Source organism: Nelumbo lutea, chromosome 6 (genome assembly GCF_056320005.1).
Source record: "Nelumbo lutea isolate HS-2025 chromosome 6, American lotus-T2T, whole genome shotgun sequence".
Classification (NCBI taxonomy): Eukaryota; Viridiplantae; Streptophyta; class Magnoliopsida; order Proteales; family Nelumbonaceae; genus Nelumbo; species Nelumbo lutea.
The window spans coordinates 3,308,286-3,596,643 of NC_142689.1; the positions used below are offsets into that span (position 1 = coordinate 3,308,286).

General features: G+C 38.8%; 18 protein-coding genes, 5 long non-coding RNA genes and 1 pseudogene across 41 annotated transcripts; 12 read left to right on the forward strand and 12 right to left on the reverse strand.

Annotated features, from left to right (window-relative positions):
• Positions 1-6,284: 6,284 nt before the first annotated feature.
• Positions 6,285-7,826, reverse strand: LOC148846859 (uncharacterized). Its single transcript, XR_016101472.1, has 2 exons — positions 7,565-7,826; positions 6,285-7,477 (listed from the first exon to the last, which is right to left on the reverse strand). It is a non-coding gene; the product is annotated as an uncharacterized LOC148846859 (long non-coding RNA).
• LOC148846860 (uncharacterized) lies at positions 7,089-8,716 on the forward strand. The gene is made up of 2 exons (XR_016101473.1): positions 7,089-7,228; positions 8,390-8,716. It is a non-coding gene; the product is annotated as an uncharacterized LOC148846860 (long non-coding RNA).
• Positions 8,554-9,707, reverse strand: LOC148846861 (uncharacterized). The gene is made up of 3 exons (XR_016101471.1): positions 9,576-9,707; positions 8,957-9,027; positions 8,554-8,753 (listed from the first exon to the last, which is right to left on the reverse strand). It is a non-coding gene; the product is annotated as an uncharacterized LOC148846861 (long non-coding RNA).
• A 307-nt stretch (positions 9,708-10,014) lies between these two features.
• LOC148846862 (6-phosphogluconate dehydrogenase, decarboxylating 3, chloroplastic) lies at positions 10,015-14,779 on the forward strand. 2 transcript variants are annotated; one of them, XM_088952576.1, is made up of 3 exons: positions 10,015-11,862; positions 12,901-12,996; positions 14,395-14,779. In XM_088952576.1, the coding sequence occupies exon 1, from the start codon at positions 10,314-10,316 to the stop codon at positions 11,799-11,801; it is 1,488 nt and encodes a 495-aa protein (XP_088808702.1). In that variant the 5' UTR covers positions 10,015-10,313; the 3' UTR covers positions 11,802-11,862; positions 12,901-12,996; positions 14,395-14,779. The 2 variants fall into 2 exon arrangements, with proteins under 2 accessions (XP_088808702.1, XP_088808701.1); XM_088952575.1 differs by having other exon boundaries at positions 10,119-11,874.
• Positions 14,780-22,740: 7,961 nt separating this feature from the next.
• On the forward strand, positions 22,741-35,677 carry AL4 (alfin-like 4). The gene is made up of 5 exons (XM_088952577.1): positions 22,741-23,596; positions 23,742-23,774; positions 25,935-26,163; positions 31,812-31,947; positions 35,213-35,677. Exons 1-5 carry the CDS (start codon positions 23,500-23,502, stop codon positions 35,474-35,476), a joined length of 759 nt encoding a protein of 252 aa, XP_088808703.1. The 5' UTR covers positions 22,741-23,499; the 3' UTR covers positions 35,477-35,677.
• Positions 35,678-42,245: 6,568 nt separating this feature from the next.
• LOC148846864 (phenylalanine ammonia-lyase 2-like) lies at positions 42,246-44,903 on the forward strand. The gene has a single exon (XM_088948824.1). The coding sequence runs from the start codon at positions 42,343-42,345 to the stop codon at positions 44,632-44,634; it is 2,292 nt and encodes a 763-aa protein (XP_088804950.1). The 5' UTR covers positions 42,246-42,342; the 3' UTR covers positions 44,635-44,903.
• A 4,849-nt stretch (positions 44,904-49,752) lies between these two features.
• Positions 49,753-51,351, forward strand: LOC148846865 (phenylalanine ammonia-lyase-like). The gene is given in 3 exon segments (XM_088949451.1): positions 49,753-50,092; positions 50,143-50,817; positions 50,820-51,351. Coding segments are annotated over 3 exon segments (1,533 nt in total). The 3' UTR covers positions 51,338-51,351.
• Positions 51,352-60,568: 9,217 nt separating this feature from the next.
• Positions 60,569-62,548, reverse strand: LOC148846866 (uncharacterized). Its single transcript, XM_088950587.1, has one exon. It carries the CDS (start codon positions 61,839-61,841, stop codon positions 60,774-60,776), a length of 1,068 nt encoding a protein of 355 aa, XP_088806713.1. The 5' UTR covers positions 61,842-62,548; the 3' UTR covers positions 60,569-60,773.
• Positions 62,549-64,964: 2,416 nt separating this feature from the next.
• LOC148846867 (uncharacterized) lies at positions 64,965-67,567 on the forward strand. The gene is made up of 2 exons (XM_088948817.1): positions 64,965-66,219; positions 66,466-67,567. The coding sequence occupies exons 1-2, from the start codon at positions 65,506-65,508 to the stop codon at positions 67,303-67,305; spliced, it is 1,554 nt and encodes a 517-aa protein (XP_088804943.1). The 5' UTR covers positions 64,965-65,505; the 3' UTR covers positions 67,306-67,567.
• Positions 67,568-68,752: 1,185 nt separating this feature from the next.
• On the forward strand, positions 68,753-70,973 carry LOC148846868 (ankyrin repeat-containing protein BDA1-like). Its single transcript, XM_088948977.1, has 2 exons — positions 68,753-69,476; positions 69,721-70,973. Exons 1-2 carry the CDS (start codon positions 68,889-68,891, stop codon positions 70,573-70,575), a joined length of 1,443 nt encoding a protein of 480 aa, XP_088805103.1. The 5' UTR covers positions 68,753-68,888; the 3' UTR covers positions 70,576-70,973.
• A 4,109-nt stretch (positions 70,974-75,082) lies between these two features.
• LOC148846869 (17.1 kDa class II heat shock protein-like) lies at positions 75,083-75,903 on the forward strand. Its single transcript, XM_088950626.1, has one exon. It carries the CDS (start codon positions 75,176-75,178, stop codon positions 75,644-75,646), a length of 471 nt encoding a protein of 156 aa, XP_088806752.1. The 5' UTR covers positions 75,083-75,175; the 3' UTR covers positions 75,647-75,903.
• A 237-nt stretch (positions 75,904-76,140) lies between these two features.
• LOC148846870 (S-adenosyl-L-methionine-dependent methyltransferases superfamily protein) lies at positions 76,141-92,465 on the reverse strand. 2 transcript variants are annotated; one of them, XM_088950625.1, is made up of 13 exons: positions 92,075-92,465; positions 91,068-91,126; positions 90,751-90,801; positions 89,231-89,366; positions 85,608-85,693; positions 83,997-84,095; positions 83,802-83,855; positions 80,636-80,780; positions 79,501-79,562; positions 78,434-78,521; positions 77,398-77,481; positions 76,681-76,842; positions 76,141-76,566 (listed from the first exon to the last, which is right to left on the reverse strand). In XM_088950625.1, the coding sequence occupies exons 1-13, from the start codon at positions 92,304-92,306 to the stop codon at positions 76,214-76,216; spliced, it is 1,611 nt and encodes a 536-aa protein (XP_088806751.1). In that variant the 5' UTR covers positions 92,307-92,465; the 3' UTR covers positions 76,141-76,213. The 2 variants fall into 2 exon arrangements, with proteins under 2 accessions (XP_088806751.1, XP_088806750.1); XM_088950624.1 differs by having other exon boundaries at positions 79,501-79,613; positions 92,075-92,389.
• An 8,149-nt stretch (positions 92,466-100,614) lies between these two features.
• Positions 100,615-104,936, reverse strand: LOC148846871 (protein PLASTID MOVEMENT IMPAIRED 1-RELATED 1-like). Of its 3 annotated transcripts, XM_088950630.1 has the most exons (4): positions 104,586-104,936; positions 104,260-104,381; positions 102,078-104,183; positions 100,615-101,967 (listed from the first exon to the last, which is right to left on the reverse strand). In XM_088950630.1, the coding sequence occupies exons 3-4, from the start codon at positions 104,150-104,152 to the stop codon at positions 100,818-100,820; spliced, it is 3,225 nt and encodes a 1,074-aa protein (XP_088806756.1). In that variant the 5' UTR covers positions 104,153-104,183; positions 104,260-104,381; positions 104,586-104,936; the 3' UTR covers positions 100,615-100,817. The 3 variants fall into 3 exon arrangements, with proteins under 3 accessions (XP_088806756.1, XP_088806754.1, XP_088806753.1); XM_088950628.1 differs by having other exon boundaries at positions 102,078-104,378; XM_088950627.1 differs by having other exon boundaries at positions 102,078-104,381.
• A 10,421-nt stretch (positions 104,937-115,357) lies between these two features.
• Positions 115,358-123,387, forward strand: LOC148846872 (glycerophosphocholine acyltransferase 1). The gene is made up of 8 exons (XM_088950631.1): positions 115,358-115,867; positions 115,977-116,090; positions 116,268-116,325; positions 116,438-116,538; positions 118,126-118,221; positions 118,325-118,418; positions 122,453-122,693; positions 122,804-123,387. The coding sequence occupies exons 1-8, from the start codon at positions 115,790-115,792 to the stop codon at positions 123,165-123,167; spliced, it is 1,146 nt and encodes a 381-aa protein (XP_088806757.1). The 5' UTR covers positions 115,358-115,789; the 3' UTR covers positions 123,168-123,387.
• Positions 123,388-126,000: 2,613 nt separating this feature from the next.
• LOC148846873 (protein phosphatase) lies at positions 126,001-129,853 on the reverse strand. 3 transcript variants are annotated; one of them, XM_088950634.1, is made up of 4 exons: positions 129,635-129,853; positions 129,469-129,553; positions 129,122-129,342; positions 126,001-126,496 (listed from the first exon to the last, which is right to left on the reverse strand). In XM_088950634.1, exons 1-3 carry the CDS (start codon positions 129,718-129,720, stop codon positions 129,226-129,228), a joined length of 288 nt encoding a protein of 95 aa, XP_088806760.1. In that variant the 5' UTR covers positions 129,721-129,853; the 3' UTR covers positions 126,001-126,496; positions 129,122-129,225. The 3 variants fall into 3 exon arrangements, with proteins under 3 accessions (XP_088806760.1, XP_088806759.1, XP_088806761.1); XM_088950633.1 differs by having other exon boundaries at positions 129,174-129,342; positions 129,635-129,851; XM_088950635.1 differs by having other exon boundaries at positions 126,376-126,496; positions 129,113-129,342.
• Positions 129,854-130,874: 1,021 nt separating this feature from the next.
• Positions 130,875-176,376, reverse strand: LOC148846874 (myosin-17-like). Its single transcript, XM_088950632.1, has 39 exons — positions 175,998-176,376; positions 154,681-154,809; positions 153,869-154,012; positions 153,599-153,744; positions 153,364-153,520; positions 153,159-153,217; positions 150,566-150,725; positions 150,306-150,455; positions 150,074-150,210; positions 149,830-149,976; positions 149,614-149,715; positions 148,815-148,872; positions 148,628-148,729; positions 148,385-148,422; positions 147,969-148,095; positions 147,714-147,884; positions 140,019-140,150; positions 139,797-139,906; positions 139,618-139,678; positions 138,166-138,343; positions 137,154-137,359; positions 136,887-137,006; positions 136,674-136,772; positions 136,339-136,560; positions 135,802-135,941; positions 135,123-135,243; positions 134,981-135,031; positions 134,812-134,892; positions 134,487-134,657; positions 133,855-134,007; positions 133,581-133,781; positions 132,857-132,994; positions 132,698-132,768; positions 132,483-132,582; positions 132,336-132,392; positions 132,191-132,247; positions 132,004-132,084; positions 131,769-131,851; positions 130,875-131,650 (listed from the first exon to the last, which is right to left on the reverse strand). Exons 1-39 carry the CDS (start codon positions 175,998-176,000, stop codon positions 131,527-131,529), a joined length of 4,587 nt encoding a protein of 1,528 aa, XP_088806758.1. The 5' UTR covers positions 176,001-176,376; the 3' UTR covers positions 130,875-131,526.
• A 9,778-nt stretch (positions 176,377-186,154) lies between these two features.
• On the forward strand, positions 186,155-188,087 carry LOC148846875 (threonine synthase, chloroplastic-like; annotated as a pseudogene).
• A 2,714-nt stretch (positions 188,088-190,801) lies between these two features.
• Positions 190,802-195,214, reverse strand: VIP3 (Transducin/WD40 repeat-like superfamily protein). The gene is made up of 2 exons (XM_088951582.1): positions 194,596-195,214; positions 190,802-191,704 (listed from the first exon to the last, which is right to left on the reverse strand). The coding sequence occupies exons 1-2, from the start codon at positions 194,932-194,934 to the stop codon at positions 191,078-191,080; spliced, it is 966 nt and encodes a 321-aa protein (XP_088807708.1). The 5' UTR covers positions 194,935-195,214; the 3' UTR covers positions 190,802-191,077.
• Positions 195,215-223,152: 27,938 nt separating this feature from the next.
• Positions 223,153-232,667, forward strand: APM1 (aminopeptidase M1). The gene is made up of 19 exons (XM_088949739.1): positions 223,153-223,635; positions 223,750-223,895; positions 223,988-224,090; positions 224,786-224,972; positions 225,061-225,154; positions 225,267-225,420; positions 225,550-225,654; positions 225,751-225,867; positions 226,002-226,115; positions 226,750-226,932; positions 229,841-230,174; positions 230,267-230,388; positions 230,470-230,567; positions 231,151-231,328; positions 231,432-231,546; positions 231,633-231,700; positions 231,820-231,894; positions 232,101-232,178; positions 232,316-232,667. Exons 1-19 carry the CDS (start codon positions 223,402-223,404, stop codon positions 232,496-232,498), a joined length of 2,688 nt encoding a protein of 895 aa, XP_088805865.1. The 5' UTR covers positions 223,153-223,401; the 3' UTR covers positions 232,499-232,667.
• Positions 232,668-237,075: 4,408 nt separating this feature from the next.
• LOC148846878 (uncharacterized) lies at positions 237,076-238,974 on the reverse strand. The gene has a single exon (XM_088949452.1). It carries the CDS (start codon positions 238,972-238,974, stop codon positions 237,076-237,078), a length of 1,899 nt encoding a protein of 632 aa, XP_088805578.1.
• A 4,664-nt stretch (positions 238,975-243,638) lies between these two features.
• On the reverse strand, positions 243,639-260,910 carry LOC148846879 (uncharacterized). Of its 5 annotated transcripts, XM_088949741.1 has the most exons (6): positions 253,415-253,791; positions 252,814-253,305; positions 251,390-251,468; positions 244,418-244,544; positions 244,225-244,342; positions 243,639-244,079 (listed from the first exon to the last, which is right to left on the reverse strand). In XM_088949741.1, exons 3-6 carry the CDS (start codon positions 251,397-251,399, stop codon positions 244,026-244,028), a joined length of 309 nt encoding a protein of 102 aa, XP_088805867.1. In that variant the 5' UTR covers positions 251,400-251,468; positions 252,814-253,305; positions 253,415-253,791; the 3' UTR covers positions 243,639-244,025. The 5 variants fall into 5 exon arrangements, with proteins under 5 accessions (XP_088805867.1, XP_088805869.1, XP_088805871.1 ...); XM_088949743.1 differs by lacking the exons at positions 252,814-253,305; positions 253,415-253,791 and adding an exon at positions 260,639-260,910; XM_088949745.1 differs by lacking the exons at positions 252,814-253,305; positions 253,415-253,791 and adding an exon at positions 260,660-260,866.
• Positions 260,911-265,993: 5,083 nt separating this feature from the next.
• On the reverse strand, positions 265,994-273,656 carry LOC148846880 (uncharacterized). The gene is made up of 2 exons (XR_016101487.1): positions 273,535-273,656; positions 265,994-266,245 (listed from the first exon to the last, which is right to left on the reverse strand). It is a non-coding gene; the product is annotated as an uncharacterized LOC148846880 (long non-coding RNA).
• CFIM-25 (homolog of CFIM-25) lies at positions 266,240-274,228 on the forward strand. Of its 9 annotated transcripts, XR_016101483.1 has the most exons (11): positions 266,633-267,448; positions 267,584-267,968; positions 268,080-268,125; positions 269,548-269,641; positions 269,901-269,974; positions 270,111-270,197; positions 270,276-270,386; positions 270,488-270,717; positions 272,031-272,363; positions 273,211-273,447; positions 273,570-274,228. XR_016101483.1 is itself a non-coding variant. In XM_088952608.1 (8 exons), the coding sequence occupies exons 2-8, from the start codon at positions 267,799-267,801 to the stop codon at positions 270,557-270,559; spliced, it is 654 nt and encodes a 217-aa protein (XP_088808734.1). In that variant the 5' UTR covers positions 266,701-267,448; positions 267,584-267,798; the 3' UTR covers positions 270,560-270,866. The 9 variants fall into 9 exon arrangements, 1 of the variants encoding a protein (XP_088808734.1); XR_016101479.1 differs by having other exon boundaries at positions 266,240-267,448; positions 272,031-273,432; XR_016101482.1 differs by lacking the exon at positions 266,633-267,448 and having other exon boundaries at positions 267,532-267,968.
• A 2,601-nt stretch (positions 274,229-276,829) lies between these two features.
• Positions 276,830-280,096, reverse strand: LOC148846882 (uncharacterized). The gene is made up of 3 exons (XR_016101461.1): positions 279,941-280,096; positions 279,693-279,740; positions 276,830-277,266 (listed from the first exon to the last, which is right to left on the reverse strand). It is a non-coding gene; the product is annotated as an uncharacterized LOC148846882 (long non-coding RNA).
• Between the last annotated feature and the right edge of the window lie 8,262 nt (positions 280,097-288,358).

Sequence of the window (288,358 nt, forward strand, 5' to 3'; positions counted from 1 at the left end):
CAATCCTTGGGTTTTGAACATGATGGGTGACTTCCTTCTCGAGTGAGTTGTCACCTTTGACTTCCCCAGTATCACGACACCATGTCGACATGGCTAATTATTGCCCCGCTCATTTCGAGCATGATCGGATAAGCACTACCTGCTTACTCGGAGCCCATCTCCGGGTGTGAAACCACCTCCAAACCAGACGGGTCGAAGATCCCAGACACGCTTCATGGGGTTCATGGCTATTAGGCTATATAAAGGTGTCCCCTTCCTAAAAAAAGGTACTCGTGATTCAACGCTAATAGCTCTCTTGCTCTTAAGCTTTCCAATTCTACAACTCATCACTAACTTAAGCATCAGAGTGTCCACCTCGGGTAAATCTACCCAGACACTATGATCTCTTCTTTTATAACTCAAATAAACGACCTACATAGTTTGGCGTCCAAACTGTTTGTCAACAGGGAGCACCAGATCGTGCAACATCACCTTTCTATCATATATAGGATGACCATTGTTGGGATTTATAATCACAGATGTGGATGTGCCCAAACTATTCAATCCTTGGGTTTTGAACATGGGGCGTTTTGTTGTAGGATTTGTATCTCCTACCCACAATTTTCCCACATCCTTGCCCACTAGACACTAACCAATGTATTACCATTCCTTTGAATCATGTGGGTAGGGATGTAGGAAGAGTTTGTGGGTAAGAGATCCGATTCCCAGGGGTGGTCTATCAGTGATGAATCTCTTGTGTTAGAATGCTTGAGTCAGGGGTATTTTGGTCATTCTGGTGTATCTTTTTGAAAGTGAAAGGTCTCTTGATCTGAGTTTAAGTCATGTGTCACATCTTATATGAGGGGCAAAATTGTCTTTCTTGTAATTCTAAGTTTTATAAATAAAATTCTAGTGGGTCGGCTAGGAGAGTGATTTTTCAAATTCTCTCTTCTAGTCTGGCCGAACACTCTTCTTCTCTCCTTCTTCTTTCTCTTTTCTTTCTTATTTCTTCTTATCTACTTTGACCTAGAATCAACTAGGGTTTATTCACATGGTATCAAAGCAATAAGGTCTTGTGTTTTCTTGCTGTTGTCTTCTTCCTAGGTTCATCGCCAGCTTCACAGTAGGTTTCATCATCCTACAGCTCACCTGATTGAAGACTCGATAAAGGGTTGAAAAGGAGTTGCTGTTTTGAGGGCTTGGAGGTGAGAATGCCTTTGGCCGGTGCTGTGGTGGTCATTGAAGTGGTATACTAGACCCTCTATTTAGCGTACGAAGAGGGCTGGACGTATACAGGTATGGACACTGTTGTCGTGTGTTCAGAAATGGATTGTGAATGCTAATTTTTGTGCTTCAAAAGTTAGTTGTTGTGGTGCTGAGTGAAATTGATACACATATTAGTCATGTTCCTTTGTTTTCTTGCTCGCATGTGTGCTGAAAGAAGAGTAGTAGACTGTTGATATCCACGACAACAGTGGTGTGGTGATGGTTGTGTTGTGGTGGCTGACATATTTATGATTCTAAATGCTTAAAAGTGAACCCTTAGACCTTGTGTGTAATCAGTTCTGTAGTGTGCAACCCAAGTGTTTGATGTGAAGACTGAGTGATTTCAGTCTTCGTGTGTTGATGGTGAATGGTTCTGCAGTGTGCAGCCCAGGTGTTTGATGTGAAGACTGAGTGATTTCAGCCTTAGTGTGTGGTGTGTAATGTGTATTTAAAGAAACTGGGGTTGGTGGTGTTATAAGTGAGATAAGCCTTGTGAAAGAGTGTGAGGTTGTGTTGTATATTTGAAGGTGAAATAATTGAGATGGCTTCTTCCGTAGATGGGAATGACAACAAAACTAGCATCATGCTTTCTTCAGATTATATAAGTGTTCAAATGACATCCATCAAGTTGAATGGTGAGAACTATGTAGCATGGGAAAAATCTGTGGAGGTGTTCTTGAAGGCCAAGAGGAAAGTAAAACATGTGAGGGAGGAGAAACCTTCCTCCGATTCCCCTGGGTTCAGTGATTGGGAACAAGATGATGCACATATAATGACATGGCTTTGGAACAGCATGGAACCAAAGATTAGTGTGAACTTTATGTTCCTAGATACAGCCAAAGAGATATGGGGTCATGCTAAAAAGTTGTACTCTGGACAAGACAACACAACTAGGGTATATCAGTGATACCAAGAGTACTTCAATTTGAAGCAAGGAAGTCAACGCTTAGAGGAGTATTGTGCAAGTTTGAGGAACATCCGCAATGAGCTAAATGTGTATCACCCTCTAACATCGGATGTCCAGATCCAACAAAAGCAACGTGAACAACTTGATGTGACTAGATTTCTTGTGGGCTTGAAGGCTGAGTATGAGCCTGTCAGAGCACAGATATTGGGGGGATCAGCTCTCCCTTCACTTGAAGAAGTTTTTGCCCGTCTTAAAAGGACATCCATTGAGCCGGTAGAACATTCTTCCTTCTCTGATAGATCTGGTTTGGTAGTGACTAAAGGGAGTGGCCGTGGAAGTAGAAGTGGTGGTGGCAGCAATGGCCCTCCAAGCAACCGTGATGGTCACATGTTTAACCGGGCTAGTGGCTGGACTGGAGGCTGAGAGTCAGGGGGAGGCCATGGAAGAGGAAGGAGTAATGCTCAGAGAAAATGTACACATTGTGGCTTAGAGGGGCACACAGTTAATTTCTGCTATGATTTGCGTGGTCCACCCAACACTTGGGCTAACCATGCTACATCTAAGAGTAGTAGCACAACTACTGAAAGCTAGCAAACTGCCTCAACCCCCTCCACACCCGCTTGTGCTTCCGGGCAGGAAATGGTGAGTGTACCATGGGCAGTATATGAGCAGTTCCTTCAAACATCTCGCAGAACACAACTACACTTGCCCATTCAGGCATGACTTGCTTAGCTTCCAAAGCCTCACCTCGGATCATTGATTTTAGAGCCTCGGACCATATGTCTGGGACTCTTGATGTATTTTCTTCCCTTTCTCGCTCCTCCACATCTCAGACAGTTACACTTGCTAATGGTTCTACATCTCCCATTTGTGGTGTTGGTGATGTTAATCTCTCATCCTTGTCTTTAGCATCTGTTTTATATGTTCCTAAGTTCCCTTTTAAGCTTATGTCTGTTAGCAGATTAACCAAGTCCCTTAATTGTTCTGTAACCTTCTATCATTCTTCTTGTATGTTTCAGGATCTCAAGACGGGGAAGAAGATTGGTGGAGGGCATGAAGCATGTGGTTTGTATTACCTTGATGGTGGTGGCCTCCCAATGGCTTTTTAGCCGTCTTTTACTCCTCTCCAATAGCACTGCAGACTTGGTCATCCCTCTCTCAAGGCTTTGAAGCTGCTAGTTTCTTCCTTGAGTCATCTTTCATTATTAGATTGTGAGTCATGTTAGTTGGGAAAACAACATTGAGTCTCATTTAGTCCAAGAATTGATAGTCGTGTCTCAAGTCCTTTTGCTTTAGTTCATTTTGATGTATGGGGTCCAGTTAAAGTGGTGTCATACAATGGGTTTAAGTATTTTGTAATCTTTGTTGATGACTTTTCGAGGATGACATGGATCTATCTTATGAAAGACCGTAGTGAATTGTTCTCTATTTTTCAGAAATTTCATGGTGAAATACGCACTCAATTTGGTGTTCATATGAAAATACTTCGCTCCGATAATGCCAAAGAATACATCTCACCATTTCAATAATACCTAGAATGTCATGGAATAATTCATCAAAATTCTTGTGCCTACACCCCACAAAAAAATGGTGTAGCTGAACGGAAAAATAGACATCTTCTTGAAACTGCTCGGTCCTTGATGATCAATATGCATGTCCCAAAGCATTTTTGGAGTGATGTTGTTCTTACATCCTGTTTTCTGATAAATCGGATGCCCATGTCAATCCTTGGAAGTCAATCCCCTTTCTCCGTGTTGTTTTCCACTTTGTCTCCATTTCCTCTCACCCCAAGAGTCTTTGGCTGTGTTTGTTTTGTTCAACACTTGGGGCCTAGAGTAAACAAGCTAGATGCTCGAGCTACGAAGTGTATTTTTCTTGGCTACTCGATGACTCAGAAAGGGTATAAGTGTTATAACCCAAAATTTCATAAATCGTTTGTATGCTCTGATGTCACATTCTTTGTGGTTCCTCTTCCTATACCGGTTGTGGACCCTCTTCCCGTAGCTCCCATTTATACTGCAGATGCACATCATATGCCTGTTACTACAGAGAGGCCGCCAATTACTCAAGTGTATACCCGCAGAAGTGCTTCGGCCCCTCCTCCACTTCAACATCTGTCGACAGATCCTGCTATTGCTCTTCCCTTAGATCTTGGTCTCCCTATTGCTTTGCGGAAAGGTAAACGTACTTGTACTTCTCATCCCATTTCAGACTATATTTCCACTACTCACATTTCTGCTTCTCATTGCAAGTTTATATCATTACTCTCATCGGTTCCCATTCCCAAGATTGTACAGGAAGCCCTTACCTCCTAGGGTGGCGACAAGCCATGGAAGAAAAACTCTCTGCTCTATAACATAATCACACGTGGGAACTCACCACCCATCCTCCTGGTAAGCACACCGTTGGGTGTAAATGGGTCTATACAGTGAAGCGTATTCCTAATGGCAATGTGGAACAATTGAAGGCACGGTTAGTGGCTAAGGGCTATTCTTAGTTATATGGTGTGGACTATATGGAGACATTATCTTCTGTGGCTAAAATTGGTTCAGTTCGGGTGTTGATCTCATTAGCTGCTATGTATGATTGGCCTCCCGTACAACTTGACATAAAAAATGCATTCCTATATGGTGATCTTGTTGAGGAGGTGTATATGAAACAACCACTAGGGTTTGTTGCTCAGGGGGAGGCTAGTAAGGTGTACATGATCAAAAAGGCAATCTATGGACTGAAATAATCTCCACGTGCATGGTTTGGCAAGTTCAGTGAAGTGGTGAAGGCCTTTGGGATGAAACAATGTCAGGTTGATCATTCTGTGTTCAGATATAATTCAAAGGATGGGAAAATCTTGCTAGTCGTGTATGTGGATGATTTTGTCATAACTGGAAGTGACAACAATGAAATTGACAGGCTGAAAAAATTCTTATAGGACCACTTCAATACGAAAGATCTGGGGAAGCTAAAGTATTTCTTAGGAATAGAGGTTGTGAGGTCAAAACAGGGGATCAACCTATGTCAGAGAAAATATGTTCTTGATTTATTTGAAGAAACGGGGTTGTTAGGTGCTAAACCAGCAGAGACTCCTATGGAACTCAATGCCAAGTTAAGTGTGGATGCAGGTGAAGAGTTTGATGATCATAGAAGATACAGAAGGTTGGTGGGAAAGTTGAACTACCTGACCATTACCCAACCAGATATATCATTTGTTGTGAGTGTGGTGAGTCAGTTTATGCAACATCCCCAGGTTCCTCACTGGGAAGCTGTTCTGAGAATTGTTAGGTACCTAAAGGGTGCTCCAGGTCGTGGTTCGTTATACCAAAAGGGAGGAACTCTTGAAATAGCAGGGTACACAGATGCTGACTGGACTAGCTCTATATTAGACAAGAGGTCAACCATAGGGTATTGTACCTTCTTGGGTGGCAATCTTGCAACTTGGAAGACCAAAAAGCAAACAGTGGTGGCAAGAAGTAGTGCAAAAGCAGAGTACAGGGCTATGACCCATACCACATGTGAACTAGTATGGATGAAGAACTTACTACAGGAGATGGGTTTTCAATTGACAAACCCATGAAACTATACTATGATAACCAAGTTGTTGTTCACATATTGAGGTGGATTGTCACTTTGTGAGAGAATGATAAGTGGGGTAATAACTACATCTCATGTGAGGTTAGGAAATCAATGGGCAGATCTCTTCACAAAAAGATTGTCTCGGGGAAGAATAGATTACCTTTGTAACAAACTAGGACCATATGATATATACTCTCCAACTTGAGGGGAGTGTTAGAATGCTCGAGTCAGGGGTATTTTGGTCATTCTAGTGTATCTTCTTGAAAGTGAAAGGTCTATTCTATCTGAGTTTAGGTGATGTGTCCCACCTTCTATGAGAGACAATATTGTCTTTCTTGTAACTCTAAGTTTTATGAATAAAATTCAAGTAAGTCGGTTAGGAGAGTGATTTTTCAAATTCTCTCTTCTAGTCTGGCTCTTCTTCTTCTTTCTCTTTTCTCTTTTCTTTCTTCTTCTCTACTTTGACCTAGAATCAACTAGGGTTTATTCACATCCAAAAAAGAAAAAATTCTCCATGTCCGGAAAGTATGAACATCCAACCATACATTACAAACATCTCCCATGAATTTAGCATACGCGTATTGGAGATATTTCTGTAGAATATTTGCTGGAGATCGGAGATCCGATCTCAATTCATTAACAAAAAAGAAACGTTCCAATATGTTTTGGACATGATCCGTGTCAGCACATTTCATACATGGGGATCCTTTTGGAGGAGACCTTGACTCGTGTGTTGTTTGTCAAATCCAATCCCTTATACTAGTGATATTGTCCAAACAATCTAAAATGCTGGGTAAACATATTTGGAGAACAATCCACCAGTTTTCAAGACTTGTTTGTTTGTTTGTTTTTCCACTTCTGTTGTATATATCTCAAACCCATGTTGGGGTTTTAAGTCAATCGTCCTTTTTTTTTCTTAAATTCTCATCCCAAGGTAAGGGCGAATGACCATTCCCTCAAACTGGAAAATGCTATAATAGCAGGAGGAATGGGAACCAAATCCTACTCTGTCCAACCAAACAGCTAATGGGCCATATTTGATTCTCTAAACCCTATTCCCGCTAACCAAACGGATCATAAGTATCATTTCATTAGTTTGAAGATTCTGATTCCAACCCTCGACTTTGGATAGGATCGGATCAAAAATGTTACGACTTAAGACAGCTAAAGGAACAGATGAGCGCCTGTCTGGTTGTCTCCATCCATAAGTTCGCATCACCGCCCCACCGCACTTCACCCCACAAACGCGTCACACGACGTGCGACTGACACCTGTCCAGTCCCACGCGGTGGGGCATTCTCGTGTGTGACGTTAACGTGATGGACGTAGCCCTGTCCGTTATCCCCAAAACCAATTCAATGGTGCTGGAGCGCGCCCCCTGAAGCTCTTTTCCCATATTCGTGCCTCCCTGAAGCTCAAATCGGAGGAGAGGCTCTGATCCCCGTTCTCTGCGCGATCTCGGATCTCCGCTCCCGTTTCTGGCACCGGCGAACTCCTCGTTACCAGGTAAGCTCTAACCTTTGTTATTTGTCTGGGGCTTTGATATTTTTCATTAAACCCTCTTTCATGTTTTGTTTTTCTTCGACTTTTTTTACCCTCTTTCACCTCTTTCTCCCGCACCGGCGATCGCTCCGGCCACCGTCACTAGGTGTTGGAGTGTTTTTCATTTCAAGAAACCAATACTCTATGAAGAAAAAACTGAGTAATGCCCCCGCATGTCTTTACTGTGTCTTTGTGCGCACACAACTTTGGAAACTATAAGAGAAAAGAGAATAAATCGAAACAGGTAAATAGATTTCCTCACAGACCGAAAACAATAGAGTGATAGGAAACAAAACTGACCCCATGCTATCCGAAAAGAAGATTTCTCGTTTTCTTGGCAACCAAAAGCAGATCAAAGAACCAAGTTAATGAATGATATTCAGGACTCTTGATGTTGTCGGTAGTTCAAGTGCACTCCTCAATACTTTGGTTCTATTTATACACCCTTTGAATTTGTTCCAATGGATAAGAACCATCACAAATCTCTCTAAACAGTTGGGATTAGAATGAGACTCGTTGTTGAGACATTTTCTCAACCAACAACTACTCGTGGACAAAGCTTAAAAGAGATAGTAAAAACAGATCTTATTTTATAGGAAAATAATAAATAATAATTTAAAAAGATGTGTTGATTGTACGTGCGTGTTGGTCCACATAGAGCAAATACTCGTGTGGTTATTCCCATTGGCCTACGGATAGTCCTACACGTCGAGATGATATATATAAAGGGCCGTAGGTCACTTGGTCCAATACTTCTGCAAAATAGTCGTGCGATGCTGAGATTGATGATACCTTATTGAATGAACACCATGAAGAGAAGGTTCAATATATCTCTGTCAACATATACGTATACTTGCTCTATCAAGAAGCAGAGTCGGATTTCTCAGAAGGAAAAAGAAGAAAAAGATTCTGACATGGGTTTAGATTAATATGGTTTTTTGTTTAATCACCATCATGTCACTTTAGATCTTATGAAACCCATGATTTGTTCTGGGTCTCCAATCCATGTGACACTACTGTTACCATGTATTAGATTAAGTTGAGGATTCTGCTTGCTCTGTGACAGTAACCGTAGTTCTGTTGGATTCTTTAAACTACTTCAAAGCAGTCGTATTTATCATGTAGATGGATCATGGGGGGCCTGATTGGAGTGGGCTGTACCTGTACCAGCATGGAGACTGCTTTTTGGCTCATCAAAGATTAGCTATTATTGATCCTTCTTCAGGGGACCAGCCTCTGTTTAACTAAGACAGGAAGATAGTTGTAATGCCCTGCTTTAGGCTAGTTAGTTGGACAATACCATAAACCTGTGTTTAATATATTAATATACCCTTGAAAGCTAAAGAGGAGAGAGAGAGAGAGAAAGAGAGAGTTCATAGCCATAGCCAAACAACATTTGTACCAAAGCATACAAATTAATAATAAAGTGTTTGAAATTTCAGCTTTCTGTAGCCATAGCCAATCACTGCATTACTTTCTCTTTCTCCTTCTGTCGACCAAACAACTTTCTAAGTGAGTTTTTAATAGCCATTGCATAATAAAAAAGTTGAATGCAGTTCTAAGTGTGACATTCTTTTAACCTAAGGACACCTGCCACATGTCCTGAATAAGCCTTTTCTTGTGACATTCTTTTAAATTATAAATTCAAACTTTGAGAACATCTAATACACCCAGCTAAAATGTATGGCTCACCTATTTCGGGGAAGTAAGACATGGTCAATCAAGAGGGTCCCTTAACAGATGGAGTTGTCTAGAAAATGAACCTACAATCACCACAAATTTAAGAACACACAAAGTCAGGAGCACCATCAAGTTGCAAAGTCATCATGAGCAAGAACCAAGGTTCTTATCCTTTCAACCACATGTCCTGAACTAAGGTTTTTCTTCTCTTATACATTATATGCAAATATAAATCAGTATAGATTGAACATCTGTGTTTGAGTGTTTCCATCATCTGAGCATAAAGAATGATTAATGGATTAAAAATACCCTACATTCACTGTCTGAACATGAACCCAAGTGTGAACCCAAGTCTGAACATGAAACCAATTCTTAAAAAATGATTGATGGATCACCTGACTGATAAACTACTTAACATGCTAGCCTAAGGTATCACTCATTAGTTTTTTCTTCACATTATATGCAAATATAAATCAGTATGAAAAAACACTCCAACACCTGGTGACGGTGGCCGGAGCGACCGCCGGTGCCGGAGGTGGAAGAGGGTAAAAAAATCAAAGAAAAATAAAACATCAATAAGGGTTTAATGAAAAAATCAAAGCCCAGACAAAAAACAAGGGTTAGAGCTTACCTCGTGACCGGAGCGTTCGCCGGTGCCGGAGATGGGAGCGGAGATCCGAACTCGGACAGAGAACGGGGGTCAGAGCCTCTCCTCTGATTTGAGCGCGCGAATATGGGAAAAGAGCTTCAGGGGGCGCGTTACAGCACTTTTGAGTTGATTTTGGGGCTAACGTCCGTCACATTAGCGTCGCACGCGGGAACGCCCCACCGCGTGCGACTGGACAGGTGTCAGTCGCACGTCGTGTGGGGCGGTGATGCGGTCCATCGGTAATTTTCCGTCTGCCAAATTCCTGAAAGTTTTGCCAATTGCTTTTTTGGTTATTCATTTTCGCTACACCGTAGATACACAAAGTTTCATGCTCCTAGCCATTTACGCCACACGTTGCTGATAATCTCTACCATCGCCATAGATTATTCTAATTAGGGTATCTAACGATTGGGACCAATCTGCCACTTTCATTTCATCGCCAACTTTCATAGATGATAGAACCACCAAATTCGTGTATTCCTGAAACCATAATAAAACAAAAAAGAGAGAAAAGAAAATAATCAAATATCCGAATCTCCGAGTAGCGAGTAGCGACGACGCCACACCTCTCGTCAGAGTTCAGTTCCACGACGACTCCTCCTATACATTTTTATTTGTAAAAGAACAAAACCTTCCTACCCTCCACCACCACTGCCCACCTTCCTGCTCATACTCCTTTCTTCTAAACCCTAATCCTAATTCTCGTTTAGTCCGTCAAGCATGGAAGCTTCAATGACTCTCTCACGCATTGGCCTCGCTGGCCTAGCCGTCATGGGCCAAAACCTCGCCCTCAACATCGCCCAGAAAGGCTTCCCCATCTCTGTTTACAACCGAACCACCACCAAAGTCGACGAGACACTGGAGAGAGCTCAGCAAGAAGGCAACCTCCCACTCACTGGTCACTATTCACCTCGTGATTTTGTCCTCTCTCTTCAACGCCCTAGATCCGTCATCATACTTGTCAAGGCCGGATCCCCCGTCGATCAGACCATCGCCGCTCTCTCTGAATTCATGGAGGCCGGCGACTGCATCATCGACGGTGGCAATGAATGGTACGAGAACACAGAGCGCCGAATGCGCGAAGTGGCAGATCGCGGTATTCTCTATCTGGGTATGGGCGTTTCAGGTGGAGAAGAGGGTGCCCGTCATGGGCCTTCGCTCATGCCCGGGGGATCGTACCAGGCCTACTTGAATATCGAGGACATAGTTAAGAAGGTCGCCGCACAGGTCGAAGATGGGCCCTGTGTGACGTACATAGGTGAAGGAGGGTCTGGGAATTTCGTCAAGATGGTTCATAATGGCATCGAGTATGGTGATATGCAGCTGATATCAGAAGCCTACGATGTCTTGAAGACTGTCGGTGGGTTGTCGAATGCAGAATTGGCAGATATCTTCGCCGACTGGAACAGGGGAGAGCTGGAGAGCTTCTTGATTGAGATAACGGCTGATATTTTCAGGGTTAAGGACGAATATGGCGAAGGTGAGTTGGTGGATAAAATCTTAGATAAAACGGGGATGAAGGGAACCGGGAAATGGACGGTTCAACAGGCAGCGGAGTTGATGGTTGCTGCGCCCACAATTGCTGCCTCGTTGGATTGCAGATACTTGAGTGGGTTGAAGGAAGAGAGGCAAGCTGCGTCGGATGTTTTGAGAGAGGCTGGCATGCGGGAGGATGTTGGAGCAGTAAGGAGTGGCATCGATAAGAAGAGGTTGATTGATGATGTGAGGCAGGCATTGTACGCTTCGAAGATTTGTAGCTATGCTCAAGGGATGAATTTGTTGAGGGCAAAGAGTGTGGAGAAGGGTTGGAATCTTACTTTGGGCGAATTGGCGAGGATCTGGAAAGGTGGTTGCATTATAAGAGCTGTGTTCTTGGACCGTATTAAGAAAGCATACCAGCGGAATCCTCAATTGGCAAGTTTACTTGTTGATCCTGAGTTTGCAAGAGAGATAGTGCAGAGGCAGGCAGCTTGGAGGAGGGTAGTTGGTTTGGCAATAGCGGCGGGGATTAGCACTCCAGGAATGTCTGCCAGTCTTTCTTACTTTGACACGTACAGGCGGGCAAGGCTTCCTGCAAACCTTGTCCAGGCACAGAGGGACTTGTTTGGGGCCCATACTTACGAGCGCATTGATCGTCCAGGATCATTCCATACCGAATGGACAAAGCTCGCCAGGCAGAGTAGAGCTAGTATTGGTGCTTTTAACTGAGCTTTGCTCTTTCCCTGTTCACTAGTTAATCTGTTTGAAGTTGGAAGCGATGTTGTTATCAGTACGTAGCAGGGTAGCATGTCTCACCATGGATTCCCAGCTTTTAGTTTTATCAGTTATTGTTTTTCCTTGCAGCTTAGGATGTTAATAATTGGTCTATCTGCCTTTTAATCTCCTGTAGCTTCAATATGTTTCTGAAATCATCATTTCTCTTAGCAATAGAAGAGAGCAGATAGATATATTGATTTCTTCCCTTTTCTGAAATCATTATTTCTCTCTGGATCAATTCTGCTCGACAGTTTTTATTCTTTTTAGTCTTGAATGCCAATCATTTTGTCCAAAAGGAGGCTTAAGTAATGGAAGATTATGACTTTCATATGATATTCTCTCATGGAAAACACTAGATGCTGTTGTCTATCTTAGGCATATTATGGAAGCATTGTATGAAAAGAGTTCCTTGCCCTGTAACTGCAAGTCAGCAATTCAATTCACCATCCAATATTGCCTGTGGCTTGAGCAGCAATGACTGCAATGCTAAACCATCTTCTGATGATGTTCATGACAAAGAGCTGCTGCTTGCTCTTGTAAAACTGAAACTGGTGGTCTAGACAGAGTGTAGACCTTCTCATTAGCAGGTGTAAATTTGTATTTACGTACTTGAGAGAAAAGAGACATTTTGACCGGCCGTACAAAACATCATATTTCAATAATTTCTTTTATTTTGAGAAATGAATTGCAAGCTTATGAAAGCTAAGTTCAAATCTAAAATCAGCTGCTTTGTGTTGAAATGGCCTTTTTCTTAAATGAATTTTGAGTATTTCTATAATGTGAAGTGGACCAAAAGGGAACAGGATCATGTAGTGTGGTACATTTGTTACAAACTTACAATCATCAGTTTTCTGTATGTGTTCAAGGGAAAAGTGGAATTTACTGTTATCCATCAAATATTTGATAGCTATACAGATGGTTAAAAATCATAGAGGTGGTCAGCCTTTAGGCTGTCTTTGCTAAAAGTGGAAGAGGACAATGTTGTATGTCTTCTTAATGATTTTCTTGGAGAGATCATTTGGCTGACCTCAAAATTTTGTTTTGACTGCAGGAAATACTTCGTCATTTGTCTATATGAACATTAAATCATTAATGAATGCAACTAAAGACATTGCCATCCCGGCAAATGGGTGAAACTAACAACAAGGTATTACTCCATCTTTCTTTTTTGCCCTCTCTCCCCTCTTTCTCTATTGGCCACTGTATGATATTCACAGGTTTATGAAGCATATAGTTGTTGATTTCTTCTTGTTTGAGTAACAAATCTGTTTCTTTCTTGCTTTTTTTCCTACGGTAGGGGTGGGGGGGGGGGGGGGGGGAGGATGAGCCTTTGATCTCAATAAAAATGAATCCAATGATTAGGGCTGTTCACGGGTCAGGTTGGGTCGGTTTACTGGCGTTTTTCCAACCGACCTGACCTGGTCGGTTTACCTAGAAATGAAACCGAACCGAACCGATCGGTTTGGGTTGGTTTTGTGAATGATTCTCTCGGTGTGAACGGTAAATGATTCAAGTCTAACAAAGCAAAGGCTGGATGCCTGAAAATTAAAAATAATTTGATGGATTAAAACTAATATTTTATATATCAGAAATTTTATATATAATATGTATATTTCTGAAATAAAGCTGAAATATATATACTTCCACAAATATATATCTGAAATATATATTAAAACTGAAATATATCAGATATATATATATAATATCTGAAATATATTATATATATAATATATATGTAAGTCGGTTCGGTTTCGGTTTTCATATATATGTAACCCGAAACCTACCGATAATGAAGAAAAACCGACCAACTCGGGTTTGGTCGGTTTGGGTCTTGTTATGAACAGCCCTACCAGTGATCTGTTAATTTTAGTATATAGCTCCTAAATGTACATAAATATAGAGACCAGTTTCACATTTCTCACTTTTGAATGCATGTTTACATCAACCCATTTACTAAGTACACTAACAAAATACTGATACGGACACTAATTTTCACTTACAATTAGGGAACGTGGTATACAATCTTTACACAAAATTTTCTCCAAAGGAAACTTGTGCCCGCTAGGTTCTTTTTAAATTCAACCTCAACATATACTACTACTAAAGTAGCTTTTTAGGCATCAAATAGCCTTTCTATTGATTGTTGTTATCGTTTAGAACTTTACTATAAAGATAAAGTTTTTTAATTTATTTTTGTTTTAGTTTTGTACTTTTTGCAAAGCTAAAATATGTTTGCAAAGCTAAAGTGCTGAAGGCAAACCAAAAGGACATGGCCACATGGGCCAAAGTAGTAAGAAATGATTTAGGGCTTATAATGTAACAATGAATATGACACTAAACAGAACTGAATGGCAAAACAAGATTCATGGTTTTAAAAGGGCTTAAGAGGTGAAGTCACAAGTGTGTCGATCAAAGGTTCTGAATCCACCACTGAGAATTTCTACGGTCTCTACTGCAAAAATAAGTGAGGACTTCTGTTACTATAGTTTTTCTTTTCATTTCAGGTGTAGAAAATGTACTTACACAGTTTCATTCCTAAGTGCAGATGTTAGTAGCCTCTTTGATGCATTGAGTATGCATTTGCAAGGTTGTCATGAAAGGGAGTTTGTGTGAACTCTAAGGGTCCATCTTCTTGCATTGTATGTCTGATTACTCTTACATTTTATCTATGGTATTACATGCTACATAGTACAGGGAACTTGGTGCACGTGAAGTTAACTGATCATGGCCATACCAAGAAAGCCTGCTATCTCTATTGGTTCGATCCCACACCTCCTTGATTGATTACTCTTAAATTAATGCAATATTTCTTATTGATAAGAAAAGGTAATTTTCGGATATATCCGTTAAGACTTCAATTTGGAAAATCAAAATTTGTTTGTATAGGCAAAAAATTTTGAGTTTAGTTCTCAAATAAGTTTTAGTCTTTCCACCAATCTCAACAATAAAATAAAAGATGGAGTTGTGTTTGAAAGTCTTTTCCACAAAGTACGATAAAGCAAGGCTTTTATTTTGTCAGTTTGTTGACCATTCGCATTGATATTAAATCACTAAAAAGAATTAAAGGTTGGGTCAACTATGCCCTACTTACCATCCTCCTTTCCCCTCGAAAGTAATGGATGTGAATTTGTGCTAGAGGAGAGGATTGGATGTATGTAAAATTCGAGCCAGGAATCTGATTTTGTGAGCGTTGTTCGTTACCGTCCTTGCTTCAGTCATCGCATGATTATTAGGATTCCACATGTTTTGAACATATGAATAATACATTTCTTCTAGCACTTGCAATATTTCACCTCGTACTTCAATTGGTTGTAGGGGAACAACCTCTTGTTGACTGTCAACTCATGGTTGTAACGCAAACAATATGTTCATTAACTATAATTCACATACTATTAAAAACATTTCAATGCATACAGACCACTTTGAACCGATATCATGCAGATCACATACTTGCACCAAAGACTTAAAATGCTAGAGTCACTTTTCACTATTTAACTCAAGCCGCATAACATTTGTACACCATGAACATATCACAAAATACCCACATATTATTCAGTCAACTACGCATTAGATACTATAAACAAGAATATACAAAATAAGTTCACACTAATAAGCAGAACCATTATCCATACTCACCGAACTATTCTAACGAATACATAACAAATACTCCCATGCCAAGTACAAATAAATTCCAACACCACTACATGACATGTAAACACATTTCCTATATTATCATCTATGATAGATTGGAGTAAAATAATTTAAATTCAGTTATTAAAACCATGCATTATCATCTATTATAGCTTGAAATAAAAAAATATAAATTCAATTATAAAGATGGCTATTATTATTAGACAAATACATATTATGTATAATGCACATAGAAATTCCAAAAAATTTAGTGGAAGTGGCTACCATAAACTTCAAAGTACAACTTGGCTTAAATTCATATTATCTACCTCTTTTATTTTTTTTAACTAGACATTTTTTCTAACCCGCATGTCTGAAATTGCTACATCCTATGTTGGAACCATTGTCAAGTTATGGAGCATAAGAGACGTAGTACAGAACAATTGCTAATGGTAGATATCATACATAATGCCTCAATGTGTAAAGCCTTAATGAGATAATTACATATAACAATTCTTCTCCTCCTTGCTTTTGAATCTGAAAGTTGACCTTCTATGTAACGTTTTAATGTTTCAGACATATAATGTTGATTCTTTTGGCTTGCACATTTTGTTTTCTAGACTAGGTAGCAATTTTATCTTACTCCATGTCATAGTTTTGAAAATCAAACTATATAGCAATAGTTTAAGCCTGTTTAGTGTTGACTTCATGGTAAGAATGGAAATGATTATGGTCTGGATTCCCGTTTTTTTTTTAATTGTTACTTGCTGATTAATCTTCTTGCTAGTGCTAATGATTATTAGACACCTCAATTAAAGGGAACAAATGTGGTCTTCAATCCTTGAACAATATTAACATTTTCCCTCCGTTAGATGACAATTTAAATGTGAAGGCAAATTATGGTTTAGCTAATTGACTAAGTATACTCTTACTGTTTGAAAATTGACTAACGCTACCCCTATTGTTTCTAACAATTGACTAACTCTACCCTTACCATTAAATTCTGTTAATATTTCGTCAAAACTCATTCGCATGTGATATATATATTTTTTAGAACCCAATTTTACCCTTCACCTCTCTCCCCTTCTTTTTCACCAATAATACGAGGATTCTCAGAGGAGATGGTGGTTGAGGAGATAGACTTGTCCAGTTGCGATGCTTCCAGAGAAGAGAACAAGAGGGGCACCATTGTTCGGTGGGAATAAACTACCGTGTGGTCTGGCCAACGTCAGTTGCTGCTGTAATGATAATGATGTCGAACTTCTCTGTTCTAAAACTCAAAACAAATCGACAGTGGTTTGGATTTAGCACCTGAAACGGACGTGGGGTAAGCCAAAGCTAAACCATAAGGTTTACAGGGTTCTGATAGCACTCGAGTTTTACAATGTCTTTATACCATTATTTTGATTAACTAAAAATTTAATGCTCAAAGTGCCCTGTTTTGATCGGCTCTCACATGAACCATCTCCAAATCCTTCCACGATTTGCTCTTCTTCAAGTACAACTTCAGTTGGTTTCATGAAGCTTTGAGTGAGTAGAGTTTGTTGTTCACAACAGCAACAAGGGGTGGAGATCGCGATGTCGAAACAGGGGCCCATGCGTTCCTATTTGCATCATAGAACTCACCGTAGGTGAGATCAACTCCTCTTTTGTTTTGCCCTATGATCATGTAGAACTTGTTGTCCATGTAACAACCTGAACACATTTTCCTCCATTGATGCATCCTTGGAAGCAGAACCCGTGATTCTTCTTGAATCATTCAATCTCCTCCGTGAAAATCTTGATTTTCTCATCATTCTCCCCCTTATTGTGCAACAACCTAGACTTCTCCTACTCCAAAACTTCAATCCTTTTCAACTCAGAAACAATGCCACCACCAACTTAGTTAGTTTGTATCTGACCAAAGATCTCAGACCTTCAGAGTGGCATGAATCTGATACAACAAATCTCAAACTTAGACCCATGTTACACATCGCAACAGATACAGTCCAGATCTCAACCTTCGCTCTAGAGATCCAACTCATGTTGTACATCGCTGGAAATCTCGGACTCAAAACTTATTTGGCCGATCTACACATTGCAAAGACTCATGCCACTCTAGATCTCTGACTCAAACTCATCTATGCAAATTCTGACCGGTTCAATATTTAACATTCAAAAGAGGGGAGAAGAGATTAGGGAAGGAGTTTTTCTTTTAACTTAAAGGTGGACATTTCATCCTTTTCATTCTTCCTTTGGGCGACGACACAACAACTGAAGTCTGATCTCTTTATCTTCTTCTTGGGTGATGGCAGCAGCACTACCCTATAACTCCACCCACTACTCTGTAACTCCACCCAGCAGCAGCAACATCTGAACTCCGAGCGATAGTTTAGGCATTTTGCATTGTTTTTGACAGAGGTTAACAGTAAGAAGAGGGTTAGTCAATTGGCAGAAACAGTAAGGGTACACATAGTCAATTAGCTAAATCATAAGGGTAGTTTAAGAAATTTACCCTATTTTTTTCTCTGATCCATTGTGTTTCCTACCATTCTTTATGCAACTATATAGACCTCAAATTGGAGGATAAACAAATATTAGGAAAATGCTGATTCATTGGTCCTAAGGACCATCATTCTAGCTTGGATCCTACCATTTGAGCCAACTAAATTGTTCACTGAAACTGCCATAGACATTGTTACCTATGCATTGGGCTAAATTATTCATTCAAACTGTTATAGACATTCAAGGAGTTGAACAAAATACATTGGGCTAACACCACTTTTTTGAACAACCAATTCAGTTCATTCATGACCAGATGCACACACTAGTATAGTCCACGCCAAAAATCCACGCTTCTATGCTAGTTATTGGAATGGGGTCCGACAAACGAAGGCACAACAAAGGAAGGGAGATATTGTCGTTTTTTGTCGATGTGTGCTGGTAAAGAAGATCGAAGGTACTATATTTCAAGCTAGTTGGAGGTGAAAACGAAGATGGAAATGAATGGGGGAAGAGGGAGATATCTCCCCTTCCATCGGTGTGCGCCAATGAAAAGGATCGAAGAATTGTAGATTTTCTGACGAAGGCGCTATAGATTTCAGGCTGTTGGAAGGTGAAAATGAAAATGGGAGTGAACAGGGAAATTAGTAGTCATGTGTGAAATGGACATTTTAGGGATTTCTGAATATGGAGCATAGTGGCCTTTCTCCAAGGGCATTTTAAAGATTTCTGAAAATGGGGATGATGTGGCATTGCTGTAGGTGGGCCAGTGGAGCGTTTTGAGTTTTAATCGGCTCATTCATGGAAAGGGGATAATTCAAATGAGATCAAATCAGTCCCCCCCAACGTCCCACAGAACATTCTGGCCGTGTATTGGAAACATCTCCTGATGATAATACTAGAAATGATGATGTCATCATCGGCAAATGTTCCCAATACACGGCAAGGATGTACTGTGGGACATTATGGGGAGCTGATTTGAATGCAATTCAAATCTCGTACACCCCTTCCGGCCATAACATTTATGAAGGGGCCTGACACATAAATTCCCCTACATTTTTTTTTTTATATAATTTCTTTGTTTCATGGTTAACTTATCTTTATAACCAAATGGCTTGTAAATGAGAGTGGATAAAACGGATCTAGTTTGACAATTTCTGTTAAAGTTTTATTGTATTGAAAATTTTTGTTTTGAAGAAAGATCATAACTATTTGTGGGCCCTAAATATTTGAATGGAAATGCTACTATGATGTGGGGTAGCACATTGAAATTATTATATTTAGTAAGAGAAAAAATAAAGAAATATTTTTGGGTAGAGAGAGATATTATGAGTGTTTAGATTCTTTTTTTCCTTTTAATTTGTGATCATATATTTTCTCCCGATTTGTGATCAAATTAGACAACCAAGTTTATTTCAATTTTCAGAGGCATTGTATGTTAGCACATTCCTTTTTTTTTTCAATTTTAATATTGTTTGGATGAGGAGTTCCTGAGCTCATATATGCTCCCGGTAAACCATTGCAGTGGTATATCAAGAATATCTCCCCATGAATGACAAAAGAGATGTTCCCAATATACAGTTACAGTGGCTTATTGGGACAGTGTTGGGAGCATTTCGTTGGTAGCAAATATCTACGTGTTCAATTCAAGGCATCATGTGGTGAGTACACCTCATAAAATTTGAGACATAACCCCATTGCTACACACATAAGGTGGTTGAGTTAAGGCCTTTTTGCTCCACTTGGCCTAAAGGCATGCGCCTCAGCGCTTTTTAAAACTACAAATTAAAGTTTTAACTTTTAAACCCATCGTGAACTTCAAGCGTTATTAGGGTTTGGCAAAGAAAATTTATACTAGAAAAACTTATACTAGTGTGGAGTGTTATTATTGGTTCTATAACCCATTAAAAAATCAATGCATTCAGCTAATCGATCTTCCTTCAGGTTTGGCAGAAAAGAAAATGTTGTTTTTATGATGTAACAGTTGTTTCTTTCCGCTTGTTGGACCAAAGTTTATACTTTGGATTATTAGATCTATTGATTTAAATACCAGAGAGGAAGCTCAGTCTAGCTGGGGCTCATTTTCTAAGTTTCCAGCTAACCCGATACAATTCAAGTGATCCCTAATCTAGATCACCCAATTTCAATGCATTGCCTTGACTTATGGTCACAAATATTATTTGGGCGATGACGGAAGAGACTAGGATTAGGATGATAAAATGTAAGGTGCCAACCAGCTGGTTGGTGAAGGTCTCCTGCTACGATCAGGCCTGGGATCAAATCCTGTCTGCGTTCGGGTTAGGGGGTTATATGGGTTTATTGGTTATGTGAAATGTTTTTAAATCGAAACCAAAAACATGTTTTTGAATTTCTAATTTAAAGAGCATATTTTCATCAGATTATTTAGATTATTTAGGGGTGTTTGACATCATAGTTGGTTTTGTTTTGGAAAACAAAAACAATTACCATACAATTATCACATCAGAAAAAATATTTTTATTTTCAAAAACAAAACCAAAGGACACCTTAATATATCTTGTTTCATAAATTATATAATTCCTTTACTATAAAAGTTGTTCTTTTTTTTTTATTAAAATCAATCATTTTGACAGTTTCCAAAACTATGTATAATTTGTTTTTGTACGGATGCAACTTGGATAGGCTTGGTGGGGCTTTTGTCAAAATTTAGATAGTCTTATCCCAAAGCAATGTAAAATGTTAACTCGTGCCGACCCAAGTTGCATTTCTAGTTTTTTGAAAAATAACCAATTTGTTTTTTTTTTTATTTTCAAAATTATTGATACCAATCTTGGGTAGAACTAGAAAGTTGGCCTGAGGGCCTCGGCTGAAGTGTCACATTTGCAATCACAGACAAATGTCATAGGCCCTGAGATGGAACCTTAGGGGCCTTGAGATGGCCCGAATAAGTTATTTCGGTTCGGTTAATTTGGCTATTGGTTCTGTTTGTTTTCTATTAAAAAAATTAGTTTTCAGTTTCAGTTCGGTTTGACTAAAATTTTCAACCGAACTGAAAACCGAATTAATGCTGTTATTTAATTAAGTATATTAAACATTCATGTTTTATTTAATACTTTGTGCTAATTAATTATTATATTTTTCAATGAATAATTAATAATAGTTAATTAAAACCTAGCCTCATTATTAATTGTTTATTAGTCATTAATTATTTTTGAAAATGATTAATTTGTCAATTCCCCATTGGCATAGGGCTTTGGGCCTATTTTAACTTTTAAACAATAATAGCTAATTAATTAAAATCATTAGGTTTTGGCGTCATTTTAACTTTTAATTAATAATAGTTAATAATTAATTAATTAAAACAGTTGGCTTTTAGGGCCATTTTAACTTTCCATTAATAACACTTATTAAATACTTGTTATTTATGTGGAACCAAGGTCCAACCAAACCAAATTTGGTTAGGGTCAGCTCGGTTTTAAAATACTTCAATTCGGTTTGATCAAAGGAAATGGTAAAACCGAATAACCAGCTAGGTCATCGGGTTGAATCTACCTGACCCGAAATCAGTTGAAGACACATGCATTTGTTTTTTGTTTTTTGTTTTTGGCTAATGTGACATTTTCAAAAGCAAATGGAGCACAAGTAGAACACCCCCTCAATATAATTTAAAAAAATGGAGAAATTTCTTTAGCCAATGAAGAAAAATAAAAATTGTTATGCATAGAGATCTAACTACATATCCTCGATACTTGTTTTTGTTTCTTGAAAGTTTTTAGAAATTGAGAAGGAGAGGCAGCCACTACTATAGATGTTGATGAGTTGCATTATTTAATTCTTAAGTTCAGAAAACTATTTCATTTTATTAGGTTGAAGCTTTAAGGGGGTTGGAGTGGGGCACTTTGATATCGGAACCCCTTTAATTTCATTACACTTAATACATTTGTAATGAAAACACTATATGTGTTTGATTTTATAGGCATTTGTAAACAGGGTGATTTTTTGATACATGTTTTATTGAAAAAACATTATTTTAAACTCTGGGCATTTGCTATCTGGGGACCCTTCAATTTCATTCCACCAGTTTACAATGCACCAGGCTAGCATTGCATTTCAATAAACTTTGGGCCATTGAGGGAAACTAGAATTTGAAGTTTCTCCCATCAGTTTCATGCACATAAATTCAAACATTTTTTTGTTTTTTAATATCTGTTTTTATAAACATTAAAACCAAACAGTGGTTTCATGTACAATAGATACTAATACCTAAGAGAGTGTTTGGAATTATGGACATTTATTAAATAAACACTATCACATAGGCACCACTTCAGCATTTCTTCCATTATGTGAATCCGTGCACATGGGGACTCATAAAAATAGACTTCTGTTATACGTGCCTGCCATTAGTAGAAGTTTCATTTGAGTATTTCCCTCAATGGGTAGGTGTTTATTTACTGATTTATTGATGTGGTGCATAATGGCACCTAAGTGTCAATAAAAGGATTCATCATTACTTTCTAGATTTTTCAAATAAATAAAATATAAAATGTTTAATCGATAATTATCCACGGTTCCAAACACATGCTAATATATATCACTAATGTGAAGGTGTTTTTCCTATAAATACCTAAAAAACCAAACGTATCATACACTGATTGTGTTTAGTTAGTGCAGGAAAAATAAAAGTTTAGCAGATCCCAACCAACCCGGCCCAATTGGAATGTGATGCAATCAGCAATCTCTGTTACGTGAACGACATATACAGAATCAAATGATATCACTCTCGATCTCAACCGTGGGATCCGGTTCAGTCATCTGGAAAATGGAAAGAACTTTATACCTGGGGCCTGGTTTGATGTGGTGAGATCTGTGATGAGCCAAGCCCGAGCGTGGACTAAATCAGCCCCCCACAATATCCCACAGCACAACTCCGCCGTGTATTGAGAGCATCTCCCGATGATTTGAACTGTGGGACGTTGTGGGGGCTGATTTGAACTCGAACGAAACTGGATAGTGGAAGGTGGAAACCCCTCTAGGCTGTAACCCTGTCCGAGATCCAAAGAGTCCGAGAGTCCCAACAACAAAACATTTGATTCTCCTCTCCTGTATTAGACCAGACACTCATCGGCTCACGGTAGCCTTTTCCTCCATTTATCACAGTCCATTTTCGCGGACTTGTTACCGTTGTCTCAAATCCACTTAATCCTCTCATTTCTAGGCGATTCAATTCCGCCAACCTTATTATTATTTTTTCATATCTCTCTCTCTAACTCTGGGAGGTCAAATATTTTGCCCTTCCCTCCTTTCAAACACTCTCTCTCTCTCTCACACACACTCTCTCTATCTCTCTCCAAGCTCTTGCAGTTTCTCGCCATCTCTCTCACTCTCTCTCTCTCACTCTCTTCTCCTGTTTCTGTTTGTTTAATTTTTTGCGTCCTTCAAATCTGGACGGATATCCTCACAAACCAGTAATTTCTGTGTCTTATCTCTACTGGCCTCCGACTTTTCTCTCTCTTTTACTTCCCTTACAAGAGGAAAAAAACGGTTTTGAAGCTTTGTAGCAATGGACGGAGGTGGAACGTACAATCCTCGGACTGTCGAGGAGGTATTTAGGGATTTCAAGGGCCGAAGAGCTGGCATGATTAAAGCTCTCACCACCGGTACTTCGTTATTTCATTTCTCGAGGCATTCTGATTTTCCTTTCTTGGTTTATCTTTTTTTTTTTGTTTTTTTTTACGTTGAATTTGGGGTATTTGGGCTGTTTTTCTTTTCAATCCTCATGTTTTTCTTCTTTTCTTCTTGCAGATGTTGATGAATTTTTTCAGCAGTGTGATCCTGGTTAGGGTTTACGCTTTGCTTCTCCCTTGGATATTTATTTTTCATTATTATTACTTATTTTTTGTGATAATATGTGTGCATGAATGGTTTTCTTTAAGTTGTTCATTATGTTTGGATGTCGTAATGTGGTTTTATTCTCAGGTTCTCTGATTTGGACTCTTTTTGTGGATACCGCAGTTTCTTGGTCTCGGTTTGTTCCGTTTTTTTTACTATTTTACGGGAAGCAGAAGTTCTACACAATTCCTGCTTTTGTGCTTGAAGATTATCTTTGCTCGCTTCACGATGCGGATGTTAATTTGATTTTTCTTTTCGTTCTTATTTATTTTATGAAGTTTTAAGAGTGTGCTCTTTATGTGTATTTTGTTCATATATATCGTTTGGGTTGAATGCTTTAAGTGCTAGGGTGGACTGGGGTTATGATTGTAAATTTTGTTTAGTTTTAGAACAATATAGTATTTTTGTTACTGATTGCTTAGGATATATTACCTCCAAATGCTCATAGATAACTGTTTTTCTTATTATGTTTTTGATTTCTATAAAGAAGTGCACAGTTGCTTGATTGCTTCCATGTTCTTCTGGTTGTTTAATAACGAATTACTGGTATTCAGTTTTGTCCATTCATGTGCCCAGAATTTGGATCAGGCCTGGGTGGTGCTTTGACCTGAGTATGTGAGATGGTCATCTTTGTGTCTGGAGAGTTTCCTAGGTGGGTAAAAAGACCTATCTGAGTGGTAAAAAACAACCTACCCGTGTGCAATAACATGGAGCAGGAGCTTTTATTCCTACAAAATTTAGATTCTGTTCTGTTTTACATTTGAGTGGAAGATAAGGTGAGTTTTTTCAGAGTACAGAAAATGGTAGACTAAAATTTCTAATTGACTGTCGTTTGAGCCTGATAAGTTAAAGTTGAACAATATCTTTTGAGGTCTATTTTTTCTCACGTTTTTATCTCTTAAGGTCTTTTTTCTTCCGTTGTGCTGATCTGTCTTCTTAAAATGCAAAGGCCAGACAATATATGGTATGCATTGACAATTGATGCACATGAAACCTGAGATCACTCTTCTGAAAAAGAATTTAACTATATAAGTGCATATGCCAGACATGTAAAGAAGAAGAGCAATATGCTGGAAGTGGTATTGGATTTTAGTTTACAGATGGTGCAAGGAATGTATGAGGTGATTCTTTTCTTATGATGACATGGGAAGCTCTAGAGGAACATATTCATAAAAAAAAGCTATAGAGGAACATAGTTCTTACTATTTGTTGTCCAGACATGATGTAATTACAGAAAGAGATGATTGTCCATTTGAATGATAGTTTTTAAGAGAAAGCAAATTAAGATGGAAATTATTGGCTTATTAAAAGAAAAAAGGAGATGTATGTCCTTGTATTCAACTTTTAGTTCTTTTTAGAAAAAACCAGATCCTAATCTACATCAACTGATCTTCAATCTGCTGATATGGTGATTGGTGGCTGATGACCTGATATCAACATTTCTGTTAGATGTGGTTTTCACATGATTGATGTATTTGATTTCTGGTGACAATTGTTAATGACCCGTGAATAGCTGGTCATGTTACCCTGACATGGCAAGGACAAGCCATTGACAAGATAACCAGACAACAGAAGATTTCAGCAATCCTTCTGTTGACAAGAAGCATTATAGAAAGAAAATTTCAGCAATTCTCTGCTCTCCCTTGATAGTTACCCATTTCTTCTGAATACCTCTACCAATATTCTAGAAGGGCACAACACCAGTTTCCTAGAGCACAAGACCTCCCTGTGCAGCTGCTCCCAAATTTTGTAAATAAATGCAATAAAAATATATAAATTTCCAGGGGTTGTGGTATTTTATTGTGTTCAATGTTTTGCAAATTGCAACCTCATAAGTTGGAATTGGAAAATTTAAGTATGGAATTTCCTCATTAATTCATTTGTTTGTCATTACTGCTTCTCTATGCTGGCCTCGCTGCTTTGTCCAAAAACATGTATATTATCCTCGTAAATTTATTGTGTTCAATGTTTTGTAACTGTGTACATTAGTGATTCTAATCTAGGATTTTCCTATAACTTTGTTAATTTTCTATTTGTAATTGCTTGTTTTCACAACTCCATATTTGCTCTATGGATTTCTTATTCACTATTTCATGTCCTTTGCAGAGAAGGAGAATCTTTGCCTGTATGGATTTCCTAGTGAGCAGTGGGAAGTCAATTTGCCTGCTGAAGAGGTGCCCCCAGAACTCCCTGAGCCTGCTTTGGGCATCAACTTCGCCAGAGATGGGATGCAAGAAAAGGACTGGTTGTCCTTGGTTGCAGTCCATAGTGATGCATGGTTACTTGCTGTGGCATTTTATTTTGGTGCCAGATTTGGATTTGATAAAAATGATAGGTAATCTTTCTATGTTTAATTGCCAATATGTTCCTTGTTACAAGTTCACTTAGAAAATATCCTATATTACCAAAGGTGGGGTTGTTTTTGAAATGGACTATTTCCCTTATTGTTACAAAATGCTGTTTGGACTTTGGATTACCTTCCCTCTAAAATTCATCAAATTTGCTTTTCTACTTTGAGGCTTAAAACTTTAAATTGAAAGTTTCAATTTAAAACATTTAGTTTTATGTAGTTTAATTTCAGATGATAAGCTTTTTAAAACATTTAGTTTAAAATTTAAGTTTGCATTTTTTAATTAATGCTGTTTTTAATATTTTCTTCATTTTTTGAATTTTTTACATTCCTTTTTTGATTTTTTTTTTAAATTTGCACCTTAATTCAAAAAGTCTAGGGGTGCAACTCAGGTTGGACCGAGTTAGCATTTTATGCTGCTTTGGAATCAAGCCTTTGGGTTGGATCCATTTAAATTTTCGACAAAAGGCCAACCCAAGCCTGCCCAAGTTGCACCCCAAAAAAGGCACACACCTCACCTTGCACCTTGCTCCTCAAGTGTAAAATTCCCTTTTGTGCCTTACACTTTTAAAACACTGACCTGAAGGCACAATCCAACCTGACTAAATGAAGAAGAGATATTGAATCCAACCTGATTTGTCCACCATATAGTACACCTATACTCAACTAGTGATTTAAAGGCATGCCTAGGCACATTGGAGGTGCATTTCAAGGTATCTGCCTTGCCTAGGCACGACCCCTTTGAAAAGGTGTGCCTCTTGTGTGCCTTACACCTGAGCCCATGCATGCGCCTCAGCCCAATCTTGCATCCAAACCCCCTTTTTGCTAGTGTTCTCTCGTCCTTTTTAACACAAAATACTTTTTGTCAAACCATTTGATTTCTATTCCCAAAACACTATGAAATGCAACTAAAATAACAGGACCAATCTCTTTATATATTTTAGGACCTTCACAGAACCAATCTATTTCTATGATGGCAATCTCATAGAAATAGGAACACAATATGTTTAACATCACATTAACTGCTTGAAGTAATGCAATTGGGATAAAAATAAATAGATGGAAAGTTTCACTTGTTTGAATTGTTGAGTGCTTGAATATTTTTATATTTTTGTTTTTATTTTTATATATTCACTTTGAATATATTTTATATATTATGTATTATAATTTGAGCCAATAGGATTTTTAAAATATTAAGTTCTTTTAAAACTTAAGTTTGAATTTTTTGATTGATATCGTTTTCATTTTATTTTCGTTTTTTTTTTGAAATTTAAAAAAAAGTTTGCACCTTGCTTCAAATGCCTTTTTTATGCATATTATTATCTAAAGCTGAAAGGTATAGGAAGTTGTGGTTGTTTTGTAATTATAAAAAAAAGTTGTGGTTGTTTTGCTGGTTCTAGAATATAGTTGATGTGCTGGCCATTGGGTTAGAACTAAGGTGCATCATGTTCCTTCAAATTATTTTCCTAACTTAAACTGGTTGCTTATTATGATTATCTGTGAGTTGTGATATAGATAACATGGTTGCAACTTCCATTTGGAAAATTTGAAGATGAATATGCTGAAGACATGTTTGATCTGTTTCAGTGTTCTGAAAATTTAAGGAGTTTCCCTTGATTTATTGAGGGGCTGGCAGGTTGTGGCTAATATCCGAAATAACATGCAACAAAGATTGGTAGAGTGGACTCCCCCTTCTTTTGGGGTGGTAAAATTTAACTTTGATGGGTTCTGTTTAGGGAATCCAAGAGCTTCTTGTGCTAGGGTGCTATTAGTATAACAATGGTAACATTCTTCTCTAAGATTTTCAAGGCTTGAAACCATTGAGTGCGCAAGGTATGAGGAATGTGGAAGTGGAAGGGGACTGTCAAACCATCATTTGTCGGATGAGTTCACAGGACCAATGTCCTTAGAAATTCAGGACTCTGGTGAGATTGGTTCAATTTCTAGGTGGCTCATTGAATTCCTCATTCAAATGGGTATGTAGGAGTGATGCTATTGGCAGATTCTCTAGCTAGAGTTGGGGTTGGGAAAATTGAGTTAGAATTGGGTTGCCCTGGCCCAAGGATTAAAATATTGATACACTTGATACCCAAACTGGTGAGATTGGTTCAATTTCTAGGTGGCTCATTGAATTTCTCATTCAAATGGGTTCATAGGAGTGATGCTATTGGCAGATTCTCTAGCTAGAGTTGGGGTTGAGAATATTGAGTTAGAATTAGGCCCAAGGATTAAAATATCGATAAATATCGATACACTTGATACCCAAACTATGTATCAATATGACTGGTACTCCTCGGGGCCAGATGGACTTACAAATCTTTTCTACATTAAATGCTGGGACTTTGTAAAATAGGATATTCTGAATGTCTTTCATGGCTTTTATGAGAAAGGTTCACTGCAGAGGAGTTTAAACACTACCTTTATTACCCTTATTCTGAAGATTGAAGGTGCAGTGAATATAAAAGATTTTAGGTTGATTAGTCTTCTGCATAGCTTTTGTAAAATCTTAGCCAAAGTCCTTGCTGAGAGAATGAAAGGGGTTTTAGGTAGTGTTATCTCTAACAATCAAAGTGCCTTTGTTCCGGGTAGACAGATGCTCGATTCAGTGCTTATTGCCAATGAGCTAATTCATTCAATAAGAAGAGAAGGTTCACCAGGGCTGATCTGTAAACTTGATATTGAAAAGGCTTATGGTCATGCCAACTGGAGATGTGTTGATCTTGTATTGCAGTAGATGAATTTTGGGCAGAAATGGAGGAACTGAATAAAAGTATGTATCACCTCTCCAAAATTTTCATTCTTGATTAATGGACAATCTACAAGCCTCTTTGATAGTTCCGGGGGTCTTAGACAGGGTGATCCCCTGTCTCCATTACTATTTATATGTGTAATGGAGATCCTCACTTTGTTTTGTAAAAAGGTTGCTGAATCTGGTGAGTGGGAAGGTTTTGCAATTACTTCGGAGGGGGAGAAGGTTAACATTCTCCAATTTGCAAATGATACTTTATGTTTTGTGGATGCTTCTCCCTCCCAGGTGGACTTAATTCTTGGGATCTTATCTTGGTTTGAGGTGGTCTTTGGCCTTAAAGTCAATTGGAAAAAAGTCAAATCATTCCAATGGGTCGGGTATCCAACTTAGCTGATTGTGCGGAGATTTTGGCTTGTTAGGTTGAGTCCCTTCCAGTTAAATATTTGGGTCTTCCTTTGAGAGTGAGCTGTGGGCTATCTTCAATTTGGGACCCAGTTATTGAAAGAATGGAGAGAAAATTGGCTTCTTGGAAGGCAAAATACCTTTCTTGGGGTATGGTGACTTTGATTAAGAGCACACTATCCAATTTACCTACCTATTTTCTCTCCCTTTTCCCAATTCCTAACAAAGTTGCAAGAAAGCTTGAAAAACTCCAAAGGAATTTTCTTTAGAGGGGTTGGGAAGAGGAGAAAAAAATTCATCTTGTTAGGGATCAAGTCTGCCTCCCCAGGATGAAGGTGGTTTAGGCATAAGGAAGCTGAAAACTTTTAATTCTGCCCTTCTCTATAAGTGGATTTGGAGATTTGCGGCTGACAATGATGCTTAGGAGATCTCTCATTGTTGGCAAGTATGGAGTGGAGTGGGGCAACTGGAGAACTAGGGACTCTCCTCCCAGTTGGGGAAATTCTCTGTGGAAAGGGATAATGATGAACTTCTCTGTTCTTGCTGATGGGATCTCAATTAAGGTTGGCAATGGTAGTAGAACCAAGTTTTGGAAGGATTCTTGGTGCTTGGATGGCCCCCTTGCTGAATCTTTTCCTCTCCTCTTTTAGTGTGCATCTAACCAAGAGGCTTCTTTTGCTGAGTGTTGCAGCTTATCTGGAGATTCAGTTTTTTGGTCCCCTACCTTTAGAAGGAACCTTTTCGACTGGGAGCTGGAAGAGATAATGAACATGTTAACTATTCTTCAGACTCAAGAGGTTGACTTCTGCTCAGAAGATGAGTGGTATTGGAAGTGGAATCCAGATGGTGTTTTCTCTGTCAAGTCCTTGGCTTCCAAACTTTGTAGAATGGATGCTACTGATTTCCCTTGTCATCAGGTGTGGAATCTCATTAGCCCATCTAAATCCAACTTTCTAGTATGGACTATGGTTCTGAATAAATGTCTGGCTAGAGCTAATCTTGTGAGAAGGGGCATTCGGCTTTTGGACCTTTCATGCAGTCTGTGTGGGAACAATTCTGAAACTACTGACCTTTTGTGCATTCACTGCCCATTTTCTTCTCAGCTGTGGAATCACTTCTTCATCTCTATGAACTTAAGATGGGTTATGCCAAGTTCGGTAAAGGAGCTCTTGTGTTGCTGGAATTTTAATGGGCTTAACAAGAAAAGAAAGATAGTGCGGAAGACTATTCCTAGTGCTGTCTTATGGTCCATCTGGTCTGAGAGGAATAGCAGGCTTTTCTGTAATAAGGCTTTAAGTCTTGAAGAGGTTATCCAGGAAGCTGTGGGCAAATTAATCTCTTGGGTGTCGGTCTTTGAGGAGTTCAGAAATTGTAATTTGTCTGTTGTTTTTCATTCCAGTTCTTGGTGGAATATGTAATTGCTGAATTGTTGAGTCGGCCTTTCTGGGACTGATCTCAGCTTGTTTGTGTAGCTTTTGATTCAATAGATATTATGTTACCTTTTTCCCAAAAAAAAAATGACTGGTACTCCCTTTTTTAAATTGTTTTTATTTTTTTCTTATTTTATAATCATTGGAGGGTTTGGATCTATTGGAATGTTTTAAATGTTTTAAAATACTTTTGTATTGGTGTATCCATGTGTATTTGGATGCACTAGTTCTGATGCAGTACGCCTGATACAAGGTGTATTGTATCGATATTTAATCCTTAACCAGATCTGGGTTGTAATTTGTAAGGTTTAAGTTCATCTTTTCTGTCTGTATCTTTTTATGAGCTCTGTGCTGTATATGGCCCCATTTGGGTGAGCTGGCTTGTTTCCTTTTAGCCTGCTGCACTATTTCTGTGTATTAAGGTGGTATTCAATGAAATTTACCCTTTTTTATGCAAAATATAATCTAAGTGGAAAGGTATTAGAATTTGTGGATGTTTTGCTGGTTCTGGAATACAGTTAGTGTACTTGGTTGTAACAAAGGTGCATCATGTTTTTTCAATATAACTTTTCCAACTTAAGCTGGTCGCTTATTGTGCTTATGTAGAGCACATGATTGCAATTTCTTTTTGGAAGAACTTAGATGAATACGCCAAAGGCATGCTTGATCTTTGATCCACTTTTGGTGCTAAACTGCAAACAATAAGGCTAACTGGAGGTCGTGAACCATATTGTTAGTAGAAGTTTAATCTATTGGGTACTTGTAAGTTGTAATCAGCTTGTTTCATTATTATTCAAAGAAAATTTCTATCTTTTCTACCCACCCAAAACAAAAGAATTTCTTATGTTTATTTATTTATTTTTTTGGTTTGGACTTTTTAAGTGAAATGCTGTGTTATAATTCTTTGTATTATAATGCTGTATTAGAATTCTTCCTCTGTCCTATTTATCAAAAAAAAGTCTTCTTCTATCCTTTCCCACTTGAGTGTGGCCAATAGCATGAATCCTGCATGAAAGAAAAAGAAAAATTCATGCTGGAATTTTGTCATGCAGGAAGCGTCTATTTAGCATGATAAATGATCTCCCGACAATTTTCGAGGTTGTGACCGGAACTGCAAAGAAACAAGTAAAGGAAAAATCGTCAGTTTCAAATCATAGCAGCAACAAATCCAAGCCAAATTCTAAATTGGTAAAGTGATTTTTTTCTGGCTCTTACAGTTGGTAAATAGAATCTGATCAAAGTAATTGCCATGTTATGTGACTTTTGACTAGACTGGATGGTCAGACTCTTTGGGATTTTGCTTGGGCCTGAGACTGGCTTATCCGTAGGTGCTAACAAATATAGGGATTTGGACTGTTATCCATCAGCCTTAGTGAGTCAGTTTCCAATATAGGGAGATCAGATTGGCACCCCACAGAGCGTGCCCCACATGCACATCTCAGCATGCATTGGGAACATCTCCTGTACTTATCATGGGGAGATGATCCTAATACACAGCTGGATGGGCTGTGGGGCGCTGATGCAAATTCCAATTTCCAATATAGGTTTCAGAACATCGACTATTGGGCTGTGACAAGTGAACAATCGGTTTATTTGGTTGTTTCAGTTAAAACCGGTTTTCTTTAATATATTAATATATGTTAACACACACACACATATATATGTCACACACACACATATATATATATATATACACATATATATATATATATATATATATTGTATAAATAATAATTTTTTTGGCTAACCAAACTGAATTAACTAAAATCTGAAATAACTGAACAAAAAAAACCGAAACTGAAACTTTTGGTTCGTTTTTTTTTTTTGGTTTTAACCAAACAATGCTCACCCCTACAAGAAAGCAATCTTGAAGTTTCTTCTTCTTCCTTTTTCTTTGGGCCAAGTTTTAAATGATTGGTCCATGACATGCATTGTAGTTGGACTGACTAGTATTTTGGACTCTAGGTTGGCATTAATTTACCCTTTCTAATTGTCCAAGCATGTGCTGAGTTAGATGGTTGAGTGCCAAATGTCACCTATATTACTATTTCTTAATTTTATCAATTCTTAGTTGTTGGAACAACTCCCGAAATTTCTCGATTCAATTGGTTTATTTTTTGACTTCTTTTTACGTAAAAAATATTTTCAACTGGAATGAGTGTGGAGTGTGGACTGTAGAGTGGGAAAGTCTTACCTATTCTTTTAGCAACAAGTCATTGATTTTATTTTATCAGGGAAGAATAGGGGGTTCATCTCTTTCTAATTGATTTTAGCATGGAATCTATCATACCTAGGGGTGCAACTTGGGTGCGCTTAGGTTGAGAGTTTGTTAAAATTTGAATGGGCCCAGCTTGAGAACCAGGGCCTGAGAGTGTAAAATTTTCAAACCAGGTATCTAATTGATGGAGATAACTGAGACCAAAGCATCACATAGAATTCGTACTTATTTTAGGTGTAGACGGCATTAGCTTAGGGTTACTTTGATTAATGCACAATTTGGGTTTAATTGTAAAATTTCTTCTTAGTGGGTATTTGTAATTTTCATTGGAGGGGGGGGTTAAGTGAAACTTTCATATTTGGTAGGGACTTAATTGTAATTTTTGGTTCTAGGTTTCTTTTAAATACACATTATGTTAGGGTTGTATGACATTATGTTTTTGAGAAATATAAGTCTTTCATATCCTCTTTCAAACTGCCTCTCTTCTCGTCTTTATAATTTTTTGTAACAGGTGGTGGTTCTGCATCACTAATTTGCACCCCTAATCATACCTTCTGTGCTCTTTTTGGTTGCAAATAAGATGAAAATGAATGGATTGGCGAAACAGGATTCATTTAGCTGATCCCAATTGCATATAATAGGCATGGATGATGATGGTGACGATGGTGATGGTGATGATGATAAGATGAAAATGTACAGTTTCCAAAAATTCTATTTTCCACTGGTTGTATGTGAAATGACTTTGGAAAAGAAACATTTTCCAAAAGGAGACTAGTGGCAGAAAAAGCATTTAGGCCATTTGCTGAGAGAATCATGTAATACAAATTTTCCCTTGGTCCTGGCATTGCTCAATCTTGCTCTCTTTTGTTGACAACCATTCTAGCCAACCATCTGCTTAGCCTGTTAGCACCTAGCAGACCCTGGGACCCAACTGTAGAAGCAGTTCAGATTGGAGAAACTCTAGTTTCTCTAATTTGAGATCTAAGGTATCAAGTTCTTCAGCTTTGGAAAAACTAACTGATCACCACTTAATAGTCTCCTTCAACTTCAAACCCACAACAGCCTCTGCTTTGTGCTAATTTCACCCCTTGAAAAAGTGCTAATAGTTCTGCCTTCAATTAGCACGAAGTCTTCTCTGTAATGGGCTTCAATTTTGCAGTTGTAAAGTATTAGAAGCCAAGAACAAAATGAAGTCAGTAGACCCTGCTATTAAGAGGGTTTACTCAAGGAAAAGGGCACATGGAGTAAAGCCAGCTATGCAAGATACAAGTGGGAATCTTGATTCTTGAATTCTTGAGTTGTTACAACTACCAATTGTACATCTATAAATAAAGGGCAAAGCAATAAGAAACACACATTGATTCAACCCAGAAACCTCTCTGTTTTCTCTCTTCCCTTCTCTCTTCTTCTCTAGGAGATTACACTATCTCGAATCAGTGTCTGTGTTGGGCAGAAACCCAACATAAGGTTGTGACCTGGGTGGTCAAACTGGTAACACAAACGACTGGATTCCAGGTTTTTGATAATTCCATCAGATGAACTTCCTGTTGAACATGAAAAAAGAACTTGTTGCACACCACCTATCCAACTTTCTCTGTCATTTGCAGTGTTTTCAGACCGTTGTAGACCTGGGTGGTTGAACTGTTCGAACTGTCACTTGGCATCAATTCCAGTGCGGGTAAACCCCAAACCCTGGAATTGGTCAGAAACTGTTGACTTGGTTAAAACCATTGATAGGTGGTTGAACTGCCAACCTGTTTGACCCAGGCAACAGGTCTCAGTTTACAAATTACTATATAGTACAAAAACTTCTAGAGGCCATAACCTTGCGCTTGGTGGTCAATTTGTTTTTTTTTTTTTAATTTTTATATTTTGGTTAACTTTTTGCGATCTATGTGATGTAAAGGGCCTAAGGTATTTTGGCCCACTATTTTTTTGTAAAGCCTTTTTTTTCCCCTCAATCTCAAGTTTTAGCTTTCCTAGTTCATAAAATCTTAAAAAGTAAAGTGACCCATCCGGCCCAAAAGGACGAACCGCTGACCTGTGACCTGGATAGAAAGTGGTTCAGCCTCTGCACCGGTTTTTAAAATACTGGTCATCTGTTGAAATGCTATGAAAAAGTAAAATGAAGTGCTTTCATTCTCTTTGTCCAGAAATCCTTATTAACCTGTTATTGAATATATATATATATATATATATATATATATATATATATCTTACTATTTATTTTGGCAGCGAGGGTCTGAATCTCAGGGCAAGTATTCTAAAGGGCAGCCAAAAGAAGAGGAGGAGGGTTTAGACGAGGAAGATGAAGAGGAGCATGGAGAGACCCTGTGTGGAGCTTGTGGTGAGAACTATGCTTCAGATGAGTTCTGGATTTGCTGTGACATTTGCGAAAAGTGGTTCCATGGAAAGTGTGTGAAGATCACCCCAGCGAGGGCTGAACACATCAAACAGTACAAGTGTCCGTCTTGCAGCAACAAGAGAGCACGTCCTTGATGGCATAAACAGATGGATTCTTACAATCTGTATGTTCTAATGGTACACTTGGCTAACTGTGTAATTGTAGGTTTTTTCTAGTCTCTGGTGCCCGTTGGGCACGTTGTGTAGGGGGTGCTTTGATCTTGAATGTGACTCTGGAACAGAAATGCTACTTCTACTTCTCTGCTAGTCTTTAAAATGCCCTTTGTTTAATTTCAAGTAGGATATTATTTTTTCCTCGGTAGGGAATTGTTGGATTAGCAGTCACGTATTTTCTTTTTTAATTGCATGACCATTATAAGCACCATTTTGTGCATGTTGCCGTTGAACCCTTTTTCGTATACGCATTTCTAATGATCTGACAGAAAAGCTACCAAGTACTTTTAAAGTCACAGATTGGTCCTACTGTTCACGAGTGGCCATATCATATTCGATTACATTTTTAGAGAACCCAGAATTGCTAGGATTATGCGTTCCCTGTAGGCTGTAGAATTTATGGTTCAGTTCCGTCGACGCCCTTTGGTAATCTATTCTACTACAGTTTCTGATTAAGGTAGGCTTGGTCGGTATCAACTCTGGACGAAACGAGTTTCGTTGTCAAAGGCTGCCGCTTTGGTTGTTGATCGTAGATTCGTAGGTATTCAAGTGAAAGTCTTCTCGGAATAAATGTGTTCTGTTTTAGAAATTGACCGCAAGTAGGTATTTATGCACCAAGAAACCACTTTATTCCTGAGTCCTGACCACTGTTATAATGCGGTTCACGCCTTTGGTAGGTGGGGGGCATAGTGGCCATTCTTTTGTGGATTATTGCATTACTGAATAATCTCACTCCTCTATTTGACATGGCGTCTACTCGTGATGCAAATGGGTTGGTAAACTGTAAAGTGTAAACATCGTTCGTTCACATTGTTATCATTTTTTTGGGGGGTGCAGCACAAACTGCAGCTATCTTGTATTCTTGTGAGCGATCTGATTATCACTTCTGCTAATCAGAAGGATTGGAACCACCCACCCCACTGTGCTTCATCGAACAGCGTTGTTAAGCTCTTGGGAATCCAATTCAACCAAAAGGTTTGGAATACTGAGGCTCAAAGTTTCGGCTAGTCCTCTTCTAACAGCCAAAGCTTCAAGAATTAAACAAGAGGAAGATGCAATCCGACCACCGCCTTCGAATTACTGGCGACCGTTTAGGAGATTGCATCGGTAAGTAATCAATCTAGTAATCATTCAAGAGATTTAAGTGGGTAAGTAATCAATTCTTAATCTCTTAGTTGTAATTAATTACAACATAATGAATTTTAAATTAATCATACCTACAAATTATATTTTGAATGGTGGACACGTGTATTGCTGGTCGTATTATTGATACATATAACATTGTGACACATAACATCTTGAAACAAGTAGGTGATATCCCAAAACAGTTAAGCAACAATTTGCCTTAACCAAGAGGATGGTGTCCCAATTTTATCAATAAGACCAAATACAAATTTTCCTATTGATGCTGGTGGGACAACCCCCAGCCAAGAACCACAACACCAGGTGGGTCCTCAAGAAGACTTTATTGAGGAAGGGAAAGACTTTGATACTTTCCCTTCCTCCCCACTCTTTAGGAGAATCATAGCTATTTATGAATGCTAACTTTGTTTTTCTTTTTATTGAAATTGGTTGGTTTATCCATTATATCTAACTAATGATTTGATTTTGTTTTCAATTTTGCAGATGCACAAAGTTGAACATGGACATCATATATTACTTAAATTTAGTCATAAGCCGTCTATGTATTTGTGAACAAGCAACATTTTTAGCCTTATTTTTTTGTTAATTTAAAATCTTTTTTCTTACTATTTACTCAGTCTTTTTTATTTATTTAAAGTAGTTAGGTTTTAATTTCTAATTCATCATTTTTCCATTTTTTGAAGTCAATGTATAGAGAATTTACTTGGAGGAAACAAGTGAAACTCAAAGTATTGACAAATTTATGCTACACCACATTTGAAGATTGTATTGGTACGTTTTATTTCCTACCTTCCAGTTTATTCAATAAAAGTCAGGAATTGCAATTATGTTTCGTGGGATATTTCTTGCCCAGTTGATGGTCATTCTTATACCCATTTGATGTTTTGTCCTCATACTTCGAATATGTGCGATAGGCCTCCTTTATGTGATACATTTATATTATTCAAATCAGATAATTTTATAATATATTAATTTAATCTATAAATTTATATATGATAATTTCAATTTTTATATTTATATTAATGAATGATAAATAAATTAAAAAGTAATTACTTTTTATTTTAAAAAGTATAAAGTAGAATCTGATTAAATCCAATCCAATACAATTCAAGATCTCTACAATCTGTCATTAGCGTGCGTATATTTTTAATTATTAAAAATAACAGGGCCCCCCGCTAGTTGAATTATTAATGAGACTTGTTTTAGCGGACTACAGCGTGTGTATATTTTTAATTCTTTATATCACTTTCCACGTTTTTTAGGTATACCTTGATAGTAATATCCACACACTTCAGTACATCGAGTAATTAAAAGCGTAATGTTAAAATTCAGTACATCGAGTAATTAAAAGCGTCAATACTCTGTTTTTTGAGTTTTAGTGGACGTCCATTATTCCACCATTATTGCATGCTATTACTTAAAAGGGTAAGTGTGTCCTTTAGTCTTTATTATTAAAAACTATCAAAAGTTGCAGATACCTCCATGTTTTAAAATATAATAACATCCCATAGGCAATAACCTGCATATCGGTCCACAATACGTTTGATTGGTTTTAGACTTTTAGGCCTGCTGTCTACCTTCTAAAAATGCCAAAAATCCCAAATCTTCCCCATTTAGAATATTGAAGGCTTGTTGATACGATATGATACATTTGATAAAGGGTGTATCATAATCTAAACCATAATTAAAAAAATAATAATTTGGAAATAAAATCGTTCTGGTCACCAATTTTTTGGTTGACGGTTCGAATGCCTGGTTTAAATGTATGGCTTGTTCTAACAAAAAAAATAAAAATAAAAAACGATAAAACATTATTAACTTTTTCAATAGTTTTTGGCCAAAAACTAGGTTTGGGGTAAAACGGAACCGATTGCTTGAACTGTTCCTAGGCCGAACGGTCCAATCGTCTGGATCAATGGTGATTTAAAAATCATGCTTTATATGCCCCTTCCTCTCTAACTTTCACAAGTTTTTTTTTTCTTTAAATGAACTATCACAATTGTGTCAATAGTGAGAGTAAAATGACCAAATTTATCCTGCTTGTTTTGCATGTATGGTGTTTATTCTGATTAAATCCAACAAAACAATATTAAGCATCTCACCACCAAAGAACAAGCAAATTAGAAAACAAACCCTTCTCTTCTCTTGAAATGCCACATGAAGAAGATAAGGGTAATCTGGGCATTTTGAAAAGTTTAACAAATCACATGATTGCATGTAACTTTTTTCCACCCATTTTCTGTCATCCTGACAGTAGGCTAATGGAGGAGCTTTTGCGGTATAGTTGTAAAAATCACAAACACACCCTAGTATTGGGGGGGTGGGGGTTCAACGTTATCCTATTTATTGTTTCGTCTTAAAAAAATAAAAAAAACTAGTGTTTCATCAAGTCTTAAGTAATACGTATCACGGTATCAATATTTTGATTTTTTTTTCCATGATATATAGTGTTTTCAACTCATCATTGATTCGATCGATTGAACTGTTTAAACTGTTATTCGGCCAAGATTTTGGATTTAATTTAAGTAAAACCCAAAAAAATTCCAAAAATGTTGATTTTGTTAAAAACTATCCCACCCAGATGGTTGGACTGTTGACCTGATCAACATGATGATCGGGCTGCAAGTTATATACTAACTATGTATAAAAAATTTAAGAGGCCATAAAATTGCACTTTGATATTTAATTTTTTGGGGGTAACTTTTCAAGCTCTGTGCGTTCCAAGGAGCTGTAGGTGTCTTGCTTTACTGTTTTCACAAAAAAACCTTTTTTTAACCTCAAAATACAATTTTAATATTTTTATAAAAAAAATTAAAAGTTGAAATAAAAAACATAAATTAAAAGCTCCATGGTTTGAAAACCATGCTTTATCGTTGAGAAATGTGCGTCTATAGTTTCTTGTGGCCAGTAGATCTAAAATCTGGTGCTTTGTACATTCCTGGCGACTGGTGTGAACTAACTCACGCAGCAAAAGCCCTGTTAACAGCCCAGGCTCAGGCTGTAAATATGGACAGCCAAAGTTTTCTCTTATATCTAAGGGTGTAGGATGTTAGGCAAGAGTTCAGATATGCTGATCATGTACAATACACTCGCAACATACTAGCCACAAGGCACTACAGCCTCACGTGGGGAACAACTTCCATGAATGACACGATACGTATGTGTCATATATCGGGAGTATTGATTATACTTTATATCACCGATATTCCGGATGTATAACTGGATGGGCATGGCCAGCAATGTATCCTAATCAGATCTGGACTCATACAGGAGATTGTTCCTGATGTGGTCAGTAAACCTTTGGCTTGTTAAACAATATGTATCATAGTTTTTAAAATCGAATCGGTCAGGGGTTCAGTTATCAGTTCGAACAGTCTGACTGTTCAATCCGAATGGTGGCCCGTTTTAACAAAAAGTAAAAAAATTTAAAAAAATTGAAAAACGGCTAAAACTGTTCAAATGGTTAACTGGCCAGTTCAACGGTTTACTGACTAAAATCAACAGTTTTGGAGAAAAACGGAAGCGGTCAGGTCAGGTGATATGCATGGTTTTGTTTTATGAAATAAAATACAAGTACTATATCAACAAAATGATAAAAAAAAAAAACCCTATATATTGACCAACACCCCTTGTAACCTCCTTAATGTTCTGGATGTGTTGTTGTAGGGTATTGTGGCCAGTGTATTATGGTCACTAGACATTGATATTTTGTTTTTCAAAACAAATTATAACTGCTACATCAATAAAACAAAAAGAAAAAGGAATTTTTGGACTGCAATGCCCTTTAGAATTTTCTTGCAGTTCCCTCCTAATCTATTAATAGCCCCCTTATAAACCACATCATGTCCATAAATTTAACATCAACCCACGAGCAGGATTCAGTCCACCTCTAGGAAATCTTAACTCGACTGAATCATAAAAACCTTAAAGAAAAAAATGATAAATTTATGATTTGCTTTTCTCAGAAAATTTTATTAATTTTCTAATTTCAACATGATTGACAATACACATCTCATACGGGTTAGAATCTCCTGCCAATAAAAAACCTAACCAATGAGATCCAATATCATCTGTATCTGCACACCACATGTATGATGGGTTCCACACTTAATGTGTGGATACAGATCATGTTGGCTGAGATTTTTGCTAGCCGGAGATCCGGACTCGGTGAGATGTGTGGTGTCAAATTAAATTGGAAGCGTGTTGGAACGCATTTTGTGGGAGCAATCTCCAAGTATTGATTTTTCATAGATACTGCTTAAAAAATTATGATATATATTCAATTAAATCCACTACTCAACCAGTTTTACATATCTATCTAAAATTATTGTAAAGCGAATACTTGCCTGGTGCAGTTCTTATATAGAAGTTAAAATTTGATTATACAATGTCAATTTTATCGTAGCATGTGCCGTTACAACGAAGAAATAGTCTTAGACTTGTTAAGTTCGTTGTCAAAGTGAGCTAGCTGCATAAGACTCGTTCCTTACCAACTCCTGCCTTATCCACATACTAGCATGTTTTAAAGGTAAGATGCTTTCAGGCTTTGCCTCGGTCTCTTAGCTATGCATTCGTCAGCATACAGAAATAAGACTCTCTCTCTCTCTCTGCTCAGGGTTGGTGGGGGTATTTCATAGTCTCAGGTGCAAATTTGATAAAGAATACCATTACCTGAATCTCACATATAAGAACTGGGGAACGGGGAAGGGAAGGGAGTAAAAATGATGAAATTTCAGCATTGATATTGAATGCCTGAAATTAATAATCAGTAGACTGGGTTTGGTGCCTTTGAGTCAATCTGATTTCACGGATGGATGGAAAGAAATACCAAATATCCTGGACTGAACTTGCCAGCTGGACCGGTGGCTCAGTCCGATTTTTAGGAACCTCAACTAGCCAAAAGCTAGAAGACTGGGCTGGCTGGCTTTGGCAAGAACAATAATGAATCAAGAGGCAGGCGGACGTGCAGACAATACAGAGTTGTGTGGGTCTCTCTCATGAGTCATGCCTATCGAAACATTAAAAAAAAAAAGAGTTGTAGCCTTGTGGGTCAGGTCTCTACTCATCAAAGTCAATCACAAATTCGTCAAGGTCAATATATATGTAAATTAAGTGTCCACTGGACTTGATCAACAGTCAAATTTATAGTGCCACCGCCACACCAGACCAAAGCGACAAGCACTCACCCAATTATCAAAAGAAAATAAGAAAACCCAAAAGCTATAGCTTAGCCTCCTCTCCTATTATCCAAATTGATCACGGGGAAAACAGTGGTAAACTTCTGCTTTCCTTCCATCGATCAGAATCGATCCATGAAGCAGTTGAGGTTGAGCCAGCCAGCCAGCAACGTACCAAATCCTGGTCCCACTCCCACTCCCACCAACCAATACTTGTGTTCAAATTCTTTTGGATTTTAAGTTAGACTTGATCGTTGACGCAGTCATCCTTCACCTTCATCTCCCCTTCCTGCTACTGCTACTGCCCCACTATTACCCCTTCCTCCCCACTTCATCATTTCTGATTTCTTATTATTATATATACCCACAAACTCATCTCCTGCTCTCAGAACACTAATCTCAACTCAATTTATTTTTAGTGTTCTGTAACACACAGGTCCTTACTCTTCTCCTTCAGACCTTGCTGCAATGGCAACCAACGGAATCCGCCACCCAGTCGACAACTGCCGCCCTCCCACTCTTCCCATCCCAAAGGATGGAAAGAACCCCATCTGGGTGGCTGGAGATTCTTATGTCCCCAATCCACCACACTGGAAGAAGGCTGCCGAGGCTCTCCAATGCACTCACTATGACGAAGTACGTCGCATGGTGTCTCAATTCCAGCAGATCAAGACGGTCAACCTCCAGGGCACCACCCTCACCGTCGCTCAGGTTGCTGCGGTTGCTCGTCGGCCTGATGTTGCAGTTACCCTTGATGAGGCTGCGGCCAGGGACCGTGTGTCAAAAAGTGCCAATTGGGTCGCCGAGAATATTGCTCGTGGGACTGATACATACGGTGTCACCACTGGTTTTGGTGCCACGTCCCACCGGCGTACCAACAAGACCACTGATCTCCAGACGGAGCTCATCCGCTTCCTCAACGCCGGTGTCATCGGGAAGGAGAATCTTCCTTCCAGTTACGCCAAAGCGGCAATGCTTGTTCGCACAAACACGCTGATGCAAGGTTACTCCGGGATAAGGTGGGAGATACTGGAAGCCATGTCCAAGCTCATGAACCAAAACTTGATTCCTAAGTTGCCTTTGAGAGGGACTATCACCGCCTCCGGTGATCTCGTGCCACTGTCTTACATTGCAGGCTTACTAACCGGCAGGCATAACTCGAAAGTAGTTACCCCGGACGGCGAAGAAATCACGGCCTTGGAGGCACTGAAGCGAGCTGGAATCCCTTCTCCGTTTGAGCTGCAGGCTAAGGAAGGTCTAGCTCTGGTCAATGGGACTGCAGTCGGTTCTGCTGTAGCTGCCACAGTTTGTTTCGACGCCAATATATTGGCTCTCCTTGCTGAAGTACTCTCGGCCTTGTTCTGCGAAGTCATGCACGGGAAGCCCGAGTTCACTGATCCGCTGACCCACGAGCTGAAGCACCATCCTGGCCAAATCGAATCGGCGGCCATCATGGAGTTCCTTCTGAACGAGAGCGACTACATGAAAGAGGCAAAGGCCCGTCACGAGAAGGACCCGCTTACAAAGCCCAAGCAGGATCGCTACGCGCTCAGGACCTCCCCTCAATGGCTTGGGCCACAGATTGAAGTGATTCGCATGGCGACTCACTCTATCGAGCGAGAAATCAACTCTGTTAACGACAACCCATTGATTGACGTGGCTCGCGACATGGCTCTGCACGGAGGGAATTTCCAAGGAACGCCAATCGGGGTCTCGATGGATAACCTCAGAATCGCCATCGCAGCCATTGGGAAGCTCATGTTTGCTCAATTCTCTGAGCTCGTCTGTGATTACTACAACAATGGATTGCCTTCCAATCTGAGCGGCGGGCCCAATCCGAGCCTGGACTACGGGTTCAAAGGTGCTGAGATCGCCATGGCAGCCTACTGCTCGGAGCTTCAATACCTGGCCAACCCAGTCACCACGCATGTCCAAAGCGCAGAACAACATAACCAGGACGTCAACTCCCTCGGTTTGATCTCCGCAAGGAAGAGCGCAGAAGCCATAGAGATCTTAAAGCTCATGTCTGCAACGTATATGGTGGCACTTTGCCAGGCGATTGATCTTCGACATTTGGAGGAGAACATGAAGGAAGTGATGAAACACATCGTCAACCAAGTAATAAGGAAGACACTGTACACGGGTGAAGACGGGTCGATGCTCGAAACCCGTTTCTGCGAGAAGGAAATCTTGCAGATTATCGAACACCAACCCGTGTTCTCCTACCTCGACGATCCGACGAACCCATCATACGCTCTACTCCTCCAACTGCGGGAAGTCCTGGTGGAAAAGTCGCTTCAGGAATCTCCAAAAGAGGAAGGGGAGACTGACAGCGGGTACTCAATATTTAAACGGATACCCGTATTTCAAGAGGAATTGAAGGCGAGATTGGGTGAGGAGGTAGCCAAGGCCAGGGAGAGATTCGACAATGAAGATTTCCCCATACCAAACAGGATTAAGAAATGTAGGACTTATCCCATATATAGGTTTGTGAGGACAGAAGTAGGGACTGTGCTTCTGAGTGGTGCAAAGAAGGTGAGTCCTGGAGAGCACATAGAGAAGGTATATGAGGCCATCAATGAAGGCAAGCTGGGGGAGACATTGATTAAGTGTTTGGCCTTCTGGAGAGGATCGGCGGGACCGTTCACGCCTAGGCTGACGGTCTCATCTCCGGCACACTACAATCCTGAATACTGGGGCTGGTTTGAGAAGGCGAGATCTCCCTCGACTACAAGTGGGAGAGGCTTTTGGAATCTCTAAGCTCTCTTCTTTCGTCCGATCCGTGGTGGCTGTGCAAGCAGAAAGTTTCATTTCAGTATTGATCGGTGTTAGAATTGAATAACTTCTCGCTTATTATTATTATTATTTTTCTTTTTACATCCGAATATATATGCTTTGAAATTTGAATAGGAAGGTGAAGAAGAAGCTTCATGTTGGAAGAAATTATCTCATCAACACTGTGTATTGAACAAAAAGCCTCTGTTGTAATTGTTTCAATTGTCAATTCAACAAATCGTGTTTTTTTTTCCTGTTTTGGATTTCAGTTGACAGTTAGTACTCTAGCAGTTAAAATTTCTACTCTTCTTTCTAAAAGCCTAAACACTATCTAAACATGCTAACATGGGTTCAGGCGAACCAGCAATCTTAGAGGTGAAGTCCCTTTGTGCAGAGTATGAAGGAGGTATCAGGTTGTCAGATCAAGCAATATATAGACAGAGTTCTGTCTGCGTTGTGGATTAACGAGCTGATTTGAACCCGCGAAATGGATGGACAACATCGGGCGGTTTGAAATAGTAGGTAGATGGATTAATTTTGCCTTTGAGCCTGAAAAAAAAAACAGTCCGGATTTCCTACTAACTTCCCTCTACTCCCCTCTCTACTAACCCATTAAAATTATTCCAGCTGTAACTAAGCCTTATCTAGTGTAACGATTGACTAATGACTAATGCCTTAATTAATTCCTCCGTTGGATACTATTTTAAAGAAGTACCTGTTTTTATGCATTAATTAAATATTTCTAAAAATAAAAATATAATAATTTTGGGTGGTCCGTAACTAGGGGTGCTTCACGGTTCGGATAATCAAATCGTGGGCCTTTTTTGTAAATTGAATCGGTAGTACCGGTTTTTGGAAAATCGGTAACTGGAATCGAATCGAAATCAGTTGGTTAATCGGCTGATCGGTTTGGTTAATCATGATTCGATTCATTGATTTTTTGGTTTTTTGACTTTATAATATTTATTATAAAAATATGCATAAATATATAATAAAAAATTATGAATATATATAAAATATTATATTTTAAATAATAAATAATATATAACATATTATAAATATATATTTATATATAATACGTATTTATTAATTTATAATATATATAATAAATATATAAAAAAAGAAATCCACCCTCACAATCCTTTCAATAAGTCATTAAAAAGTCGATCCGGGCCCTGCAATTGGCTCTTTGAATACCACATTCCACCGCCTTGATTTTCACAATGTCAATTAATCGGATTTGAGCATCTAAGCATCTGTGTAAACTAGTGTAAGCTAGATGGATGGTGATGCGATGAGCCATTCACCCATGTTAGTATTTCTATAACCCATTACAACCAGGTAATGGGCCGAATAGAAATTTAGTTGGGTTTGGACCAATAAATTTGGATTTTGACCTTAGGTTGGGTCCAAGCCAAGACCCATGTTTAGGGTTGATCTTGGGTTGTCCCTTAACTTGATTCAATTCATCTAATTTATACCACTGTTTTGTTAGAGCCAAAAGAGGTTTAAATGTATTTAAGAGGAAATGAGGGATTTAATAGGAAAAAGGGAGATGTTACAAACATTTAATTTGGATTCGTTCTTCACCGAGGAATCTCATATACATCGCAGCCATGCATTGAGAATATCTCCCCATGAATGATTACTTATAAGTACCAAGTTGTTCTGGATGTGCGGCTCTAAGTTTTGTGAGGTTGGTGTGAGGAGCAAATCCGAACTCTAGTGGGTGGAGAGAGAGATTATAAATTTCTTAGAAAACTTAAGACCTAAGAAAATTTTATTGTGACTTCTTGTAATTTTAATAATTTAATTTAAAAAAAAAATAACCCCATTCATGGCTTCCCACTTTCCTCTTTATAATTACACTAGCAAGAAAACCCATGTAGATGTATGGGGTTGAATAGAACTCTGGTCAAGTTTGTTTTGGCAAATTTAGTTTTTGACATTAATTTGGTTCTTGTTTAAGGTCCATGTTTAGAGTTGATCTTCAGTTGGCCCTTAACCCCACTCAACCCATCTAAATTCTACCCATGTTTTACTAGATAGGTCAAAAGGGGTCTAGAGATATTTAAGAGCAAATATAGGAATTTAATTGGGAGGGGAGATGTTATAAACATTAACTATTGAAGCGAGAGAAAGGGAAAGAGATTTGAGGGGACATGTTTGCACCCTGAGATTTATGAGACTTTATGATAAGAGACTAAGATGCACAGTTTAAAAGTTTTCTTTTTTTCATTATAGTAAATTCTCTAACTTTTTTCACATGTGTGAAGAAGGAGAGAAGGGGAGACTCCTTATGAGGCTTGTGGTGAGAGACCTTCACCTCTCTAAACTCCTCTTTCTTATATAGATATAGATGATGTTATTGATTCCTTTCAAATATTGGTAATTAAAATTTACAATTTTAAGTCCCAATAACCCACGACAACAATCTAATTGCATTATATCATAACAATTTGTTAAAGTAGCATGGGCTTTAAATCTTACAATTTTCAAGTCACTTTCATCAAATTTCACTTATTAGTCCCATATCAATAACAAAATTAGGGAAAGAAAGAAAATGATTAACTGATAACTAAGGGGGTATTTGATAATATGGTTGGTTTTGTTTGTGAAAACAAAATCAAATGCCACATAGCAATGTTATATTATTTTTGCTGACATGGCAGCTGTTAGGTAGGTGCAAGGAGTGCTATGTGAGGAGCAGATCCTAATTCTTTCAAAACAATGATGATAGGTTTTCAAGTTAGAACTTTTACCTCACACAAGTGGCTATCTATCTTTCCAAGAAAGAGTTTATAAGCAATATTTCTTTTCACAAGTATTCATTTCAAAGAGACCGGATCTACTCCTCACAACTAGTGCCTCACACACACATCCTATCATGCATTGGGAACATCTCCCGTACTTATTACTTATAATTCAAGGGAGATGTTCCCAATGCAGGGTGGATGTGCCTGTGCGGCGCCCATTTGTGAGGAGCAGATCCCGTCACCATTTCAAAGACATGATTATATGTTAAAAAAACAAAAAAGATTAAAACTCGTCCATATGGGATCCATACTAACCTTCTGATTCAATATTCTTACTAATTCAAACAAAGTGGATCCATTCTTTTAAATCGTCATAAAGACCTTCAATGGTGTGATACCTATTTTTTCAGATGAAATGTACTATGAACTAAAAATTTAAATTGATTATTTTTCTAATTACATAAGAAACCCAAATCATATTAATCTCAAACAAAGATAATAAAAATATATAATAGGCATAATTGCCTCATGCTTAGTAAGTGGTGCTTATGTAATAGATCTCATGTTCAACTAATTCTACCTACTAGACTAGATTCAACCCGACGAAGTCCAAAACTATGGGATATCACTTTATTCATTCCACTTGGCATGGTGAAGCCCGTGAAATATCGGAGAGAAAGTTTGTTATCACACTTGTTCCTTAGGCTGTGTTTGGTTGCAATGCAAATAAATTTGTGCTGATGCAAAATTATAATAGTGTAAATGATTTGAACGTACATTTTGACCTATTTTTATTTCAAAATTTAACTTTTTTTGTTTGATTGCAGTGCAAATTAAGTAAATTAACATGGTGTTTGGAAGTGTGGGTGCTTTTTTGGACCGATTCTCAAGAAAAAGATGTCTATATTTACAAGACCCGTTTGTTCACAAAAAAAAAAAAAACATGTTTCTACCACGTATGCAGTGAACAACACTATGCTGTTTGGTAAGGTGATTTTCATCACCGCTTTTCATGTATGTGCTGACAGGTAAGCATTACATAGGATATACATCAGGCAACCGTTTTGGTTCCCAATTTTCGAGGCATACCTGATTTTTAATAATCGGCTCAACTAAATAATGAGATACATGAACGTTTGTTGAAACGCCTATGTAAATCCGACATAGCACCTCTTTTTTTTAAAATGACAATGGTTCCAAACATTCTCTAATACATTACCATTGGTTCCACAGCCTTTTGAACAGCTAATGAGTCCAGCTAATCTTATCTCCCTAATGTGGCCTGATCTCATATGCCAAAACAAAAATAGATGCTTTAGAGATTGGTCAATGTAAATTGAGTGGCAATGGACTTGACCAACTGTCAAAATTTAAAATTCTAGCTACTACGACAAGAAATAAAAATGGAAAGTTACAAGCATTCACCAACAGACCAATTCACTTAAGAAAAAGGCTAGAAATGGACCGAACATAGAATCCGTTCGAATTTGATTCGACAAGAAATTAATCTGATTGGTTTGAATTCAATAGAAATTGAATGGATCCACCGAATTATTATTTGATAAGATTATCGTAAATTAAAAATCGCATAACCACTTCAAATCTGATTGTAGTAAAGATAATATTAATGGGGTTCAATTATAACCAATCAATCGGTATCGATACCTTGAACCTTGGTTGAATCAAAGCTCATCTCTCCGTTTGAGAAGGCTTCTTTGCTGAATGAGTTGCATTGACCGACTCTTTGGGAGAAAGCTATCAAAACTAGCTTCACGGAAAGTTGAGTTTGTGATTTTCCAATTTTCCATGTCTCGCCTATTTTGTAACGCTGGAAGCCGCTGCAGGAAAGCCCTCGTAAACTATTTCAGCTGCTTTTAAGTGCTCTTCATTCAAAGAGGCTGAAGCGGACAGCTTTACAAATGACTAACCAATAGCTGATTTGGGCTCTCCCCATTTTTCACCAAACATGAAAATCGGAAATCTGAATCGGGTATAAACGGCTTGGATTAAAATTGAATTGGATCAATATCCGATTCGTTTGCAACCCTGCCCAAAAATTCACCTGCATTGATGAAGAGGTTGAGCAAGCCAGCTGGTCGTCCCTACTCCCCAGTCCCACCAGCCAGTTTGAACGAAGCCCACCTCCCCTCCCTCCCTCCCTCCCTCCCTAGTACTCTACTCCCCCACTTCATTTCTCTCTTTCTCTCTCTGATACGTTATTTCTGATTTCTTATATATACACCCACAAACCGCTCTCCCTCTCTCACAAAAATAATCTCAGCACATTATATTCCTAGTACTGTTATAGACAGGTCGTCACACGTACATTTCCTCAGACCTTCCGGCAATGGCAACCGACGGCATACGCCATCCAGTCGATAACTGGCGCCCTCCCACTCTTCCCATCCCAAAAGATGGAGAGAATCCCATCTGGACCAAGGCTGCCGAGGCTCTCCAATGCACTCACTATGAGGAAGTACGGCGCATGGTGTCTCAATTCCAGCATATCCAGACGGTCAACCTCCAGTGCACCACCCTCACCGTCGCTCAGGTGGCGACAGTTGCTCGTCGGTATGGTGTTACTGTTAGCCTTGACGAGGCTGCGGCCAGGGACCGTGTAACAAAGAATGCCAATTGGATTGCCCACACTATTGCTCGTGGGACTGATACACTCGGTGTCACCGCTGGTTTTGGCGCCGCATCCCACCGGCGTACCAACAAGACCACTGGTCTCCAGACGGAACTCATCCGGTTCCTCAACGCTGGTGTCATCGGGAAAGAGAATCTATCGAGCGAGAAATCAACTCTGTTAACGACAACCCATTGATCGACGTGGCTCGCGACATGGCTCTGCACGGAGGGAATTTCCAAGGAACGCCAGTTGGGGTCTCGATGGATAACCTCAGAATCGCCATCGCAGCCATTGGGAAGCTCATGTTTGCTCAATTCTCTGAGCTCGTCTGTGATTACTACAACAATGGATTGCCTTCCAATCTGAGCGGCGGGCCCAACCCGAGCCTGGACTACGGGTTCAAAGGTGCGGAGATCTCCATGGCAGCCTACTGCTCGGAGCTTCAATACCTGGCCAACCCAGTCACCACGCATGTCCAAAGCGCAGAACAACATAACCAGGACGTCAACTCCCTCGGTTTGATCTCCGCAAGGAAGAGCGCAGAAGCCATAGAGATCTTAAAGCTCATGTCTGCAACGTATATGGTGGCACTTTGCCAGGCGATTGATCTTCGACATTTGGAGGAGAACATGAAGGAAGTGATGAAACACATCGTCAACCAAGTAATAAGGAAGACACTGTACACGGGTGAAGACGGGTCGATGCTCGAAACCCGTTTCTGCGAGAAGGAAATCTTGCAGATTATCGAACACCAACCCGTGTTCTCCTACCTCGACGATCCCAGAACCCATCATACGCTCTACTCCAACTGCGGGAAGTCCTGGTGGAAAAGTCGCTTCAGGAATCTCCAAAAGAGGAAGGGGAGACTGACAGCGGGTACTCAATATTTAAACGGATACCCGTATTTCAAGAGGAATTGAAGGCGAGATTGGGTGAGGAGATAGGTAAGGCCAGAGAGAGATTCGACAATGGCGATTTCCTCATACCAAACAGGATTCAGAAATGTCGGACATATCCCATGTACAGGTTTGTACGGACAGAAGTGGGAACTGAACTTCTGAGTTGTGCGAAGAAGGTGAGTCCTGGAGAGCATATAGAGAAGGTATATGAGGCCATCAGTGAAGGTACGCTGGGGGAGACATTAATGAAGTGTTTGACTTTCTGGAGAGGATCAGCTGGACTTTTCACGCCTAGGCCGATGTTGCCATTTCCAGCACACTATAATCTTGAATACTGGGATTGGTTTGAGAAGCTGAGGTCTCCGTCGGCCACGATTGGCAGAGGCTTTTGGAATTTGTGATGGATAGACTGTAGGTAACGTTCCATTTCTGTATTGGTCGGTGTTGGAATAACTTCCTTTAATTTCCTTTATTTCTTTTTGCATCTAAATACGCTTTTAAATTTGAACTAGCAGGCACCCGTGTGATGTGTAGGTTTGTTGAGTGAAGTGAAATAATACATATATATAATATTTAATGCATTTTTTTTTTCACTATAACACTATGAACTAATATCATGGTTTTTAAAACCGGATCGGACCGGACGGTCAGACCGGAAAAATCGGTAACCGTTCAGCCCTCTGGGTCTGGTTATACTGTAAACCGCTAAATCCTTAAAAACTATCGAAAACAAGGGTGAGTATTTAGTTTATTCGGTTAAAAATCAAACTGGATAAATCGAATTTTTTAGAACTGAAATAAAAAAAATGAAAATCAAAACCAAATTATTATAAAACCGAAAGGTAGAGAAACCTTTCCAAACCTTGTTTAAGTTTTCTTATTTTTCCTTTCCTTTCCCTATTTTTTCCTTCAAACCAAACATAGCCTAAATGTTTTAGCAATTAAATGTAAATCCAAGAAAAAAAATCAAAGCATTCTGTCAAACCCAAAGTCCTAATGAAAATGGTTCCACTACCACATTAAAATCTCCCATTTGTGCTACACAATGGAGAGCTCTAGCTGCTGATGGCTAGAGGTGTAAAACGGGCCTGTGGGTGGCCTGCGCAAAGTGCTGGTCGTGTCATGCCGCCCTCTCCTAGGATAACTTGGGGGGGTTGGCCCGGCATGGCCAATGGCCTCGGCCTGTGTCAAGCTGCGGGTCGGGCTAGTCTGTGGGTCGAGTTTTGGGCCAGGTTGGGCTGTGCATCGGGCCAAAGCCATTTATATAAAAAAATGACAAAAAAACTTAAAATTTTAATTTTATATAAATTTTAATGTATACGATTGCTTATATATACAATAATTATATAAATTAGTATAATAAAATTAACAAATTTATTTATTTATTAATATATAATATAATTATAAGTTATATAAATAAATATATAAAATATACATAAATAATATATGGGTCGTGTCGGGCCATGCCACAGGCCATGCTAGGTTGGGCTACGGTCTGGGTCGTGCCGACACGCGGGCCACGGGCAACACGGCCCACTCGATCGTGTAGTGTCGACTCAGCCCGTGGGCCTAAAACCCTAGGCCCAGCATGGTCCACACAAACATGCCAAGCCTGACACGATTTGCACCTCTACTGATTAGTCAAGTATCACGCATGAGTATACTGTATACAGTCTCCATTATCTCTAAAAATGTTAAATGTATATATTCTATGCTGGTCTCAATGGTGAAGTGGGCCGAACAGTCCAATGACGCCGCTCACTGCGGATAGACAAAGGAAAGGGGGAATGCAGGTTGGACGGGACATTAATGTAGTAAGAGTGATCATTCCAGCCTGACCCGGCCCTGGCCAACCTGACAATTTCTGGGCTTGGGCCTTTGTTTTGTGTTCCAGGCCAGGCCCATGTTCATTCCTATCTACTCGAATAATGTACTAACAGATCCGAGCATATAAAGTTTTTTTCACCAAGATGAGATGAGAACATGCATTCCTCATCATTCCTCATCATTTCAGAAAGTGAAGTGAGTGGAATTCATAGAAATATTTGAAATGGATGTCGGAACTGACAAATAGAGCAACGAAGGAAAGAAACCCAACCAAGATGTTTTATGTTTCATGTATGTTATGTTTAATACATGTCCATATGATATGATGGCAACGATTCGTTTCTTTAACTATTACTAAGATGATTATGTATGGTAGTCATTATACATTTAATATGTTGGTTTGATAGTAGCAAAAAAAACTATACAAGTTATACTATGTTTGGTTTGATAGAAAACAAAAGAGAGAAAGTTGGAAGCTTTTTAGGACCTTTGTTGAAGTTGCTAAACAAACATTTCCTCGATTTTTTTTTTTAATTTTTTATCAAACCACGCACAGCCTTCCGTTGGCACATTGTTCATGGATCTTGAATTGAAAATCTGGTAAAAATTTGAACAAATAATTATCTCATATTCTAGAGTGCACTACCCTGGTACACACTATTACTACAAACCCATTGGGCTAGGATTGAAGTTTCTAACATATTGGGTTGGACTAAGATTCTGGTCCAACTTGCACCTCTAGCTACCTTTTGATTGAGTTCAAATTGGGTTGGACTAGGATTCTTGAATTAAAACAGTGCAGTTCGCTTTTTGTTTATTATTTATGTGAGAGAGAGAGAGAAGAGGACAAATACATTATGTGCTCATGCCCTTTTGCCAAATTCATTATATATTGTTCATAACTAATGAGAGTTAATTTGGCCTTCCAATGACTTCATGCCACTTGGCACTTTTGAACCGTTGCATTATACCTAGGCACCACGTAGGTAGAGATATGTCCTTACTAGGTCAATCGAAAACCACCTCATCTCCACCTCAAACACACCTCGGAGGCTTTGAGAGATTGCGAGTTCCTAGCATCACCTCTGTGGAGCAGACCAGAGACCTTGGCAGGAGGGCTGACCTATTGCCGAGTAATTACCAACCTGACCGAGGTCTGAGGTGACGACTTACGTGGTGTGGCGACCGACTTCCATTATGTGCGACTTGTCGCCTCTGATTCCTTCATGACCATGTCGCTTGATTGACAGAACTAACTTTTGTATCACCCGCTTTAGAGATAATCGGATAAGCCTTATCGCTATCCACTAAAACCACCTCTAACGGTGGTGGGCCGATAAGCTGCTTTCCCTTGAAGATTTCGGGCGTGCTATAGACCGATAAGCCATGCTCCTCCTTAACCTGCAAAAGGTACACACAATTGTGCACTAAATTCATTCTTGCATTCTAAGCTCTCTTGCTCTTTTTACTCTCACCACTAACTTAAACTTCGAAGTATCCACCCCAGATACTCTAACACTGTTTTCTTACAGCTCGGCCTGCCAGGCTCACCAATTCAATGTCCAAGCTCTCTTTCAGCAGGGAGCTGCCAAATCACACACCATCAATACTATATACACAATTTTGTTTTTTGATGCATTTCATATAATTTTATATTTAAATTGGCCTTTAAGCATGCCCATGCATATCTTAATTCTTCCATTATGTCCTAAAGCAACATTTAGTTGTAGTGCAAATCTGAATCAGATAAAGAATTTTGCATTATTTCAATTTTGCATTTATTTATTTGCAGCTATGAGTTTTACTCTTAATCTTTTACTTGACATGAAATTTGTACTTCTTGTCTCACTTGCACTTACTAACAGCATAAAATTTGCATCTCAAAAATGGGTGCAAATTTTGTATCATCTTCCTCCTACCTCTATTCTCTCTCATATAAAATGGGGAACAAATCATCTTGCTTTCTTCCTCACTCCCAAACAAATGATCATTCTCATACGTACCTCCATTCTCCTGCATATAAGGTGGGACAACACTATTTTTCTTTTTTTTTTTTTTTACTTTTTACAAAAAAAACAAGACAAGGTTAAGTTTGAAGCAAAAACAGACCAGAATTTAACCACAGCCCATTCCACTCCATGCATCTACACAAGTCAACCAAATGTAGTCTATTTTGATTGTATCAGTAATTCAACTTCACATAAGTTATAGAAATAAGTTTGTCTTATGTAATTATGAATTGTAATAGTCATTTAACTTGAAACTCATGGATTAGTGCGAGTTTTTTCTGACTATGCTAATGATTCCACTGAATTCATGCATTTTCTAAGTGTGTCAATATGACTCTCTCATACTCTTTGCAATACTAATACCTTAAAACCTTGGGCGCATCCCTTTCTCCTACATAAAGTCTATAATACAAGGGGCACGACCCAGCCCAATAATGCTTAATCAAAGACCAAATTAAAAAAAGAAAAGAAAAGAAAAGAAAATAGATGTAATTAAAAAAAAAAAAGAAGAAGAAGAAAAGAAAAGTTAGGAGCATGGTTTTTAAAACCAAATTGGTGATTGAACCGGTCAGGGGGCCAGTTACCGGTTCGAACAGTCCGATCATTCGACCTGAACAGTCGGTCCGTTCTAACAAAAAAATTAAAAAAAATTTGAAAAACAGTCAATACCGTTCAAATAGTTAACTGGCCAGTTCAGCGGTTTATTGACGAAAATCAATGGTTTTGGGAAAAAAAGTGGTTTTGAGGGAAAACGAAACCGATCAGGTGACCAGTTCCCAATTTTTCTGGTCTGATCCGGTTTTGAAAACCATGATTAGGAGCTTTGGAGATGGGTCTTGGCCATGAAGATCGTCCTTAAGGCTCAGTTTGGAAGGATACAAATACAAATATATAGAGTGCAAAACCTTATATTTTATACTTTTTTATATGTATTTGCAATGCACATATTTGTATATATACTCTTTACAAACTGAGCCTAAATCACTAAAACAGATAAGATATGAGATGTAACATTCCAGAGCTATCTTATTTGTTAAAAAAAAAAAAAAAAAACTCTTGTGATTAATTTAAGATCTTCATGACTGACAAAGCCCGTGATGGTAACTTTGCTCCAATCCATGTTCATATCCGTGGAAATGGGATAATGGTAGTGTTGGTATCACCATACTTATCATTACGTTCATATTCTGCATATCCACACCTTTCATCAGATATGGGCCCTACTCATTGGATTATAATAAAAAGTTTTTTTGTCCACCCTTTGTTTGAGGGATATTCACATCAACATTGATTATGTGTATAAACGGAACAAATTCGAATCAGAACAGGCAATATTAGAATTTAAGTTTAATTAAAAATTTAAATATCTGAATTTGATAGATTTTGAAAATTAGTAATCAAATTTAAATTCAATTAAATATTCGAATTCAATTCGATTTGAATTTGACCAATTAATTATTTTAGGCAATTAATGATTATATAAAATAAATATTTTATATATTGTATATAATAATTAAATAGTTGAGTTCAGATATTTATCAAATCAAATTAAGTCATATATGAATTGGACTGATTAGATATTGAAATTATTCGAATTTGATTTGATTCAATTATGTTAAATCTCGAATTTAAAATTGGATTTTTGAATACTGTTGACACCCCTAACATTGATAATATATTGTTCTCTCTCTCTCTCTCTCTCTCTTTTTACTAGAAGAAAATGTGTCTTTCACTTTACTTGATAATATATTAGTTGGAAGCCAGAGATGCACGAAATTTGTTCAGCGAAATTGAAGATGGAATTCTATAATGTTTTAAAGTTTTTAATGTTCAAACTTCAAACATAAAATATAACACTTAAAATCATATTTTCCTTCTATATACTAAATTTACCTTGCCAAGCACAGATTTTGTTAAATTTAACTAAATAAGGAATTGTATGAGATTTCTAAGCTTTTTAGACCAAGTTGAACAACGCTAATTTTAAAAGACTTAAAACTCCCTTCAGATTTCCCCTAAATACTGAAATGTCCCCTCATTTTTTATTTAGACTATAATGCCTCCCCTGTTTGAGTTATATCCAGTAGAATCATTAAAAGTCTCTTTTATCCTTGTTAAAATTTTTAAATTTTCAAAATAGTGGAATTGTTTCAAAACAGAAAATAGAAAGTGTCCCTTCCACCTTTAATTTTCCCAACAACAATTCGAACCATGTGACTCCATCTGAAACTTTTGCACTTTTTTTTCAGCACTTTCGGTATCACCAATTCAATGTTTGTTTTTCTTATGTTCATCTAAAACGTCATAATATAAATGAATAGATTGCTTACGCACTAAAAAGTAAGCTGTACAACAATTAATATAGAGGGTTTCATTAACGGGAAGAATAGATTGCTCAGTCCATGAGATCAGAAAAATAACCAGAATTCAAAAAGCTAATTAGGTCACTAATTCACCGGTTCAACCACCCAGTCCGTTCATGTCAGAGGACAGTGGTATCATCCCAGGATGGTGATTTTTTCTGCCTAATTAATTGCCAATGTTTCTAGGTCCACTTATTCAGGAATGTGCTCGTTGCTCGAATTAGGTTTGTCTTTTAGGCCTTCATTTATATTTGATCGATAAAACTTTTGTGTTTGGTTAGAGCATGCATGTTATATTATGTGCTTCTGTGTATTATTTCCGATTTATCGTTTTTTACTTTTTTGGTAGAAAAGGAAAAAAAAATGGACCACGCAAAACATGATAGACCTCTCCAGAAATCATTCGTACAAATATAATTGAATTATTGCCATTGCCACCCTAAATTAGAATTAGAAGAACATGCTTTCCGAATTATTGGAGATGCTCAAAATTGGTTAACCAATCTGCTGGCAAATTTGCTTCTCTGAACGCATTCGAGTATCAAATTGTTAACCATGAACCAATTACAGTGAGAAACAGCCTTCAACAATAGAAGATTTCACACCCTTTAGGTTAACCAAGTACGGTGAGAAACAGTGTTCAACCAATTCGTTGAATCCGTTGGTTTGGAATTTTTAAAAAATCAAAAGTATTGGTTCAGTTTCCGTTAATTAATATGAAAAAATTGACGGTTTTCCAAAAAACTAGTAACCCTAGTTTGATTTCAAAAATAGATTCACGGTCCCCCCCCCCCCCAAAAAAAAAAAAAAAAGAACAAAAAAAAGAAATAGAAAACCCCTAACCAATTTCTTGGGTACATTGATTACCTAATTAAAACACTAATCAATCAAAGTGGTGTCATGTGAATGTAAATGAAATAACATCTGATTGCCATACTTTTTTGGTGCTATAGTGGGACTCACATATACAAATAAAGTTACAAACCAAGATGAATTCTGTGGGGGAGGATCCTCTACCTTTTCCAACCAGGTGGTTCCGTGAAAGTTTTCTTCATTTTATGGAAGAATCAAAGGAAGAAAATAGAAAAAGTGATGGTGAAACTGTTACAAATGCTTACCCTTTTCATCATCCACCCTACTCTCTCTCAGTTTAGTCATATCAAATTTAAGAAGTGGGTTTTATAATTTTTTCTTTTTCCCATGTAAACTCTTACTGCATTTTTATATATATATATATATATATATATATATATATATATATATATAATAAAAAACTTTGAAACAAAAAAAAAAAGAAAATTAATTAAAAGATTTTATGTGTGGAAAATCCCTTCTCTACTTTCAGAACCCCATAGAAACTCCTCTATCGTGGGGTCCAGTGCATCTCTCAGGTGTCCAAAAAAACTTAAATCCCAATCTAACCTTGAAGTCGATTTATTTTCTAATTTAAATTAGAAAGTTAGTCGATATCCTGCAATAACAAATTAAATCTAATTTATATTGCTAACTAGAATATAAAAAAACATCCCAAATTCACAAAGTTTTGAAGACGTCATATTGTGTGTCCCACTCTTATAGATCTTTTAGATAAAATAAAATAGTTCTATAAAAGTGGATTATTTCACTGTAAATCAAACCTAATTTAGTCGTCTTCTATTCAAAATTAAAATCCCAGAAGAAAACAGAAACTCTCTCTCCCCTTTTTTTCTCGTGTGTCCAAGAGCTGTTTGGTTTTGGTAGATCTGATTCGAATACGCAATACGTCAATAAACTAGTAGTAGGTGGTCCCCATGACCTTATCCAATGGGAGGGGAGCATCGGTTTGTTTGGGATGGGCTTGATGGGCTTGATGGGTCGCTAATCCTATTCGTGTCGCTAACAAACAAAGTATAGAAAAACAAGCGTCCGTCCAAGTTGCTGTCTGTAGTTTCTGGATAATATCTACTAAACAAAGCAAACCAATTCGTGGGGGGCACATGACAGGCACGTGGTTTTCGATCCCTCAGGCCTCGGTCAGTCCGTAGGTGGTTAGCCCTCAAATATGGAAACCAAATAGCTATGGCCGCCTGTCGCCTGCGGTTTTTTTACAAGGGGGAGGGGCATTTCAATTTTCACATTTGGATTTTGGGTGTGAGAGTCTTCTCATCTTCTGTTATTCGGTACTGACATACCCACCGTAATAAACACTACTAGACTGGGTTCTACTTCCACAGACGATTATTGGTTGGTTGGAAAACGCAACAGGTAACAGGCTATGGCTATGGGTGATGAAGGAATTACAGTTTCCAATGAATGAACTAACAAATACATCGCATCCAGATGCTCAATAGACAAATAGCGGAATAAGAAGGAACAGAAATGGTGTGCGTAGTGGTGACTGATGTAATGAGAATTAAAGCTTCAGCTGAAATTCTGGTTGGACGGTACACAGATTCAGAGCCCATTGTTTCTTCGACGGTGGATGAATGATGGATGATCCACAGAAATATATGTACTACAGTTCTCTCACATTGCACTTGCAGCTGCTGGTTGTCGTCTTTTGATTCCCAACAACGAATAAAATTTATGAAGCTTTCAGCTTACGTTCCTCTGTCTTTAATCTCCCCATTAATGTCTGTCTGGGGTCCGAGTGTCTGACTCCCACTACTACTGCATTATCCAAGGTTACTAATTAATTTTCTTTTTAAAGGTTTATCATTATCTAAGCATTTATTGTAACAATTAACAATATTTTTAATAATCTAGTAATCTACCCTCCAACGGAATTTGCTGAAATGAAATCCAGGGGGCATCAATCTTAGACTTGAGGCTAGCCACTTAACCCATCATCATCAATGGGGGGCATGCCGGGCTCCATGCTCTCCATGATAGAAACTCTGGTTTCTACAACCGATACCATTAACCAAGTTCACTGTTCGCTTGCTTCTTTTATCGAGCAAGAAACAAGATACAACCTACTAATCTCCAAACCCCAATTATTAATGCACATAACTAAAGTGAACCGAGCAAACACACAGACGATTGATCAATGTATTTTCCATAATAAACTAATTATTAATGGCGGGATTTATTGTTTGGATCAATAAAAACAGAGTAGAAGATGAGAGATATTCAATTCTTCAATTACACAGGCATATATAATACAGGTACAACAAGAGGGAATGGACGCCTACGAGGATCATCCATTTGGTTTTGGAGCCATAACCACTTTGGAAAATTTTCCAAGACATAATTGAATAGATCAATAGGAGAGTAACGAGGCCCAGGTGGTTGGAAAAACCAAGCAACTTCATAAAACCCTAAAATCAGTTCTGACTGAACTGAAGTTTTCTTTTATCCCCCACCATCCACATTCCACCGTCACTGTGAAACAAACTTTTCCTCCTCCCTACTACATATCTGAAAAGAAAGAGATATAGAAGTGAACAAGAAGTTGCGAAGACAGTTACATGGAGATATCCTGCATTAACTTCGCTTACATTAATCAGGCCTCTGGGCAGGCAGACAAAGAAAACCAACAGAGCCACATAAACAAAATGAAAAAAAAAAAAAAACATTAGACGAGGAAAAAGGTAATAAAAGAAGAAAAACAAAATATAACATTTCCTTCTTTTTTTTCTTTTCTTTGGTTCGATTGATCATGTCAGGTTTTCTTGATTCTTGGCTGAAAGCCGTTTAAGAAATTCGTAAGTGGTGATCATGGTGGTTGCAGACATGGACATGGAAGCCCACCTTGGGCCTAATCCCCTGTAACAGGCAGTCCATCCACCTTCTTTAACCAAATTCCTTATCGTCTGTCCAACCGTGAGGGGTCGGCGGCAACCGTTCTCCTCTGCATCCAAGACCTGTAGTCTCGTCTTGATGGTATCAAGAGGCATTGTGATTAACGCAGAGACGCCGCCTGCCATGGCTGCGCTTACCCCCTGAACTGCCACCACTGTCTTCGTATCAGGCCGGAAGATGCCACCGTTGCCGCTGCCCATACCCTCTCTATTCTCCTCGTCTTTTTTATAGAAATAGCAACCAATTCCACCCCAGATGAGTCTCTGAGCAACGGAATACGATGCCCACCAGACGGCATTCGAGGGTGCGTAGGTTAATATCGATATCCCGAATCCCCTGTACAGGCCTCGGAGCCCGTCGGCTGTCAGAATTTTCCGAAACGCATCAATTCCACCCCGGTATTTACAAGATGATACATTGGGATTGCTGGGATTGCCGCTGACGCTGCTGCTGCTCTGAACCATGAGTCTTTGGCTCACGACATCGATCGGGGTCCAAACGAGCTGTGCCGCCATGGCTGCACTGAGGCCTGCGGCAGCGTTGGCAATTGCTGCGGCTGTTGGCTCCGGAAATCCCAAACGGACGGTGGCGGTTCCAACGTTGCTCTTCGTGACCTCAAGCGCTGTCATGTAGAGAGCCCGAGCAGGGATTGTGCCCATCAGCGATGTGCCGAAGCCCCTATACAGGCCTCGGAAACCTTCGTGGCGCAGGATGGAGAAGGCTATTCTGATACAAGGAATCTGTGTTTGCGAGACCTGTTGCCGAGTCTTGAGCACCACAACAGGGTACAGTGCGCCCGAGACGCCGGAAAAGAGAGCGGCGCCCAAAAAGAAGAATTTGGATTTGTCTAGCATTTGCCAATCGATATCTGCCGGAAGATGAATCTCCGGTGCCGAATCTTCACCGGCAGTGCTCAAACTCATCTTCGCCACTTTCGAGATCCAAAATAAGACCAATAATAGATGAAATATTGAATGAATTCCCCTTCTCTTGTCTTCTCTCTTCCCTTCCAATCCAATCCACTCAAAATCTAAAACCCTAACTATACAAACTGAGAAAAAGAAAATCACAAAAAAAAAGTAATAATAAAGGCAAATCCCCAACTGTACAATGACCAGAGAGCCCGTAGTATAATACAGACTTATAAATTCAGGGAAATTAAAACACTTGTTATAATACAGAATATTGAAATTACAAATATAAATTTTTTCCTTTTCCTAAACCAGATTTTGGATCGGACGTGGCTTACAACAAATGGATCGACCATTTCTCGCAAACAAACTCAGGTTCGACGATGTCCCTTACCGAAGAACCGGATTCGATCCTTACCCCATCCATCTCCAATCGCCGACAGGAAAAAATCCGCCGGAGAGAGCAGATCTTGCCGGGATATCTAGGGATTCATTCATCAGAAAAATATAAATCAGAGCAAAATAGAAATTTATTATTAACAGTAGATGGATTTAGAAATGATAGAGGGAGGGAGGGAGGGAGGGAGGGGAAGAGGGTCGATGCGGCTTCGCGAAAAGCGAAGGAGTTTATGGCCACCGGATTCGACAGCGTCAACTAAAATTGGGGCGAAGAGCCATAAGGCTAGGGATTTTGAGGGAGAAGTTTTTGCGATCCTCGATGATTCCAACACGTGTCCTTATCTTATTCGTCATCTCTTTAGGGTTTAGCGAGGCGGTGATCGAAAGTGAAATATTGACACGTAGGCCAAGTGTCAGTCCTATCCACTATAATGCGGGCGATGGATGTCCGTACGCTGCTCCCGCTGGACTCCGGACGGGACCAACCAATGGACGAGTCCGGATTTCCTCCCATAAGCAGCTAAACCTCAGCATTATTCACCGAATTCTACCGTACATCGGGAATATCTCTCGTACATGCGTGTATGGGAAACAGGGGGATGTGGAGGAGATGTTCCCAATATATGCGGCCGATGCTAATACTTTAAGAATGCATACAGAGTTTTTGGTTTTTTGCTTACAGGAGATCTCCATCTCGTCTCTCCAATAGACCCACCGGCACAGCATGAGCTTGGCCAATACGCAGGGCCCAGCCCAATACTAGGTGATTTTAAAATATTAATGGATCTCAGGCCTGCGTTGTGGGGCTCAAATATAATCTGCACGTTGAAGGCCCAAGATTGAGAATCCAAGAGAGGAAGGATGATAAATAACATTATTTGAGTTGAGAGCAAATTTATAACAAAATTTACGAGGATATAATTAGTTATTTAGGCTTAGTATGGAAAGAGTATAAATACAGTACAAAGTAGGGGCAGGTTGGGCCGGGATAGTTGGGTTGAGGTTAACCCTAAGTTATAAACCCCCAACCCAAATCCTAACCCAACCCAACCTATTCAACCTGAACCCTGACCCTAACAAATTTCTACAACCCTAGCCTAACTCAATCCAATTTAATCCAAAGTCAACTTCGGGATGAGTCCAACCCAACCTTCTTCTCATCCCTTAAAATTTTGTAGAACTTCTTAATCTTAGATTTTAATTCAACTTTCATTACATATATAAATTCTATGCTTTTTTAGTATTTATTTGTTGATGTTTTTATCATGGTTTTTCGAACCGTCGTTGACCTAGATGGTCAAACCATTTGGCTCAAAAACCATCTAGACAACCAGTTTAGTTTTACCCCAAACCCAGTCCCTGGAAAAAACCGTTGAATCGGTCAATGACCCGTTAACCCAGGCAATTGAACCATCAACCCGTTCAACAGTTTTTGGCTGTTTTTAGATTTTTTTTTATTTTATTTTTATTTATTTTGTCAGAATGGGTTGTCCGTTCAAAACGAAGGGTCGAACCATTGACCCAGAAACCGGTGGCTAGAACATTTCCGGTTTCAAGTTGTTTTTTAAAACATTGGTTTTTATTGGTTCTTTAAATACAAAATTCAGAAAAAAAAAAGTGTATGAAATGACTATAGTTTATTATGATGACTTATAATAGATCTTTTATGGATAGCAAGATATGGGTGGCAAGCAACAGAGATGAGATAAAAAATAAAATATTTAAAAAACATAAAATATGTTATCAATGTTTTAGTATTTCTAATTAGGACTAGTAATTATCTTAAACAAAGCCTTATGTTTTATATTGATAAACCTGTATGTATTACACTCCTTCCAAACTGAGTCTTAATAATTTAGAAAAGCTTGATTACTTAATAGCATACAATATACAGTATCAACTATGAAGGCCATTTTTAGTTTAGTTTATTAATGCTACAGAATTTCCAAATTACAATCCAATTTAATTTCAAATTCAATAAAAAAAATAAAAAAACTAAGGAATAAGATTTAGTTCAAATATAAATAAAATATTGATCTGGGCATGAACCAATTTGCAACTATGTAAGGGATGCACTTGGGTGGATTGCAGAGATCATGGAGTGGGCTTAGTGTTAAGTATAGGAGGTTAACCTAGACTCAGGTCAGACTTGTGTTCGGCTAGACCCATGGGCTGTGACGTCTTAGGCCCCAATCTTAAACCAAGACCAATCTTAGATCAAAGCCCAGGGTTGCAATTACGGCAAGCCTAACTTAAGCCTGACCCAACTCAACCCAAGCATTTGCATGGGTCAGACTTCAACTCTCAGGCTGTTGGTTGGGCTTGGGTTATCGCGCTCCACCAAAACTTGGATAAGATTTGGAAATGTTATCTATTCAGAAAAAAAAAAGGGAGGAGAGTCGATCAATGGGATTGTGTTTTGAAATCATCCACAGATGGTTTCAGAAACACGCCACACCATTAAAAGAACACCTAATGGGTTTGGTGTATATTCAGAGCCAAACAATCCACTGAATATCCATACTACCTAACACCCCGAAAATGGATTGTTAATTATAAAATAAATATCTCCTCAATTAAATAAGAAAACCTACCCAGAATTCCCACAAGAATGGTGGGTTTGAAACAAAATACATTGATGTGGTTGCCCCATATTAACTTGTTCACCCAAATTTCCCCCATGAATTGGTGGGTAGTAATCTGCACTTATAATAATCAGCTTTTCTGAGAACAAATGGACTCTTGTACCAGCAAAGCTTCCAATAAAGAAGGTGATGTCTACAAGCAACTTAAGTTACATGCGGGATAATGTCTTGAAGGGCTGAACCTTCTCAGATTCTTTCTTTCCTGAACCAACAATAAGACAGTGGTAATGCTTTGTCTCCTCAACTGTAATGCCAGTTTCTTCAGATGGAGTCGATCAGTTTTTTCTTTCTTACATTATGTCTCCTTTTGGGGTAAGCATGCTTGAATCAAACCAGTAACCTCAAGATTGCACGATATCGCCATGTAGATGTAGTTGATCTCATGGTAGAAAGAGAAATGAAAACCAAGCTGACATAACTTCTCTTATTGTTTCACCACATGGCCGGACAGTAAGAGCCCTGCACACTTTAGTATAGTTCCCCTGAAACTCCACAAGTTGACTCTCGAATGGCGCTAATGGAAGCAAATATAAGAAAAGAGTCTAGTGGGGCCCCGGTTCGGCTCTGCTTGACGCTGATGGCGAGTTGCGACGACTTGACTGAACCCAGGCAGCTATACCATAACGGAGGATATGGACCATCTGTTACAGAAAATATCGTCGAATTCCAACTCCAAAAAATCGGTGTATCGACCAGGGAAGATGAGAGGTAGGAGAAGAGATGAGATGAAATTGTTGAAGTTGTTGGACGCTGAGAGAGAGGAAGAGAGAGAGAACATGGAGTCAAGGATTCATGAAGCCGCCCTGAAGGGGAGCGTTGCTTGCTTGCTGGAATTACTTGAAGAAGATCCACTCATCCTCGATAGGACTATTGATACGGATGCTCGCATGTCGGAGACACCTCTGCACGTCGCGGCGATGCTGGGCCATGTCGATCTCGCCAGAGAACTTCTGACACGAAAACCCCAACTTGCCAGCGGGCTGAACGCCAAAGGGTCTTCACCTCTTCACTTGGCATCCGCCAAAGGGTACCTCCAAATAGTTAGAGATCTGATATCCATCTCTCCGGAAAATTGTCTCGCCCGGGATCAAGGTGGCAGAACCCCTCTTCACCTAGCAGCAATGAAAGGCCGAGTTGCAGTCCTGGACGAGTTAATCCGGGCCAAACCAGAAGCGAGTCGAGTGCCCCTGACGGGTCGAGGGGAGACAGTTCTACACCTATGCGTGAAGCACAACCGATTGGAGGCGTTAAAGCTATTGCTGGAGAAAGATGACGAGTCAGTAAACTGGAAGGATGAGGATGGCAACACCATCCTTCATCTCGCCGTGGTCAAGAAGAGCATCCGGGTATATCTTATTCCATTTCTATCAGAAGCTTCAGCAATCTGAATCTTTTTCTTTTTTTGGTATTCCAGCAACCTGAATCATGGAGTTTAGTATATCTTGACGGGCAGCAGCTAATGGAGGATGAATTTATTATCTTTTTTTTTTTTTTGTTAGGAAAAGCAAACCCATGAAATTATTATGCAGCTTTTTGATGAATTTATGCTGCTTAATTAATCCAGATAATGTGAACATTAATTGATTGTGCAGACCATAAGATTTCTGCTCGCTAATACCAGAGTAGAAGTAAACTCTCTGAATGCGAACGGCTGCACGGCCTTGGATGTTTTAGCGAAAGGCCCGGGAGATGCAAAAGACACCACCATCTACCAGATGCTTGAAGGCACCGGGGCTCTGAGAGCCAAGGATATACCTCGGGCGGCAGCAGGCGATGAGATTCCTACAGCTGAAACTTCATCGATCAATAAGCAGGTTAAGAAGCCTAAGCCTGAGAAGAAGCGGCAAACGGATTGGCTGGGCAGGAAGAAAAGTGCACTGATGGTGGTGGCGTCGCTCATAGCAACGGTGGCCTTCCAGGGCGTAATTGCGCCACCGGGCGGCGTTTGGCAAGACGATCTCACAACCGATTCGAACGGCAATCCCGTAGAAAAGCCTCACTTCGCGGGGACATCTGTATTGGCCTACAACATTCCGATCGCCTACGGTCAGTACATAATCTTCAATACGCTCGGATTCCTTGCATCCCTGAGCATAATCTTGGTGCTGGTGAGCGGGCTGCCTCTGAAACGACGGAGATGGATGTGGGCTCTAATGGTTATCATGTGGCTTGCCGTGTCGTCGCTGGTTCTGACGTACTTCATCTCGCTGCTGCACATGACGCCGGACAGTGTGAAGGGTGTTCTGTATTATGTAACCAAAATTTCGGTGCTGGCGTGGTTGGGATTGATGGGTGTTGTCTTACTGGCCAATTTTATTCGCGTCAAGTTATGGTTGGCGAGGAAGTATGGGGTGGTGAAGGAAACACAGATGAATAAGCCTGCAGTCCCTAAGGACCCAAACCATGACTATGATTCTGGTGATGATTTTTGAAATATGGGTAATGCATTTCAGAAAATTCTTCGAAATCCATTTCAACTTTGTAAAGATGGCAGTACCTATTTGGTGATATTATCGAGTAAAGAGCACAGAGCTTTGCTGTTTTTGTGTGTTTGTTTGTTAATTTGGTTGCAGAGGTTGTAGCAGAAAGTGATTCATTGTTCTTTGATGTATAGAATATATGGAATGGTATATTTCAGACCAGACTATTTATTTTGAGAAGAAAAAGAAGAAAAATTATTTGGGTTTGAATTTATATGCCCTTGCCTTCAAAAAAAAAGTTTCAAATTTGAAAGAAAATAAATGACCAAATTACTTACATTTGTAAGGGATGCTAGAAATTTGTATTACCCACTTGTCCTTGGCCAAATTTCAGCCCAATTGTCCTCTACTTTGTGGCCAAAATAGGTTTTTGTTTTCCTATCAAGATTAATCTCAAAGGGGATTAAAGCAATTCGCAGGAGAGCGACATGGACAAGGGCACCGTGATGATAAGGTATTCAAACGATACCTAACTAGTCAAAATAACCAATTAACTATAGATTTTTTTATTAAAAGAGGGGACCCTTCCTTTTTTTCTGATGAAGAGTCCCTTTGTTAATTATCAGGATTCGCTGCATCATTTTTTGTAGATGAGGAGAAACTAAGCACTTTTCCTCATTATTACTCTATTACTAATTTCAAAAGCAAGAACTATGCAATTTCAAATTCAATGGTGCTGAAAGTAGACCATTGCCTTCTAGAATGGAGAAAGTCCAACAAACTACTTGAAATAAAATAAAATAAAAGAATAATATGAATATTTTTTACGGTCATGTGATGCAATGTTTTGAAATTCAGCATGGATTATTAATTGAAAATAGGCCTGAATTTGGGCTAAAAAGTACATGAAAATTTAAGAAAAAGCATTAATTTAAAATATGAATTTACTATTAATTAACTAAAGTATGCAGTTTTTATGGATTCACCGTATAATTTTTTATTATTTATAATGCGATTATTCCATCTCAAACTGGTTCAGACTTGGAACCATCGAAGAGAAGCAAATGGAGGGTTGGCTCGTTGATATGTTAGCTGGTTTGTTCCAGGGTTGACGCGATATCAAATCCGGCAGTAAACACTTTGGGGAAAAAGGGGTAAGGGGGAAGTTATTAACGGTGAGTCGGTGAATGCACCGAATACTAAAAAAAGGACTGGCCTAGAAATTATTTTTATTCTCCTTCATTTGACCAATGGATGAAATGTATACCAAGAAGGAAAGAAGCTTAATTTGACACATGCGTTGGGCACGCGACGCCATTAAATTGTAGAATTAGTTCATCCTTCAATTAACCCTCCATCAGTCGTCCCCAAAATTCCTACTTTCAGACAGATGCAGCAAGTGAGCAGTCGTCATCAGCCTTTAGACCCTTAATTTAACATTTTGATCTTACCTCTACCGAAGAATTTGACCGTTCAATCCCTCCGCGTCAACTCAACAGTGAAGGTTGTTTTGTTCAAAATTCTTGAGTTGACTCTTCAAGAAATTGAGCACAAAGCCATGATGGGCAGCTGTGAGGTAAGAGAGAGAGAGAGAGATGAGGGGAATGGAGGAGAGCAGGCTTCATGAGGCCGCTCTGAAAGGCAGCGTCGAATCACTAAAGGAATTGTTGCAAGAAGATCCGCTCCTTCTCGATCGAGTCATCATCGACTGCCCCCCGGAGACACCTCTGCACGTGGCCGCAACGCTCGGCCACATCGATTTTGCCAAGGAAGTTGTGCGTCGAAAGCCCGAACTCGCCCGGGAAATCGACTCTGAAGGGCATTCGCCCCTTCACCTGGCATCCGCAAAAGGGCACCTCCAACTGGCAAGAGTTTTGTTATCTGTCGATCCCGACACATGCCTCTCCACCGATCAAGATGGCAGGACCCCACTTCATCTTGCAGCCATGAAAGGCCGAGTTGCAGTCCTCGACGACTTAATCGAGGTCAACCCCGAGGCCAGTCAAGTCCTGACGGATCGCGGAGAGACCGTTCTACACCTCTGCGTGAAACACAATCGTTTTGACGCGCTTAAGCTGTTGCTGAAGCGTGAGGAGCCAATACAGAAAGTCGAATTTCTGAACAGGAAAGATCATGACGGCAACACCATCCTTCATCTGGCCCTGGCGAAGAAGCAGATTGAGGTACCTCCCACGACTACGTATTTATATCTAATGATCTGAATCTGCCCCGTTATTATATTTTGACTCCCAAACCAGCCCAGCCCAGCCCAGCCAGGAGGTTTCTTGGATAACCCTTTAATTAATTCCCCTGAATACGAAATTATGAACAGACAAGCTTTGCTCTCAAAAGTCAAAACAGAACAGAGCTACCCCCTGCCTGCACCCAAACAACGGTCGGAACTAAATGTGGGTTTTTTCTTTGCAGACCATCAAATTTCTGCTAAACATCAATGGAATAAAAGTAAACACCTTCAACGCGAATGGATTTACTGCCTTAGATGTTCTGGTACAAAGCCAGGGAGATGCAAAAGACATGGAGATTGGAGAGTTACTTCGAGGCGCCGGAGGTTTGAGAGGAAAGGATATACAACCTTCCACAGAATACAATTGGCTTCCGGATAAAGTGGGAATATCGGCGGTGACACCCACACAGGAAAAGCAGGGAAGCAGTTCCAAGCAGAAGGATGAGAAGAAGCACAGGGATTGGCTGGGAAGGAAAAAGAGTGCTTTGATGGTGGTGGCATCACTGATTGCGACGGTGGCCTTCCAAGCAGGGGTTTCCCCACCAGGTGGTGTTTGGCAAGACGAGCTGGCGACGGATGCCAATGGCAATCCTGCGAAAAACCCACACCATGTGGGAAGGTCAGTAATGGCATACGAGAAGAAAAGAGAGTATGGGCAGTTCATGATCTTCAACACAATAGGCTTCTTGGCATCTCTGAGTATAATACTACTGCTGGTTAGTGGGCTACCATTAAAGCGACGGAGATGGATGTGGATTCAAATGGTGATAATGTGGATAGCAATCACGGCCATGGCGGTGACTTACTTCATTACTCTGGATGCCATGACGCCGGACCATGCCCGGCGCGTCCTCTTTCACGTCAACAGAATTTCGGTGCTGACATGGTTGGGATTGATGGGGTTTCTTTTCATAGTTCATGTGCTCAGAATGACGACATGGTCGATGGGGAAGGTTAAAGAAGTCAAAGAAAAGCGAAGGCATCCCAAGGGCAGGGAGTCTTTTAGTCGATTCGATAATACGCATGAATTTGTTTGAGAGACCATTTTGGTAAATTGCCAACCCAAATGGTCAAACTACTTCCGGTCCAGCCCGAGTCTAACGACATTATCAAAATGAAAATGAAGGATGGTTATTGTTTGATGTGGAAATTATATTTGTTACAATTACAATATGGTAGTATGTTGGTCATTGAGAAATTATCTTTATAGATAGATGGATAGTATAGGTGACAGCTGGATGGTTAGCCACAGTCCATTCACATAATTAAGTTTGGGTTTTCAAAAAAAAAAAAGACTGTTCATTATTTTTTACATTAAGACTGAGTCATACTATTCATTATTTCTTTTTCTTGATTTGAATGTAGAAAATTGTTCGTATTAAAGTGAATATATGAAAAAAAAAAGAAAGCAGATGGATCCAAATCCTTATCCAAACTAATGCTCTAGAATTGAAAATGGAAGAAGAAATAAGAATAGCAGGTACAGTGAGGTTTTCAAGTAAACAACGGATGCATAGTGCAGGAATGCCTAAAAAGACATGACCCAAGTTTCAATACTAAAGAAACTTGGATGACCAATCCGCCAAGTACCAACGATCAATCTTACATGGGAGAGATTCACAAATCACAATAGGATAGGGGTAATGGGAGGAGAGGATCTGGGTTAATAAATAAAATAAAATAGTAAAATAAAAAGGATAACTTATTGGAGCTGCCACAATAGGATAGGGGTTGAGGAATTGACTAAATGTTTTATGTGAATGTGGTAAATAAAAAAAATCAGATGATAAATTAAGAGTATTTTTGTCTTTTTATATTATTTTTCTCTTGTTTTTGTTCATATTTCGTAATAGAAATCTCCATCCTATTTAACTCTCTCTCACACTTGGTAAATCATAATCAATCCTCTCGGTTCTTTCATTACTGGCATTCAGCTAGTCGCCAAATTCATTCGTCATCATTTAATATTCAACTAATGGCCAAAATTAATGGGACGTTAAGAACCCAAATACCAAAAAGAAAGAAAAATTGAAAAAACTAAAGGACCCATTGGTATTGGTATGATGGTTAAAACTTGGGGACGGAAGTAAAACCAACTGTAGATTAGTCAAGATGATGATTCTTCACAACTGCCAGGGCATCATTTTCTGGTTTGTTTGAAAGCACAACCTCTGCTATTTTTGCTTTGCAACCAATTGAACCCCCAAGTGCTCCTACATAATGACTGCCAAACAAATTAGTTGTGATTTGCTTCTGCTTCACCGCCTGTGGTAGTATTTTTTCTTTGTTGTGAATCCAGACAGAACCCCTAACTCACTGTGACATCCAAGGAGTACATATTTTCAGAAAGAAAAAGTTTTGTCGGAAAATAATGGTATGCCTACAAAATTTGTCAATCGTGCTTCCTTTTGATTTAAGAGAAAAGGATGGGATTTGTTGCTCGTTGGACAATCATCTCGACGACTATGAATGCGAAAACGAGGTTCTTTTATGCTCGTTTGCATCGTATTTCTTGCTCTTTGTAAAAATTGTCATTTCCATTGTTTCGTTAATTATCAAATTCGATGGGGATGAACTGATTGAACGTAGGAGGGTCTTGAAACGTCGGAGGGACCGTCCAAGCCGGTGCCACCTCGTACCTCTTCCTCTTATTCTTCTTTCAAGAGAAATAGAGCTTTGGGCAGAGGCGGAGGTGGAGGAGGGCGGAGTCGTCAGAGGTTGCGGAGGCAGAAGCAATGGTGGGTGGCAGCGCTAATAAATGATTTGCAAGAAAAAAAAGATTAATAATGTTTTTGTCCTTGTTGTTGTTTTTAAAAAGTTAATATATTTTTTAAAATTTTTTAAAAATATTACTTTTATCGATATTAGAGGACAATAATTGTCTTTATCTATTATAATCCCAAAATAAAACCAGAGAGCATATTACATGAGAGAGGGATGTTAAACAAACATGAGACACAGGTCACATGTGGTGAGTAGGAAATCGGGACTCAGTTTTTAAGAGTTCAGTGTAATGGCATGTTTTGAAATTGGGGTACTAAAGTAAGGCTACCCCTAATTGTTACGCAAAGACCTTTATTTTTTTTTTTGTGGGAGGGGGTAAAGACCAAGACCACTAAGTAGCCATTCCTCTTCATTTATTTGGTTGATTCAAACATCAAATCTTTTCAAAACAAGTTAACTTATGCCTAGAAGCAATCATATAAAGTTTAATGCAAATACCTTATATCATAAATTTGTTCCTCAGAGACCTTACATTATGTTTCAGCTGCATTTCATGAATATATTTCATACTTGTATATTATTATTCATGGTGAAATGTTTTGAATTCACCATGGGATGTACTAAATTGTCACTTTGGTCTCCGAACTTTAAAACATGACAATCTAGTACCTGAACTTTCAAAACGCGACAATCTAGTACCAGTCGTTAATGGACTGTCAATCAACATGCAAAAAGATACAATTACCCTTGAATTTAGCAAAACATCGTCAAGCAAGTCATAAACCATGTCTCTTTTATATTTTAATTTTAAAATTGAACAAAATAATTCAAGTGACCAATCACCTTTGACTTGGTTTATGACTTGCTTTATTAATGAGAAAGATTAAAAGAATTAATAGAAAAGAGGAGAGAGAGTTAATAGCATAAATAGGGTCTGTTTGGTTCGTAGTTGGAATCAAATTCGGAATCGGAATCGAAATCCTCTGGAATCAGAATGGAATGGTTCATTCCTATAGTCTATTTGATTCAGACAATAATGAGAATGGGAATTAAAATCAATAGGAATGGCCATTCCCTCAAATGGGGGAATGCCATTCCAGCAGGAATGGGAATGAGATTCCGATTCCGCCCAACCAAACAGTTGGAATCGGAATAGTCCATTCTAATTCCGATTCCAAACCCCTATTCTCATGAACCAAACAGGGCTTTAATAAGAAAGGATTATTAAAATAATTAATGAAAAAGAGGAGAGAGAGAAGGAAAGAGTTAATAATGTATTAATGATTAGTGTTAAAAATCTTGAAGGTAATTGATCACTTGAATTATTTTGTTTAATTTTAAAATTATAAAATTCAAAAAACCCACAAAAAGGATAAATACCATAAATAAACCAGGAAGCACTTAAGGCTTCTGCTTGATAATAGTGCAGTAAGAAGAAGTTGTTGAGGAACCTTCATTTTAGGTCAGAATTTTTTAACTCCACCGTATAGGAGGATGAATCTTGACTGTAAATTGATGCCAAATTCACGGGCAGAATGTGGTTTATGGAGGAGGGACTACTAATAAACCATGGGGCTGCCATCCAGAATTATGCATTGGGTTGCATAGTACTTAACCCATTTTTCCATAGGTGTGCGTTGAATCCATGTGTGAAATCGTTGAGTGTATATTTCTTGAGAATTTTCTCTCTCTATCTTTCCTTGAAAAACTATTTTTTCCTCTACATTTAATTGGCTAGCTCTACATTTTTTTGGCTACATCATTTTATTGGCTCGATTTAGAATGGGACATAAAGAAGAGAAAGAGTTAATATTAAAAACTTTAAAAGTGATTGAAAAGATAAATATTAAAAAAAAAAAACAGATAAAAGACAAATGTCAAGAAGAAACCAGTTTGGCACGTTGCTATTCTTAGGCTCCATTTGGTTTGTGGGATGGGGGTGAGAAAAAAAGAATATTCTAAAAATATTCTCTTTTCTTATATTTGTTTTGAGGAAAAGAAGGGGATGGGATGAAAAAAAGTGGGATGCGAGAAGGAATTCACTAGTATGCTGACGTCGCTCTCATCATTTCTGGTTCGATGGTGACAGAGTGGTGGAGACATAAAACAAAGAAGAAAAAGAAGCAAAAGAAGAAGAAGAGAGAGAGAGAGAGAGAGAGAGAGAGAGAGAGGGACGCATAGATCTACCATCGTTGCAACTTGCAGCAGTGGTGACGAAACGGAACAAGAGAGAAAATGGGGGAAGAGGGGAAGAAGGAGAAGGGAGAAGAGTATCAGGAAAAGAGAGCAAGAGAGGGAAGCCGGAGATGGTTTTGATCCACCACTTCTCTTCCTTATCGCTGCTCTATTCGGTCAAGAGAAGGATGAGGGTGAATAGTGGATTCCTTCATAAACTTCTCCCCAATTTTACATTTTCCCATCTTATCCCATCCCAATAAAACCAAACAATAAAAATTTAATTTTTTACACTTTTCCATCCCATTCCCTCTTTTTCCATCTCACCCAAATATTTTCCCATCCCATCTCATCTTTTCCCATCCTACCCAAATCTTCCTATCAACCAAACGGAGCCTTAACGACAAAGACAATTACTAAGAAACAGAGAGAAATTCTTAGAACCTTCTATCCTTTTCTCGACTCTGGCAGACGAAGACGAAGAGGCAACAGTCAGAAACTTCTTTAAACCAAGCGTTACTCCCTCCAGAAACTTCCATTTTCATCCAGAAACATAGCATTGCTCCCTCCAGAAACTTCTCGTTCCGCTCACCCTCTCCTCTCGTCTCCTCCTATAAATTAACATCTCCCTCTGTCTATCCCATTGCAACACATCGCAGAAAAGTTAGACGAAAGCTACCTCCAAATACCTCCCGGTTTCTGATAAATTCTCCCGTCAATAAAGTAGAAGCGAAGGAAATGGATTTGAGGATTATGGATTTCGACAGCCCTCTGTTTTCGACTCTCCAGCACATGCTCGACGTGTCTGAGGAGGCTGACAAGTCGTTCAACGCTCCGACGAGGACCTATGTTCGCGACGCCAAGGCCATGGCTTCGACTCCGGTAGACGTGAAGGAATACCCCAACTTCTATGCGTTCATCGTCGACATGCCTGGGCTTAAATCCGGAGACATCAAGGTTCAAGTGGAGGATGGCAATGTGCTCCTCATCAGCGGAGAACGCAAGAGGGAGGAGGAGAAAGAAGGGGTCAAGTATGTCAGGATGGAGAGGAGGGTCGGAAAATTCATGAGGAAGTTCGTATTACCAGAAAATGCCAACACCGATGCCATTTCTGCTGTCTGTCAGGACGGCGTGCTCACTGTCACTGTTAACAAGCTGCCTCCGCCGGAGCCGAAGAAGTCCAAGACCATCGAAGTTAAAATTGCCTAGGTGTGCGAATGGAAGGAAGTCGTAGTTTCATCGTATAAGAGTAATGTTGGCCGAGGTCGTGGGATTGAGTATTTGGTTCAGTATCTTCATGGCTGTTTCGTTCTTACTATATTGGGTTGGGTATATGGTCTTCATCGGATTGCCACCTAGACGATGACACCCATAGCCCTGTAGTAGTCGTCTATGCGTATTAAGATTGATATATCTAGTTATCTACTAATGAGAAGTCTTTTTGCTTTTTTGGCAATCTCAACAAATGAGTCCAGTCGTTTTCTATTTTTGTTTTTCCCTAATTCGATTGCCTGAGAAACGAAAAAACTAGAGCAAATGTTGATTGTTGGCGACTGGCGAGTGCCAGCTGAATAAAGCCCGTGTCGATTGAAATGTAGCACCTGCTCATCAAGATTTGAACTCACTTTGATCGTTCCTTGTGGCACAAAACTAGGAAACTGGGAATACAGACGAGATAGGTTTTCTTAATGCAAACCGTACGATGAGTTTCTTAACAGTGAAAATTCTATGGATTCGACGTAACAAAAGACTTCCTCAAAAGTCAGGTGGCATTAATCATTTGATATGAATCCGCCTGCGTACAAAATGAGTAGTTTGTGCAGTTCTACCCCACCCAGTAACGGGAGGATACAACATGATTTGAGACATCCTAGTGAAAAGTAAGGGTGTAGAAGTTCTCTTCTTGTTTTTAACGTTCTTTCTCGGACGTAACGAGTTTCCTCCGCCTCTACGTTGGTGAAGGAAGGTCCATGATCCATTCTTGAACGGGTTTTTAGTTCTGGTAGTTTTTGAAGGTTTCCTATGCTTCTGCTTTTCTAGATTACCATTTATCACATTCTTCCTGACAAATAGCGCAATAAAGAAGCCTTCCATGTCTATGGTTGGATCAGTGCGAAGCAAATGTTCAGCTGGAAGAACAAAAAAGTTTGCAGTAAGAAAATGCAGCTGCAGATAGTTTCGATATGATAATAGAATCATGAAAAAAAAACGTTGACATATGATTGCTTTAGAACAACACTCACATCCTTCGAAGACTGGAAAACCACGGCGAGGCCACTGAGGGAAGGGAGTAGCCAGTTGGAAACCATGGGATGCAGCCAGTGGAAGAACTGACTTAATGACGTCCTCATTTTCTGCTTGGTTAATGGAGCAGGTACTGTAAACCACTCTCTCAACTGCTGGAACTGTAAAAATCAAATAAATCTCGTTATATTCTCTACCTTCTAATATAAGGCTTGGTTATGTTCTCAACTCCTCTTTGTTCTTTTTTTTCTTTTTCTTTTTATGTAAAGCTCTTGCAGTGCCACCATGATTCCATGAAATTCACGAAGCACTATATAAAAGTTCAAATCAAACTAAATCCCCAAGCTTCCAAACACAATATCTCCAAATTTGTTTTATTTTGATGAGTTTTCATAAAGTTCTTCAGATAAAAGTAAAGACTGGAAGGCAACCAAAAAATTTTCCAGAAATGTCATTTGTCAATACCTACTATCTCTACAAATACAGCTAATCCTACAGATCAAGCAAGTGCCGGCAGCCAAAGGCAAAGTTTTTAGTTTGTTTTTGCGAGTAAAATACCAGCTAAATAGAGCCAACTATTTATAAATAATTATTTTCTTGTTTGCTCCATTCCCTGATTTTTCCTAATATAGCCAAAATACACATACAACCAATTGTTCACAACAAACATCCAAAACAGATATTTTCAAGGGAACTCCATGGAAAATTGAACTTACAAGATAATGCATGTGCTAGAGCTTTTCTTTGAAAGGCAGCAAGCTTATTCACCCTTTCTGTGTCAGCAACATCAGCAGCTTGACCTATGTAAATGGAAAAAGTAAAGACCAGCTACAACAAAATATGAAACTTGAACAACAAAGATCCTATTTAATATATAGTTATTTCTTGCATATGGTTCAACTAGCAGGTAAAGTAAATCCATGCAATGCATGGGGTTGACTAGAAATTTGGTCAGGTTTGTGTTGGCACTTAACCTGACCCAACCTATCTAATTTATACCCTTGCTTTATTAGGGAGAATAAAAAGAGGTTCAGAGAGATTTAAAAGGAAATGTGGGAGGGATGATGTTACTAACATTAATTATTGGAGTGGTGATGGGGTGGGGGGGGGGGGGGGGGGGCTGAGAATGATTTTATTAGAGAAAGCAATGATGGATTTTTATTAGAGAAAATTAAGACTTAAGTGTCTTTATGACATTTTTAAAAATTTAATTTAAAAATAAATAATCACAAGAGAGAAATAAGAGAAGTTGGTGAAAGGACTCTTGGTATATATACGGTATTTTGAATTTTTGATATCATGATGTAAGCTGTTTGTGAATGTGAGCTGCTTTTTCTTCTCTATATTCTTTGTGGAATGTAAAAAGAAATTCACTCCCCCAATTGTAGCAGGACAAGGTCTATTTATTTATTTTTTTATCAGTAGGACAAGGTCTATTTATTAAGAAGGGAGATTCATGGACTAAAAAGGAACCACCACAGAAATAGCTAAACAATGAATTGCATGGATACCTTCAATTAGATGTTTGAACAATATATTGATGCTCTGAAATCAAGTACAGAATAACCTTGTTGCAATACAAAAGAAGGCAAGAGAAAGGAAAATTATGGCATTAGTGGTTTTCAGATGGTCCAGTTAATTGTGCATCAGAAACTGCTCATTAGAACTGGAAAGAAAAGATCTTGAGGATAAGTAAAACTATATAATGGAATAGACAACTACAAAGCATATGAAGAAGATACAGATAATGACCTGCGGTATATGAGGGGAGTAAATGATCTAATCTGTCAGCAGAAGTCCCAGATCCAGAACAGGAAGGGTCCAAGAGAATGGCCTGCACCTGTAAAAGGTACATGACATTGTTAATTAGAGTATGTATAAGAGAATGACACAATGTATTCATCATTTTTCCTTTTCGGCCTGAAAAATTAACCTAGTGACTTTACTTTTAATGTCTATTTGAAACTAATAAACACACAGATTGCAACATAATTGGGAGTGTATGATTTTATTTTTTTTAAAACAAAAATCAATTGTCACCACAGCAAAGAGGGAAAATGCCATGACTTGGAAAACAACTGTGGCTAATGCTAATGTAGTAGATGTTTTTGTTTTGAAAAACAAAATCATACTAATTGGTGAACCCCCGGGTCAGAGAGGTCATATAGCATGATTCAAATATACAAAAGACTGGTGACTGGCACAGTTCTACCATGGAACACTCTAAGTATGATGGATAAAAAAACACAAGATGCTCTAAATTTCAGAAGGTCTGGTCATCAAAATCACCAAAACATTATGGTGGAGTGAGAAATCCCAGTTCCACTTCACTCTATACCTGTAATGAGCATGTTTGATCTTCAGAAGATCAGCGTTTTAATGTGTACCCTACCTAGATTCAAATAGCAATCTAGACTAGATATGGAAAGTCAACCCATAATCCAACATGAATGGGAAATGATTGGATATCGATACACCACCTGATCTGGACAGGATCTCAACCTGGATTCAACTACGTTTTTTGTATTTGTATTTGGATACAGTTGGATCTGCTCAAGATCTAACCCATTTCATGTACTAGCAGCAATGCATATTTCTCAACCAAATTCAACAATTGTGATTTTTTTTTAACTGCATATATGTACTGACCTCTCATAATACATATGATGAGATAGCAAGTAGATCCTTGGTCCCCCCCAATTGAAATTTTATCATCACCATCCAAGCCTTAGACCAACCACATGGGGTCGGCTAGTCTGATGTAGTTAGCATTAGATTACTGCCAATGCTGGAAAATAACAAATATATACAGCACATACCTTTGAATACAGAGGATCTTTCGTGTTTAAGTTTAAAAAGTCTGCATGCAAGACCTCCACATCTTGTATCAGATTAAGGTATGAAAAACAATTGAGCCATGCCATCAGACAAACTCAAGGAATTTAAAGATAAGGAAAAGGAAAGTAATAAGAAAATGAATTCAAGCACTTGCAAGTTACAAATCATAACCTTAGAACTGTACCAACCAGCATAAAATACACAAGGAGAAACTAGAGGAATTAATTTGAGATGTCCCACATATATTTAACATAAACATTTAATTCCTCAGATCAGGACAGTTAAATAACCAATCAAGACAACAGTTGTACTAGGGGTGAAGTAAGATGTTTTAGACTTATTGATCAAAAACGGGAGAAAAATTCCATATATGAAATCTCTTTCTTTTTATCAAATATAAAATGATCCTTTATGCATGGTCACCTATTTCATGAAAATGAAGTCTGAGAAAATGCTACACCGCACAATTACACAAGGGCACAATATAAGAAGGTGTTTACCTAAAATAAGGAGGGTAGGAAGGGTTAACCATGTTTGTCTGCCTACAACTTCTAGTATTTTTTAGCAACTTTGTTCATTCAGTTCCATTTTGAAAACATGTTATAATTCATTGCCAACAACTGAAGCATTTCTTGGTTCCATCTCTAAACAAAAGTGCCTGAAACCTGAAGGTAGGACAGACATAAGGTCCACAAGTTCCTTCGTACACATAAAAAAACAAGTTTCCACTATTATGGATCAGTTCACAGTAACATGTATAGACTATTAGACTGGTAATCCATTTATTTTATCACTAGAAATTCCTTGTTTCTCACTATCTCAGACAATGCCAATCATCCTAAAAAGAATAATTTTTTACTCCTTTCTGTGCAACTGTGCTATAAAAATTTAGACATTACAGATTTACAGTCCACACAGATTTTTTAGGGGAATCTCCACCTCATGTACAGCCATCCAATTATACATCTAATACAATATACTTTACTTTTTTCTCACAAAAAAAAACCACAGATATAGTCTTTGCTGAATCAGTGAACTATGATATTAGCAGCTAAAGGAAAGCATTTAAGAAATATGGAACTACGTATATGTGGCAGCTACTTGCATGAAGGATACTAGTTGCACCGGACCGCTTGATAGTGTCTTCTAAACGTTTAACCCTTTCTTTATTGAGCTCACATGCTATTATCTTTCCCTGTCCTCTCATGAGTGCAGCAAGGTGAACAGTCTTATTACCAGGAGCTGAACAAGCATCAAGAACCTTCATAAGAAAGAGAGAATGGCTTGAGCATTTTTTTGTAGTAAACAGTATTTTGATAAAAGAGAGAAAAAGGATTACAAGAAATGGTGAAGATGTTTCACCAACAAACAAGAAAAACAACTACAACAAAACTGAATGAAAAGCCTTTAATTATTAGTAACAATATCCAAACCCAGCTAAAATGGCAAAAATGGAGTTGAAACAAGAACTGCAATGAAAATCAACTCTAGTAGTTGTTCCTTGAAATTAGTGATAAGTACACGTTTTACAAGGACCTTAGATATGGCAGTTGATGTCTGTAGTAAATTCGATTAAGCTAACCAAAGCAACCATGTGGGAGAGCAGTTTAATTGTAGAATGTCCACATTGATGGTTTTTACTACAATTTCCAGGTTGTACTTTCTATAACATTGAGAATCAACTAACTGTAGCTAAAGATGCTCTTTGAGCTTATGCTTCCTTTAACTATCACAATCTTGGAAAGATTTTCTGCTTAGACTTGATGTATATATTCCAGATAGGCATTTATACAAGACAGTGGAGAAGGTAACATGGATTTGCCCTTGCATTCCCCATCAATACCCCAATCTAATGACTCAGCTTGGCTGACAAACTGGATTAGTAGACATCTGAAAAGTGCAAACTAGTGATATGCATCTTCATTCTTTTTAATATAAAAGATTTTTATTGAAAATAAAGAAAAATGAGATCCTCCTTCCTCTTCTTACCCCTCTTCTTCCTCCTCTTCTTCCTCCTCTCCTTCCTCCTTCCTCCTCATCCCCCTCCTCTTAAGGAGGCTTAGTCCTCCTTGTGTCTGGGAGGCTTATGCCTCATGCCTCTAGGTAGTGGAACACCTCGCAGTTGCATTATGCCCCCGCAATTTTAAAACATTGGAAGCAAGGTTCAAAGTATCGATATGATACGCCCAATATCTTTTGGGGTCCGAAACGCCTGTTTACAGGTATTTCGGGACCCCACTCTTTTTTAATAAAAAATATGCTAAAATATCTTCCCACAAACCAAATTTTGAAAAAAAAAACAAAAAAAAGCTATTTCCGCTTGTATCTAAGTACCGATACGCCTCTGCCAATACACTGAGGCGTATCGATACTTTGAACCATAATTGGAAGCAAGGATTGGAATATTGATACGATACGTCCGATACGGAGCGTATCGTATTGGTACCGTTAATGTCTGGCACGAGATACGCTACGACTGGAGATGTATCCTGCCAGTCGTGCGTATCCCGCCAATACGGGTGTGTATGGGTCCGTATCGCACTGTATCGGCAGATACATATCGATACGGACCAATAAAAACGATACGCTACCCACAAGCCGCGAATGTGCATACTCCTCTAAAAAAGGAAGTTGGAAGGATTCGAACTCACATCAAGAGTTGGAAGGATTCGAACTCGCATCAAGAGTTGGAAGAGCTTAACGTCTGCGCCTGTAAGCCACCACGCCACTCCGCCTTTTGTGTTTATGAGTAAATGAATATAGCTTTTATTTCTTTATTACATAAATACAATTCAAATAAATAATACATATTACAGTTAACTCCAACTAAAAATTAAAAAGTAATATTTAAAATCAGTATTTTATAAAATAACAGTAATAAATAATATATCAAATCCATATTTATATCAAAATACTTTTTGAATCTCAAAAAATTTATAAAAACATAATATTAATAGGAGAATAATTATTTTAATACTTCAAATTTATAAATTTGAACATGAATATATATATATATATATATATATATATATTAATTTACATTACATAAAATCATATTTATTACTTAGGAAATAAAGAAAGTACTTACAAAATATTCAAGAATATAATCTTAAATTGAACCTATCAAATATACTAATCTACATTTATACCAAAAAAGAATTTTAATTAGAAAATTATAGGAATAAAAATATAATAATGGAATAATCATTTTAAAAGTAAAAAATTGTGAATTTGTATATGATATGTATCTTAGAAATTTTAATAGATTTGATAGATTTTAAGTTGAGATTATACATTTTATAAATTATTAATGGATATTTTAATTTACATCGAGAATTTAATATTTGGTTTACCTTTTTGTTAATGTAATAAAGTAAAAATAGGAAAATATGTTTTGCATTTTGGACTCTTGATTGATATATTATCAATAAAATTGTATAAAATCTATGCATCATATTATATTAATTGTAATATATTTTTTCCATATACACCATTAAAATATACATTTTCCATGTATTTATACATTATTTATGATTATTTGAACTTAAATTTAATATTATTAATGTATTATGAAATTTTTATGTGTTACTCTAGCATATCTATATTTTTCGTCCATATTCATGCGTTTCCAAAGCGTATCTGTATCCAAGTTGTCTGATATGATACTTGATACCGATACTTTAATCCTTGAATACTTGATTGGAAGCAATAATGATGAAATCAACAGTAAATTACAGTTTTTTATAAAAGTGAACAGGAGCTTGAAACAACATTAGAAACAATCTAGTTCATCCAAAGGAAATCCGTACAGATATGTTTCTCCCAAGTTTATAGGAGGTGTGAACTTCAGAATACTAGTTAGCTAGGTACTTAGCTCTACTGAATTGGTAACATACAATATACATCTAACAATTTGACTATTTAAAACCAGTAATAGAACCAAGGAAAGCATAAACCCAACTGAACTGACAAACTGAATTAGTAGATATGTGCAAACTTCAAACTTGTTGATGCTGGAAGCAATAGTGATGGAGTTGGCAAAACCTTCAATTAAAACCTTTTATAAAAGTGAATAAGAGCTTGAAAAACAACTTCGAAATAACCAGTAAATATAGGAGAAAGGGAAATCAATATATATAGCTCTTCAAGTTTTAGTAAACTTCACAATTCAAATTAGCTACTTAGCTCTACTGAATTGTTAACATACAATAACATCTGGCAGTTTGGCTATCTAAAACCAGTGAATTGTGAACTAAAGTAGCTGAGAGAAGCATAAACCCACCTCCCAACCTGGCTTGGGCCTAAGGGCTACTGCTACCATGGAGCTTGCCTTGCCCTAGAAAGCCACAAAACACAAGACCAGGATTCAGAAAAAAAAAAGAAATAAGAGGAATGAGAAAGAAAAAGTTGTGCTTATGAAATAAAATTTTGAGGCCCAGGAAAAAAAACAGTATGTATAAGTCTGAAATAAACCTACTTGTAAAAAGACACTTCCATTCATGACCAAAGGATGATCATGCAAATCAGTTCCTGGTGGAAGTACCAACAAGTTTGGAACCATGTCGTCCTTTCTGGCCTATTCAGCATACACAGCATTACAAACATATAAAAAAAAAAAATTAAGCATTCATTAAGGCTATCAAGAAAATGCATTCAATTGTGCATGATGAAAACATCAAAGAAAGAAAAGAAACCTTGCAGAGAGAAAAATACATCTGGGAGAAAATTTGTTTGTGAACAGGCTTTATTTGGCCATACTTCCAACTGCCCAACAAAGGCCAAAGCTGTAGAACTGCCCTAGCTCCTACATTGTCTCTTTTGAGAAAATTCTAAACCTTCCAGATCAAAACAACAATAGGCAGTTCCAAAATTTCTGGTTATCCTTGTTTATTCAATGACAAAACAAAATTTTATTAATAGAAATAAAAAAAGAATGCCACTGAAACAAGGTGGTGTAACACCTCAATACAACTTAGTTCTAAATATAGAAGATACAGCATTTGAATATTCAATCCCCTAAACCATGTCTCCAAACTATTTCTTCTATTCATGACCATTTTACCAATATCAGCTACAATTCCTTCACTCTTCTAAGATTAGTTTTTGAGAAGTCTTCTATTTTTTTTCCTCAAAATTCCCCAACAAACTACAAAAAGGATACAGATCCAGCAGATTTTGGCTTTTTTTACTTGAATTTTTGGCCACTTCAAAAACATCTATTCCAGATTATTAGGCTGGGAGTACTGCATTCTAAGTAGAGATAAATTGAACTGCCAAACAAAAATACAAAAGTAGCCACCTAACAAGAAATGAAAAGATGTCTCACATCCTCTTCTTCCCTCCTTCCCCCCAACCTCTCCTCCTCCCTTTGTAATAAGGTATATGTATTAATATCAAGAATGAGAATTAGCCAATTAGGTTAATAACACCTCTCTCTCATCTTGCAGGTGGAAATAGATTGTGGGAATGTCTCTAGTAATGGATAGTAGGATTAATCCTCCAGAGGATGAATCAAGAAGGAACCAGCTCTTCTTGTAACCATTATACAAAGTTACCATACAAAAGAAAGCCCTCAGTGGCTACATGACCACACAACAAAAGCCCATCATACAATTATACCAGAAAGGCATCCAACCAAAAAAAAAAAAAAAACACCCATTAACCAGCCATTTTACTAGTATGGCCATATTTTACAAGAAAACTCTAGTCTTTTTTTTTTTTGGAAGAAAGAAAATATTGTATTGATGTAACTTGTCAAAAAAAATATTGTATTGATGTAAATAAATCAAATTATAGAAAAGACAACGGGGATATACAACCAAGAAAATTGAAACTATACAACGAGAATACCCCATGGCCAGAAATGCAAGAAATCAGCACCCTCTATAATCGTTTATTTTTAACAATAGTTTTACACAGAAAGTGCAGTGGATGATAAGGAACCCCCAGAATGACAATTGAATCAATATTCAAGATGCTCTTTCCAAAATAAATTATGTTTTTAAGTTGAATACATACCATATTCTACAACAAAGATCTAAATACCAAGAATAATCAACTTTACATTGTATAGGTTACCAAAGAGTACCATGTATTGTCTTTCTAATTTGCATAGCGCATTTTCAACATCCAATTTCAGAGTATTTACACGTACATAACGAGGTTTGGTCACTTCTGCAAAGAGATATTAGAAAAGTTAGTTCATCCAAATATTATAATAGATTTACAGAGCAGTGTCCAAATGACAATCATCATCATCATAATCAGGATGCATGAGAATGTCAACAGATAATCAAGATTATCATGCATTATTGTTCCCTTTAATATTGACCAATTCAGATTTTAATTTTATTAGTCTCAAGGGATATCCAATGAGGCAATGAAGGATTCTAGCATGAAAAAATAAATCAGGATGGTCAGACCAGCTGATCCAAATCTGGCACCACAGCCAGCAGAGATTAGCAGGATTCTTCAAAATTAAAGGGTCTATGATGTGGATGTTTTTATTGGGAAGACATATCACAGCCGGCAGCAGCAGTAAAGGGGGCAAGATTTGCTGATTCTCATCTTATCTAATTCTAGCTAGATACAGTTCTTATCTTATCAGTTCAGTAGGATAGATTAAGGGAGTCTTATCTTATCTTATCAGTTCAGTCTTATCTTATCTTATCAGTTCAGTAAGATAGATTAAGGGAGTCTTATCTTATCTTATCAGTTCAGTAGGATAGATTAGTAGGGAGTCTTCCTAATTAGCAAGGAGTCTTCCTAAAAGTAGGACTCTTATCTCTTGTAATCCCCTATTTAAGGAGCTGATTTTGTTCAATAAAGGCATCAAAAATTTCAGTCAAGAAAGAGAGCAAGGAGAGTTAGGTGATCTCTTGGACAAATCACCATTAAGGCGCCAAGATAGGTTCATCAAGAGCAGGGAGGAACAAGGGAAAACAGGAGGTTTTCCCCGTAGACCAACCCGTGACGAGATCCTATTCGTGGGCCTATAACAATTTGGTATCAGAGCAAGGCGTCATGGGTGACCTTGAGCAGTTGACGACTAGGGTTCATGAATTGAAGCACAAGCTCGTGGAAAACAGCACGGAGGTGTGCGAGATCAAGGAAGACGTCCGAGAATTAAGGTGCATGATGGAGCTCTATTTTTCTAGCAAGGAGAGGAATCCATAAGGGGTTGCAACCACAAACGGCCACTGTCCAGACACGGCAGAATCGTTCGGTGAGCGTCAAGTCGCCGCCCCGGTAGCCGCGGTCATTCCCAAGTATAGCAGGCTGGAGTTCCCTTCTTACAACGGCACCGGAGATCTTTTGGGATGGCTGTACAGATGTGAGCAATTCTTCCGCAACCAACAAACAGGGGACAGCGACAAGGTAAGCTTAGCCGCATTCCACATGACGGAGGAGGCACAGCTTTGGTTTTATTGGAGCAGGAGGAACCCGGGCTCAGTTGGACCCAATTCAAATCCTACTGCCTTCTCAGATTTGGGCCCCCATTAACAAGCCACCCATTAGACGAACTAATCAACCTCAAACAGACAGGAACGATGGCTGAATATCAGCGTCAGTTTCAGACCCTCCTTGCAAGAGCATCATCGGTACGTCCAGACCAGCAGGTTGACATGTTCACCGCGGGGTTAGCAGAAACCTTGAGGGTGGATGTGGAGATGCAAAATCCCCCCAATTTGGTTACTGCTATGAATTTGGCTCGTGCCTTTGAAGGCAAGCTGCAACTCAACCGCAGAAGTGTCAGTATAGGGCGGCCTCCAGCAACATGGGTATCCCCGAAACCACTCGGAATGTCTCCATTTTTAGCAGCCAACCAAGAACGGAAACCACTGGCGAGCAACAATTCCAGATCAGCACCCAGTGTGGGGAGCAGCGTTGTTGCACCCCCTATTAAGCACTTGTCCAGGGCTGAGATGGCGAAACGTAGGGCGAGGGGATAGTGTTTTAATTGTGATGAACTTTACTCAGCAGGGCACAAGTGCAAGAGACTTTTCTACCTCCTGGTGGAACAAGAAGAAGATGAGGATGAACCCTCTTCATTGGAACCCGATCTAGGAGGGCAAAATCATTCCACCTATCCTGGATTCTTTTGACTGTGTTTCAAGACACCATCCTGAATTCGAGCTTGAGGACAAGCTCTTAGTCCAGGAGGGGAATACTGATGTGGATGTTTTTATTGGGAAGACATATCACAGCCGACAGCAGCAGTAAAGGGGGCAAGATTTGTTGATTCTCATCTTATCTAATTCTAGTTAGATACAGTTCTTATCTTATCAGTTCAGTAGGATAAATTAAGGGAGTCTTATCTTATCTTATCAGTTCAGTAGGATAGATTAGTAGGGAGTCTTCCTAATTAGCAAAGAGTCTTCCTAAAAGTAGGACTCTTATCTCTTGTAATCTCCTATTTAAGGAGCTGATTTTATTCAATAAAGGCATCGAAAATTTCAGTCAAGAAAGAGAGCAAGGAGAGTTAGGTGATCTCTTGGACAAATCACCATTAAGGCGCCAAGATAGGTTCATCAAGAGCAAGGAGGAACAAGGGAAAACAGGAGGTTTTCCCCGTGGACCGACCCGTGACAAGATTCTATTCGCGGGCCCATAACAGTCTAATATGTTTGTACATGGTACTTGGCATGATGTTTCTTGCAGCATTTTAATGGAGCTTTAAGCTTAAGTCAGCAGAAAAGCAAGCACTTAGTGCGGGCTCACCATAAAGGATGCAACAGTAAAGAATCAACATTCAATTTTCCGTTTTTTATTATATTTTTGAATTAATCATGTAATTTCATATTATTTAGCAGTGTGTTCCTCTGTCATTTAAGTAGAATGGAATGGAAAAATAGGATTGATGCAGCCAACCCCATATAGTTGGTATAAGGCTTGGATGATGGTGATGTGTTTCTTTGTCATAATTTAGGTTGACATGCATAACACCTGAATACTTTGGCATTCATTCCACATACCAGTGTAACACACTCAGCCTAGTTAGTTTAATGCAGTTTACTTTTCCAAAATAGGGAGATAAGTTTCTTGATATCTAAACCATCAACCACCATCTCCCCTTTGAAAAAATAAATCCATTCACATTAGTGGAGAGTTATCCACAAGGGACCACCTATAAAGGGTTTGTAGATTGCAAAATATTCTTCGCGGTTTTTTCATTTCAGAAGTTCATATAGGCTGGATGATGTGATGAGTTCCCAAGCCTGTCCAGCCTTGGACTTTAGAGTTCCAATGAAGATAAACTAAAACCCAGTTTGATTACTCAATTTGACGAGTTTTGTGCACTAGTTGCTTTTGAGGACTTGACCCAAATTTTAGAACAGTAACACTTCAATCATTAAATTCGAGTCCCAAGAATTTGAGTTTATTTTGCTTTTTCTTTTATTTTGGCTCAATGCTGACAAGCCAAGTGTTTTTTTTTTTTTATCAATAACAGATTCATTCAATTCATTGAAATATCAAACTTTTTACAGCAAGGAAGACAAAAACTCTTATCTTCCGAGTACAAAGCATTGCTTCCCTTTCTGACAAGCCAAGTTTTAACACACAAAATACATGAAAGACAATCTTGATTTAACTATTATTTTGTAAAATCACAAACAGGCACTTCCATTCTGATAGTGTCTACTAATATGCAAAATGTATGCCATAGTAATAGTCTCTAACTCGTAAGTAGCCTGAAGTCTAAACACAGACCAGGAGTTTGGTAAAGAAGTAGTAAATCTTCAACTTGCTTCACTTTTTTCTTCACTAAAAGTTTAGCCAAAGCTGATTGTAGAGCATCTTTCTGTAGCAGGAGAAACTTTTCTGCAGCACCCATCAACACAATAGCCTATGATAAAGAATTTAAATCAATTATTAAAGGAATGATAATAAACAGATATTAAAGATGTCATTAAAAATTAAATCCATTTAAGACCTCAGCAACAAAATATTAATACTTATAATGATTTCTGCATTTGATAGGTGTTGCTGCAACTAAATTCAGGATGTATAGTGAAATGAGAACTGCCCACCAAATATTTATGGCTGGAAGAAAAGTCTCACTTAGAGTCCAGGAAAAGAAAAACCTTATGGCTGAGACCGTATGGACGATAAATGATATCTCCTAAACACATCCATGACCACTTATTTTATATCAATTAAAAAATTATTATTCAAAATATCAGAACCATTAAGCATTTTGGTGAGGTCAAGACAAACTTAATAGCTATATCTAATTCATTCTCATCAGCCAACTCATGCAGCATTAACTGATGAGGACTTCACCTGACATTGTTTGCAGTTGATCAGCAGTGGACACTCTTCTAGCGCAAGGCAGCTAATGGCTCAAGATTGGTCCTCCCTCCCAAGGAGTAGCTAAACTCAATTTTGATGACCGTTCTTTGGGGAACCAGGGCCATCAAGAGTAGGGGGACTCTACAGGATCGCAGAAGGTAGTATCCTACTGGCATACTCAGGAACAAAGGGGACATTAGACATAATTAGAGCAGAGATAAAGTCTTTTCTCCATCTGAGGTTCTTATATATCAGGTGCTTATATCTGGTTCATAAATGGCATTGACGGCTTTTGGTATATTTTCATCATATTAGAAATCTTAAACTCCTAGCATCCCCAGAGTAAATATCTTGTTCAGATAGAGTTGAAGATCCGCAATCATCATGCATACCTAGAGGGGTGCTTGGATAAGCAGATTTATAATTGGGGAAAATCTTCCCCGAGATAGTCTTTACTTTGTATTTACAATTTTTTTAATTGTTTATTACAAGGTTTTTTCCCTGGGTGAGCAGATTTATAATTGGGGAAAATCTTCCCCTTCCCCAAGATAGTCTTTACTTTGTATTTACAACTTTTTAATTGTTTATTACAAGGTTTTTTTTCCCTGGGTGAGCAGATTTATAATTGGGGAAAATCTTCCCCAAGATAGTCTTTACTTTGTATTTACAATTTTTTAATTGTTTATTACAACGTTTTTTTCCCTAAAATCCTCACTTTTGATACTTGACGTGACTGTAATTGTTGGTTTCTTATTCAATGCAATCCATATATCTGGTTACTGATAGAAAAACCCAACTGCAGTTAGAGACAGTTCCTTGTCTTTTAGTGAACAAATCATTAAATAGGTTGCAAAATATCTAAATGTATAGTAAATAAAAGAAAACAAATATGAGATTTGGCTTTAAAGCCAATATGTGAAAGAAAATATATAAATTACCTGGCCAAAGAGAATATCGTATGCGATTACGTATATCAGTTCTTCTTGCTTCTGCAAAAATGAAGCATATTATCACCAGCAATGGATATATATCAAATAACAGAAAGCAAAACTGTTACCATTGGAATTGATCTCGATAGACTGCACAGGTAGTAGAGATAGAAAGAAACGATATTTGGAAACTAACAATAGGAAACATAACTCAATGATATGTTTACCAAAAAGAAAAAGATAAGTGTAAATTTCAATATTGAAGCATCACCAAACAGTTAAAATACAAAAAAAAAATGCCTGCATACACAGTCAGTCAGACATACCTTCCACTTTCCATTCAATATAGTAGTAGCTCCTAAAACATCCTTAAGAATCGGAAGATCTGAGAGACAAAAAAAAAAGATAACAATAATAATTAGTTACCAAGTTTCATTATTTATAACCACAAGTAAATGACCAAAATGCATCTATTAGCAGCGAATCACATAAATGAACTCTCCTTGAACAGAACTTGTGTACATTAACTTAAAGCCTATAAGCCAACGATATGAATGCTGCAATAGCTATAATACCCTGATACTCCAAGATACTGCCACTTACAGGCCTTGACTGTCACGCTTTCAGAGATAGAGATAATTGAATTCAAGCACTAATTCTTATGCACTACCGCATAAGTAAGGTCAAGCCCATTTCATCAGAACAAAGAGGAAGAATGTACTCTCCAACTAGAAAATCCCAAGTGGTCATCAACCATTGCCATGGAGCTATAGAGGCTCAGGAGCCAATATGACTAATTGATTATGCCTAGGAAGACAAATCCCTTGCAAAGCGTAACATAGATAAAGCAGTAACCACCTAAAGAAACAATAGGTGCCAAAAAGACATCAAATTAGATAATCTTGGGAAGTTCTTTGACTCAGTATCAGTAGTATGTATCATTCTTCCAAACAAACCGCGGTAGTCCTAAATCTTAATTGGACGGTGTCGATGAAAATAGTTCAACATCCAAGAGCTCATCAATGCTTACACGTTTTATTAAACATGGAGGCCTCCAATACTTGCCCTCTTATAATTTCACCTAAAAGCACTGAAAATATAATGAGAAAGAGAATAACTGTTACTGAATTCACTCAAGTAGTTAGGATTTCAAACAGAAGCATGCATATCGACTGTGAGGTCTCGGACTGGTTCTCTTAATAATTTAAAATTTTCTGTATGTATCAGGTATAGCAGTTTCATTCAGACTCGGCGAGCGACATCCTCTCTAGCCAATACCAGTACTCTCAAGACTGCATATGGGAATAGACCAACAGGAAAACCGATAACTTACGCTTGAGCGTTTGACAAACAAGAGCGAAAGTCGCTTTCTTGTTTCTGACACAAGGGCTGTAGACGAGGGATTTGATGGAAGCAACCGCCCTACGCCGAGCGTCTCCGTGGAGTACGCAACGCAATACTTTGGCAGCTTCTCTCCGGGCGAAGTACGACGACCGATCGGCGTTGCTCGGGCGTCCGCCTTTCACATTCTTGGCAACTGCAGGGCGCAGCCGAGAGGAGCGCATCTTGGGGCAGCCTAGCAAGTGGCGCAGCAGATTAACAGGAGAAGTGAAAGAGAAGACGAGGGAATGGGCCGAATTAATTTCCGGTTACAAACGAACAGATGCAAAACTGAACCGGGTGCAAAATTTACATCCGGTTCAGTTTGCACTACAAACAAATCCGTTGTCACATAATGAATTCAAAATTACTTGTATGAAACTTGATCTTATGACTTGAACCAGCCCAAATTGCACATCTAGATATGATGCTCAATGGATAATGGAATAGCAAAAAGGCTTAGATGATAACAATGATTTTCGTTTTGCTCCATTGTTTGCGATACAAACCCCAAACTGGGGTATTTATGTATTCGGGTTTAGGTTAGTGAGCATTTGTTTGATACCTAAAAGGGTAATGATTATTAGGGTGAAAATGTATTTTCTGACACTTTAGCACTATCACTGTACTTATTTTTTTATACAATTTTGTATTATTTTGATAATTTTTTTATCAAAATTAAGGCATTGTAGCATAAGATAGTTGGAGCGTTTAATGATGGGCCCACACCTTTGAATGGATTTCAAACAAACAAAATGATTGTAAAAATGATTTAAAATATGAAGTATATTTGCATTCATGAACCAAAAAATAGGTAAATATGTAGTGTACATATTTGCATTTGCATTGCAACCAAACGCAGCCATAAGGCTACACAACTGGGGTACCCATCCGGATTATGGAGGGCAATTTTTACCCTACCCATCAATATTTGTCTCTACTCTCTACTAGGGGTGATCATTTCAGCTTGGCCGGCACAAGCCCAGATTGGAAAATTCGGGCTTGGGCCTGGGTTTTGTATTTAGGCCTGGCCTGGGCCCACATCAGGCTTGTAAATTTTAGGGCTGGGCTTAGGCTTAATACTTCAAGCCTGGCTCGAGCTCAGGTTGGCCCTCATATATATTAAACTTACATATTGTGTATAATTACATATTTATACATATTATTTTACTTTATATTATATATTTGATATATAAATAATTATAGCATGACATGTATAATTTATATTATATATAATATTTTATATTATATAATGTATAAAATAAGTTTATATGCATATTATGTCATTTAATATAAAATGATATGTAATGTTTTGTATATGAAAGACATTGCCCAAAATCAGGCCCGGCCTGACTCGGGCCTGTAGAGACTTGGGCTAGGGCTTATGTTTCAGGCCCAGAACCCTGGGCCGGGCCCGAGCCTAAGCTATAACCCTTATCATAAGTGCAAAGCCTAACTTGGGTCCGACTCAGCCCATGATCACCCCCACTCTCTACCCGCCCCAATGTGATAATTTTTTATTTTATTTTATTTTTTATCTTGAAAGATAGATTTTGAGGGTGGGATGGGTTTTGGTATTTAGAACCCGTATAGCAATTGTAGCATATGGTATTAGGCTAAACCTTGCCTTCCCTAACCTTATTATTGGAACTTTGGAAGGTATATAAACTTTATTTATTAATGGTTGAATTCTATGATATTTTGAATTTTATGTGAATGATAATTGATAATATGTGTATCTTACATGTCTTAATCAAAATAATTAGAAATTTTGATATTTATTCACATTATTTTACATATTTATTGCTTATATGGCTGTGCTTGTTTGTGAATGTTTGGTGCCATAGAAAAACATAATGATTAAGATGTCAAAATGTTTTTTTTTTCTTTTTACATCTTTGTATCATGACAAGAGAGCACGTTATTGTACCTATTTTTTGGATACAAATTTAAGGCATTTATAATACAAACAAAAAGAATAACAAAATGGGTTATACTTTGCATTCTTTAATTAAAAAAAAAAGAGTTTTATACAAAATACATATTTGAGTTTGCATCTAACCAAATACAGTATATATTACAAGAGATAATAGAAAAATACATGTTAGTTCTCAATCCAACCTGCGCCACCCTCAAATGCGAGAAGGGTAGGGTCAATGAAGGGCTTGCATTTTCATGTATGAAGAAGGGTTTTAGATTTTGAATATTCTAATCCACTACAAGTTTTTGAGGAGAGTATAGATCGAAAGAAAGGTTTAGAGAGGTGGTTGAGAGTCAAAAAATGGGAACATAAGTAAGGGGATTGGGATTAGACCACATTTCGATTCAAATATGAACTGATAGAAGATCTCCAACAGGATCAATCTGATAAAACGGATACTGTTTGCAGCCGGCCAGCTGCCATATGGCACGGGTCTAACTAGGAAACAAACCAGGAAATATGGGCAAATTAATGACATCTGGCGTTCTGGAGGAACCCTAACACTGAGGCCCGTTAGCGTTAGACAGCTGTCGTTGGTCTCACCTACTCGACATGGACTGGTCTAAAGGCTCAAAGCACGAGTTAGACAGAGTCATATGATACGAGGCTGGTCTAATTGATAAGCATAAAACATTAAGACCAATGATCCAGACCCGGAAAGTCTTCAGTCTTCTGGTCTTCCCTACTCAAATTCACGGCTCCGGTGATCCCGACGGTCTCGCGAATTATGACCTCTGACTTCTCACTGCATGGATAGTCGCCCACACAGTCTTTTGATACCTTCGATTGGGAATATCTCTTCCCCATATAAATACGGAGAAGAGATATTGCTGCTCGAACGGGCTTTGCCCTGACTAAGCCGGATTCCATGGGTAGTCTCCCTCTGCTCCTACCAGGTTGAGTGCTGGTGGCGGCATTAGTAGGATCCGACGGAAGCTTCGCCGCATCTCGAAGTCAGGCCCATCTCTTCGTGATTCATGCATATTGCCCAGAATTTGTTTATCGATATCGAGATGTCTAATCGTCATCCGACTCCAGCCGGAATTTCACCGGAAAAAATCTCCCATCATCTCCTAAACTTCGAACTTCCCGACTACCTGGACTTGAACCAATGGTTTGAAGGAGACACAGCACCTGTCACTCATGGATCTTCTAATCAGGATTTGATCCTTCCAATGCCCAACATCGTCGGTTCCGGCAAGAATGGCAATCAAGCTGAAGTCTCTAGCCCGAGCAACATGCAAGTGATTGGCTAAACATAGTGTTACTTTCTTCTGTGTGTAGCTTTGGAATTTTCTTTCTTTTCTGTATCAATTAAAACTGGTATTTGTTTTCATGTTGTCAGGGGACGTCGTAGTCGAACCAGAAATTCCGTTCTGGCTAGAGTTGCATTCAGAATAAAAACCGAGAAAGATATCTTAGACGATGGATTCAAGTGGAAGAAGTATGGAAAGAAGATGGTGAAGAACAAACCATATCCAAGGTACAATAAACTTTGATAACTAAATAAATATGAAATATTAATTAGTTTCACGCACGAAAACTGTTTCAGGAGCACATTTGCATAGATTTTCTAAAACACTGTTGCAACGTTAAGTCGTAACTTGCAGCAGAGCAAACAGATATATTCACAGTTACAGATACCATACTTAGCAATCCAGAGCACAAAGATGATCATATTAACACCTCCAACTCCAAGCTCCAAATGGGTTTTAGAAAATAGGTTGTAATGATTTTAAAGCCCGTTTGGATACCACATGAGATGAAATGATTTCCGTCGTTGTTGTTTCCTTAACGGAGACCAGTTTCTGGTTGTTAATAAGATATGGGCAGAGGCCCGTTCCAGTTCTCTGGAATGAACTAGGGTTTTGATCCCACTTTCAAAACTTTCAAAAAATACATTAAGGGGTGACAATAGAGCAGTGTGTACGTGAGGTCCATTGAATTTACTGCATAGAGCCAGCAGTTGCTCTAATTCTATGCACAACATTCTTTCCCTTGTTTTGAATTACCCAACCAAGGTAATAAAAGGAGTCATGTTAAATTATCTCTTTCTTCAATCTTAAGTGTACCTTAATTTGTGCTTCTATTATAATTAAATTAAATTGCATATATTCTATTTAGTCCTAAGGCCCCATTTGGAAGGAGCACAAATGCAAAATATCTAGAGCGTAAAACCTTATATTTTATATTATTTTGTATTATTTATACTCCTTCCAAATTGAGTCTAAGGCTGTATTTGATTGCAATGCAACTTTATGTGTACTAGTGTAAATTCTTGTTTAATTTTGATTTTGGTTTTATTTTATTATGCTTCATGTCTTAATTTACTTCATTTGTACTGCAATCAAATAAAATAAGCTAAAAATTTGAAACAAAAATAGATCAAAATTTATACTCAAATCATTTGCACTGCCATAATTTTGCATCCTTACGAACTTATTTGCATTAAACACAACCTAAGGAAAATTGTAGAGTGCAAAACATTGTATTTTGTATTATTTTGTATGTATTTGCAGTGCACATATCCGTATTTGTACTCCTTCCAAACTGAACCTAAGAAACATCATGCAATAAAAAAATGAGTGTGATAGGTAAATGTTTAAATATATGAGTGGAAAAACTAGAAAAGAGAAGGCTATAAATGAAGTCATACAAAGGAACGTAGAAACAGCTCCACTAAGTGATGAATAAGAGAAAGTTGATTAATATAGTTTGTCACATGCCACATAGAATGGAATGACAAAACAACAATAATGTAATTGACCCCAAATGGTTGGGACAAGACTTGGATGATGATGATGGTGATGAATGTATAGGCATTTTTGTTAGTTTAAATGATAGGTATTGTGCTACCAACTAAGTGGTGGCTCGATTGGCACGTAAATTTGTAGTCTTAGAATAGATGTGGTTTTAGAGTCTTGCTATTACAGCTCCTACCACCTTTTGGAAAAAAAAAAAGTTATTAATTAATTGCTGAAAAAGTGTTGTACTATGCAGGCCTTTATGGGGCACAAGGGAGTGATTCAATGCAAAAAAAAAAGGGTTATAAGTATTGTCAAGGTTCAAAATATTGTAAAGTATCGGTCTTATGTATCCGATAATTCAATTAATTAATGATCCTCTTTCATTAATTTTATTTTATTAGTATAAAAAACTACAAATGTTAACAATAGCAAGACTTGAACTTTGGTCACTAAATTTTAACACCTATAACTTTGCCACTAAGCCATTACAATTTGCTTGTTATAATTATATACATTTTTAGTTTTAAGTAAATTTTATCTTTTCTTAGTGGTGCTTATTAATAAATGCTGAAATTAATTATTAAAATTTATATACTAATAAATATTAAGATAAATTATATTGGTTATTTGAAAATTATACATATTCACATTTTAGTTTTTTTTTTTTGTTTTTTCACATTTTAGTTATTTCATTATTTTTCAACAGTTACTAATTATATCTTGAAATGTCACATTTTATATAAACATTAAAATATGGTTTTTACATTTAAATGAGCTATTTACAATCATATAAAACTTGTAAGTATTGTTACTAATATATTTTTTATGATTTATTTGAATTTCTTATCATATTTATGTGTATCTTTAATTTTTATCCGTATTTATGCGCATCAAAAATGTATCTCGATACATTTCTTAAAATTATTTTTCCGATACATCTTGTATTTCCGATACTTTAAACCTTGGGTATTGCACTTGGAAGGACACTTGCATGATTTATGGAAAGAGCGAAGATAAACAGCCTTATCACTGAAATGACCCAACTAGAGGGACCGAAAGGAAATTCTGAGAGTACCACGTTGAATGGTCCACATTCTAGCAAGCTTTTCAAAGGCTATGGTTGAATAATATTCATTTAACCAGTCAACTCAAATACTATGAGAAAGACAACAGATTGAATTTTGCTTATCTCATCATGTGGCGTCCAAACATCCATTAACCTTTGCTTTGATGGAAGGCATGCATTGAATGAAATTTTATACAAAATTTAATTGTTAAACTTTCCCTCCAATTTCTGCTTCTCTATCAAACCAAAAATAGCCCAGAGGAAGAACAAGTAGATGAAAGAAAAATCCATTGAAAATGGGTGAACATGGGGTTTGATTGGTTATCACGATATATTATCAACTGCTGCTCTGTATAGTTGATAACAAACAAGCAGGCGGACGACTAAACTCCGTCGTGTAATTTGATCAGGAACTACTTCCGGTGTTCAGTTGAAGGATGTCCAGTTAAGAAGAGAATAAAAGAGATGCAGACGACCCACGCCATGTGATAACTACATATGAAGGCACCCATAACCACGAAAGCCCCTTTTCCTGAGCAGACTCAAATCTCTCTCTCTCTCTCTCTCTCTCTCTCTCTCTCTCTCTCTCATCTTCTTCTCATCTAGCCTTGAACTAGAAAAATCAGTGAGTACTCTTGTTTACAGAACATATATGCTGATCATATCTGTGTCAACCGTCAACTATACACCATTTTATGAACAACTCTCACAGAAATTCTCATATTTTTTGGAGAAAGAAATTCTCACATTTTAACCTGGAGAGCAAACCGCCACCAAGTGAAATAAGTGATTTATTTTACCTCCCAACTGGTTGCAAACGTAGCCTGATTCTGTTTCTCAAAATGAAACCCCAAGATAAAATGAGTAGCCACTTGAAAGGTTTCGAAAATCATTGTTTTCAATGCATTTGATTCCACTTCAAGATTATTTTAGAGCCTCCATGTACTCCTGCAAAGCGAATGTAACCAAAATATCAAAATTACATAATTAAGAGATTTCCAAAGAAACAAAACTATATTGTAATTTGTAAGCATAAAAATATTGTGATAGCAATGAGTCCTTTTGCTGCCACAAATAACCAAGATGCTTCTAGCTACGTCCATGGATTGTTTTCATCAGTTATGTGATTAGAAGTTGGATGACGGCCAATATTCAGCTCTAAATACTCTCACCCTTGGTCTCTACTTCCCTGCAAGGAATGTTAAAGCCGAGTTTCAAAGGGTTCTATTTGAGCAATCTAAGGCCATCGGGCATATAGTGTTGGACCCTTTAGGAGCTTGGAGTTTAAAGAGACAGCTATTGCAGGTTCATTGAGGACCAAGAGAATCATGGATCATCTCCATGGGTGGAGCTGCTTTCTTTGCTGCAGGTCTGTGCTTGTCCTATTCTCATGGCTTCTCTGAAGTATCTGTAGAGGAGTTATTGCAGGTTGATTGGTTGGACAAGTCATGGATATTGGTGGAGCTGGTCTGTGGCTTCTTCTTCATTGTTTCAAAGAAGCAACATCTCTGGCAGTGGCAGCTAGCTAGGAACATCTCGTTCCTTAAGGTGCAGTCGTGCTGAGATAAGCAGATGATCCAGCTATCCAGAAATGTGGGAGGAGCTGACTCTTAACTGCTTATGTTACCATGTTATTTGATCCTTCTCTTTCTTGCACCATAATTTCTCTTGATCTGGTCACCGGAGGGAAGGAAAAAACAAAATAAATATGTTTACATTGCCCTGTTCGGTTGTTCCCAAACACCCCATTAATAAATACCAGTATATATTTAATATAACTCAAATCCTACCAGAAAAAAAAAGAGATTAAAAATAATAATAAATATGTTTAGATACTTTAACCCTAAATAAGTCCCCAGTGAGGGTGGGCAGCCCCCCGGGGGGGGGGGGGCTCCCTGTGCAAAAATCGTCATCAACATGATCATCATAAATAATAATAATATGACCAAACAAGATGTGTTCCATGAAAAGGCACTTACAAGGCCATCAATCACCGCTAATAAAATGATTAGAGCAAAATCTATTTGCAAAATTGCATCTTTTTGGCAAACAGAAAGATTATGATCATTGGTATAGCCTTCATGTCCGCCAATTGATGGACTAGGAGAGCCTACAATGCTGTCTCTCACCATTTTCAAATGAAAGTATGGGAAGCCGCATTTGTCAATCACCAATTCAATATAATAGTAGAAACTACACAAAAAAAAAAAAAAAGAAATAGATCATCTAGAGTGAAAAAGGAGAGAAAGATAAGTTCACCTTATGGCCTTGCCCCGGGAGTTCTTAATGAAAATCCATTGTCTCGTTTTTGTTTTTGTTTTTGTTTTTTACCATTTCAAAAAAGGAGGGGAGTAGGATATTTTTACCATTTCAAAAAAGGAGAAAATGCATCTGTCGGGCCCTTAAAGCACTTTGAAAGTATTCATTCAAGTATCGTTTGCAAATCCTGGCAGGTAGCATTGTTTGCAAGTCCTGGAAGAAAGGAAGCTATTTGCATTGTTCCTGCATAACAAAAATATTAGAAAATCAAATGCCACATGAATTACAATGCCTCCATGTGTGCTTCCATTCTTCTACAGAAGATTCGATTTGCTGAAGACAAGGGTTAAGGGCAAAAGAATATCTGCTATTTTGCTTCATGGCTGACCATTAGCCAATAACCATACTTGAAAAGTTGAAATGAATACAAGGCAATACTCTACGGACAGAAACCATCACTATTGTTTACTATCAAAAACCATCTTGCTTACATTCACTAAGAATTTCATTTACATTTCGACCCAGTTCTGCAGCCTACACAATAACTCAACCCAGATTTATTTGGAGCAGATTACAATGCCTAAACAGGTGGGCATTTGGTACAACAATCCCATTCAGGTGATTTTAAATTTGGATGCTCAATTCATCGTAATCTAATAGTTTCATTTGGAAAGATGATGTTTGGATTCCTTATATGTGGATTCAGCGCTGCCAATTCTTTCCATTTTGCTCCAGTACCATGAACACGTGATGAGATGCTCCACAAGGTGTCTCCAGGCTGCACTGTTGTTGTCATCTGTGGAGATGATTTTGAAACAGCCTTTGATTTCATAAATGGGTGTTTACTCTTTCCCATGCCACTTGCAAGCAACCAACGGGACCCAGACTGTTGTTGTGTTTTGGTACCCCAGAGTTTCTTCTTGTCAGGCTCAGTCTTCAGACCTGCAACATGGACTTCAGTGATTTTGAACTGAGGTATGCCTTCCTCTTCATCTTTTTTCTCTGATGCCTTGTCCTTTATCTCCTCTTCCTTCACCAGTAATTCAGGCTCATCATTTTCTTCATTGTTCCTTCTTTCTTCTGAAACCATGTGGTATATTCTGGGCTTTGGAGGGACAAAAACTCTCTCCACTTGAATTAGGGCAAGCATTGGGGCACCAACCAGCTCATAGTTCCGCAAGGGATCTCGAAGCTGCACCATCAGTGCAACAGTAAAGTTATTACCTAACAAACCATACCGTCTACCAGAACCCTTGCTATGTCTTTTGTCTCCATTTTGTGCTCCAGTAATCAAATCTGTGCACTTAGCATGATGAGCAGCAAGTATCTTTGAAGTCCGCTCACTAATTCGGTCTTCATCATCAACTAACCCAGCATCGAGCCTCATCCACTCATCTAGAGTTATTGAGAGCCCCATTAATCCATCAACATCATCTTCACAGTCTTTAATGTCTAACAACTGCAACCCTGCAGCTCCCTCCAAACCAAGACAGCCATTGGTATTGGCTCTCTTACCTTCAAGGGCTGAGATCTCCCCAATTGATTGAGGGCTAATGTTTGATGGTGCATCCTCATCAGACATTCCAGATTGTATTCTTAAACCTTCTATTGAGAGAGCTTCAATTTTATCCATTGCCAAAGGAGCAAGGTCTTCCAAAGAGACATACTCTGAGCCTATCTCTCCCCTTAAGGAGCTTGAGTTCAAGATATTAGATCTGTGCCTAGTTTTACATTTCTTTCTTCCACCACTAATATCTTGCCCTACCATTGTTTCATGCTGCAACAAAACCTGTCTGTAACGACCAAGGAAGATGTAAGACAACAATGCCAGGAAGTTAAAGAAGGCAACAAAGAAACAGTTTTTCAAACTTTGTAAACCAATGCCAATGGTGAGCTAAAATACCTTTCAGATGCCTCAAGACAAGGTGCAGTTTCCCATGCTACTTGATGTATCGTCTTCCCAGTAATATCTTCCAAAGGCATCAACTTATTGGCCTGCATAGAGAGTTTTTCAATTCCAACGGAGGCCAAGCGTTGTAGTATCTCCATTATACCAGAACCCATTTCAGCAGGCACTACAACAGGACTAGAGACCTGCATGATCAAGCTCCCACCATTCTTAGCATTCTTGAAGAGTGAAGGATTCATAGAACGCAAAAATCCCCCATCCTTCGTTTGAACAAAGGGACCCAACCCTTCGGCAAGAGGAGGTAACTCAAGTGGTTCTTCAGGCAGTAGATGGATTGGACTACCAAATCCACCAGAGTTGTCAGGTGGAGAACTCTGAAAAATCTTCTCATTCAAGCCCCACTCTCGCATCAAAGCCTCTGTTTCCAAGTCTTCCAGCATTTTTACCCTTGTTTTATTCTCCATTGCCTTTGTTTCCCAATGATGCTCTGACTCAGCATCTTGAACAACTGATGTTGATTGAAAGCCCTCGGAAAATTCCCCCCACCCAGGACCAGTCAGGGCATCATAACCAAATCCTGACTCCTTGCCACAATCAAAATCAAAGATGTAGTTGCCACCAGCTAGAGTGTCCTTTTCAAACTGCCTCAGAAGTCGTTCCCTTGGAGATTCAGGATCACTGTCAGAGCTTAACCCACATGGACTGTGATCAATCCCAAGCATGCTTAAGAACTCACTTGCAACTGATGCAGTAGCATCATCCAAACTCAGAGACTTTCCCATTTTACTAGCTTTATAATTCAATTTAGCCTCCGTGTAATCTGCTTGCTCAGGTGATTCACATTTTGTCCGGGGAGAATCTAATACTTCTGACTCCAAAAGTGACAGGTTATGAAAAGCCTGCTCTAATTCCTCCATTACTGACTCTTTTGTGCAGATATTGTTTTCTTTGGAATCAAAGTCATTCACCAAAAGCTCCTTTCTGTAATTACCATAGGCCTCATCTTGGGGGTTAGTCTTACTGTCCTCTTCAGGGGACATCTCATCACCCTTATTTATATCAGAGACCTTGATAGTTTCAACAGAAGAATCACCAACAGCCTCCTCAGTGCTACATTCGAGTTTCACTTCTTCCTTCTCAGAAATTTCTATCCCCTTCTCAACCACAGCAAACTCAGGATCTTCACATAAATTTTCACAATCTCCTCTTGCACATTCAGAGGGAGAGTCAGAATGTGGTTTCAGAGGTTCAACTTTTTCAGAGGAAACTTTAAATTTGGGCCTAGAATCCAACAGAGAGCTGAATTTGCTTTCGTCAGGCTTCTGATAGAGCAAACTCACCGCAGTGGATAACTCTGACCTTGAAGTTGGCAAGACCTCATGAAGAATCTTCGCATCCTCTACAGATCGAGATGGAAGGCTTCCTGCTCGCCTATGCAAGCCCTTGCTGTCCCAAAGATCCAAATCAATAACAGGTTTTGTGGCACTCAATCTATTCTGTTTCAGGTTCAAAAGTTGAGGAGCATTTCTGTTACCCGTAGACTCAACCCGACCATCTCCTATTACTAAAAACCCAAAACTAACATTCAGAGCAGCACCTTTGGCCTTTCCTGAGAGCTTGAAGCTAGTCGTCCACTTGCTGCCAGAGCTCTTCTCTTCCTCCAATTCCTCTAAAGTAAGAGGAAGCAATCTGGTAAGATCAATCCGATGCTTCCCCAGATCCAGGTTAGGAGAACCATCCACAGAAGCATATAGCAAGAAATGCTTGGCTTCATACTTGGCAGAATGGTGAGGTCCGTTACGGCTACCATAGACGGGGCAACAGTACGTCAAGATCTCTTCAAATTCAGCCGTTCCTTCCAAAACCCTAGCCGAGCGGGTCTGCAACTCGCCCTCCTTCCTCTTCCAGCGAACGCAGAGGCTGACGCCATTGAAATTTGGCGGCAACCCTTCGATGGAATGCACTTGTAGAGAGAAACAGCAATTGAATCTACGGCTACGAATGTGGGACAAGGATTTCAACGCCTTCCAACCCCATAAAGACTTCTTGTCCTTCTGCGACGAATCCATGTACTTGTGAGACAAGTCTTCCTTGAGAAACCTAGTTTTGGGTTTTATGTCAGAGGCATGGGTTTTCCCAGCAGATTTGGAACGACCACCGGAGACAGAAACCATACCATTTGGCGGGTTTTTATCGAGATAAAGGGCTTTGCTCAGCACCTCAAGCTCATGCAACAACCTCCCGCTACCAGGATCTCCGCAATTCTTCTTCCCAGGTTCGAATTTTGCCATCATCCTCCTTCCGGAAAAATAATCAATAAATAAATAATAATCAACATAACAGTTCGAATTTCTTTAAATTTCCCGCTGATTGGTAAAACACATCGAAGGAAGTTTCTTCATGTTCATTCAAAATTTCAAACCATACACATAAACAAATTGGAAAACCCTTAACGATGGTCGATGAAAAAAAAAATCATCCAACGAACTCAATGATACTTACAAAGAAACACCGAATTCCTTGCGTTGATTCAGATAACCAGAAAACCTATATTACTCCTTACAATTCGCCGTTTGGACATCCCGAGCCCGGCCCGGGAAACGGGGAGCAGAAAGCCGAAAAGGGGAAATAGAGCAATTCCGAGCTTCCGGCGAATTAATCGGTCTGTCCTCGCCAATACTATCTCAGAACTACCCATTCGAAATCTTTCCTTTCGTGGGAAGATAAATGGAGAAAATAAATGTTTTGTCCTGCATTTGAGTCTTGTTGAGACGAGGATGAAGAAGAGCCGTGCAAGGCTTCATGCTAGTTGTACATTTGTACAATGAGAGGGAAATATTATAAAACTGCTTTGCTTGCAATGTTTGTTGTTAGTTTCGGTCTTTTCTTATACAAACAATCAGATATTTATGAAACTATATCGACCGTAGATTTAAGAATAACCACATCGCCGATCAATTGATCCCCAATCGACTAACTGATCAATGATGCCACCTTCACCTTTCCTTCTCAATAAGCGTGCGACATGAAATCATCATGTGATGTTCAGCGAAGACCGATGCCATGCGACTCATGTACGATTAAAAGGTAGGAAGTACATCATAATTACTATCATTACGTAGTTATTGGCTTAGGAATTTACGTCAAGAGACTGGAGACCGTCGGATTTGCATCCCGCATGTTTGATTCCAAATCAAGGTTTGAAATTCATATTTCGTTTACCTTTTCAATGGCTCGAACGCGAAGAAGGAAGAACATTCGGCGGATTTTAATTTTTAAGTTTTAAAATTGAAGAAGGATGAATTCATTATCATATCACATCATATCCTTCTCATTCCGTCGTATTCTGTTGGTATTGCTGGCATTATTAGGTGTCCAAATGAGAGGGAGCGGATGGGCTGGCCCACCCACCATATTCAAAATGACGCGCCAAAGTGCGGCCCACCTGTAGTGTATTACAAAGGATGCCACCTTTTAGCATACGCTAGATGGATGGCGAAGCTCCTGGAAGCCTAGATGTCGATTTCTTATTGGTTTAAACTTTTTTTGAGATAACGTGTATATATAAAAGTATAAATTTAAGGGTGATTTACTTAGACATCCCTTATATTTTAATTATTTATTAAAACCTACCCTTTATTTAAGGGTGATTTGCAATTACTTTATTCAACCCTTCATTAGGAACCTTTTTGTATTTCTTTTTATACTCAGTTTGGTAAGAATACAAATACAAATATATAGAGTGGAAAACCTTGTATTTTGTATAATGTATTTGTATTTTCATTTATCTTTTATTAGAACCTTGTACTTTATATATCTGTGTTTTAAAAAAATGATGGAAAAGATATAATATGGAAGGAGTTTTGACCAATCAAAACCCACCTGATTCGCTACCACATTTACGATTCCAATTTATTAGTCAGTTGTTTTGGATATTATATCTTTTTCATATCATAGTCGAGCCCCAAAGAAATGGATGTTTTTTTTTTTTTTTTTCGCAATGTCACTATCATTGGATTTTGGTAGAGATGGTTATAGCTATGCAATTAAGACAATTATTGGATTTTTGTTTTTTTGGGTAATAGAGGGCCATTAGGGTGAAAGTCAAGCGAGTTAAGTCATATTCGAGCTCAACCCAGCCCTATTCCAAGACAACATTTGAAGGGTTGGACATTTTAGGAGGTAGCCAAAGTTCAAGGCAAAATATTTGAAGGGTTGACTATCTTAGGGCGGGGTATATGAGAAATGAAAATACTTTGAATATAGGATTCAATAAGATGGTTGTTAATACCTTAAACATGAGAATTAATGAGGGGGAATAGGATTAACTAAAAAGTAGTACTGATAGGGACCAAATTCAAAAAGAATGGTATCTTAGTAAAAAAAAAAGGCCTTAGGAAATATTCCCATTTTTTATTGTAATAGAATATAATATAGATTAGTTTGAAGCTCTATTAAGTAATATGATTGGAATGGATGGAATGCATTGACTTCACCCAGGTATTTTAAAAATCGATTTAAAGCTTGACATGTTATATGTATGGGTGACGGTTCCTTGGTTCAACCACTTAGTTGAATGGGTCAAACCTTAGTAATAACAATACCTCGTGTGAGACATTAGATGTGAATATTATGTTTACTTTAAGCATTTTTTTGGCTTTTAAAATGCAAGAGGGAAAGGAGGAGAATGAAGAAGAGGCCTTACCAACCTCCACTCTATTGCTAAAATCAACTTATCAATAAGTGGTAAATTCACGGCTACGTTTGTGCTCTGTTCGATTCACAAATGAAATTAGTGTTCTAAAGCAATTGTGCTCGAACTGGTTAAGTCCCCATTGGCTACAACAGCTCAAATGAATGCTAGTGAAGTCGACAGACCAGTTCTACAAGAAGAGAACACATTAGAGATCCTGAGAGGATGAGTCGGGCGAGGGGGACTCCAATGGTCAAGTTAGTACCAAACTGTGAGAAAATGAGAACTGGAAGTGTACCGTTAGAGGGCGAGGAATTGCCCTTATATAGGCTGCGAAGTTCGGTCAATGTGTGTCCAATATGTTTGGAGGTGATAGGCCTTATCCATCAATTACTTGCGGAGTACTCTCGTACAATGCCACATTTGACCCTTATCCAATTCTCCAAGAAGCGAGAGGAACCAATCTTACTACCGCCAAGTGGGCAATGTGGCACCGTGTGGTTCGAAGGCATCAAGTGATGTTAGCGGATAAGGGGAGACATTCCACACAGGTTGGAGCTCCCAAGGTTATCTGACTCATCAGGTCGTCTATTACTCGAGTCAGAGAGGTAGGTCAAAGTTGTTGGGGATTGCATAAAGGATTCTACATAACGATCCACCAATCTGTCGATCTACTTTTAAGCAAGGTCGATGTTATCCTAGGTGGCATAAGCCAATATGTTGAGGAGTGTTCCATCGAGGTCGTGCCACGTGTGACACCAAGATGCCATAAGATGGTTTTGGCCACCATGTGGCGACTCGTAAATGGAAGGTCATTTTACCCCTCATCAATTGCCCCTCGCTTCCAAGCTTGGGGTGTATAGCTCGGGTGAAGGAAGTAGCTCGATCATAGATGATTTCTGTTAGATGCTCTGAGTGTGGTTTCGTCCGATTGTGAATTTATGTTGGTCCAATTTGTTTGGTTTGATCATTTGACAGGTCGAGTGGCAAGTACACACATATGTGACATGAAAATTAGCTATAGCGGATGCCAAAAAATGTGCAAAACTGATTTCGGGCCCTGGGCGATGAACCATCGCGCCACTTACGGTCACCAAATCCAGTCGATCGTGATTGTTAATAGGTTGAGTCTCCTACCTATAAATAATGGAGCCTTAGGGGTGCATTTCTACTTGTCCCTAGCGAGAGCTACTTAGTAGTGTGGTTAAAGAGAGCAAAGAGCAATTAAGGAGTTCGATGAGGTTGATCAGGTCTTCTAGTGTTTCTTCAGTAAGTCTCCTTGTTCTTGCTTTGTTTATTTCGTTTTTCCTTTTTTTTTCTTATGTCTGCATCTGGGAGTGAGGAACAGGGTGACACCTAGACTAAAGAAGGATCCCCAACCCAGGAACATTGGTGTTCCCATAAAGGGGCCTCCAGCTCTAGGAGGAAGTCCGAGTTCAGACCGAGGCTGCCTTATGAGGTATAATGCGTTCATATCGAAGTTTGAGGTCATCCTTCCTGGTTCAAGCCATCTTCCATGGGACCATGACAAGAAGGAAGTTTGTGTCTTCGAGTAAGTCCTGGTGGCTGGGCTTAGGTTCCCATTACATCCTTTCATCACCAAGGTCCTTGAATACTATGACGTAATCTTAGGCCATCTCCACCCAAACTTTGTCAAAACTTTGATCGACACCATCTTGGCATACCATCGCTTCAACCTCCCTCTTAAGCCTTAACCTCCAAACTTTCACCGGCCTCTACCAGATAAAGAAGTTGGTCAACAAGAAGGGATTTTACTATTTGTCTTACTACTCCAAGCACAAGTTGCTAGGTGGCTTCCCTAATAAAGTGCAGGAGTGGAAAAAGAAAATTTTTCTATATCTTGAATGAAAAGAGGTGGCCCTTCACCACGGAGTGGAGCACAACCATCAGTGACATCGGTGAGGAGCCCTTAGACGAGCAGCTAGAAGCTCGAATAAAAGAATTGGTGGACAAAAAATTGTTGGTTGAGGATTTATTGACCGAGGAGGCACTAGCCCAAGCTAGCTTAAGTCCTGTAGGTAGGTTTTCGCACTACACTTTTTTTCATTGTATTCTCACTTCGACTATTTGGCTTACCCACACTTATCAATTGGGGGAAAGTCATTCCCTCCGGTCACCATCTCCTCATCATTGCCACCACTAGTCTCTTTATCTTCGCCATCCTCTTCCTCTTCCTCCTCCTTGACCCCCCTCACCATTTCATCGATGAGAGCCAAGGTCTTCAACTGGCTTAGGTCAAACTCAAGAAGGAGGGAGGCAATGAGTCGATGTCACAACTTGAACCCCTTGCTTAGAGCGGCAGCGAGAGGAATTGGGCTTATTGTTGCCAGGTGGGTGATGTGGCACCATGTGTTTCAAAAGTGTAAAGTGATGCAAGCAAATAAGGGGAGACTCGCCATGTAGGTCGGAGCTCCCGAGGTTGTCTAACTCATCAAGTCGTTTGTTACTTGGGTTAGAAAGGCAAATCGGAATTTTTAGACACTACCTAAAGGATTCCACATGCCAATTTGTTGTTATCCTGGGTGGCATAAACTGATATGTCGAGAAGCATTCCACCGAGGTCATGCCACGTGTGATGCCAAAATGTCAAAAGATGGTTTTGGCCACTACATAGCGACTCGTAAATGGAGGGTAATTTTACCCCTCATCATAAAGGATATTTTCATTTTCTTATTAGTTATAGAATAAGACAACCATGGTTCCAAAACCAGCAAAATCTCCATTTTTAAACGCTTTGAAGACAACTTTTTTAACACAACCACATGGTCCAAAAGAAAGCTAATGTGGTCCAGTGGTTTTATGTATCTTGGATCATATTCTTATATTGGGTCAACTATTTGTGGTCTTGGGAGGGGTAGATTGGGCAAGGTCATAAGCTTTGACATTTTTTTTGCACGAAGTGGGGGCCCTGGGCCCATTTATTCATGCCTGCTAGTATGAGATTTTACCACAATAGGGCTGTTCATGGGTCAGGTTGGGTCGGTTTACTGGCGTTTTTCCAACCGACCCAACCTGATCGGTTTACCTAGAAATGAAACAAAAACCAACTCTGTACTAAGTAAAACCAACCTGGTCGGTTTGGGTCAGTTTTATGAATGATTCTCTCGGTGTGAACGATAAAGGATTCAAGTCTAAGAAGTGAAGGCTAGATGCCTGGAAATTAAAAATGATTTGATGGATCAAAGCTGAAATTTTATATATAATATGTATATTTTTGAAATAAAGCTGAAATATATCATATATATAATTATATTATATTATATATAATATGTTTAAGATATATTGTATATATTATATAATATATATATATATAAGTCGGTTTGGGTCAGTTCGGTGTGTGAAAACCGAAACCGAACTAAACCATCGGTTTATGTTTTTTGTAACCCGAAACCGATCGGTGCTGAAGAAAAACCGACCGACTCAGATTGGATTGGACTGGATTGGTCTATTTGGTCAGTTTGAATCTTGTTATGAACAGCCCTATACCATAATGCAAAGTGATAACCCCCATGTCGTTGTGTTGAATAAAAAAAAAGGTTGTACAATCAAAGTTCAATGGTAATAGATGAATTACTTCCATGCATGTGAGCCACAAAGAAACATTGATAAACATGTTGAATAAAAAAAAAAAAGGACCATGAGCGTAATGGTGGTTTTGTATGATTTACGACCACAACCATACACAAGGTTTAAAGAATCAATATGCTCTTATGTATTGGCAGATGGGGTGGCAATGAGTTGAGCTTTTTACGAGCTACTCAAGCTCGGCTAGGTTCGGTTTCAATTGAGCTCGAGCTTAATTCACTGTTTCGATTATTAAACGAGTTGAGTTCAAGCCTACTAGAGCCTCACGAGCCGACTCAAATATATATATATATATATAATGCATATATATAATACAAATATTATAATTATTAATTATTATAATTCTTAATTTTTAAATATCAAATAAAAAATATTTTTATGTATAATTTTTATTTTTATAAAATATTTTTTTCTCAAAATCGAGTTTGAGCTTATGATTTTTTTACTCGAACCGAGCTCGAGCCGAGTACTATTCAGCTCGGCTAAGCTCGAATCCACTCGTATTGGTAGAGGCATGTAGGTACTTAAAATCACACATTTTTATAATTTTTTTTTTTTCAAATTTTGGTTTTCGAAAGCTTTTTTTCACGATATGAAATAGATTTATCAGAACTCTAACATATGATACATCTGATAAGGGGCATATTTTATCCAAATTTTGAACCTTGACCATATATATTTTCAAAGCCAATATTTTCATTTTCTAGAAGTGCTATCGTTTTGGAATACAACTGTCTTTTTTGAGCCTGAAGGGAAAACCACTTCTCTCTCTCTCCTACTATCGGTTGATTGGTATCTCTCTAAGTATGTTAATGGGCAGACTGGTTAAATGACAACCCTGGCTTGATCTAACCCCATAGGAGTGGGTTAAGATCATGTTTATTTGGATGTAAGGTCAGTTTAGTGCTTGGAGTTCAGTTCAAACTTTGCTGCCCCACCCCTGCTACGTCATGATACCCGTTAATATATAGACGGAATATTGGTACAATTTGGTATAACTTTTATAGTCTCCACCTTCTGCTAGTAAAAATCCCTCCCAACACGTTACAACATGATCCATCTCTGTCCACACATCATGTGTGAGATCCACCACATAATTACGTACCTGCCACAAGACTGGAATCCACCATGAATATGATGTACAATTCAACTCAGATTGAAACGTGCTGGTCGGGATTTTTGTTGGCAAACCAATTCTAACTTCTAATTCATAACTTAGGTTTGAAGGAAAGGTAGGAAAAGGAAGGAAAACCTATATAAATTTTGTAAAAGTTTTTCTACCTTTAGTTTATTTTCCCTATTTTTTCCTTTAAATCAAACACATCCAAGGTTTTTCTTTTTTTACGAGGATGAGAAAATAACACTTTTGAACCCATAACCAACTCCCAACTTAAATTAATTTAATTGTTCCTTCGTTTTGAAAATGTGTTATAAAAAAATACTAGTGGAGGAACCCTACTTCGCAAGGGCTAGAATGGAACCGTCGACCTGTTGATTCGTTGATCCGGTCTTTGGCCAAAAACTATTAAATCGGTCAACAATCCATCGACTCGAACAGTCAAACTGTCAAACTGTCAACCTGTTAACCCGTTCAATGGTTTTTGACCATTTTTTTATTTTTTTCACTGGGAACCATCCAAGCAACCAGTTTCGTTTTATCCTAATCTAAGTCCCTAGCAAAAAAATCATTGAATTGGTCAACAACCCATTGGCCTAGGCGGTCGAACCGTTGACCCATTCAATGGTTTTTTGTCATTTTTTTTAATTTTATTTTTGTTGTCAGAACAAGCCATCTGTTCAAACTGAACAGTCGAACTATCGACCCGAAAACCACTGGCCAGAACGGTTCCATCTTTAGATCATATGAGTCACATGCTCGAATGACATAGCATGTATGGTACTACTTAATGGACCTCAGACACACAATTTTTTGCTTGTAATTTTTTTTGTCAAAATGGGTCATCTGTTTTTTTTTTTTTTATTTGGGTATCGTCCAGGCAACCAGTTCCATTTTACCCCAATCCTGGTTCCTGAAAAAAAATCGTTGAATCAGTCAACGACCCATTAACTCGAGTGGTCGACCCATTGACCCATTCAATGGTTTTTTATTTTTAATTTTAATATTTGTTGTCAGAACGGGTCATCTATTCAAACTTGATTATTGAACCATCAACCCGAAAACCGATGGCCAGAATGGTTCCATTTTCGAGTCGTGTGAGTTGCACGCTTGAATGACATAACATGTATGGTACTGCTTAATGGACCTCACACACTCAATCTGTTGCCTGTAATTTTTGTTGTCAGAATGGGTTGTTCGTTCAAACCGAACAATCGAATCATCGACTCAAAAACCAGTGGCCAAAATGGTTCCGTAATTTTTTTATTGTAATTTTTTGTTGTCAGAACGGGCTGTCCATTCAAACCGAACAGTTGAACCGTCGACCCAAAACAGTGGCCAGAATGGTTCCATTTTCGGGTCGTGTGAGTCACACGCTCGAATGACATAACACGTATGGTACTATTTAATGGACCTCACAAATTCAATTTTTTTCCAATAATGTTTGATATTAGAATGAACCGTTTGTTCGAACTAGATGATCGAACGTCGACCTAAAAACCAGTGGCCAAAATGGTTTTGAAATTTTTGTTGTCAGAACGGGCCATCTGTTCGAACTGGATGATCAAACCGTTGGTTGTCAAAACGTTATTAACAACATTTATCAATAATAGTAAGTAATTATACTATTTAATTAAATAATCATTAATGATAGTTTTAATAAAATTATTTAGTTATTTTTAATATAAAGTAAATATTAAATTTATGAATAGGATTTATTTACAATATTCATTAAATTAATAATTACCAAAATTAAATTAAATTAACAGTATTTATCAGTAATAGTAATTATAGTATTTTATTAAATAATCAATAGCAATACTTTTAATAACATTTTTAATTATTTTTAATATAACAATAATTACTAAATTTATCAATAATATTTATTAATAACAATATTAATAATTTTAATTTAAAGTAAAATTAATGTAAATATCTATTTATTAATAATAATAATAATTAATTATAATCACTAATTATATATTTATTAAATTACTGTAATAACCAGTAACAGTAATTACTGCTATTTATAATAGTAATTAATAACTGTATAATAATAATAGTAATTTAAATAACAGTAATTACAGTAATTACTGTTATTGTAATTAATAAGATAATAGTGCTCTCACGTGGAAATATATTCGCACGAATAGATTCCATTTGCTGAAAGAAAGCCTACGAGTCTGATAAGTGATAAGGATGAAGGCAAATTTGTGTGTTGTATCAAACAGAACCCGTTGACATCCCAACGTTTCCCAACTGACTAATCTCAACATTTCCATTTTATTTTTAAACCTATAATTCATTTAATCTAATCGTCCATGTTGATGGGATTTGACTCAATGCTTTTTTACATATTACTGACTACTAGCACCAGGGGTGCTCAATAAAAACTGAAAAATCTGATTAATCAATCCGATTGGCTCTGTTTCAGTTTAGTGTTTTTTTTTTTGAAAATCAGTGGTATCAGTTCAATTTCGGTTAGGTTAAAGAAAAACCAATGATTAATTGAAGATTAATATATATATATTTCTTTAATATATATTATATATAAATTTATATACATTATATATAAATATAAATATATATTATATTTGTAATATTTGTATTATATAATATTATATATTTATATATTTATTTATAATATATATTATAAAAAAAGGGTTTCTATCAGATAAGGGCACCTTTTTGTTCGGAGTCCAATATATATTATTTCTTTCTTTGCCTCTGAGTCCAATATCTTTGCACGCTTGTTTGTCCCCCCAGTTTGACCTTTCCCCGGTGACTCCCACACCATTTTCACGCCGGAGAATGCTGGTGACGTCTGCCGGAAAACCCTCCCACCTGCCGGAGATTTGATCCACGTCGGTGTGTATTTGATGTTGTCACCGTCGAATACGAACTCGAATGCAGCCGTTGCCGTCAACTTCTGACTCGATACGTAGTGGGTCCCAGCCGTCGAGGGAAATTACATCACCGTCGATCTCGAATTTTGCTATGGAGGCAGATGCGGAGCCCGTGAACTGGTCCTGGATTAGTAGTCAAACAAGAACAGTGAAAGCGTATACCTGCATCGTAACCCATATCCAGATTAAGGCTTTTACATAGACCCAATGACAAAACATTCATTATTCTTGTCTAATCTTTGTCTTCCTTCACTACGTTTTACCATCTTTTCACAGCACAGACAGAGAGAGAGAGAGAGAGTTGCAGTTGACTGAAGAAAGAAAACCAAATCAAATAAAGAAATGATGTAGCACAGATATGGGTTATGGAGTAGATAATATCAGTACCAGATTATACATTGTAAAACGACCAGTTGCACCATGAGGCTCTGAGTGAAGTCTCATTACATGGACTTGAGCAGTGGAATGCCCATGGCTACTGTGTTTGGCAGTGTTGCAACAGAGAAGAGAGTGATTAACCAATCTAGTCCTCCATGGAAGATCATGGCCCAGAGGGAGAGCAAAACAAGCACCAAGATCTCAGAAACAGTATCAGCCAGTATGAATTTGGTGTCCATCTGGTATGGTCGTATGGGCTGTTCTGAGATATGACAGCACCGGAACAACAAACACAGCAACGAACCGATTGATGCCGGAGCACTGCTCCGTCGTAAATATCTTTCACCACTTCACTGAACTATACGCCACCAACATGGAAAAGTAGAGTGCACATTTTCTATATTGTTTGCATGAATACAGAGGCAGGGAAAGAAAATAAACAGTATTACTATCCTTTTCTATTTTTTTTTTCAAAAAATTATTCTATTTTAATTATTTTATAAAAACATTATTTTTTATTGATATTTAAGGCAAAAAGTTGCCCTTATCTACTAATAGAACCCCTAAAAATAAAAAATGAAAAACCAAGGAATCGAACCAAACAAACGGTTAATCGATGTTAACAGTTTTCCAAAAGCCGATGACTGGTTCGATTTCAAAAAAGAGCTCACGGTTATACCGTACCCTTGGTACTGAGGTCGGTTGGTGTAAAATGGAGTCGGAATTCTTATAGGGTGACCGGTGACGGGTTGAACGATCCGACCGTCTGAATCAACCACGGGTTTAAAACATTGCTTGATTCGGTTATTCAGATCTTCATATAAATCCAAATCCAAACTCGAAATTCGAAAAACCAGGGGACGGTAGCCCGACAGTCGACAGTTTGCCAGAGGCGTTGTGGCGAGAGAATGGATTAGGCCTAGTTGCTTTTTAATTTCATTCGAGGAGTCCCCTGCGTCCGCATATATTTCGCAAGAAAATATCGACCCACGGAAGGAGAGGAAAAATGTCCAATAAAGAAGATGCTGTAGATGGAGGTGATCCATTTCCAGCGGTGAAGCAGAGGTTCAGCGATCGCACTAAGGTTAGAATTTGCATCTTTTTTTTTTTAATTTCCATAAGCAACTCTTTATCTTTCTCTCTCTCCCTCCATTAAAAAAAAAACGATTTGGTGTTTGGGTTGTTGTTGGTAGAAAGTTACAAAGGAGATTATATCCAAGCAAGCCGTTCAGACTAAGGAAATCATATCGAAACAAGCGGTAAAAATCGCTAGGCAAGCCGAAGAGCATGAGAGATTTATCAACAAGGTATGCTTTCACCGTTTACGTCGGCCTATGTGTTTCATTTCTCTTTCTCTCTCTCTCTTGTAATTTTATAGGATGGTTATTTGTTGTTTGGATTGGTTTTGTTCAAAATTCTGTTTCTTTTATTGTTTATTTCATGTTTGACGATTGTATTTATTTGATTTGTTCTTGTATATTTAGGTGACCCATTTAATAGGGGTTCTTGGGTTCGGCGCATTCTGTTTTCTGCTAGGATCAAGTGAGTAAAATAATTGAATTTCGTTTAGATGTACATGTTCTTTCCCCCCCTCAACATACAGTTAATGAGAAGAAATTTGTTACCGAGTTTCTATTTTATTGCTCAAATTCAGGACCGCAAGATGTTCCATATGTATACTGTTTCTTCTATGTCATATTCGTTCCTCTGCGATGGATATACTATCGTTTCAAGAAATGGCATTACTATCTTCTGGTGAGCCCCGGCATCTCACTTTTTCTTTTTCTTTTTTAACTCATTTCATCCTAAATAGTTTTTGCATTTATTCGCATTCCAATGGTGAATCCTACTTACAAAAAAGGGTGAATAATCTGCATATGGCCGGCCGTATGCTTTGGTAAACAAGTTTCAATATTGAGTCATAGGCTTGGTTGAATCCAGCGAGCCGACTCCCGCAGACAATAGGTCATGACTCATGAGTTTGACATCCTTTGTCACCAACGGATGCAACTAGAACCATTTTTTGGTGCTTGTAGAGTCGTCTAGATTCTAGAAATAACAACATGATAGGTGCAATCACACAACTTGTTTTAGGTTTCTAGAGGTGGTTTATGGATCTTCTGTTTGGACAATCACGCAACAATTATGGGAAATAAGAAATAGATTCATCTTCTGTATGACACAGATGACCCCCTTTCTTTTGCGCTATATGGTTTCTCCTCATTACGTTATTCCAGATCTTGAAGATACATTCTGCTTTTGGGTAGGAGCAAAGATGTTTCCTTAATACCAAAGCAGAGGGCAATTAACTATGTTTCCTTAGCTTTAGTTTTGCGAAGCAAGTTTTATTTGTAAATTTTAGAACATGATGGGCTCAGTGGGACATTCACTAGGATATTGAGAATTAACTATGTTGAGATTTAAGCCACATGAATAGTACAAGTAGATATGACTAGGCATTTCTAACAATTATCCATGCGGTTCTGTGGTGTTAGTAGAATGGATGCTCAGGCTGGCTAATGGATTATGCACATCTTTTATCCTTCTAGCCTATTAGTCGAAAATTGGTGCTGCTGGGTTTGAGTTATAGGGTGGTCTTTTCTTCCATTCAGGCTTGTTGCCCCCTCTTCTTGTTTTTCTGTGCCTAGCCTTCTGGTTTTACCTCCTTCATTTTTCTCCTGCAATGAAAATTCTTTTTGTTATTGATTTCAAAGAAAATAATGCAAAACAAATTGTAGTTATAAGAGTCTCCTGATTAGGAGCACATTTGCTGGCTTTATGAAAGATTGGTGTTCTGTATGTTGAGTGGAATAAAAAGGTAAGATAAGACTCAGATGTTTGGGGAGAACTGGATGTTTGATCCTTTAATAAAATCTTGCCTACCCAAGTATAGGGAAGCATTCTCCTATTGAGTAAATTTGTAGAGGTTCAGGCCCCAGTACTAGAGACATGCTTTTCCAACACTTCCTCTAAAAGATATTTCTGGATCTTTCAGGTTAGATTCTAAATCTCTTCTGTCTACTGAGTTAGATCAGTAGATAAATAGGTGACGACCACAAGAAATTGGTCTTTACTTGGCAGGAAGTATCGCCGTCATCATCTAAACCTTGTCCCAACTATACGGGGTTGGCTATTTACTTGGAAAGAAGTATAACCTTTATTATTGACTTGGCTGGTTTCTTATGATACATACAAAGCACTAAAGAACATATTTTGGAGTCAACCTTGGGGCACAACTTTTAGTTAATTAGAGGCAAAAGTAAACCAAATGTATACGTAGAAGAATACAACATTATTTTTTTAGGTTTCACGTGCAATCTCATTATTTCTTGTCTCCTGCAGGACTTCTGCTACTATGCCAATACACTTTTCTTGGTTATGCTTATTCTGTATCCAAGAAACGAAAAATTTTTCATGGTTTGCTTCTCATTTGCAGAGGTAGGTGCATGGTCATGGTTATTTTACTCTGCTTTGATGGCTGACATTGTGGCATACTTTTTTCTTTGTTCGGGCTCTCTTAACCACCTGACTGGTGCTGCAGGGACCATTAGCATGGGCATTGATTGTTTGGCGCTGTAGCCTGGTTTTCAGTTCTCCTGATAAAATTGTCAGTGTGTTGATACATCTTTTACCTGGTGAGTTTTGGGATCATTCTTTCCAACAAAATTTATTACGATGTGATACTATCAGTACTGCAAAAGAGTTCTTTTGCTTACTTCTACTTATATTCAACCCTACGACTGTTGGTTTCACCCAAGGTTCCAAGTATCAATACACACCGATACACCATATGGGGCGTATTGGGATTTTTTTACCCCACACCCCCTTTTTTTGTTTCTTTCAAAACCGGTTCAGAGGGGGTCGGTTTAAGTGTTTTCTACCCCCTGAAACAGGTCAAAACACTAAAGCTTATGTATTTGGCGTATCAGTGAACCACTGGTATGATACATATCGGCTGATATGTGACGAAATTTTGAACCTTGGTTCCATGAAGCTATCTTTCTGATCTAGTCCATGCAATTTAGTTCCTACAAGGCTTTACTTGGCGTTGTACCTTTCATATGGTGAACATAGTGGCTTATAGAAATATCCATCATTTTTCAGTCATTCACTTGGATGAGTCATAGCTTCCAGGATTTCTTTTCTTTGCCTACATGGTTATTGTGGCTTGATTATTACAATTTCTTTGAGCATTTTCCCTCAATATCTGTCCTTTTCACCAAATCACTGAGGATAAAAAAGATAAATGAAAGATGAGGCCAAAAAGAAAGGAAGATAAGAGAGATGAGTAAGCTGGATTAAGTTGAGACTAGCAACATCGAATTCATGTTCTACATACTTCAGGATTGGAACCTTCTTCCTGAACAATCTGGATTCAAGACCTGTTTGTAATTACCATTTCAAGTTTGATGGAAGTCGTAGCAGTAAAGATGGCCATTGGGGTCCTGCAGGGATTGGAGGCTCCATCACTGACCTGTTATTGGGTGTTTAGTGGCCTATTGGTGAATTAGATGCCTCTGAAGCAGAAACTGGAGCGCTCTTAACTGGTCTGAGGCTGGTCAATTCCATCCATGTGTGGCCATTGCTTGTTGAAGGCAATTGTAGGAATTTAATTTGGGTGAGCTTCTAGCAGTGGCTGTGGGCCTTGTAGACTTACTTTTTGAATGAGATTCAGGAAATTTCTGCAGGTCTTTCTTGCAACTATAGATGGCTTCTGAGGGATTTGAATTTCATGGCCAATTCTATTTTTTTTTTCTTTTTTTTTTGTGCACCCCCCTTTAAATGAAAGGTATCCTTTTTAAAACAAAAAATTGAATTCATTCCCTCATTCTTCCTTTTAAACATCAACTTTTAATTAAATCAAAATACTGACAACCATTTGTATTTTGTTGAGAGTGTTATCTGCACATTGCAATAGCATGATTCTTATTTCTGCTGTTCTTTCCCCATTTATATCCCAATTTCTAGATCATCTTAATTACAGTGTATCTTTGTGTTTCTGATTATTGAATAAATCCTCATTGATGTTTATTTTATCTTATTCCATCCGTTGCAGTTCCTTTGCAAGCTAGAAGTAGTGTTGTAGGCTCTATTCCCTCTAAATCATTCAGTTTGTCCTTACCATGTATTTGTTTTGCTTTGGAGTGATGCCCTGCTCATACTATTCATTACATGTTATAGTCATATGGCCTTTGCCAGCTTAAATTCTTATTGTCTTGTTATAGGTACTGCCTCCTTCGAGGATTGATGTAATGGCGATTTTTTATCCCCTATGTTTCTCTTGTATGCAGATAACAATCTTTGTTCAATGAATAAATGAAAATTTTATAGTTGTCAAGCCCTGAAATGAAGAACTAAAACAAATAAGGTAGGACCTAAACTATGGAAAACACAAACCCCATATCCAGGAAAATCCTCGATATAGATATTTCCTCCCAATTACTCATGCCTTTTCCATGGCATGAGTAGAGAAATAACTGATTTGGGGCAACTCTCAAGTCTTAACAAGATGTCCACTTTGGATGCCAAAGATCTAATACTGTAATAGAGACCAAGGGCCCCTAGAACTCTAAAGCATTCATCTAATGATAACCTGTGTACCAGACTCCACCTCAATGTGGTCATAACTTGAAGGCCAAAACAGCCTTTCTATCCTCCTGGTTCCCATCTTTTCTTGTATGCTGATGACTTCAAAGTTTCCTCTTTTATTTTCGTAAAAGATGATCTTGTTTTTTTGGTTATGGAAATGCAGCTATCACCCCTATAGGGGCAGTGTACTATATATGCTAGACCCAAGGTTCAAAGTATCGATACATATTGGGCCGTATCAGCCAGTATGTATCGTATTGGGGGCTTCCTGATACGCCCCTACAGGGGGTGTTTCAGGGTCTCAACCGGTTCCGAGGGTGGACGGACCTTAAACCGGCCCCTCTGAACTAGATTCGAAAAAAAACTAAAATAAAAAAAAAACGCTATCGATACTGCCCAATACGCCACTACCATTGTGCAGGTTGGATCCCTGCCTCTTCAAAGCAAGGGATGTTCAGTGGCCAATTCAATTATGGGATCATTGGCTGCTTTTGTTGAATCTTTCTTAGGTTGTTTATACCAAGGTTCAAAATATCGTTACGTATCAGCCCGTATTGGCCGATACATATTGTATCAGGGCCTTCCCGTTACGCCCCTACAGGGGGTGTATCGGGTCAGGCCATGGTTCAGAGGGTAGCCGGGACTTAAACTGACCCCTCTGAACTGATTTTGAAACAAAAATAAAACACAAAAAAAAAGAGCACAAGCATATCGACCTGTATCAATATTTAGAACCTTGGTTTATACTGTAGGTCATATACCTAGAACCTTCATTTTTTGAGGCAATTTTTTGAATGGGCAAAGATTGGGGCTTAAACTTAGCAGTCAATTTTGAAAATTTAAATAGACCAAAGGTTTTGTGAATTATTAGAAGGATTTTGATTCAATAAGCAGTGCCTCACATGAGCAGATGCTTTTAACATGTAGGAGCTAGGAACTGATGCCCTACCTTGTATTTGCATCAACTCTATATGACAAACCTATGCCTCAAATGGGGCTGCTTACTGAATTGACCTTAATGAGAAATGAGTACATATATTATGTTTCAGGTTATTTTATGAAAAATTCCAATATCTAGGGATATGGTCCATTTTTATTGAAATGCTCTAGATTGATGGGAAGCATGCTTATAAAGCATCTCCATATAACCAGCACTTACATGTGCGCCATTACAATGACACACCAAACTATATGATGCGACTCCATAATATATAATCTTCATGTAGACATAAATTGGGAGGTGAGATTTATATCACCTTTCTACCATGAAGGAGAAAAGAGCTGGCGGCGAAGAATGAAGGAAAAAAAAAAAGAATACATGAACAATATTGACTACATTGCCTTCTTAAAAATTCCACCATGGAGTTTTGGATCCCTCCTCTCTCTTTTGGCTACAATCTTGTCTTGTAATTTGTCCTTTTGGATCCCTCCTCTCTCTTTTGGCTACAATCTTGTCTTGTAATTTGTCCTTTTGGATCCCTCTTCTCTCTTTTGGCTAATAATTTGTCATAGAAGGCTTCAAAATCCTATCCAAAACATTGGCTAATTTTGATGTACCAATGGCTATGATTGCTTCACTTATATACTGATTTAGTTGCTGGTACTTAGACATGTTCATGGGCTGGGCTCAGGCTTAGGTTTTTCCAAAATTTAAATGGACCCGGCCTGAAACCTGAGCCTGATGCAGTGTAAAATGTTCATGGGCTGTGCCCAAAGCCCAGCTTGGGAACAGGTCTACTGATAGTCTGATACTATGGTTCCAAGATGTAAAGCAAAACATTATATTCTAGCCTTAGTTGTTTAGGACTTCTAGAACTTTATGGGGCGCCTTTTGCTAAAGATCCATCGGTTCCAAATGTTTTTAAATGCAACTGCAAGAATTAGGATCCTAATGCTCGTGGGCCTTCATGAATTTCATATTTGGAGGTATGCATTTGCTGCTTGACCTAGTTTTGATGAAAACAGGCTTTACAAGGAATAGTTATACTATTTTGCTATAATGGCCTAATGGACAGTATTTCCACCTGGACTTGATCTCTAAATCCATCAAATTTGTTTCATTGATCTATGTTCTTTGCAGGGATTGTTTTCTTTACCATTCGATGGTGGGATCCAGCAACATTTGAAGCCATGCACTCAGATGGAAATGCGGGTCGTAGGGCTTCATGGCCTTACGTTGAAAATAAATCTTACCTCTGGACATGGCTGTTTGTGGTTCCCCTGGCTGCTTACACCTTGTGGCAGGTTCTTTATTTTCTCATTGTTAATGTCCTTCGCCGACAGAGGCTACTAAGGGATCCTGAAGTCATGACTTCTTACAGGTTCTCTCTCTCTCACACACACGTGTGCACACATGCTAACTCACCAAAACATAGTTTGCCAGCCTTCCTTTTTTTTTTTCTCTATGCCAATACTCCCTTTATTTTAACAGGGAACTCTCCAAGAAAGCACAAAAAGCAAACAACATATGGTGGCGTTTAAGTGGTTTACTAGGGGATCAGAACCGCATGCTGATGTATATCCTACTCCAAGCTGTATTCACTGTTGCAACCATGGCACTCACCGTCCCAATCTTTTTATCATATGAAATGCATGTGATTTTTCAAACACTGAAGGTCTCAGCAACCATATGGAATGGAGCAAGCTTTCTTCTCGAAGTAATGCCAAGGCAGGTTATTCTCAAAGAGAAAAGGAAGTTGGAGATGCAGCCTTTACCAATTCAGCCAAACCAGACTGTTGCCACGGTAGAACCTTCAGAAGATGCTAAAGAACCTGTCAAGATCGACCATTTCTAAAATCTATGTACAAATAATACCTGTAAAATTCTGTTTTGTTACAAAAGCAAACTTTGTTAATTGCACCTTTAGTTCTGTGCAGTTTGTACTTTTAAACAATTATGGCATGTTTTCAGGAAAGCAGATTGTATGGTTTGCTTTTTCCTAGAAGCACGTCGAAGCCATCATAATTTGTTTGTTGCTTCTAAAATTATTAGTGAAGAAATATTGTTTTTATGAATTTTTGTTTAGGATGGTTCAACCCTCCCAATTGTCGTCAACTCCAGTCAATCATGGATTTTGTTGAATCCCGGTCACCTCTCTCTCTCTCTCTCTCTCTCGATATTTTGTGTTGGTTTTCATTTTGAAAGTCTCTTTTCATTAGGCTGTGTTGGGTTAAAGTGTAATTTTATTTGCATTAGTACAAAAGCATGGGAGTGCAAATGAATAAAATGCAAATTCTCATTTGATTTTGTTGTGGGTCTTACTTTATTCTGTTTCATATCTACTTCATTTGTAATGCAATCAAACAAAATAAGCTAAAATTTGAAACTAAGATAAATCATAATTTACACTCAAATCATCTGTACTATCAAAGTTTTGCATCAGTGCAAATTTATTTGCATTGCAACCAACACAGCCTTGAGAATAAATGTTTTTCACCACCGCAAGTCCACAGACCGCAATCTTTGAAAGAAGAGGGGTTTTTTGTAACATGGACACTCCATGTGATGTTTACATATCCAACCAACATATCCGATGGGGAAACCAACATGTTAATGCCTAAACGCGCCATCTCCCTTCTCCACCATGCCTTGCATTTTCCGTAGTGTGGTAGTACGCTTCCAATGCAGTAGGGGTGTTCATATTAAATGTCAAATCAACCAAATTGGCCTGACCCAATCCGAGTTGGTCCATTTTGGTTTGTATAAAAAAATAAACCAACAATTTGGTTTGGTTTCGAACCTAATCGATCTTTTATTGTTAAGTAATTATTAAGTAGTCCCTACCCTATATGTTAAATGTTGATATATTTTATTTGTGTTTTGTTTGAACTTTGAAAAAAAAAATTGTTATTTATGATAAAAACTAAAAACGTAAAACCAATACAAATGTAATACATTGGTACGATATTTAATTCAGTTTTGTATAAATTTAAATATATATTGACAAAAAAATCAGTTTTGCATAAAAAAATAATCGATTTAAATATATATTTTGGTTTTGCATAAAAACTAAAAAAGAAATAAAGTTAACTATAAATAGATATTTTAGTTCAAAATATATATAAAAGTTGGCTAAACTGATAAACCGCCCCTTCATGTTTGAGTCGGTTTTGCTCGAGTCGGTTGGTTTCAGTTTAGTCAATAAATAAACCGACTAGGTCGAATCGATTGAAAAAAATGACTCAAACCGACCCAACCCGACCCATGAATACCCCTACAATGCAGGATGAGATGTGTTGTGAGGGAGTGCTCTGTAAGGAGCAAATACATGCTTTGTGGCCCCATTCATACCTGTAAAATCTTGAAAAGGCTCTTAAGCCCATTTTTCTGAAACAGCAAATCCAGCCCACCGTTGCAATTCAGAGTATGGCAAAGGTAGTTGACGGAAGTTCGTATATCATGAAGTTTCAAGGGAAAAAAAGTAGTAAAAATGCTTAGGGTAAAGGATTAGATGATTTATTTCTTCCCCACTCCCCCACCGTCAATGCAGCATACAAGGCTTACAAAATATATGGTTTTGCAGTCTATATATATTCCTTTTAAACTGAGCCTAAGGTTATGTTTGGTTGCAGTGCAATTTTATTTGCACTAATACAAATGCATGAGTGCAAATGAAAAGAATGCAAATTCTTATTTAATTTTGTTTTTAGGTTTTACTTTATTCTGTTTCATGTCTTAATTTACTTCGTACTCCAATCAAACAAAATGGGCTAAAATTTAAAACAAAAATAGATGAGAATTTACACTCAAATCATTTGCACTAACGTTCAAACTTCAAAAAGATTCAGATATCTCAGCTCCTATTATTTATTTAGCGTATTAATGAGCATGAGATATCGATTGAGATTTGAGAGAGACAAAATTTGTGTTTCGTGCGTTCTAAACGTATGGTTGATGCGTTTAATAGGACCTAAAAGGCTAATGCCACCTCAGAGAGTCGGGGTTAGGTAAGATAACTTTGATCCTCAATCACTTCTTTAGGTGGGATGCTAATGCCACCTTATCCAAATGAGGCGTAGCCTCGTAAAAAGAGATTGTACCTGCAATTTAATAGGACCTAAAAGGCTTTTATCAATCAAACACCTCGACCCTTCTAAAATTATAGTATCATGAGGTTAAAAAATCAGTAAAGTAGGACATCTATGAAATAGGTTCATTTGATCTTGTCATCTTCAGTTTTTTCACTCACCATCTCAACATTTGCATTTCTACAATGATCACTAGAAATTCATTGGCTATTTTTTGATTGAGAGAAGTGCCCAATGTAACGGAGATCCTCAGAATTCCCCATTTATTTCTTTATTTTGGTTAGATTGGTTTTAGAAAAATGAAGGGCCTGTTTGGCTACTTTGGTTAAAAGCTGATCCAACATTTATTTTTGCAAGCATATGCTTTTAAATCCATCATCTCCTAAAGAGAGCAAGTTATTGCTTATTTACTCAAAATCAAAGGTTCAAAATATCAGTATTGCATATCATTATCAATAAAGCCTGGAAATGGATAGGTATCGCGATATGGACATATTTGGTTTTGATATATTAGAGAATAGAAACTCTCTCATAGGTGTCTAGGATGAGAGGAAATTTTGGAATGAGAAAATGTGTTAAAAGAAGTGAAACCAGCAAACGTAAATAATCAAGTTAAAAATTAGAACTTCCATTCAATGAGGACCACTTAATAGTTACTCAAATCATCTATTATTCTAGCAAGGCAACAACAACAACAATAACAAAAGTTCAAATGTGTGGTTTTGAAGTGAAAACTAAACAAGCTCTTGATAGGGCAGAAGTAGTGCACATACAGTCCATGTGAATGATAAATAATGATAATAAAGCCCAACCATAGCTTAGATAAACCTACCAAAAATTGGTGAGTATCCTTGCACTTTTTTCTTTTCTTCTTTCTCCCCAATGAACTTCCTGGAAACGGTCAGGATGAGTATGCCAGATCATCTTTCATCTATGGATGAAACTCCACAAAAGAACCACAGCTTAATCAAAATATGCCAGAGCTGAAAATTCATGATTCATGAATCATAACATGAAGCAGCAGTTGTTGAGGGCAGTGAAGACACTTAGTGATGCTTTTAGCAGCAACTTCCATTCCAGAATCATGAATCTTGACCTGCAAATTATACCGCAATTTTGAAAAGAGAGATTAGTCAGACATGGAAACATGTTGGAACCAAGCAGAATATGACTGTCAAAATCCTTTGAGAATGCAGGCTCCTATAAGAGATTTTTCTAACAAATAATGGAAAGAAATCAGTGTTTGTATCATCTAGGCATGCTTGACATCCTTTATTTTTCAAGATGATAGATTTAAATTCATCTGGCAGAAGCCTCAACTTTCAGCACAAATAGAGGCAAGTGTTGACTGAATGGCAAGCATAATACCATATGCACATAGGGCAAAAAGTTCATGTGTGACAACCATATGAAAAGCAGAATTTTGAGGTTATGGAAAATTCACAGAAATAAAGACCAATACTGTATACTCTAAATGAAGTCTATATACAGGAAAATGATAAAAATGACAATGAAAGCAGGAAAACTGAATACATTCCAACACAAGAAAATTTTTATGCAAGAAATAAAGCTACAAGAAAGGCAATGGTTCAAGCCCCAACTAGAGCACAAGGAGATGACTCCAGAATTTGGACCCCATCCTCCAATGGTTCCTTCTCCTGTGCATCGTTTTTTGAGACCTTAGTCCATCCTCCTGCTCCCTCTAGCCTTTCCTTTCCTGTTAATGAGATCTGGAGTAAACCCATTCCTCCTCGGGTTGGTAGTTATTGCTGGGAAACTTTCCTAGAAAGAATAAACACAACCGACTTGCTTCAAAGAAAGAGACCTAATTCTTGCTTACTTCCCAATAGGTGTGTTCTTTGTAAAACTAATGGGGAAATGACTTACCACCATATGGTTACTTGTCCAGTTACTAAGACTATTTGGGAATGGGCTTCATCCTTGTTTGGATGCACTTGGAATCCCCCCGTAAGTTTGCAAGGCTTGTTCTCTCCCTCATTCTCTAGATGGCCTAAGAAAAGAGGGAAGATAATGTGGAGAAGCATCATAGCAGCTGTGTGCTGGTCCGTATGGAAAGAGAGGAACTCTAGATTTTTTTCAGACAAGGAAAGATCTATGGAGAATTTAACTGAATTGATACATTTAAGGTTAGTCATTGGCTGAAATCTTTGGAGCTTTTTTCAAAGTTCTCCATGGCTGATCTTTTGAGAAAGTGGAAAGAAGTTGTTACCTCGGCTCAGTGCAAAAGGACCTCTAGACCTTCTTGGTTCCCCCCTCCTTCAGGATTCATGAAACTGAATTTTGATGGTTGTAGTTTAAAGAATCCTGAGCCTTCTGCGATTAGGGGAGTTTTCAGAAATGAGGCTGGGATTATTTTTGCTATGTTATCTGGCCCTATTGGTGAGGGTGACTCTCTTAGGGCAGAGATTTTAGCAGCTTTGGAAGGAATCAAAAGAGCAAGAGAATTAAACATTTAGTGCTTGATCATTGAAGGGGGCTTAGAGGTGGTAATCAGGTGGTTGAAGGAAGACAACAATGGTTTGTGGAGCTACAGAAATGAAAAGAAAAAATTTAAATGGCTGAGTAGGGATATTGAGGTGAAGTACAGTTGGGTGAAGAGAAGTGCTAATTCCATGGCTGATGGGTTAGCCAAGCAAGGGGTGCTTAAGGATTCTTTGTTTTGGGCCACTTTTTATCTTTCCTTCTTGTTCTCTGTTGTGCGGGAGTTAAGATATTTTACCTCCCTCTCTTGTACTCAAAGTTTCACAATTTTTATAATCTAATAAAACATTCTGTTATTGATAAAAAAAAAGGAGATCCTGTACCCTTGTCTGATAAAAATTTCCTGAATGTGCTCTTTGCTTGCATTTTTTTTTTTTATGAATGACTGAAAGAATTTTATTGATAATTAAAAGTACAGGATTAAAGATACACCAATAGGGTTTGTTGGTGTCAACCAGTTAGCAAATCTTGGAATCCAGGATAAAACTGCTCCCACTTCAGACATGATTCTTAACTCTCTTACCTCATATCTATCTATAGTTCTATACTTCCATGGAAGTTGGAACCTCCTGGTTATCCCTTTAACCACAACATTTGGAGTCCACTTCAACAATTAAATTTCTAAACTGCTCTTTGCTTGCATATTATCATTCCACAAGCTCAAAGCAAGCTTAAATCCAAGGAACAGATGTCCTGAAAAACCATGCCAGCTCCCAGTAAAGACGGCATACTTACATGCTAGTAAAAGACTCAACCATGCATAACAGAAAAATAAAATGGGACCAAAGAATCAGATGAATAACTGCAGGTAGATCAGTAATCTAACATCTTGTATTGGAACCAACAATAGGAGAGAGGTGTAAAAATTCTCTGGTGACGTTCCTTCCAGGCTTTCAAAGCGAAATGAGCAAAATTAATTAACATGTTAAATAAAACCTTGAATTAATGACAATAGCTATAAAAAGAGCATGTTTAACATGAAGTATAATTTTACCATGGCAATCAAGAATTGCTTATGCATTTTAATCTGTAGATCTAAGCTTTCTCTAGCTTGTACGTATAAAAGAAGATTTACATTAAGAAGCTTAAAGACTTCCTGACCCAGACAAAAATTCGATCCAAATACTTGTCGAAATGCAACATAAAATCCAAATAAACGAAAATAACAATAACAAATGGAGAGAACATGGATCTCTAGACTTCAGCATACACTTCTTACTACTCATCAAAAGCCATAAACTGAGGCACATAACGGGCTTGATCACAAGCACCTTTTGTTTGCCCTTTCCCCCTCTTTTTCCTTTTCAGCTGGAGCATCCTTTGCTAGGAAAAGCCTGGAGTAGTACCATCAGTTGGACGGCCCGAATAATCTTGAACACAAGGGGAGAAAATAGATTCGGCTACCAAGAAGCGGCTCAGGTGCTTATCTTCCAAATGTTGCTGCCAAATGCAATTTGAGTAATGAAAAAAGGGATCATTTTTAGCAATTTCTTGAAACAAAAAACGACCTAAACATTCAAATATTGAGTTTTAGATGGAAAAGAGAAAAGAACGAAAGAAACATACAGAGAGGCAAGCTCTGTATTTCTGCCACTCAGAGACGCATTCCTCTTTGTCCCACTGACCCTTCAAGAATTTCTCCGAGTACCACCTACTTATCATCATTATTACGACTGACCGACCGTAAACAGATCAGAGAGAGGAAGAGAAAAAGAAAAAGAGGGCAACCTACCTGTTGAAGCAATCGTGGTATGCAGCTCTGAGTTTAGCACAGGGCGATGTTGAGGAAGATCTTCTCTTCTCTTTCTTAATCCCCATACATTACATCATTTTTTTCAGGTCAACAGTGACCTGAATTCAATGACGAGAAGAAATGCCAAACCCTCTTCTCTTATCTCTCGCTTATTTGCTCTTGCTTCCGGTGATTTTTTTGGTTTCTCCACGCTCAAAATCAACTACTCCATTTGGAGTAGCGCTGGGAAAAAACCGTGAATCATGGCCGTTGAGAAATTGATGTGGCACCACCTTGAATCGGATGAAGTGACGTAAAATGGGACCACAGTAATCAGATGAAAAGTGGCTCCACCTTGAATCGAATGCTGTGGCCTGTAGTTTCATGGTTTTTAGCCCAACGCCACTACAAGTTGAGCAGCTGATTTCTCCTAACAACTCTTCCCCCCGACAGACTTCCTTGCTAGTCCTGTCGTAGATGATAGGGCTACCACCTGGACCAGGCGGCCCGACTAATCCAGCCAAAACCGGGTCCGGTCGTCTACACCGTTGACCGGTATCTCTGCACTGGTCGTGCTATCCTCCGAGACAACTCGGAGTAATATTGAGGGGGTGTTTGGTTGGATTAAAGCTGTTCTTTCTGCTTTGGAAGGTGTTAACTTAAGAATACAGATTTTAAGATCTTATTTTAAAGTCCAATGGGTTGAAAATTCGTTAACCACAATCAACTATGAGAAACGCATTGCTTCTCCTTACAATGGTATCAGATAGAAACATAGGAGAGAGTGACCACCACGTATGGACATGAGAGATGAAGCAAAAGCATAAATTGCTATCTTGTGGGCAACAGTGTTACAAATAGTACAAAAGTGATGACTATATGAGTGAATTCTGAGGAGTGAGGAGTCTTCTGCATGTGGCAAAAGGATGAAGGATTAGCTACGAAGGCTGAGGATTTTCCTCCAACAAAAAAATGATCATTTGTTGAGAATCACTCTCGACATAGATGTAATCCAATTCAAGATCCAAAGCATGAATAATCCTTTCTTTGAAAACAGCTGCTTCAGATTGCAGAGCAGAGGTGCACAGCAATCTTTTTAGCTCTCAATTCGCAATCCTCAAACTATGGAGTAGAGAAACATAAACCAGCCTTGACTCGAGGAATTACAAAAGATAAAGAACCCTGAGTTTATTGCCGTTCGCCAACCTTTCCGTACATTAGTAAGTGGTATAGAATTATAGATCCATTTGAAAACTGTGTTTTTTTTTTCCTTTTTTACCTCTTTTTTATTATTTGAAATTCAAATAGCTTAGGCTTTAGCTTCTGCCCTACAAAGTACAAACCCAGCTAATAATCTTGTTTTTTCGTTCAACAAACATAGTACCACAAAATAGTGGACGTTTCAACTTTCAAGTTTCAACTAATAACAAAGACGGTCACAACTCACAAGAAGCTAAAGGTAACATGCCTAGGATAACCTGCTATCCGCACTGTGCGGATGATTTACAAAATACCTGAAACCTGACCGTCTAAAATGAATAAATATGAATATTACAAAAAGCTTTCACATGTAACAGAAATTCGCCTGGAAATGTGGTTACTATAACATTTGAAATGCACTGAACAGAACCCAACAAGCAACAATCTGGTTTGACAGCTTGCTAAACCCTGGCGTATGTTTTCTGTAGTTGACTGTATCAGGCTTGGAGCATTATGGGCTCTAAATGAATGCCTCATTTCTCGATAGGACGTGAAGGACGGCCCCCGGGAATGAACAAAATATATAAATACATGATATGTGGGAGAATTAAGATTATATGCACAGGTTGTAGTAACTCGCTCATGGAAGTGCAAAATGCACGGGGAGCTGGGATTGGACAACATGATCACCATCACTCTGAACGCTGTAACAGGAACACGAAACCCGAGTTTTCACGCATCAGAGGTGGGGGGTCAATATCAGTTATGTCTATTTGTTGCATTGACTTGGATATGTCATCCACGGAGAATGGTATGCTGCATTGTTTGAGAAAGATAAAAAAAAAAAAAAAAGCAAATGGGTTGTGATTGGTCTATTGAAGACTGGAGAATAATAGTGATAAAAAACTGCTGTAGCATGTTTTGGAAAACTTACCTTGAATCATCATCCAATAAGAAAGAAGTACTGACAGCATTGTTTGAATCCTCAGTCATCAGAACTCTGATGCTTGAAATAACCTATGATGAGAGAAGACATTCAATTGATTTACCCATCATGGAAGCCACATACACACACAAGATTTACCCATCAAAGCAGCAACTGAAAGTGTCATCAATAGTGTCTCAAATTTCAGTAAAATTCAAAACCAATTGGGAAAAAAAAAACTCACATCTGAAGATACACTGTGTGTACCATATTTATCATCCCAGTACATTGTACTAATCCTGTATAATTGTTGTATGCTGAGCACCTGAAAAGAAGCAACAATAAAAATAAAAAGCATGATCAATCTGGAAAATTTGAAATATGACAAATCTAGTAAAAGTTGGAAAGTTCTGGAGAAAGGAATCACCCACCGGGCAAAGGTCCTTTGTTATTTCATTCAAGGTCTTTTTGGGCTTTTGGTGTATGACCTGAGTTTCAAAAAATGTAAAAAGAGCGTTTAGCAATGTATACAAGAGCATCAAGAAAAAGAATATGAAATAAGAAATGAAGTCACACCAGGAAGCCAACGGCCTGTCGGATATGCTTCAGTTCTTCCCAAGCTGAGCCTGCATACTGAGTGTAACCCAAATGTCATAAACATTCATTAAAAGGATTGCAGGAGAAAAAAAATACAAAAATCATAGGGGCTTCATTGATACTCACTTCTTCAGAAGCTTCATTACACCATTGTTCCAACTCAGCCAATCCTGCTTTCACATACTCCCCATTGCTAAATGAGCAACATTCACGACGCAAAAGAAGGCTGCAGATATGAATGTAATTAAGACAACAATACTGAACAATAATAATGAAAACTCTGATGGAAATGTCATCCACCCAAATGATTTAGGAACCCATGACAAGATCTGAACACATACCTGTTGAATAGTTGAACATTTATGAAAGAAAATATCTGAGTGAACACTTTTCGAGCTAAGAATGGGGGAACCTGCAAGGCCAGAAGGTGCATGAGAGTGACAAAGTTGTTCCAAGGTAAAGTTAATTGCATAGCCGTATCCTGAACTCTCAGAACTCACATAGTTGGCTCTCAGAGTCTTCAAGTAATTGTTTAGGCTTTTCACAATGCCTTGCCAATGAGCAATTAAAGCTTGTTGAGCAATAGCATTTGCCTGTGACCGTCCTTTCACTAAACTTGCCCTTGAAGTCCTAGGTGCCTGTATCATTTCAAAGAAATAAATTTCAACGAGTTAACCCAGGAAGGTACAGCAGCACAACCAAAAGGATGCAAGACAATCATAAATAACATCAGCAAGAAAAATAAGAACCATATTAGGAAAAACATGTGTTAAAGCCCATTTGTCTGTACATGGAATCTAAGCATCAACTTCATGTCATACACAGTTACACACAATGCTTATCAGTTTACCTTTTTGCCTTTCTAGTTATTCTTATTATTAGATAGTTCTGGTTCTTGTGCAAAGTGCAAAAAAAAAAAAAAAAAAGAGTTCACATTGAACGGTTCAAGATCCATCCAATGCATGTTAAAGCTGATTATCTGAAGATACATCATACAATCAGTTATTGTCACAAGCCCCTAGTGATACTCCATTGTTTCCAGAAAATATAGCAAGCGACAAGCCCATAAGATATAGACTCTATGCCCATCATTGAGTTATTTTGAAGCCAGTATTTATAATTAACTCAATACTAATTCCAGGAAACAAATTCACTTACATAAAAGGATCATACTTCTTGAAAAAGAAAAAAACATGTGCCCGTGTGACAAGTTTACAGCAATACCTGAATACATAATCCAAGCAAGGGAGAGATCTCTTTCTTCAGATTATCTCTTATCATCCCGTATAGCTTCTCAAGGAAGGCTGTGAGTTGTTGCTTAAACAACAATGCTGGATATTTGGCTTCTACTTGACGTAAGTCCTCCAGTCCAAGCATTCGACCATTAAGAAATGAGAATCCACTTTGTGGAGATCCTCGAAGGCCCTAGAACAGCAAGGTGTAAGAATTCAAAGACAAATATACACATACAAAAATGAAACAAATGATTAGTTCTTACTTGAGACATCCTCCCAAATAAAGTCGATGTTGACCTCCGCCTTTGTGGGGTCCAGCTAGCTGCACCACTTGCTTTAAGTGTGCGTTGGAGAAGCAACAACAATGTCGATGAATTGGATAACCAATAGGATAAAAGATCATTGTTATCCTGAGCCTTCAGTGACAATGAAAACCCAATATCAACAGAAGTGGTGTAAGAACATTGGAATACTACTATTCATCAAAAAACATTGGAATACTAGAAAACCAGTAACCTAATTACTTATGGTGTGGTATAATAGGATTACTGTGATGTGCTTGACCAAAATTTCCTCCAACCCCAAATCAGAGTCTGGGGCATAGAGGGTTAAATGATGATGCTATGTTTGGTTAAAATATTGCTCCAAAGAATCACTATTTGAAGAATGAGTTCTGGGGCAACAATTATTCTTTTTTGAAGCTAATTTTTTAACTTCAAAGAAACAATTCTTAGAATTAGTTCCAACATTTTTTCATAAAATCAAACTTAAAGTGATACTTAGAAACATAAAATTCATCAAATTTAATTCTCTGAAAGCATGCAAAATGCAGCCTAATTTACCCACCAAACTACAGATTCTGAAACACTTTCACACTGAGAATTTGAGGTACTACCTCTATAGCTGAACCTATTGTCTGAATAATACGGTCAAAAACACTTGTTCTTTCAACTTCAAATGATCTCCAATGAAGAAGGCATCTGTATATAATACAAGCAGCAACAGGTCTTCCCCCAGAGAACCCCAGGTCTTGTGAAATACAGTTTATCAGTAGGTCTTGGTTCTCCTGTGCCAGGAAATCAAATGAGAAGAGAAAATTTTTACAAGGAAAATGAGACCTTAAAAAGAATGTGAAATGTCTATGCAGCGTGAATTTAATAGTTCGGCATTTTCCTTCTTTTTCATTTTTTGGAGGTGGGGTAAATTTCAAAATCTCTTACTTGCTGCTTCTCATTAAGTGACTTTTGTGGTTTTTCCTCAGTTTCAGGCTCCCGTGGATTTGATACAGCAAGACTCAAGTCCTGGGACAATTAACAGAAGGGAAAGAAAATATATTGGTTATATTTCCACTCGTAAGTATGCCAAGAATGAAATTGTTTTTCAACTTACCGATGCCACCCTTGTTTCTCCATTTGGAACATTTCCATTCTCTGGGGTCCTCTGTCAATTAACAATAGAAATCTCAATATACAGTTCAATGACCACATAATTGTGGCTCTAGAAAATGTATAACTCGTTATACCATAAATACCTGAATGATGGTCATCTTTTGACGTGCAGCAGATAATGCTTTTCCAGTTGGTGAAATAGCCAGTGCTTGTTGACGAAGTACTTGATTCTCTGACTCTATATTTGAAAGTTTCTCTTCAAGCCTGAATAAGGGAAGAAGTAAACCAGGAAAAAAAATTCAATTTCTCAAGCAGAGAGAGAAAGAGAATGAGAGAGAGCGCTCCAAACTCATCCATCATCCCAAGTATTGGTTAATCTTTTGTTCTGAACAGATTTTCTTGTGTGCCCACACGCATGTGCACTTATGCACATGGGGTAGGAGGTATCAATTTCTACCATATAATGAAGACTGCCAATAGTTCAGAAAAACTAGAGGAGTTGAAACAAACATATAATAACATGAAGATGACACAGAAATTTGATCACATCTCCACTCTTGGTGCAAGATGGAAAATGACAAATCTAGCAAAATTAAGAAAACTATCAACACAAAGTTTCTAAAATATGACATGGTAGCATGGTTAGGACCTGTGCATACAAGTAGGATACAGATAAGGTTGGGGGGGGGGGGGTTCCAGGGAAAGGTAACCAATTTATGTGAGCTTCAAGGAACTGAAGCACTACTTCAGATGTTAAACATAACAAACGGAAATAAGTATAAAATTTCTTGATGGTTCCATTTCTCATATTATGCTACACACCTATGAACAGAATCCTGAAGTTGATCGACTTTTCGCTCAGCATCTTCAAGCTTCTTTATCAGCTCCTCATTTTTAGCCTGAGCATCGGCATAAGATTGCTTGGCCTCATGTGTTGTTTGCCTTTCTGATAGCAGCAAAGCCTTAAGGAATAACAAAAAAATAGTAAGTCCAAGCCACATGATTTCATTCTGCAATTCTATCATGCTTCTACAGATTCAGATTTTTTTTCTATATGCCTATTTAATAGCAAATCCAGTCCTTTTTCTCAAGAATTTGCAACTTGCAAGAACCATTGAGATTGATTACATGCATTAACTGGAATGGACTTTTGTATTTACTATTAGATTAAAAGCAAATAACATATCTCCACTGATCCCCATATCCACAACCTATGTATATAGCACTCAGCAAATTGTATGGAAGGTACAATCATTCCTGCAGCCTTAGTTAATAACAATTCTTTGTAGCAAAACTCATAGGAAACGATGCAACAATAAGATATATAGAGTATAACTGATTCAAACTCAGTGGGTCTACCTTTAGCTTTTCAACTTCAGCAGTTAATTCATCAACTTTTTCTGTATCTTGAATTATAACTGGGGTCTCCTTAATGACTGGTGGTGCTTCTTCAATAGCTTTTTTGGCTGCCTCTCGTTCTTTAATAACCTTGGCATTTGCTTCTTCTACTTGTATTTGCATAGCATTCAAAGAATCTTGTAACTTGGAAATTTCTAGGGCCTTTGCCTCCTCCAAATCAGTCTGTTTCAAATTGAACAAAGCAAAGCTATGTTTTAAGACATACTGTAAGAGAACTTTCTAGTTCCAAAACCAGAATAACCTGAATTTCAGCACATAAAGTAAAGCATCTCTACCCTTAATCGCTTCTCAAACTGCAAACGCCATGTAAGTTCCTCTACACGTTTTTCTAGTTTGTCTTTTGCTTCTTTGAGTGCCCCTGTTTCTCTAGCAGCCTGAGCATATTTCCACGAATTCTTACCAGTTATTATTATATTTATGACCAAATGATACATTACAAATATGGAGCTATGGACCATGTGAAAAAGCACAAGGGATTTAGATCAAACCATTCTGAGTTTTCTGAGCTCTCTCCTAGCAACTCTTCGTCTCCAACCACACTGAGAAATGAGGGCAGCCTTCTGAAGACTCTTATAGTATGAATAATCCCTGTGGCAACGCCACCGAGCCTGGAAGTCATGAAGAACTGTGATCAACAACTCGGTTTTCAAAATTCTAAAACCAACTTTCAAAACATTTGGAATGTAAAGTTTTTAATTTTAAAAATACCATATGATGTTTGTAAAACTATTTCAAGAAATTCAGAGAAATGCTACCTGGATAATGATTGTGGCCTTGGTTTGCTTCCGGAATCTGAATTCATTCCTTGATGTCATTGCCCTTAGGCCAGTCTGCAATGTAATTGCAGATAACCATAGTTTTATGTAGGATTTCCTGGCAGTATATCGACGGAAGTTCTTCTGTATCTTCACAGCACCTGCTTCATGTCTTAACTGCTCATACAGTTTGCAAGCCATTTTCCCTACAAAAAAAAAAAAAGAATATACTAATTAACAATTGATCTAAACCAACTGAAGTACTTTATAAAGCTATAGTAATGTAGGACAGCAAACCACGTAGCAAAAACATTCATTTCTCCAGGAAAAAAATTGCCTCCTCAGTCCTCAGAGATTTGCCATAAAAAAAAAAAAAAACTCTCAAATGCTTAATCTTGTGTACTATTAGATAATTTAGCTGTCACATTTAATGTATTTTAAATGTTTTACATCTTATTTTATAATTGAACTGAAATAATATTTAATAATGTGGAGGTGTGGGACAAGGCACCAGGACCTTTAGATGCATGGGGCATAAGCATCGATGTGCTTTATACTTTCAGCTGTAAACATCAAGACACTTTTCTCAAACCTTGCCCTTATCCATGCAGATATTGTAATCTGAAGGTTGATCAGGTCACTGTTTTAAGAATGAAGCTTACAATATCTGAACAGAATAACCTTTGGAATTACAATACCTGCATGGATGTAACAAGGAGTCCTTTCGGATGACTCTAGCCAACCAAATAACAATATCTGCATGGGTATAACAACTGGATTCTTTTGTGACTTAGCCAACCCAATATAGTTGGGAGACAGCTTAGTTTAGATGAGTTGAGCCTTCGTGGGCAATTGTCACACTTCATACTAATATCTAAGACCAATATGTCAGTTTAATCATATCAAATGCAAGTTTCAAGCTCCATGCATTATCCAGATGGTACCAATAGTGAAATGTTCAATGAGATATGCAAAAGCAACTATTACTGAGACCAGTACTAAAAGAATATACCTCGCCACCGAGATTGCAAATGAATAGCTGACTTCCGTAAGGAGATAAACACTTTACGAGCAATATATGTACGGATTTGTCTTTGAATGATTCTAGCCGCATTGCCAAGCACCTCTGCTCTTCGAGCATCCAACTCGGCCATCTGACCAGCTCTGAGGAAGACTTTTGTCTTGCCTAACTGTCTTAGAAAGAAAATACCCATTAACTTGATACATCATGTACAGGATCTGTCATTTGAGAAAGCGTTCATTTAACTAATAGAAAAGGAATATTTGGGATAATATAAAAGCCATTACTTGGTGCAATGGTAGAATCACGGGCTGACAAGCATGAGAACATGGACTTGAGTCTGAGAGCAGCCAATTTGTGTAAAAAATGCCAAAGGTTAGGTCTGTATCCAGTCCATCCTTCCCAAGACCTTAGAAAGCTAGGATCAACATAGGATGATGGATCTTTTTTATAAAGGCCATTATCCAATTTGGTCCGAGCTATCTGGGGTTTTGGGAGGGATAAACATGGTATGGTCCCAAGTCCTAGCCTTTGGATTTAGCACAAAGTGGTTGCCCTCGACCTCAAACTCATTTTCTCACGCTTGTCTGCCCGAGATTTTACATATCAGTCAATACATTTTGTATCAGTGTGTTATGACCCTAAATGTTAAAATGCTTGGCTTGATGCATTCCATCAGTCTTAAAGGCTTTGGCATATTGGTCAAGCACGAAACATTTGGTAATAGAGCCTACCACCACGTCTCAAGTTTGAATAACAGAGAGGGCTACTTGGGAGAAGGATTACCTAGAGCAGAGTGAAAGCTACCACAGAAAGGGCTACCTCGAGCAAAGTGAAAGTCGCCAAAGAGAAAGGGCTACCTGCCACCAAAGTGTGAGCCGTCATAGAGAAGGCTACTTGTCACTTGAACGAGAACTGCCCAGAGTAAAGCCGCCAAGACATTGGCTACAGAAGCGTGGTGGTATGTTACGATCCTAAATGTTAAATGCTTGGCTTGATTTGTTCCATCAGTCTTAAGGCTTTTGGCATATTGGTCAAAAACGCAACATGGTGGGTCACCAATATGTTTATTTTAAGGGATATGTGTAAAACATTGGTTTTATATGTTAAATACCCTTATTTGGGATGGACCCTGAAAGTTTGAAACAAAATATATATATATATATATATATATATATATATATATATATATATATATATATATATATATATGTTGAAAATCCTGATACATTGCTTCTGTCATATTGGGGTGTATCCAAATTTTGAAACTTTATTACACTAAGCAATGGCCCCTAAATTATAGAATAATATCAATAAAAAATTTTATTAAACATGCGATATAAACTAAGAAAAAAAATATCTTCCCAAAAATCACTCAGAGATCCAGGGTAACACTTTGAGTCATGAACAAGATTATAAGTTTAGAAGGTACGTTGGGATCACCTGGTAACCTTCCAATCCCTTTTTGTCTAGAATCATTTGACATGCAACCTTGTCATCAGAACTGTGAAGGGAAGAACCAACATTTAATATATATAGATCAACACAAGAAAAAGGCTTCCAGAAGCATTTCTATCTACCATATTGAATAGATAAAGTGAAGAAAGAACAGTAAAGCTTACTTTCCTTCCAAAAATTCTGGAGCAAGAACACCAAAACGATGAAGAAATTCATAAAATGTTCTTCTGGTAGGATATCCAGCACAGCTTATCCTAATCGCCTCAAGAACACCCTACAAGTATAATAGTAATGACAAAAAAAAACTCAAACAATTTAATGTTTCATGTTACATAGCAGATGATTTAGAAGCAAATAAAGAAAATTTTCTTTCAAGGTGAACTTACACCACATCGTAATTGGTGGATGACGTTGAAGTTCTCAAAAATAGTAGGTTTGAGAACATTGTTAGGCTTTACACATCTGATGTAGTGAGGTTCCGTTGAACTCAAGGTGTCCATCAAGGATTGAAGTTGAAACTGAAATTTCAAATTGCCATTTTTGTCAATATTTTCTTGAAAGAAATTTCACAGATACAATTTAATGTACATTAACACTTGAAGCTCAATTCACTGAGAAAACATGAAATCATGTATATACAACATGAAGTTAGTATGGACTACTGGAATACAAAGAGCACAAGGCACAAAAAAACTTTATGCCTACAACTGTTTTTTGTTTGTGGCTGTGCTCATCACATGTCAATGAAGCTCAAGAAACCTAATAGCTTTTTATTCAGTTCAGTAAAAAAGTTATGATAGTTAACTGTACATGGCAATAGTGCCATGAAAATGCAGAGATGCGAGGCTGAGAAAGGCATTTTGGTTCTGGCATGTCTTTTTGTAGAGAACACTGATGTGGGCCCCACTGCAGTGGTCCCCACTGTGTTCGTAGGACAGCAGTGTAGTTATTTGCTTCAGTTATAGTAGTGTCAGTTTGAGTCAGTTTGTTAATTCAGTTGTTATTTATTTCAGTTTTTATTTACTTTATTTATTATGTAAGTACCAAGGGCAGATGTGTCCTTTCCATTATGTACTAAACATAACCTATAAATATTAAGAGAGTGGCGGCAGCAGATGAGTAAGAATCTGTCCCTCCTTTCAACAACTTGTGTTCTCTTGTTTCTCTTCTATTCTCTCTCCTTTCTCTCACTTTCTCTTATGTTTTGCAAACCTAAAACCTTTTAGGATTCAAGACTGATTACAGTCTTGATCTTCTACTTGGTATCAGAGCCAGTCTAGGGCTTCTCATGTGTGTCTAGTCCAGCTGACCACATGAGGACTAGCTAGGGCTGGAAGCTTTGAAGAAGTTTTTCGGTGGCTGAATCTTGGAGATTACCAGGAGAGGTTCGCAGCAGTTGAAGACTTGCCGCGGCTTGCAGAGAGTTGGTAATCAGGAAGAGGCAGCGAAAGTTAGGGTTCAAGTAATCCTAGAAGACAGTAAACCGAAGTACATAAGTAAGTTTTTTTTTACTGAGTTTCAGAGACTGCAATCAGTCGAGATAGGTTGGACCTATCTAGAAAAAGGGGTCGGACTGTGTTCAAGTTTGTTCTAGGGTTTGGCTTGCCGAACTGTGTTTAAGTTTGTTTCTAGGGTTTGACTGTTGGGCCGAACCCCCCTCTTCAAAGGTGATTAGTTTTTAGGGTTTCATATTGCCCTACGATAAGTCCCACTTGTGCGGACTGCTTGGAGGGTGCAGCTGAGCACTTACTTCAGACCTACAGTTGAAACCCTATTTTTGCTCTCGCAACAGTGGGCCCCACAGTAGTGATTTCAGAAAATAGCATCTCAGATTGATAGGCTGTCTGGTACTGTGCATGCCGATTGATTTCAGATCAGATTTGAGTTGATTTCTTGCATATACTGTGATAGGCGATTGATTTCAGATCAGATCTGGGTTGGTTTCAGATCGGATCAGATCAGATTTGTGTTGGTTTCGGATCAGCTTTCAGACTTACTTCCTTGACTCTGTTTTCTGGTATAATTGCTCTAACAGTTTGTAGCCACTGAATCTTGATCAAAGATGGAGTTTAAGGGTCAGGGAGAAAGTAGTTTTGGAAACCACAGTTATGGTAGTGTATCTGAAACCGGGTTTCAGATTACAACTATGAGATTTGATGGGTCAAATTATTTGGAGTGGGCGCAATCAGCCATGATGACTATTGGAGGAAGGGGAAAACTGGGTTACCTCTTGGGAGATGTGAAAGAACCTTCCAAGGAGGACCCAACATACACCAAGTGGGTTCAAGAGAACTATTTAGTTATGGCATGGCTGTGTAATTCTATGCAGCCACATATCAGCCGAAATTACTTGTGGGCAAAGACAGCCAAAGAGATATGGGATGTTGTGAAAGAAACCTATTCCCAACCCCTTAATGTTGCCAGAGCCTATGAACTAAAGTGTGAGGTGAACAACCTTAAACAAGGAGAGAAGTTAGTTTCTGTCTACTTCTCCACCTTGAAATCCTCGTGTCATGAGATTGACCATCTAGAGACCCCTGAGTGGGAGAGTACCAAAGATGCACAGACTCACAGAAAGCAAATCGAGACGAATAGGGTATTTGAGTTTCTGGCTGGTTTGAATTCAGAATATGACATTGTGCGACAACAGACATTGACAAGAGATAGTGTGACCCTTTCTCAAGCATACTCCCTGGTGCATAGTGAAGAGACCAGGAGGAAAGTCATGATGCAGCCTTAGCCCTCTTTCCCAGCCTTGACAGCTATTAAACCCAAGCCATGGGGTGACTCAGAAAGGGACCGGAAGAAGGAAGATAAACGGGATCTGGTATGTGAACATTGCAAGAAACCCAAGCACACAAAAGATACTTGTTGGAAGCTACATCCTCACTTGGTCCCAGCAAAACTAAGAAATAAGAAGGGTAATGCTCATATGGCAGTGAACACTGATTCAACATCCTCATCAGGCACATCCCTGAAGACTTTAGCTGCTATTCGGGCTGCCCTCATACAGTTGGAAAAGGAAGTTGGGAGTTCAGCTCAACCATCTCAGTCACCATCAGCTCCTGCCACATCTGCGTTTGCACATTTAGCTACTCGAGCCTTAGCTTACCATGCTTCAGCTCCAGGTAATACTGATCACTGCTGGGTAATAGATTCAGGTGCATCTAACCATATGACTAGCTTGCCATCTTTGTTCACTTCTTATCACTTAACCTCTGGCCGAGATAGAGTATCCATTGTTGATGGCTCTCTTGTTCCCATTTCGGGCAAGGGGGACATCAAGCTATCGGATACTATCTCTTTATCTTCTGTCTTGCATGTTCCTAAGCTTGGTACTAACCTGCTTTCAGTTAGTAGTATTACCAAACACATGAACTGTTCAGTAACTTTTTTCCCTGACCGATGTGTTTTTCAGGATTTGGAGACGAGGAAGGTGATTGGGACTGGCCGTGAGACGAACGGGATCTATCTGCTTGGAGAGAGTTCTTGTCGGGAGGAGTCAGTGGATAAGAAGTCTTTTGTTTCCCAGTCTGTGAGTTCAGTTATGCTTTGGCATAACCGATTGGGTCATTTGTCTTTTAAGTCTTTGAAGAGTCTGTTCCCTGCTTTATTTGAGTCTGTTGAGTTATCAAAGTTGAGGTATGAGAGTTGTGAGTTTGCCAAACATTATAGAACCTCTTATTCTTTAAGTAATAAAAGGAGTAATTCCTCTTTTGATATTGTGCATACTGATGTTTGGGGGCCATATCATATCTCTTCTATGGGTGGGTACAGATATTTTCTACTGTTTGTTGATGACCATACCCGGTTTTCTTGGGTCTATCTTATGCGTTCTCGGGATGAGGTTCCTGCTCTGACCCAAAACTTCCATCAGATGGTTCTCACTCAGTTTGGGACCAAAATCAAAGTCCTTAGATCTGATAATGCAAAGGAATACTTTGCTCAACCATTGACCTCCTACCTTCTTAGCCATGGAGTTATTCACCAGAGCACTTGCCCTTATACACCACAACAGAACGGTGTTGCCGAAAGGAAGAATAGGCATATCTTGGAGGTGGCTAGAAGCATTATGTTTACCTCCAATGTACCTATTCGATTCTGGGGTGATGCTATCCTCACGGCAGTTTATCTCATTAATCAAGTTCCTTCTCGGGTCCTTGATATGAGAACCCCCTTTTCCCTTCTATACCCAAACGAGGAGTTGTTCATTGTTCCCCTTAAAACCTTTAGTTGTACCTGTTTCGTTCAGCTTCTCGGGCCTCATCATTCCAAGTTTGAACCTAAGGCCTCCAAATGCATTTTCCTTGGTTATGCACAAACTCAAAAGGGTTATTGCTGCTATGATCCGGTTTCAGGGAAACGGTTTGTCTCCATGGATGTCACCTTCTTTGAGGAGACACCCTATTATCCTAGGGTTTCTCCTCAGGGGGAGAGCAGTGGTGGGGCTGCTTTGAGTTTCTTTCCTCAGGGGGAGAGCAGTGAGAGTGGGGCTGCTTTGAGTTTCTTTCCTCAGGGGGAGAGCAGTGAGAGTGGGAGTGGGGCTGTTCCTTTACCTATTCCACTGGTAATGAAGGTTGTAGTGGTGAGGGTGGTCAGAGGGAGCCAGAGTTGAGAGTCTATCATAGGCGATGTAGGCAGGTTGATCCTAGTCTTCAGCAGCCCCGGCCAGCTCCAGTTCCCCTTCTACGCTTCTAGATCCAGAGCCTACTGAGATACCTCTCACTGTTGCCACTTCCCCTCCTGTGGATGACCTTGATCTCCCTATTGCCATTCGCAAAGGGAAATGACATTGCACCACTTCTACAACTCACAGCATCTCATAGTTCTTATCCTATGATCGTCTATCACCATCTTACCGGTCCTATCTCACTTCCATTGCCGATGTCCCTATTCCAAGAACAGTGCAAGAAGCCTTATCAGTTCCAGAATGGAAAGATGCAATGCAAGTCGAAATGGATGCCCTGTTGAAGAATAATACTTGGGCACTGGTTGACCCACCAAAAGGAAAGAAACCGGTGGGATGCAGATGGGTGTTCACTGTGAAGCATAATGTTGATGGCTCTATTGAAAGGTACAAAGTCCGGCTGGTTGCAAAGGGGTTCACTCAGACTTATGGTATAGACTACTTGGAGACCTTTGCCCCAGTAGCCAAGATGACCACCATTCGAGTTTTGTTATCCCTTGCAGCAAATCATTCTTGGCCCCTGTTTCAGATGGATGTTAAAAAGGCCTTTCTGAATGGAGACTTCCAAGAAGAGGTTTACATGCAGTTGCCTCTTGGATTCTATGATACAGAGACAGGTAAGAAGGTTTGCCAACTGAACAAGGCATTGTATGGTTTGATACAGTTACCTAGAGCTTGGTTTGATAGGTTCAGATTAGCCCTTGGAAGGTTTGGTTATGTACAGGCCCAATCAGATCATACACTATTCATCAAGAGGGTGGAGTCCTCTCTAACACTACTAGCAGTATATGTTGATGATATTGTGGTGACAGGAAATGACAGTCATGAGTTTGAGTCCCTCAAACAGCTCCATCAAGAGTTTGAGGTGAAAGATCTTGGTGCACTACGATACTTTTTGGGTATTGAGGTTGCTAGATCCAAGCAGGGGATTTTTATCTCTCAGAAAAAATATGTTCTAGATCTGTTGGCGGAAACTGGAAAGTTGGGTGTTAAGCCGGCCGATACACCCATCGAACAAAATCACAAGATTAGTGCAGAGGGTGGGGAGCCTCTTGAAGACAAAGTTATGTTCCAACGGTTGGTTGGAAAGCTTCTATATCTCTGCCTCACTCGGCCGGATATCAACTATGCAATTAGTGTTGTTAGCCAGTACATGCACTCCCCTAGAACTTCTCATATTCTTGCGGCAGAGAGAATATTAGCATACTTGAAGAGATGCCCGGGTAGAGGTATATTGCTCAAGAACATGAGGGTGGAAGTCTATACAGATGCCGATTGGGCTGGAAGTGTTGATGACAGAAGGTCTACCTCTGGATATTGTGCCCTGGTTGGAGGTAACATTGTCTCTTGGAGGAGTAAGAAGCAGAGTGTTGTTTCCCGTTCCAGTGCTGAAGCGGAATACAGGTCAATGGCTAATGGAGTGGCTGAAATCTTATGGCTGAGGTCACTACTTGAAGAGTTGGGTATTGACTATGAAAAGCCCTTAATGTTGTACTGTGATAATCAGGCAGCTATTAATATAGCCCACAACCCAGTGCAGCATGATAGAACTAAACATATCGAAGTTGATCGACATTTTGTGCGAGAAAGGGTCACATCACAAAAAGTGTGTCTTCTGTACATCACATCTAATATGCAGCTCGCGAATATCATCACCAAGGCTGTACCAAGGAAGAAGTTAGAGACAGACCTATCCAAGTTGGGCATGATAGATATCTACTCCTAACTTGAGGGGGAGTGTAGAGAACACTGATGTGGGCCCCACTGTAGTGGTCCCCACTGTGTTGGTAGGACAGCAGTGTAGTTATTTGTTTCAGTTATAGTAGTGTCAGTTTGAGTCAGTTTGTTAATTCAGTTGTTATTTATTTCAGTTTTTATTTACTTTATTTATTATGCAAGTACCAAGGGCATATGTGTCCTTTCCATTATGTACTAAACATAACCTATAAATATTAAGAGAGTGGCGGCGGCGGATGAGTAAGAATCTGTCCCTCCTTTCAACAACTCGTGTTCTCTTGTTTCTCTACTATTCTCTCCTTTCTCTCACTTTCTCTCACTTTCTCTTCTGTTTTGCAAACCTAAAACCTTTTAGGATTCAAGATTGATTGCAATCTTGATCTTCTACTCTTTTCAATGGGTATAGGTAGTGTTGAGGTTTTTTTTTGGTGTGTGAAGGAAAAAAAACGGGGTGGAACTATGAGATTGTAATTAGTGTCATCAGAGTGTTGACTAGTAAACAACTAGACAATTGAGATTCATACCAATCATATCATAGACTAGTTGGTTGATAGCCATGATATAGTCTCATGAGACAATTAAACATTGACTAGGTCAACCACCAACTATCCTGCCTAGTTGACCACAATAGAACTTTGTGTTTACCTCTAACATTCGAAATAATATTATATATGCATTTACATTGTTATAATTATATGTACCTAAATACCTGATTGCTTTAAGCAAGTTTGATTGCACATGATTGGGTGAGGGTATATGAAATAGAAAGAAAGCCTACAACAAAAGAGAAATAGTAGAGGAGTTCTTTTAGATCTTCTTTCAATTAGTGTTATTGCGGATATGGAGTTGCCATAAACAAGGGAACCACATTACTAGTCAAGGTTAAATACTCTCCAAAAGACACACCAAAACCACCCAAAAAAAAAACCCTGCAGCTACCCAACTTAGTCTATGCAGACTTCCCCTTTTTGTTTGGAAAACAAATACTGTATACAAAATATTCTATATCATATCTTTTATTGCATATGCAGTCTTTATTAACTTAAGTATCAGATTACATCATTATCTTGAACTTAGAGCGTATATTTTTTGTGGTTAACAGGTCAAAATAGAACTGACCATCAATAACTAAACTTCACATCAGCCAGTTGGAAAGAGGTGGCTGAATCTGCACCTGTAAAACCACCTACTACAGCTTGTTGGACCCCTCTGGAGAGAGGTTTCATCAAATTAAACTTTGATGGGACTTGTCTGGGTAATCCAGGTGTTTCTGGAATAGGAGTTTTAAGAGATGAGGGTGGTAGAGTTGTGGCTCTATATTTGGGACCAGCTGGTAATGGAGATTCTCTTTGGGTTGAGGTATTGGCCGCAGTGGAAGGAATCCAAAAAGCAGCTTCTCTAAATATTAAGAAGTTGATAATTGAAGGGGATTCAAAGGTGGTGGTTAAATGGACAATGTGAAACTTAATTTTTTTTTATCAATAATTGGAACTTTCATTGAAATTAAAAGGATTACATCAAATGAAATAGGGAAAGATAACCTCTCTTATCTCTCCCCAGAAACAGAAAAGTACAAGAAATCAATTACAGTTGTGCCCAAAAATGATGAGTTCTTCGAAAATAAGAAAAATCAATAAGGAACTGGACTCAAAAGTACCTTGAATCGTGATCCAATGGAAGAAAATTTAGATGACTTTGATGACTCTGCTGGAAGTGGAGGAAATAGAGCTGCTACAAATGGGCACTTTGAAGCAGTCAATAAATCTTGATGCTCTGCTACCACATAATCTTTGTTCTTGTCCAGAAACAGATCAGCTTGATATGTTACCTGTAAAATTTTAAAATGTTTCAGGAAAATAGTTATTCCATAATCAGAAAAGGAACATAAACAAAGAAACAATTATATGTTTACCTCCCCTGCATAGTGAGATATGGTGAAACTGGTGCGAGAGAGCTTTGGTTTAATAAAGCGCTTATTGTTTTTAAATGTCTGGTACAGCTTTTGGGCAAATGTTTCATGCGTAGACTTAGGAAACATGCTGCACAAAGCAATCAAACAGACATCAAGGTGGAGTGTAAAAAGGAACCCTCCTATCCATGAAAAGATGCAGATTATCATATATGGAATGATAGAAAGTGTATAAACCACTACCATACTGCAAAATAATTGTATGTTTTCTCAAACTATCAATAAAATCTATATCAGTTACTGATCAAAAAAAGATCATATATGGAAAGATAGAACGTCAACAAATCCTTCTACATGTTATTAAGATAGATTCACTGACAAAGTAAGCAAAACGGATTAGTGGAACATCAACTGCATACCAGGCTTCATCTAGAAGTGCTATAATTCCTCCAGGTTTCTGTACAAAGATTAAGCTCCTCAGTTGTCATTCTTTGAATGCATCAACATAAATCTCAAAATGTGAATAACTTTAAATAATCTCATGTGGAGAATATCAATCCATGTCTCACATGTGTGTGTTTCTGCATTTTAATATATAAAAGACAGACACAGGAGTATCATTTGCTACAATTAACAACATTGCATTAGATAACAGTTAATACTTTCTCAATAAGATCCAAGACATCTTGATTGTCAACAAACTCTATGTAGCTCCAATTAATTTCCTCCTTGGTGTACTCTTCTTGTTCCATTTTGAAGACATGCTGCAAACAGACAATCCCAGTCATTAAATTTAAGAAAAATGCAAGAAGCAATTTCCAAGAAAGTGAATTGACTGAGCAAACTAACCTGGTTGAAATGTTGTTGCAGCTTCTCATTTGTAAAGTTGATACAGAACTGCTCAAAACTGTTTTACATGAAATTACAAGAAAATCAACAATTGTATCAGGTTTTCTTATTCGAATTATTGTTTTGCATCATGACAATTACAACTGTTTTCTATCTTTTTTTTTTTTTTGATTGATAACAGAAAGATTTCATTCAAGAGACATTTACAACTTGGGGTGTTCATTATACGGTTCAAACCGCAAAACCAAACCGAACCAAACCAAACCAAAGTTGCGGTTTGGTTCACTTTATCCCTATAAACTGTTTGGTTCGGTTTGAGAATTTTCTAAATTGTGGTTTGTGGTTTCGGTTTGGTTTATTGAATTTTGTAAGCCAAACCAAACTGTAAGCCAAAATTTTATATACATATATATATAATATGAATATATGATATATAAATATTATATATAATATATCTAGATGGAATGCGTAAAATTATAAATATATAATGAACTCTTTATTTTATAATAAAATAATAAATAAAAGTTTTAAGTTTTAATTTTTAGGGGAGCTATTTGGGCTTTCTAATTGGGTTAAGCCCAAAGGAATCATAGAATGGTCCAATTAGAAACCGTAATAAAACGGTTTGGTTTGATTTGGTTTCCATACAAAAACGGTTTGGTTCAGTTTAGAAATTTCTCAAGCTGTAAATTACCGATTTGGTCTGAGATCTTCTCCAAACCAGACTGTGAATACCCCTATTTACAACTGTTTTGTTTTAAAGATATTTTGAAGTGTGATTTTGCAACTAATATCTTACCTATTACACTTAAAACTTTCAAAGCCATAAATATCAAGAACTCCAATTAATGACTTTGAGTTTGAATCCTGTCCAATTGAAATGTTAATTTTATCCACAATCCTGCAGAAAATATAGAAAAACTTGTTATAACCTAAAACATGCAATAAGAAACCGCATTGCAACACTAAATACACCTATATGGAGGAAGGGAGGGGTTATCACATGAACTCTTACCAATCAAATAGGCGGGAGTATATTGTTTTGGCTAAAGCATCTCTGCTACCCACTGCAGAAACAGGATCAAGAGTTCTTGTGATAACTTCTTCAGGTGTCACCATGACACGCTTTATCAGTGCATCCTCCAAACTCTGGGCATCACACCTATCAAACAACATGGATTAGTAGAGAATGATTGAACAATCAAAGAAACAAAACAGAAAAATATTCCAGAGACATATAAGAAATGGATTCAACATACTTGAGAAGTTCAGATGTCATTTTAAGATGGAATCTAGACTTTTCATCCTTTATGACAGAAGAATCTACCTCCTCTCCCTTTGCAAAATTAATATTACCAAGGTGAAGAATTGCAGCTACAACCCTGAAAATTGCCTCCTGCAGGAAATATTTAAGATTGAGAATCTGATTGGGCCATCAAAAGAAGTGCAAACTATAATGCTTTGAAAATTGGAAGCATAAGGAAGGCAGACCTGTTCTTGCTCACTGATTCCAACAATGTCCATGGCCCTCCTGGTTGCTAAATATTCATGGGCATCATTTACTCCATCCAGCACATAGCAATTGGATTGATTCAGGTAATGGAATGACTTAGGATTTCCCAACTTATATTTCTCAATATCCTGCACATTGAATTAAAACCTTCAGCTTTTTGACAAATAACCATTGCAACTACATAAGCAGTAACCGAAGAAAAATGGACCATAGTATGAACTCTAAAAGAAGTATGTACCTCAGATGGTGCTGCACATAGCATGTAAAAGCAATGGTAATTTCTCTCAGGATCTGATATTTGGCAAACACGAGACCTTTCAAGTAGGTAGGTTCTAATAGCTGCCCCAGATATTCTCCCATTCTTGTCAAATTGGATCTCAACAAATTTACCAAAACGACTTTATACCATGAATACAAAGAGGCAGAGTGATAAGTCCTTGAACAAGATAAAGTTCAAAAACAAGAAACTAAAATTGAAAAAAGAAATGCCTGCAAAATAACATATCAATAACATATAAACTAGTCTCAGCAGGAATACAACAAGAATTCTTATAGTGATGCAATTTTGAAGTTTGAATATAATTATAAAGTCACTCTAAGGCTTACCAAAGTTACAAGCTTGAGGACCTGTGGCTACATATTGGAGATCAGCCTGAAGGTTCCCAACTTGCAACACCATTACTCCAATCCAGTCTTACCTAAGTGACTAAGTCATTACTAGGCCTAGGGCAGAACTTCTCACTTTACATTTGGGTTTTCTGTTTTTCCCCTTCTTTTCTTCCCTTTTCCCATTTTTTCCTTTTGTAGGTAAATATGATGCAGAAAACCTGAGAGGCAATTTTAGGTTTCTGTAATTTTCCTCCAAGAGCAAGATAAATGAAATGTTTGCAAGAAAGAAGAAAATTAAACCCTTCTTTGAGTAAACTAAACGGCACTTCATTTCCCTGCAGCTAGATAGCCTTGTTAATTGCAAAGTAACAAAGAAAAACTCCAACCTCCCTTTTGGGTGGCATACAAGGGAGAAATAATGGAGGAGCTTGCGAGACAAAGAACTTGGAGAGGTCATTGGCATTCAAGTTCATGAGAGAGAGACAGAGAGATACATACAATCCCTATAAATACTTCAAACCACTCAAGCAAACATGCATGCATGTAAACACACACATAGAAGCAATGCTTGCAATAAACCTTGAAGTGATTTGTAGACTTGCACTTTAAGATTACATTTGTAAGTTTGGGATTTCAAGGCATTTTCTAATTGGATAGTCAAAAGGTAGCATGACTACCATTACCAAACCTCAGCAGCAGAAGCTGAAATTAATTCCTTGCCCCCCCCCCCCCGACATGCTTGTGACGGCAGTTTCAAGGGGAATGGATCAGAGATTCAGAGTCATGAGCTACCATGTCCCAGGCAATTAGCAGTAAAAAATTTATTGAAGTTACCAAAGCCGCTGACAGTTTAGATTTGAGAAAGGTAGTTGCCCATAAAGTGAAGATTAGTAAGAGTTAAGCCTTTCATTGAGAATTCTTAGGTTCAAGTATGGTCTACCTGTCTTGCTTTGTGGTTCCTTTTTTGTTTAAGGCAGTTTTTTGTTTTAATGTGGGAGTTGTTGCTGAGTTTTTCTGCTGTTCTGAGCTTTGGGAAGTAGCACAGTTTGTCTATGTTCCCCCTACTCTTTGCAGCTTTATATCTACCTCTCTAGTTAATGAAAATGGTTTACTTATCAAAAAAAAAAAGGAAGAAGCTAGGGTGAGAAAATTCATTTAGCTCATTACTTTTCAAGACTAAAGGAGCACAATTGCCTTAAGAGAAATCTGGAAAAGATGAGAACTTATGCATCTCTGGATGAGAGTGGTAGGAACCGCCTAACAGGGTAGCCTCTTCGAGGGAGACTCACCCCCTGAGAACAGAGAAGATAGAGGAAGAAGAAAGGTTTCTATTCATGTCTTTATTACAAAATCGGGAGCCTTTTAGACTGGCTCAGGTGGCTCATCATGAGAATCGGATATTCCCATGTGCAGATGTAACTAACTCTGGGATCGGATCTGCTGCCATGGCTGCTGGTCCACTCTATCTTCTAACAAACCACTGTGCTATGGGTGGCTTCACACCTGGATTGTCGTGGGCTCTTGGGTCTGGGCCTGGGTAGGCTGAAGTGGTCGCAACAGAGAGTGCTGAGACGGGGGTGGTGGTGAATCATACTTGAGGATGAGGATGGAATAAGTGATCTTGCTCTAGCATATATAGCTCTAGTACTAAGTACTGATGAAGAATCAATGGAGGATCCCTTGGTTCGAAATCAAGGGGTAGGAGCAAAGAAGGATGTCATTAGGTAATACATCTGTGAACAGAACGGAAGCTATAATGCCGGTTTATTTGTGAACTTGTGATTGTTCTGCGAGGGATTTCTTTAAGGTGATTGGGAAGTGCATGCAAAATAATTACAATTTTTATTTGTTGTTCCTTTGCTATTTGTCTTGTTGATTGGTATTGATCATGATCTGCCTTCCTCTGCTGTGGTGCTTGTACCTCTTGGATGGAGGATATGCATAATTGAAGTAAAGGGGACTGTTGATATTATTAGGCAATTGAATGAACTTTCTAGATTTGTGTTTCTTGGACCATGTTTTTTTCCTTTTGTTATTGGTTATCCTAACATGGGGCAGTTCTAGATGGTGGAGATGGGCAAAATTGGTTCCTTTTTTACACTGGTTCAGTGGTTCTTTCCTTCTGCACATCTTATCATTTATGTAACTTGTACAAAGTTGTCAATAAAAAACAAGAGTGCATAATTCTTACTAGGTCATGCTCTACAGGGAAAAAATGTCACCTTGAGTTGTTATTTCGAACAGTTTTAGCATTGCCAAATGCTTCCAAAACTGGATTTGACTGGAATTCATCAACAACAAAAAAACAGTTGGTCATCAGTATGAAACTGTTAAAATTCTCAGAGAAAGGTCAGAAAGATAAATGAACTAAGAGAAGAAGATTCACAATTACAAAGGTATAAGACAAACAAGATAATTTCATCCTACTTCAAGAACTTGTTGTTCAACAGTTCTCCCTTCTATTCCAGATCGCCCACCCAAATATGCAAGATATCGCATGAGCATCTTTGTGGTCTCAGTTTTACCAGCACCACTTTCTCCACTAACCAAAATAGAGTTGCTCTTCCCTTCGTTGATCATTTCCCTATATTCTTACAGCAAAGCACATATCAATACAAGTACCAACAAAAAGATTGTGACATTTGTAAGGACTAAGAATCACCTGTATGCAACATCTGCAACAGCAAAAACATGGGGGCTTAGCTCTCCAAATGTTGCTCCTTTATATTGTTCCATCATATGAGTATCATATAAATGAGGTAATCTTTGAAATGGATTTATTGCAATCAAGATATTGCCAGTGTATGTCTGTAAGATCAAAGGAAAATTTTAGCATCATAAACTATCTACAACTCTACAACTTGCTCATTTTTTTTCTTTCATACATTCTAGTATGCCAAGCATAAAATAAACAACTAGAGGAAGGACTTACATAGATTTCATTAAGTTCATATCTGGTAGCCAAATTCTGCAGAACACCAGGTTCATGCAAATATGAGAGCTTTGTCATATCATCAACCCCTCCAGGTGGAGCTTCAGTATCCTTTGGAAATACTTTTGATATATTGGAGACAACCTGTACAAATGCAGCCAGTTTATCAGGCACACTGGACTATATTTAAATAATAATAATAACAATAATAATAATACATTTAAATAATAATGATAAGAATAAGAAGAACAATAATAGCAACAACAACAATACATTTAAAAGGCAAAATACCCATCAAATGATCAGATGGAAATGGAAGCAAAGGTGGACATGGAAAAGTAATTAATCTTATAATACAGAGAACATTAGAGACAATAGCATTAAGGTAAACCTGGATTCTGCTAAAAAAGCACATGATCTAGAGATTTTTTTTCTTTAAAAAATGTATTGATAACCATCACAAGGGATGCTGCATCTGCAGCATAATTTTATGTTCAGAGTCAAAGAGCATGCTCAAAGCTAGCAAATTGATACTGACATGGCTACGTTTTTCTCCCATCAAAATGCATGTAAAATTCTTTATAGAAGGAAGAAGACATGGAGGATAAATAAATAGGAGCAGAAACTCAACAAGCTAGTGGTTGGTCTCTTGGTGGGTTTTCCATTATATGGCATATGTAATAAATTATATCATGTAATATGACTTAGAGATTACATCTCCTTGAGGCAACTGGTTTGTATCCAAAATATATAACTTTTTAAGAATTATAAAAGAACACTCAAAAAACATGAGAGGAAATGATGCCAAAAACCTTTTTCCCATTTGTTGTGTTAATATGAATCTCATGACCATTGATTCGTGTAACTTCCCCATCAATCCAAGCCAGTAAAGGATCCTCAACCCATACATGGGAACCAACAACAATGTTAACTGGTTCCACCTGCACAAGCAACTATGAATCAGAAAGCATGGAAATCAAATCATTAGCATTCAAAAATTCAATAAACAATTACAGGAGTTCTTCAATGATTGCATAAACAAAAGACAATTTGGGAAACAGATGAGAGATGCATGCATTATAAAAATATTTTGGCAGAAACGAGTGATATCATTCCATACTATATGCAGATAAGTCTTGAAGAAAGGAACAAACCATCAAATTCCTACAACATGGTTGATGGCAGTGTTGCATGGACATGGACATGGGAGTCGGAATCCGACACATGTCCAAGAGTCTGACTCGGCAAGATGAGAAAACATGGACTCACGGTCAGTATATACTATTAAAATAGTTCATATTTTTTTCACACTAATACTATATACCTGTGGAACCTAAAAAAAATTGCATACATGCAAAATATGTTGTCTTTGTTATTAACTTATGATATGAAAAATGGCATTCATCTTGTACATTAGCTGTTCATTTATGTCTACTAACGGGAGACAGAAAGGAAACATCACACAGTAATGTCCTCAAGTATCCATGGAGTATTGGACTCAGACATTTGTCCAACACAGACACATGACACATCATCCATTTAGGAACACTGTCGGTGGACATGTTAGCCCCTCTAGCAGGAATTCTTCTCAAGCATTTTTCTAATCTCCATCCTCATGTTTCTCTTTATTTATGGTAAAACTTGCTTTGTTAGATGGATGCAATCTAGGCAATCCAGAACCATCAGGCATAGGAGGGGTTTTACTTTTTAGAGATGGATCTGGGGCTATTATAGCCATCTTCGCAGGACCAATTGCAAAAGCTTCTAATTACACAAATCTGGTGATCAAAGGAAATTCTAAGACTAGTGGGTTGGCTAAATAGCCATTCCAATGAACGATGGCAGTATACATGGATCATGAGGGAATTAAGAAGCTTAGCAAGGGGATTGATCATAAGCTTGTTTTAAATCATCAGATCTAAAAGATGGTAGTGTTCTAAATCTATCTCCCCCACAACTATCATCACACTCTTGGATAAATTTATTTTCAGACCTGCTAACAGCTCAGAGCACTTTTCAAACGCAAGACCTGACACATTTCCGATGTATTATCAGCATGCTATAGAGTTGCAATGATTGGTCCTTGCCAACCTTAAAACCTTCCATTAATCCCAATTCAACACTTCCACCACCAAAACAAATAGCATGGGAGATAAAGGGTCCCTCTACCTTGAAGCCCTAGAAGCTTGAAAAAATTCTATGGATACTCCATTAATTTAAATTGAAAAAGACACTGAAAAGACACAAGCATTCAATTTCTCCATTTCTCCCCAAAACCCATCCTCACCAGTACCACTTCCAAAAATCCCCACTCCACATGGTCATAGGCCTTCTCCAATGTTAACTTTACAAACCACCCCCGCATTCAATCATAATCAGCAAACCATCCAAAATGTGTTTGCATTCCACAAATGCCATTTGTGTTTGACCTACAAACGCTTTTGTTAGTGCCGAGTATGTAGGGGTATTTCTGTCTTTGTGCTTATGTTTAGGTGCTGATCTGTAAGTTTATGTTAGATCTAATGTCCCTAACTTAAGTAGGGGCACATGTGACTTTTCCACAATATTTTAGTAATATAAAACAAATCTGGCCAAATGGGAGGGTTGACTTTTCTCTCATTCGAACCAGACCTTTTTCCTCCTTGTCTTCTCTTCTACTCTTCTCCTTTCTCTCTTCTCTCTTTTCCTTAACTGTTATCAGTCTAACAGGCAGGCCGAATTCTAATATGGTATTAGAGCTAAACTAAGCAAATCGGATCTGCCCAGAATTCTGTTTTCTGCACACCCAGTCTAGGGTTTTCTCTTGCTTTCTTCGCCATCAGTTGGAGATAAGGGAAAGGGCTGAAAAGGAGTGATCGCCCTCTTCCCTTGGAGCTTTCTATGCCTCCAGTTGTGGTGTTTGTGGTCGGTTGCTGCAGTTTCTAAGAGTCCCTCCCCTAATCGATGAAGAGAATAGGGCTGATTCGTGTGGTGCAGTGGATGCCTTGTGTAGTCTGATTTTCGGGTGATCAGGTAAGAGGTTCTATGCATTTTCTTGGTGTGAATTAAATGATAAGTCTGTTTCAAACGGTATGATGGGATTTCAGATTGTAGTGTGCTAGGGTTTGTGCAGTTTTCGGTGTGATTCGAAGGGGAAGTGTTCTTCAAACAGTGTGGTGAGGTTTCAGGTAGTCGTGAGGTAGGGTTTGTGGTGTAAAGAGTGCAGTTTACAGCAATAGTAAGTGTTGAAATCAGTGTGTAGTGTGGTCTAGTGTGCCAAATTCAGCAATACCAGAATTCAGCAATGGGAGACAACAGTGATAGCAAGACTATTGCGATGGTTCCTACTGACTACATGAATGTTTAAATGACCTCCATTAAGCTGAACGGAGAAAATTATGTACCTTGGGCTAAATCTGTAGAAGTCTTTTTTAAGGCAAAGAAGAAGGTGAAACACATAAGGGACAAAAAACCCTCCACCAATTCTCATGAGTATGATTGATTGGGAGCAAGTAGATGCACAGATTATCACATGGTTATGGAATAGTATGGAACCCAAGATTAGTGTAAATTTCATGTTTCTTGATACTGCCAAAGAAGTGTGGGACCATGCTTAGAAGCTGTAATCGGGCCAAGACAATACAACCAAAGTATACCAGTTGCATCAGGAATACTTTAATCTACAACAGGGTAATCAGAGTCTTGAGGAGTACTATGCTAGTATGAGAAACATTCGTAATGAATTGAATGTTTATCACCCCCTCACTTCCGATGTCAAAATTCAGCAACAACAAAGGGAACAACTTGATGTGACTCGATTTTTTGTGGGGCTGAAATCTAAGTATGAAGCGGTGCGGGCTCAGATACTAGGAGGGTTAGCTCTCCCTTCCATAGAAGAGGTGTTTGCTCGACTTAGGAGGACTTCCATTGGATCTACCGAGAACCCTAATGTTTCCAATAGATCAGCCTTTGCAGTATCCAGAGGCCGTGGTGTTAGAGGTGGAGCTCGGGGAGATCAGTCTGGCCGTAGTGGCGACAGTGGACCGGCATATTGCCGGAGTGGTGGTAGTGGACCTACATATAACCGTGGCGGTGGTCGTACTAGAGATCGAGATTCAAGGGGAGCCCATGGCAGAGGACATAGTTTGGGTCCGAGGAGGTGTACACACTGTGGTATGGATGGACATACCATTAATTATTGCTATGACTTGCATGGTCCACCCTCAACTTGGGCCAATCATACCGTGACTAGTGACAGTAGCTTCAGACAGGAGAGTCATTCAGCTGATCAGATACCTTCTACATCCACAGATGTTATTAGGAAGGAGATGATGATTATTCCCCATGATGAGTATGAGAGGTTTGTTCAGGCCACATCTCAGCAAAACACAGCCACTCTCGCACACTCAAGTATGGCTTGTCTGGCATCCACACCCAATCCCTGGATTATTGATTCTGGAGCCTCCGATCACATGACTGAAACTCCAGGTGCGTTTTCTTCCCTCTCATTGCCCAACATCACAATCTGTTACCCTTGCTAATGATTCCACATCTTCCATTTGTGGTGTTGGTAATGTTAACATGGACCCTATATCCTTATCCTCAGTTTTGTATGTCCCTAAATTTCCTTTTAATCTTATGTCAGTTAGTAAGTTGGCCAAGTCTCTTAATTGCTCCATTACCTTTAACCCTCTTCGTGTGTTTTTCAGGATCTCAAGACGGGGATGAAGATTGGTAGAGGGCATGAAGCTGGTGGATTGTATTATCTTGATGGTGGTGGAAGTACGTCAACATCTCTCCAATCGTCTCTTTCTCCTCTCCAGTGGCACTATCAATTTGGTCGTCCTTCACTGAAAGTTTTGAAGTCTTTGGTTCCTTCATTGAGTCATCTGTTTGTTTTGGATTGTGAGTCGTGTCAGTCAGGGAAACATCATCATGTTCCCTTTAGTCCTAGAGTTGATAACTGTATGTCGAGCCCTTTTTCTTTGGTTCATTCAAATGTTTGGGGTCCTTATAAAGTAATTTCATACAATAGATATAAATATTTTGTAATTTTTGTTGATGTTATGAAATTATAGGCTGTAAATATGTAGTATTAGCCCAATTAGGAATAGCTTGATTATAGGAATTATTCTTTCTTTGATTTTCTTCCTATTTAGTATCTACATGGCTGTATGATTTTCTTCCTTTTTTGTATCTGCAAGGCTGTATGATTTTCTTCCTTTTTAGCATCTACAAGGTTGTATATATATGTACTACTTTCTCAATAGAAAGACATCAATTTCTTCTAATTCTTGTTCTATCACATGGTATCAGAGCTGGAGACACCAATTCCAGTCTAAAACTAATTTCTGGTTTTCTTCCCTCTGCTGCCCAAGTGAGCAGCTTTGAATTCTTGACGTTGCCTAAGTGAGCAGCAGCTGCGATCTCTAGGTCACCCATTCCGAGTGACATCTGCATCTCACCGCCCCTACTAGTGGAAGCGGAATCCCAGATCGGCCTACCCACCTTCACCCATCTCTTCTTCACTTCGATCAGGAGAGGGCTTTCAAGTCTGCAACAGGTCGGAGAGTAGCACAGCAGCCTCGGTGTTACTCATGTGGTGTTTGTTTGCCCATCAGGAAAGTCTTTCTTCTCTGTTCTTTTTATACAGGTGATATTTCGGTGCTGCCAGTTGTGGTTTCTTGTTGTTTGAGTGTTGCATCTACTGCCGATTCTGTTTTATTGGCTTTGTTGGTTGTTAAAAGTTTATTTTCCTGTGTTTATGATGGCGGTTGAACAAAAGAACTTGGCTATGCCTAGTGTTATCCCCATTTTGTCTAAGATCACTGAACAAAAACTAAACCGAACTAATTATTTAGACTGGAGTAAAATTGTTCGTTTGTATTTACGGAATATCTCTAAGGACAACCATCTGACTAAGGACCCTCCTACTGATGAGACCCGCACTGAACGGCTAAGGATTGACGCTCAATTGTTTTTGCAAATCCGCAATTCTATTGAGAATGAGTACGTCGGTCATGTCTCTCACTGTGAGTTTGTAAAAGAACTAATGGAATATTTGGCTTTTCTATTCTCTGGTAAAGAAAATATTTCCCGTATTTTTTATGTTTGCAAGACATTTTATCGGGCTGAACAACAGGATCAGCCTTGTGAAGAATTGAACGCCTTGTTACCTTTCAGTACTGATATCAAAGTTCAGCAAACTCAACGTGAACAGATGGCTATTATGAGTTTTCTGGCTGGCCTTAATCCTCAATTTGATGGTGCTAAGTCATAGATTTTGTCTAATCCTGAGATTACCTCTTTAAAAGAGGTCTTTACTAGGGTCCTTCGTACAGATACTGGTTCCCATACCTCACTTGTACAACCTAGTGCACTTGTCAGTCAGAATAGTGGATCAACTGGCCGGTCTCGTTCTCAGAATAGTAGCAGAGGTGGCAGTAATAGTGGTTGGAATGCTGGAACTCAGGCCACAGGGGGAGTAGTTTGCTACTATTGTCATGAACCAGGACACACTAAAAGGACTTGCCAGAAATTGCTAAAGAAAAACCAGAAGTCTTCTGGGTCTCAGTCAGCTCATGTGTAACTACGAGTGATGCTCCTCATCCATCGTCAAATCAGACCATTACAATTTCTGCAGATGAGTATGCGAAATTTACCTAGTATCAAGAGGCATTAAAGAACTCCTCTCAGTCCATCACTGCCCTTGCTGAGTCAAGTAAAACCAATACATGTCTTCTTTCTTCTTCCTCTCAGTGGGTCATTGATTCTGGTGCAACAGATCATATGACAAGTAATCCTTGTCTCTTTTCCACTTTCCAATCACACACTTTTCCTTCTTCAGTCACCTTAGCAGATGGTTCTATTTCTTCTGTCCTTGGTTCTGGCACTATCAATCCCACACCAACATTTTCTTTGTCATCTGTATTGAGTTTACCAAAATTTTCTTTTAATTTGGTATCTGTTAGCAAACTCACTCGTACTCTTAACTGTTGTATCTCATTATTTCATGATCATTGTCTATTTTAGGATCTTATGACGAAGATGATTATTGGTAAAGGACGAGAATCAAGAGGTCTGTACATTTTGGATACCCAGGAACCTCAGACCATTGCCTGTTCCAGCACTTTATCTCCTTTTGAAGCTCATTGTCGGCTGGGGCATCCATCTTTACCTTTGTTAAAGAAGTTATCTCCTCAGTTTCATGATGTATCTTCTTTAGATTGTGAATCTTGTCAGTTTGCAAAACATCATCGTCTATTGTCTGTTTCTCGAGTTAATAAAAGGGCTAGTCATGCTTTTGAGTTAGTACATTCAAATGTTTGGGGACCTTGTCCTATTATGTCTAAGACTGGATTTCGATATTTTGTTACCTTTGTGGATGATTTTTCTCGTATGACTTGGCTTTATTTAATGAAATCTCGTTCTGATTTGCTTTCACATTTTAAAACCTTTTGTGCTGAAATAAAAATCCAGTTTGATGTGTCTGTACAAACATTGCGAAGTGATAATGCCAAAGAATATTTCTCAGATTCCTTCCAGACTTACATGACTCATAATGGAATTCTCCATCAATCATCTTGTGTTGATACTCCATCTCAAAATGGAGTGGCTGAGAGAAAAAATAGACATCTTCTTGAAACTGCCAGGGCTCTTTTATTTCAAACACATGTTCCTAAACAGTTTTGGGCTGATGCTGTTTCTACAGCGTGTTTTTTGATTAATCGCATGCCTTCCACTGTTCTAAATGATCGGATCCCTTATAAGATTCTGTTTCCTAATAAATCTGTGTTTCATGTTGAACCTCGTATCTTTGGATGTTCTTGTTTTGTTCGTGATGTTCGTCCGCAGGTTTCCAAATTGGACCCCAAGTCATTAAAATGTGTCTTCCTGGGATACTCTCGTCTCCAAAAAGGGTACAGGTGTTTTTCTACTCTCTTGAACAGGTACCTTGTGTCAGCTGATGTTACATTCCATGAACATCTTCCTTTCTTTACTGCTCCATCTACACATGTGTGTCCACAAGAGGATGATGATCTACTAATGTATCATGTCACCGGTCCAAACGCTAGTGTTATTCCAATACCCCCACCACCACCTTCTCAACCAAAACTACCTATTACTCAAGTCTATTCTCAACGACCTAATCCTCCTGTGACAAGTCCGGCACCGGTCTCTTCTTCATCATCAGATCCAATGCCCAGTGATATGGATCTACCTATTGCTCTTCGAAAAGGTAAACGTCAATGTACTTATCCAATTTCCTCTTATGTTACCTATGATCGTTTGTCCTCTACTTCTTGTTCGCTTGTTGCCTCTCTTGATTCTGTAGAGATTCCCAAAACTATTCACCAGGCTTTATCCCATCCTGGGTGGCGTGATGCCATGCTTGAGGAAATGAATGCCTTGACTGAGAATGGAACTTGGGATCTGGTCGATTTACCTACTGGTAAGAAAGCGGTTGGATGCAAGTGGGTCTTTGCAGTCAAATTTAATTTTGATGGATCAGTGGCTCACCTAAAGGCTCGCCTGGTGGCCAAAGGCTATGCACAGACATATGGAATGGACTATTCTAATACTTTCTCCCCTGTGGAAAATTTGATTTTAGTTTGATTATTTATTTGTCTGGCAGCTACATATGATTGGCCACTTTACCAACTTGATATTAAAAATGCTTTCCTGCATGGAGTTCTTCAGGAGGAGGTTTATATGGAGCAACCACCTGGGTTTGTTGCTCAGGGGGAGTCTGGGAAAGTTTGTCATCTTCAAAAAACGCTGTGTGTAGAGTCCTTGAGCTTGGTTTGGAAAATTCAGTCAAGCAGTAAAGAGGTTTGAGATGAGGAAATGCAAATCTGACCATACTGCTTTCTATAAGCAGTCCACATTTGACATCATTCTACTTGTTGTATATGTAGACGATATTGTTATCACTAGGAGTGACACGAAGGGAATCTTATCCTTGAAATCCTTCTTGCAGAGCCAGTTCAATACTAAAGATTTGGGGCACCTAAAATACTTCTTGGGGATTGAGGTGGCAAGGAGTAAAAGAGGCATTTTCCTGTCTCAGAGGAAGTATGTTTCGGACCTGTTAACAGAAACTGCGAAACTGGGAGTCAAACCATGCAGTACTCCAATGCTTCCTAACCAACAACTCACAAAGGATGGAGATGCTTTTGATGATCCTGAATGAAATAGAAGATTAGTTGGAAAGTTGAACTATCTCACAGTGACTCGTCCAGACATTGCTTACTCAGTTAGTCTTGTAAGTCAATTTATGTCCTCTCCTACAGTGCATCATTGGGCAACCTTAGAACAAATCTTGTGTTACTTGAAAGGAGCTCCTGGGCGGGGGATACTATATCGGAATCATGGTCACAATAACATTGAGTGTTTTTTTAATGCGGACTGGGCAAGTTCCAAGATTGATCGAAGGTCCACTACTGGCTATTGTGTTTTCGTTGGTGGTAATCTGGTTTCGTGGAAGAGTAAGAAGCAAAATGTGGTGTCGCGATCTAGTGCAGAATCTAAGTATAGAGCAATGGCACAAGCTTCGTGTGAGGTTATGTGGGTTTCTCAACTCTTAACTGAGGTCGATCTTAAAGTCTTAGTTCCAGCGAAACTATGGTGTGATAATCAAGTTGCGATTCATATTGCTTCGAATCCAGTTTTTCATGAACGAACTAAACATATCGAGATAGACTGTCATTTCGTTCGTGAGAAATTTCAACAAAACTTGATCTCTACAGCATATGTGAAGACTGGAGAGCAGTTAGGAGATATCTTTACAAAAGCTCTTAATGGAGCTCGGATTTCTTATATTTGTAACAAGCTGGACATGATTGACATCTATGCTCCATCTTGAGGGGGAGTGCTACGAAATTATAGGCTGTAAATATGTAATACTAGCCCAATTAGGAATAGCTTGATTATAGGAATTATTTTTTCTTTGATTTTCTTCCTATTTAATATCTACAATGCTGTATGATTTTCTTCCTCTTTTGTATTTGCAAGGCTGTATGATTTTCTTCCGTTTTAGTATCTACAAGGTTGTATATATATGTACTACTTTCTCAATAGAAACACATCAATTTCTTCTAATTCTTGTTCTATCACAATGATTATTCAAGGATGATGTGGCTCTATTTAATGAAAGAAAGGAGTGAATTGTTTACAATTTTCCAAAAAATTTATGTTGAGATTCGCAACAAATTTGGTGTTCACATTAAAATGTTTCGTTCCGATAATGGCCGTGAATATTTCTCTTCTTCATTTCAAGAATACCTAGACCAACATGGCATTATCCATCAGGTTTCATGTACCTACACCCCACAACAAAACGGGGTGGTTGAGAGAAAGAATCGTCATCTTTTGGAAACAACTCAATCCCTCATGCATCACATGAATGTTCCCAAATCTTTTTGGAGTGATGCAATGCTTACTTCTTGCTTCTTGATGGTCATTCTCCATTCACCACATTGTTTCCTACATTATCTCCGTTTCCTCTTTCTCCTCGAGTTTTTGGGTGTATTTGCTTCGTTCATAATCTAGGGCTAGGATAAGACAAGTTAGATGCACAATCTATTAAGTGCATCTTCCTTGGCTATTCCCGAACTCAGAAAGGGTATAAGTGTAATCATCCTAGCTCTCAACGTTCCATTGTTTGTGTTGATGTTATATTCTTTGAGTCTACTCCATTTTTTTGGGGTCCATTGATGTTTCTTCCTCTTCATCACCTCCTCCCCTTCCTCTTCTAGTTGTGGATTTTATTCCTCTTGTTCCAACTGTGACCAAGTCCTTGCCTCCGGTGCCACCACCTGTTGAACGCACACCCTACTATCAAGAATGCCTTCTTGCATGGTGGTCTGCTCAAGGAGGTCTATATGGAGCAACCACCGGGGTTTGTTGCTCAGGGGGAGGATGGTAAGGTGTGCCGACTACTAAAGGCCATTTATGGGCTTAAACAGTCTCCTTGAGCATGGTTTGGCAGATTTAGTGAGGTGGTAAAGAAATTTGGTATGAAACAGTGCCAAGTTGACCATTTAGTCTTCAGTTGTGACTCTCAAGCAGGGAAGATCCTATTGGTGGTGTATGTAGATGATATCGTCATTACCAGAAATGATAAAATGGGCATTGACAAGTTGAAGACTTTTCTGCAAGAACATTTTCAAACAAAGGACCTTGGTAAATTGAAGTATTTCTTGGGGATAGAAGTAGCAAGGTCTAAGCATGGTATTAACTTGTGTCAGAGGAAATTTGTTCTTCATTTGCTTGAAGAAACGGGTTTGTTAGGTGCTAAAGCAGCTGAAACACCTATGAAAACAAACACTAAACTGAGTAGTGATATGGGTGAAGTGTTTGAAGAACATGGTAGCTAGTAGGTAAACTGAACTACCTAACCATCACTCGGCTAGACATTTCATTCGCAGTTAGTGTGGTAAGTCAGTTCATACAGAAACCTCTGATTCCACATTGGTATGCGGTTCTAAGGATTGTGAGGTATTTAAAGGGGGCTCCTGGTCGTGGTTTGATATACAAAAGTGGTGGAAAACTTGAAACAGAAGGATATACTGATGCCGATTGGGCAAGTTTTGTATCTGATAGGAGATCTACCACAAGCTATTGCACTTTTCTTGGGAGTAATCTGGTGACATGGAAAAGCAAGAAGCAATGCAGAGGCAGAATATAGAGCTATGACGCATACTACTTGTGAATTAGTGTGGCTAAGGAACCTTCTACAGGAGATGGGATACACTGTTGATACTCCGATGAAGCTCTACTGTGACAATCAGGCTGCAGTTCATATTTCTCCTAATCCGGTGTTTCATGAGAGAACCAAGCACATGGAGGTTGACTGTCACTTTGTTAGAGAGAAGGTGTTGAGTGGAGTGATAGACACTGCATATGTCAACACAGGGAACCAGTGGGCAGATTTGTTTGCTAAAGGATTGAGTTAGGGTAGAGTGGACTACATATGTAACAAGCTGGGATTATATGATATATACTCTCCAGCTTGAGGGGGAGTGTTAGTGTTGAGTATGTAGGGGTATTTCTGTTTTGTGCTTATGTTTAGGTGTTGATGTGTAAGTTTATGTTAGATCTAATGTCCCTAACTTAAGTAGGGGCATATGTGACCTTTCCACAATATTTTAGTCATATAAAACAAATTTGGCCAAATGAGAGGGTTGACTTTTCTCTCATTCGAACCAGACCTTTTTCCTCCTTGTCTTCTCTTCTACTCTTCTCCTTTCTCTCTTTCTCTCTCTCTTCTCTCTTTTCCTTAACTGTTATCAGTCTAACAGGCAGGCCGAACTCTAATAACTTTGAGCACCATTCTTGGCCTTAAAGACAACACCTTAGTTATTATTTTGCAAGGACTAGAGACCAAACGGATTGGTCTAAAATCTTCCACACTACAAGCCCCTTTCCATCTTGGGAATAAGAGTAATGGAAGTAGCATTTGCACTTTTTCATTTTGACTACATTCAGCTCCCTAAACATCCCCAATACATCATCCTTGAAAATAAAGTAACATGATTTGAGTAATGCTAAATTAAATCCATCCAAACATGCACTTTATCTCCATTCATAGACTTAACCACCTCCCACACCTTTTCCTCAAAATCTCTTTCCAACCACCTCTTCATTGAGTCGTCGATCCTATAAAGTTCCATCTCCCCTAGGAAGCAAATTCTCCTTTGTGCTGCTTTAAACAACTTCTTGCAAAAACCGCAAACCTCCTCCTCAATCTCCTTTTGATCATCCACCACTCTATCTCCCACCTCCAATCTAGAAATACAATCTCTACTTCTTGCCCTAGTAGTAGTATGAAAAAAAGATGTGCTCTTATCCCCTGCTTTTAACCAAAGAGTTCTTGATTTTTGTCTCCATGACACCTATCCACAATGAACTATCCTTGCTAAGTTTGTTCTAAGATCTTCTCTTTCCCTTCTTGCCTCCTAAGATAAATTATTCTCCTCTTCCAACCTATCTAACTTCACCTTCTTCTCCAACAATTTCTTCTTTAACTGTCTTATATCCCCAAAAATTGTTTTGTTCCATACCTTGAAGTCATCTCTTAACAGTTGTAATTTTTCATCAACCTAAACCCTGCTCTTCCCTGAATTTGATAACTCTTCCATTTGCTTTCAACAACCTGTAGAAAATCTGGATAGCCTAACCATATATTTTCAAATTTGAAAGGTTTAGGGTCCTTAGCAATGAAAAAGTTAGTCAAAAATTGTGGAAGCTAGAGCTTCTTGTATCATATCCAGACACAATTCCACCCACTCCCCGTTGAACAATAATATGTCTAGTCTTCTGAGAATTGGGGAGTCTTAACCATTTGACCATGTGAATTTTGAACCCATAAGACTAGGGTCCAATAAATCATTTATTCTTATAAAATTCCCAAAAACTCCTCATTGCACCTGACATCCTTCTGTCCCCAACCCCATTCTTTTAACTTAACCTTCTAGTAAATTGAAGTCTCCCCCCAATAGCCATGGACTCACCCCAACTTCATGACATCCCTCCAAGACTCCAACTCAACCTACAATTTCTCCCTACTTTCATTTTCATTTGCACCATATACATTTGATAGCACCAACCTCTTCTTGGAATAAACCCCATAATCATTGATTGTGACAACTTCCCCTTAAAAATCCAAATCTAAAAAAAAAAAAAAAAAAAAAACTCTAGAATCTCGAATGATTAGCAAGCCACTTTCCAACCCTAGCATTCCACAAATACCATATTTCTCCCCCACCTCCGGTGCCCCAATATAGCTCCACAACTACCCTCCTACCTCCGTTATATCCTTCTCCACCTTTGTTGCAATTACAATATCTTCTAGAACCTTCTCTTCTTGACTCCCCAACTCCACTATCTCTACTGAAGATGTTTCCTTTGTCTAATGTGACTTGCTTGAGCATAAACAAGACAACAGCCTCTAACTAACCAAGGTCTCCATCACCTCCTCATTCTAGGGCTAGACCACTTGATTCGCAGCTTGAATATTTTTCCTCACCACCTTCTCTCCTTCAATGTTTGCACCCTTTGTGCCACCACCATTGCCATCATTCCCCTTCTTCACATTTGCTTCAACCCTATCTCTGTAAATGTATTTGGTAACAAACCATATGAAGCCTTTGTCCCTATGAGACCTTTCAATCGATTTAAAAGAGTAGGAATCTGCTAAATTAAAAATATATATATATGAAAGAAAGTAGTTTCTTGAAGAGAGAAGGAAGAGAGAAGGATAAGAAGAGAAGAAGAGAAGTTGAAAAGAAAAGAGAGCAATAATCTAGTCGCCCCCTTCACTTATTATTTATACTAAAATAATAGAACAGTACAAAGACAACTATGCCCTTATAGGGCGGCAAAACATAAAACAGCATATATAACACTCAAAAAACATAATAAAATTTGGACTCACATAACTACTGTGGTCCCCACCTCCTATCTAACAACTAACATAAAACATCTACTCAGAAAAACATCATAAAACTGATTAATCTTCAACACTCCCCCTCAAGTTGGAAGTAAATATCACACATTCCCAACTTGCGTAGATCATGTTCAAGCTTGTTCCTTGCCACCCTTTAGTGAGAACATCAGCCAGTTGCAACTCTGAAGAGACATAAGGCAAACAAACTTCTCTAGTTACCCTTTCTCTTATAAAGTGTCTATCAACTTCAATGTGTTTTGTCCTATCATGCTGAATTGGATTGTGGGCAATATTGATTGCAGCCTGATTGTCACAGTACAACATCATAGGTTCCTCTGCTTTCACCCTAATCTCACTCAAAAGAGATCTAACCCAAAGAAGCTCTGAGACACCATGAGCCATGGATCTATACTCAGCCTCTGCACTTGACCTTGCCACAACCGCTTGCTTCTTACTCTTCCAGGAGAAAAAGTTTCCACCTACAAAAGTACACACTCCTGATGTAGACCTCCTGCCATCTAAGCATCCTGTCCAGTCTGCATCTGTATAGGATTCTAACTTCAGATTCTCATGATTTGAGAAAAGAATGCCTCTACCAAGGTGCTTTTTCAGATATGCAAGTATTCTCTCAATAGTTTCCAAGTGTTGAACCCGAGGTGCATGCATGTACTAACTCACAACACTGACAGCATAAGAAATATATGGTCATGTCATACACAAGTACAGCAGTCGGCCCACCATTCTTTGATATCTCCCCACATCCTTTACCAATTCACCATCCACACCATTAATTCTGTGATTTGGATCAATTGGAGTGTCTATTGGTTTGGTCCCCAACTTCCTAATCTCTCGCAGTAGGTCAAGTACATACTTTCTCTGTGAAATGAACATCCCATGCTTAGATCTTGCAACTTCAATCCCTAAGAAGTATTTGAGATCATCAATCTCCTCCAGATCATTTCCTGTCACCAATATCATCCACATACACAATCAGAATTGACACCAAAGCATCTCTCCTCTTCACAAAGAGGGTGTGATCAGAATGTGTCTGTGTGTATCCAAAACGGATGAGTGCCCTTCTGAACCTATCAAACCAAGCCCTATGTGACTGTTTCAGTCCATACTGAGATTTTCTGAGTCTGCACACCTTTCCTTTACCAACATTTTCATAAAAGCCTATTGGAATGTCCATATATACCTCTTCCTGTAAGTCACTATTGAAGAAAGCATTTTTTACATCAAGCTGGAACAAGGGTCATGAATAGGTGGATGTTAGAGATAAAAGGATACGAACTGAACTCATCTTAGCTACTGGTGCAAAGGTTTCTAGATAATCAACACCATAGGTCTAAGTATACCCTTTTGCTACCAACCTTGCCTTGTACCTCTCTATCTTGCCATCAGCCTTATACTTCACTGTGAATACCCATCGACATCCGACTGTCTCCTTGTATGGAGGGAGATCAACTATTTCCCAAGCTTGGTTTTTTACCAAAGCATCCATCTCATCTTGCATGACTGTTTTCCACTCAGGTTTGGAGAGAGCCTCAGTAACATTCCTGGGTATAGATACAGAATCCAGGGAAGAAGAAAAGCACGGTAGGAGGGTGATAAGGCACTGTAGGAAAGATGGTGTGAGGTACAGTGGGCTGTACACTTTCTCTTCCCCTTACGAAGTGCAATGGGAAGATCAAGGTCAGTGGGATCAGCTGCAACAATGGTGTTAGGGACAAAAACATTATCATCAGAAAACATAACAGGCTCAGGCTCAAGAGGAATACCTGGAACTGTATCTACTGAATCTGGAGTCTCAGAATGACTGACAGAGAGTGGTGTGGGTTGAGGATGTGTGGACTCAACCATCATCTGTCAGCGCTGATATTACTGTGAGGCTGCTCGTAGTGGCTCAGGTAATGAAACTGGAGGTGCAGGTGTTGGCTGAACTAATGGTGCAGGTGGTGGTTGAACTAATGGAGGCACCACAGAAACAGAAAGAGGAACAGATTGTGAGTTCTTCTCCCCAAAACTCTCCTCCTGAGAAGAACCACTCGAGAAGAATGTGGATTCAAAAAAGGTAACATCCATAGTGACAAATCTGCTCCTCGACACTGGGTCATAACAATACCCCTTTTGGTTCTGAGCATACCCAAGAAAAACACATTTCTTGGCCTCATGATCCAATTTATTGCGATGAGGGCCAAGCATGTGAACAAAAGAAACACAACAAAAAACCCTCGGATGTATATGAAATATCTCTCCATCTGAAAAAAGAAGGAATGGCACCTTAAACCCCAAAGTCCGTGAAGGAAAACGATTAATCACATGTACGGCTATAAGAACTGCATAGGAATTGAAGAACACACCATAAGACTCCTTGCCACCTCCACAATGTGTCTTTTTTCCTCTCAACAACTTCATTCTGTTGCAGTATATATGCACAACTACTCTAATGAACTATACCATGTTCTAAGAGATACATGGTTAGGTCCTTCTCAAAGTACTCTCAGGCATTATCTAATCTAAAAGCCTTAGTTCTCACTCCAAATTGTGTGAGAACCATCTGGTGAAATTGTTGTACTAAGTTAGGAACCCCATCACGTCATCTCATCAAATATATCCAAGAATATCGTGTATAATCATCCATAAACAAGAGAAAGTAACGAAATCCTCCCATGGAAGGGATTTGATATGGCCCCCATACATCAGTGTGAACAATATTAAAAGCAAAAGTACTTCTTTTATTACTTGGTTTAAAAGACTGTCTACAATGCTTTCCTAACTGACAACTCTCACACTCCAAAGTAGATAATTGAACAGACTCAAACAACTTTGGGAAAAGACATTTCAAAGAACTAAAAGAAAGATGTCTAAAGCGATTGTGTCAAAGCATAATTTGGTTCACTGACTCTGACCCACTATTACTGCTGTTGCTAACATGATGGCCCTGATGTCTCAAAATCTCATTCAGAAGGTAGAGTCCAGTCACCTTACGACCACTCCCAATCATCTTCTTTGACTCCAGATCCTACAAAACACAATTACCAAGAAAAAAGGTCATAGAACAATTTAAAATTTTCGTCAAAGAACTAATAGACAATAGGTTGGTCTGAAGTCTAGGGACATGTAAAATAGAAAACAGAGTTATATCATTGGTCAGTCCAACTATCCCCTTCCCAGCAATGGGCACATGTGAACCATCTGTTGTAAAGACTCTATCTCTACCAGAGCACAACTAATAGGAACTGAAAATGGTAGGGGCATTAGTCATATGCTCAGATGCTCCTGAGTCTATAATCCAGGGAGGTCCCTCCTTACCTGAAGTGGATGCAAGATTTGCAGTTGCATATGAACTACCTGTATGTGCAAAGGAAGTGGTGTTGTTGACTCTTGCATTCTGTTGTCCATCTAGAAGGCTAAAGCTGGGTGAATCTTTCTTACTCATAAGTTGTCCAAACCTCTCCAATTTTGTTCTCACTGCTGCTACTGCAATGGATTCCCAATCAGTTTGGGAGAGAGGGGCTGAAGAGTCTCCTGTAGTGGCTACATTTGCATTTCCCTTCTTGTTTCTTATCCGAGCAAGCATAAGATTTGGATGAAGCTTCCAACAAGTGTCCCTAGTATGCTTAGGCTTCTTGCAATAATCACACACCAAGTCCTTATCTTCCCTTCTAGTCTCACTACTCCCCCTGTCTCCATTCGGCTTAGGTTTTGTTGTACCAACCATAGCCAATTGGTCAATCCTAGGCTGTCTCAGCATTACATTCCTCCTACTCTCCTCTCCAGAGACAAAAGCATAGGCCTGAGAGAGTGTCACACCCTCCCTAGAAAGAATATGTTGTCTAACAATGTCAAATTCAGGGTTCAGCCCTGCCAAGAACTCAAAAACCCTATTCCTCTCTACCAGTCTGTGATAAGTTGTTGCATCATTTACACTTTCCCATACCACAGTTTCTAAGTTATCTATTTCCTGCCATAGGATTTTCAGCATGGAGAAATACACAGCAAGAGGTTTTTCTCCATGTTTCATACTGATCACCTGATTTCTTAACTGATAGGCTCTGGCTTCATTTTGTTTCTGAGAGTAGGTTTCAGTCACTCCATCCCAAATCTCCTTAGCAGTATTAGCCTATAGGAAATTTTTTGCAATATGAAACATAAAATTACACAACATGTAATTCTCTTGCACCCATCGGGAAGAGTCTGTATCAGGTTTCTTTTCCTCCCCAGTGAGATACCCTAATTTTCTACGGGCACCAATAGCCATCTTAGCTAATTGTGCCCACTCCAAATAATTTGTACCATCAAGTTTTACTGTAGTAATGATCCCAAACCCAAAAATATCACTACTACCTCCAACACCCAATCCCACAATGCCGGTAGATTTCGTCTCGGTATTCCAACTCTCCATTTTACTTCAAACAGTTCAACAGTAAGAAAAAATAGATTGGAAACCTTCAAAAAATAATTTAATATCACACACATAGAAACCAACCCTTCCGGAAGAAGAAAACCCTAGCTGGAGGGAAATCTCTCTCCTCCCCACGCCTTCCAACAAAGAGAAAAGTGAATCGATCACTCCGGGAGGCCTAGAAAATTTCAGAAACCAAACCGCCCTCTTCAGAAAATCAAAAGAAAACTAACAATACCTGGGCGCCCAACAGTAGATCACCTTCCTGATGTCTAGATCCCACCAAAAACTCCAAGAACTGGGCAATCTATAGTAGATCGATCAGCCCTTTACTACTTCATGCAGTCGGTTGATCTAGGGCTGCATGAGAATGCTTCAAGAAACCCTAGTCGATGCTCTGATACCAAATAGGAATCTGTTGAATTAAAAAAATATGAAAGAAAGTAGTTTCTTGAAGGAGAAGAAGAGAAGAGAAGTTGAAAAGAAAAGTGGTCGCCCCCTTCACTTATTATTTATACTAAAATAATAGAACAGTACAAAGATAACTATGCCCTTATAGGGCGGCAAAACATAAAACAGCATATATAACACTCAAAAAACATAATAAAATTTGGACTCACATAACTATTGTGGTCCCCACCTCCAATCTAACAACTAACATAAAACATCTACTCAAAAAAACATCATAAAACTAATTAATCTTCAACAAAAAGGTCTTGCCTCGATTCCTTCCTCTCAAAGCCTCTTTTGGGTTGAACCTACATGTGGATTTCATTTGGTAGGTGTTTGGCATCGATGTCGTTACATAGGTTGTTTTCTGGGGAAACAGCACTAGTTTTGTTTGGTATCAGTGTTGTATAACCATTTTCAACATTGGTCTACATTATCCAACGCCCAAGATGATGCCACGTCATTGCACCGCTAGCAGCAACAAGGTGTTTTCTGAGAAAACATTGAATTTGGCGTTTCTTCATACCACACTTTCCCAATTTCCAAGGCATGGTCTAGAGCAACGTTTTTTTCTGGAAAAACAATGCAAAATAAGAGACCGTTTTCTGAAGCATCACTTTTTCTGATGTGGCACCGATGTGGTGCCATTTTCCCGTTTTCAGTGCCAAACACCACCTTGGTCGGCTCAAATAAGTTTTCCAAACCACCCTACCCAACTAAAACCTGCCCCACCTTGATTCATAGCCCTCAAACTTAGAGGCCCATTTTCACTTAATTTTCTTTTACTCCCCCTATCTTCCCTAGCCCCCACCCATCTGTTCATCTTCCTACCCTCTCCCCTCAGTCACATGATCCATTAGCTAACCTCATCATCTAACAACATCAATTGGACATTGACAATTATTACATGTAGGTACATTCAAGGCATAAAAGAACTTGAAATTTTCTACAATAATATTTTTCAAACTAAAGGAATAAGGACCTCGGCAAGTATATGTAAATCATCTTTCCTATAAGGTAGCATTCAAGAATGTGTCAAGTTCATTGATTTCCAAATTCAAGATACAACGCACTAAACAACTATTTCCTCTCCATATCCTGTTTCAAAAATTTGGAACAAAGATTTTACTACCAAGAAACTTAACAAGAAAATCTAATAAGAATCCATAAACATATACATGACAAGCATGCTTATATACATAGGAAAGTCTATGTACTTTGTCTTTTTCTTCTATAGTTCATACCAGCTAGACTTTGCCCCAAATACCAGCAAGACTACTTAGAACAAGCCAATGACCTCTAAATCTTCACTTTATGACCCAATGTTGTAAAAGGCATACCTCACCTGGCTTGTTGCTATCAGGGGTCTAAGTTGGATTGACCGATTTGAAGAATTTCAACCATGCCAAGCTCAATTTTGATCTTGGGCCCATCAAAATTTGACAATGTCCAACCTAACCCAATCCAAGTTGCTATTTTTGATGAATTAACCTGAATTTGAAGTTTGAATGAGTAATTTACCCATATTGTAGGTTATGGCTATGATTTTTAGAGTTTAAACAGCTTAACCTATGTGGCATCTCACGTCATCCAAGCATGCACCCCACCTTGTACCTTGCACCCAATGTTCTAGGAACATTTGACACTTTAGTTGTGCTTTTCACTTGTAAAACACCATGTCCATGTATTATCCACTAGTGATAAAAAAACTGCAACTAGAAAAACCATGTTTGTGGTGAACTATAGGTTGCTCTGAAAACCAGCAGCATATTAGAACCGTGAAACTTGATACTAATATAATATCCATGACTGTTATCCCATCATGTTTATACCCATCAACCTAGCTTTTAATTTCCTGCATAAAGTGTCTAATAAAGCACTCGTGAAGTTTCACTTTCACATCAATCATTCTTATCACAACTATGGAAATCAAACATGGTAAGAACATTGATTTGCAAAGCAAAACACAACTTCGACCTTCATAACATTCCATTTTCCTTCTCATATACGAACTACCATTGAAAATAAAAGGAGTTAATCTATGACGCCAAAGAGGTATGACATTGGAAGAGCTTTGACCAACTAAAATACCCCCATAAATTTTGATGAAAACCAACTGATTGGTTACCACTTTTATGATATAGGTTAATTGGTTATAAGTTTTTTAGATATCATGCCTTTCTGGTATCATAATCAGACCCCAAAAGAAACAACATTTCTATATTTCCTGCCAAGGACAAGTTCCATATTACTTGTAGTTCTTCCAGTTAAAACTTGCAGTCTCCGCTTAAATTAGCCAAGGGCTACAAATAAGCACAACAGAAACCTGGATACAATCATAAAATCAAACATAAAAACATCAAAAAAATCTTTAATATACCACATAAACTACCATGGCTACACTTCCACATTCTTCTTATTCTTCTTTTTTTCCCTATCAATTTGGCCCAGCTCTAAACCTTAAAGCATTTGTCAATCCAAAACCATAACTCAACAATGCTGGGGAAGAAGCATCTAGGCCTTCCCAGTCTCGCACCATGGTTCAAGCAAAAACAACAGTTGACCAGTACTTCATACAATAAACTGTACATTTTTTGTTATATTGGAATAAAGGGCCATAACAGAGAAGGGAGCTCCAGTTCCATAACAGAATTCAAATTACAAGAAGCACTTCAAAACAACTAGTTGCCTTTCTTCAACCAATAATTCATAGACCATCCAATAAGAGAAACAAAAAAAAATTAAAGCATATCTCTCAGAAAGCAAATCAATGAATACTTAAACATCCAAAAAAATAACTAAAAACAAACAAATTAAGTATGATATCTCTTTTGCTAAACTACCATTGACGATTTTGTAGACTGGATCTCCTCTAACTCATCCGAAAGGAAAACTGAGGAACAGACGACGTAGACTCAAATTCAGTGACTCGGATCGGCAAGAAGAGAAAGAGAGCTTCGGAATCTCTGCCGCTATTTCGAGAAGATCGGAGGTAATTTATGAAAAAACGAAGCAGGTATTTCCCCTTTCTTCAGAGCTGTCTGTCTGTCTCTCTCTCTCCCCGCAGAATGAGTATTGGAGTTTATATACGAAATCAAATATAACCTTCAAAATTTCCCTCTCTAAGCGTTGTAACTCTCTCTCTATATTATAAACTCCTCTGGTCAGGTCAGCTGGGTCGGCTGGTGGGAGTGGGACATGCGTGGTACCCACACCACCTTCGAAGCGCCTCTCCTCTATGCTCTAAACGACAGTATGAACGAGCCAGCGACGGAACGAGTTAATTAATTAATTAATAATTATTGACTAATTAAGCAAATTTACTTTCCGTTTGAATTCTGGGCATTCATTTCTCATTAATTACGAAATCACCACCCTTATTCTCAGTAATTTTAACGGTTTACTTTTTCGACCAATAAATCAGAGTAATGCTATTAAACAACGAGCTCACACAAGCTTTTGGACTTTCTCCGCCCTACATACATCATGGAAGGCTGCATGTAGGGCGAAGTTCCAAGAGTTGCAAAATTCAGCTTCAATTTTTGTTGAAAAGAAAAAATCGTTATGCATAAATTATTTGATTAAATTGATTAGGGGTAAAATAGTAACTGCATTTTAATTTTTTTTAAATGGATATTACTATTAATTCGCACGACAAGACAACCGGATATAATCCGCCCCCTTTGCTACCAGAGAAATACTTTAAATTGGACAAGACTACGGCGTATGAGACCCTCCGCACATGCGGGCAGGCTGTCTAAACTAGGAAAACAATCTGACTTCGGACATGGATATAGACTAAAATCGCCTCTGGGGTTCCAAACAGAAACTCCCAAGCGGAGTGCGTTTTCGTCAGTTCAAATTCTAAATGTGTGTTAAGGAACAGGCGAGTATCGTGACCATTAATTGACAGGCGATGAACATCTATGGGCAGACTGTCATTGACACAAGTTACACGTGTTCCCACCAAATTATCTCCTTCTTGCCAGCCAGAAATGTTCCGATACTAGATAATGTGATCAGACCAACAAAACCCATATCATCTTACATCACATATCTAGAATATTTTATGGGACCCAGCTGTCTTGACCGTTAGGGACCCATTTAGGAAATATACAATGTTGCGGATACATATGTAGTTAGTACATATTATATGTATTAACCATTAATATGTTATTTTATTTTTAATTAAGTTATTAATTAATAATATTGAAAGTATACAATTAATCTAAAAACATATTGGATCTATGAGAATGCAGAAGTTCCATAAGTCCAAGAGTCCAATACATAAATCAAGGCTTCAAAAAAATGCATCCTAAATCAAATTATTAATTAATGATTTATAAAAACATAAGATCATAATTTAATATATATAATCCATGAGAATGTTATAAGAAGCATAGTTCTGAGATGCATATCATACACAATCCATAACTTTTAATTAATAAAATAAGTATTTTATTTTTATTTGTATAAATTACCAAAAAAATATAAAAGATGTTTTTACATAAATTGTGGATGGATCCATAGATCTATATTGTAATTCGTTACTATTATCAAAGCCATTTAAAACATATAAAACTATTTTGTTTATAATTTGTGAACTTCCTCATTTTGAGAAGACCCGTATATGGGCAAAAACATCATAAATATAATAAGAAATCAACATAACCATGCATTTCACAAACCCAAATATGAATATTTGATATTATATCCAGAATTTTGGCTGAAATGAGTGAATGAAACCCAAAAAATTTGGTCAAAGTAAACAGACATAAACTTGTTCATATTTCATTTTCAGCTACAATATCTGAAACCAAAATGTAAAACCATGTTTTAATTGGTGGCATTTTAATCTACCAGGAGTGCAAATTGGGTAGCCGATTTTAAAACTTTGGCTCAGGTTTTTGGGTTGGATTCATTCAAATTTTGACAAAATCCCAACTATAATTACACTCCTGTACTCTATAGCATTTGAATGAAAATGCTATTTAGGCTCAGTTTGGAAGGAGTACAAATACAAATACAAATATGTATTTGCACTGTACATATTTGTATAGGATAAAATACATAATCATCACAGTCAAAAGGTCTTCATGATTTGTTATGTTATATGTGTGTAATCATTGTAATATAACAAATTAGCAATCTTCAATGACAACACATGTGTTGAGCTTTTGCTGATTCATGATGTTGATCATTTTTTTGATCCAGCTTCCCATGGATTTTGAATTGGAGCTGCTTCTATCTTCATTGAAAAGTATATCAATTCTTCTCTTAGTTGGCACGGGATCACATCAATGTATACTCCATCACTTGGATATAATTTGGTACTTTTTATATTTGGTAAAGATATCAGGTTGGATATGTGGAAGAAAGGAACTTCAATTGACTGATAACAGAACTTTGAAAATGCATCTCAATCAACCAGAAAAGTTATGCTGTCTTATGGTTTAGACTTTTGAGTCACTATCAAATATTACTCAATTATTTCTCAGTGTGAGATATTGATCCACTGAGCCATAATAAAATGTGAGAGAAAAGGATAGCATGCGATACTATTAGGTTGGTAATGTTTGAGTGTAAATATCATTTGTATTAGTGTAAATGGGTTGAGTATAAATTCTGATTTACATTTTCTTTTAATCTTGACTTTGTCTTATTTATTTGTGATAAGTAAAATAGAAAATGGTGTGATAGGAAGTAAACATGACATGCTCCCTATTTTATATAACAGAGAGTTGAGGTAGGAGGAATAATGTAATTTGCATTACCAATGAATGCAAGTTTTGCATAAAAAATGCAAATCATGGCTATAAATAAACAAATGCAAAATCCAATTAGGTCCAAAATTTATATCCAGATCGGTTTTCCACCGCAAACATTAAGAAATTTCCCTCAACTTTATATTTTTCTCTTATTTTATACGAAACTAAACATAGCCTTACGCTGTCTTTGGTTTGAAGGGAAAGGTAGGGAAGGGAAGGGAAAAGTAGTAGAGAAATCCCCATACTATTTATCCTGTAAAAACGATTCTATTGGAGATGTTAAAATCATTAAATGGTTCTAAACAGTAATGCAACTAAAGACAACGGTCCTTAGGCTCTGTTTGAAAGGAGTATAAATATAAATATGTATTCCATTCTACATATTTGTATTTGTACTCCTTCCAAACTGATCTTTAGGCTATGTTTGGTTGCAATGCAAATAAATTTGCGCTGATGCAAAAGCATGACAGTGTAAATTCTGACATATTCTTGTTTCAAATTTTAACTTACTTTGTATGATTGCAGTACAAATGAAGTAAATTAAAACATGAAGCAGAATAAAGTAAAATCCAAAATAAAGTTAAACAAGAATTTGCATTTTTTACATTTGCACTCCCATGCATTTGTTCTAGTGCAAATAAATTTGCAGTGCAACCAGACACGGCCTTAATTGCTATAAGTGAGAAAGTGGAAAATAATAGCTGGTCCATAAAAGGTTAGTGGGAAGAGCTCGGGTTCAATCAGTGCAACACTAGTTCGAACAGCCTTTACAGCCTTGCATTAGGAATATCTCCGTACATATTTATGTGATTTATTTCATGTGGAGATATTCCCAATTAAAGGTTGCAAGAGGTTGTTCGAATAGTATGAGCACGGACTTGCACCAACTGAAGCCAAACTCTTGTGGGAGCCATATCAAGGCCATGGGATCCCTTGCAAGGAAAAACTCTACACACGTTCTAAAAGCAGAGGTGTCTGGCCACACATTAAGAAAATACCCCAATATTTAATATACATATACAATGTATGGGAGATATTCACAATGTGCTGGTAGATGTTATTTGCACAAAGTTTTTGATTTCAAGATATCTGAGCTCATATTCTAAAAGTAAGGGCATCTAGCTGCACGTTAAGAATATCTCCCAATGAATTTAACATACACGTACAATGTATGGGAGATATTCCCATTGTACATTTGGATGCTACTTGCAAAGATTTTGCTTTCAAGAGATCGAGGTTCATATTAGTGCACTCTATATAATATGGCTGGATTAGTTGCACTTGACGGCTGCATTAATAGCCATGTTAGGGATTGTTTAATTAATAATAATGCCCCCATGTCAGCGATAATGCGATTAGATATGGCATTCCCCCGTGGTGATGGGGTTGGGGAAATTTTCATTCCCGTTAATAGGGGAGCACTCCCCGCCCCGCGGGGACCCCGATCCCCACTCCCGTAGGATCCCCACTAATATATATGTATACATACGTTATATATGTACACATGCATCTATATATTAATATTTTAAAAATATGATTGAATATGTTTGAAACTTTTTGAATAAATTGTAAAATAAAAAACAAAACAAAATAATTAACATTATAAAAAATTACGGGGGAATGGGAATCCCCATGGGGATGAGGATGGGGATAGCCTTGTCCCCATTAGTAGGGACGGGGATGGGGAGAGGCTCCTTGTCCTTGCCCCGCCCCGTTGCCATTCCTAACTATGATGTGAGAGATTGGAGTGGAGTGGATGTGGGGCATATATACTTGATGTCTAATGTGAGGCGTTATTATTGGTTAAACAACCCTTAATACAACAATTAAGTTTAGCCAAGTGAGGCTCTAATTTAATAAACACATCCCGTAAAATATTTAGGCCCCATTTGGTTCATTGGAATAAGGGTTTATAACTGGAATCATAATGGGTTATTCCGATTCCAACTACTTGGTTGAGCGGAATGAGAATCCCATTCTCATTCTTGCTGGGATGGCATTCCCCCATTTGAGGGAATGGCTAATCCTTGCCTCTCCCTTGGGACTGAAACCCCATTACTAGTGATTCCAAATTTCATTATCATTCCTGTCTAAACCTAACAGGCTATGGAAATAGACCACTTAGGTTTCGATTCCGATTCCGATTTCAATTTCAATTCCAATTCCAATTCTGGCTACCAACCAAACAAACCCTAAAAAAATGTAGAGATAAACCACAAAAGGTTAAACCTTAAAAACTTCCATAATCATGTAGCAGCAATCAAATCTTATTATTATATTCAATTTGAAAAATGAACATGAACCTCAAATTATAAAACCAAGGATTAAAGTATTAGCATCGAGTATTGTATCTTAGATATAGATATGGATACGCTTTGGAAATGCATGAATACAAATGAAGAAAATGGAAACACTTAGATACGTTGGGGAAACACATATGAATTCCATAAATATATCAATAACACTAAATTTAAAATCAAATAGTTACAAATAATATATAAACTAGTGGGGACCCGTGAAATGCACATGATTTATTAAGCAAAAGCTAAATAATATAAAGGATAATTTACTAAAATACCTCTTATAGTTTCATGGATTTACTAAAATTTCCCTTATAGTTAAAATTTTACTAAAACACCACTTATAATTTGCAATGGATTTAATCAATCTTCCATTAGATGACAGTGGAAAATAACAATGTTGACCATAATGTTCATTTAAATAAATTTAATCAAAATAAAATAAAAATAAAAATACCATTTTTGCCCTTTATAAGACATAGGTAACCACTCTATTGGCTATATTTGTTTAATTTTGTTTTCTATACAAAAAAAGTGTTTAAGGGTGTTTTTTGAATAAAAAATCATGGGCCTAGTGGCAAAACACACACTCCTTAGTGAAATGTTGATTAAGTAAATAAGTTGTAAAATATATGAGATGTTTTAATAAAATGAAAACTATAAGGTAGCTTAAGTAAATATGTAAAAGTATAAGACATGTTCTAGTAAATGACCCTAACAGAATCACATGAGAGTACACAATTGTTTATATTTTCAACTTAAAAAATAATAATAATAATTCATATTTTATATACTACTTTTAATAAATTTTTATAATACAAAATTAAAAATAATTATAGTTAGTTTTATTCATCAAACTAATGAAATTGACCAACCCAATTGACCAAATTTGAATGACCCAATCATAGATATATATTAATATTTTTATATTTTAAATATAATTTTTTAATATAGGAAAGTGGGGAAATTCCCAAATTTCTTAGTCTCAAATATTTTATATTATAAATTTAATTTTTAATAATATTAATGTAAATTTTAAAATTTAAAATTAAGTTTTCAATATAATCTTTTAAACCAATTGAGCAAACCGAAAATCAAACCAAACCAATACAACCCGATTTAATTGGTTTTCACTAATGGTCAGTAGATTTAGGGTAACCAACTCCCTATCCTGACCATGTCAATTTGATTGGCCAAATAGCTTACAACCAAACTAAATCAGGTCATGATCAACACTCCTAATTTCATCTAAATTAATATTTTAATATCTAATAAATAAAAGTATTTTAATATCCAATAATTATTAAAAATTTATAGCGAAAATGCACAATAATTGAAAATATATTGATAATAAAAATAAAATAATTACAATAATCACAAAAATACAAAAAATACTAAAAATATATTAAGTCAGTCAATAAATATTGTAATATCAAATAATAGTTTAATCTCTAATAAATATCAATGAATAAAGTACACAAAAAATACAGTAAATACAATAAGTATAATAAATTCAATTTAAAAAGTTAAATAACAATAGTTTAATATCCAATAATTATTATTATTTTTTAAATAACAAAATAAATATAGATTTATACATAATTATAGAAAATATATTTATCAAAAAACTATAAATAATTTTTGAAAATACAATAAATATTAATTATAGTATATTAAATATATAATAAATATAGATTAAGATTTTAAAATCATTATTAATGAATATTATTTTTTAAAATTTTATTTTTCTAGAATTATTAGTTGATATAAGTGAAATTGGTTATTAAAATATTATTTAGTTATTTAAATATATTCTTATTTAAATTTTATAATTATAATTATTAATTGAATTTAATAATCTATAAAATTATAATTTAATCTATAATTACATAATTTCATTATTAAATTTGTAAAATTTTAAATTATTATTAATTTTAATATTATGTTATGATTTATTTATTTTTTAAAATATTTAGTTATTAATACTTAAGCGGTATATAAAATAATTAAAAATCCTCATTATTTGAGTTTAAGATATTAAGTTATTGAAATATTTAAATAATATTTTAAATTTTAATGTTAAATTTCTGTTATTTTAATAATATTTAATTTGAATAATATGAAAAACCATAATTTATATAGTTAGTACATAATCTCATGATGAATTTTGTAAAAATATAAAACCATTAATAATATCAATATTATTAAATCTATTTTAAATATTTGTGTGTTTTTAATAAATATTTTAAAGTTTATACTATTATTACATAATTTCATTATTAATTTTGTAAAAATATTAAATTATTATTAATTTGAATATTATGTTATGATTAATTTTATTTTATTGCATAATTTTGTTATTTTAAATATTCGTTATTTAAAATACTTAGTTATTTAAATATTTAAAAATATTCATTATTTGAATTTAAGATATTTAGTTATTAAAATATTTAAATAATTAAACCTTTTTCTATGTAATTATTTAGCTACTTTTATTATTTTACTATTTGAGATATTTAGTTATTGAAATGTTGAAATAATATTTTATTTTTTCAATGTTTAATTTTATTATTTTAATAACATTTTATTTGAATAATCTAGAAAATCATAACGTATATTGTGAGTACATAATTTCGTGATAAATTTTGTAAAAATATAAAACTATTAATAATATGAATATTATTAAATCTATTATAATTATTTTTTGTATTTTTAATAATTATTCTAAAGTCTATACTACTATTACATAATTTCATTATTAATTTTGTAAAAATATTAAATCATTATTAATTTGAATATTATGTTATAATTTTTTATTTTATTGCATAATTTTGTTATTTTAACTATTTAAAATATAGTTATTTTAAATATTCCATTATTTAAAATACTTAGTTATTTAAATATTTATATAATATACAATATATTTAGAAATATTGATTATTTGAATTTAAGATATTTAGTTATTGATATTTTGTTTATATTAACACAAAATCCAACTAAATATTAAATTCTCAAATGTAAACTAAAATATCAATTAATAATTTATAAAAAATATATTTTCAATTTAACATATATCAAATTTGTTAAATTTTCTAAGATACATACATACATACATACGTACGTACGTACGTACGTACATACATAGTATGCAAATTTGTAATTACTAATATAATTATTACATTACTGATATTTTTGTTTCTATAGTTTTTTTCTAAAACTAAAAATCATTTTTGGTATAAATGTTGATTAGTAGATATTATACTCTTAAATATTTTTTTGAACATTTTTTTATTATTGTAAATCTTTAATATGTTGTTATTTAATGTAATGTAAATTAAAATATTAATTAATTTATAATTATATATATGTATATTAAACTTATGTATTAAAATAATTATTTTATTAATAATATTTTATTTGCATGAAATGGGTTAAATTACTAAAATGTGCACCTAAATTTATTTCTTTTTTTTTCAATGGCATAGAAAAAGTTTTTTTTTTTTAAATTCCCCATTCATTTCACTAACATGAATGTTTCTCTTCATCTTATCTTAGAATATAAAAACCACTCATTCCTTTATCTAATAAATCAAGAAGAATCAAATAAAATCATAAATTTATATTTATCATAAAGAAATCTCATTAGAGATCAAATCCAATGGGTTTGATTGGTCAATTATATAAGAAATTGCACCTGCACACTTGTTTTAGAAAACAAATTTTCTCTTACTAAAACCAGTTTGAACTTGTCCCACATTAGATATTTACAAGTTTTGTTTTGGATTTTTTAATAGGAGTTGATTTACACTCCTTAGAAATAGAAGAAGAGAGTATGGAGATTTGATATCGTGCAACGTGTGTGTTTGACGCAATGAGATGCTTTAGAGGCGCACCTTGCTCGCACTTCTATTTAGTAGAGGTGCACTTTAATCACCGTTGATGTGATCAATGATTACTATTAGATCAAATATGATCATCAAAAGGCACAATTCAAAGTTAATAGTCATTAATTATTAACTATCTTTTAAACAATGTTCAAGGTGCATTATCTAGACCAACACTTACCTTTTCTTCATACATCTTTAGAAGCTATTTAAGGATAAATAAGACATTTCACACAGAACAATTTCAAAATTCCCTCTCTCTCTATGCATCTCAAAGCTCCTCCTTCAAGTTTCAGTGACCCTATTTTCCAACAACCTCTATGATAAGAATCACTTAGAACACGGACATAATTCAATGTTGTATTTACAAAACTAATAGAACCACAAGTCCTTCAAATGAATAGGAAAATAATAGTTTAAAGATTGAAAAAATTAAAGAGAACAAATGCAAGTATAATATAGGGGGGATTTTGTTTTTTTGCTACGTGAATGGGCTCTCATGTTGCATACTCCTTGTTTTGAACAGATCTCCATCACGTAAATGGTCAGGGAATTTCAATTCAAATAAGTTATGACAAGACACTTTGGAATTCGGATCTGCTACGAACAATATATTTAAAATTTAATACACTGATCATGTGTTGTTTGTAACAAATACGACAAGAGTGGGTTAATTTCTGAAGTGGGTGTTAGGAGGATTTTGTGAGGGTGCAGCACTTGCACTGCAGCGTCGTCTAGCCTTCGTTTAAAGTACCAAACGACCATTTCGGCTTCAGTCAGGTTAAAGTCCGTTCGAAAGGGAGACAGGATCTGCTCCTCACATCTGGCGCCTGACATATACATCCTATTATGGTGGATGTGATTGTGAGGCGCCTATTTGTGAGGAGCAGATACCGTTATATCTGTTTCTGACGAAGAACGCGTCACGCCGATTTTATAATACATCTCTTGAAAATACTTATGTGTTATTATTTACGAGGAGATATCAATAGACAGTGGGATGTGCATATAAGACGCTTTTTCTCCTTACATGGGCGCTTCACATCGATTTTAATATCTTCCGGAGCAGAGGCTGTTAGAATGGTGTGGGCACATATTTGCACTGATAGAAGCCGATATCTATACAAGTACATTAGTCGCCATGTCCATCCTCGTCCCTTCGCCAATTGCCAGTTCGCCTATTCTGAGAGAAAGTAAAGAGGAAAAAGACAGAATAGAATGACCGTGCGTTCATTGCTTCAGGCTCCTCCATGCTCTCTCACAGTTACAGACAAACCGAAATCCATCTGTCGAAATGCTAGAGGCCACGTCCATTCAATCATAACCTGCGCGTCCTCTTCCTCTGGTCACTCAAAGCACCAACCATTCGTTAACATCTCCTCCATCGAAGGTCGTCGTGAAGCACCGCCGGCCCGCCCAAGAGAACATCCGCGACGAAGCTCGCCGTCACAACTTCTCCACCCACAAACATGGCTTTTCCGCCAAATACGTTCCATTCAACGCTGATCCCACATCGACTGAATCTTACTCCCTCGACGAGATCGTCTACCGCAGCCGCTCCGGAGGCCTCCTCGACGTCCAACACGACATGGACGCTCTCAAGAAGTTCGACGGTCAATACTGGAAATCACTCTTTGACTCCTGAGTCGGCAAGACGACGTGGCCTTATGGCTCCGGCGTTTGGAGTAAGAAGGAGTGGGTCCTCCCAGAGATCGACAGTGACGATATCGTTAGCGCCTTTGAAGGCAATTCCAACCTTTTCTGGGCCGAGCGTTTCGGCAAAGAGTTTTTGGGTATGAATGATTTATGGGTGAAGCATTGTGGGATCAGTCATACGGGTAGTTTTAAAGATTTGGGGATGACTGTCTTGGTGAGTCAGGTGAACCGGTTGAGAAAGATGAATCGGCCGGTAGTTGGTGTGGGGTGTGCTTCCACTGGGGATACTTCTGCTGCTCTCTCTGCATATTGCGCTTCGGCGGGAATTCCATCCATCGTTTTTCTCCCTGCAAATCGAATTTCGATTGCCCAGTTGGTCCAACCAATTGCAAATGGGGCTTTTGTTTTGAGTCTTGACACAGATTTTGATGGGTGCATGCAGTTGATTCGTGAGGTTACATCAGAGTTGCCAATCTATCTTGCCAACTCTTTGAACAGTCTGAGGCTTGAAGGGCAGAAGACGGCTGCCATTGAAATATTGCAGCAGTTTGACTGGGAGGTGCCAGACTGGGTTATTGTTTCCGGCGGAAACCTGGGCAATATCTATGCTTTCTATAAAGGGTTCAGCATGTGCAAAGAACTGGGGCTTGTCGATCGGATCCCACGACTTGTCTGTGCTCAGGCTGCCAATGCCAATCCGCTGTACCTTCATTACAAGTCAGGATGGACTGAATTCAAGCCGGTGAAAGCTAATACAACTTTTGCATCTGCCATACAGATTGGAGATCCACTTTCTATAGATTGAGCTGTGCTTGCCCTCTAGAATTCGGATGGGATTGTGGAAGAAGCAACTGAAGAAGAACTGATGGATGCTATGGCCCAAGCAGATTCGACTGGCATGTTTATATGTCCTCATACTGGTGACAGCATTGATTAAACTTAGGAAAAGTGGGGTTATTGGCCCTACTGATCGGACTGTAGTGGTTAGCACTGCTCATGGGCTGAAGTTCACACAGTCCAACATTGACTACCACTCAAAGGAGATTGCAGACATGGCTTGCAGGTATGCTAACCCACCAGTTCATGTAAAAGCAGATTTTGGGTCAGTTATAGATGTTCTAAAGAAGTATTTATTGAGCAAGACTCCAAAACATTAGTCATCTTGTGCTCATTATAAGTTTGGAATGTTTGAATGTTTGATTCTCCTCGTTTCTGTTAGTTATTGCCGTTGTAGTTTTATGCATTCTTTCTTGGTTGCCTCAATATCTGTAGCATTTGATGCCAAGTTTCCGAAGTAGCAATATTATTTGAAAATTACTGATAAAGCACGTTTGGTCACTGATTTCTTTTTATTGGTATCTTTTATTCTCTTTGCTGCTGCCTTGGATTACTTTGCATAACTTGATGTTCAAGTTTGACTTAGATATCATCAAGGGAAAATGAATCTCCACACCTGAATTGTAATCCTCAAATCCACACTCAATCCAAATACAGCTTTTAAGTTCTGAAAGAAAAATGAGCATTACTCATAAACATGCATTGTAATGCTTATTGTTTCTTAGGATATATCAGTGCTATGAAGTTTGCTTTTGCTTGGCCATAATGAGAAATACCAGAGATCCAGCTAGTAAAACTTAAATGATTTCCAGCAACTTGGCACATAGAAATCCTCTTATAAACATATATAATGCCATTTCTGCATTCTAGTGCTGGAAATTTTTTGTTTTGCAATATCATCTATTACTTACTATACATTCTTCTGCAAGATGACGAGCAGTTATTATGTAACTGTGATACAAGTATTATATGGAAAGGTAGAGAAGGATTACATGGAGGAGGCTAAGATTCAAGCAGAGATTGCACTATTCCCTGTCATAGTTGTCAGGAAGGGCAGCAGGGTAAAGCTGGGCGATTGTGGGGCCCCTAGGTGATGAAAGAAACATTAGATTACCATTATTTATATTAAAGGTTTAATTGAAGACGAGGCAATAATCATGAATATCATTCTGACATGAATATTTGTGGGGGAGGGGGTGTTATCTTGAAATTGGATGGTAATCTAATTTGGGTTTTGAGTGGCCCCCTTGCCACATGAATATCATTATCCATGCAAAATAACAACATACCATCATCATCTAAGCCTCATCCTAATTATATGGGATCGGCTACATAATCTTGCTTTGTCATTCCTTTCTGTTTAATGCCATATCCACTGTTAAATTGTTGGTGCTTAAATCATTTTTTGTTATTCCTACATGTCCTTTTAGGTCTACCCCTACCCCTTCTAGCCCCTTTCATAATATATCATTCCCTTTTCTCCCCCACTAAATGTTAATATTACAACATATTATTTATTTCCTAAAACCTGACATTTTTTCTGTTATGTTACACTTCTGGTAGAGTGGCAAATTCCCATCTGTGAGAAACTAAGGATTGCATTGCTAATGTTTCATTCCTAGTAGATTGCATGACTTTTGTGCAGAATTTGCAGCTATTGATCAAAATTCATTGTATACTAAAAGAAAAAAAGGTGCAAAACAAGACTCAACACCCATTGACTTCTTAAGACAGAGAAAGGCTTATTGTGGGGGTAGGATCTGTTAGACTGTTAAAAACATGTATAATTGGCTACCGGCTAGGTAACACAATCAAGAGTGAACATGGCAATGATCCATACAACTGGCATGTACACTTGATTAGTTAAGGTCCCATTGTACGTGCCTTGTTTGTAGCAGATGTGAAGCCTTTATTATTGTATTCATTTTGGTACAGTTCACATTTGATAATGGTCATTTTTTATATCTGACTTCTTAAGCTTCAAGTTAATGCTTTCACAAATCTTTAGCTTTCTCCACTAGAGATGGTGTTACACATTGTCAGTAGCATCTGATCCAAGTTTAAGTAAGATGGATCAACTAATAAAGTTAACAGCAGAAACCAATTCAATTGAATGAAAGCGCTTGTTGTCATTTAAGACAGATTAAGACAATGAGAAATCATTTCTGAGGTATCATCAGAACTGAAACTATTGAAGGATATATTCATAGTTCTGCATTTATCTGTTTGTTATGCTAAAAATAATGAACAAAAATGAGTTCTAGCCTTAAACGCTAAGACCTACTCAATCTCTAAAGGATATTTTTAGAGATTAACATTGCAAGGTCCACTTGCCCACCATCTCTTAATTCTTGATTTCTTCATTTGGTTTCAGTTCGCAGTTTTGTACTCCAGTTTTGTAGAATTCACCATATTGACAATGAACATGGAAAGCGATAGATAGATATTGTAATTTGGCATTTACATGCTTCGGAGCTGGAAGGTGGTGGCTATGGCGTGGCATTGACTATCAAAGGTTCAAAATACCGCAAGATATCCACATGTATCATACGGTACAGATCAGTTTTTGAACCCACCAATACACCAAATGACCAAGTAAAGGGCCAAATGGGAGAAAATGCAGCAAGTATTTGGTTGTCCAGATATGGGAAACCAGGATTTATTAAAATGGGAGTCACTCAGTTATTTGCCAGGTCTTATGAGTGCAATTTAGACGGGCATGTGTAATTGGGTTGAGCAACCATTGAAATTTGAAGAGCCGAGGCCTGAGGGCCCGGGGCCCAATCCTCCCCCAACATGGCAACAATGCAACAATGCAACATTTCTGCATCTGCCAGAATGGTGTTTGGTAATTTTACGGAAAAAAAAAAAAACGAATGGTTTTTGGTAAAAATAATGTATGTGTCTTGTTCTGTGGGCGTTTATTAAGAGAGTGTTTATATAAACATTTATCTGAAAAACGCTGTTTTAATAAATAAAAGCGTTTCAGTTTCTGCATTTTCTCATAATCGCCCATGGAACCAAGCATAACCAATGCGGATGCCTTGTAGACACACACACACGCAGCCATGGCAAAAGCTATGTTAATCCTAAGAACATATAATCTCAAAAAAAAGAAAAAAACACAACTGGATTTACCAAGAATCTGGGGTCAACCAACAATCGGCCCATCACAAACAAGAACAAAATCAATCTAAAATCATTGGAGCCATCACCTTAACAAATCCTATATTTCAGTATTGACTGCAACAAGTTCCAAATCAATTAAAAGAAAGCTCTAATCCCTTTTGCCACCAGTCGTGTTTTCTAATACAATACAAAGAGAGCTTCTTGACGACTGAAGGACAAAAGAGATTTTTTTGCAGTTTCAACGTCAAAGCTCTCCACGATGAATGATAATAGCAATTCAGAGCAGATGCATTTGGATTTGGGCCTAAGAGCAAATTCTCTATGTCCACCCACCAATGAGTTTCTACTTTCATGAGTAATCGTACAATGATATGCTCTTATCGTCGGACACACTCGCAAGCCGACCTGCCCGGACACCAGTCCCCCCTGGCGGGCGGAATGCCACCCCCCAAACCTGGTCCGTGTGATTACTCATTGTCTGCACTGAGGCCCTCATGTTCAAATCCCAAAGCCGCACAGTCCGATCACTTGAGCCTGTTGCAAGTGCCGCACCATCTGGGTTTGCATCCAAGCTCAAAACCCAGCTTGCATGACCTGACATGGCTCCAACCAGGCTCTTGCCATCTGCATCGTACATGTGCACATGAGCATCATCTGAGGCTGAAAATAGGACCCGAGTGTCAACAGGGGAGTACACAAGTGATCTCACGGGCATGGAGTGACCCTCCAGGTGATGCAGGAACTTGGCTCGTGCTACATCAAAGACGGAGATTGTGCCATCCATGGAACCACAAGCCAGTCTTCTCCCATCTGGACTCCATGCAACTGAAAGGACGAACTTGCCACTGCCACTCTTATCAGAAGGCTTAGATCCTTCTGGACGTGGAACAGACAGAGTTGCTATTAGTTGCCATGTTGCAGTGTCCCATAACTTAACTGATGCGCTGCCTCCGCCAGCAACTGCTAGAATGGTGCCCTGTAAAGAGCATAATCAATTTGTTATCTTTGTGATTAGAATAATTAAATAAATATATAATTAAAAAAAGCTTGTGTAGTTTAGTCATAAAAATAAGGACTGGGTTAAAGTTTGGTAGTTCACTGAACTTAGTTCTGTAATCCATGTAAGCAATGCAGAAAATCTCAGCAAAAATAAAAGTACAGTTGTAACTAGAAATCAAAAAGACCAGAAAAAAAAAAACAAAACAAATTATAGTGTGGATGTGGTGAGAGGCATAAACCTCTCCCCCATTCATGTAATTGCAACTTAGCTCAAAACATATTTGCGCTCATAACCCCTTGTTTTGCTAAAGTGTGGGCCATATGGTTTGCCAAATAGGGATCATTCACATAAAGGATGGCTCATACATGCATATGATATTGAATGAGAAGTCTTGGGCATCGTATTGTGGATGACTTGGCTCAGTAACCTTGCCTTCAACCTTGATTTTTTTCTCAAACAAGTAAATTCTAGCAAAGTACTATACAGGTGTAGAAAAGTCATTACCCAATGTTGGCCCCATCTGACTAGTTATTTGGTCTTGGGAGGGGTGGACAGGATATGGACTTAACCTTTGGCTTTTATTTTTGGTAAAGTGACCTCTCTCAAACTTGAGCCAACGTTCTCATACTTGTCAATCCAAAGATTTTACCATTACACCAAGCACTAGGCAGATGTATGGGCAAAAAACAAATACGAAGTTGTGTTAAGTTAAGCTTGATGTAAGACATGACCTATGCCAAAACCTAATAATAATGGTAGGGAAAGAAAACACAGAAACAGCATAAAGTTGTTTTCTATAGTGATCCCCTTGGTCTTGACTGTCTCCAACATAAATTCTCCTAAGACTCACCAGCACTAGCTAATGAGTGAGCCACACTATTTGCTGATCTAGGGACCCAATTGAATGACCACAACAGACTAGACCCCTCTTGACTGTCTCCAACATAAATTCTCCTAAGACTCGCCAGCACTAGCTAATGAGTGAGCCACACTATTTGCTGATCTAGGGACCCAATTGAATGACCACAACAGACTAGACCCCAAAGCTCTAGGACATCTGACCAGAAAATGCAGTGTCCGTGGTTGTTCCAGCATTCTTTAGGCCAAATGGCATGACCAATTAACAGAAGGTTCCCCACTCCGTAACGATGAAAGTCTGATTTTGGTTTTTGTCAGCTGTCTTCAGTTGTATCCTGAGAAAGCATCCATAAGTGCAAAGACAGCAAAGAATTTCCAGAATTTCCAATGAAGCTATGGTGCTAGAACTTCCAACCAGCTGTTGCCAACTTCAGCCCCTGTAGAATTGCTAAATTTCTGCTCTTGAAGAATTTCCAACCCCAGCTGGTCATGAAAAACTTGGCACTGTGTATCCCCTGTCACCTCTAATTTTTACCCTAATACACAACATCCCCAGATTACCAACATGGCAGCCATCAAAGTTCAATTTCCACCTGCCATGGTGTAAACGGGACGGAACAAAGGTTGGTTCTTATCTCATTTAGGAAATGCATCAACCTCCATGGACCCACCTTGGCTCTCCTTGCTCACTTGATGGCATTTACCAAGTCTCCAAGGACTAAAAATAACCTTGGTCTGCTGATCAAAAAAACTTTGGTATCATTTGCTTGACAATCGTGGAACCTGTAAGGAGGGCAATCACTTTGGTTTTAGCAGCAACCATGTCACCAATCAACAAAGTATTGCCAAAAATTAGAGTGTGGGTAACCAGGAGACAATCTTCTACACATGAACATGTAAGATTAGCTTTCATGTGTATTTTGGAGGCTGATGAATTTAACTACCCAAAACAATACTAGTGCTATTACCATGATGTATCAGAAGAGTTTCCAAGTGAAAAGTAGAATGGCTATAATTTGTTAAATCTGCAAAGTGTCCCTTTTAGCATGTAAGTGCGTTCATGATCAATATTTATGAATAAAGAGTTCATACCCAATGGCAAAGAACAAAAATCCTGCCAATACCTTCAAATTGTGTATATATTTGTGTTTGCATATGACTGTGATTTCTAATTTCGGTTGTCTACAGACAGCTAATGAGCAGTCTGATTCTGGCAATCAATTATGAAATAAAGGTTTTTCTGTATTCCTTGAACATAGAATCGTTATTGCACAGCCCTCAGCTAGAGAAAGTATAAAATGGTAATATTTGTGCAATAGGGATTGTTTCTCCAAGGTACTCTTTTTTAATGGTTAAGAAAATTAAAGTGTCAAAGTAGGGAAGTCCCATAAATGAGATAAGAAAAACCATAGGTCAGTTCTCAAAATAGACGCCCCAAGACTACCCCACAGTTACTGTTCCCATAAAATCCTTCCAGATTCGCTCTTGAGGCAAAAATCCCTCTCCTCCCTCTTTTATCCATTTAATCATGACTTTGGAATTATCCTCCAAGGCCCCAACCACAATGATGAATAATCTAGTTTGGACTAACGACTTAATCAATGCAGATAGGTGGAAACCAGAATTGCAGTACCTGTAGAACATCCATCAGAATTTAGCTCTGTGGTACCTAAAGGAGGTAGGTGTTTCCACGTAAAACTTAGAAGCCTAATCTCAAATTGAGCACTCCGAACTAGGTTGGAGCTCAGAAGTTAATTGGGTTTTGAATATTTTAACCCATTGGAGTTGTCATGCACCAATACAAACACCATTTGGCATTGACATTAAGAAAAACAGAGTCAGGCAAGCAAATAATTGGTCAATCCTTCTATCGACTATGCATCAAAGAACAGGGAAAAATGATAAAAAAAAAAACAATGTCTAAATACTAATTTTTCACGTAACACTATCAGAAACCCGTGAGAAGCTGGGATTACGAAGTAAGCATAGGAAAGGTGAAGGTTATTAACCTTAGGATCAAACTTCATTTGCCAGACTTCTGATGGTGGAGCTTCGAGAGTGGCAATTGTGGCGTTCGTATCGACATCGAAAACCCGAACAAAGCTATCGAGAGAAGCAGAAGCTGCGATAACACCGGAAGGATGGGCAGCAACCGAGACCACGCCGAGGCAGTGCCCTGTATTAGTACCCTCCAGGACGAGCTCGTCTGGTCGCCATAACTTCACAGTCTCGTCGAGGGAGCCAGTGAGCAGAAGAGCAGGCCGGGCGTCGGTTGCAGGAACCCAGGTGACAGCCCATACTGATTCTTCATGAGCATTTTCGATCGATTTCAACCCTGCAAGCTTCATTGATAAATTATAAAACCCTAGAAGCAGAAACCCTAAAAACAAAGGCGAGGAGCAAGAAAGCTCTCTCTCTGGCGCGTTTCGTTTCTGTCTGACTTCTTTTTGATTCGTAACCTCTGGCTTCGGTTGAGTTCGAATTCTTTGCTTGGTGGCCGGCCCGTTTGCTGTTTTCAGTCTACTGCTTTTCTTGTGTGCAGCCTGGCACCTGCTTAACGATTTTGGTTCAATACTTGACGTATGGAGTACCCTATGATTTATCAAATGGGCAAAAACTTACCTATTCTTCGAAAAATTATTTAAGGTATTCTTATGGTTTTTATAATAAAAATTTCATTTTTATTCAAAATTAATGTCAAACAAATCTTAAAAACCCAATCCAAATTCAGCCTAAAAATTATTTAAGGTATTCTTATGATTTTTATAATAAAGAATTCACTAGGGAGGGGTCCCGAGGGCTGAAATGAAATTACAACATTGCTATTTACTATATTAAAAAATACAATAGTTTCTTAATAATAAATTTGCAATTATAAGTAATCAAGTCTTGAAACTCATATAAAGACTTAAAAGAGATCATCATGTGCTCGTTTTTTAAATATTACTTCAGCAAAGCATCTAATATAAAAGAATACGATCATACAGTGATAGTTTTGAGTTCTACTTCATAGTTGTCTTTTGTTTCACATCGAGAACTCCTAATTGACTCGGACAGTAGGACCATTCGGCCTGAGAACCGTCCAGGCAACCGGTTCCGTTTTACTCCAAACCCAGTCCCTGGCAAAAAATCGTTGAATAAGTCAACGACCTATTGACCCGAGTGTTCGAACAATCGACCCGTTGACCTGTTCAACGGTTTTTGTCCATTTTTATTTTTTAATTTTCATTGTCAGAATGGGCCATTCGTTCGAATTGGACAGTCGAACCGTCGACCTGGAAACTGATGGCCAAAACGGTTCCATTTCTAGGTCATTTTTTTAGATGTCAATAATTAGACAAAATAACTTTGTAGTCATAGTCATGGGAAGGGTGGACATTGCAAGGGATTCCAAAACCTTGAAATGTAAATCCAAAGTGACCTCAAACACATAAAAAGATTGGTCGTGAATCCACCAAATAGGGTTGTTCATAAGAAGACCCAAACCGACCAAACTTACCAACTCGGTCCAACCCAACCTGAGTCAACCAGGTTTTCTTTAGCGTCGATCAGTTTCGGGTTACTAAAAAGCATAAACCGATGGGTCGGTTCGATTTCGGTTTCTGCACATGAAAACCGAAACCGAACCGACTTAGTTCCTAGTTAGTACTTAGTAGTTAGTACCTAACTTAGTTTCTACTTTCTAGTTACTTATAGTTTCTATTTTCTAGTCTTCTCTTTAGGAATGCCATTAATGGCAAGCATTGCAAGACAAGGAATGCCATTAATCCTATTAATAGCTTCTTGCATTTTTTGGAAGGTTTAAAGAAAGTACCCTATCCTCTAAGGTCCTTCACACCAAATAGGTAATTACAATTAGGTGTCTTTTTTACTTAGATTAGAAGCCTTCTTAAAAATTCTAAATTCCAGTCTTCTTTATCTAACACAATTTGACTTTTTCTTTTCTTGGTAACTTCTAACTTGGTCCGCCCTTACTCCCTTAGCCCCTCAACTCAAGCACTCAAACCGACTAGGTCGGTTTTGCCTAACACAGGGTCGGTTTTGGTTTCATTTTCAGGCAACCCGACCAAGTTGGGTCAATTGGAAAAACAACACTAAACCGACCCAACCCGGCCCGTGAACAACCCTAACACCAAACTGAAAAAGCCAAGGAAAAAGAAAATAGAAAATTGAGTCCAAAGTTCCGCTTTGAGACGGAGCTAAACATACATGCAATCAAAGAAAGAGACAAAAGCAGATTGTCTTGCAAGAAAGTTAAAAAAAAAATTGCACATGAAAACCCAAAGAAAAAACAAAAGGGTAGAAATAAAATGGTGGTAAGCCCTAGACCGTACACGCTCAAATAAAGCCAACAGTAGAAGAAACATTTGAATAGTAAAAATCCAAAAGCATAAAAGCCATAGTTTTCAAACTACCATTGATCCGGATAGACAGACATTTCAGCCCAAGAACCCTCTAGGCAACCGGTTCCGTTTTACCCAATCCCGGTCCCTAGCTAAAAGCAGCTAAATCGATCAATGACCCATTGATCCAAGCGATCGAACTATCAACCCGTTGACTCGTTCAATGGTTTTTTATCATTTTTTTATTTTTTTAATTGGGAACCGTCTAGGCAACTGGTTCCATTTTATTCCAATCCCTGTCCCTGGCAAAAAAACCATTGAATCGATCAATGACCCATTGACCCAGGCGGTAGCGTTGTCGACTTGTTGACCTATTCAATGGTTTTTGGCCGTTCTTTTTTTTTTTATTTTTGTTGTTAGAACGGGTCATCCGTTCAAACCGGACAGTCGAACCGTCGATCCAAAACCAGTGGCCAAAATGATTCCATTTTTGAGTCATACGAGTCACACGCTTGAATGACATAGCACATATGATACTACTTAATGGACCTCACACACTCGATTTTTTGCCTGTAATTTTTGTTGAAGAAGAAGACCAAACACACACAAAAAAAAAAAAGAAAATGAAAAATAGGAACATACCGCACACGCTCGAATAAAGCCAAAAGTAGAAGAAACATTTGAATAGTGAAAATCCAAAAGCTTAAAAAAACCATGGTTTTTGAACCGTCATTGATCCAGACAGACAGGCATTTCGGCCTAGGAACCGTCTAGGCTACCGGTTCTGTTTGACCTTAATCCCGGTCCCTGGCTAAAAACTACCCGTTGACCCGTTCAATGGTTTTGACCATTTTTTTAAGTGGAAAGCGTCCAGGCAACCGGTTTCATTTTATCCCAATCCCGGTCCCTGACAAAAACCGTTGAATCGGTTAATGACCCATTGACCCAAGTGGTCAAACCGTTGACCTAATGGTTTTTGGCCATTTTTTTAATATTTTTGTTGTCAGAATGGGTTGTTTGTTCGAACCAGACGGTTGAACCGTCGACCAAAAAATCGGTGGCTAGAACGGTTCCATTTTCGAGCCATATGAGTCATACGCTTAAATGACATAACACGTACGATACTGCTTACTGGACCTCACACACTCAATTTTTTGCCTATAATTTTTGTTGTCATAATGGGTCGTCCATTCGAACCGGACGGTTGAATCACCATTTTTTTTTAATTGTGAACCATCCAGGCAACTGGTTCCATTTTACCCCAATCCTGGTCCCTGGCCAAAAACCATTGAATCGGTCAACGACCCATTGACCCTAGTGGTCGAATCGTCGACCCATTGATCCATTCAATGGTTTTTTGCCATTTTTTTATTTTTTATTTTAATTTTGTTGTTAGAACGGGCCATCCATACAAATTGGATGATCGAAACATCGACCCAAAAACAGGTGGCTAGAATAGTTTTATTTTCAAGTCGTATGAGTCATGCACTTGAATGATATAACATCTATGATACTACTTAATGAACCTCACACACTCAATTTTTTTCTTGTAATTTTTGTTGTTAGAACGGGCCATCTGTTCTGACTAGACAGTCGAACCATCGACCCAAAAACCGGTGGTCAGAACGATTCCATAATTTTTTGCTTGTAATTTTTGTTGTCAGAAAGGGTCATTCGTTCGAACTGGACAGTCGAACCATCAACCTAAAACCGATAGCATATATATAATATATATTAAATTCTTCATTGAGAATTTTCAATGAAGATATATATAAGATTCTTTTATCCAAAATTAATGCCAAACAGATCTTAGAAGTCCAATCCAAGTTCAGCCTAATACTTTATAGGGATAAGTTGACTACACTCCACCCTAGAACTCTGAATTTAATTGCAAACCTACAATAATTCAAAATTATAAACACCTCCACACACCCATACTCGCTTGGCCGCCCGTGAATTAACATCAATTCTGAACTGGCACTGATGAAGGAAGATTTGGCCTGACCTCACAGTTATGCGACATGTGGCAAAAACAACAGCTTGGCACAAAAGCAAGCCTAAAGCACGAACACCAAGGGGACACCAGCGGACCGAACTCCCTACTGGGGGCCCGAACTCACCCTTGGCCCCAAACCAGAAAGTAATCCAAGCTAGCCTACCTTGTAACAGTTCAGGATACACCTCGCCGAACTGGCCGATCTTGTAACAGTTCGGAATACACCTCGCCGAACTGGCCGATCTTGTAACAGTTCGGAATACACCTCGCCGAACTGGCCAACCTTGTAACAGTTCGGGATACACGCCGAACTGGCCTACCTTATCAGTTCAGGATATACCTCGCCGAACTGGCCAACCTTGTAGCAATTCGGGATACACCTCGCTGAACTGGCCCGCCCTATACATACCTCCGAACTCAAGACTTCGCCTCGCTCACCACTCCGCATCACCTTCTGGGCACCAAAACCAAACAAGTCGTACCATGCCTGACACTGAGGAAATCCGTACCCGAGGGCACCCGACTGACTTGGGATCTGATGCTTGACGGCCGCACTCTAAAACGGCCACCTGTCACCGCCACCTGACACCGCCATCTCCATTTAGAGAGACAGTTAGGCAGTGGCGGTTCTGTCCCAGCAGAAAGGACGACTACCAAATTGACAGACGCAAGAGTAATCATACCCGACCTGACAAGGGCCTCAGAGCGAGTGCGCGAAGTGATTATAAGAACCCCCTGCCCCCAACAAACAAGGTATGCGAACTTTGCACTATCTGGTCTACACTACCTTTGAGAGATTATTGACTTGAGCTTCGGAGTTATCACACCGGGTTCTCCCCGGAGCTCTCTTCTTTCCCATTTCAGGCTCCCCAACGCTCCAGCTCAGAGGCGAGTTCGTTGACAGATAAGACCGGCCGGATTGCGCTCCATCAATTGGCGCCATCTGTGGGAATGGAAACAAACGGAGAGCAACTTCATGCTTCGGCAGTGTGCATTGAGCAGTTCACCATCCCCCTTTCAGCGGATGGGATCCCAAGCTTGAATGTGCCACACGCGGTGGCGCCTCTCCCACTACCCATCGAAACGAACTTCGCGAAACCAACTGCTGTCCCACTGGCAGCCCGCCAAAACCAGATAGATGATCTGATGCAATGCATGCGGGCAATGCTGGCCCAAATGCAGCAGTTCTAGCAGCACCAACTCCAGCAACACTAGGTGTTGCACCACCTCTCCCAACACCATTATCAACAACGATTCCCTCAGCTACCCTTGAGCCAGCCACTCCCCCCCCACAGCACCCTGTTTCAAAGCCGGTCAAGGCCTCCCCCCAAGGTGGACGACCTCACCAAGGAGAGGCTTCCCGACCGCAAAAGCCCCTAACAGTCAGGCCTCATCCCCGGGCCGAAAGCAAAGAAAGATCACCCCCGCCTCGCAGCCTGCAGGTGGGTCAAGAACCTCGCCAACAAAGTCACCTCGGTGCTCCAAGCCCGAGTTCCCACTCACGGAGAACCGCTTCAGCGCCTTAGCAGCAGGCCAGCAACCCGGGCCCATCGAGCTCGGAAACACGGAGGCAAGCAGCGCCAGCACTAGACCCACTCAAAGAAGGCACCGGCGAATTCGCCGAACTGCTACTCGCGTGCTACCCGAGCTCAGAAGCAAGGAAGAAACAAGCTCGGGCGAGGTAAAAACCGTCCCCATTCTCTTAGTTCCTTCCCCCCTTTCAGTAGAACTTTTGGCAGTCCCCTTACCTAGAGATTTCAAACTCCCTTCTCTGGACAAGTATGATGGGTCCTTCGACCCTAACGACCATGTCGACGCGTTTCAGTCGCAAATGCACCTCGCTAGGGCAAGCTAGTCGTGCATGTGCATGGCCTTCACCACCACCTTCAGAGGGGTGGTCCGCACCTGGTACCGGAACCTAGCTTCCGAGTTCAATAAAAAGCTGACCCCAGTTCGTGCAGATCTTCACTGCGCACTTTGTCACCAGTAAAAGGTGTCCCAAAACCGAGGAAAGTATCTTCGAGGTAATCCAAAGAGAGGGAGAACCCATCCGGAGCTACATCAAACGGTTCAATGAAGCATGTTTGCAGATCCCTCGGTTAGACCCCGCGGTACAGCTCGCCGTGGCCAAAAGAGGGGTGACGCACAAAGAGTTCAAGTGGCACATGGTGACCAGCCAGCCAGCAACCATGGCCGACTTCCTCAAGCTCGCGGACAAGTTTATGAGAACAGAGGAAGAGATCAACCAGAGAATCGAAGACGGGGTTGAAAAAAGAAAAAGAGAGGGCGAGCAGTCCTCCAACCCCGGTGACAGAAGAGGCCATAACCGAGAGGTGAAGCTGAGCCAGCCGTCCCGACCTCCCTTAGCAATTCAGACGGATTACACGCCATTGAACGCAAGGTGGACCAAGATTCAGATGACGATCAAGGACGTGCCTTATGTAAAGTGGCCACCTCACCTGAAGAGCAACCCCAACGAGAGGAACAAAAATTTATATTGTAGTTTTCATAAAGATCACGGTCATAGCACCGAGCAATGTAATAATCTCCGCGACGAGATAGAAGGACTCATCCGTCGCGGGTACTTAAGAAATTTTGTACACTACGACAATAGTAATAAAGCAGGTTGGCAAGGGGAACACGGGAAGGATGCCCCCGAGCCAAGCAACAGACCGGCCGAAGTCTTGCAGCGACCTCCCCCAGAAGAAAGGCCAGTCCGGGGAACCATCCACGTGATAGTGGGCGGTTCGGTGGTGGCAGGATGCACTTCGGCAGCAGCAAGGACGTCAGTTCGCGAAGCAGACCGAGAGGAGCAAAACCCTCCCAAGAGGCCAAAGAAGGAAGAACCAATCTTTTTTACAGAAGACGACGCGCGATGTGTTCACTACCTCCACGACGATGCGCTCGTCACAAAGCTAAGGATCAGCGACTTCGAAGTCTGGCGCATGCTGGTCGACTCAGGCAGTTCGGCGGACATACTATTCAAATCGGCGTTCGACCAATTGCAGTTGCTGAAAAGCGATTTGAAACCCGCTCAGACTCCTCTGGTAGGCTTCTGCGGAGAGGAAGTCAAGCCATTGGGAAAAATAGCAGTACCTGTGGAAGTCGGCACATGGTCGTGCGCGGTAAGACTCAACCACGATTTCCTGGTGGTTGCGACCCCCTCCCCATACAACGCCATAATAGGGCGACCAATTACGCATATTTTGTGTGCAGTGGTCTCCACCTATTATCTGGCAATGAAGTTCCCCACGGACTTCGGTGTGGGGGTAGCGCGGGGTGACCAACTCGAGTCCCGCAAATGCTATGTTGCCGCCCTAAAGGGAAAAAACAAGGCAGCCGACGACCTCGAACTAGAGCGACCTGCGGAGCAGGGCGAGGAACGAGCTTCGCCCACTGAGGAAACAGTCGTAGTCCCAACCTCGGCTACAGATTCGACGCGAACTCTACAAATCGGCGCCTCTGTCAAGGAGCCTTTGCGAACTGAATTGGTGAGTTTCTTACTCCAAAATTTAGATATTTTTGCATGGTCCGCGGCAGATATGCCCTGTATTGACCCTGGCCTCATAACTCATAAGCTTAACACTGACCCTATAGTCAGACCCATTAGACAGAAGAAATGAAACTTAGCCCCAGAGCACTGGAGGGCGGTCGACGAAGAAGTCGAAAAGCTCCTCGCAGCGGACTTCATAAGGGAAGTTCATTACCTGAGCTAGGTAGCTAACCCAGTGCTAGTGAAAAAATCCAACGGCAAGTGGCGCATGTGCGTCGACTACACCGATCTGAACCGAGCGTGCCCAAAAGACTGCTTCCCCCTACCTCGAATTGACCGCCTCATGGACGCGACCTCGGGACACGAGCTGCTAAGCTTCCTGGATGCCTACTCAGGCTACAACCAGATTAAGATGGACCAGTCCGACCAAGAAAAAACCAGCTTCATTACCGAGTTCGGCCTGTTCTGTTACAAGGTCATGCCCTTCGGGATAAAGAATGCTGGTGCGACCTTTCAAAGACTTGTAAATAAACTTTTTCGGCCTTTAATTGGCACGAAAATCGAATGTTATGTAGACGACATGGTCGTCAAAACACAATTTTCGTGAGAATTAATAAGAGATTTGGATTCTGTCTTCCAAATTCTGCGTCAGTATAACATGAGACTAAACCCAAACAAGTGTGTATTCGGTGTCACATCGGGTAAGTTTCTAGGGTACATTGTCAACCGGTGCGGCATTGAGGCAACCCGGACAAAATAAAGGCCATTCTTGATATGAGACCACCTCGGAAAGTAAAAGAAGTTCAAAGGCTAAACGGTCGCATAGCCGCTCTGAGCCGCTTCATGTCCAAGTCGGCAGACCGCTGCCTGCCTTTCTTCAAGGCAATCAAAGGCAAAGGGTTCGAATGGACCCGAGATTTCCAGCTCGCGTTCGACGAGCTAAAGACTTACCTTGCCACCGTACCAAACTTAGCCAGACCCGAGGAGGGCGAAGTCCTAGAACTGTACCTCTCGGCGAGCGACGAAGTGATCAGTTCGGTATTAGTAAAGCAAGTAGATCGGGTCCAGCGGCCTGTCTATTATGTTAGTAAAATTCTGCAGGGAGCAGAAACAAGGTACCCGCAGATAGAAAAAATTGCCTACGCACTAGTGATATCAGATCGGAAACTTCACCCGTACTTCCAAGCTCACATCGTCGTTGTCTTAACCGACAAACCCCTAAGACAAGTTTTGCTGAAGCCCGAGTTCTCCGATAGGCTGACGAAATGGGCCATCGAAAGCGAGTATGATCTTCAGTAGAAACCCCGGACCACAATTTAGGCCCAAGCTCTGGCAGATTTTATCGCCGAGTGCACTTTCAGCCACGAAGACCTACAGGTCGTGCCCGAGGTCCCCAGTTCGGGCGAACCCAGAGCTCCCGAGCTAATAGAGTCTGAACCCCGTGAAGTAGCAACCAGTGTGGCATCTCTCCTGGTTAGGCGAAACGCGAACTGGGATGAGGAGCCCTGGATCCTTCACGTGGATGGTTCCTCGAACCAGCAAGGCAACGGGGCTGGAATAGTCTTATGCGGCCCGGGTGGCACAAAATTAGAATACGCACTACGCTTTGAGTTTGCGGCATCCAACAATGAGACAGAGTACAAAGCACTGATAGCCGGGCTGAACTTAGCGCGAAAGGTAAAGGCAAAGCACTTGGTCATCTGCAGCGATTCCCAGCTCGTAGTCAACCAAGTTACGGGCGAGTATGAAGCACGCAAGCTCTCCATGATCGCATATTTGGTGAAAGTAAAAGAGGCCCTGGTCAACTTCCAGTCACACTTCATCAGGCAAATCCCGAGGTCAGAGAACACTGAGGCCGACGCTCTGTCCCGGTTAGCTAGCACAAGTCACAACAACGTGAGAAGCGTGTACATAGAGGATTTACCTCGGCCTAGTATTCTCGGGGGGGGCTCCCGTCATCGAAGCAGAGCCGAGCAGGATTGACCAACTCGTGAGCTTCCTGATAGACGGAACCCTCCTTGTAGAACGCAATGCGGCCAAGAGGGCGCAGCGCCAGGTAGCCAAATACGTCATAATAGACGAACGGTTATACCGACGGTCCTACACGCTCCCCTACTTGTGTTCCCTGCGACCTGCCGAAGCCGAGTTCGTACTCCGCGACACTCATGAAGGCCTATGCGGCGAACACTTGGGGGTAGAGCACTCGCCCAAAAAGCACTTCGACAAGGATACTACTGGCCAACGATGAAGGCAGAAGCTGTCCAGCTCGTCAAAAAATGCGACAAGTGTCAGAAATACGCCAATATCCACCATCAGCCTGCTTCCGACCTCAAATACCTCGCTAGCCTGTGGCCCTTGCACAATGGGGCATCGACCTCCTGGGACCATTCCCGCCAGCAACAGGAAGAAGAAAATTCTTAGTTGTTGTAGTAGATTACTTCACGAAGTGGATAGAAGCCGAACCTCTGGCAACTGTTACGACCCGGAACATACAGAACTTCTTTTGGAAGAACATAGTATGTCGTTTCGGGTTACCTCAGGTACTAATTTTTGACAACGACAAATAGTTCGATGACATCAAGTTCCAAGAGTGGTGCCAAAACATGGGGATTCGGCAAAACTTCACATCAGTCGCGCATCCACAGGCAAATGGTCAGACGGAAGTAATGAACAGAGCCATCCTGCGCGGACTGAAAGCATGTCTGGATCAAGCTAAGGGACTATGGGCCAAAGAGCTACCAAGTGTCTTGTGGGCTCACCGAACTATAGAAAAAACCGCCACGGGAGAAACCCCCTTCAACCTCACCTACGGCACTGAAGCAGTGATCCCGACGGAAATTGAAGTACCAACATTGCGACTAGAAACGTACGACGATCGGACAAACGGAGATGTAAGGGACCTCGCACATATCCGGACAGCGGCCTACCAGCAGTAGGTAGCTCGCTACTACAATGCCAGAGTAAAGCAACGAAGCTTCTGAGTCGGCGACCTGGTCCTTCATAAGATTATGGTGCCCTAACCAGCATGGGCAAACTTGGACCAAACTGGGAAGGGCCCTATAAAGTAAAGAGAGCACTCGGGGGTGCATACGAGCTCGAAACCTTGGAAGGCAAACAAGTACCTCGTGCGTGGAACATCGTCAACTTAAGGCGATACTACATATAAACCGCCAAACGAAGTGGACAAAATCAGGTCCTATGGGCCATGATGCAGAGCCAAAAGGAACATCGGCATAAACAAGCAAAGAAAAGTCAGGCATATTATCAGCTTGGCAAAAAATCAGTTCGCTGCAAAAGACTCACGGCAAAACAGGTCGCGGAAGTATAATAACCCAGACAAGTGGCATATTATCAGCTCGACAAAGAAACAGTTCGGGAAAAAGGAACACATGGGCAAAAAGATTATCTATTTCGTTGCAAGAAATAGTACATTGGCCATCAGAAGGCACTTACAAAAAAAAAAAAAATTTACATGCCCCGAGCTACTTCTTCGCCATCAGAAGGCACTTCAACAACACCCGGAGGCTCTGCCTCTCTTTCAAAGTCCGGCTCGCCATCGGCAGCATTGGCCATCTCCTGAGTTATACGCGAAGTGGATATGGCACTAACATCAAGGTCGGGGTACGTGTTCCGGATCATCCGCCGACTCAGTTTGAACCCCCTCCTGTAAGAATCCACCATCAGATCGTCAAAACGCGGAGAGGCAATGTAGTCTTCAATGGCCTTCTTCTTGGCGTCTTCAATGCCTTGGAAAAAAATCTGCGTTTTCTCCCTGATGTCCTTTTGAAGATATTCGACTTGATGCTGCAAATCCAACTTCAAGTCTGTCATGTGCTTGACAATGACCCCCATGGCCTCGGCATCACGCTGAGACCTCGCCTGCCTGGCCATTGCGACACGAGCAGCCTTTTCGGTAGCATAAGCGGTCACCTCAGCAGCTCGGGTATTCGCCTCTGTAGCACGGAAAGCCTCTTCAGTAGCATGAGCGACAGCCTCAGCAGTTCGCGCCTGTCGCGAGCTCCTCTCCACTTGGGCTGCTAAGGCATGAATTGAAGAATTCACCTACCAAAAGAAACAAGTGAGCAATGACAGCAAAAGCAACAGAAAATGAAAAAGGTAGACAAAATCTGACTTACCACCATAGCATGAGTTACGGCGCGGCAGGCGACCTGGTTCAAAGGAAGATCGGTCCACGTCGCGATCTCCTCAGGGAAAGTAGCCTCCCTACTCTTCTGAAGAGCGTAGTTCGGTGTCAACACGCTCCTGAACTCCCCTTGAGCTCCCGAACCCGAGGGCCCAGTCCGCGTATGAGCAGACCCAAAGTGAGCAGGAGCACTTGAGTATGTAGGAGCGCCCGTATAAGTGGTTTCAGCGTAAGGCACCTCGGCAGCTTCATGCATCGGTGGAGTCACCTCGGGCTCCCTGGGCAGATCCTCCGGCATGTTGTCTGGAACTTGAGGCTCATCTTCCGGGGGCAGCTCGATACGAGTTCACTTGGCGACTCGCTTCCTCCTCTTCATACCTTGGAACAGATGCCCCCACGAGTTCTCTCCGCATCCATCACACCTGCAGAAACGAGTTCGACATCAGAAAAAATAAAGGAACAAAGCAACAAGAAACCGCAGAACTAGAAACCTACCCGAACTCAGGCCGGCCGCAATAAGCTTGGCCTCCGTTAAGTAGTAATGGCACTTCAAACCTAGCCGTGCCCATTGCCGGAGGCCCTTCACCGTCTCTTTGTCGAGAATAACACCTGAATCAGGAGCGACCTCACCCCACCTAGTTTGAAAGGGCCATCCTTGTGCACTTCGCACACCGAAATAGTCCCGCTTCCACGCCGGGACTTTATTAGGAAGATCGTGCAGAAGCTTAAAGCCCGGGTGAGGAGAATGGCAATACGCCCGTCTTCCCCCAGGAAGAGAACCCGCCTGTCTCTTGAGCATCAAGATAGAGGAGAATATCTCTAAGTCTAAAGGGAAATTTTGCTCGCAAAAAAGGGAGACTGTCCCCACCAGGTTCCGAATAGAGTTCGGATGAAGTTGGCCAATGGTGACACCGAAGTGGTTTATGACTTCGACGAGAAGGGGGGGAAAGGAAGTCGCAACCCCGCAGCAAGCTGCTCTCGAAAAATCACAATCTCATCAGGACCGTGTTCCCAAGGAAAGCTACTCGAAGGAATAAAATATGTATACCCCCAGGCAGATTGTAAGACACAAGTATAGATTGAAGCCCCTCAGGCGTCATGGTTGAGGGACCAAACCTGTCTAGCATCCGACCTCGGCGAGAGGTAGATGCCAAACTGCCCGAAGCGGCTTGGCCTACTGGGTCATAGTCCTCAAGTTCCACCTCAGGATCACTGAGGCAGTCGGGGGATACAGCTCGGTTTGTAGAACCTACGTTAGTCCTACTTGAAGAGTCGTCTGAGCTATCAAAGCTAGACATTGAGGAAAAGAGGTGGATTCAGGAAAGTACTCACTGGAAGAAAGTTTTGAAGGCTCCGGAGACGGGAACAAGCCAAAAAACCTTGGAGGCTATGTAACCAGCCTAGACGCGAGCTGAAAAAAACTTGGACTCGAGTTGAAAAGTTGGACGCGAGCTGAAAAAAACTTGGACTCGAGTTGAAAAGTTGGACGCGAGCTCAATAGGCAAACCGCATAAGTGACAAATCGACTGGGGTCCCCCACTATTTATAGCTACAGTAACCAAGAACCGACCGTGCAAATCAAAGACGACCCGACGGCCCACATTTGCGCTGACCGCACGTCCCCTGAGGTCAAGACGTGATTGGCGCACATCTTTCCAAAAAAGCAAAATGTCAGCGCTCGTCTTTTTTAAACCGACGTCGCGCTGACACACGTCTTTCTGAAACTGACCGCGCTGCACGTTTCCCTAACAAATGCCAGCGCACGTCCAGCAGTGGCGCGCCTTTTTCTGACCCGCTGTCACGTCCCAGCGGCGTGAATTTTTGAAATTCAAAATGCGCCGTCAGTTTCCCGCCTTCTCGGAAACCGAAGAACCCTCGCAAAAGCAACTCGCGCAGTCAAGATTCAAAGGACGGGACAAATCCACCTACCACCTCGCAAAACTCCCCGCACCATGGCAAGACCCTTGGCACGAGGAGTGGGGGGCAATTGATGAAGGAAAATTTGGCCCGACCTCACAGTTATGCGACACGTGGCAAAAACAACAACTCGACACAAAAGCAAGCCTAAAGCGCGAACACCAAGGGGACACCAGCGGACCAAACTCCCTACTGGGTGCCCGAACTCACTCTTGGCCCCAAACCAGAAAGTAATCCGAGCTGGCCTACCATGTAACAGTTCGGGATACACTTCGCCGAATTGGCCGATCTTGTAACAGTTCGGAATACACCTCGCCGAACTGGCCGATCTTGTAACAGTTCGGAGTACACCTCGCCGAACTGGCCAACCTTGTAACAGTTCGGGATACACCTCGCTGAATTGGCCAACCTTGTAAACTGTTCGGGATACACGCCGAACTGGCCTACCTTATCAGTTCGGGATATACCTCACCGAATTGGCCAACCTTGTAGCAGTTCGGGATACACCTCGCCGAACCGGCCCACCCTATACATACCTCCGAACTCAAGACTTTGCCTCGCTCACCACTCCGCATCACCTTCTGGGCACCAAAACCAAACAAGTCGTACCATGCCTGACACTGAGGAAGTCCGTACCCGAGGGCGCCGCACCCGACTGACTTGGGATCTGACGCTTGACAGCCGCACTCTAAAATGGCCACCTGCCACCGCCATCTCCAGTTAGAGAGACGGTTAAGCAGTGGCAGTTCTGTCCCAGTAGAAAGGACGACGGCCGAATTGACAGACGCAAGAGTAATCATACCCGACCTGACAAGGGCCTCGGAGCGAGTGCGCGAAGTGATTATAAGAACCCCCTACCCCCAACAAACAAGGTATGTGAACTTTGCGTTATCTGGTCTACACTTTTCCTTTGAGAGATTACTGACTTTAGCTTCAGAGTTATCACACTGGGTTCCCCCTGGAGCTCTCTTCTTTCCCGTTTCAGGCTCCCCGACGCTCCAGCTCAGAGGCGAGTTTGTTGACAGCTAAGACCGGCCAGATTGCGCTCCATCAGGCACCTATCCCAATTGTACAATAAAACTAAGATTTTTGGGGTAGACTGAACAGTAAAAACCCCTAATCTAGATTTTCTTCAAGATAAATCCTACTCCAATAGTACTTAATTGAACAATAAAAGTTTTTTGTCATACTAATGGGTTTGTTATTACTAATAAATTGAATAAATAAAAATACCCTTGCATCAGAGACATGGGAATCACATTGAAATCAAAGTCTTGTATTTTTTTTTTGGTATTTAACCCAATACATTAACAAAGGCAGGTGGTAATCGTGGGACTCGAATCACAGCATATCCGCTGGGACTATCATTCTAAGCCACCACTCAGTTGGTTAAGTCTTGTAGTTTTATCTTTGAAAATAAAGTTTGTCCTAGATGTTGGCCAAACTGATGTAGGTAGGGTGTCAATGGGGTTTGGGGTGGACTCAGTCCTTATCAAACTAAATTTGAACGGATTGAACGGACCAATAAAACATACTTGATGATGCGCAATCCGGTTGGTCCTAGTTGCCGGTTACCTCGCCTTTGACGAAATTGGAGGTGCTTGAAACAAGGAAGAAAATTGAGACTTCCAGAGAGACGGTTGGAACACTTCGAAGCTCAACTTAATACTCTTGAGAAGGCAAGGGGAATGAGGGACTTCAAGACCAAAAAGCACAAGAATCACATACCTCCTTCTTTGGGGGAAGGGGGCCTTTTATAATCACCCTAGTACACTCACTCCCATACCTCTGCCAGATAGGGCATCATCACCTCCGCCAAATCGGGTGTCATCATCTCTACCAGATGCCAATTCAGGTGTCATAACCTCTACCAGTTGCTAGTTCGGGTGTCATAACCGCCATTGCCAGTTGCCAGCTCAGGTGTCATAACCGCCACTGTCTTCCTTGTCAGGGCCGTCTCTGCCACGTCTGAGATGGCGGTGGCAGGTGGCCATTGGAGGGCGACTGTCATGTGTTGGACCCCTTATTAGTCAAGCGCGCCGCCTCTGTGTACGAGCTTCTTGGGTGTTAGATACGGTTGTTCAGTCAGGCGAGTTGGAGCCGAAGTGGTGTGCGAGGTGAAGTCTTGAGTTTGGATAGAAGTGTGGCCCAAACTGCCCTGGGGTGAGTCAGCTTGGGTTTTTGCCCTTGTGCTCCTTGTAAGGCTCAGGACCTCTAAGGGAGAGCTTGGGTTCTTCCTTGGGGAGCTCGGGTCGTGGGTTACTTTTTTGGGGGAGCTTGGGACTCCTTTTCTCGGAGCTCGGGTTGTGGGCCCGCTGCCATGCCGAGCTGGCGCTTCTGCCAGGTCACTCTCGGTTGCTTCCACGTGTCGCATGGCCAAGGGGTCAGGCCAAATCTCCCTCCATCAATTGCCTCCCCACTCCCCGTGTCCGAGGTCCAGACCCGACATGGGGAGTTCATGGGATGATGGTGGATTTGCCTCGTAACGCTTTGGCCTTGGTTTGGAGCTTCTTCGATCTGATCTGCTTGTGTTTTTGGCCCAATCAGGGTCGGCTTGGTTTGACCAGGGGTCAATCCCGGTTTGCATGCAGCTCACGCGTGAACACCAAACGATTTTAAATCTTTGAACATCAAAAATGCGCGCTAAACTAACTTCACCTCGGGGGGCGTGCAACTAGTTTTGCGGGGAGCCATTGGATGGTTTTGATCTTGGCTGTTAATGCGCGAGTACAATGGCTATAAATAGTGGGGGGGCCCTGGTCACTTTTCTTCGTCATTCTTCAGCATTTGTTCCTTGAGCTCGCGTCCAAGGCTATCAACTCGCGTCATTCTTCGTAGTCTGGTAGCTTTTCCCCGGTGAGTCCTCAGCCTTCTTTTTGATTCATTGTCTAGCTCGGGAAGCTTAGATAGTCTTCTGGAGGGGTCAGATGCTGGTTCAACGAACCAAGTTGTTGCCCCTGACAACCTTAGTGAGGCCGAGGCGGGGCCCAAGGCAGAGCTCGAGTTCGAGCTCGAGTTCGAGCCCGTAGGCCGAGTCACCTCGGGAAGCTTGGCATCCACCTCCAGTCGAGGTCGGGTGCCAGATCAGTTCAGGCCTTCCACTATGACGCCCGAGAGACTTTGGTCCCTTGTTGCTCAGTATAACTTACCCGGGGAGTATACTTATACTTTACCCTCGGGCGACTTTCCTTGGGAGCACGGTCCAGACGAGATCGTGAATTCTAGGAGTAGTTTGTTGTCGGGCTGCGCCTTCCTTTCCATCCCCTTATTGTCGAGGTCATGAATCACTTCAACGTTATTGTCGGTCAGCTCCATCCGAACTCCATTCGTAACCTTTTTGGGACCATCTCCCTTTGTTGCGAACATTGCCTTCCATTGGACCTGAAAATCTTTTCCGCCATTCTTATGCTCAAGAAGCAAGCAGGTCCCTTGCCCGGGCGTAGGTGGGCCTACTACTTGTCTCCTCGTCCAAGGTTCAAGCTTTTGCACGATCTTCCGAATAAGGTCCCAACATAGAAGCGGGACTACTTCGTGGTTCGAAGTTCTATGGGGTGGCCATTTCCCACCGAGTGGGGATTGGCCGTTCCTGATTCTAGTGCCACGTTAGATGAAGAAACGGTGAAGGGCCTCCAGGACTGGGCTCGGCTTGGACTCAAATGCCAAGTCTACCTGACGAAGGCCAAGCTTATCTAGGCCGGTCTGAGTTCGGGTAGGTTTCTTGCTCAGAGGCTTGCTTTTGCTTTGTTTTTTATTCTCGTCTTTTGACGCCAAGCTCTTTTTGCAGGTGTTATGGAGGCAGAGAAGACTCAAGGTGCGAGCTTGTTTAATGGTATGAGGAGGAGGAAGCGAGCTGCTAAGCGGGTCCATGCCGATCCTTCCCGGGTTGCGAAGCCTGAGGCTCCGAGAATGGAGCCTCCTGGGGAGCCCGAGGTGGCCCCTCTAGTTCAGGAAGCGGCAGGGGTTCCCTATGTCGATACTGCTTATACATAGGTTGTGCCTTCAGGCTCGGGAAGTCAGGATGGGGCTGGGAGTGTGCTGACGCCGAGCTACGCTCTCCAAAAAAGTAAGAAGGCTATTTGCCCTGAGGAGGTCGCGGCATGGGCCGATCTTCCTCCACAACACATAGGCGCACGAGCTGCTACTCACACCATGGTGGTAAGTCGAAGTAGTTTTTTTTTTTTTTGTCAGGCTGATTTGTTCTTGTTTTGGCATGGAGAAGCAAATGCAAGCTGCCGAAAAGGCTTCCTGTGCTGCGTGAGTCAAGCTAACGAGGTCTCGGAAGGACAACGAGGACTTAGGATTGGTGGTGAAACACATGGTGGACCTAAAGCTGGACCTGGAGCATCAGGTCGGGTACCTTCAGAATGATATCAGGGAGAAGACTGAGATCTTCTCTCAGGCCATTGAGGAGGCGAAGGTGAAGGCTGTTAACGATTACATCGCTTCGTCACGCATTGATGACATGATGGTGGGCTCGTACAGAAGGGGTTTCAAGTTGAGCCGATGGATGATAAGGAACATGTACCCCGAGCTCGACATTAGTGCCATAACCACTTCGCGCATCACTCCGGAAATGGCTGTAGCAGTTGATGATTATACGGATTCCGAAGACGAAGCGGTACCTTCACGCATTGTCGATGTCCCTTCTGAAGGCGAGGAAAATGTACCTTCGGGCCTGTGAGCTCGTTGCTGTTGTTTTTTGTTTTTTATTTGGAATGAAATGTAAGCAATATTATTTTGCAATGAATAGTCCCCCTTTTTTGGTTAAGTGTTGGGCAGTCATTTTCTCTTTTTGCCAAGCTGACTATGTTGCCGAACTGCTAGACTTAGGCCCCAAGGCGAGTTAACATAGTAAGGTGATACGCTCGATCTGTTCTCCACCCAGGTTAGTTAACATAGGCTTAGGATTGGGCCCTGAGCTATGCACCTCGGGATCCATACTCGTGCAGCTTGCTTCGTTGATGAGGTGCCGAGGTCATCTTTAGCTCGGCATTCTGGCCCTTACGGTGCCAAGGTCCTTGTTAGCTCGACATTCTGGCCCCTAGGCTCTGGTAGTGGCTCATGGCCTGCTTAGTTTGATAATTTATAGGTAATATCGTCTTAAGTTGACGATGTTCCATGCCTGGGGTATCTGTTTACCCTCCTGGGTTTCAAGCTCATATGCTCCCCCGAATGCTCTCCTTACTTGGTAGGGTCCTTCCCAGTTTGGCCCGAGTTTGCCAATGCCGGGCTCAGGTACCATGACCTTGCAGAGAACCAGGTCGCCGACGCGGAAGTTTCATCTCTTAACTCTGGTGTTGTAGTACCGAGCTACCCTTTGTTGGTACGCCGCGGTCCTGATGTATGCGAGGCCCCTCACCTCGTCAAGTAGGTTGAGGTTGGTACATAGCTCGTCATTGTTAGTATTGTCGTTGTATGCTTCCAAACAAAGTGAGGGGATTTCAATTTCGACTGGGATGACTGCTTCCGTGGCGGTCTTCTCTATAGTTCGGTATGCCCATAGGACGCTGGGCAGCTCGTTTTCCCATAACCCTTTAGCTCGGTCTAGCCTGGCTTTTAGTCCACGGAGGATAGCTTTGTTCGTGACTTCTGCCTGACCGTTCACTTGTGGGTGGGCAACTGACGTGAAGTTTTGCCGGATCCCCATGTCTTGGCACAACTCTTGGAATTTGATGCCCTCAAACTACTTGCCATTGTCGGAGATCAGCACCCGAGGTAGCCCGAAGCGGCACACTATGTTCTTACAGAAGAAGTTCTGGACGTTTCGAGCTGTGATGGTTACAAGAGTTTCACCTTCAACCCACTTTGTGAAGTAGTCTACTGCCACTACTAGGAACTTCCTTCCTCCTGTTGCTTGCGGGAATGGCTCGAGTGGGTCGATACCCCATTGTGCGAAGGGTCACGGGCTGGTGAGGTACTTGAGGTCGGCAGCGGGTTGGTGGTGAATATTGGCATGCTTTTGACACTTCTTGCACTTCCTGACTAGCCCAACGGCGTCTGCTTTCATTGTTGGCCAATAGTACCCCTGTTGTAGTGCTTTCTGAGTGACGGCCCTGACCCCTAGGTGTCCGCCACATAAGCCTTCATGAATGTCATGGAGTACGAGCTCGGCTTCGGGAGGCCGCAAGCAGCACAGGTAGGGGAGCGTTTAGGATCTTCGGTACAGCTGTCCGTCTATCATGATGTACTTGGATGCCTGGCGTTCTACTCTCTTGGCGGTGTTGTGGTCTGCGAGGAGGGTTCCGTGTAGCGGGAAGCTCGTAAGTGGATCAATCCAGCTCGATTCTTCTTGGGCGACAAGAGCGACCTCCTTTGCCCCCCGAAGAATGCTAGGCCGAGGTAAGTCATCTATGTACACAGTTCTCATGGTGTTGTCACTGGTGCTGGCTAGACGGGATAGGGCATCGGCCTCAGCGTTCTCTGACCTCGGTATTTGCTTGATGAAGTGTGATTGGAAGCTAAGTAGAGCCTCCTTTACCTTTTCTAAGTAAGCGATCATAGTTGGCTTGCGGGCTTCGTATTCTCCTGTAACTTGGTTGACCACAAGCTGGGAATCGCTGCAGATAACTATGTGTTTTGCCTTTACCTCTTGCGCTAGGGCTAGTCGGCTATCAACGCCTTGTATTCTGCCTCATTGTTGGATGCCGCGAACTCGAAGCGTAGTGCGAGCTCCAGTTTCGTGCCACTCGGACCGCGGAGAACTACACCGGCTCTGCTGCCCTGCTGATTTGAGAAGCCATCTACGTGAAGGATCCAGGGCTCTTCATCCCAGTTCGCACTCGGCCTAACTAGGAGAGATACCGAACTGGGTGCGACCTCATAGGGCTCAGACTCAACCGGCCTGGGAGCACCGAGCTCACCTGAACTGGGAGCCTCGTGTTCAACCGGGCTGAGGACCTCAGAGCTAAACGTGCATTCTGCAACAAAGTCCGCCAAGGCTTGAGCTTTGATAGCGGTTCGTGGCTTGTACTGGAGGTTGTACTCACTGAATTTGATGGCCCACTTCGTCAATCGACCAGAGTCCTCGGGCCTGAGTAATACTTGCCTCAAGGGTTTGTCGGTGAGGACGATGATGGTATGGGCTTGGAAATATGGACGGAGTTTGCACGCCGCAATGACTAGCACATGGGCTAGCTTTTCTATCTCTGAATATCTTGTTTCTGCTCCCTGCGATATTTTACTAAATAGTAGATGGGTCGTTGGACCCGATCTGCTTCCTTTACCAGTATTGAACTGACCACTTCGTCGCTTGCCGAGAGGTACAGTTCTAAAACAAAGGTTTCTAAAACATGAAACAATCCACTCGAACCCTTTGCCTTTTATTGCCTTGAAGAAGGGTAGGCAACAATCTACTGACTTAGACATGAAACGACTCAGAGCGGCTATTCTGCCATTTAGCCTCTGAACCTCTTTCACTTTTTGGGGTGGTCTCATATCTAGGATGACTTTTATCTTGTCTGGGTTGGCCTCAATACCGCGTCGGTTGACGGTATACTCTAGGAACTTACCTGAGGTGACACCAAAGACACACTTATTTTGGTTTAGTTTCATGTTAAATTGATGCAGAATTTGAAAGACAGAATGCAGATCTTGTATCAATTGATGCGAAAACTATGTCTTGACGACCATGTCGTCTACATAACATTCTATCTTTGTGCCAATTAAGGATTGAAACAGCTTATTCACAAGCCTTTGAAAGGTTGCCCCAGCGTTTTTCAGTCCGAAGGGCATAACCTTGTAGCAGTACAGTCCGGACTCGGTTATGAAGGCGGTTTTTTCCTCATCGGCCGGGTCCATCCTGATTTGGTTGTAGCCCGAGTAGGCATCCAGGAAGCTTAGCAACTCGTGTCCCGAGGTTGCGTCCACTAGGCGGTCAATCCTAGGGAGGGGAAGTGCGCGGTGAAGACTTGCACGAACTGCGTCCAGCTTCTTATCGACCCGGGGGCCAGGTTCCTGTACCAGGTGCGGGCCACTCCTCTGAAGGTGGTAGTGAAGGCCACACACATGCAGGACTCGCTGGCTCTCGCCATGTGCATTTGGGACTAGAAAGCATCGACGTGGTCATTGGGGTCAAAGAACCCATCATACTTGTCTAGGGGAGGGAGCTTGAAATCTTTGGGCATGGGAACCGCAAGGAGTTCTGATGACAGGGGGGAAGGAACTGAAAGAGTAGGGGCAACTTTCACCTCGTCTGAGCTTGTTTCTTCTTTACCTCGGAGCTTGGGCAGGATGCGGGTGGTAGCTCAGCGACTTTGTCGGTGTCTTCACTGCTGCTTAGAAGGCCTAGTATTGGTGCTACTTGCCTCGGTGTTGCCAAGCTCGATCAACCCAGACTGTTGGTAGTCCATGACCAGGACGCCGAATTGGTTCTCTGCGAGTGGGAGCTCGAACTTAGAGTGCCGAGGTGCTGACTTGATCGGCAAGGAGGTTCCTGATCCACCGGCGAGCTGTGAGGCGGGGGTAATTAGTCTTTCCCTCCTGCCCGATGATGAGGCCTGGCTCCTAGAGGGGTTTTGAAGTTGGGAGGCTTCCCCTCGGTGAAGGCACCCGCCCTGAGGGGAGGGCTTGACCGGCTCCGGAGCAGGGTGCCGAGTGAAGGGTTGAGAGATCCATCACATGGACGCCCAAAGATTGTGGAATAAGGGGCGAATTTCAAAAATTTTTCTCTCCCTTCAACTGGGAATCACATTCCCTATTTAGAAAAACATATTTTCAAGGATAAATCTTGAACCTTAAACTGAACCAGATCTGAACCAAAAGGAATGGGAGAGAATGATACCTGATACGGAGAAGCAATATCTCCCAACGAAGGTGTTCACGCCCAAGGAAGGATCCAAAGACTGCTCCCATTGAAGATGGCGCAGTGTAGGATGGAGCAGAATCAGCAGTGTTCTTCCCCAAGAACTCTGTCATTCGCAAGAAACAACAGGATGGAACGTGAGCACAGCTCCCTTTTCAATCATTTCTCAAAGAATTGATGTCAAGATCCAATCTTGACTTCTCCCACAGCTGGAGATCGAACTGGCAAACAGGGCGGCAAGAGCAGGGAGGCGGCAAGAGAGTATTCGCAGGGTGCAGAATTCTCTCTTCTTGATTTCAGCACTAAAGAGGATCTGATGTGTTTCTTGGTCTCTCTCTCTAGGCTGCCGCCCCCTCCTTCCTTTTGTTAACTTGAAAAGATCAGCTCCTAATCCCATTAGGAGGTGCTTATCCAAATCATATTTGGATCAGCCTTCTCTTATAATGATAAGGATAAACCCTTATCTTATCTGCAGATTAGATTAGCTTTATCCTAATCTTATTAGGAGGTTTCTATATCTGAATCACATTCAGATCTGGACTCTCTGAGTGGATAGGATTAAGACTCTGTCCTAACTGCTAATCCATCTTAGAATTCACCCCTAAATTAATAGCCCAGTTCGAAATGGGCTTTAGGCCCATTAAGCTTATGTGCTCACTTAACCTTCCTAACTGCTGCCCAATTGGGCTTCCTTGTATGGCGTGGGACCCAAGCATTGATCTACACATCAGCCACATGGGTTCGGCCCAGCCATTGTTACAAGGCCTGGTCGAATACACTGTTAAAGACAGTGCACCCCCTGAAACCCATCAAATGGGCTCTATGGGCCCAACACTTACCGTAAGTGGTCCCTGGGCCAAGCCACCTTGTAACACCCAGGGACTGTGGGCAGATGCAAGATTAGCCCATCAGGTATTATCCTCAATGGTCTTACACTTAACCTCTCAGCCCATAATGATCATACACTGCCCGACAAGAGAAGACCTCTCCCTCGGCTGCAAGGAACAGTGTTGCACTCTCCACTTATATGGATCCCGGGAATTAAAACCTTTTGCAAACATTTTAGAAACCATAATGTATATACTTTTATATCTCATATAAAATATACTTCGCAAAAACAAATTTCAACGGTTGAAATCAGCTGCCGGCAGTCTTGGTTTCCAACAGTGAGAGTGCATCCCCGATCATTACCTTTGTCCGACAAAGGGGCTGATCCTGTCACTATGATCACCCACTCAGATGAATTCTCGGATTGTCCCAACATACCCAGGTTTTGACCCCCGCTAAGGATCTCACTGATTGGTACATCAAAGACAGCCCGATCCGACACCTAGTGCAGTATCATAATCGAGTCTAGGGGTCGGGTGTAACTTTCCAGTTTTTCCCATCAATCTCCAAGGTCCAGGGCAATACTGGAAATCTGGTCCAGTTCAAAGATTCAATTAATCCCACACTGTATGTGCCTAGGGTCTCACCCCGGTAGCTGAGACAAGCCACCCCAACCGACTTGGTGGCACCACAGTGTCAGCCTTGTCAGGATAGATCTCCCCAGACTGACCCACTGGCTGTGAACATTCTAAACTAACACGAGTCTCAATAAGTGTCCAGTTTAAGGGTAATACACAGAAACATACCAAGGGATCATGAATCAAATATGTACTTTTATTCATTTACAATAAACTCATAAAGTACATCAATTTTGATTGAAGCTAAGGGCATACAAAACTGTCTAACACCGAGGTGGGAGATGTGGTTGGTTCAGAGGCAGTTGGGGGAACTGCTGTTGATAGTAACACCGAGAAATGGGGTGCAGTACTTGCTGTTGATGGAGCTGATGTTGCTGGAACTGCTGTATTTGGGCTTGCATTGCCTGCATGCACTGTATCAAGTCATCAAACTGGTTATGGCTGGTCGCCAGATGGACAACAGTTGGTTCGACGAAACTTGTCTCGACAGGGGGGGAAAGGGAACATTCACAGGTGCCACCGCACTCCGTGCATTGAGGCTAGGGATTCCGTTCGTTGAGAGGGGGACGGTGAATTGTCCGTTACATACAGTGGCGGGCTGAGGGTGTTCCCCTACAACATTCAAGTCGGCGTTGTGCCTGTTGCTGCTGGAGGAAGCCATGGAAGCTAAGGTTTTTTTTTTTTTAGAGAGAGTTAAAGGTTAGGGGAGGCTTTTTGAAGTCTTCCCACAGACGGCGCTAAATGATGATGCGCAATCCGGTAGGTCCTAGCTATCGGTTACCTCGCCTCTGACGAAATTGGAGGTGACTGAAACAAGGAAGAAAATTGAGACTTCCAGAGAGACGGTTGGAACACTCCGAAGCTCAAGTTAGTACTCTTAGAAGGCAAGGGGAATGAGGGACTCCAAGACCAGAAAGCACAAGAATCACTTACCTCCTTCTTTGGGGGAAGGGGGCCTTTTATAATCACCCTAGTACACTCATTCCCATACCTCTGCCAGACGCCAGTTCGGGTATCATAATTCAGCCAGTTGCCAGTTTGGGTATCATAACCGCCACTGCCAGTTGCCAGTTCGGGTGTCATAACCGCGACTGTCTTCCTTGTCAGGGTCGTCTCTGCCATGTCTAAGATGGTGGTGGCAGGTGGCCATTGGAGGGCGGCTGTCACGTGTCGGACCCCTAATCAGTCAGGTGCGCCGCCTCCGCATACGGGCTTCCTGTGCGTCAGGTACGGTTGTTCGGTTAGGCGACTTGGAGCTGAAGTGGTGTGCGAGGTGAAGTCTTGAGTTCGGATAGAAGTGTGGCTCGAACTGCCCCGGGGTGGGTCAGCTCGGGGTTTTTGCCCTTGTGCTCCTTGTAAGGCTCAGGACCTCTAAGGGAGAGCTCGGGTTCTTCCTTGGGGAGCTCGGGTCATGGGTTACTTTTTTGGGGGAGCTCAGGACTCCTTTTCTCAGAGCTCGGGTTGTGGGCCCGCTGCCGTGCCGAGCTGGCGCTTCTGCCAGGTCACTCTCGGTTGCTTTCACGTATCGCATGGTCAAGGGGTCGGGCCAAATCTCCCTCCATCAATACTGAAATGGACCAATTCAGATTTAATGGTCTTATTGGATTGTATTGGATATGGTGCATTTGCAATGGATTTATATTGAATCGGATCAAATTGAACCAGTTCATTAACATAAAAGTACCTAGTTTAGAGTTGGACGTAATCTAAATTAAAACCAATTTAAATGTATTCATCTGATTCGATTGGTCCTAGTCCATATGTAATGGATTCATACTAGATCAGATTGGATTGGGCGAATATGCAGTTCGTTGACAGCTCTACTAATGCATTAATCCTGTCTTTTAAGGCTCTGCTTTGGAAATTGATCTTAGTATTAGATACCCAACTTCACTTTGCTTTAATTTGTGGAGGAAGAATATAATAGATTAGCATTGCATACATTAGATCTGATAGTTAATATAATGATTCATTTTATTTGAGAGACAAAGAGATCTTTTCATGCATAGATGCATGAAAGGTGTAGAACCGGATGCTAGATTTGAATTTCCCCTAGTACAAGAAACAACAAAACAATGTGTGTCCAGGAGCCTTGTTCCACCAAGTTGTTGTCATGCCCTACGGCCCCTTTCAAGTACTAGCAATGATGCTTACTGATGGAGAAACTCAAGCTTTTATGTGGATAGAATGTCGAACCTAGTAAAGGGGATATGTACACTACCTTATTCTCCAATTAACTTTGATGACCTAATGCTGAAGATCGTATTATTCAAGCTCAAATACTTGGATCGAAGGTCGAATCTGCCTCGTGCATACCCCCCAAGAAAAACAAAATGTTGTGGGACCAAATAACTATTGGGTGAAAGATGACTTCGTAGAGAAATAAAGAGTTAAGGGATACCCACTATGATGGTGTTTGGCTCCTTTACCGTTTGAAATGGAGAGTTTGTATGGTGAAATGATACCGGTTGGTGTCATACAAGCATTTTTTTAATAGAGTTTGAAATGATATTTGGGTCTTGTTTGCTTTTCGGTAAGTTATTTATCTGGGTAAATTTTTTTTAGTAAACACTTATCTAGGTAAGTGTATTTATCCATATTCTTTTATTTCTCATGTAAATAAGGTAATGCCCATTTTAACCATAAAAATTCATTATTAAAAAAGATATTTTTGTCACATTCAAGTGTTGACAAATTTCCTCCTAGGTGAGAAAGTTATTTGCCCAGTTAGGCGATGGGTATCACTTACCCAAATAACCAGGAAAATAACTGTCCCCACATAAATTCGAAAAAAGAACATAGGATTCTTGGTTAATGGGAACCAAAATCCCATTGACCAACTTTCCCCCCTCTCAAAATCCAATAAAAAGAACGCCGCCTTGGTTAAATCTTTTATCAAACAAATGTTTTTCTCAATTTGTGTGAGAATCATCGATTGGGAGAAGCTACTTTTTAATGCTTCCCCTAACATTAATGTGTTTTTTCACTGTTCAGCTTATGTGATGCCTAATGAATTCTAATGACACCTAACTGACAAAGAAAAAAAAAACATAAAAGAAAAATAACATTTTCAATGTTTTTTCTTATTTTTCGAGATAAATACCACACAAAATAACATTTTAAATAAATGCCAACAGAACTAAATAACCCCCAAGTCTATTAGGCACGTTGGCCTAACAATTTCCATCTATCTAAATTAGTGCAATAGTAAGTGCTATGCTTGTGTGTAACATTAAATGATAAAAACAAACAACCTTATATGGATTTTGAAATTTTGATTTAACATTTATCTCTCCACAAAAATCAAGTCAAATATCTATCTTATACAATATTAGTGCAAGTGCAGGTATTGATACAAATTTAACCTGCACAATTATCCACTATGTAGGGACTTTTTTTTTTGAATTAAACAAAGACTTTATTGCTGGATGGAATGTGTAAAAGATACAATAATCGACTCCTTCTTTCTCGTCTTGAAGCTTTACAACCTGCCCTATTTGCATCAGAAAAGTATAACTAGTCTTTTGATACGACACTTCATATATTATAAATAGATCTGTCGAAACAAAACTTTTTTTAGGTGATCAAATCATTGCTCTTCTTAACAAAGATATTCTTTAACTACCAAGGATTAGAAGCGGGTGCAAGTCAGGCACCAAATTACGATATACCAGGTGCATGTAAGATATCAATCAGTTGGTTGATAAGGAATCCTATTAATCGTTGTAACTTGAGGTTGAATTCTGCCTACATTTGAAGAGGGGAAGGGGGGTATGGGCAAAATACTCAGATTGGAATACACTTCTAATCAGTAATGCCACGCAGTACGCTGGTTTGTGTTTGTAAACCAAATGAAAGACAAATATAATCGAACTGAACGCCCAATTACCGATTCATTAATCGTTGGGCTAAAGATTCTAACCATGACTTAAATTAAACTTCTTAGATAACAGAAGATATAGACATATTAGAAGTGGGCTGCATTACCATATTGAAAAATATTATTGACTCTCATCAATATCCATTGCGGTGAAACTTGTCTTTAAAACGTTTTGCATTTTTTTGCAAATTAGGTATAATAGAGAGTAATCTCATACATATATGATGAGATATGTATTATTTATTAATACATATATGATGTGGTAAATTAGTAAAACATATTTCATCAACACAACGTCAATATACCAAACACGCCCTTAATATTTTATCAAAGATTATGTCCGGGTTAGTGAGTATAAAGTCGGGTCACATTCTGATTTAGCTTAACCCGTACTTAACCCCAAGACGCTGACATACTTGTCGAAGGCCAGAAGAGCTCTTGCGTAAAGGAACAGTTGATCCGTCACTCCGCATGTCACCCACGTGTGAGAAGGATAAGTCATAAGTTTCCCGTAGCCAAAGTCTTTCCTTCCTGAGCCACAACACATCGCCCCCGTGCATTGGGAACATCTCCTGTAAATGCACGGGGCGCCCTCGATCTTGGTGGGGAGCCCATCTAAATTCTCCTTCCGCGGGTAGTAGGCTCTTGAGTCTTGAGTTCTAAGACTTCTTTATTTTTTCTGTTGATATTTAAATGCGATTGAGGGCACGCACGCTAATTGCAATTTGGCACTCCACCGGTCACCTTCCTCCGAGTCCCTGAAACAGAGAAGTGAGATGGAGACGAAACAGAAACGTGAGCAGTTCAAAGGCCAGCCGAGACTACCGAAATTTGCAGTCCCGAAACGTTACGATCTGAAGCTCAAACCGGACCTTGTCGCCTGTAAATTCACTGGAATCGTGGAGATCGACGTCAACATAGTTGAGGACACTAAATTTATCGTTCTCAATGCAGCTGATCTCGTCGTTGATAATGGCTCTGTGTGGTTCAGGAATCGGAGCTCGTCCAAGGTATAAATTCTATTCACAATCTTTCGTCCTTTTTTTTCCTGAACCGGCGTGGGAATTACTTATCGGATGAATAGAGCTCAGAGATGATAGGACTTTTTCTGATGTTTCTGTCAGGAATTTCGACCTTTGGAGGTTGAAATGGTGGATCAGGATGAGGTCATGGTGTTGGAGTTCGAAGACATTCTTCCCGTCGGAGAGGGGATTTTAGCTATCGGATTTGAAGGAACCCTAAATGACAAGATGAAAGGATTCTACAGAAGGTAATTTAATGTGCTGCTCTCTCACATACGTAATTTATCTTGTTTACTTGCTTATGAAGTTCTATCGGGGATTAATAATTGTTTTTATCTAGTACTTATGAGATTAATGGGGAGAAGAAGAACATGTCGGTCACACAGTTCGAACCCGCAGATGCGAGGCGCTGTTTTCCATGCTGGGACGAACCTGCCGTTAAGGTGTTTGAGTGTTGCGCATTATTTTTCTTTTTCATTGCTAATGAATATTCGGCAATATGATGTTCTCCTGTTTCAAATCCTTATCTGATTAGTTTGATGAAACTCTGTTACCACTTTGATTGATTTATTCGTCGTTAGGAAACCATGTGGATGCAATTATTTCATTCAAGTTTTATCCTTAAAATTTGAAAACAAAAATACCTTTATAGTCTAAAATTGATGTACAAGGGGAATGTTAATGGAGATGGAAATGAAATAATTTTATAAGTTAGCTCATTTATAATTCTTGTCTCTTTTTCGATTATCAATCTGTCTTAGGTAATGCGTTTATGCTTTCAAAATTCAAATGCTGTGGGAAACTACTATTAATATGATTTCATCCCGTGTTTCTTCCAAATGTCCACTCAAAGTTGGTCATTTACCAGTGCTTGTGACCATCGAAATATAATATTCTGATTGTACATATAAATAAGAAGTTATTTTCTCCCGCTTTACATGCTATTATGCTTATCATTCTTCTCCGTTTGTGCTACTTCCAGGTTTATTTCAATTCTATTTTGTTCCCTGCCCTATAAGAGTGGTGTTAGGATCATATCTGCGGGATTGCTGTTTAAATGTGCCTCAGATAAAACTAGCCAAGTTTATAATGATTGATAAATATTCCTAAAATCTTCGGCTAACACCCTGTATTCCAGGCAACGTTCAAAATAACAGTGGACGTGCCATCTGATCTGATGGCTTTGTCCAATATGCCAGTTGTTGAAGAAAAGCTTGATGGACATTACAAAACAGTTTTCTTTCAGGAGTCACCAATTATGTCAACTTATTTGGTGGCTGTTGTTGTTGGCCTGTTTGATTATGTAGAAGATGCGACACCTGATGGTATAGAACTATGCAAGTGCTATCCTCCATTTCTTGTATAAGGGTTGCTTGCATTTCTGATTGCCTTGATCTTTGCATCAATTTTTAGGGGTTAAGGTTGGGGTGTACTGCCAAGTTGGTAAGGGAAATCAAGGAAAATTTGCTCTAGATGTTGCTGTCAGGACACTCGATCTATATAAAATGTATGTTTTCTTAATAACGTTTACTTATTATTGGTTTCTTTTTGAGAGATCAGGTGTTTGCATGGTGCTTTTGGATATTCAGTGTCTAACATGCTTTTTTCAAGTTATACAGGTACTTTGATGTACCATATCCACTTCCCAAATTGGATATGGTTGCCATTCCTGATTTTGCTGCTGGGGCCATGGAGAACTATGGTTTGGTTACATATCGTGAAACAGCTTTACTCTATGATGACCAGCATTCAGCAGCTGCTAACAAGCAAAGGGTATGTAAAATAGGTTGAGATTTGATATGGATGTCAAAATTCACCATGTCATTCTATTTTAGAGTCATCTGGTTTATGTTAAGAAATGTCTCTTTGAATGTCTCATAACGTCAATTTGCTTCGTTTCAGGTTGCTATTGTAGTGGCCCATGAGCTGGCACACCAGTGGTTTGGAAATCTTGTAACAATGGAATGGTGGACTCATTTGTGGCTTAATGAGGGATTTGCCACATGGGTATACTGATGAAATCCTTTACCTCTATTATATACTGGCAGGATTGAAGATAATGTAGTAAATGCCCAATTGCCCATTAAACGACTGTGTTTTCAGGTGAGTTATTTAGCAGCTGACAAGTTGTTTCCTGAATGGAAAATTTGGACCCAATTTCTTGACCAAACTACTGAGGGTCTTAGGTTGGATGGGCTTGCAGAGTCACACCCTATTGAGGTAATTAACTATGATTAATCTTTCATCCAAGTGGTATGTTCCGGAAGTTGGATTACTTCTTGTTAGTATTTGCATTTTTATTTAATTCAGTATACGCTATTTTCTTAATATTTCCTACAATGCTCATGTTTCAGGTGGAGATTGGCCATGCTGGTGAGATTGATGAAATTTTTGATGCAATAAGTTATAGAAAAGGTGCCTCTGTTATCCGTATGCTGCAAAGTTATCTTGGTCCTGAGTGTTTTCAGGTTAGGCCATTTGGTTTCTTCTTTCCATGTTTCCCCTTACATGGTTCCCATGGTCTCTGTATATATATTATTTGATAATTCCATAGTCTCTGTATATCTTGGTCATGCTGTGGATGTTTTGTAACTATTAGACTAGGAGCTATTCATAACATTCCTTGGGTGTAAAGTATTTGTAGACAATTTGACAGAATATGCAGTTAGAATCAAACGACAAATTATGGAGTTTGACTATGATACTGGAAAGGTATGATACCCAAAAAATTCGCAACCAATCAGCTGGTGTCATAAAAGGGGTAACCATTCAGTTAGTTTTTCATCAAAATTTGCGCCCGGGGGGCATTGGTCAAAGTTCTTTTATCATTCCTTTCTAGCATCGTAGATATTTCTCTAATTATGAGAAGAAATAAGAAATGTACAGCATATGAAACATTGAACTGCTCTTTCTTTTTGGATTATTTAACAACAGACATGGCACTGAATAGATAGGAATGGTGGAAGTTTGGAACATGATTTATATATCTGACATATGGTTTGGAGGCTTTGTTGAGTTGAATATGGTGTTCTAATGTTTTAGGAGCTATCTTTCTCTTGCAATGAACATGATTCATGACATGATTTTTTTTCATGCAATTAGAGATCGTTGGCTTCATACATAAAAAGGCATGCTTACTCAAATGCAAAGACAGAAGATTTATGGGCTGCTCTTGAGGAGGGATCTGGTCATCCAGTTAACATGCTAATGAACTCATGGACAAAGCAAAAGGGATATCCGGTTGTCTCTGTGAAGGTCAATGATAACAAGTTGGAGTTTGAGCAGGTTTGCTTATTACCCACTTCAAAGTGCTGTTTTCAGCCATCCAATTAGAAGCAACACTTATTAGCTAGTAGACAGCATGGTTTCTAGACATGCTCTTTTGGGTATATATTTCTTTTGAATTCACTTTCCGGATGACATTTCTAGCATTGAAATCATGTTTACTTGTTTAGGTTGAAAATAGTTGGTTTCCATGCACAATTTAATTGTTCCAAGAATACAAATGCTTAATTGAAGAGAACAAGAATTATTGTCTTATATGCATGAGTAGGTAATTAGTTACATGCCAATTGAACACAAAGTCCTTCCTACAAAACCCTTGAAATCTGTAAGGCTGGAGCCTAGTCCATAAGAAAACTACCATGATCACTGCACAATCAAAGAGAAGTGCTATCCTTCCCTTCAAAGACCCTATTATTTGTTTCTTTCTAGATAGTCCAACAAATAGTAAAAGGTATTATGGCCCATGAGGCCACAACTAACATGTGCCCATCATCTCTTTTCTCTATTTACTTGATCCTCTAATTCTTAGTACTTGCTTTTACTAGTATAATGACTTCAAAGGCATTGCTTATGTTTCTTCAACATTTTTTTGTACTTCTATGAAGGTTAATTATCAAAACAAAGTTTCCTACTTTGGTATGTAGCTTCAAAGAACCCTCTTGTGGTAGGATGCAGCTTGGGTTGGGTTGGGTTAGGTTAAGCATTTATCAAAATTTGAATGGGTCCAAAAGCTAATCCTAGCCTTATGTTGTTTTTTCCTAATAGGTAGCTCAATGCAATTGAAGTTACTCAATTCAAGGAACCCAACTTGCACCCCTGTCTCTTGGTTTGGTGGGGGGGAGGTTAACTTCTTGACCCTTTAGAAGATTTCCCATCATTCATCCCTAAGTTCACCTCTTCTGCTCTCAAAGTCTGAGTTTCTCTTGTATTAGTCAATATATGTTTCTTTAAGGAGACTCTGCCTGACCTAGACAATATAATTAAGATTTGCTTCTTTAACTTTTTGCTCTATTATCATTTCCTTTTTGATCAGCAACCACAAAAAAATAAAGATTTTAATTAATGATTAAAGGAAATAGATACAACAAGAAGTTGTGAGCAATTAGCATGCCAGATACAAGAAACTGTGAGAAATTTGCTCTATTATTATTTCAGCAGCCAACCCATATAGTTGGGGGCTTAGATGATGCCTAGCTTATAAAGAAAGGGGCTTAAGTGATGATATAAGGTATCAATGAGTCCTAGTGAAGATAGATTCATCAAAAAAAAAATTATGATACCTTTCTGACCTCCTATTCTATGAGCTCCACATGACATTCCAAACCACAATTCCTCTATCCTTCTTGCTAGGCCCGCAGGACAGGTTGCCTGATTTGAAGAACTTCAACTACATTGGGCTCAGGTTAGTGTTCAAGCTCATTGAAAATTTAACAAATTCCCACCCCAACCCGACTCAATTGCACCTTTGTGCTGTGATTTCAAAAGACAATACCTTGTTTTGCAGGCAGTTGTATTCTTAATAGTGCTAGGTAATAATTGCTGCCTAGGTGGTTTAAGATTACATGGCACTCAAGTCTAGCTGCTTTTCATTTTTCTCGTTATTAGGATTATATGAAAATGGTCTGCGGCGTCTACTGAAGCACTTGAGAAAATCCAATTTTACTTTTCTCTTTCTACTTCTGTTTCATACCTTCCTCTTCTTTCTCTACCATGTTTCGTTGCGTTGGAACTTTCCTCCTCATTTCTGCTTTGTTCATCTTCAAAGTGTCCAGGCATGTCTTTTCCAGTATTTCCTGATCTTGCCCAAGCATTTTTGGCAAATTGTACCTTAGGCTCAGTTTGGAAGAAGTACAAATACAAATATGTACAATACATATACATATCAAATAATACAAAATACAAGGTTTTGCACTCTACGTATTTGTATTTGTAATCCTTTACTTTCTTCTTGTGGTCTGTCACAGTCATTGTTTTATTTTGGATTTTGGATCTTGTTCCGAACATTTCTATATCTTTGTAAGAAAAGCTTACCAAGTTTTAAGTTAATGCCTAAGACGATGAATCTTATCCCTTTCATTTGGTTACTTTTGCTTTATGTTGGGGATCTGAAAGGAATGTAACTTCTCAATTGATGTAGATAAGCTTACCTTTTCTTTACTTGATTCAATGCTCAACTCTAAAGGAATATAAAGACATTAGATTGCATATTTTTTAACCAGATGGATGCATTAGTGAAGCCAAGGTGCATAGACAACACATATGCATCTTGGCCTAGTGAGGTGTCGACGACATCATCTTTGTAAGAGAGCCAGAAGATGTTTGAAATTTCTGACAACTAAAGATGTTGAAAAACTAAAGTACTACATATATAAATAACAAAAGATGAATTGAAGTTTTTTATTTTTAGAAAAGTAAAGATATTTTTAGTTCTCATGTTTCTGCTTTCCTGTTGGTCCACCCCAACTGTGCCTCCAAACAAAAGGTATGGGACCATTGTCTAAGAAAATAATCATTTAATCATATTAAGTATGCTAAATAACATGCAAAAATAATAAAATTATATACCAAATGTATGGGAATATTGTCTAGTTCTTATTTCTTTCCTTTTTACACATGATATGAAATAGTATCTATTAACTTCTATGGTTAAATAGATATCCCATGGTTATTTTTCAGTAGAAAGTCCATGGTACGAAATACAATTTTGTTATGATATATTTTTTTATGTAATTTATTATTTGGATGTTTTTATCTCACATGGTCTTAGCTAGCCTTTTGATTATGCATTTGATTGTTAAATTTTATTTTTCCCCATTGTCCTTGCTTCTGTGGAAACCTGATGTTTATTCATCATTTTCCCCCATATCTAAGCTAGTAGAGATCTGAGAGGTTTTATGCAAATTTGCAGACACAATTCTTGTCAAGTGGAGCCCCTGGGGATGGGCAATGGATTGTTCCTATAACACTATGTTGTGGTTCATATGATACCCAAAGGAATTTCCTTCTACAAACAAAATCGGAAACAATAGATATAAAGGAATTTCTTGGTTGCTCATTTTCTAAAAACATTTGTGTGGAGAAAGAAAATCAAGAGAAATGCAGCAAAAGCAATGCAGAATGCACTTGGATTAAGCTCAATGTTGATCAGACTGGTTTCTACAGGGTGAAGTATGACGATGAGCTTGCCACCAGGCTTAGATATGCAATAGAGGCTCACCATCTCTCTGAGACAGACAGATTTGGTAATATGGTGTTTTTGAACTCACTTTCTGATCTTTTATTCCTTGTTTTTGTAGTTATAGATAATGTTAACTCCAAGTTTATACTTTTATAGGTATTTTGGAAGATTCATATGCCCTTTGTGTGGCTTGCAAGCAATCATTATCCTCTTTGTTTTCACTGATGAGTGCTTACAGGGAGGAACTTGATTATACTGTGTTGTCATGCTTGATAAGTGTAATATGCTTATCTTTATTTTGATTAGTTTCCTTAAGTTAACTCATTTGTGCCTAATTCTGGCCATATCTGATTCCACAGATAAGTTATAAAGTTTCAACAATTGCAGCTGATGCCACTCCTGAATTGCTAGATGTCATTAAACAAATTTTCGTTAATCTTTTCCAGTATCCTGCAGAGTAAGTTCTTAGCACTATTTTATAGTAAAAGCCAAATGGTCTATTTCAGAAGCCCATACATATTTCCATTTAAGAGGTATTAGATAGCGAAATGTGGAGTACAAAATGGGTGAGAGGGACCCACTATCAACCTTTTTTTTTATTTTTTTTTCTCACTCCTTTCTAACCAAAGAACCTTTTGTTCTTTTGTTATCTTTGGTTTTCATTTTAACTTTCTTTGACTTTATTTTTTTTTTTAATTTTCTTGAAAAAAGTTAGGTATAACTTGTAGTGCCATAAGATTTTTTTAATAAAATCCAAGGACAAAGGTAGCCCTCTATACACTTCATTTTGTTTTATTAGCAATCAAACAGAGCCTACATGTTTGAAGTCTGGTTTTCATTCTAGTGGATAATCTAGGAGCCTACTGGGGTTTGATATTAAACTGAAATGTTTGATGGTATGTTTTATTTGTTTATTTTAACTTGTTTCACTGTTTATGGCTGTGAAATTTGTACATTTTTATCTGACAAGTCATTTGTTTACGTTCCATAATATTTTATTGTCTTTCCAATTTTCATCCATCAGACGGTAACTTGTACAGGAAATTAGGTTGGGAGCCTAGGAAAGGTGAAAGTCACTTGGATGCCATGTTGAGAGGGGAGCTTTTAACTGCACTTGCTCTATTTGGACATGCTGCTACACAAAAGGAAGCAATTAGACGTTTTGAAGCATTCTTAGAAGATATAAATACACATCTTCTCCCTCCTGACTTAAGAAAGGTTGATAAATTCAAAGTGCTTTGGTTTTCTGTTTTATGCTGGTTTAATAATTGATTAAAAACCCAATGTTGTGTTGATGTACCTTTATTGGATGATTTTGTAGACAGCATATGTTGCTGTGATGCAGAATGTCAGCACATCAAACAGGGGCGGTTATGAATATCTTCTTAGAGTTTATAGAGAGACTGATCTAAGCCAGGAGAAAGGGCGCATTTTAAGTAACGTATCAGTGCATATTGAGTTGTAACACAAATGACTTGTGCCTACTGATTTTGTGATGAAATTTCTTTTTCATGAATTGTAGGTTCTCTTGCTTCTTGTCGAGATCCTGGTGTCATTCTTGAAGTTCTCAATTTTTTGTTGTCTTCTGAGGTACTGTGACTTTGTTTTCTTATTATATTTCCTTGTATGTAGTTTAAGTTTTCTCATATACCCGTGCTATGGTTTTCCTTCTTGACAGTACTGAATTTATTTCTAAATCTTTTATCTAGGTAAGAAGCCAAGATGCTATTTTTGGACTTGCAGTAAGCAGGGAGGGACGTGAAACAGCCTGGGGATGGCTTAAGGTATTCCTTTATCCAGTTACCCCCCGACGCCCAACCTTTCTTCAGCTAGAACATACACTACGATATTCAACTCAGACCAAGCCAATAATTAAACACCATCATCTGAAAAAGAAACAAGGACATCTAAACCACCTACCCCTCCAAATAAATAAAATAGTACATGCATGGTAATCTTCAGCTGACAATTTGCAACAACTGGAATGCAGGATAACTGGGAGTTCATCTCAAAGACATGGGGTTCTGGGTTTCTTATTACCCGCTTCATCAGTGCCATTGTGTCACCGGTCTGTCTCAGATTCCATATTTACTCTATTTTCTTCATAATCCTTGATTGCTTAAGTTTACATTACATTTATATCATTTCATCTCAGACTTGTCAAAGGATTTAAGCATTTGTAACTGCTTGTTTTCTTTCTTCCAGTTTTCTTCTCTCGAGAAGGCAAATGAAGTAGAGGAATTCTTCGCGAGCCGTATCAAGCCTTCAATTGCTAGGACTTTGAAGCAAAGCATTGAGCGGGTTCACATCAACGCGAAGTGGGTTGATAATATTAGGAATGAGAAGTCCCTTACGGAAATAGTCAATAAGCTTGTATCAAGGAAGTAGAATGGTGGTTTGCCAATTGCATCTACAATTTCAGACTGGCGCTGGTTTTGGGTGGCTTACCGCTAGCTTTTTGCATCTACACAATTAATTCTGTATGGCAATAAGTGCTATTTTATAGTTTGACTTTTAGAAGTATTAGTAATTAAGCACGTGAGAAAATTCTCTTGAATTTTAGATATACCATATTTAATATAGAAATTGAAAATTAATAAAAGTAATAATATGATTAAAAATAAATTTGTAGCAAATAACAATTATTATTATTATTATTATTAAATTTTGTATTGTATTTTTATCATAAATAAAAATAACTTTTATTTTAAAAAATATTTTTATTTTATATGATGAATATATAACATTTTTTCAAATGTTTTTGACAAAGTTTTGTAGATTTTCATTTTTGGTGTTTTATATTTTCTTAAATATTTATTATTCAATTATGATATCATGAGTTTTTTTGAAAAGTTAAATGATTAGTTTTAAATTTGAGAAATTATAGTTAGTGATGACTATACATTTAAATTTAAGCTACAAGTTGGCCCATAAACCAACAAAACTCTGACAATCCACTCTATATTTCATATTATAAAAACCCTCACTAGAGGTTTATGTGGTTGTTGCCAACATGGGATTCTTATTTCATATTAGACACAACAAAAAAATTATACCAAAATTGTCCTTTAATGTCGGGTGATTGGAAAAAAAAAAAAGAGTTTTTAGTTTCTCTCTCATTCACTCACTCTCTTTCTCTCAATCTCCCTCATACTCACTCACACAATCATCTTTTATTTGTTCAATGACTGATTTGAAAATAAATAAAAATGACATTTGGTTTTTATATTTACGTTCTCTATATCAATTTCTCTCTCTCTACCTATCATTCTCCCTCAATCTCTTTCATTCTCTTTCTTAGTTAATCTCTCATTCTCTCTTAATTTTTATCGTTCTCATTTAGTTTCTCTCCCATTCTCTCTCTCGTTTTTTTTTTAAATTTTCTTACACACTTATGTGATATTAATTAGATTGTATAAAAAAACATGAGACCAACTTGGTATGGTCTAAAATTCATTACACCTATTTGATAAAAATTCACAATAAACTCTTGGCTTTATAATTTACACAAATTGGAAAATGATAGAGATTGAGGGAAAGAGAAGGAAATATTGACTGAGAGGGAGAATGAGGAAGAAGAATGAGAGATAGGTTTTGATTTGTCTATAGGCCGAAGTTGGAAGAGTGGGAAAGATCAAGAGATGGCTGTGAGAGAGAACGGAGGGAGTTTGAGAGATAGAGGGAATGTGGGAGAAATTGAAAACCTATTTTTGTTATTGGCTTTTTGTTGTGTCCAACTTGGACTAAGAGTTTCATGTTGGTAACAACCACATAAGCCTTCAATGACATGGCGGGGGTTTTTATAATTTGAAATGTAGAGCTGATTGTTAGAGTTTTGTTGGTTTTTAGACCAGCCTGCAACCTAATTTTAAATGTACAACCGACTTTGATTATAATTTTTCCTTTAAATTATATATTTTATTTATATTATATAAAATATTTTTTACTTATCACACTTAATTTTTGTATCTTTGATATCATTTGACTCAATACACTAACTCACCATCTAAAAAGAAAAGTATTTTAATTTCTAAGGTGACATTAAATTTCTGTATTACATTTCCATCATTGATAAAATTATTTCTTATGTATAAAACTTATTTTTGTTTAATATAATGAATGCATGATATTAGAGATGTATCAAATATTTTATTTTTTATAAATATGTAACATTAGATATGTACCCAATTTTTTTTATATTTTTTTAATACTTTTGTGATTCTGTATTTTCTATTATAAAAATTTTATTAATTGATTATGACATTATTTCATTTATAGGTGGATTTTAAATTTGGCATTCTATTTTCACCATTAATAAAAACACTTTTTATATTTCCTAGTTATTTATTTTAAATTTTTATTATTTAATTACGACATTATTTATCAATCCATTTGACCCCAAATGGTCAAATTGTTTGCCCACCACCGGGAGGGAAGAAAATAGTTTTGTTTGCAAATTACTTTTTAAAATATTCATTTTTATACTATTAAAACTAATACTATGGATTGGATTACAAGAATTTAATGATGAAAAAAAATATTTTAAATATAGGATTTAATGAGAGAATAGGAAAATATTTTTATTTGCAATTGGTTTTAAATTTTACATTCCATTTCCATCATTAGTAAAAATATTTCTTATTTAAATTGTTTTCAATTTTTTTTGATTTTATTATTTAATCGTGGCAACATGGATTAACCCATTTGACCCAAAATGATTTAATTTTTTACCACCACCTAGATGAAAACACTAATTTTGTTAGGTAGATTTTAAAATTATAAGCTTTTCTATTACTAGAATTATTAATTTATTAAGTATGGATTCAATTAATAGAACTTAATGATTAAAAAAATAAAACTAAGTTAAATATATGATTCAATGAACATTGAATGAATTAAATATCTTTAAATTACCTCTCTTCAACTCATTTAATATTAAGAATTGATTACCCTATTTTCCCTCATTCCTTTATTAATAAATTTAAATATAGAGGGGTAAAATTTGTCTTTGAAAGAAATTCAGAAATATTTTTGAGGTCATTCGTGCTTTTTAAAGTAGTATAGATAAATATTGGATTTGGACTGTTAATTTCAATGGAAGTGAAGGGTTATTGTATTCAATGGATTATGTATGGGAAATTTCTCTTTAACCGTTGTGTCTGTAAAATTTTACCTTCAAGGGCAATCCCAAGATTTTGCTTTTAAGGGGTTTTAAAGAAAAAGTTAGTATTCTGAACCTGAATTTTATGACGATATTAAAAGGGCTTCCAAATTTTATGACGATAAGATGGAGGAAAACACTTTTTAAAATAAAAGAAAAACAGGGAAAATTCTACTTTAGTATTCTGAACCTGAATTTTGGGGTAGTGTTTAGTACTTGAACTTTTAAATGTCATTGGGGTGTCCAAACTTTCAAAAAGTGTTAATTTGATTTCTGCTGTTAATTGATCGTCAGTTATTTGTTGAAAATGTCAAAACTATCTTTTAAAAGAAGACAATGTTCATTGTTTTTTACCTTGAGACTGAACCGGTTATCTTCAAAGAAAAAGAGAAAAAATATAAAATATGATTTTTAGAAACAATAATTGAAAATAAAGAAATAATTAGACAAGAATATGTTTCAGATCTAAAGGTAGAAGACAATGACTTCATTAGTTTAGAATCTCAAGCACCTGAACCGGTTCAGTCTCAAGGTAAAAAACATAATAGACAGTGTCTTCTTTTGAAGGGTATTTAACATTTTCAACAAATAACTGATGATCGATTAACGATAAGGGCCAACTTGACATTTTTTTTTTAATGTTTGGGTACTGCGATCATACTTAGACACTACCTCAAGGTTCAGGGTAGTAAAATGGATTTACATAAGGGCTGCCAAAGGTAAAATCTCATGGGCTCGGATGATTAAGGCTAAAATTGAATATTCGGAGCTTGATTTACATAAGATTTAGCCATGACAGAAGATGTCAAATGTTGTGATCGATCCGGAAGGGGAGGGAAAGATTCATTCCCCCACTCTATTACTGTTCCAATTATAATAGAGTTTACGGGTGGATTGAACAATTATAATAAAGTTTATGGGTTGGATCCACAAAATTGTATCATTTCTTCGGACCAATTTACTTCACAGAGGGGTGCAAATGTGTAAATGAGAACGGGATTCAAGGAGAGAAATGGTGGTGGGCCTTGATATTTCTTTTCCAAGCTTTGCCAGCCCATCATTAACAAAATAAACCTTTTTCAAAATGGGCAGCACTAAACTGCTAATTTGTAGAAAAATAACATTCCTTCTATCTTTATAACGCGGATACTTAGCCTTGGCTTCACAGCCGACCACCATGGAAAAAATCTAATCCATTTATTCCCTTCTCTCTCCGCACGTGCCATTTGACTAGTTCTTATAAATTATTTTAGAGTTTTACAAAAAAAAAAAAATAATCTTTAGTGGGTTACCTAACATGGTTGGTTGCTACATTGGCAAAATTTATCTTTCAGAAACAAAACCAACCATGCCGCAAAACATAATATAATTTTTATTATCTTCCATATAAATTATTTATTTTCCTTCATTTTGTGTGGTCAACCACCCCACTTTTAGAATCATGATAATGTATGACACAAAAGCTTAAACACAATATGGAAAGCCAATATTATGTACAGAATCTCTTTTATATTGGAACACCATCCAATCACATTGCATAGTTCACCCAATAAAGCAAAAAAAGAAAGAAAAAATGAGAAAAACTCAACATCTCAAACCCTCCAGCTCACAATTTATTATAAATAAAAGAATCAATAAATTAAAAAAATAGGAAAAATATGTATCTTTATCTTCTTTTATCCATATACTATTAATGTAAAAAAATTTTGTATTTTGTTAAGATCAAACCATATCAATAAAACTTGAAAAAAAAAAAAAAAGAAAGAGAGACGCCAAAGAAAGTAAAAGTAAAGAATCCTCAAATCTAGCTGGGCCCTGGGTCTTGTGCGGGGGCTGAGGTACCCATCTCAGTTTTCTCTCTGATCGAATTCATCTTTTCCAGCATCAATCCAGCCCGGAATCTGGCAATGAAGCTAGCGGCCTTTGTGTTAACATCTGGGCTCGGACAAAACGGTGATCCACCCACATCTGGGCTCTGACAGAATGGTGATCCACTTACATCTGGGCTCGGACAGAATGGTGAGAATGGTGATCCACAGGCATCTTCCCCGTCCATCGTAGTAGGTTGCGTTATCGTCGGCTCCTTGCTTGATGAGATCTCGACGAAATCCGAGTCCCGCGAGCTACCATGAGAATGAGAGCTTGGATTATTTGGTTTTCTGACGTAATCACCGCGAACAACAAATTTCAGGTCTGGCATTCGGAACGGAGGTGGCGGAGGAGGTGGCATTGGAATCAGCGGAGACTGCCCGCCACTGTTCAAGTTCTCGTCCTCATCGTACAAGTTGTTCGTCTTTGCCTGCAATGGAGGTTGGTTGGTTGCGGTTGACGATTTTCTTAGTCGAGAATAATCCGATGGCAGTTCTGGTGCCGCTGGCGCTGTTCGAGATGCAGTCGTGCGTCTTGATGAACGTGATGATGAGGCAGGTGGCGGAGGCGGAGGTGGTGGGGGTGGGGGCGCGGGTGGTGCCTGCCTAAGATATGAGACCGACTGGATTACTTTACTCTTGCTGCCCTTTTTGTTAGAGAATAAATTGTGAAAGACAGAAGCTGGAGGTGGTGGTGGTGGCGGTGGCGGTGGCGGTGGTGGAGGTGAGGGGGGCATTACTGGGTGCAAAGAAGTAGGTGAAGAATGACGGTCGCCATCGGAACTGTCCTTGTTCTTCTGCTTTATCTTCTTCTTCCGATGATGATACAGTGAAGCCAACGTGCTTGCTAAGTCTTTCGCTCCACCTCTCTTCTTATCGCTTCTACCACTCTTCTTCTCCGATTGATGTGATGCTGGTCTTGGTGGTGGTGGAGGTGGGGGTGGCGGCGGCGCGGGTTGTGATGGTGGTGGCTGCACGCGAACTTTCGTGAATTCCTGTACGCTATCATCGGGTTCTTGTGGTTTTTCTTTTCGTTCCACAGTCGGAAAGGTTCGCTTCCTTTTCTGCTTAACTGCCGGTGGTGGAGGCGGAGGAGGAGGAGGCGGCGGCGGTGCAGGTGCAGATGCCGTTGGAGGAGGAGAAGGAGATGGAAGTGGCGACGATAATGACGATTTAATGGATGTAGGACGCTCCACAGAAGTATCCACTGAAATGGTCTTAAACTTAGAATCTTCGCTCTTGGTTGGTCTGTGTCGTCGTCGAACATGATCCGAACGCGCCCTGTATGGATTCACATCGATGTCGTCATAGAAACGCCACCTGTTGTCACCGGAAACCCACGAAGATTCTTGCTTGAGATCCGGGTAGGAGCTGCTGTTCCTCCTCAAGAAACCAACGTTGGTGGAAGTGGAATTGGGGGAGGAGGATCCAATGGGATTGTAAATGCTTCGATCTGGATAATCAAACCATTGACGTGGGGTTGATGGACGCGGTTTGTCGGCGACTTGAGAGATGCTGGCAACGTTGTTATGGTCGTCAGTGCCGGAGCCCTCATAGTTTCTCCGGCTGAGGATCCCACAGATAATAGCAACGAGGACGAGAAAGAAATTAAGCGAATCCCAGCTCTTCCTGACGAAGCTGGGCCGAAAAACGTGAGAATCGAAGGAAAGAAACGAAGGAATAACAAAGAATAAGAGGAGGAGAACGGCGATGGGCAACACAACGAACAACACGGCGGGGGGATTGGAGAAGGGAGAGGAAGTACGGCGGTGGCTACGGCTGTGGGTGGTGCTGCTCTGCACCCAAAAGGGTGTCATGTCTGCATCTCCTTCCATAATTTCAGTTTGCTTTTCTAGCTTTTGCTTTGGCTTCTGGAGAGAGAGAGAGAGAGAGAGAGAGAGTCACAGATAGACAAGAAAAGGAAGTGTGAGCTTTTTTCTCTCAGGCAAATATTTGCTTTATTGTATCGTGTGGTACAATTAATATCATGATATAGAGTTGGCAAGAAAAGTTGGGATGAGCTACAACCAAAAGGCGTGTGTACAATGAGCTACGGAATCAATGTGGTGTGGGAAATAGAGATCGATAGAAGATAAAAATACTAGAAAAGTAGAAATACCACTAAAAAAACCCAGAGGCCAGAGGGGAGAGGGCTAGCTCTACTTTGGAGGAAGAGCGTAGACACGCAAAACACGGCTTTGAATGTTACATTTACAAACAAAGCCAACCCACCTCTAGATGACAGACTTCAAACAATCCACCAACTGTTTGAAGAAAGAACAAAATAGAAGATCAGCCGCTTACAACTGTTGAACAGGTTGCACCAGTAGTTAAATTAACCCCACTTTACCGGACCACTAGAAAATGGAATCAAAACTCAAATGAACGGGGCAATGGGGGCATGGACTACTCTCTCTCTCTCTCTCCTGTTACAAAGTACATGCACGAAAATGCAGATTGAGGATAATTCGGTAGTTAGACTTTATTGTTAGCAGTACTCTGCTACTACTAGTAGTAGAGGAGAATAAATTTCTATTAATTTGATAGATTAGATTAGAGTTGTTTGAATATAATTGATCAATTGTGCCCTGTTAATAGAGAAATGATGAGATAAGATCGATCCATCGTCTATATAGAAATACGTTACAGCCCACTGCAGAATTTTGAATTCCATTATAGACATACAATAATTTAAAATGTTAAATACCCCCATTTATATATCAATATCTGCTTGTAAATTAACATCAATTCCGAATTGACATCTACCCCAACTGTACAGTAAAATTAAGAATTCTAATACTGGGCTGAACAGTCATTCTCCTTAAGATCTATCAACAGTCAACACCTCCTGTTATGATTGGAATCGATTGCTTGAGAGCTAGCATTTTAAAAATATCTCCAGCTGGCTAACTGGAATTTTGGATTGAATTAGGTTGGGGTTGGGTTAGAAGAAATGTCCAGGTCCAGCATTACTCAACATCAATCAGGTATTCACACACCTTAAATTGGGGAAAGAACAACAGGGTTAATTGAATCCTTGTTCTTAAAATTAAAAGAGAAACACCCACCAAATTGAGATCAAATTCAGATTGCTAATGGGATATTTTATCCAAATAGAACACAGAAAAACAAAACAAGGTTGGATTGGATTTGTTGGTCAGGTCAAATTCAGATTAAGCAAGGCGGTCAAGATAATTAACATAATGAATATTCAGATTATTAACATTAAAATATATTGTCTGGGACCCAATCATAATCGATTATCATCATATCTGATTTTTTTTTTCAGTAAAAGAGACGACCAAAATAGCTGGGATATTTGGGTTTGAAAAAATATAATTCGGCTATCCTGTAAAGAGGAAGAAAGCATAAAAAATTAACAAGAATTTGTATAAAATGGTGGTGAGGTTACTTGTCGCAAGCATTACATTAACAAGTTTAGGAAATTTGAAGATTAGGAGAAGAAAGTGGTCTGTTGGTCCTGAAACAATCACGCAGGAAACTTCCTCTTTATTAAGTTACGTAACAGGGTTACTCCAAAGAAGATGGGCCATGGACAATTCTGCAGACAGCTTGGAAAACGACAACCAGACAGAGAGATAGAGAGAGGACTCATTTTCTTTTATTTTTTCCATAGTTTTATTTACTATTGCTTCTATAAAATAATGGTCCATTCCCTTGATCCCTTACACTCTAAAAAAAGCAGAAGATTCGCAGAAAGTTTCCTTTTAAGTTTTAACAGCCTTTGGTTCCACTGAAATCAGTATGGATGATTAACTAGTGAGTTTGCTTTTATAATATTACCATTACTTACGCCATGTAAGGACACACAATAATAGTTCTCTGAAGATATTTAATTGTTTCTAAATTTGCTTTCATTAATTAATCAGAATTCGGCAAGTACTTCTAGTGGGTCATTTCTTCAAAGTCTTTTTCTCTGAATTTGAAAATGGGGTATTTTGAATTTTTGTATCTAGGGTTGGTTGAAGATGATTGACAAGAGAGAGATTCAAATATTTGTGAACCAAGCCCAACGCAAGTACAATAGAGATTAGTGAGGAGGCCCATAACATTTCCAAGTGATCTTGACTTCTCCGAGTGAAACCCCATAATAGACGGGGCTCATCATGGTCCCGGGGATGGGCTAATGGGCTATGCAGGAGTCTTATGAAGTAGTCCATCTGCCCAGTGTTTCCTTAATTATTACGGAATACAGACCCCAGATAACAGACTCACATCTTCATTCTTCAATCAATCTATCTAAAAGAGTAGAAATGGTTATTGAAACGAATACATTCTTTTCATTTTGGGGCCACTTCTCTTTTTCGTTTTTTATTTAAACTAAACCACGCTTAGACTTTATAGCTTTACTGGATGTAGCCCAAAAGAGGCCTACTCGACACTCTCTTTTACGTGGCAATATAAAACCCACAAACAATTTTTTTAGAAGGCCCCTTAGGGCTAATCCGTTCAACTATTCTCGATAATCATTTCTTGTACAATGATGGATTACAGAAACTCAGAGAAAGTCTACCAGGCTTGCACTCTGGAACAAGTAAGAGAAAATTTAGCCACTCAATGAGTAGCTGCCTTTGCAGTTCTACATACCGAGAATTCAGAAAATTGATGCCAAAATAGATGTTTGCATTCAACAACCAAATTAAATTGTTTATTCTTTTCACTTAAAATAATAACCATCGTCACAATTTTTATGGATTCAGGTTGGGCGTTGCTGTTTCTACTTGATACGTTTGGGTTCATCGATACAAGTTGATATATAATTCTTATTTGAGGTTGTTTATAATCAGAAAAAACAAAAACAGGCAGGCTGGAAAAAATGTCAAATTAACTTTTCAGATAGGAGAAAATCTAAGATGCCAGAAAAGGCATGATACAAGAAAGGCTTTGACCAATCAAAACCCCCTGATTTCCACTGCAGAACTATAAACATTCAAAATGTCAATAATCCACATTTTATGCACCAACACCCGCCCATGAATTAGTATTAATTCTGAGGTAGCACCTACCCAACAGTACTTTGGATCTACAAATTCTGACCCTGGGCTGAACGGTCATTCTCCCAAACAACAATGACAGTAATCATTATAGCTGAAGTGATTCATATATCATGTGTGATGTGACAATGTTGTATTATATAAAGTAGAAACAACAATGATACCAAATACAATCTCAATTAGGCAATCTTAGACTGCACTTGGCATTCCTTGTATTAAGAACTCATCTCCTTTTTGCAGTTAAAAACTTTGTTCATAGAGACATTTTAACCGCAAAAATGATATAAATCCTTACAATAAGAAATGCCAAATGCAGCCTTAATTGGGTAGATTTATGGCAAGTTATTCATCAAAATGTCGAAATTGTTGCATCCCTAGCAGTCTTTTTCACCATTGGAAAAGTTTTAGGTGGAATGACTTATTAAGGCTTGTGCTGTGTTACCCTGATTGAGAGGAGAAATGAGCTACTCCCTTTGGATTAGAATTGGGCTAAAATGGTAAATCACGGCTTTCAATGCATTGTTGTGACTCGCCTAATATCACTTCATGTCTTCATCCAATTTAAGGTGGCTACTCCAACGGGAGTAGTTGATTTTTGAGTCCAGATTGTCATGCTGATGAATGAATGTGTATTTGATTTTGTCATACGAGAAGAATTAATATCTGACCCCTTTGTATATCATCATTATCATTCGAACCTTATCCCAATTATATGGGGTTAGCTACATTCGATACTATTTTGCCATTCAGTTTTGTTTAATGTTATATCCATTGTTAGATTAGTAAACACTTATTAAAATAATTTCTAATTATTTCCACTTGTGTCATTATTTTTATCTACCTCTAACCCTTCTAACCCCTTCAACTTGCAACATATCACTCCTTAGGGTGACCTATTATATGGTCAAGCAATATTGAATTTGTAAGTCTGGCTTCAGCAAGATATTTGGATCTCGATATCAATGTCTTATCTGGTCAAGCAATATTGAATTTGTAAGTCTGGCTTCAGCAAGATATTTGGATCTCGATATCAATGTCTTATCTGGTCAAGCAATATTGAATTTGTAAGTCTGGCTTCAGCAAGATATTTGGATCTCGATATCAATGTCTTATCTGGTCAAGCAATATTGAATTAGGTGTTAATGACCATCTTGGTTGAGGCAAACAAAAGGTGAATTGGAACACCTATGGCATGTCTCTTGAGGTGGGAGTGGACTGGCTTATTCCCTTTATGCATTCATAATTAGGATCCATTTGGGACAGTTGCATTTGCATTAACTGAGTACCCATGTTCCAAACAAGCTACTCGGAGTAATTTATGGTTATAGACTTGCAGTCTTCTGGCATTTGGAACGTCCATACTGGCCAGAAGCTGCATTCTAAAAGCCGTCTTCTCAAACGGGTACTTAGTAGTTCCCAACATCCCGGTCCTTGAGAATGTAAGAAATGATGTTTCAAATTTCTCAGCATTTTTGTTTCATCTGTTTTCTCTTTAGCCAGAAATGAATTTGTTTAGAATTTAGATTAATACTTGGGAGGTTAATATACACATAATTGACTGTATAATTATGACATTGTCCTTGATTTTCTCCTGCATTTATCAATATGAAGAATCTGATCGGCTGAAACCCAGCAGCGACAACTGATTTATGCATATTCTCTTCATCATCTGATCATCCATGCTACTTACAACATTGTCCGCAGAATCTGGCCTTTTTAGTCATATAGTTCGCATTTTACAAAATATATTGGAAAATGCAGTTTTTCCTGTTGCTACTTGCTGCAACCTTTTTTGTACAATATGTACCTGGGCTTCTCATTCTGGGATAATTCAAAGGTGAGAAGCATTGGTGAAACTGAAGCACCATCATTTAAAAAATAAGTAAAGCCACAACGATCAACAGCACAACCGAGCAGATCAATGCCTGGAACCATGTCAGAATTAGATTAAAAGCCAAGGTGATTAAAAGACAGCCCCAATGTCAAGATTACTTTGGGAAATTGGCTGAAATTTCAAAAAACAAAACGAAAGGTGTGTGCGCACACGAGAGAGAGAGAGAGAGAGATTACCGCAATTGCAGAAGCAGCAAGGCCCGCTCGCTCTCTTGGATCCTTGCGATAGTAATTTCCAAAGTAGAGGATTGTGGCATAGTACCACATACATGGAAACACAAAACCTAGTAATAGACTGCAAGAAACAGTGTAACCATGAGAGAGAGAGAGAGAGAGAGAGAGAGAGAGAGAGAGAGAGAGATTTACTTACGAGAACCACCCTATACCACAACCAAAGCAAGGGAGAGGTTTGTCATACATCCCCAACTGACAGCTTTCTGTATCCCTCATAAGGGTATAGTTCCCTTTCGCATGGTCTGAAATATCTGGTGATTGCCCTGTAAACAGGGTATTTTGAGTTGGCTTCATCAATAAAACATGAGAGGGACTACATGCTTATGGAATCAATCACAAGGTAGCCATTTCCATCACAAACTATTAATAAATCCAACAGAAATCAGGAGGCAAGGGATTAAGTTCCATACCATGAAAGAAACAAATGTACTTGAAGAATCACAATTCTAACAACTAAAATGTAGTTCCTTTTTATTATTGTCATTTTTTTGGGGGGAGGGGGAATCCAAGGAATACTAACTTAAACAACTGAATAATATTGAGCTGATGGCCTCAAAAGATCAAGTTGCTTATAGGAAATTGGTCTATCTTGCCAACCTGAGGCCATTTTGTCAAACCTTCCACCTCCTCAACATCTGAAACACCAAGAAGGCCCCATTTATGATCATTAAGGAAGCAAATGTCTATCCTTTTCCCATCAATCTGAGTATATCTTGCATGCTACATAATCTGTTGTAATGGTGTATGTACATCTTGTACACATTTGACTTTTGTTAAAAAAACTTCATTGTTGCCTATCAAAAAGAAAAAGAAAACTGAGGAAGGTATAATCTGGCTGTTTAATATCTGGGAGAGTGAAAAATAATTTCTTCATATATCAGTTCTTTGATGTATCCCAACTTAACATTCCTCAAAGTACCTGACAAGGCAGTTGATTATTATTGTTGTCATTGTACTGGAACAAAATATACACAGCACATGAACGAATGCATTGAACAGTTGACATGTCGGGGCACACGTATACAAACCAACCAGTAGCAAATAATATTTCAGGGCTAAGTGTCTTTCTATCAAAATTATACTTGGAAACATTGGCAACAAAACAACAGTGGACCCCAGTAGTGAGAACAGACTAACTTGATGTTCAAATTAAAGACACCAACAGAAAGGGTAATATTATTATTTTTTTTTATCAGCAACAGAAAGGGTATTATTATTATTATTATTATTATTATTATTACTATTATTATTATTATTATTATTATTATTATTATTATTATTTTATCAGCAACAGAAAGGGTATTATTATTATTATTATTACTATTATTATTATTATTATTTTATCAGCAACAGAAAGGGTAATATTAACTCCTGACACTTAACTTGCTAAAGAAGATGGACAGATTTGAAGAGAATAATAGATACTTGGTAACAGAAGAACAACTTCAGTTTTGTTTGCAGGAGATTCAACCAAGGCCAGGGCTATTTGAAGGCGGATGCAATCTAAGACAAGGTTAAATAGTGAAACCACTCCCACCAAACCAAATCTAGAGATTACTCAGCATCAGACTTCAAATTATCATTGGAAGAAAGGCCAGCACAAACCCCCAAAACAATATTTACCACCATTATAATCTATGGGAGAAACCTAGTTATTTTTTAGAATCAATAAATTGGAGAATCTGAAATCTTGGCCATTTTGCAACTACAGGATCATCAGCTGGTCCATGTTGGATACCAAATGCAATTCTTATGTTTAAGAAGTAATAAAAACGACTGCACTCTCAAGATTAAAAGACAGTTTTAGCATTCCATTCATAATTTTATACATGATAGAAATCCTATACCTAACAATTTCCTAATAAACAGCAACACAGCAAACATCTACAATCAAGAACCAAAACAAGATAAGCTCCTTCTCTTAGCCTAACTCTATAGACTATATCTATCATGCCGTCAACCCACAACATTGGGCACACTTCAATGGATGTCCAAGAACAAGATTATTATGTTACTAAAATTTACTTGTTCCAATCTATGTTGATTATTTTTCCATGAAATTTTCATAGACTTTCCCTATTCTGAGGCTAACACACTAATTTATAGAAAACCTAAAAACATTTCAAACATCGTTGTGTAGATTACAGGTTTATGCTTCTCACATATTCTATCCCTAAATCCTGTTATCACTTTTTGTTTAAATATTAATATTTGGCCGAAAACCGAATCCTAACAACTAAAGAATCTTGACAAACAAATAAAATTCCAATACATTATTTCCACCAAGATATGTTATCTTTACCACATCATTTTTTTTTGAGAACTGTAAGGTAAATTATTTCATTAATAACAAAAGGACAGAATACAAAAGGCCCCTGTACAATAAGAGACTGTACAGCAGAAATAGACAGAAGAACTCAGAAAAGCCAGCCTCTTAAAAACATCCCAACAAATAAAAAAACAATGGTCTTACAAAAAGGAAATCAAGCTCAAAAAAGAACAAGTTTGCCTGTTTATAAAGAGTGGATGGTTTGTCAGCCACAAAAACACCATCCCCATAATACCGTTGAACACCTCTTCTTTTGTTTTCTGTCTTCCTTTAAAAATTCTCAAATTTCTTTCACCCCATACTGCCCAGAAAAAGTTTCCAGCCTTGCTGAGGCCTCCTAGGAACCAAGCCTCTAGGAAGCCCTTCACATCCTGTGGGAAACAAATATTAACTCCGAAAATCTCTAGCAGTCTTGTCCAAACCCAGTAAGTGAAGTCACAATGCGGTAATAAATGACTGGTACTTTCCACATTTCCATTACAGAGTGTGCATTCTAGATCTGTCACTTCAAAACCTCTTCTAGATAAATTCTCCTTGGTTAAAATCTTATCCAGCACTGCAGACCAAACAAAAAAAGCTAGTTTTGAAGGAATAGGCCTGATCCAGATCCTGTTGCTCGGAAAGTGAGAGGTCTCTTCCCTTGACAGGTAGTTAAAAAAGGATTTTACCGTGAAAGAGCCCGACTTCTCAATTTTTTTTTTTGATAGGCAATGAAAACTTTATTAAGAATTAATCAGAAAGTGTACAGACATGCATCACAAAGAGAGGTGCAAGTGACAGCCTCCGGTACAAATCAGCTTGCAATTGAGCCCAAAACATAGATTCCCTAAAAACCCCTTGCTTAGCTAAAGACTACTAAGCCATTAGCTGACCTCCTTTGCCACTGAATTCTTACAATCATATTAGAGGTCATCATTTTGAATTTCATCACAGCTTCCCTACAGGTCCAAATAACAGAGCCTGGATCTGTTAGCCACCCAACTACCAGCTTGGGATCCCCCTCAATTATCAATCTCTCCATATTCATCTGTTTTGCAAGCTGCACCCCATGCAGGACTACTTGGAAGTTGGAACTCAGCTAAGATAGAGTCCCCTATACCAGCCAGTCCTGAAAAAATGCAATTATAATCCCACCTTCACCCTTCTTCCAGTGGAGCCCATGCTAGATTACTGTTCATGGCAGAAAACTTGTTTCCCCATAGTTCTGAAACTGAATATAGATGTTCTGTTGGGATGGTGATTTGAACATATCTTATTAAGGGGACATACCCCTAATTATTAAGAAAAAGGAGATATTTAAATAAAGTACTGTTATGTTTTGACTCATCCTTACCACAGAGTTTCTTCTCATCTTTTCACTAGGGATGCTATATGCCCAATTTATCAAAAATAGGATGTGTCCAAATCATCCCTCTTCTGTTAGGCTGAACAATATTTAATAACTATATTTTATTGAGGAATAACAAACGATTATATAGTTAGTAAATTTCTTTTCTTCCCATTTTTTCCCATTGAAGAAGTGCTCTCAGACCAGAGATAAAGTCATGCCCTAAGAATGGGAAGGTATGAGATTTCACAAGAAACTTCAATTTTTGAAAGCAAATTAGGGAGTGGAACCAATTGGAGTTTGGTATATTAGAAGAAAGAAAAAGAATATTGATGGATCAAATTGAGATTCTGGATTTGAAAGAAGAAAGGGGAGAATTTGAAGAGGGAGACAAGGAACAGAGAGGGGGTTTGAGAAGACAATTGGAGGATTGTTTGCACAAGGAGGAAATAAGTTGGAGACAGAAATCTTGATGCAAGTGGTTAAAGGAGGGAGATGGAAACACTAGATTTTATCTCCAGATTGGAAGTTGAAGGATCTATTCTGACACAATAGGATGAGATAGCAAGGGCCTTTGTAGAACACTTTAAGTCCATCTTTAGAAGGCCTTTAAGGGGGGGGGGGTTAGAAGGATTGGAATGGCCAGAATTAGGGGTAGAAAACAGGCAAAGGATGGAAAGGAGTTTTGAACTAGAGGAGATTAAGGAGGCTGTGTTTTCTATGGATAGAACAAAAGCTCCAGGCCCGGTTGGTTTTGTGATGGCCTTTTACCAAGACTGTTGGGATATCTTGGAAAGAGATCCAATGCCAGTGTTTGAGGAAATTCATAGGAGAGGAGTAATTAATCCTGGATCGAAATCTACCTTCCTTGCATTGATCCCAAAGAAGAAAGATGCCTCCCAACCAGAGGACTTTAGACCAGTAAGTTTGGTAAATAGTTTGTATAAGATAATCGCAAAGGTGTTGTCGTTAAGGTTAAAGCGAGTCATGCCATCTATCATTGCACCAAATCAAGGAGCTTTTGTGAGTGGAAGACAAACTGATCACATCTTAATAGCCAATGAGAGTGGAGAATTTCAAAAAGGTTAGAAAGAAGGGAGTGGTTTGCAAGTTGGACCTGGAAAAAGGCTTATTACTTGGTTGATTGGTCTTTCTTGAAGAAAGTTATGGTTAATTTTGGGTTTAGGGCAAGATGGTTTAAATGGTATTCATCAAAAAAAAAAAAAAAAGATGGTGTAAATGGATTATGAGGTGTGTTCAGAATTGTCATTACTCTGTGTTAGTAAATGGGACAGTGGTAGATTTTTTCCTAGCCATGAGGGGAGTAAGTCAAGGGGATCCACTCTCTCCCTTCTTGTTTACATTGATTGTAGATGTTTTGGGGAGGATACCCCCCTTACCCACTTACAGTTTGCAGATGACACAGTTTTGTTCTGTGAAGGCGGAAATTTGAGGTGGATCAAAAACATGAAATTGACGATACAACTCTTTGAACAAATGTCCAACCTTAAGATGAATTTTGAGAAAAGTTGTGTAGTGGGAGTGAATATGGAGGAGGGGGAAGTCAGGTAGTGTGCAGAGTAAAATCTTAGGTGGGTTAGGGCTTGGGAATATAATGTGGCTCTTCTAGGGAAACGGTTATGGAAGTTCTCTTGCTAAAATAGTGGCTAGCATTCATGGGCTGGAGAACAACGGATGGGATCTTGGAATTCAGGCAAAGACTAGAAGTGCATCACCTTGGAAAGCCATCCATGACTTGTTACCGATTTTTTTTCTCCCCTCTTATCAAGTATGACTTAAACTCAGGCAACCTTATAAAATTTTGGGAACAAACTTGGGTGGGGAATGCTCCTCTGAAGGATCAGTTTACATCCTTATATGCCCTCTCCGACTTGAAAAATGAGCCAATTTCTTCCTCCATCATCCCGTATTCTTCAAACTCTGGGTTTGGGTGGAATTTGGGCTTGAGGAGGGTTGTTAGAGATACAAACCTAAACAGCATCTTGAGTCTCCTAGGTCTTCTTGAAAATATCTTCTTGGAGCCCACAAAGGAAGACACTAGAATTTGGACCCCAACTCTCCATGGGCTCTTTCTCTTGCACCTCTTTCTTTAAAGTCTTAACTCAGCCAACCAGCTCCCTAGGCCTTCCTTTCCCTGCCAAAGAGATTTGGTGCAAACCAATTCCTCCCTAGGGTTGGTAGTTTTTTGTTGGGAAATGTTTCTAGAAAGAATCAACACTAGTGATTTGATTCAAAAGAAGGGACCCAAGACATGTTTATCCCTTCACAGGTGTGTTCTTTGTAAAACCGATGGGGAGACTGGTTTTCACCTATTGGTGTCATGCCAGTTTGCAAAGACTATTTGGGATTGGCTTCTTCCCTCTTTGGGTGTAGTTGGACCCCTCCATTGAACTTGCAGAGCCTTTTATCTTTTTCTTTTTTTCAGGTGGCATTTGAAAAGGGGTAGAGCTATGTGGAGATGCCCAAGGGCTGTGGTTTGCTAGTCTCTATGGGAAGAAAAAAACTTTAAGATCTTCTCCGAAATAGAGAGAAGCGTTGAAAATCTGAGAGATATGATTCATATAAGGGTGGTACAGTGGCTGAAATCATTAGATCTGTTCATAGATTATAAACTGGATGATTTGTTAAGGAAATGGGGAGAGATTGTTAGATGCACCTAGGTCAAAACAGGACTGAGTTTGTCTTGGATCCCTCCCCCCTTTGGCTTTATGAAACTGAACTTTGATGGTAGTAGTAGAGAAAACCCGGGGCATGCAGGGGTTGGGAGTGTGTTTAGGGATGAGAATGGAAATGTTTCAGCCCTGTTCTCAGGTCCAATTGGGGTGGGTGATTCTCTAAGAGCCGAGATCTATGCAGTTATGAAAGGTGACCAAATAGCAAAGGAAATGAATATAAGAAGGCTTGTAATTGAAGGGGATTTGGAGGTGGTTGTAGGGTCGCTGAATAAAGACAATACTGGGTTATGGAATTACAGCAATGAAAGGAGAAAGTTTAGGTGGCTGGTTAAAGACATGGGAGTCAAGATCAGCTGGGTGAAGAGATCTGCTAACTCATTTGCTGATGGGTTAGCTAAGCAAGGGATGGCTATGTTCTGGGCTTAGTTGTAACTCTAATTCCTATTCATGAGGGCTCAAGCCTCAGTTGGGGGAGATAAGAAAGTTTATCCCTTTCTTTGTAATTATTATTTCTGATTGATTAATGAAATGCATTATTGATAAAAAAAAAAAAAAGAATTGCAACTATTGACCCCTGACCTATTTCTCATAAGATAATAACAATAATGGACTATCAGTTAAAATCAAGCATAAAAGGTAAGGCAAAAATACAAGCCTCATAATGATGGCAGCGAATTTCTGTTTGCATACCAACATAAGCATGAAAAATAGCATGCAACTATGATAAAGGTCAAATGGATAAGGAGAAACAAGTACTTTGTTCCATTTATTCTGTAGCAAATGTACAGTATGTGATGTGTTTACTTGTCAGTTCTTGTGCCAGTCTCTGATAGACCTGCATTGAACAGCATGAACATATCATTAGCCACGATAGTAATAACAGAAATTCAGGCCTGAGTTACCTAAAGTTTCCTCTCCATATTCATTTTTGTGATAGACTACTGTATTATTATTCTGATTTTATATATCTGTATCACAAAATTAATTTACAGAAATTGTGGCATGCAGAAAGAAGTTTCTGATTCAGGTTCCAAGTAAAAGAAGAAAAAAATGTTATTAACCGGAGATACAAAGTGCAGTTTGGATAGAATCAGAAATAACATCTGGCCCAACTGTTATGGTGTCTCAATAAAAAGTGGAAAATTCCTTGCATTGGAGCTAGCTTCCAATGTCATAAGTGCAGATGAAATTTCCTGCATAGAAAAGAACTGCAGAATTGCATTCAGGATGGCGCCCCTCGCTTCTCAAACTGTACCAATGGCCTAACAAGGATGAATCATAACCGCTTCACCGGTGGCACCTCTTAGATGCAGTACACGGTCCAATTTTAAATCAGGAACCAACACAAGACCACAACCTTTTTAGAGTAGAAAAAGAAAACAATGGAAATCCAGGAAAAATTGGAGAAAAAGGAAGCTAACAATAAGGCTCAATAAATAAATAAGGTTCTAGATTAATCAGTAAATAGGACAATTTCGTGTATTTCTGCTTGGTAAAACCTCTCAGTAATCAGCAGGGGAAGCGGGAAAACATATATACATAAAGGCCTCCCCCGGGAATATTAAAAGAAAGAAATTCAGAAAGAAGGAAGAAGACCCTAAGAAACCTCCCCTGTATGATGTGAGCTAAAAGGTTTAAAATGCACATGATGATAATCATCAGAAGCCATAGTATCAAAGGTTGGGGAATCCAAATCCCAAGTCTTTTCCACTTCAAGAAAAACTACTCGTTACATACACAGAATCCCACTTGAAGTTAATTCCAATCACATCTCATAAGCTGACAACTAAAATTATTCCCCAAAAAATCAATAACAACAACGATAGTGACAATAATCCAGTATTCAGAACGGTGATATGACTGCAAAAGAGTAGGAATCAATACTTGTTTTCGAGCATGATCCTCCCTCATTTTTCCCCTCTAGCTCATTCCACAAAAAATCACACCCGGAAAGCAAAAAAGGTAAAAAGAAAATAAATTCAAATTAAAACGACTTCAGTTCCATCAAAACCCATCGACCACAAACCCAAAACTTCTACAGAGAAATGAAAAAGTGGGTAGGAAACAAGGCGAATATAAAAACTTAAAAAAGTAAAGAATCAGAAAAACACACACACAACACAATTACGATGTTTACAGTAATACGAAAGAAAACAAGAAAAGCCGATCAGACGACTTGCCTTTGCGAACTCAGAACCGATAGACAAGGGAAAAACCTGAAACCATGAAATTCAGCCAAGTATTGCCAAAGATTTCTTGGTGAGATATAGTCTGCTTCTTCCTTGGATGAGTCGCAACGCAACGCTCCCCACTTTCATTAAGGAATTTTACTCACTACCATGTAAACGGAAACGGACAACTTACTCCACGAGAGAGAGAGAGAGAGAGATGCGACCTCTCCCCGGAGAGTACTTGTCTGAGACTCTAAAGACACTTGAGTAGCAAGTATGTAATTTTCTCTTTGCCGTACTAGGAAGTATGACAGCACACCCAAGTTTTTTTATCCCAAAATGTAAACCGTCGGATTGAATCCTTTATTAGGCTGCCTGTGCCACATATCTAGAAAGTATGCGAATCCAACAGCAATCTCTTTTAACGGAAGGAGGAAAAGAACTGCTGTAGTCCTCAAGAGTTCCAACTTTTCTTCGACCCATCGTCCCGACTCACCGTATCTGCCGACATCGATCTTATTTTATTGAATGAAGGCAACAGGGTATGGTACCGAAGGGAAGGCAGGGAGGAGTACAAGAACAAGAGACACTCAACAGGAAATGGGCTCACCATGTCCGAAGCCTAAGCGCCAAAGAAAGTAAGCTCTTCGAGGAAAGCCAATGCTTCTGCTTATGCTTCGGGAGCTGTGCAGACAGGCAGACAACGACGGAAGGGACTCAATCTCTGGTCACTTGAACGTTAGGCAGAAGAACATTTGCCCACTTTCGAGAAGGTGCATATTAATCGATTGTTGCTGCCTGTGACTGAGAAACCCGTGATTTGGCTCTTGCTCCATCAATTGACCAGTGTCTAGTCTAGTGTGCCCAACGGCCTACGAAAAGCTCCCGGAGCCGAATGGGGTCCCAGCCGGAGACAAAGGCGCTTATCACAGAGACCGACTCTACGGAAACATGGGCTGGGCCATTAGGACTAGAGTTGACAGGCTTGAAGCCCGGGAGCCCAGGTCTCTGTGATTCTGGGCATCCCGAATACCTACCTGAGTTGAGATGTCGGGCGGCTAGTTCGCAAGCCCATAGGCTATAGCCATATGTGGGTTCCAGGTTTCTTGATAATAGCGTTTGCTTGTTACCGAATTATGTCAAATGCCTTTCACTAATATCATGACACATGGAATATGAAAACAACTAGGCTACATTTTAGCATCATTTAATAGATAACTTGCCTTAGCCAAAATGAGTCCCAGGATTTGCCTCTGCCGTTGATTTGGTGACCTACTTTTGTTGCTGACCTAGCGATCTGCCTTTGTCGTCGACCTAGTGACCTACATCTGCTGTCGACTTAGTGACCTACCTCTACCGTCGATCTGGTGATCTACTTCTATCATCGACCTGGAGACCTACCTCTGTCGCCGACCTAGCGATCTGCCTTTGTCGCCGACCTGGCGACCTACCTTTCTAGAAGCTTGCCAATTGCCTCCCAACCTTTCGGGATCACGTCGCGTAATCGTAGGCCTTATCCTCATCCCACCTGAATCGAAGGGAAACAATAAGCCTTATTAACTGGCACGTTATCCTCCTTCCAAAGCGGAATGGACCCTACATCGCGGGTTGAGGATTCTGGGAGCGTTTCGCAAGACCCACGGTAGCCCAACTATATAAGAGCATCAGCCCCTAAGACCCAAGTATATGCGCAATTTTTAGTTCTTGCAATTCTCCAGCTCTCTCACATTTAGCTATCTTAAAATCTTTGATTCGCTAACTTAAGCATTGGAGTGCCCACCCCGGGTAAAGCAACCCGGGCACTAACACTGTTTCCTTATAGGTTGCATCAGAGCCACCTCTCCAGCTCGTCACCACTCAGTTGGGCATTAGAGCCACATCTCCAGCTCGTCACCATTCAGCTAGGCATTAGAGCCACCTCTCCAGTTTGTCACCATTCAGCTAGGCATTAAAGTCACATCTCCATCTCGTCACCATTCATCTAGGCATCAGAGCCATCTCTCCAGCTCGTCACCACTCAGTTAGGCATCAGAGCCACCTCTCCAGCTCGTTACCATTCAACTAGGCATCAGAGCCACCTCTCCAGCTCATCACCATTCAGCTAGGCATTAGAGTCGCCTCTCCAGTCTGTCACTACTCAGTTAGGCATCAGAGCCACCTCTCCAGCTCGTCACCATTTAGCTAGGCATCAGAGCCACCTCTCTAGTTTGTCACCATTCAGCTAGGCATTAGAGCCACCTCTCCAGCTCGTCACCATTCGACTAGGCATCAGAGCCACCTCTCCAACTCATCACCACTCAGTTAGGCATCAAAGCCACCTCTTCAGCTCGTCATCATTCAACTAGGCATCAGAGCCACCTCTTCAACTTGTCACCATTTAGCTAGGCATCAGAGCCACATCTCCTGTTCGTCACCATTCAACTAGACGTCCAAGCCACCTTCCAGGTAGGAATTATTTAGCCAGTCATCTGAGTCATTAGCCAGTTGGGAGCTGCCAAAATGTGCATCATCAATTGGCGTCGTCTATAGGAAACACTACAAAAGGTTATATTCTCGCATGATTCTCTGAACCTCAAGTAATAACATCTTCAAGGAACAACAACAACATTTGATCAAAAGAATCCCCTAAGGGGGCAGAAACAAAATGATTAGCCCAAACAAGTTCTCGCAGTCTTGCCCGGGTAGAATCTCCTTAACTGTGAGGCCACCACTATTTGTCGAGCTCTACATGCTTTTTGCGAGAGTTGGCGGCCAACAGAATGTGAGGCCACCCCACAGGTCGAGCCCTCTATGGTTCCCGTGGGAGTTGATAGCCAACAAATTGTGAGGTCACACCACAGATCGAGCCCTCCATGCTTTACGTGGGAGTTGATGGCTAGCTGGTTGTGGAGTCTCCCTTGCAGGTCAGTCTTGCCAAGGTGACAAGGTGCTGAGAGCAAAACTAGACTGTCAAAATTCCGATGACTTGGCAACTTGGAGACCTGCCTTTGACCTGGTGACCTACTTCCACTGACCTAGCGACTTGCCTTTGCCGCCGAGATGGCAAACTACCTCCGTCGACCTTGCGACACACATAATTAGCCAGGATGAGCCTTGCCAGCCCTGTTCGCGAGGTTGGCCCTACAGGTCGAGCCCTCTGTGGCTCCCACAAGAGTCGGCCAATGGACTGCAGTTGCCCTTGCGGGTTGAGCCTTTTAAGGTTCCCATGCAAAATGGCAACCTGCAGTTAGTAAAGTCGCCCCCGCAGGTTGAGCTCCTTATGGCTTATCGTATGAGCAAACGACCAACATCTTAGAGGACTGACACAGTGCAACCGTGACACCGATCCGCTACTTAAATTCCAACATCAATGCACATATCGCAAGGGGAAGCCAAACCACTTTTAGCATCAAGGACCCCTAAGCCGACCTTGAAATATGTTGGTAATAGGCCAACAAACCTACGACGAAGCATGAATCTACTCCCTTCGCTGAGCTGATCTCAGCTTGGGAGTGGGGGGCAATTGATGAGGGTAGATTTGGCCCTCCACTGACATCATGACACATGGCATATCAAAACAGTTGGACTACATCCCAGTATCACCTAGGAAACAACTTGCCTTAGCCAAAATGGGGTCCCAGTTGGCAACCTACATCTACCGTCGACTTGGTGACCTAGTTCTGTTGTCGACCTGGCGACCTACCTCTGTCGCTGACCGAGCAACCTACTTCTGCCATCGACCTGGTGACCTGCCTCTGCCGTTGACCTGGCGATCTACTTTTATCGCCGACTTGGCGACCTACCTCTGCCGCCGACCTGGCAACCTACCTCTCTAGAAGCTTGCCAGTTGTCTCCAAACCTTTTGGGATCACGCTGCGTAACCGTAGGCCTTATCCTCATCCCATCCGAATCGGAGGGAAAAGGTAAGCCTTATTAACTGGCACACTATCCTCCTTTCAAAGCATAATGGACCCCTACGTTGTGGGCCAAGGATTCCGAGAGCGTTTCGCGAGACCCATGACAGCCCAACTATATAAGGGCATCAGCCCCTGAGAACCAGGTAGATGCGCAATTTTTAGTTCTCGCAGCTCTCCAGCTCTCTCACATTTAGCTATCTTAAAATCTTTGATTCACTAACTTAAAGCATCAGAGTACCCACCCCAGGTAAAGCAACCCGGGCACTCTGACACTATTTCCTTGTAGGTCACATCAGAGCCACCTCTCCAGCTCGTCACCATTCAGCTAGGCATCAAAGCCACCTCTTCAGCTCGTCACATTCAACTAGGCATTAGAGTCACCTCTCCAGCTCGTCACCACTCAGTTAGGCATCAGAGCCACTTCTCCAACTCATCACCGTTCGGTTAGGCATTTGAGCCACCTCTCCAACTTGTCACCACTCAACTAGGCATCGGAGCCATCTCTCCAGCTCGTTACCATTCAACTAGGCATCAGAGCCACCTCTCCAACTTGTCACCATTCAGCTAGGCATCAGAGCCACCTCTCCAGCTCGCCACCACTCATTTAGGCATCAGAGCCACCTCTCCAGCTCGTCACCATTCAGCTAGGCATTAGAGCCACATCTCTAGCTCGTTACCATTCAGCTAGGCATCAGAGCCACCTCTCTAGCTTGTCACCACTCAGTTAGGCATCAAAAGCCACCTCTCCAATTTGTCACCATTTAGTTAGGCATTAGAGCCACCTTTCTAGCTTGTCACACATTCAACGAGGCATCAGAGCCACATCTTCAGCTCGTCACTACTCAATTAGGCATCAGAGCCACCTCTACAACTCGTCACCATTTAGCCAGGCATCAGAGCCACCTCTCCAACTTGTCACCACTCAGTTAGGCATCAAAACCACCTCTCCAGCTCATCACCGTCCAGTTAGGCATCAGAGCCACCTCTCCAGCTCGTCACCACCCAATTAGGCATTAAAGGTACCTCTCCAGCTCGTCACCATTCAGCTAGGCATCAGAGCCACATCTCCAGCTTGTCACCACCCAATTAGGCATCAAAGCTACCTCTCTACCTCGTCACCATTCAGATAGGCTAAGAGCCACCTCTCCATCTTGTCACTATTCAGCTAGGCATCAGTGCCACCTCTCTATCTCCTCACCATTTAGGTAGGCGTCCAAGCCACCTTCCAGGTAGGGATTATTCAGCCAGGTATCTGAGTCACTAGCAAGCCGAATATTACCAAATTGTGCTTCATCATTTTGCTTTATAGTTAATTGCTTTGTCTAAGAATGGTATCATACATAAAATACTTCTACCAATCAAAATCTTTTGAGGGAAAAAACTATGATACGCGAAAAATATGGTATCAAAGATTTTTTATCAATTAAAATCCACTCTCAATTTTAATAAATAACACTTGATTTGATTGGTCAAACATTTTTAAGATATTATAACTTTTTCATATTATAGTTGAACCCGAAATGAAAATGTAAAAGAATGCTAATCCCACTATCAAAAGTATCATAGGAGATTATTACCAAAAAAAGGTATCAATGGAGATCTGCTCTCACTTGTGACATGTATGATATATCCATCTCAAGGGGGTTTTATTATAGATATTCACTCATCTGGACTAAAATCTTAATCTTGGGGTATTTTATGAAAGAAAATTAATTGAAAATTTGGATCACCCTTGATCCCTTGATGTATATACATCAAATCAAATTGGATTATATTGGATCGATAGGGATGGATTCATATTCGATCCATTTATAAACATATCAAATTTGGATCACCCTTGATGGGATTGAATTCGAATTTGAAATTCAAATTCGGACAATCAAATACCATTTGAAACCCCAAAAATCTTTGCAAAATTTTTGCTTTAATGGTAAGTTGTGCCAACTAGATCCTCTCTATACTGAGTTCACATCTGTTATAACCACAACCGTAGTAATTTTTTGCAATTGCCAAAACAAAGCATGAATACACTAATTATTAACTAAGAGCATATTATTCATATTTTGAATTTAAACCAGGGAAAATTACAAAGACCCCCCTGTACTATAAGGTTAGTGACAAGTACCCCATGTATTTTCATTTGTGACAAACACCCCTGAACTTTTACATTACAACAAAAACCCCTCCGTTAGCATTTTATCAATTAACTTGGGAAAATATTTTCATTTGACTGTTTAAAGTTTTTTAAACATTGGTTCCCATATGGTCAAAATAATTGGCATGGCATATGTATACATAGGTTCTTCTTCTCCAACAACAATGATAAAAATACCTTCTTCTTTACTGATGGCATAAAAGCTATAAATGATTTTCTTTTTGGTATCGCTGCAAATTCTTCTATATCTGATGATGGCATATCAGACAGCTCCTTGCTCGTAAGATAGTGGCAACAATTTCCAATGAAGTTTTCAAGTCAAATGGTTCTTTGGTGATATGTTTGTGTAGGTTAGGGTTTAAGAGAAAATAAGAAAATGGGCAACCAATGGATAAAAAGTGAAATGACTTTGCCCATTTCGTCATTTTGAAATTTTCATTTCACATACATTGAATTATGAAGAGGGCATTTTGGTAATTTAGTGCTTTTTGTCAACTGATTTTGACTGTAAGGGGTTTCTGTCACAATGCAAAAGTCATCGGGGAGTATTTATCACTAACCCCATAGTGTTGGGGGGGGGGGTCTTTGTAATTTACAACAAAACAAATTGGGATTTTTTGCATGTTTTATTGGCCATTGCAAAGAATGTTATGATGGTTGTGGAAAATATCCCAATTAGCCATCATTGGTTTCATCATTCATGGTTTGTTTGCTATCATAGCAAAAGATGAACAGAATAATGGCTAGCAGCAACGATTTTCATTTCAACCATTCAGTGTCACCTCGTTGTCATTGAAGGTTGTAACAACGATTTGTATGGTGTTTGATACAAGGCAGGATCTCTTGGAAGCAAAAAAGTCTTATAGAACATGAGAGTCTAATCGCACATTGGGAATATCTCCCATACATGTATCTTAAATTCATAGCTCATGGGAGATATTCCCATTGTGCAGCTAGATGCCGGTGTTTGCTTTCAGGAGACATTTGGTACTCTGGTTGTTTTGATGTTTGAGTACTATCTTAATGCCACAAGGGTGTCAAGTAGAAAAGTGAGGAGTTGTATAGAAAAGTCAAGGGAGTTTTAAAAAACATCAAATTGATGTTTTTGCTCTAAATGAAAACACATCTTCCACTAAACAAGATTTAAGCACGAAAAGGTGGTAATTTAGTATGGTAGTGTTTCAATCCAAAACGGTTTAAGTTGATACACCGATCATATCAACCCACAACTATAGATCAAAGATTAAAATATCGATATATCCGATAATGTATTGATATCATTGATGCTCTCATATTTTTATTTTTTATTATTTTTTTCATCATATAATCATTGTCTTTGCCATAGACTCACAAGTATGCTGCTTGATGTCACTGGTAAAGAAGAAGGTGGTGATGACCATTCGCTTTAGTACTCTTGCTCTAAAACATCACTTGAAAGAAAAACAGAAGCATGGTGAAGTGGGCATCACCTTTGCCACTTGGCGCCATCAACTATATAGAAGTGCTGTTAGATTTTTTATCCCTAATTTTTTTTCATAAACCTAATGTATATTTGTAGATTTTTCAATGGTAAATCAACTCAAAAATCTACAAATCCCCTCTATCACCAATATTTAGATGTTATAAGAATTATCATCATATAAATGTTGTCTACAAGAATCCTGTTTTGCCATTCTATTATATTCATGAAAGTGAAGTGTAGCAAATAGAAAGAATCAATTCTTACAGTTAAACCAATATCTCCATTGGAATTTGACTACTTAATTTTTTTTTTCATCCATACCTGTATGTAGATGATTCTTACGTTTTGGACTGAAGAAAAGTTTGAATTTCTCCCTTTATTGCAATGATCCAACCAATCCAAGATGTTCTTTGATAGAAATCACATTGCTTCCACAATTTGCAGCTTTTAAGCTTTTTAGTCTGGATCAACTTGGCACCTGAAGCAAAAGCTTGATTTCCACTCTCTAGGGTTTCTTTTCAAGCTCTAGTTTTTTTTTTTTTCAGCTATTTCTGTTCTAGAGCTCTCTATATCTTATATAGAACAGCAAGTGTATTGTGGGGCGGGGGGGGGGGATCATTTCAAGGTTTCCAAAATTTAAGAATCAAGTAAGAACAGGAGAAAGAAACTCCTCTCCACCTTGAGATAGGAATCTTTATTCATTCTCTAGTATGTATGGTCAATATTAAAACATCTTTTTAACATTGCAGTCAAATCTAACAATTCTTCTGCAATTGATCTTAAGTCTTTGAAAATTATCATTTAATCCCTCTCATGTAAAGACCATTTTTTCTAGCCCTCCACAGAACAATGCCCTATTATGGTTGGGAAACCACATTTGTATCACTGTCTAGACCAAACCACCATTAATATGAGATTTACCCAAGAGTTCTACTCAAATTGAGATACCTCTTGAAGAAGTCAAATATGCCTAGAAACACAAAGCACCTAGTATATGATAATCTCGGTATGTTAAGGATTCCCTAATCAATCAGGGCATTGTGGATAAGCCTTATAATTAAACTTTCACGTGAGTTCCAATTCTACTAGGACACTTCCTATATTCATCATAGGGTGATCTAGGGCTAGAATATTAGAGTCCTAGTGCAATTGGGATCCATTTCCAAGAGTCTTAGTTCAATTAGGATTCCTTAAATATTCATCTCAAAGTCACCTAAAGACTTATACATGAGTCCTATTTTCACTAGGATGCTATTGCTAGAGCTCTAGTCCGACTAGGACTCATAGCCAGAGTCTTGATGCAAACCAATTTCTTAGTTGACAGTCTCCTCTTGTCTAAGGGTGTAGATTCCTTATTAGCCAACCTCCAAAATTGCAGTATCATTTTCAATATCTCAACATATAGAATATGTTAATCGCAATCCAGAGTGACCTCACTCATAGTATATCAAAGTGATTGATCATGATAATGCAACCTTGAGGATCCCTCAGGTCTAAGGGCATAAAAATCTTTAAACTTGATCGGTCCTATTCTTTGATAGTGGTTAAAAGAAACTTGTGATGGACCAAATTCAGCTAGATTAGTATCAGTGTTATATATAAGATATACACCCATATATAGAGTGAATTGCCTGAGTCCACCCTTAGTTGGGATATTCCAGATTTATAAAGAACCGGGTCATTCATATCTCTCATGATGATGGGTCTCACTCACCACTTGAATGCCTTACAATGTAACCTCTCAACTATATAATAAAGAGCACAAGCATTCAATATCAATAATGACTCAAACAAAAGTCTTTCTTTATTGATTAAAGAAATAGTACAAAGATACAAATTGCTTTAAAGATGCTTCTAACAATTTAGTGTCACGTCCATCATTACATTATGGGAATTTAAATCATTTCTTATTATTTCAATCATGTCCCTTCTCATTCATTTTTTTGAAAGCCATGATCACTCATTGAGATGATATAAGTATAATATATGTTTGGCATAAATGCTCAGTTGCAGCATCGTTTTCTGAATGGTGCTGCTGATATGTGGCTTGGAGCATGGTGCTTTTTTTTTGTTTGGAATCATTGCTGCTAGGTAGGACGTTTCTTATATCAATGACAATTTTTTCTGTTTGGTACCAATGCTCCAGGAAGCATTTTCTGCACTTCTACCCATTATCCACTGCCACATCACTGTCCTGTTGGCAGCAACGAGCTGCAACTCCAGAAAACGTCAAATTTGATATTGCTCCAAGCCATGCCTTCCTGATTTCTAAGGCATGGCTTAGAATACTGTTTTCTATGAAAAAACGGTTCCGAATAGAAGGTTATTTCCTAGAGCACCATTTTTTCCTACATGGTGCTGATGTAGCACCGTTTTCTGGAACAACAGCAACGGTTCCAAACAGACACATAGAATTTCAAAATATTTGGTGTTTAAGGCATTAATTAGGATAAACAATTCAAGACTGACGTTGTCTGGTGGCTTGAACCATTAACCAGGAAATGGTTTGAAAATTTTAACTATGTAGCCGGCCGGTTGGGTCAATGCATGGTTTCTTGACCACGTTAGTTGGGACTTCATAGTGAACATTATGAAAAAGATGGGTTTTTTTGGAGTGGTGCAAAAAATGGTGTATTATTTGCATTAGAACTCCAACTTTTGCCATTAAAATAAATGGCCAAGTTCAGGAGCATTTTAAATTATGTAGAGTGAGATAGGGAAATCCCATCTTTCTCATACTTGTTTTTTCTAGGTATGCAAGTTTTATCATCATTAATTGAATAAGCAATAAATAAAAGGGGAGTTGGAAGCATTGGAAGTAGGAAAAATAAAACAAAGGTGTTGCATCTATTTTTTATTATTTATTATTATTTTTTTTGCAAATGATTGCTGCTGTTATGCAAAGCAAAGAAACATCAACTAAGGATTCTTAGGAGGGTCTTGCATGAATTTGAGAAGCTTTCAAGTCAACAAATAAACTTCTCCAAATCAAGAATTTATTTTGATATGAATGTTCATCTTAAATTAGGAAGATTTTTATTGAAATATATGGGGATGAAACCCCTAAGCAAGAATGACAAGTATTTGGGTGCAATCCATGTATGCACACCCAAAGAATAAAGAGTAATTAATAAAGACTATGATTGAAGCCAACTTAGCTACATGGAAGGATAAACTCTTTGAGACAGGATTCCCTACAAGTGAAAATTCTGCACACACTCTGGGAATCCACAGCCATACATTGGGAATATCTCCCTATGAATTTAATATAAATGTAAGAAAGATATTCTTAATGTGTGATTGGATGCTATATGAGTAGTGTTTTTGCTTGCAGGCGATCTAGACTCAAACTTTTGTCTATCTATTGTACTAGCAGCAATTCCTATACTTTAAATACAAGTGAATAAGTACCTCTCAAGTGTTATTAAGAATATAAAAAAAAGGATAATCATCCAGCAACAGGCACTTAATAGTAGGGGTGTCAACGGTATTCGAAAATTCGATTTTGAAATTGAGACATAATCAAATTGAATTCGGATATCTTATTTATACCGAATAGTTAATCGGATTCAAATTGAGATATGACCTGATTCGATTCGATAAGTATCCAAATTTGATTGATTATTTAATTCTTATATATAATATATGAAATATTTAAATGTTATGCAATTTATATATTTTATATAAATAAAATGTTTATTTTATATATTCAGTAATTATCTAAAATAATTAATTGGTCGAATTCAAATTGGAACGAATATTTGAAAATTTATTCGAATTCGAATTTGCATATTAATTTTCAATATCCATCGGATATCAATTTTTCTAATCTAATTCAAATTTAGATATTGACTGATTAGATTTGAATTTGATCCCTTTTATACCCCTAATTAATAGCATGGAAAATAATTTTCTGCCTAAACAAAAGAAGGGGGACGGCGAAGAATTAAATCTGTCTCTCCTAAGTCCTCATAAAGCAACTATATAGAAACTAATGGCTGAACCTGATAGTTGATAGTTGGTGGGCTAGCTTCATGAAATCCATCTATTTTCCACATAGCAGTTTCCGGGAAGAAGGAAAACTAAAAACATGGATCCAATGGGTGGCCTATTGCTAGAAAATTACAGCAGATTCTAATCAACTCTTCTTGGAAAATTAGCAAATGGATCTCAACTGCAAGCCCTAACAAACCCTCGGGTGCAATCAATAGGAGGTGGGATTCCAACCCTCAAAGAAGGAGCACCTTCTGCTAGAGATGACATGAAAATGGCAGATTTAATTTTGACAAATGGTAGCTATAAATAGAGGTTATAATATCAACTACTGTTAGAAGGAAGCTATAAATAAAGGTTATAAATAAGCCATACAACTTATATCGAAGCTCTCATAAAAGATGAAAAATCTTGGATGGAAGGAGATGCTTCATTCTGATGAATTACAGGAAATTTGAATATGCGAAGGTTTTATATATATATATATAGAGAGAGAGAGAGAGAGGAAGTCAAATATTATATAGATCATGACTTTGCTTAGTTTTGTAAATCAAAAAGTATCGGCCTATACCCAGTAAGAACTTGTACTCTTTTATATATTGTAGTTCTTCATTAGTTTAAGAAAAAAGTAAGTTTTTGCGGTAAATAAATGAAATCATATGAAATTTGCTACACAAAAAAAAAAAAAAAGAAAAAGAAATTTGACTCATTGTGGCATGCCAGCACGAATAAAATTCCTAAATAACCAGGAAACTTCTCAAGCATTATTTTTTTTTTTCTTTCGTTCAAATAGAAACTTTGATCTCTCCTAATAATGACTAATTGATATTGAGAAGTGACTGGCCGGTGATAGTTACAAAAGGTTATGTGGGGGTGGGGTCCAAATTGATGGCATAAAGTTAAAAGATTCACCTTCCTCCCAATTTCTCAATGACGCTCAGAGCCTCAGACAATAATATCTTTCCTCTTTCCTGCTCGTGCATTGCAAGGTCCCTAGCTATTTTCTAATGGAGCTGATGAATTTGGCAAATGGCCATGGGGAATGTTATACCTGATTATAATTTGAGGAAGAAAAACTTGGTTGTGTGTGAAAGTGTTGCATAGAGATAATTACGATAGAATTAGTCTTCCATCATTATGTGGCTTGTCACATGGCCATAGGAGTAGAGCATATGGCCGCTCTACCATCAGGGAAAACTTGATAGCAATCACCAACAGCACACAAATGAGTAGAAAGATATCCCATGCAGAGGGCAATTAGGCAGTTAATTTTGAGTTCACATCTGCACCCCACAAGGTGGCGCCCCACAATGTCCCACAGCGCATCCCCACTGTGTAGTGGGAACATCTCCTGATGATAATACCAGACCCGATGATGATGAGATGTCATCATCGGGAGATATTCCTAATACAAGGTGGGGATGCGCTGTGGGACGTTGTGGGGCACAGATCTAAACTCGCTAATTTTGTGTTCAATGGGTGGTTATACCTGTAAAAGAGAGAGAACTAAATGCCCTTTTTAGGCTCCGTTTGTTTACAGTGAAATTTCATTTGTTAAAATGCATGGGAGTACAAATCAGATTCAGAAGAGTGTAAATTCTGGGTCACTTTTGTTTTGGATTTATTTTGTTTCATCTGTACTGCAAACAAGCAAAACAAATGAAATAAATCATCCAGCCAATATTAATTTCATTTGTATTGTGAGCTCCTTAATGGGTAATGGTTGAATATCTCATGTTGGTTTGATTTCTAGCTAGAACTCGTAAACAAATGAAACGAGTCATCCGGCCAGTTAGACAGTACAACAGTTATCAAATAGCAGCCCTTAATTGTTGTAATTATCCCTGCACTGATTGTCGATCTTGAAGTTGGTGTGTCTTCAATGCTTGTATCAGCTTAATCCTTGGAAGCATCATCAATGGAGTTTTCCATTTCCTGATTTTTGTTTTGATATAGAGAAAAACTCCGCGTTAGATCCCACTAACATAGTAGTGAGCTTAGAAAGAATAACCACAGAGCTAACAATCTCTGGAACAACATGAAATCCTCTTGAATCAATAAAGAGAGAATTGAGAAAATCTTAAAATGGAAAATTTTAAAACTCCCTTCAATACTAAAGTTTTGTTAAATGTTAAAAATTCTTTACAATGCTTCCACAGCACCCATTTCTAATAAATGAAATCATAATTCAAGACCCCCAAAAAAATCTAATTAAGATAAAATTTTTAAAACTCAAATATAATCTCCAAATTGACACCTTAATTGCTAGTAAAATTATCACAACTTTTTTAAATCACTTAAGATTTGCTTGCTCTAGGACTTATTGGATTAGTGATTGAAAATTTTCTTTGATGACATCATAAAGATGGAAGTTTAGTATTTTACTACTCAAACCAAAACAGAGGAGCAGTAAGGTAACCATGAAGTATGAACTGAAAATGAAAACCTGAATTTCTGTTATTGGGCATTCACTCACCTTACCATATTGATCAAGCGTCAAAAAGTGGCATGACCCCCAATCTCTATTGCAAGATATAGTCGTTGCATGATCAGAAATGGGGTTCATAAGGAAGATGTAGAGCTAAAGCAATGTAAAGCTATGACAAGTGCGAAAGCAAGAGATTTCAGAGGAAACCTCTTTGGGGTTAAAGCAAAGTCTCTAGTTTTCTACGTCTGTCGCCTGTCGACAATTGATGTTGCGGAAGCCACAACTACATGGCAGGCTATTTACTTGGCAAGGCATGGCTTGAAATCTTCTAATAGTTCACTGCTTACTAAGAAAAATTACTATGTCTTGGAAAACCCAGGTACCCAACTCACCATTGAAGGCATTTGAAATATAACAGAGAGAAAGCATCTCAATAAGTTCTCTGTTTTTAGTCTCCTTTTCAAAGAATCATAGAAAGGTCCAAAGTGGCCGATCGTGTAAAGTAGCCTGGGTTTGAACTGTAAACCCAGGTACCCAACTCACCATTGTTGGGGGTCTATTGGTTTGTACTAGTGGCTCACTGGCTCTGTGTGACCGTGTCTGTGGCTGAGATATGCAAGAGGCTAAACAGCTATTTTACTTGCCTCCTTTTCGAAGTTCCTTTGTGTGGATAAGGCTTATAAAGAAGGGAAAGTACTATTTACGACAAGGTAAATTCTCTCGTTTGTATTTTCCTGGTAAGCATTTCTTTCTTTATTTGTTTATGGCTCGTCATATAAGACTTCAGAGGTCACCCACTGAACTGTCTAGAGACCCTCTCTCTCTCTCTCTCTTCACAAACACAGCAGCTGTATCGCCTCTTGCAGCAACAGATTTTCAAAATCTGGGACGGGAGCTCCTCTCTCGAACGCTTTACATCTCAAGACGCCGTAGGAAACTTGAGTAAAGATACGCTTTTCCTCTTGTTCTACTCCAATATATTATATAGAAATCTTCCCGGACTCCTCCATCTTTTCCCCTTTCTTGTTTATCTCTGTGGAAAGCTTTCTGGGTCTCATAAATGGAGGATCAAATGGTCTCATCTTTAGACGGTAGGAATGGTAGTATCAGTAGAAGTAGCAGCTCTGTCGTGAACCTTTATCCCCTCAGTTGTTACTACTTTGGATCCAAAGAAGCTGTTACCATCAGGGATGAAACCTTGGCCGATCGTGTACAGCGCATGAGGACCAAGTAAGTTACCCTATATTAAATTATTAATCCTTCCGTCTATTTTTAGCCGAGAGAATGGTTTCAAGATTATCCAGGCTTCTGAATCAATTCTTTCCCCCCTTCATATTCAAGCTATGCTGCAAACGGGTTAAGGACTTGTGTGGAAGCAGTCATGTTGGTCAGTTCTCTGTTTCTTTTTCTTTCATTCCTTACAATTTTCCTTTTAGCTTCAAGGTCGAAACTTTAAGCTGTTAGTTTATCTGATAAAATATTAAACATATGGTGTCTGCATTTTGGTGAAAGAAGCTTTACAGAATTTGGAGGCTAAGACTGATCTCCTTGCAATTTCGCATATAGTTTTGATGTCTCTTTTTTATATCAAAATGTCTACTGTATTGTCTGCACATAGTTGTTGCAGAAAGAATTGGGAGTTCAATTGTGGTGTTGATCGGATGGCTTCGTATTGGCATAAGAAAAACAAATGTCTTTGGATTGAATATTAAGAGAAGTTACAGAAAGATCTAATACCTCTGAAAACAACTTACTTGATATTGTCTGGGTCCATATTTAGCAGACAAGTCACTAAGTGTCAATAATTGCATCATTTATATTACTCCTGCTATTTTTGGTAATACAATGGAAAGGAACTACACAAGTCTGGTAGCTTGTTCTAATAATCTTGAACGTTACGTTATTCTTCTCTGTGAGTGTGCAAGACTACCTAATCCTGCTTACATCAGACTCTGCACGCACAAGCTTTGGTATTTGATGAGATGGAGGTCAGAGGCTTTATATATTTAGGCTTTTGCATGTGGGTCATCTTGGATGGTGCTATTCTTGACATCTAGCTGGAAGAAGGATCAAGGGTATTGTGAATCTAAGAATCTTTATGGAGAGTTGAGAGTTCAGAAATCCAAGTTGGCGATAGCAGCCAACCATGCTTTTGGGTCTATGATTCCTATTGAGGATGTCATTGTTTTGATGATTATTTGTTGGTAAATATTATTTACCCATAAAACCGTATAAGATTGCTGAATTTCATTGGAGACTGCATTTTCTCATTGATTGGGTCCGTTAAAAAATCAGAATGGTAGATATTAATATCATACCATGTTAGTCATAAGCTGGATGCCCATATTGGTGCATTTACTTGGTGTAACAAACTAAAGTTCCGTACATGTTGCCAGGTGCATGGGTATCTGTTCCTTCCACTAGTGGTAGCAATTAAAACTTGTTTCATTCCTTACTCATGTATGTTAATTTCATCAGTCAACAATATGATCATATTTTGAACCTGGTTTGAGAGGCCCTAGTTAGCTTAAAGGTCTATATCAATGATTTTTCATTTGATAGAATCTTTTCTTTAATTTTTCAAGCTGCAAATTTGTATTGCTTTTCAAGAGATATGGCCATATCCTTCTTAGGTTGCTTTTGATTCCATGCAAAAGGGGTAGAAAATAAAGATTTTACAAGAGATAGTTCTGACATATATTGCTAGAGTTGCTATGCTGAAAAACTTGAGAGATTAACATTTCTGTTGGTGAAGTTTTGTACCATGTGCTGTTACTTTCAAATGACCATGTAACTGTTGTTGAAACAGGTAGAGCTGTTCAAACATCCTCATTTGTTAGTACTACAAGTAAGGAATTCCTTCTATAAGCTTCCTGGTGGCCGCTTACGACCAGGTGAATCAGGTATGCTTCTCTTACATCCATCATTCTTCTTGGCAGCATAATTATCAGTTAAGTCATTCTGATTTTGGGGTGAAGAACTTCTCTTGACTTCTAGAGAATACTCTTGTAATTCAGAAGGTTTCTATTTGTTTAGAATGCACATTCTCAATAATTAGGAGCTTCAAATTTCCAATTTTTAAGATGTATATGTTTGCTTTCTATTCATGTAAATTAAAATTATTTTAAAAAATTCCTCAGCTAAAATGAACATGTTTTGTAGACACCGACGGACTGAAGCGCAAGCTTTCAAGAAAGCTCTCTGTTAATGAAGATGGCACCAGTACTGAGTGGGCGGTTAAGTGACATCTTCTGTTACATTTGTGTTGTGATGCTGCCAATAAAAAAAATTGTGTTGTGATGCTTTCGTCACAGAAATATGCATTGTATTTATACCAAAGTAATATAAGGTGCTTTTATTCTTGACCTTCAGGTTGGAGAATGCCTTGGAATGTGGTGGAGGCCTGACTATGAAACTTTGATTTATCCATATTTGTCACCAAATGTAAAAAAGCCTAAGGTTGTTGCTTCTCACAAGCTATGAACTTGAAGATTTGGTGACATACTTTGCCTAATTGATTTCTCTATTATTATGTAGGAATGTATAAAACTCTTTCTTGTAAGGTTGCCGGAGAGTAGAAAGTTCATTGTACCGAGAAACATGAAATTGCTTGCTGTTCCACTGTCTCAGATTCATGAAAACCATAAGGTATAAGAAATTACTAGAAGTTACATAGTACTTAGTAATGGTCTTATTGATTTATATGCATTATTAGGTCTTTGATGTGTTTATGCTATTGCATTTTGTAGACATATGGTCGAATAATTTCTGGAGTTCCACAGTTGCTGTCTAAATTCTCCTTCAACATCATTGAAGCCTGAGTTGTACCTTTCAATTGGGACCATCTGGTTATAGGGTTGAAGTATGGAAGAACAAATTTTGGAAAATGAGATATATCTGAAAGGGATGGGTCATATGGATGACTTTAGATACTGTGTTAACTCTGCAGAGTGGTTATGGATATCATAGCCTTGTAGAGGTAGTTTCTCTGTCATAGCTTCAACAAATTTTGAGATGTTTTTCAATACAAGTCTTCCTGTTCAGTGTGTTCACATTATTTGTGCAAATATTACTCTCACTCTGTCAATGTTTAGTCTGTTTGATTACAAAAGAATCAAGTTTTGATCAGTCAGTTGCTATACGAGGAAACAAATTCAGAACCTAAAATTGTCATTAAGTAATGATAAGACAAGTCCAGAACTTGAAAGTGGCCATGAATGTGTAATCCAGTATAAGGTCATATCATTTTGAACAATACATCTAAGCATAGCTGGTAGACTATGAACCAAGGAGATCAAAGAAACAACTGAAATGTTTAATAAGAAGGTATGAAGTAGGCAAAATATATTCCTGTTTTCAAGCTATGTGGTGGATGTAATACCATTAAATGGGAGGAAAATACCGTGGCTTTTAGATGAACCTTCTAAAGGTAGCTGTTAAATTATATCATATCTTCTGTCACTCAGTCTACAAAAATTAAGATATTTGATACCAAATCAGTTTTGTGATGTAGTGCTTATTGTATGAGTTGGATATGTTTAAATAAATAAGAACGACAGCAAAAGATATTAGTAAGGTTTACGATCATGAAAACTTCTAGAGCTGCTCCTATCAACAAGGGGGAGGGAGGGAAGGAAGGGAGTAAGGCTAAAAATTCAAAGGTCTAATTGGGATGAAAAAGTAGTAGTGAACTAAAGGAGAGGCAACCCCCCCTCCCAATGGGATTGATCTGTGTATGTACTTCGACCATTGTTTTTTGGTTATTTGCAAGTACTGTTAGCTATGCAAGTATCAAATGGTTGGTAGAGTTTTCACAACTTGAAAAATGTACCCATAACTGGCTGTCTAGCAATGACTCAAGATGTTGCCTAGAGTCCATTGTCATGATTACTCATATAGAAAATATCTGCAAGTGTGCCTGTGTGGTATGCATTTATGTTAAATGTATGATTCAAAGATGTCCGGAAACCATCCGACATCTTTCCCCCACCCCCACCCCCACCCCATCTTTTACAATTTATTATGCTTTCTTGGCGTGCAAGCACATGAATTTTATATTGTGCTAAATTAAAAATGACAATCCTTTTTCTGAGATATGGGCATGAAGCACCATGCCCTGTTCATGTGTTAGGCACATGCCTTGCAGCAAAAACTTACGACTCTCTGATTTTTTTTCATCACTTGTATCATTCATGCAAACCAGCTTAACCTAGTGCATTGTTCTTTGCAACTTAGATGGCCTAAATTTTGTTAGGAGCCTGTGATTTGTGAAATAAGCTTATCTTGTTTCAGGTATCCAGGAGTCCGTGTCAGATGCCATCACATCTTGGTGCTCTTGTTACATATTGTTCATATCCTTTTTAGATTCTTATCCTTACATGTTTTCATACCTGATGTGCATGTGTGGTTTGTACATGTGGTATTTTGATTATCTTCTCCCCCCCCCCCCCCCCCCTTTTTTTTCCTTCAGGAACTACAAACAGGGGAGTTTCTGGGGACCATGGATTATTCCCCCCGCATTCTCTTTCTAGTGGTGCATAGAAAGCAGCTAGTTGGGATAAACTTGGCATGTAAAGTTGGGACATAAGCAAGACTAGATACAATATTTGATTTAAAGTAAATTTGGTAATCATCTTTCATTCTCTAGCAGTATTTCTTGCTGCCACATGATAAACATGGTTTTTTACCCAGATGATTTGATATGTTGATCTCTTTCTAGATTGGTTTCTCTAACCTCCTCTGTACATGTTGTTTGGGTAATGTCATATGATATTGTTTAGGTAAGCTTATCTTATTAAGCCCCTTTTATCTCTGGTTTCTCAGATTCATTTGTAATGAACCACCCTTTCTTGGCCTGAGAAAAATGAAAGCATCATGCTTAGAAAATGAACTAGGACCCTGCAGTTACATATCAATAAATGCATGACTCTATAATGGATGTGCCTTACATAGAGATGAAATTGAAGTCTCTTTAAACTAGGCGTATCAAGAAGGCTCAAAGGCCAAGCTTGCCAAACATGTACTACCGCTTGCAATTGAAACCATGAAAACAGTCTCTCTTTTCTTGTTCTAGTTGTACCATAGTGAAAATAATGTTTATGATGGATTGGTGGTGGCAATGATCAAGCATATGTTTGGTTCCGTGACAGTTTCTTGAGGGGTTGTTTATCAGATAAACGTTTATCTGATAAATGCTGCTTTAAACGTTTTTTGCTTTTATTGTTTGGTTAGACATTTTATGGAGTGTTTCATAAAACACCCCATAAGAGTACTTTCCACATTAGCATTAATGAACGTTTCTTTGAACTTTGATTGTTTGGTGGGGCATTTCAAGAAGCAACCGCATGAACCATTCAGTGTGGCATATTATTTACTTGAGTGTCATTGAATCGATCTAACGGTCCAAATTACTTGAGTGTCATTGGACAGGTTCCGCTCGATCTAACGGTCCAAATTACTTGTCATTGGACAGGTTCCTCCGAGCGGAACACCTGCACGATGAGATCAACTCATAGATGGACAAGTTCCTCTGAGATGGAAAACTTGTCGTGGACCAATATCGAGTCTTTACAGTTGCTTATATGGAGCAAAGCAGCGAAGCTGCTGCTCTAGTTTTCCCCAGCTTTGGAGCTGCACCTCCAACATAGACTTGCGTTTTTCGCTCGGAATGAACCTAAAGTTTGCAGAGATTGCTGTGAGGACAACCATGGTGTTTTCTTTAATTTCCAACTGTCTAAACCTACTCGTAGCTTTTGGGTAACCGTAGATGATGAAAGAAGGAAAAGCAAGAAAATACCTGTAACGGATTTGTTTCCCCTGCTTCTGATGCAGGGGTTGGGGTTGACCTTGTACCGGTGGTTGCTCCGGTTATCTGTGGGCCGCCGCCCGCAACTTGGCCGGCGTCGCTGCTATAGATTGTACCGCCTTCTACTGCCTCGACGCCACCGAAGTGTTTGAAGCACGGCAAGGAAGCAGAGGAGGCCTGGGAGAAGCTGGTGGCAGGACCAGGCACCAACCGCTTGGCATTTCTTGTACAAATCCAAAGACCATGTGAACGATGATGGTGGCAGGGCCGGGAGAAGCTGCCTGACGATGCACCGGTGAACAACGATGTTGCGACTCTGGGATAAGCTGGTGGCAGGCCTAGGAGAAGTTGCCTGACAAGGTACCAGTGAACGCGATGCTGCAAAAAGCCTAGGAGAAGCCGAGAAGCTGCGACTCGGTGCACGACGACGCACCGGATTAGAGTTATGGCCCGCCACATCGGCAACCACGTCATCGCCAAGTTAGATCCACGTTTCGTGAAACGGTGAGCCGTTGAGGGAAGCGAGAATTTGAAGCTTCTCCCAACGGCTCCGTTCACAAAAATCAGGCATTTACGTTTTTCTAATTTTTTTATAAACGTATGTGGCATTCATGTGATGGCGTTTATTGAAAAAACGCCCGTAAAACCAAATATGCGCCAAAGTATCATATCGGATGGCTTAGATGCATATATAGTTTAGAAATTATCGAAACAGGATAGGAACTGCGTACAATACATTATTAACCTTAAATCAAAGTCAAAATATCTACCAATAAGGCATAAAGACATGAGAAATGCACACCTTAATAGGTCATATAAAGACAAGCATTGCAATCAATAATAATGAGACTAACATGTATACATTATTACATCATACAATAATCATCTTTTATAAATTTTAATTTTTATTAAAATTTTGGAAAACTTTATTTATTTAGATTTTTTATATGAGTAATAACTATTTTTTTAAATAGTAAATATGTTTTCATTTTTAAAATATGATTTATATGTAAATTAAAACATATAAATCATTTAAGGTAAATAAAATAAATTATTTTTATAACTTTTGGTTTTTATTAAATATTTGAAAAAAATTGAATCTTAATTTATTGATTTTAGGTTTTATAATTACAATTTTATTTCAATTTTTTATAATTACAAATTTGAATTTTTATTAAAATTCAAAAAAATATACAGTTTGTCAAATTAAGCACTGAGCATACTGGTGCATATTGGACCATATTCATCTATACAACACAATACGGCCCGGCATGAAAGCCTATCATATGTGTACGCATGACTTGTGGGATATATACCCAATAAGTCATGGCATATCCCAACATCTCGTATCTGTGACTATGGATATGGGTACTATAATACCCTACATCGAGAATATTGCATAAATACCTTCAACATTGTTGTACCGTAGGTACAAATGGCTGTAGGAAATTTTGGGCAAAATGACTGTAGGAAAGGGGATAATTTCCTAATTGACCGATATTTTCAAATCCTAATCTTCAGTAAACAAAGCAGAGTCTGAACGGGCTTGTTGCTAATACTTTTAGAATGTTTGAGTTTTCGATGTTAGATATCTTGAACACTTAAGAATAAAATATGTCGCCATCACATCATGAAGAGTAACATGATTTGGGGATTCTTTTCATTTTGTCGGTTAGACTTTTGATAACCTCAAATTGATGTTACACTTCTTAAGTGGAAGCTTATCTCCCTCCTTTATTAGAGTTGAAATCAGCTCCCAAAAGATTGTCCCCACAACTTTCTACAGCACATCCGTGCTATGTATTTGGAACATCTTCTATCATCATTTCTCCCTCCTTTATTAAAGTTCAAATCAGCCCACATAAGATTGTTTCCACAACTTTCCACAGCGTGTATTAAAAATATCTCCGGATGATAATACCAGAAATCTTGTGGGACGTTTGGGGCATTGGTCCATCCTCTGGTTCATAACTAGAGGTGGGTGGGTCATTTTCCTCTGTGATTGGTTTCTCTGACGGGCTGTTGCTGGGTGTAATTATAAAATCTTAGGACAAATTAGGCCTGTCAATGAGTTTGGTTCTACCTGATGGAACCGATTATATTGGTCCTATTTTTATCATCTCGATTAATAATTGTAAGGATGAGCAGGGGTCGCTTCAGTTTGTTTTTAAGGTAGAACCTGGAACTAAAACCTATTCTGTTAAGATTGGTTATGATCTTGGCGGCTTCAAAGGTGATTCTAGGGCTTATCTTTGAAACCTGTTTTAATATCATTGTATTGGATAACAATCTATAATAAGCATTCCACATTTTGAAGTAGTTATTTTCAATTCATTCTCTTCCTGATGCTAAATATTAAAGTTATTTTTAATTTATTTTATCCATGGTATATAAAATTTCAATAATTTTGAGCCATTTTTATTAATGCTATTCATCTGATTGCAATCCAATTTCAATTTTAATCGAATGAGATTTTACCAAAAATATAGGTGAATCAAATTTGGATCAAGATATAATATATAAGGTGAATCAAATTTGAATTTACCTGCATCCGATTCAATTCAATCCATTTGGAGTGCTCTAAAATTTGGGGGCTGACATGACAAGTGTGCATACGGGTTCGAGTATGAGCAGAAAATCGAATCAAATTTGAATTTACCTATTTCTTTTTTACTTTGTGAGACGTTCTTCAAAATGTGTTAGCCCATACTCTCGCTACTAGGTATTGGGTTAACGATGGCATTTTGGTTTGGTTGTCCCCGCCTGATGTTATTAGTGATTTCTTTGGGCTTCGTTTGTTTGAGGTGTAAATCCAAAAATACATCGATGTAAATGAAAACCGGCGAGATGTGTAAATGCAAAAATTAAACCGGTCAATGTTAATTTTGCATTGTAATACGTTTGGAAGAAAATTGTAAATTTTTAGTGTTTATTCTACACTGTTTGGAATTAGCCTGGGTGTAAAACTACACAGAATTGAAAGGTGTCAATTTCAAACTGCTTACACCTGCTTGTTTGGGATTTATACGTTTGTGTGTGTACATAGCATGAGATTACACATGCTTACACTCAATTAAAAACGTGTATATGAGATCAACACCTGTGCGTGTATATAGAACCACACACATTTCGCTTAAACAAAGTCCAACTCACTTTGCTTAACAAAGCATTACACCTATGCGTATACACCTGTGCGTGTACATAGCATTAAACAAAGCCCAACTTTGGTCTTGCCTAGCCTACCCAACGACAACAAAGTTGGTAAAAATAGAAGTAGAAACCAAAGTGGAGTCAAATCATGACAAAATAAGAACTGTGAGAAAATATTTCAGGCATTTCAGGAAACCAAAGTGGAAGAAACCAAAGTGTAGAAACCAAAGAATCAAAGTCGGGCCTTTCAAGTTACTTTTCTGCATACACAAAATAAGAAAAATATTAAGAATGACAAAATAAACCTAACCACTGAACCATTTGATCATCTGTTTGTGGAGTTTCAGCTGTTGGATTATTCATCTGTATTTGATCAGCTTCTATAGATTTCCTACTAGGCTTCTCTTGAATTCTACCTTTCTCTGGTTCAGCAATTATTTCTATCTCCCCTTCCACTGTTTCATTCAACTTTTCAGCAGACTTCTCTTTGTTTTCATCAAGTCCAATGACCTGGACCCCAACAACTAGAGATGATTCATTTGCTACTCCTTTTCGAACAAGTTATAGAGCGATCTGTCAAAACAGTAAGCATGAACTCAGTACCAAGTTTGTGCATGTGCCCTTTTGCATGATGCGACTTTCTAACTTGCACTTAGATCACAGGTTTGGGCAAGAACTTTTGGGGGTTTAAAGTCCTGTGATTTCAAAACCTTGCTCTCCAGGTTGATCTCATGTCTATCTTGTGGTTTCTCTAACTTTTTCCTGTGAATGGTGTAGCATCTGTAATTGGTGTCACAACTGCATTTTGTTTAATCCTACTTCATGTCATCTAAAGCCCAAGGCTGGTCAATGGAATTCCTCAAAGTCAACCAAACTGGTCCTGGTTTCGAGGTTGTTGAAGTTTTGAGGTTCGGTACCCCTCTTTTTGTCATTAGATTTGGAACCCATGTTTATACCAGCCCTATACACTTCCCTCTTTTGGGGTTTGATTTCAAATCAGCATTGCAACACTAGGTTTCTATCAGAAGCTGACTCGCTCTCATAGGGAATCAATTGAGTTTCCAGGGTGGTAGAATAGCCCATGTACCTTTCCTCCCCCGAGGGCTCATGTCAATCTAAAAGTCTCCTACAAAAAACATAAGTCCAATTTCTACACTAACCGTAGGAGGACCAATCAGTCCTTATTTCAATTAGGAGAGGATATTCTCAATTTTTTTTCTTGTTTTTAGAAGCATGATTTCTGTTCATCACCTGATTATCACCATCAATGTTAAAAAAAAAAAGTGATGATAAGTGATAAATGGACCAAACAACTCTTTTCAGTCTTAAGCCTAATCAGTACAGTTTGAACTTGGTACCCCGACCCCTCTCTCTAAACAGCAAGTGTTTTGGATAGAGACCTGTCTAGGAGTGGTTATTTGGCATTAAGACCTCCTAAGGTAGCTTCCTGTTGTCTGGGTCATATCAACACACCTTGCTAACCAGAATACTCCTTTGAACTATTGCTGCTTTGGGAAGATAATCTTGTGGCTGCAGATCTTGAATGTTTAGGAAAAAGAAGCCTACTCTGAGGATAACTGTTTATAGCAGCAAAATCTCGACCTTGGGACTCAATATATCACTGAGGCTTGCTGAAACATGACAAGCCTACTTTGAATTGGACTCAATATAGCTAGGCACTTAAGCAAGGCAACCAACCATGGCCACCTTGCCGCCTTGACAACTATTTTTCCTGGCTAAGAAAACTAGAATTCCTAGTGTTCAAAGAACTCTTATCTATAGTCCTAGAACAATGAGATTTGTGGTTCCAAATCCATAAACCCATGTAAAATAATTCCAAATTGTGGCTTCATGTTCCAAAGCCAAACAGAAAAAGAAGCCAACCACCAACCAAATGCACCATGCGTCTTAACCTAAATCAAAATAATAAATTTATATGAAATTTGCACCAACAACATTAGCCTTATTTGCAAACACAATCTATATATTTCAACATTCCTACAATTACTTAATACCCCATTTCAATTCACATTTTGACCAAAAGGTGGTGAAGATTGACATTAAGTTGATGATTTAAATAGCATCTATCCAACATTCAATTAATCTAGCCAAGAGGCAAGTGAAACTCCTTCAAAAGAGAGAGTAAACAGCCCTATCATTCAAACATTCAATTCAATCCATTAACATGCATTATGTAAACCTACAATGAATTAAGAAATCTATATACTTCAAAAGGTTGTAAAAACAATATTTGTTGATGTGATGTAAATTCATTTGTTTAAAGGTTGACTCTGCTATTCTCTGTGTATATAATGAATCCATAGTGCTATAAATAGCTAAAGGTCCTGTAAAGAATGATACAATTGAGTAGAAAATGAAAAAAATGCAAAACAACAAGAAACAAGAGATGTTCACATGCCACTAATTGACTTCACCAACCAAGAATCAAAAGAACTCCAACCCCTAAGCGTTTATTGCAAAAACCCCTTATCACATAGCTGGTGTGAGTAGCTTAGATTCAGGTAGAAATTGAACAATTAGGAAGTGAGTTTGGTAGGATCTAGTTGAGGGAGAAATTAGATCCGTTTTCTACTAAGTCTTGTCACTCGAGAACAACCCCATTCTCCCCAAAAGCCTTGGAATAAAAAACCCAACATATTAAAATGGAATCTATAGAGTTAGTGCAGAAATCTATATATCCATACTATGCGACATCATTCAACTCCCCGACATATTAAATAGACTTCAAACCAGAACCAAGAAAACCAGTAGAGTAACGCTATATACACACAAAATAATAAAATCAATAAACAATAACAACGATAAAAATAATACACAACAACAATAATAACACACTACAAATCCAACAAAAACCACATGCGGATCGAGCACCAAATCCACCCTAGGAATGATGGAACATAGAAATCAACAAGGAGGGAAAAGAAAATAAAATAATATTAATATTAATATCTTTCTGGTTCTTCCGATGAAAACAATACCTGCACTGCAAGAGCTGGGATTGATTTCCCTTGAATATAGGATGGGATCTGCAATACAGAGCAGATCAATGAGAGGGAGATCCGAGAGGGGGTGAGAGAGCGAGAGATTGTGAGTGGGAGAACAGAGAGGGGTGAAAGAGAGATAGAGTGAGTGAGAGGGAGATCCGAGAGGGGGTGAGAGAGCGAGAGAGTGTGAGAGGGAGAACTGAGAGGGGTGAAAGAGAAATTGAGTGAGTGAGTGAGATTACCAGAAGTTCGGCTAGAGAGCTAACGGAGTAGACGAAGAACGGAGGAGAGAGACGCGCGAGACAGCCAAGGTCGAGTGAGAGGAGTTTGCCTCAATGACAGAAACTGACAAGTTTTACATTGATAATTTCGATGTATAATTTGCATCAATTATCGATGTAAAGAAAAATGGAAGTGGAGTTTTACACCGATTTTCGGTGTAAAGTTACATGCTTACCTAACATGTGTAAAACCGAACCGGGGTGTAAAGTTTACCCCGGTTCGATTTTCCACCCCAAATAAATGCAGCCTTGGTGAATAATTTTTTCTTTTGGAAGGAAAAAAATAAAAGGCTATAAGTTGGGCTGTAATTATTATTAGATGGAAGCAAGTTTGGGTCGACTTTTAGTTTGGTTAGTCATTTCAAAATATTTAAATTTAAAAAATTAAATTTAAATTTAAAAATATAGTAGTATTATTAAAAAATAAATTTGTGATATAAAATATTTTATACTAAGAAATATGGGAATTTTCCCACTTTCTCGTATTAAAAAATAATATTTGAAATATAAAATATTAATATATACCTATGATCAGGTCATTCGATTTTGGTCGGTTTACAAATGGTCAAATCGAAACTGATCCAACCTAGTCGAGTTGAGAAATTGTTGAACCAAAACTAACTGAAAATACTAGAAAATCAACTAACTTGGATCAAGTTGATTAGGTTGGTTGGTTTCATCAGTTTGATGAACAACCCTATTTGAAATTAATTAAGGTTATTTTTGTATAGTAAAAAAATTATTAAAAGTAATATATAAAATATAAATAATTATTAATTATTTAAATTTTTAAAAATATAAAACAATTGTATATTCTTATGTGTTTTTATTATTTACCTTTTGCTTCACAAATCTCATGCATCACATGTGTTCCCACTAGTTATTAGATGGAAGCAAGTTTATAATATAAATTAATGAATCAAGCCACTTAATTCAACATTCAGAACTTATAAAAAAACAAGGAGTCATAACCTTGTCATCTATCAATAAAAAAGTTGAAGTAAGTACTTTATGGAATGAGAATGACCGAAGGAGCTAAACTTTTTAGGCACTTGGTCCATTGTATGATATTTATTATAACTAGTAAACGAGAACGTGCATTGCACGTGGCAATTTTTTTTTCTTTATTTAAATTTTTTTATTGATGGATCAACATTCTTTATACCATTTTGGCCTACTTATTCTTGTTCATGTGGAACTGAGGGAACCCCGATTTCTTATGACATTAGCTCCAAGTATATTAGTCAAATGGGTGAAGTAGAAGAAGTGAAATTATAAGAGGACACAATGAGTTTTGGAAGAGATCTAAAGGTGAGAAGGTGAAGTGGTGAACCGAAAGGGTGTTTGTTCCTTTAGCCCAGTTTGGAAGGAGTACAAATACAAATATGTAGAGTGCAAAACCTTGTGTTTTATATTATTTTGCATGCATTTGCACTGTACATATTTGTATTAGTTCTTGGCTTAGGTTGGAAGGAGTACAAATGCAAATATGTGGAATGCAAAACCTTGTACTTTGTATGTATTTATATATATTGTACATATTTCTATTTATACCCTTTCTAAACTGAACCTTTTTTACAAGTTTTGCAAAAAAAATGATTTATCATCAACCATTAAAGCTTTATTAATATAGCTTGTGATTGGAATGTGGCTAGCTTCAACATTGTATTGTGTTATTCTTGCACCTTCAACTTTCTTAGTAGAATCCATAGCTTATATCTCATCATCATGTGTGTCGTTTACTTGCCAAAAATCAAACAAAATGATCTACTTTAGGGATGGCAATTTCCCATCCCTGATGGGTACCCAACTTTTCCAACCCGATAGCAGGGTGGGAGTGGGGACATGGATTAATAGGGATCCCCGACCAAGGTCAGATTCGAGGGTGGGGAATGAGGTCCCAGCCCCACCCTAACCCTGATTATACATATATAATGATAATATTTATATTATTTATATATTAAAATATATTTAAAATATTATTGATATTTTAATTAATTAATTATTTATTTTAAGTAATTTTATTTTTCAAAAAACCCATCCACTCACTATTAGATAGTTTAGATGGTTTATTAGAGTCAAAACCAATCCATAATTATTCCAACATTCAATTGACCAAAAGAGAGAGAGAGGGGAAGTATTAGTCCATTAAACATAATCCCACCATTGATTTTGTAACTTGTAAGGTTATATTTGTCTTTTAAAAATTTTTATTAGATATAATGCTAAAGCATTTGATAGGGAAGGTATTATTGCATTTTGAAAAGAGAATATAAGGATTAATATTTAACACAAAAATCAGGTGATGTTTAAGTCTTTTACCTTTGATTTAATTAGTGGAATTTAATGATATAAAAATACCTTAAATATAGGATTTAATGAGAGAAAGAGGGAGTTAATGTCTTAAATATGGGACTTAATTAAGGAATAAGGGTATTTTTTTTCAAAAAAAAATTCAGAAGCCATAGGAGCTATTCACACTTTTATAATAGTATAGAGAGGTTTAAGTCTTTTAACCTTGATTTAATTAGTGTTATTTAATGATATAAAATACCTTAAATATAAGATTTAATGAGAGAAAGTGGAGTTAATGTCTTAAATATGGGACTTAATTAGTGAAGAGGGATCTTTTAGTCAAAAAAATTCCATAAGCCATAGGAGCTATTCACACTTTAATAGTAGTATAGATATAGATAAAAGTGGATTCATTCTTTGACCGTCAATGTTCAAGAGCAAAACTCTCTCCTTGTATAACACATTAGGGCTCTCCTTCTTTAACAAGTTAGGTCACCCGGTGAATACGGATATTGTTACAACTTAACTTTCCTCTTTCAAGATTAACCATCATATCAAGATTTATTCAAATCATACATAATTAGGGATGGTAACGGGTGGGCTTGGGGAGGGTTTTGTAAATTCTAGATTCTATCTGCCTTCTTAAACCTTTCAACTTGTACCTGTCCCAAAATCCGTAGTAGGTTAGATTTTGAGAATTTAAACATTTTCTGCACATGAAAATGTAAAACCCTCTCCGACCCTACCCTCCTCATATTCAAGGGTAGGGGTGGATAAATAAGCAATAAACCCGTGTCTAATTTCTTATTCTTTCTTGCTATATATAAGCAATAAATAAGTAAAATAATACAAACAACAAAAGTTTCAATTATTTGATTACCAAAACATGTTAAAAACACAAACTATCAATTATCATTCACATACAAATCAAAATATCATTAAATTCAATACCTAGGGCATAAAGTTTATATGCTTTCCAACAATAAGTGCTCATGAGTGATAAAAAATATATTTATTTCAAACAGGGGTAGTATAGGTATTTTCAAAATGACATGGCAATCCAAGATGGGCCAAAATGAAAATAAGCAAGTATTGAATAAGCATTTTAAAATAAACATAAAATTTGGAATTCTTGAATAAGTACTTATTTTCAAGAATACAAACACAATTAAATGCTTATTGGTATGGTTCTGGCCCAAAATAAGTGATTATTTGACTAAACACTTAAAAATAAGCACTCCCAATTCCCAAACATGGGATTAATTGGTTGCTTATCAAACTAGGATATGCTATAATCAAAGGTGTGTACCTTAAGCTACATAACAATCAAGAGCGAAAACATTAGGCCGTGTTTGTTTGAGGTGTAAATGGGAATCGGGTAAATTTTACACTCTGGTCCAATTTTTCTAGCGTTTGAATGGGATGTTGTTTTACATTGCAAATGAGTGTAAAACTGCACTTTGGGAAAACTTTACATCAAGAATCAGTGGAAAGTTATCACCAATAAAATCAATATAAAACTCCATCTTCTTAGAACTCGATGAAAACTTCTCTCTCTCTCTCTCTCTACCTCACATTCCCGCCATCTTCGTCCCCAATATCTCCTGTTTTGTTTCCACACCAAACTGGTAAAGCTCTCGGTCAGGCTTGTCTGTGCCCCGGTCAGGCTTGGTCATGTAATTAGGCCCGTGGGCCTGACCTCAGGCCTAACACAATAAGCCCGATTGTGTTTCAGGTCGGGCTCGAAATTTGTCAAAAAAACCTGGCCCGACTCAGCATTATATATTTTATAAAATATATAATATGTATTTTATATATTATATAAAATATATAAATTATATAATATTTATTGAAATATATATTTATAATTTAATATATACATTTTTCATTATTTTCTTTATAATTTCTCTCTCTCTCTTTCTCTCTCTCTCTCTCTCTCTCTCTCTCTCTCTCTTTCTCTCTCTCGCTATATATATATATATGTATGTATATATATATTCAGCAACAGTATGGGCTAAATTTTGGGCTCGGGCCTTAGAAAAATCTGTTATAGAGTGAAAGCCAGGACCGGGCCGACCCATGAACAAGTCTAATTAGGGGTGATCATTTCCAATCTGACTTGACCTACCCCAAAAAATTTTGGACTTGTACCTTGTTCATGTAGAGGCCCAATAGGCCTTGAAGTTTATGGGTCTGGTGTGGGTCATGTGGCACAACCCACACATATATAATAATATATTATATGTATATAAATTTTATTTTTAACGTTATTATATTATTTTTTTCAATTTCATTTTATTATATCATATATAAACAATTATATACATCAAAATTCATATGGAATAAAATTTTATTTTTTTTAATTTATTAGCTATCTTGTTAATTTATTTTAAATTTTCATTATTTTTCAAAATTTTCTAAAAAATCGTGTATGAGAGAATCCACACCACACTGTCTTTTTGTAGGTCTAAGCAAAAACTTCTCTAAAGCTTTTGAAGTTTCTACTTGCTCCATTTTTAAATGGATCTTCTTTTAACTACAAATTCCCTCACCATCCATGCAATGACTTGAACACAATACTCATGTGACAAGTTTGGCTACCAAATCCTGATTCCTTAGAGTGATAAGTGGTTGTTCACACGATAGATTGGATTTTGAAATTCACTTTTTAGAATCTTCCAACGAGTATATCCAGTCCAACAACTATTTCCTTTCCAAAAAGAAAAATTAATTACCCAGAACCACTGCTCGGGTTTACATGTTTCTTGCTTAAATTGGTTTTCTTTTCTAATAACTACTTTCCTTTTCAAAAAAGGAAAATTAATTACCCATAACCACTAAAATGTTACACAAATTTATTCAGAAATACATTGCCATTTGTAGGGGTCTCATAAATTGTCCTCTCCCACTGCTTGTCTGCTCGGCTTTACATGTTTCTTACTTCGACAGAGCAAATTGGTTTGTGTTGGATTTTAATCTCATAAGAGATTAAATCCAATGGGTTTGATTGGTCAATTACATGAGAAATTGCACCTGCACACTTGGTTGAAAAATCAGTTTTTCTCTTACAAAAAAAAACCCAGTTTTGAACTTGTTCCACATTGGATAATTACAAGGTTTGTTTTCAGTATTTCAATAAGAGCTGATTTACACTCCTTAGAATTAGTAGAGGAGAGTATGGGGATTCGATACCGTGCAACGCGCGCGCACGCGTGTGCGTTGATGACCGTTGATCACCGTTGATGAGATCAACGGTCACGATTTGATCGGGTGTGATCAAGAGGCATAATTCAAAGTTAACAGTCACCAATTGTTAACAACTATTTAAAATTGTGACTGATCAAGGTGCCTTCTCTAAACCAGCACCTACTTTTCCTCATACCTCTTCACAAATTATTTAAGGAGCATGAATCAGACTCCAAAATACACAATTTCGAAATTCACTATCTCTCTCTCTCTCTGTCCGGTCTGCTACAGTCTCACAGAAGGTTTCTTTGGAGACTCTTCAACTTTGCTGGTTGCAGATTCTCGCCCAAGGCTCTGTTGTATCCTAGGAGCGAATTTGCCTGTAACCCAGCAGCAAACTCAGTAAAACTGAGTGGGGGAAAATAACGTTCTAAAGACAGTGTCTTCAGACGCGCCTCAGAGCTTCTCCTCCAAAGTTACAGTGACCCCATTTTCCCCAACAATTTTAGAATGTTATCCTGCAATGGAGGCGGAAGCAAGCATGACTTCTTTCTGACCACACTGAAGCTATACTATCTGTTGGACCTAAATCTGCAATCACTTCCTGAACCCACTAACAAAGACTCTAAGAAACTAAAGAAGGAAAGAGCAAAACGGGAAGATGGCTCACTTCTGTGCCAATGACACATACTGAATGCCTTATCAGATCGGCTCTACAACTTCTACAAGGAACTTACATCTCCAAAAGAAATCTAGAAGGCCCCGGAATTCAAACACAAGGTGCAAAAAGCAGGTACGAATAAGTATCTTATTGCAGAATACTTTGACTTCACCATGAACGACCATAAATCTATATTGGAGCAAGTTCATGAACTATAGGTGATAGTCAATAAAATTCGATCCCTTAACATCATCATTCCCGAATCTTTCCAAGTGGGAGCAATCATTGCCAAACTTCCACCCTCTTGGAAGGATTACAGGAAGAAGCTTCTGCACAAGGCTGAAGAACTTACCTTGGAGCAAATTCAGCAACACCTTTGTATTGAAGAAGAGTCTCGAATTAGAGATAGTAGGGATAAGACCCTAACCAGTATGCTGAACTCTAAGGTAAATTTTGTGGAAAACGGATCGAAGAAAACTAACCCTGCATTACAAGTAAAGAAGAAGGATGGGAACTTCAAAAAGAGCAACAATAAGAAAGGATCATGTTATGTTTGTGGAAAGAAGGGGCATTATGCCCGAGTCTGCCGATATCGGAAAGGCGGAACCAAGTCTGCAAACATGGTAGAAGACAATCTCATGGCCATGATTACTGAAGTCAACATGGCAGAATCGTCTTTTGGATGGTGGTTTAATTTAGGCACCACAGTCCATGTTTGTAAGGACAAGTCCTTATTCAAGACATATGAAGAAGTGACTGATGGTCAGGAGATATAGATGAGAAACCAAACATGTGCCAAAGTTGCTGGAAGAGGCAGCATAGAGTTGAACTTCACCTCCGGAAAGACACTGACTCTCCTGAATGTTCTCCATGTTCCTGACATTAGAAAGAACTTGGTCTCAGTAAATCTTGTTTGTAAGAGGGGATTCAAAGTTGTCTTTGAATCCGACAAACTAATCATATCAAAGAATGGGATGTTTGTTGGAAAGCGATATAGTTGTAATGGTATGTTCAAATTAAGTATTAATGAAGAAAAAGTTTATGCTTATAATGTTGATTCTTTCTCTTTATGGCATGATAGATTAGCACACTTGAATTTTAAATCCATAAAGAACATAAGCAAACTAGGTATAATTGCTTACAGTAATGAATCAACTGAAAAATGTGAAATATGTGTAAAATCTAAAATGGCTAAGAAACCTTTCCCTAGTATTGAGAGAAATTCTCAACTTCTAGAACTAATCCATTCTGACATCTGTGAACTCAATGGTGTATTAACTAGAGGAGGCAAGAGATACTTCATAACATTTATAGATGACTTTCTAGGTACACCTATGTCTATCTTATGAGAACTAAGGATGAAGCCTTTGACATGTTTAAACTATATAAGACAGAAGTTGAAAATCAATTAGAAAAGAAACTTAAAATCCTTAGAAGTGATAGGGGTGCTAAATACTTTTAAAATGAGTTTAATTCTTTCTGTGAAGAATTTGGAATAATCAGTGTTCTGCTCCCAATACCCCTCAGCAGAATGGCCTGGCTGAAAGGAAAAATAGAATACTTACAGAAATGATAAACTGCATGTTGTTAAAAGCTAATGCACCCTTAAACCTATGGGGGCACTCCTAACAGCCTGCCATTTACATAACAGAATTGTTTCTAAAGTTAATAACAAATGCCCATATGAATTATGGACATGAAGAAAACCTAATTTAGCATATCTAAAAGTGTGGGGGTGCTTAGCATATTATAGAGTTCCAGATCCTAAAAGAACCAAATTAGAACTCAAAGCTAAGAAAAGTATGTTTGTTGGATATGCAGAACATAGCAAGGCCTATAGGCTTCTAGACTTAGAGTCCAACATAATAATTGAAACTAGAGATGTTAAATTCTTTGAAAATAAACTGTGTTCTGAACCTGCAGAAAATGATTCCACAGAAAATGATAGAAAAACTCAGATAATAATGAGACTGAAAGAAGAAATGACACAACTATAACACCTAAAATAGGACTTAGAAAAAGTCAAAGACAAAGAACAGAGAAACACTTAGGTTTTGATTTTATCTCTACTCAGTCAGTTGTATTTTTGGTTGAGGCTAATAGAGAGAAGATTTTAAATAAAATACTCACTGTCCTAAACATTGAAAATGATCCAAAAGCCTATAGTGAGGCCATGACCTCTAGAGATGTTGCCTTTTGGACGGAAGCTATAAATGATGAAATTGATTCAATAATGT

Excerpts from the sequence above, each read along its gene's own strand:
- LOC148846862 (XM_088952576.1), top strand. The coding sequence starts at position 10,314 with ATGGAAGCTTCAATGACTCTCTCACGCATTGGCCTCGCTGGCCTAGCC.
- AL4 (XM_088952577.1), top strand. The coding sequence starts at position 23,500 with ATGGACGGAGGTGGAACGTACAATCCTCGGACTGTCGAGGAGGTATTT. Across the intron at positions 23,775-25,934 it reads TTTTCAGCAGTGTGATCCTG|AGAAGGAGAATCTTTGCCTG; the intron begins GTTAGGGTTTAC and ends TGTCCTTTGCAG. Across the intron at positions 31,948-35,212 it reads CCAAGCCAAATTCTAAATTG|CGAGGGTCTGAATCTCAGGG; the intron begins GTAAAGTGATTT and ends TTATTTTGGCAG.
- LOC148846864 (XM_088948824.1), top strand. The coding sequence starts at position 42,343 with ATGGCAACCAACGGAATCCGCCACCCAGTCGACAACTGCCGCCCTCCC.
- LOC148846866 (XM_088950587.1), bottom strand. The coding sequence starts at position 61,841 with ATGAGTTTGAGCACTGCCGGTGAAGATTCGGCACCGGAGATTCATCTT.
- LOC148846867 (XM_088948817.1), top strand. The coding sequence starts at position 65,506 with ATGGACCATCTGTTACAGAAAATATCGTCGAATTCCAACTCCAAAAAA. Across the intron at positions 66,220-66,465 it reads TGGTCAAGAAGAGCATCCGG|ACCATAAGATTTCTGCTCGC; the intron begins GTATATCTTATT and ends TTGATTGTGCAG.
- LOC148846868 (XM_088948977.1), top strand. The coding sequence starts at position 68,889 with ATGAGGGGAATGGAGGAGAGCAGGCTTCATGAGGCCGCTCTGAAAGGC. Across the intron at positions 69,477-69,720 it reads TGGCGAAGAAGCAGATTGAG|ACCATCAAATTTCTGCTAAA; the intron begins GTACCTCCCACG and ends TTTTCTTTGCAG.
- LOC148846869 (XM_088950626.1), top strand. The coding sequence starts at position 75,176 with ATGGATTTGAGGATTATGGATTTCGACAGCCCTCTGTTTTCGACTCTC.
- LOC148846870 (XM_088950624.1), bottom strand. The coding sequence starts at position 92,306 with ATGCGCTCCTCTCGGCTGCGCCCTGCAGTTGCCAAGAATGTGAAAGGC. Across the intron at positions 91,127-92,074 it reads TGTTTGTCAAACGCTCAAGC|ATCTTCCGATTCTTAAGGAT; the intron begins GTAAGTTATCGG and ends TTTGTCTCTCAG. Across the intron at positions 78,522-79,500 it reads AAGATCCTCTGTATTCAAAG|GTGCAGGCCATTCTCTTGGA; the intron begins GTATGTGCTGTA and ends TACCTTTTACAG.
- LOC148846871 (XM_088950628.1), bottom strand. The coding sequence starts at position 104,377 with ATGATGGCAAAATTCGAACCTGGGAAGAAGAATTGCGGAGATCCTGGT. Across the intron at positions 101,968-102,077 it reads TGTCTTGAGGCATCTGAAAG|ACAGGTTTTGTTGCAGCATG; the intron begins GTATTTTAGCTC and ends TGGTCGTTACAG.
- LOC148846872 (XM_088950631.1), top strand. The coding sequence starts at position 115,790 with ATGTCCAATAAAGAAGATGCTGTAGATGGAGGTGATCCATTTCCAGCG. Across the intron at positions 116,539-118,125 it reads AATGGCATTACTATCTTCTG|GACTTCTGCTACTATGCCAA; the intron begins GTGAGCCCCGGC and ends TGTCTCCTGCAG. Across the intron at positions 118,419-122,452 it reads GTTGATACATCTTTTACCTG|GGATTGTTTTCTTTACCATT; the intron begins GTGAGTTTTGGG and ends TGTTCTTTGCAG.
- LOC148846873 (XM_088950634.1), bottom strand. The coding sequence starts at position 129,720 with ATGGGGATTAAGAAAGAGAAGAGAAGATCTTCCTCAACATCGCCCTGT. Across the intron at positions 129,554-129,634 it reads TACCACGATTGCTTCAACAG|GTGGTACTCGGAGAAATTCT; the intron begins GTAGGTTGCCCT and ends GATGATAAGTAG. Across the intron at positions 129,343-129,468 it reads AATACAGAGCTTGCCTCTCT|CAACATTTGGAAGATAAGCA; the intron begins GTATGTTTCTTT and ends TGCATTTGGCAG.
- LOC148846874 (XM_088950632.1), bottom strand. Across the intron at positions 134,658-134,811 it reads CACTTAATGAGAAGCAGCAA|GAGAACCAAGACCTACTGAT; the intron begins GTAAGAGATTTT and ends TTCCTGGCACAG. Across the intron at positions 133,782-133,854 it reads TATTTGGGAGGATGTCTCAA|GGCCTTCGAGGATCTCCACA; the intron begins GTAAGAACTAAT and ends TTGCTGTTCTAG.
- VIP3 (XM_088951582.1), bottom strand. The coding sequence starts at position 194,934 with ATGAAGCTTGCAGGGTTGAAATCGATCGAAAATGCTCATGAAGAATCA. Across the intron at positions 191,705-194,595 it reads AAATGAAGTTTGATCCTAAG|GGCACCATTCTAGCAGTTGC; the intron begins GTTAATAACCTT and ends TGCTCTTTACAG.
- APM1 (XM_088949739.1), top strand. The coding sequence starts at position 223,402 with ATGGAGACGAAACAGAAACGTGAGCAGTTCAAAGGCCAGCCGAGACTA. Across the intron at positions 226,933-229,840 it reads ACAAGTTGGAGTTTGAGCAG|ACACAATTCTTGTCAAGTGG; the intron begins GTTTGCTTATTA and ends GCAAATTTGCAG. Across the intron at positions 232,179-232,315 it reads TCAGTGCCATTGTGTCACCG|TTTTCTTCTCTCGAGAAGGC; the intron begins GTCTGTCTCAGA and ends TCTTTCTTCCAG.
- LOC148846878 (XM_088949452.1), bottom strand. The coding sequence starts at position 238,974 with ATGGAAGGAGATGCAGACATGACACCCTTTTGGGTGCAGAGCAGCACC.
- LOC148846879 (XM_088949743.1), bottom strand. Across the intron at positions 244,343-244,417 it reads TGTGGTATAGGGTGGTTCTC|TCTATTACTAGGTTTTGTGT; the intron begins GTAAGTAAATCT and ends TGTTTCTTGCAG. Across the intron at positions 244,080-244,224 it reads TTGCTGCTTCTGCAATTGCG|GCATTGATCTGCTCGGTTGT; the intron begins GTAATCTCTCTC and ends ACATGGTTCCAG.
- CFIM-25 (XM_088952608.1), top strand. The coding sequence starts at position 267,799 with ATGGAGGATCAAATGGTCTCATCTTTAGACGGTAGGAATGGTAGTATC. Across the intron at positions 267,969-268,079 it reads GTACAGCGCATGAGGACCAA|CTATGCTGCAAACGGGTTAA; the intron begins GTAAGTTACCCT and ends TTCATATTCAAG. Across the intron at positions 269,975-270,110 it reads GCACCAGTACTGAGTGGGCG|GTTGGAGAATGCCTTGGAAT; the intron begins GTTAAGTGACAT and ends CTTGACCTTCAG.